This window comes from Homo sapiens, chromosome 8 (assembly GCF_000001405.40).
Source record: "Homo sapiens chromosome 8, GRCh38.p14 Primary Assembly".
NCBI lineage: Eukaryota > Metazoa > Chordata > Mammalia > Primates > Hominidae > Homo > Homo sapiens.
The window spans coordinates 48232726-48496354 of NC_000008.11; the positions used below are offsets into that span (position 1 = coordinate 48232726).

General features: G+C 43.7%; 2 long non-coding RNA genes and 4 pseudogenes across 5 annotated transcripts, besides 11 other annotated features; 3 read left to right on the plus strand and 3 right to left on the minus strand.

The window, feature by feature from the left end:
* Positions 21080-21925: an enhancer, noted in NCBI's record as "NANOG-H3K27ac hESC enhancer chr8:49166365-49167210 (GRCh37/hg19 assembly coordinates)". NCBI's record gives its function as "activates a minimal SCP1, AML or CMV promoter by ChIP-STARR-seq in naive and primed H9 embryonic stem cells {active_cell/tissue: H9 hESC(naive and primed)}" and the evidence as "EXISTENCE:reporter gene assay evidence [ECO:0000049][PMID:30033119]".
* Positions 27958-28519: an enhancer, noted in NCBI's record as "NANOG-H3K27ac-H3K4me1 hESC enhancer chr8:49173243-49173804 (GRCh37/hg19 assembly coordinates)". NCBI's record gives its function as "activates a minimal SCP1, AML or CMV promoter by ChIP-STARR-seq in primed H9 embryonic stem cells {active_cell/tissue: H9 hESC(primed)}" and the evidence as "EXISTENCE:reporter gene assay evidence [ECO:0000049][PMID:30033119]".
* Positions 28535-29535: an enhancer, noted in NCBI's record as "OCT4-NANOG hESC enhancer chr8:49173820-49174820 (GRCh37/hg19 assembly coordinates)". NCBI's record gives its function as "activates a minimal SCP1, AML or CMV promoter by ChIP-STARR-seq in naive H9 embryonic stem cells {active_cell/tissue: H9 hESC(naive)}" and the evidence as "EXISTENCE:reporter gene assay evidence [ECO:0000049][PMID:30033119]".
* Positions 37788-38659: an enhancer, noted in NCBI's record as "H3K27ac-H3K4me1 hESC enhancer chr8:49183073-49183944 (GRCh37/hg19 assembly coordinates)". NCBI's record gives its function as "activates a minimal SCP1, AML or CMV promoter by ChIP-STARR-seq in naive H9 embryonic stem cells {active_cell/tissue: H9 hESC(naive)}" and the evidence as "EXISTENCE:reporter gene assay evidence [ECO:0000049][PMID:30033119]".
* Positions 41026-41527: an enhancer, noted in NCBI's record as "H3K4me1 hESC enhancer chr8:49186311-49186812 (GRCh37/hg19 assembly coordinates)". NCBI's record gives its function as "activates a minimal SCP1, AML or CMV promoter by ChIP-STARR-seq in naive H9 embryonic stem cells {active_cell/tissue: H9 hESC(naive)}" and the evidence as "EXISTENCE:reporter gene assay evidence [ECO:0000049][PMID:30033119]".
* On the minus strand, positions 61124-62084 carry IDI1P2 (IDI1 pseudogene 2; annotated as a pseudogene).
* RNU6-295P (RNA, U6 small nuclear 295, pseudogene) lies at positions 75202-75305 on the minus strand (annotated as a pseudogene).
* Positions 76564-80457, minus strand: LOC105375820 (uncharacterized). Of its 2 annotated transcripts, none has more exons than XR_928852.3 (3): positions 79920-80457; positions 76911-77192; positions 76564-76654 (listed from the first exon to the last, which is right to left on the minus strand). It is a non-coding gene; the product is annotated as an uncharacterized LOC105375820 (long non-coding RNA). The 2 variants fall into 2 exon arrangements; XR_007060908.1 differs by having other exon boundaries at positions 79961-80027.
* On the plus strand, positions 83944-84045 carry RNA5SP531 (RNA, 5S ribosomal pseudogene 531; annotated as a pseudogene).
* Positions 85969-86487: an enhancer, noted in NCBI's record as "H3K4me1 hESC enhancer chr8:49231254-49231772 (GRCh37/hg19 assembly coordinates)". NCBI's record gives its function as "activates a minimal SCP1, AML or CMV promoter by ChIP-STARR-seq in primed H9 embryonic stem cells {active_cell/tissue: H9 hESC(primed)}" and the evidence as "EXISTENCE:reporter gene assay evidence [ECO:0000049][PMID:30033119]".
* Positions 90766-91274: an enhancer, noted in NCBI's record as "H3K27ac-H3K4me1 hESC enhancer chr8:49236051-49236559 (GRCh37/hg19 assembly coordinates)". NCBI's record gives its function as "activates a minimal SCP1, AML or CMV promoter by ChIP-STARR-seq in naive H9 embryonic stem cells {active_cell/tissue: H9 hESC(naive)}" and the evidence as "EXISTENCE:reporter gene assay evidence [ECO:0000049][PMID:30033119]".
* LOC105375821 (uncharacterized) lies at positions 114065-241869 on the plus strand. 3 transcript variants are annotated; one of them, XR_001745891.1, is made up of 4 exons: positions 114065-114101; positions 128675-128773; positions 191628-191790; positions 240773-241869. It is a non-coding gene; the product is annotated as an uncharacterized LOC105375821 (long non-coding RNA). The 3 variants fall into 3 exon arrangements; XR_001745893.1 differs by lacking the exons at positions 114065-114101; positions 128675-128773 and adding an exon at positions 170460-170700; XR_001745892.1 differs by lacking the exons at positions 114065-114101; positions 128675-128773 and adding an exon at positions 185624-186665.
* RPL29P19 (ribosomal protein L29 pseudogene 19) lies at positions 151820-152458 on the plus strand (annotated as a pseudogene).
* Positions 196465-196976: an enhancer, noted in NCBI's record as "H3K4me1 hESC enhancer chr8:49341750-49342261 (GRCh37/hg19 assembly coordinates)". NCBI's record gives its function as "activates a minimal SCP1, AML or CMV promoter by ChIP-STARR-seq in naive H9 embryonic stem cells {active_cell/tissue: H9 hESC(naive)}" and the evidence as "EXISTENCE:reporter gene assay evidence [ECO:0000049][PMID:30033119]".
* Positions 196977-197489: an enhancer, noted in NCBI's record as "H3K4me1 hESC enhancer chr8:49342262-49342774 (GRCh37/hg19 assembly coordinates)". NCBI's record gives its function as "activates a minimal SCP1, AML or CMV promoter by ChIP-STARR-seq in naive H9 embryonic stem cells {active_cell/tissue: H9 hESC(naive)}" and the evidence as "EXISTENCE:reporter gene assay evidence [ECO:0000049][PMID:30033119]".
* Positions 197490-198000: an enhancer, noted in NCBI's record as "H3K4me1 hESC enhancer chr8:49342775-49343285 (GRCh37/hg19 assembly coordinates)". NCBI's record gives its function as "activates a minimal SCP1, AML or CMV promoter by ChIP-STARR-seq in naive and primed H9 embryonic stem cells {active_cell/tissue: H9 hESC(naive and primed)}" and the evidence as "EXISTENCE:reporter gene assay evidence [ECO:0000049][PMID:30033119]".
* Positions 202034-202533: an enhancer, noted in NCBI's record as "H3K4me1 hESC enhancer chr8:49347319-49347818 (GRCh37/hg19 assembly coordinates)". NCBI's record gives its function as "activates a minimal SCP1, AML or CMV promoter by ChIP-STARR-seq in naive H9 embryonic stem cells {active_cell/tissue: H9 hESC(naive)}" and the evidence as "EXISTENCE:reporter gene assay evidence [ECO:0000049][PMID:30033119]".
* Positions 241870-263629: the final 21760 nt, after the last annotated feature.

A 263629-nucleotide genomic window follows, 5' to 3' on the forward strand; every position in this document is an offset into this window, starting at 1 on the left:
AAAGGAATTGCTGTACTCATTCTACTATTTGCAGTAGAGCTATACATGGTAGCATCTTCTAACTGAAATATTGGACGGAGAGTTTCCATTGCTGTAGTATTGAGAGTTGAAGCCAGCTGGACTTCCTAGGTCGAGTGGGGACTTGGAGAACATTTCTGTCTAGCTAAAGGATTGTAAATGCCCCAATCAGCACTCTGTAAAAACACACCAATCAGCCCTCTGTGTCCAGCTAAAGGATTGTAAACACACCAATCAGCACTCTGTAAAATGGGCCAATCAGCACTCTGTAAAATGGACCACTCAGCAGGATGTGGGTGGGGACAAATAAAGGAAAAAATGCTGGCCACCCCAGCCAGTGGCGGCAACCTGCTTGGGTCCCCTTCCATGCTGTGGAAGCTTTGTTCTTTTTCTCTTCACAATAAATCTTGCTGCTGCTCACTCTTTGGGTTTGCAACACCTTTAAGAGCTGTAACACTCACCACAAAGGTCCGTGGCTTCATTCTTGAAATCAGCAAGACCACGAACCCATGAGAATGAAGAAACTCCGGACACATCTGAAGGAAAAAACTCTGGACATACCATCTTTAAGAGCTGTAACACTCACCGCGAAGGTCTGCAGCTTCATTCTTGAAGTCAGCGAGACCAAGAACCCACCTGAAAGAACCAACTCCAGACACATCTTGGTGACCCAGATGGGACACATCTTGGTGACCATGAAGGGACAATTGCCAAGTGGTGAGTACCATTGGACCCCTTTTGCTTGCTATTTTGTCCTATTTTCCTTTTGGTATTTAGTCCTTAGAATTCGGGGGCTAAATACCGGGCACTTGTCACCAGTTAAAAGCAACTAGCATGGCCACTGGACTAAAGATACGGGTGTCAGGCTTTCTGGGAAAGGGCTTTCTAACAACCCCCAACTCTTTGGAGTTGGGAGGGCTGGTTTGCCTGGAACCAGCTTCTGCTTTTCCTGCATTTCTGGGCTGAGCTGAGGGTCGACAGAGAGGAAAGCCATTCAGCTCTGGGGTCCCAACAAAAAGTTGGTTGACCCTGTAGCCATGAGCAGAACTCTCCAAGTCACGTCGCCCAAGCGAGATTCGCTTATCTATCCTATCTATCCTGACCCTTGCCTTCTGGGTCCTAATGCCTGTGAGACAAACTTCCTCTCACCTCTCTTCTCTGAGGCTAGTCCCACTTCTAAAAACCACTCCTTGTCTCTGGTGCTTTTCTAGTTTCTCCTATAAGAATGATTTCTGGTATAAACTTCAGGACTCTGTTCCCTTCTTTAGGCACCTGGGCTCACCAATCAGAAAGACATAATTTTTGCCCAAAGCCCCATTGGGTGGGGAGACCAACTGTCTTCTTAGGATCCCTCCTCAGACAAGCAGGCCTAACAAAAGCTATTCCTGAAGCTAGGCTATGGGGAGCCTCAGAAATTATATCCTTCCTATTCATGTAAGTGAAGACAAAAGGCGTCACTCTTCCAACCCTGGAAATCCCTTCCCTCCCTCAGGGTATGGCCCTCCACTTCACTTTTGGGGCATAACATCTTTATAGGATGGGCTAAGTTCCCAATACTAACAGGAGAATGCTTAGGACTCTAACAGGTTTTTGATAATGTTTTGGTAAGAGAAACTAAATCTGATTTTTTTTGGTCCTCTTTGTGGTCTAGGAGGACAGGCAAGGGTGCAGGTTTTCAAGAATGTGTTGGTAAGGGCCACTAAATCTGACCTTCCTCAGTCCTCTGTGGTCTAAGAGGAAAACTAGGGTTTCTGCTGCTGCATCAGTGAGCGCAATTATTGTGATCAGCAGGCTCCAGGGACCATTGCAGGTTCTTGGGCAAGAGGGGTTTCTGCTGCTGCATCGGTGAGTGCAACTATTCTGATCAGCAGGGTCCAGGGATTGTTGTGGGTTCTTGGGCAAGCAGGGCTTCTGCTGCTGCATTGGTGAGCACAACTATTCCAATCAGCAGGGTCCAGGGACCATTGTAGGTTATTGGGGGGGGGGAGGGGGGCGGACAAACAAACCAAAACTGGGGGCAGTTTTTTCTTTCAGATGGGAAACACTGAGGCATCAACAGGCTCACCCTTGAAATGCATCCTAAGCCATTGGGACCAATTTGATCCACAAACCCTGAAAAAGAAGCAGCTCATTTTTTTCTGCACTGTGGCCTGGCCCCAATATTCTCTCTGATGGGGAAAAATGGCCACCTGTGGGAAGTACAAATTACAGTACTATCCTGCAGCTTGACCTTTTCTGTAAGAGGGAAGGCAAATGGAGTGAAATACCTTATGTCCAAGCTTTCTTTTCATTGAAGGAGTATCCATAACTATGCAAAGCTTGCAATTTACATCCCACAAGAGGACTTCTTAGCTTACCCTCATATCCTAGCCTCCCTATAGTTCCCCTTCCTATTAATGATAAGCCTCCTCTAATCTTCCCCACCCAGAAGGAAACAAGCAAAGAAATCTCCAAGGGACCACAAAACCCCCCTGGCTATCTGTTATGTCCCCTTCAAGCTGCAGGGGAGGGGAATTTGGCCCAACCTGGGTACATGTCCCCTTCTCCCACTCTGATTTAAAGCAGATCAAGGCAGACCTGGGGAAGTTTTCAGATGATCCTGATAAGTACATAGATGTCCTGCAGGGTGTAGGGCAAACCTCCGATCTCACTTGGAGACATGTCATGCTATTGTTAGATCAAACCCTAGCCTTTAGTGAAAAGAATGTGGCTTTAGCTGCAGCCTGAGAGTTTGGAGATGCCTGGTATCTTAGTCAAGTAAATGATAGAATGACAGCTGAAGAAAGGGACAAATTCCCTAGCAGTCAGCAAGTCGTCCCTGGTATGGATCCCCACTGGGACCTCGACTCAGATCATGGGGACTGGAATGGCAAACATCTGCTGGCCTGTGTTCTAGAAGGACTAAGGAGAATTAGGAAAAAGCCCATGAATTATTCAATCATGTCCACCATAACTCAGGGAAAGGAAGAATATCCTTCTGCCTTCCTTGAGTGGCTACTGGAGGCCTTAAGAAAATATACTCCCCTGTCACTCAACTCACTCGAGGGTCATTTGATCCTAAAAGATAAGTTTATTACCAAATCAGCCACAGATATCAGGAGAAAGCTCCAAAAGTGAACCCTGAGCCCTGAACAAAATCTGGAGGCATTATTATTATTATTGTTATTATTATTATTATTATTATTTTTATTATTATTTTGCAGTTGCAAGATTTAATAGAGTGAAATAGAGTGAAAACAGAGCTCCCATACAAAGGGAGGGGACTCAAAGGGGGTTGCCGTTGCCGGCTCAAATGCCTGGGTTTATATCCAATCCTTGTCCCTCCTGCTGTGCTCTCAGGCAATAGATGATTGGCTATTTCTTTACCTCCTGTTTTTGCCTAATTAGCATTTTAGTGAGCTCTCTGATTGGTTGGGTGGGAGCTAAGTTGCAAGCCCCATGTTTAAAGGGGGATGCAGTCACCTTCCCAGCTAGGCTTAGGGATTCTTAGTTGGCCTAGGAAATCCAGCTAGTTCTGTCTCTCAGTCCCCCCCTCAACAGGAAAATCCAAGTGCTGTTGGGGAGGTTGGCCAAGACCACTCTAACTGCTTCCTGCGGAATTGGGGCATAGTAGGGGTTGTGCAGTTGAGATTTCCTCAGGAGGGGTGCTTTCGATGTCATTAACATCAGAGCATGGGCTAGCAGGCCAGTCCAAGAGTCCACAGTGGATCTTAGTCATGGACTGCATCTGGGGCTCCATTTGAAGAACAATTTGTAGTTTTACAGTTTCAATTCTGGAAGAGACAGACTTACCAAAGAGGTTAAAGATACAGGGATTGAAATGTGTGGCCTGCAGTGTAGGGGATTACTTCTTTGGCACACTTCACAGGCCCTGACTATCTGCTTGATAGTTTTGAAAAGGCCTGGTCCAGTAAATAATAATTTAGCCATCTGATGGGTACTATCAATGCCTAAATGGAAGGTTTAGTGAAGAGTTTTAAGTAATTTTTATTGGTTAGCTGCAGGCAAAAATATTTTTCCCTCTTTGGTGGCTAGCCATCTGGAGGGGAGGGAAGTATGTTCTCATGAGGTTCCCTATTCTATTTTTCCAGCTGAGTACTGGGGCTTGGTTTCCCAGAGGGGATTACCCCATACTAGGGGTCCTTCTATAAACATTTCTAATGGAGGATCTTGCCTTGCGGCTCTTTTGGCTTCAATATCCGCTTGGCTGTTCCCTTCTATTTCCCTTTCCTTTCCTTTCTGATGACCCCGACAGTGTAAGACTGCCACCTCTTTAGGTTTCTGTGCAGCCAATAATAATTTCCTAATGGCTTCCTGATGTTTGATAGGTGTTCCCTTGGAAGTTAGGAATTCCCTTTCTCTCCACATTGCTGCGTGGGCATGGAGGACTAGGTAAGCATACTTAGAGTCTGTATATATATTTACCATTTTCATTCTCCTAATTCTAGTGCCCAAGTGAGGGCTATTAGTTTTGCCAGCTGAACACTAGTTCCTGGAGCGAGGGGATTACTTTCAAGTATTCCATTATCACTGACCACTGCATACCCCGCTTTTTGAAGTCCTTCTTCTACAAAGGAACTTCCATCAGTACACAAGTTGAGGTCGTGATCAGTCAAGGGAACCTCTAAAAGGTCCCTTCAAGTGGCGTAGGTTTGAGCAATTACTTGTTGACAGTTACGTTCTATCTTTTCTTCATTGTCTGGAAGAAATGTGGCTGGGTTAAGAGTTGCAAAAGTGCACAGTCACAGCACTGGCCCTTCAAGTAATAGAGCCTGATATTTAAGTAAACTGTTGTCTGACAGCCACAAGTCTCCATTAGCAGTGAGTATGCCATTCACATCATTAGATGTCCACACAGTAAGATCTCTTCCCCGTATTATTTTAACTGCTTCAGATACTAAGACTGCTACTGCCACCACTACCCATAAACAATGAGGCCAACCCTTTGTCACTACATCTATTTTCTTACTCAGTTATGCCACAGATTGCAAGCTCATCCTTTGGACCTGTGTAAGGACTCCTAGAGCTATTCCTGTTTTTTCTGTGACATATAAAGAAAAGTCTTGCCCCGTTGGCAAGCTTAACACTGGGGCTTGGGTTAGGGCTTTCTTTAGGGCCTGGAAAGCTGCTTCTGCTTCAGGTGTCCATCTTACTAAATGGGTATTGGCTTTCTGAATTTCTTTAATTAGTGTATATAATGGTCTGGCTATTTTGTCCTACCTGGGAATCCATATTTGGCAGAAACCTGTTATGCCAAGGAAACTTCTTAGTTGCTTTAGGATTTTGGGATAAGGATAAGCCAGTATAGGTTGGATACATTCCTCACTGAGGGCCCTGGTGCCTTTGGATAATTTTAGCCCTAAGTATTTAACCTGCTGTGAGCAGAGCTGAGCCTTTGGTTAGGAAACCTGTAGCCACAGGTAGCGAGGAAATTTAAGAGCGCTTGGGTGGCTTGATGGCACAAGGTTTCTGAACAGGTGGCTAAAATTAAATCATCCCTGTACCGAAGAACCAGAATGTCCAGGTATGAGAATTGGCTCAAGTCTTGGGCTAATGCCTGGCCAAATAGATGGGGCCTATCCTTGAACCCTTGGGGTAAAACAGCCCAGGTGAGTTGAGACATTGGGTTTGAAGGATCTTTAAAGGCAAACAAGAATTGAGAGTCAGGAGGTCAGGATGCAGAAAAAGGCATCCTTAAGGTCCAGGACTGTAAACAACTCTGCTTCCTCTGGTATTTGGGAAAGCAGAGTATAAGGGCTAGGTACAGCTGGGTATAGAGGAACAACAGCCTCATTGATAATCCTGAGATCTTGCACTAATCTCTACTATCCATTGGGTTTCTGTACTCCTAAAATTGGAGTATTGCAGGGGCTATTGCATGCTTGGGCTTTTAGGTCCTTAAAAATCTTTTGGAGTCCTTTTTGGGCCTCGGGTCTGAGGGGGTACTGCCTTTGGTAGGGAAAGGAGGTGGAGTCCTTTAGTTTAACTTGAACAGGATGGGCATTTTTTGCTAGTCCATATTGTCCCTCTGTTGCCCAGACTTCAGGATTAATTCCTTCGTCAAGCAGGGGACAACAAACAGGTACTCCTTCTCCTATGTTCAGATGTATAATGGCCCCTGCTTTTGCTAGAATGTCTCTCCCTAACAAGGGAGGGGGGCTTTTGGGCATAATTAGAAAAGCATGTGAAAAGAGTAAAGTTCCCCAGTCACAACTTAGTGGCTGGGAGAAGTATCTAGTGACTGGCTGTCCTAGGACCCCTTGGATAGTGACAGATCTGGAGGACAGTTGTCTGGGACAGAAGAATAAGATTGAGAAGGCCAGTGTCCAGGAGACAGTTAACCTCCTGGCCCTCAATGGTCAAGCATACCTGGGGCTCTGTGAGGGTGATGGCATGGGCTGGCGCTTGCCCCAGGCACCCTCAGTCCTGCTGCTGGATCATCTGGTTAGTGGCTTCTGACTCAGAGGACCTTCATCCCCTGGGGCAATGGGCCTTTCAGTGATTCCCTTGACATAAGGGGCATGGACGAGGGAGCAGCTTATTTCTACTTGGACAATCTTTTTAAAAGTGTCCTTGTAGACCATACTGGAAGCAAGCCCTATTAGGCATTCGATTTGCCCAGCTTTTTCTTTTTCCAGAGCCTCTGGAGGCATCATTAAACCTGGCAACCTCAATGTTCTATAATAGGGACCAAGAGGAACAGGCTGAAAAGGAAAAGTGAGATCAGAGAAAGGCCACAGCCTTAGTCATGGCTCTCAAACAAACAAACCTTGGTGGTTCAGAGAGGACAGAAAATGGAGCAGGCCAATCACCCGGCAGGGCTTGTTACCAGTGTGGTTTGTAAGGACACCTTAAAAAATGATTGTTCAACAAGAAACAAGCTGCCCCCTTCACCCATGTCCACTATGCCAAAGCAATCACTGGAAGGCACACTGCCCCAGAGGACAAAGGTTCTCTGTGCCAGAAGACCCTAACCAGATGATCCAACAACAAGACTGAGGGTGTCTGGGGCAAGAGCCAGCTCATGTCATCACCCTTACTGAGCCCCAGATACATTTAACCACTGAAGGCCAGGAAATTGACTTCCTCCTGGATACTGGTGTGGCTTTCTCAGTGTTAATCTCCTGTCCCAGACAGCTGTCCTCAGGGTCCGTTACCAACCGAGGAATACTGGGACAGCCTGTAACCAGGTATTTCTCCCCTCCTCAGTTGTAATTGGGAGACTTTGCTCTTTTCACATATATTTCTTGCTATGCCTGAAAGTCCCATACCCTTATTAGGGAGGGACATATAAGCCAAAGCTGGAGCTATTATCTACATGAATATGGGGAAAAAGTTACCCATTTGTTGTCCCTTGCTTGAGGAGGGAATCAACCCTGAAGTCTGGGCATTGGAAGGAACAAACTCAAGCTCCAGCCTTAAGCCTTCCCATGGGAGAAAACTTCTCTTTATACATCACAGAGAGAGCAGTAATAGCTCTTGGGATCCTTACTCAGACTCGAGGGACAACCCCACAACCAGTGGCATACCTAAGTTAGGAAATTGATATAGTAGCAAAAGGCTGGTCTCACTGTTTATGGGAAGTTGTGATTGTGGCCATCTTAGTGTCAGAGGCTACCAAAATAATACAAGGAAAGGATCTCACTGTCTGGACTACTCATGATGTAAATGGAATACTGGGTGCCAAAGGAAGTTTATGGCAGCCGGGCACGGTGGCTCAAGGCCTGTAGTCCCAACACTTTGGGAGGCCGAGGCGGGTGGATCACGAGGTCAGGAGATTGAGACCATCCTGGCTAACATGGTGAAACCTCGTCTCTACTAAAGGTAAAAAAAAATTAGCCTTGTGTGGTGGTGGGCGCCTGTAGTCCCAGCTACTCAGGAGGCTGAGGCAGGAGAATGGCATGAACCTGGGAGGTGGAGCTTGCAGTGAGCCGAGATTGAGCCATTGCACTCCAGCCTGGGTGACAGAGTGAAACTCCGTCTCAAAAAAAAAAAAATAAAAAAAAAATAAAAAAAAGGAAGTTATGGCTATCAGAAAACCACCTGCTTAGATACCAGGTGCTACTCCTTGAGGGACTGATGCTTCAAATGTGCACATGTGCAGCCCTCAACCCTGCCATTTTTCTCCCAGAGGATGGAGAACCACTCAAGCATGACTGCCAACAAATTATAGCCCAGACTTATGCCACCTGAGAGGATCTCTTAGAAGACCCCTTAGCTAATCCTGACCTTAACCTATATACTGATGGAAGTTCATTTGTGGAGAATGGGATATGAAGGGCAGGTTATGCCATAGTTAGTGATATAACAGTACTTGAAAGTAAGCCTCTTCCCCCAGGGACCAGGGCCCAGTTAGCAGAACTAGTGGCACTTACCCCAGCCTTAGAACTGGGAAAGGGAAAAAGAATAAATGTCTATACAGGCAGCAAGTATGCTTATCTAATCCTACATGCCCATGCTGCAATATGGAAAGAGAGGGAGTTCCTAACCTCTGGAGGAACCTCAATTATATACCACAAGGAAATCATGGAGTTATTGCATGCAGTGCAAAAACCCAAGGAGGTGGCAGTCTTACACTGCTGAAGCCATCAAAAAGGGGAAGGAATGGGGAGAACAGCAGCATAAGTGGCTGGCAAAGACAGGGAAAGACCAGCAGAAAGAAAAGAAAGAGACAGAAAGAGAGAGAGAGAGGGAGACAGAGAAAAAGAAGGAGTCAAAGAGAGAGAAAGAGAGAGATAGAAGTAGTAAAGAAAAAACAGTATACCCTATTCCTTTAAAAGCCAGGGTAAATTTCTGTCTACAAAGCCAAGGCATATTCTTCTTATATGGAACTTCAACCTATATCTACCTCTCAGACCGTTTGCAAGAAATAACGAAATCTGTCCTTACTCTACCATCCCAAATAGACTCTTTGGCAGCAGTGACTCTCCAAAACCACTGAGGCCTAGACCTCCTTACTGCTGAGAAAGGAGGACTCTGCACCTTCTTAGGGGAAGAGTGTTGTTTTTACGCTAACCAGTCAGGGATAGTAAGAGATGCCACCCTGCATTTACAGGAAAAGGCTTCTGAAATCAGACAACACCTTTCAAACTCTTATACCAACCTCTGGAGTTGGGTGAAATGACTTCTCCCCTTTCTAGGTCCTGTGACAGCCATCTTACTATTACTCGCCTTTGGGCCCTGTATTTTTAACCTCCTTGTCAAATTTGTTTCCTCTAGGATCGAGGCCATCAAGCTACAGATGGTCTTACAATGGAACCCCAAATGAGCTCAACTAACAACTTCTGAGGACCCCTGGATTGACCCACTAGCCCTTTGGCTGGCCTAGAGACTTCCCCTCTGGAGGACTCTACCACTGCAGGGACCCTTCTTTGCCCCTATCCAGCAGGAAGTTGCTAGAGTGGTCATTGCCCAATTCCCAACAGCAGTTGGCATGTCCTGTTTAGAGGGGTGATTGATAGTTGAAGCCAGCAAGACTTCCTGGGTCGAGTGGGGACTTGGAGAACTTTTCTGTCTAGCTAAAGGATTGTAAATGCACCAATCAGCACTCTGTGTCTAGCTAAAGGATTGTAAACACACCAATCAGCACTCTGTAAAATGGACCAATCAGCAATCTGTAAAATGGACCAATCAGCAGGACATGGGTGGGAACAAATAAGGGATAAAAGCTGGCCACCCCAGCCAGCAGTGGCAACATGCTCAGGTCCCCTTCCATGCTGCGGAAGCTTTGTTCTTTCAGTCTTCACAATAAATCTTGCTGCTGCTCACTCTTTGGGTCCACACCACCTTTAAGAGCTGTAACACTCACCACAAAGGTGTGCAGCTTCATTTTTGAAGTCAGCAAGATCACGAACCCACCAGAAGGAAGAAACTCTGGACACATCTGAAGGAACAAACTCTAGACACACCATCTTTAAGAGCTGTAACAGTCACTGCAAAGGTCTGTGGCTTCATTCTTGAAGTCAGTGAGTCCAAGAGCCCAACTGCAGAAGGAACCAACTCCAGACACAGTATTTTGCTTAATTATTATTCTTATAACTGTGATAATAGTTACCAACAAAGAGGAAGCATGAAAGTTTTACTATCACTTAGTCTGCAAGGACTTTTTATTGGATTTAATGATTACATCACACCCTTTAGCTCCTACAGTATCAGCCATGGCCCATTTGTACAACAAGACTAATTGCTGGGTCTGTACCGAGTGGTTTCCTCAGTTCAGTAACACTAAGGAACCTGCACTATAGCAGCAATATTCCCCAAACTATTATTTTTAAATTCCACTGACATGGCTGCATCATCTGGGGACATTCCTAACCTAGGTTCCTTTTTAGGAAGTGCACCATCTCAGACATGCTGAACAAAGAGATCTATCATTTCCATACTCTTATATGGAAATTTAACTGAAAGAGAAGATTGGGGAGGGCATCCACATGACAGTCCCATCTTAGAAAGACTATGGATGGGGAATTCTATAACCAGAGGCCTCTTTTGGTTTGCTGGTATACCTCTCCTTGAAAGGTCAGTACTTTTCTATTATGATGCAATCTGGGTGGAAGACAACAGTAGGAGTCATAGAAGCACAAAATCAATCCATAGACTCTTTAGGCTCAGTAGTAGCACAGAATAGATGGGCCCTGGATGTCCTTACAGCTGAGGTAGGTGGTACATGTGGAGTCTTACATGAAACATGCTGCTTCTGGATCAACACCTCTAGTCAAGTTGAAGAAAACCTACAGGTGCTTAAAGATCAAGTGAAAATCATTGACAGATTAAGAGAAAATGCAGGCTCCAGTCCTGGATGGCTACAGTCCCTCTTTAATAAATCCCAGTCTTCATTGTGGAACTGGTTAGCTCCATTGTTAAGCCCCCTCTTGCTCATAAATTTTATATTAATGTTTGGACCTTGTCTACTCAATACTATAACTTGAATTGTTTCCTCTTGCCTAGAAGCAATGACACTAAATGGTGCTGCAGACTGAGCCACACATGGACACACCTTTCTTCCAAGGACCCTTACATCAACTCCAGAAGGAGCCCTAGCTGCTATTCCCCACACAATGCCCCTTTTCAGCAGGAAGTAGCCAGAAAGAGTCATCACCAAATACCCGCTAACTGCAGTTAGGGTTACCACTCCAGAGGGGAGAATGGTATAGGAGCTAAGAAGGAATTACTTAGGCAGATAGCAAAGGCATGGGAGTCCTTGGTAAGGCTTTTCTTTTAAATGAAAAACAGCCCCAAGTCATTTTCTAAGAAAGAGCAGCCTGCAAACTGGGAGCTTGTGCAGGTGAATGCCAGCAGGAACTAAGGACTGGGCATTTTGAAAATGGCGGCTCCATCTTCCCTTCTCTGCCAGCCACTTGTACTGTAAAGGAGCAGACAAGATGGCACTGATCAACTGGAAAGCCTATTTGCATAAGAAAATTAGGGTGGGGCAACAAGCCTTCCCCACGCACTATGTAGACGTCATACCTGATTGAACCAATCTGTAAGCCCTATGTAAATCAGACACTGCCTTTTCCAGCCTGCCTATAAAATCTGCTGCAGTCTGTTGCCTCCCCCTTTTTTTGGATGTCTGTCTCTCTTTTGTGAAGAGCTGCTCTTCTCTCTCCTTTCTTCTATTAAACATTCCACTCCTCAACCCACCTACATGTGTCTGTGTCCTCAATTCTGTCTTGGCATGCAACAACAAATCCATCTGTCCTGGACTTTTTTTTTTTTAATTACCATTTTAATCACACTGCTTGTTATTGGTCTGTTCAGAGTTTCTATTTTGCTGAGACCAGCTCAGTCGGGGAGACCCAAACCCAGTGGCACTAGAAGAATTAAAGGCACACACACAGAAATATAGAGATGTGAAGTGGGAAATCAGGGGTCTCACAGCCTTCAGAGCTGAGAGCTCTGAACAGAGATTTACCCACATATTTATTAACAGCAAACCAGTCATTAGCATTGTTTCTATAGATATTAAATTAACTAATAGTATCCCTTATGGGAAATGAAGGGATGCGCCAAAATAAAGGAATAGGTTGGGCTAGTTAACTGCAGCAGGAGCATGTCCTTAAGGCACAGATTGCTCATGCTATTGTTTGTGGCTTAAGAATGGCTTTAAGCAGTTTTCTGCCCTGGGTGGGCCAGGTGTTCCTTGCCCTCATTCCCGTAAACCCACAACCTTCCAGCATGGGCGTTATGGCCATCACGAACATGTCACAGTGCTGCAGAAATTTTGTTTATGACCAGTTTTGGGGCCAGTTTATGGCCAGATTTTGGGAGGCTTTTTCCCAACATGTCCCCCTTCTTTGATTTGCAAATCAATAAAAGCAAGGGCAACTTTGTCACAGTGAACTACTTCTCACAGGAGTCAGGATCCACATCTGCAGACTATACAAAGACAAACAACACAGATTAAAAGCACAATCATCATTGAAATCACAGAGCTTCCAAGTGTTTTTATCCATTTTAATGGGTTACTAGCTGCTAATTTGTCTGCAGCTCCTTTAAGCACTCCAGTTCCTGGCATTAAGGTCAGGTGTGCCTGGGATGCTTTAAATATTTGTTCTTTTAATTTTGCATATCCAAAAACAAGTTTCTAGTGTCCTTCTCGATGCTTTTTTATCTTTCCCAAATTTTGATCTTATTAAGGCCTATTAATAGTTTCCACAAAGGACTCTTGCCATACTTCTTATTATATCTGCCATCTGACCGTTTTGTTCAGATCATCTGAACATAGTGTGGCCATGGCATGCAGACTGAGAGGTGCAATTTAAGCTAAACATCCCCTTAGGGGACCAATTAATAATGATTCCATTATTATGCAGCACCTCTGTCTGTTCTGCTATGCAATCTTCCTAAACAAGTACATTCATTTTTTCTGGTCAGGTTCAATTTTGTTTACAAATAGGTTTTTGAGGGTGGTATGCCTCAATTATAGGAGGAGATTTGTTATGGTAAATACTGAGATCAGAAAGCATACTTAATTGTGTCATAGAGTGATTATATCCAGGCATTATTGCCAGCCAAGATTGAAAAATATGCCCAATAAGTATAATTATGCTCTGTGTCAGCCCTTGTTGAAGGAATACTCATGGCAATGGTGATCTCTGCTATCATAGCTACCATTAAATTACTCATTGTGACTGGTTGTCCTGCTTTCCTCAGGTTTTCTTCCACCATCTGTTACAGCTTCTTGATCTGTCCCCAGGTGGGTGGCTGTGTTCTATGGGTGTTGCTGTCATGGGATCCTCCTGGAGTCTCTTCCTCAGCATCTGGCTCATGATAAGGTTTCAGGTATCTTGATGGTATCCAAATCGGCTGTTGATTTTGGCCTGGAGAAACACAAGCATAACCTCTACCCCAAGTTATTATTTTAGCTATTTCCTAACTTTTTATTATTGGATCTCTCCACAAAATCAGTTGTTCTTCTTCTGTCCTTGCAGCTGGTTTCTGTAGATGCTCTTCAGCTGCTGATAACGTCTGGCCTTTGGGCAGGCTCAAAAAATTTAAAGTTAATGATGCTAGATTCAGTTGTATCTTCAGTGTTCCATATTCTCTGTCTCCCCCTTTCTGCTTTTGCAACTGCTGTTTTAGGGAGAGATTCATTCTTTCTGCTATGGCTTGTCCTTGAGAATTGTATGGGATAGTAGTAATGTGTTTAATATTCCACATAGAGAAAAATGTAGCTAGAGCTTGGCTAGTATAGCCTGGGGCATTATCTGTTTTAATAGAAGCTGGAATGCCTATCACTGCAAAACACTGCAAAAGGTGACATTTAACACAGGCAGAAGACTCTCCTTATTGGCATGTAGCCCAAAGTGAGAAAAGGTGTCCACACATACATGTACATAAGCTAGCCTCCCAAACGAGGGAACATGTGTGACATCCATTTGCCAAAGAGAGTTAGGTTCCTGTCCTCGAGGATTAACTCCTCCTGTAAAAGATGAGGAATGTACCATTTGGCAAGTTGAACATCATTGGATAATAGCTTTAGCTTCTTTCCAGGTAATGCTGTGTCTGCGTTTGAGACCAGAGGCATTAACATGGGTTAAATTGTGAAAATGTCTAGCATTAGATATTGCATTAGCAACTAGGTGATCAGCCATTTGATTTCCTTCAGTCAAAGGTCCTGGAAGAGTTGTATGAGCCCTAATGTGAGTGATGGAAAAAAGGTGCATTCTACTTATAACTGCTATTTGCAACTGGGTAAATAAAGTCATCAGTTGTTCATCTGTATGAAATTGTAACAGCATTTTCAATTAACTGTGTGGAATGAACCATGTATGAAGAATCAGAAATCACATTGATAGGCATATCAAAAGCAGTCACTACCTCAATTACAGCTACAAGCTCCGCTTTTTGAGCTGAAGTATAGGGCATCTGGAAAACTTTACCTTTTGATCCAGAATAAGCTTTACCATTACTAGACCCATCTGTAAAACAATGAAAATGCTTAGCAGGTTGCAGGTTGTTTACTGCAGGAATTGTAAATGCAAACTGTTCACAGTCTTCCTCAGCTAAGGGGATAGTAAAGAAACAGTCTTTTAAATCTATGACTATTAAAGACCAATTTTTTGGAATTATAGCAGGAGAAGGCAATCCTGGCTGTAATGCTTCCATAGGTTGTATAACTGAATTTATGGCTCTTAAGTCAGTTAACATTCTCCATTTACCTGATTTTTTCTTAATTAGGAAAACTGGAGAAATCCAAGGGGGAAAATGTTGGAGCTATGTGCCCATTTTCTAATTGTTCCATAACTAATTTCTCTAATTAGCAGCCATTGTTCTATCCAAATTGGCTTATCTGTTAACCATTTTAAAGGTATAGGTTCTGGAGGCTTAACAATGGCTGCCATCAAAAATGGTATCTTAATCTTTGGCGGGAATTTTGTCTTTCCACTTGAAGCGGTTCTTTCAAACCTTGCAAATTTTTTTCTAGTCCCATACCAGGGACATGCCCCATTTCATGCATCATATGTTGACTTTGAGGGCTATATAATGGTTCTGGAATTAGAACTTTTGCTCCCCCTTGTTGTAATAAATCTCTTCCCCATAAATTTATAGGTACAGAAGTTATAATTGCTTGAATAATCCCAGGTTGTCCATCGGGCCCTTCACAATGCAAAATATAATTACTTTGAAATACTTCAGGGGCTTTACCAACTCCAACTATGTTATATTGAGCGGGTTGAATTGGCCACCTGGATGGCCAGTGCTGTAGAGAAATGATTGAAATGTCCACTCCTGTATCTACCAAACCTTTAAATTTCTTTCCCTGAATAGTTATTTCACAGGTAGGACGTTTATCAGTAATTTGATTTACCCAATAAGCTGCTTTGCCTTGTTTATTTGTGCTTCCAAATCCTCCTGTTTGTTTAATTTCACTTTTTCCCGTTCCCACATACGGCACAATCAGGAGCTGTGCTATGCACTCTCTTGGCTCCGCTTTCCAGGGAACAGAAGTAGATATAACAATTTGAATTTCCCCTTTATAATCTGAATCAATGACTCCTGTATGTATTTGTACCCCTTTTAAACTTAAACTAGACCTTCCTAAAAGTAATCCTATTGTGCCCACTGGCAAGGGTCCACAGACTCCTGTTGGGACCTTTTGCGGGGGTTCCCCAGGCAGGAAGCTTACAGCTTTCATGCAGCATAAATCTACTGTGGCACTACTGGCTGTAGCGGGGGACAGACATTGTACAGGCGTGAGGGAATGGCCTGAGCTGGAAATGCCCCGGTTTAGAATGGGGCCAGGGATGGGCCCCTCATGGTGTTTCCTGAAATCGGGTTCTCTTCTTTATCAAACTTAGAGTGACACTGATTAGCCCAATGTTTTCCTTCTTTACATTTTGGACATATTTCAGGCTCAGCACTTTTCTTTTTTCCCCTATCTGGCGGCCTGACTCGCTGATTTTTTCTACATTCTTTTTTAGTATGACCATGCTTCCCGCAGTTAAGGCAAACTCCACAAAATGGAGTATTTCCTTTATCCACTCTCAGTCCTGCCATTGCCTGTGCCAACAAATTAGTTTTATGCAGATTACCTCTGATAACATCACAGGCCTTGATATAATCAACTAAATGTGCTTTCCCTCTGATAGGTCACAGAGCAGCCTGGCAATTGGGATTAGCATTGTCGAAAGCTAATAACTGCAACACTATATCCTGAGCAGCCGAATCTGCAGTCATCTTTTTAAGAGACTCCTGTAACCATGCTATAAAATCAATGTATGGTTCTTTGGGTCCCTGTTTTACAGCACTAAAGGAAGTGTATTGTTCTCCACTTGAAGTGATTTTTTCCCAAGCTCTAATGCACACTCTGCTAAGCTGTTCTGTGGCATCATCCTGCGTGACCAGTTGTGCATCTAAACCAGCCCAGGCACCAACCTCCAAAAGTTGGTCTGCAGTTATATTAATTTGAGGTTGGTCCTGGGCATTGTGAGCAGCCTGAATGGCAGCTTCATCTGCCCACCAAGTTTTAAATTGTAGGAACTGAGCAGGAGTTAGACAAGCTTGAGTAAGAGCATCCCAGTCAGTAGGAATCATCTGACTGGAAACAGCAACATTCTTTAACAGTCCCATTACAAAAGGAGAACCTGGTCCATACTGATTTATAGCTTGTTTAAATTCTTTGAGTAATTTAAAAGGAAAGGGCTCAAAAGTAGCTATAATATTTCCCTGTTGATCTGGGGGGTGTATTCTACCAGGGAAGTGCCAAGTCTCTAAATCACCCTCTGGTCTAGCTTGCTGAATTCCTGCCTGAATAGAACTAAGAGCGGTTGCTTGAGGCGCTGCCCGAACAGTCACTGGGGCAACTACTTTTTGCCCACTGTCCTCTGGAAAAAAAAGATCTGTAGGGTCAGGTCACTCTTTTTCTCAAAATAATAATGAGGGGGTGCAGAGGGTAGGGATGAACCTCTCCTTCCTTTGCTGCTTTAGCTTTAGCTGGCAAATAAACATGCTCTGTATCCTCTCCTTCCTTTGCCACTTTAGCTTTATCTGGCAAATAAACATGCTCTGTAACCTCTTCTATATACTTCGCTATACTCTCCTTCCTCCTCATCATCAGTGTGAAAAAGTTCCAAGGTGGAATGAACCACAGCCCACACTTGTCCCAATGTTACCCTGATGCTTCTGAGCTCCCCTGCTTACTCACTACGGGGATTGCTTTAAGAGTACTCGGGTGTCCTCCAGCTTAGTTCCACGTTCTCCAACTGTTGCTCCAGTGACCCTTCAACCTGGATTCAAGCCCCCACGGTGGATGCCACTTGCTGAGACCAGCTCAGCTGGGGAGACCCTAACCCAGTGGCTCCAGAGGAATTAAAGACACACACACAGAAATATAGAGGTGTGAAGTGGGAAATCAGGGGTCTCACAGCCTTCAGAGCTGAGAGCCCCAAACAGAGATTTACCCACATATTTATTAACAGCAAACCAGTCATTAGCATTGTTTCTATAAATATTAAATTAACTAAATTATCCCTTATGGGAAATGAAGGGATGGGCTGAAATAAAGGAATAGGTTGGGCTAGTTAACTGCAGCAGGAGCATGTCCTTAAGGCACAGATTGCTCATGCTATTGTTTGTGGCTTAAGAATGGCTTTAAGCAGTTTTCTGCCCTGGGCGGGCCAGGTGTTCCTTGCCCTCATTCCTGTAAACCCACAACCTTCCAGCATGGGCATTATGGCCATCATGAACATGTCACAGTGCTGCAGAGATTTTATTTATGGCCAGTTTTGGGGCCAGTTTATGGCCAGGTTTTGGGGGGCTTGTTCTTAACACTATTTCATCCTGGTTTAATCTAAGATGGTTGTATATTTCCAAATATGTATTCCTGTTCTCTAGGTTTTCTAGTTTGTGGATGTAAAGGTGTTCATAGTAGCCTTGAATGATCTTTTGTATTTCTGTGGTATCAGTTGTAATATTTCCCATTTCATTTCAATTGAGCTTATTTGGATCTTCTCTCTTCTATTCTTGGTTAATCTCACTAATGTTCTGTCACTTTTGTTTACCTTTTCAAATAACCACCTGATTGTTTCAGTATATTATTTATTTTTGTCTGTTTGTTTCAATTTCATTTAGTTCTGTTCCAATATTTATTTCTATTCTTCTGCTGGGTTTGGGTTTGGTTTGTTCTTGTTTCTGTAGCTCCTTGAGGTATGGCCTTAGATTGTGCTCTTTCAGATTTTTTGATATAGGTATTTAATGCTATGAACTTTCTTCTTAGCTCAGCTTTTGCTGTATCCCAGAGGTTTTGATAGGTTGTGTCACTATTATCATTCAGTTCAAAGAACTTTTAAATTTCCATTGCAATTTCATTGTTGACTCAACGATCATTCAGGAGCAGATTATTTAATTTCCATATATTTGCATAGTTTTGATGGTTTATTTTGGAGTTGATTTCCAGTTTTATTTCACTGTGGTCTGAGAGAGTACTTGATATAATTTTGATTTTCTTAAATTTATTGACACTTGTTCTGTGGCCTATCATATGGTCTATCTAGGAGAATGTTCCATGTGCTGATGAATAGAGTGTATATTCTGCAGTTATTGGGCAGAATGTTCTGTAAATATCTGTTAAGTATATTTGTTCTGAGGTATAGTTTAAGTCCATTGTTTCTTTCTTTCTTTTCTTTTCTTTTTTTTTGAGACAAGGTCTCATTGTGTCACCCAGACTGGAGTGCAATATCACACTCTTGGCTCACTGCAGCCTCTGCCTCCTGGGTTCAAGCAGTTCTCCTGCTTCAGCCTCCCAAATAGTTAGGATTACAGGCATGTGCCATCACACCCAACTAATTTTTGTGTTTTTAGTAGAGGCAGGGTTTCACCATGTTGACCAGACTGGTCTCAAATTCCTGACCTCAAGTGATCCACCCACTTTGGCCTCCCAAAGTGGTGGGATTACAGGCATGGGCCACTGTGCCTGGCCTGTGTCTTTTTTGACTTTCTGTCTTCATGACCTGTCTAGTGCTGTCAGTGGAGTATTTAACCCCCTCACTATTACTGTGTTGCTGTCTATCTCATTTCTGATGTCTAGTAGTAATTGTTTTATAAATTTGGGAGCTCCAGTGTTAGGTGCATGTATATTTAAGATTGTGATATTTTCCTGTTGGAGTAGTACTTTTATCATTATATTAATATTCCTCTTTGTCTTTTTTAACACTTGTTTTTTTAAAGTCTGTTTTGTCTGATATAAGAATAGCTACTTCTTCTTGCTTTTGGTTTTCATTTGCATGGAATATTTTTTCCACCCCTTTACCTTAAGTTTACATGAGTCCTTATGCTTTGGGTGAGTCTCTTGAAGACAGCAGATATTTGGGTGAATTGTTATTCATTCTGCCATTCTGTATCTTTTAAATGGAGCATTTAGACCATTTACATTGAACATTAGCATTGAGATCTGAGGTACTATTCTATTAATTGTGCTAGTTGCTACCTGAATACCTTGTTTTTTTCATTGTGTTATTGTTTTATAGGCCCCATGAGATTTACATTTTAAGGAGGTTCTATTTGTGTATTTCAAGGTTTTGTTTCAAGATTTAGCACTTTTAGCCGTTCTTGTAATGCTGGTTTTGTAGTGGTGAGTTCTCTCAGCATTTGTTTGTCTGAAAAAAACTTTATCTTTCCTTCATTTATGAAGTTTAGTTTTACTGGATACAAAGTTCTTGGATGATAATTGTTTTGCTTAAGTAGGCTAAAGGTAGGACCCCAATCCTTTCTAGCTTGTAGGGTTTCTGCTGAGAAATTTGCTGTTAATCTGATAGGTTTTCCTTTATACGTTACTTGATGCTTTTGCCTCACAGCTTTCTTTGCTTGATTTTAGATAACCTGATGACTATGTGCCTAGGTGATTATCTTTCTGTGAGGAATTCCCTGGGTGTTCTTTGAGCTTCTTGTATTTGGATGCCTAGATCTCTAGTAAGGTCAGCAAAGTTTTCCTTTATTATTCCCTCACATAAATTTTCCAAACTTTTAGATTTCTCTTCTTCCTCAGGAGCACCAATTACTCTTAGAACCGGTTGTTTAACATACTCCTAAACTTCTCGGAGGCTTTGTTCATTTTTTTGATGCTTTTTCTTTGTCTTTGTCTAAATTTGGTTAATTTGAAAGCCTTGTCATTGAGCTCTGAAATTCTTTCTTCTACTTGTTCAATTGTTCAAACTTTCCGGTGTATTTTGCATTTCTATAAGTGTGTCTTTCATTTCCAGAAGTTGTGATTGTTTTTTATTTATGATATCTATTTCCCTGGAGATTTTTTCATCCATATCCTGCATTTTTGTTTGATTTATTTGTTTTTCACCTTTCTCTGGTGCCTCCTTGATTAGCTTAATAATTGGCCTTCTGAATTCTTTTTCTGGCAATTCAGAGATTTCATTTTGGTTTGGACCCATTGCTGGTGAGCTAGGGCAATCTTTTTGTGGTGTTGTAGAACCTTGTTTTGTCATATTACCAGAATTCCTTTTTTGCTTCCTTCTCATTTGGGTAGACTATGTCAGAGGGAAGCTCTGGAACTCAAGGGCTACTGTTCAGATTCTTTTGTCCCAAAGGGTACTCCCTTGATGTGGTGTTCTCCCCCTTACCCTAAGGGTAGGGCTTCCTGAGAGCCAAACTACAGTGATTGTTTTTGCTCTTCTGGGTCTAGCCATGCAGTAAAGCTACTGGGCTCCAGGCTGGTACTGGGGGGTGCCTGCAAAGAGTCCTGTGATGTGATCCATCTTCAGGTCTCTCAGCCACGGGTACCAGCACTTGCTCCAGTGGAGGTAGCAGGCGAGTGAGGTGGACTCTGTGTGAGTCCTTGCTTGTAGTTTTGTTTAGTGTGCTGGTTTTCTCAAATGCTGGTTATGCTAGCAATGAAGTTGTCATATGGACAGACTCAGGACCTCTGGTTAGCCAGGATGTTACAGGCAGTAGAATTAGCTGTTGTTTTTTCCTTCCTTGAAGCAGGATTGGTTGTTATGAGTTACTGCAATGGCTTGAGTGGGTTGGTCCAGCAAGGAGGTGGCACTTTCAAGAGAGCATCAGCTATGGTAGTATAGGGGATACAAGCTTGCCCTAAGGTCATCTGAATAAGTATTCAGGTTTCTCAGGTGATGGGCAGGGCCATAGAGCTCTCATGAGTTTATGCCTTTTGTCTTTGGCTACCAGGGGAGGTAGAGAAAGACGACCAGGTGGGTGCAGCCTTAGGTGTGTCTGGGCTCAGAGTCTTCTTGGGGAGGGCTTACTGCAGTCATTGTGGGGGATGGGGGAGTGGTTCTCAGGCCAATGGAGTTATGTTCCAAGGGGGATTATGGTTACCCCTGTTGCTTCTTACAGGTCGCCAGGGAAGTGGGGGAAAGCTGGCAGTGACAGGCCTCACCCAGTTCCCAGGCAGCCAGCAAGGCCAATCTCACTCCAGCCCGCATTGCTTCCACAACAATTGCCAACAGAGCCAAATTCACATCCAGGCTTCCATGCAGGGCTGAGATCTTGCCCGAGGCAAGCCTCAGCCTCCCTGCTGAGAAAGCAAATAGGGCTTTCAGGCCTTACCCCTCCCTGCCTGCCAAGGCTTTTTTGCTCGTATCTGCATTTCCTGTTTACTCCCTCAGATTCTGCCCAGGAAAATTTGCCCTTGATCAAAATTACTACAAAGTTCAGCTGGAGGTCTCCTTCTCCCTGTGGCCCTTCCCCAAATCCACTGACTGCTGTCCCTAAGGACCCCTCTGAGATAAAATCAGAAATGGCTTCCCTGGGGACAAGGAGTGCCTATAGGGCTCTTCTCGCTGTTTCTTCTACTTTTTTATTTTTCTCTGCTTGACAGTGGGGTTATCAGTCATCATGGGAGTTAGCAAGTGCTCCTGGGGAAGTGGGAACAAACTGGGGGGAGGGGGGCGCTTCTTAATGGGTATTTCTAATGTGCAATGATCTATGGATTTTTTTTCTTCACTTAAACAGCTCCTATGCCCTGAAATTAGGAGAGTTAAATGCATAGACTGTGCCATATTAAAATGTTAGTTTCATTATGTTTTCACGCCAGGTCTTCTTTTTAAAAAAATTTTTAAAAAGTGTTTATAGAATTGCAATAGAAGGCATAGGAAATACCTGTATAGAATGTATATTTTTATTTCACATGTAGTTTATTTTGAACACTGTAATTCATAAAGCAAAATCAGTAGGTAGTGCTAAGTTTCTCAAGGATTTGATCATGAATACTTTGGCTGCCTTAGGTGTGGGAATTAGAAAACTGAATGGAGCCTTGTTCTGCTTCTTGCTCTCTAACACATGTCTTGTGTTAAACACTAAAAAATCCCTAAATAAAACAGGCTAAACAAGTCCTGGTTAGCCATGTTCGTGCCAGGCTGTGCTCCACTGAGGTCCATTTTGGACAAGCCCAGCTGTACCATTATGGTTGTCTGTTTTATGAAGGACAATATCAGACTAGAGATAATGTCCTGAGAATTTGGATCAAGATGGTGAGGGATACTGAAATCATGGCATTTGGGGGATGGCTGAAGGAACTGGGAATGTTACATGAGGAGGGAAGAAGATTTATTATGCTCTATCTCATCTCTGGATGTTTGGAAACTCTGCTTCCTCTGTGCAATTGATCCCCTCCTCTTTGACTAACTCTTACCATGCATCAGCCTAGCTATCTTCTCCTCCAGGAATGCTTCTGTGACACTGTAAGAGAGGATTAGGTGACACTTCTATACACCTCCTTAACTCGATGTCATCCTATTGATAGGATTTATCTCACAGGCCCATTCACTTGTTTATCTTACACTGGCCCATGAAAAGGCACTCATCTAGCTCTCTGCTGTAAACCCATCCTTTAACACTGAGCCTGCTTAAAGTGGATGTATTGGAATAAATGAATGAATGAGTGAATGATATGACTGTTGTCTTTGCACATACAAAAACCTGAGATGTGGGAATGATTACAGATTTATTCTGTGTTTGTCCAGCAAGAAGTTGTAAGATTAACAGATGGAAGTTACATGAGTTGATTTAATTTTACTTCAACACAAAGAACTTTCTAAAAATTAGAACTTTTGAGAAATACAAGGGTAGGCAGACAGGTCCCCGTTCCAGTAGAGGCCAGTTGGTCAACTGTCAAGAATAATGTCAAAGAGCTTAGTCTAAGGTGACCTAGGGGTCTTGCAAATTGCAGAATCTATGTACCAAGGGATGCTTTTCTCCATGGGTGTTCCTGTGGGACTCGAGACAGTGAGAAATCACCAGGTGTTAATTAGAGGGAAAAAGTGCTCCAGGTAGAAGGTTAAGCAGGTTTCCTCACTGAAGGCTATGTCAGAGCCTTCGTATGTTGTTGGGAGTAAGCCCCCCAAAATCTGGCCATAAGCTGGCCCCAAAACTGGCCATAAACAAAATCTCTGCAGCACTGTAACATGTTCATAATGGCCCTAATGCGCACGCTGGAAGGTTGTGGGTTTAGGGGAATAAGGGCAACGAACACCTGGCCTGCCCAGGGCGAAAAACCGCTTAAAGGCATTCTTAAGCCACAAACAATAGCATGAGTGATCTGTGCCTTAAGGACATGCTCCTGCTGTAGTTAACTAGCCCAACTTATTCCTTTAATTCAGCCCATCCTTCATTTCCCATAAGGGATACTTTTAGTTAATTTAATATTTATAGAAACAATGCTAATGACTGGTTTGCTGTTAATAAATATGTGGGTAAATCTCTGTTCGGAGCTCTCAGCTCTGAAGGCTGTGAGACTCCTGATTTCCCACTTCACACCTCTATATTTCTGTGTGTGTGTCTTTAATTCCTCTAGCGCCACTGGGTTAGGGTCTCCCCGACCAAGCTGGTCTTGGCAGTATGTAAATTGCTGTGAACTTCAAGAAGGGCATAGACAGCAAGGCACGGTGGCTCATGCCTGTAATTGCATAACTTTGGGAAGCTGAGGCGGGTGGATCACCTGAGGTCAGGAGTTCAAGACCAGCCTGACCAACATGGAGAAACCCTGTCTCTACTAAAAATACAAAATTAACTGGGCATGGTGGCACATGTCTGTAATCCCAGCTACTCGGGAGGCTGAGGCAGGAGAATCACTTGAACGGAGATGGAGGTTGTGGTGAGCTGATCTGAGATCACACCATTGCACTCTAGCCTGGGCAACAGGAGCAAAACTCCATCTAAAAAAAAAAAAAAAAAAGGAAGGGCATATACTATTTATCACTCCAAACTCATTTGATTAAGAAACTTTATTTTTACAAAATATTGTGGTACAAGTGTTCTGCAGAACTTACTTTGGGAAACCAATCTACATCCATAATTCCCAAACCAGGTTCTATAGAGAGAGTTACTGCAATAGAACAACCTGGGGAGATTTAAAAATGCAAATCCTCCTCCCTGACACCTGTCTTAACTCACTCCTAAGCACAGCAATATTCTAGGGAGTGAGGAAGCCATTTGTGTTAGTCCATTTTGTGTTGCTATAAAGGAATATCTGAGGTTGAATAATTTACAAAGAAAATAAGTTTATTTGGCTTACAATTCTGCAGCCTGTACAAGAAACATGGTGCTGGCATCTGCTCCTAGCAAGGGAACTCAGGAAGCTTTCTTTTTTTTTTTTTGAGATAGAGTCTTGCTCTGTCACCCAGGCTGGAGTGCAGTGGTGCGATCTTGGCTCACTGCAACCTCTGCCTCCCAGGTTCAAGCACTTCTCCTACCTCAGCCTCCAAGTAGCTGGGATTACAAGCACCTGCCACCACGCCCGGCTAATTTTTCTATAGTAGAGACAGGTTTCACCTTGTTAGCTGGGATGGTCTCAATCTCCTGACCTCGTGATCTACCCACCTCGGCCTCCCAAAGTGCTGGGATTACAGATGTGAGCCACTGTGCTCAGCCATGGAAGCTTTCAATCATGGTGCAAGGGGGACGGGAACAGGTGTGTCAAATGGGAGAGAGGGGAGGAAGTGCCAGGCTCTTTTAAGCAAGCAGCTCTCCTGTGAACTCATAGAGTGAGACCTTACTCATTACCGTGGGATGGGATGGTACCAAACCATTCATGAGGGATCTACCCCCAAGACCCAAACACCTCCCATTAGGCCCACCTCCAATATTGGGGATCAAATGTCAGCATGAGATTTGGAGGGGATAAACTTACAATCTGTTTCAACCATCATGAGTGCAACATCTTTGAAGGAGCATTGTCAGACTATATCAGTGTGATGTACATCACTAAAGTTCACTAAGTACCTCAGGGGAGAGGTGCAGAGACCTGGGTCATTTTCATCAATGGTGGATTGTGAGGGAGAGCACTGAAGATTGGGGCAGCCTGGAGCAGGTGCAGGGTTGGGCGTGGAGATGCGTGGCAAGGGCAGCTGCCTGAAGAAGAAATCGTGGGGAGAGAACATGCTGGGGGAAAGTGAGGCAGGTGGGGACTCAAGCCAAATCTTGCCCACTTCCAAGATCTGCAGAGCTGTGAGCTACCACTCCTTACACCAAGAAGAGGCCCTTTCCCTACATGTGTGGGATTAAGTTTTATGCCAAATGTAAAGTATTTTATGGTCATGGTTTTCCTGAATTATCTGTACCTATTTTTCTCCCAAATTGAAAATGGCCTGCAGTGCAGTCTTTCATACTGACCACTGCCTCCTCATACTCCTGGAGGCAGAATCATCACGTGAGCTGAAGATGGTTACTAAGTGTCTTTAAGCAAACAAAAGGTCCCAATAAAACCAGTCATTTTGTAGCAGCTCTGATGTGAGCATGCAATTTTAAAGGCATCCTCCCAAGAGTGCCATTAAATGGAAGTATTTTCCTACAAGAAAAGTCCTATAAGAAGTCCAAGAAAATCTGTGGATAAATTATTAGAAGTAATAATAGCTAAGCAAGGTTAATGAAGGTCAGATCAATGTACAGTACTCCATTATACTCCCATACCTCAGTTATAAACACTTAAGAATGAATTTTTAAAAGGCACTTTGCAAAAAATTACAAAAATATTTAAGCATCTGGCAATAAATTCCAACAGAGGTTATTTTTGTGATCTTAAAAGTCTGCTTCTAAAATTTACATGGAGTAGTAAAGGTTGGTTTCCCACATGAGCTCAGTCTTCACGCTCCCTGCCTCTGTGCCCTTGAGAATGTGAACTGGCCGCTCCCTGCACCAAGGAAGCCCCTTCCCTATCCTTGGGGTCTGGGCTGGCCTCATGACATGCCTTGGCCAGTAGAGAGTGGCTCAAGAGGCTTTGTGTGTTTTGTTCAGTCTCTTGCTACTTGCCTTTGCTGTGGCTAAGCCAGCTGGGTGATGAAAGACAGGTGGCCTAATTCTCCCCTTTGCCCCAGGGCCAGCTAGCTGCAGATGTGTGAGCCAGCTCAGGTGAGATCAGAACCATCCAGCTGAGCTCAGCCCAAACAGCTGACCTCAGGCTTGGAGAAGAAAATAAATAACCTAAGACTTTAACTGTTTAAGTTTTGAAATGGTTTGTTAGGAAGTAATAGCTTACTAATACAATAGCCAAGATAATTTTTTAAAAAATAGAGCAAAATGGAGGGACTCATCTATCAGATATTAAGATTTGTAATGGGCTTTAATAATTAGGACACTATAGATAGATATCAAAAACCAGACTGATGGCTAAGACTAGCGAGTCTAGAAAGAGATGTATAAAAATAAGACAACTTGATATATGAAATAGGGGCATTATAAATTGAGTGGTACTGGAACAATTGGTTATAAAAACGAAAAATTTAAATTCCTACTCCACACCAGTCTCAAAAACTCATTTAAAAATTTTAGAAGAAGATATGGGAAAATAGCTTTATGACTTCTGGGTAGGGTAATATTTTTAAGATACAAAAAGACTGTAAAAGATATATATTTTGTTTATTTTTAAATAAATCGTGATATATTCAGAACATTGAATGAAATAGAGTAGAGAAAATGAATTAAATAAGAGTACACAATGACATGGAAAATTTTTCAAAAACATGTTGGACACATAAATAGAAAGGTGCAGGGTATTTACAGCACAGTGTCATTTATATAAGTTTCAACCATATTAAACAGTGATATAAATGTCTTTGGGTCATATATATATTCATATTCTATATACCAACTCTTTCTACCTTTCTATCATCTGTCATATCTATCATCTATCTATCTATCTATCTATCTATCTATCTATCTATCATCTATCTAATCTGTCTGTCATCTCTGCATCCACCCAACAGTCTGTCTGTCTACACATCATCTACGAAGTGAAAGAACGTGCTTGGGAACGGTCAACACCTGAAGAAGGAGAGGGGACCTCAGGAGAGGATCTTGGAGGAGGCACGCATGAACTTCTGCCGTATGTGTAAAAATTTTCTTTCTTAAACTGGGTGGAGGGGCCTTTTTATGCGTTGGAAACGCTTTTTTAGTGAAACTAAACTGAAGTACTTACGGAGTAGCTGAGCTGGGCGGACTGCGCAGGAGCCCAGGCACCAATTGGCGTGAACTCTCCAGTTCTGGACCCACATCCAGAGGTGTGTGAAGCCACCCCCCAGAGCCCAGCCAACGGTAAATAGGACTGTGACCTGGGAATCAGACCGTTCCCGAGCGCCCCCTGTGTGTGGTGTTCCTTGGGTGGTGGGGACCGCTGTGTTCAGCCCGTCCTTGGAAGAGGCGAGGGGTGCTGCCGTGGGAGGTAGAGAGAAGGGCAGGGGTGTGGTGCTCTTTTTTTCCATTCCTACTTCAGCTAAACCATTGCCACTTTTATCCGTTTTGTGCCGCGAGCTCTTACCTACTCTTGTTGGTTGGCGGCTTTCGGGCAGGGAAACGGGCAAACGTGGACGCGCGCAGCTAAGGCAGGCGCGGTGGGCAGGGGGCTGGGCCGGGCAGGGACTGTGCCGCCCCCGCTTCTGGGTGGGAGCGGCCTGTCTCCTCTCCGAGGGTCTGAGAGCACCCGCACCCACCTTCCTTCCCCAGGGCATTCCGGCCTAGGGGAAGGGCGTCTGGAATGGGAGCGGGCGCTCCACCGCCTGCAGGCATACGGTAGGCCTGGCCCAGTACTGGGCGTCCGAGCTGCACCCAAGGGGCAGCACCCACACCTACCAAGCCCACAACACCTGCGGCAGCGCCTTGCGCTGGGAGCTTCAGAAAAAGCGCAACAGGAAAGGTCCCCAACCCCCTAGCAACGTCGCCGAGAACCTACTGCACAAGGCCACTCCATAGCCCATGTTTCCTGTACTGCGGGGTCTGGCAGCACTGCCTAGGTTTGAGATCATTGGCTGGGTTTCCCTGGGCGGTTTTTCATTTGTAGAGGGAAATTAACAGTGGTGCCCATCTCACAGTATTGCTGTGGCAATTCAGTGAAATCACATGTGCAGCGCTGGGAGCTGAGCCTGGCACAGGTGGGCACACTGACATTTTAGTTATTGTAATCATAAAATAATTTGTCTGATTTGCTCATATATATATCTAAACATGCCTGGAGACCTTGGCAAAAGTGCCACGATTCTTATTATTTTCATAGAAGACCTTGCTTCATTCATTCATTCAACAAATATCTGTTGAGCACCATGCCAGAGATTGCTCAGGCTCTGGGGACAGCAGTGAGGGAAACCCAGGAAGCTCTGTCCCCATGGAGTTCCATTCCAGTCAGGGGGTGTGGGACAGGCTCACAGCAAGCCAGCAGATGGGGGAAAAGAAAGCCAAGGAAGCTTCCCTGGAGAGGGCTCATTTGAGGGGCAGAACAGAAATGTGCACCCCAGAAGCCCCAGTGTGGGATGGCATTGGAGAACAGTGGGGTATCCAGTCCCAGCTCCCCTACTCATATGGGCCTGAGGCTTTTAGAATTTGAAAAATGTGACCTGTAACAACCTCGCTTTTGTCATTCAGGGTCTGTTTAAGCACTTGGCCTTCACAGAGAGCCAGGCACCCTGAATGCAGAGCAGAGGCCAGTTCTTCTACCCATGGGAATGGACAGTGCCAGGGGAGGAACGGCTGTCACAGAGCCTTGCAGTCAGGTGGACAAATAGCAGCTGTGGACACAAACTTTCATGCATGTCCGTGTGAAGAGATCACCAAACAGGCTTTGTGTGAGCAATAAAAGCTTTTAATTGCCTGGGCACAGGCAGGCTGAGTCCGAAAAGAGAGTCAGTGAAGGGAGATAAGGGTGGGGCCGTTTTATAGGATTTGGGTAGATAAAGGAAAATTACAGTCAAAGGGGAGTTGTTCTCTGGTGGGCAGAGTGGGGGTCACAAGGTACTCAGTGGGGGAGCTTTTGAGCCAGGATGAGCCAGGAGAAGGAATTTCACAAGACAATGTCATCAGTTAAGGCAGGAACACGCCATTTTCACTTCTTTTGTGGTGGAATGTCATCAGTTAAGGCAGGAACCAGCCATCTGGATGTGTACATGCAGGTCACAGGGGATATGATGGCTTAGCTTGGGCTCAGAGGCTGACACAAACATCTTCTGGTAAAACACTCTCAAAAGTTGCTGCAGTAAGAGTTAAATGTTAACGCTGAGTTGCAGTTTTTTTTTTGAAAGTTTTGTAGGTTTCTGATTTTCATCTCATTCTGGGCTTTCAATTAGCAGCTGTGCAGTTGCCCGCAGGTTATGTGCACATGGGCTTTGCCTCCTACGGTGTCTTATGTGATATTTTTTTCTGACTCCATGATAAGAATTTTTAGCAAAATGGAAAGTAAACAATTGGACCTGAGTACTCTATTTTTAGTTGACACATCTGAAGCAGAAGTAGTCAATCTTGCCATGGACACGGGGCTTGCTTTGAACTTGTGTTGAAGAAGCAACAGCATTTATCACGCGGTGTCAGCCCAACATTGTAGCACGGGGGAGAGAGCATGGAGCTGGAAATGAGGATTGGCTGTGCGATTTGTGCACAACTTTCCAGGGGCTAAGTGGCTTTCCTTTCCATAAGTGAGGCCTTTTGACTCAGTCTCCAAGCCTTCCTCACTTTCCATCTTTGGTCACTGCTTCTTCCTTGCCTCAGAAGCATTGCTTTAGACTTCAGAGGCGTGTGTTAAGAATCTAGTTTGAAACCCACTGGTGGAGGTGACAAAGATGATTCAGCATGACTGCTGTCCTCCAGGAGTTTTACCTAATGAATTTCAAATGATTAAATGTGATTTGTTTAAAATGAATAAGAAATTTAAATGTTTTTAAAGATATACATAAGTGAAATTACAGATTCCCATAAAATAATATGAAAAAACCCAATAACTTCCCTATTCCTTGAAGGTGAAGGGGTTGAGAGCAGTAGAACATGGGAGATTTATTGATTTTTTATTTTTATAGATGGAAGGGGTACAAGCGTAGTTTTGTTGTGTGGCCATATTTCGGAGTGGTGAGGTCTGCGCTGTTTTAGTGTACCCATCACTCAAATAGGTAATCTTTCAACCTTCCTGGGAGATTTTTGTGTTTGAGAATCATTTTGTGTTTGGCTTTTCCCCTATGAAAGCTAATGTGCAACCCAGGCCAATCCGCAGGAAGGTGGCTGGGAAGAGGGGAGTGCAGGAGGGCTGACTACCAGCTCTTGTGACACCCACATAGGGAGGCCGAGCCACACACCTGGTGGAATTTATCTTGTATCTTGTTAGCCTAAGTTTGTGAGAGAACATACTGCATACCCACATACACAGAGGTTGGTAAGCAATTTTGTTAGTCAATGTTTTAAAAAATTTATGAAGAAAACTGATTGGTTTTCAGCTTGAAGTAATTTACTGACACTTTATAAACTCATCACATGCCAACTTGGAGAGTCTGCACTTTTTCATGTTGCTGAATGGCCTTTGGCTCCCTGCTGTGTGTCTCTGGGGTTAAACCTGGGGTGTCCTGTGCCCCAGGAGCTTCGTATGTGGGTGCCCGCCACCCAGTGCACGGATTCCCACCGTGCTGCTGGGGCTGAGTCCTGGAGCCCATGCTGATCCCTGTGCGAGGGATTGTCAAGCACTTTCGTCAGCAGGAGGCCTCTCCCTGGTGGGGGCGGGTGGGGGAGCTGCAGCGACGCAGTGTGCAAGGGTGGTGAACATACCCTTGAGTACGGAGCACCCTTGAGTACAGAGCATGTTTGGGATGTATGTTACATGACTTCTATGTGTAATTGTTGACACTGATGAAAATGCCTTAAATTGTTGGAGAGCCCACCCACAGGGAAAACATTTCTCACCTTTGGTATTAGTTTGGGCTTGCATGTTGCCTCTGGTAGAGGCCCCAGAAGGTTCAACGAGTTTGTCTAAAAATGAAGCTGTCTTTTTGAAAATTACCTGGCATAAAAGCCTCATGACCTACGTGATGCACACTGCGCACCGATCTTCAACCAAACCCTGTGTTTTGCTGCCAAAGAACATGGCTTCAGTCTCCCACTCCCAGGTCAGGTGGACAGAGGCCCAGAGAAGGCTGTGGAGGTTGGTGGAGGTTGCAGCTATGGCCATGAGCCAGCGACGGTGATACACCGACATCCAGGGGTAGGCTCTGTCTACCTTGGCTTTCCTAGTCCCCCTGTGGACACAAACAGGGCTGTCCTACCCCAAGCACTGGGAGCCGCCCACATGGGGGTCAGACATGTGGACCGGAACCCTGGCTCTCACACGGAGGAGCCGTAGAACTTTGGGCAAGTGTCTCTACTGCCATGAGCTTCTGCTTCATCATCTGTAAAACAGAGATAGTGACCTGCCATTAAAGGATGCTATGATGATTAAATGAGAACATAGGAGGGAATACTTATCAATTGACTGCTGATGTTTTATTGATTAACAAGCTGCATAAATAAAACTGGTATTTTGCCTGATGTGGAAGTCAGCACAGAGAATCTGACTTAGGGATCAGCTGCTAGCAAGGAAAGTGACAATGAAGTAGCTTGTTCCAGAGCCTAAAACACTGCTGAGCCAGCAGCTTGTGATTTCTTTAAATGTTACGTTGCTCACATCTGCAAAAGCACCATAATTAATATGGTTTGCTTCAACTATCTATGGTTTAGAAAACATCAGCGACTGTTTGGAATTAGAGAAAAACAGTGATTCACCAATTTGAGTCTTCAAGTGTTGCTGGCAAGATGAGCTCTGAACATCAGAGTCATGCAGCCGAGTCATCTAAAGGCCACCTGGTGGCTCGGGCTGCTGAAACCTGGGTCTCCATGTGCAGCAGCTTGTCTCAGGACGGCACCTTCAGTGCTTTCCCCCTGGTGCTCTTTCTCTTCCCAAAGGGCCCCTTCTCCACCCCTTGGAATCTGGGCTGACCTGTGTGACTCCTTTGACTCCTAGCATGGACAGAAGGGGAACTGGGCAAGCTCTGAACCCAGCCTTTAAGGCGGACAGCATCATCTTCTCTCAGAACACTGCCATGGGGCCAGGCACGGTGGCTTACGCCTGTAATCCCAGTACTTTGAGAGGCTGAGGCAAGTGGATCACTTGAGGTTGAGAGTTTGAGATCAGTCTGGCCAACATGGCAAAACCCCGTCTCTACTAAAAATAGAAAAAAATTAGCTGGGCCTGATGGCGCGCACCTGTAATCCCAGGTACTCAGGAGACCGAGGCAGGATAATCGCTTGGACCTGGGAGGAAGAGGCTGCAGTGAGCCGAGATCGCATCACTGCACTTCAGCCTGGGCAAGAGAGGGAGACTCCATCTTAAAAAAAAAAAAAAAAAAAAGGAACACTGCCATGGAAGCCAAGATACCCACAGTCCGAGGAAGCCTCAGCTGGCCCTGGAGAGGCCACAGGGAGGCACTTGGCTGCAGGTCCCCAGCTGGTGCATGTGTCCTGACCCAGCCCCCAGACAGGCTGGGAGGGAGCCATCAGGAGCATGCCAGCCCTCACAGACAACAGGAGGAGGAGAGCTGGAGCCACTGCAGGGTGCCGGGCAGGCTGTGCCACCAGCTCCGGCGGATGGCATGGAATACACCAGCCACCCCTGTGTCCTGCCTGGCTTCCCCATGGCTGGAAACTCATGGCTGCTTCCAGGCTTACTGGTCTTGTTTTTGTCCCTGGCCTCCATTGCACAGCTCTGGCCACTTGTGCTTCAGAAGGCAGGATGGTGGGAGCCAGACCGAGGCACCCAGTCCTCTTATTTAGGAAGCTCGTGGTCACTCGCCTGTTGTCTGGACTCCCCCTGGTGAGAAGCAGTGAGACATGGTCATGGGGGTGCGGCTGCAGCAGGTGATTCTGTTAGCACTGCAGGATCGCTGTCCACTCTGTAGATCCCCAGCCCCTTCTGCATATTCTTGACGTACACAGAGTGGGCCTGATGAGACTCGGCATTCATCCTCTGGCCTTTCTGATCTCCTTCCTGGCCACTCCAGCCTGGTTTCGGGGGGACACTACGCTGGGCTGATACCAGCATATTATGGTCATGGGAGGTGACAGATCACAAGCCCAGGGCCTGGAGCAGTCAAGGGAGCCATGAGCCACACATTTGAACTCAGCGCCTTCTGAGCAGCTTTTACTCTACAATCATGAGTTTTCTTTTGTTGTTTGCCTCTTTAGTCTGCTTTTGTGAGGGGAAATATGGATAACACACACTTGTGTGCACATACATGTACAACTGTGTGTCCACAAGTGTGCAGAGCTTTCCTAGGTACATGTTCCCACAAACACATGTGGCCACGAGGGCACCTTATGACTAAACTTCAGCTTGGAACTAAGGGACTGGACTTGGTTGGCAGGTGACATGGTCCCTGGGTTCAGAGCCGGCTCGGCACAGACTACTTCAGACACCCACTCATGGATATCCAGGCCGTGCACTTCAAAGTCTAATGTTGATCTCACCAAAGCATGTGATCTTTCTGGCAAGGTGATGGGTGCGCAGTAAGGACTGGGTGAGTTAAGTAACTTGGTTTTCACATGGGACTCACCCTGGGTGTTTAGGGGCAGCCTTTCCAAGCAAGCTGAGCTGGTACCTGGGCTTATTGGAGACCCCTAGGAATGAATGAAGACTATTCCCAAGCAGAATGACCACGTTGCAGAGATTGCTGTTCTCCTACCATGATTATAGAATCCCTGGAGACCAACCGTGAATACAGATTGTGAAATTTTAACTTGAGCACTTGACACTTATGATTGATCCTCAAGAACTGAAGTAGGTTTCAGGGTCTGACTAAGGAGGTGTCAAAACAGGGCAAGTTATCTCAATCAGTTGGAATTGTATTTGACTGAAGTGATGAATAGAAATTCAATCCATCCTGTTGGAATAGCATCTCTTATTTTTTTTTCCTTTCTCAGAACAGCCAGAGGGAGGCAGCCTGGGGCTGGTGCAGATGCCTCAGGGTCCTTTGCTTCTTCCGGCTTCCTGCTCTACCCTCCTAAGTTGATAGCTTTTGTCCCTCTGATCTCAAAGATGCCTGCTCCATAGCTAGACATCATTTCCGCATTCCAGGCAGGAAGAAAGAGCAAGAGCAAAGGGCCAAAGGTGTCCACATGCTGAGGCTTCCTTTTTATTAAGAAAACAATGACTTGGAGGCACTACCAAATAGATTCTACTTCATCTCATTGGCCAGGTCATGGCTGTCTCAGCTGCACAAATTGTTTCTGTTAGTAAGGAAGAAAGGGAGAAGATATTGTGATGGATTCCAGTGGGATGCAGAATTAACATTTAACATTCTCATGTTAAATGAGGAAGTTTATTTAGGAAGTGCTATCCAAGTGCTTATTGAATAAGCCAGGGAGGCTATTCTGTTAAGGGCTGGAGACAGGAACCATCGCTGGACCTTGGTGGGCCACACGGGAAGCCTCTGCCTAGGGAGGAAGGAAGGAAGAGCACCATGCACCCTCAGTGCATGGGTGTGAAGGTGCGCACAGACAGACGGGAGGGTGGCCCGGGGTTACAGAGAGATGGAGGTGGGCATGGCTATATGAGACTGGTGAATTATTTTTGAGGCTCTGAAAAATACAAAACATAGCTATATAATGGGTTTTTCTTTTAACACAAACATTTAGATGATCGTTAATATCATTTTAGATGATGATCTTGTCTGATCTCATAATTTGCCAGGCAAGGCTGCATGAACACGTCTATTAGATGGATGTGAAGACCGAGGTCTGCGAGTTCCAGTGTTTTTGCCATTCCCAGGTCTCATAACAGCCAGGTTTCAAATCCAGGTCTTTGGGCTCTTGAGTTCATGCCCCACATTCATGACAGTTGACGCCCATTTTTACTGAACTGCTCCTTGCCCTTTATCTCTGTTTAATCCTTTAGGATCAAGAATCCAAACATTTCTTGATATCTAGAACATTTGTTCTAGAAAATGTTCTTGAACATTTTCTTTTATTTGTTGAGAAAGAAAGTGGCAAAAAGAATAGCATTTCTTTGCTCCTTGCCATTTGCCCGGAGGAGCAGTGCCTGGCAGGAGGCGGGCCCTCTCTGCGTGGCCTGGCCCCATGCTTTCTGGGTGTTTTTCTCACCAAGCTGGACCTGCCCCGGGCACCGCCTTTGAGCCCTTCTGGCCTCTCCTCATTCCCCTACTGCCTTTGTCGGTACCTGCTTCATTCCTTTTGAAAAAACATTGCTGGTTTAAAAAATGGTAGCTGCTCATTATAAATTTTATACATTGTTATATGCATTATATACATTATTATGCCTATCTACCTAGAAAGAAGAACAAATAAAGAAATGAAAGTTAGACAAGATCCCAGCATTTAGAAGTAGTGATTCTGTTAATTTGTTGGTTTTACACCACTCTAGAATCTTCCTTTGTATATGTAAATATGCACATATAGCTAGATAAGTATTTATCATTTTACATAAGTAGGATGATGGTTTATATGTGGTCCTGTTACCTAAGTCTTCATGCAACAATATGTCATAGGCTCGTATTCATGCCAACAAAACTAACTGCATCCTTATTTTGAATGGCTGGTAGAAGTCCACTGTACATGTGAACCATAATTTAGGTAACCAGCCTCTTGTTAATTGACACATACAATAGTTTCTATTTTTTTCTTTAAAAAAAAAGCAAAGCAAAGAGAGGTGGGCCAGGTCTCCGTGACCCGGGCCGGCCCAGCATCTTGGGTGGTGGGTGACACGCTGGGGTCCCCTGGGAAGGTGCTGGGACAGGGCCTGGCATGCTGTGCAAGGCTTTGGCTGTAGCCAATGCTGATAGGAGCAGGGTGGAGAGCACTGAGGGGGCAGGCAGCTGGAATCTGTTTCCGTGAGAACAAGTGATGCACTGGGCAGGTTGTTCTCCTGCCTGTGACCAGAAACCATGGGTGCATCATGAGCTGCTCTCGGGCAGGCAATTCTTCCCTGCTGAGGACGTGGTCCTTGTGCGAAGAAAGCACACCGCTTCCCTCGTGCTTGCAGAGTCCCTGCAGCGTCCCGGTGAGGCACTGCCCTATCCTACTCCTTCAGGATTCATTCCAATCTTTGGCCCCACTGGCAAGTGAGCCCTGTGAGTGGCTTGGCATGAGTTTTTCTTCGGCTGGGTCCCTGGATCACTTGAGAGTAGGTCACCCCAGATCTTGGGATGTCCTATTGCTGGTCTCTTCTTAGTGGCACAGAGCCCCCTTTCTACTTGTAAACTGTGCAGTGGCGGGTCAGGGCTCACTGATGGAGGGGACAGAGCAGCTGTTACCAGTAACAGTAACGACACGATTGCTGAGACAAACATTTTCATGGTGATGCATGAGAACACTAAATCCAAACCACATTGTTTAGCTTTCACTCCAGCAGAGGGGAATGCCACATCCCCTAAAGTAAATGGAAGAGATCAGAGTTTAGAAAATATGACAGAGTTGAAAACTTAAAGCTGTATTGCATAGTAACATCTTTTGGAGGCGAAAACAATGGGTAGGAGCCAGTGTCTCTGCATTTCCAGGGCAGCAGTGGCTGTGAGTCAGGGGTGCCTCGGGCAGGCAGCTAAAAAGGCGGGAACTCCCGCAGTCACGGTTGGGAGGGACACATGTGGACAGACCGGAGGAATGCGGTGGACCGTGAGAACCGTCTTCACGGCCGGCTTCTGTTCTGTGTTTGTTTCAGGCTGACATTGAATGCCATACATGGAACTGTGCGACCCTGATATTTACATGCTCTAGTTCCCTGTTTTTCTTGTGGATTGAAAAATCACTAGGAGTCTGTAAACACTGTGCAACAGTGTTAGATTTCACAGAGGCCAGGGCAGGCGCTGGGGGAAGGACCAGGGTCGTGCAAAAAGAGCCCAGCAGAAGTGCAGGGTGAAGGTGCCTCTCTCAGCCCTGACAAGGAGCAGAGGTAGGTTTACTGTGCAGTGAATACTTCTCAAGCTTCAGGGCCCTCCCTTGCACAAGCTTGATGGGAGACGTGGGGAGGTACAGAGTGTTCCTGGTGAGGAGAGGAAGCCAGGTTGCTGTCAGCAAGCTTTTCAATGCAAGCACTTCTGGTAAATTAAAAAGTTTTCAGAAAAACGGGTCTGAATTCCCAAAGCTCAATCGATGTGTTGCAATTTCTTTTTTCATTCTGGCAAAATGTTGATTTCGTATGTAATTTTATATTTGTAATTGTGTACTCAAGAGGGACCATAACTTGGTAAGATTTTGATCTCGTAGGACCTGGGGCCAACACTATAAATTTTGGCCCATGCTGTCCTTGAAATCTGTATACTCAGGAGAGATGGTCCCAAGGAGCCCTCTGCAAACCCCAACATGGTTTTGTCCCCTGTTCCTTGGCAGAGCAAGTCATCCAGTGGGTGGCCACACACAGTGGACACGCGCCAATGTCTGTAGCACTGGAAGATAGACTTCCAGAATTGATTCCTAAGCTATGCAAGGTGCTTCCTGTGTTAGGAAGCAAGTCTGGAGGATGTGGAGGCAGAGCGGCCACCACAGCCCTTGCTGTGGCGAGCGTCCGCGTCCAGCACTCCAGCTCTGGGCAGCCGCTGCTGGGAGCATGCAGCTGGGGCACGGGAAAGTTTCAGTGAGGCCTGGACTTCACGTGCAGGAACTACCTCTGGCACTGCTGTTGGCCAAGGGCAGTGAAAGCTTGTGAATGAAGAAGCCAGGTGTTCTCCACGTGGTATCTTATGTGGTCAGGACTGTGGAGAAACACTATGCAGCACTACAGGCACCAGCTGTTGGAATTTGCAGAAACCTGAGATGCCATCTAATTTAATCTCTCATCTTACAGATCAGAAAACAGGTCAGGAGAGGTCTGCAGCTGACCCGAGCTGCAGGCAGGATGCGCCTTGATGGTAGGCTCGGGGCACAGGTCGGAGAGGAAGCCCAGTGGAGGCCCAGGCTGGGCAGGTCCCATGAAGTTCAGTGTTGGTCCATGAGGCCTGTTCCTTCAAGGATGCAGCACGTAGGAAAGCAAGCCAGTGTGCCACATGTTACGGATTTATCTGGCATCCAGAGGATGTGATAACTTTTTCCATTATGTTGTAACAACTTTCGAGAGCGTGGAAACCTCACGTGCTGCAGGTGTCTGCTATAGGAGAGCTGTGTGCCTTGTGCACTGTCAGAGGGCATGAGGACGCCCCTAGAGGTGCCCTGTGGGCACGCCTGCCTCAGGTCTTTACCCATTTCTGCCACTGGAGTGCCCAGAGGGCCTGAGTGTTACCTCCTGGGCTGCCTTCCCTATGCCTGGTGCTGGCCACTGGCAGACGTAGGCAGGAAGCGCAAGAGCAGGATGTGGTCCTGCCAGAGTTTGGCCTGGGAAGCTCAGCAGGACCCATTTGAACAGACCCAGATTCGGCTGCACCAGATCACACTTTTCCACTCGAGCCATTAGTCAATTAAAAAACCCTGCAGCCTGGCTCTTGAGTGGTGCCAAACAGCATGAAACACAGCTCTCCCAGAAAGATGACATGTATGCTTTTGTTTTATTTCACAACCCTTTTTCCCTGTTCAGTCTTAGCAAGATATGCAGCCTGGTGGAGAAGCGGTGGCTCTGCTAGAGTGGCCAGGACAGTGGCTGTTTCCCTGCAGACCCTCCCAGGTGCTTTCTGAGGTGGTGGTTGTCTGTAGGCTGGCACCTCAGGCAGCCAAGGTCATTGACCAGCTGGCCCCATAGGGCAGTGAGGCCCTGCTGTATGGGGCCTCTGCTCCAGCAGCTCTGATGCTCCAAAACAAGCACCGTTTCATGCTGCAGCTGTGTAAGGAGATAAGAATCCACACTAGACATGGCCTGAGAGACCATCACCCTGTGCATGTTTCAAAGAGTGGTGCTGACAGCAGAGTGATGCCTTAGGATGGGGCCGGCAAGGGACTGGGGTGTCGTGCTCAGACCCTGGAGCTGCCTTTGTCACCACCATGGGGCACTTACCTGCAGGGGCCCATTCAGGCCTGGGCCTGGGGTGCCTTGTGGGCTTTAGCTTTTGGATTGCAAGAACACCAGTCTACTATGTCCCAGGCTGGCCACACAGGTTCTCAAGCCTGGCCGTGCAAGAGAATCACTGGGACACATTAAAGTCAGGGTGCTGGGCTCCACCTACAGAGGGTATGACTTAGCAGGTTTGGATGGGTCTTAACAACCAGCAGTTTTAGGGGTGTGAGGACTGGGAATAACTGCTGCAGACCAGGTCACTGCCTTACATTGGGTTCATGATTCTCAACTGGTGCTGCAGTGGAACCATTCAGGGACGTCACCAACCCCACTGAATCTGCTGCTAGACTTGGAAGAAGAAAAACAAGAGTTTGGTGCACTGCCTCTTCCTCTCTGGAAACAACGGCACCATGAGCCACGTGGAGCACCAAGTTCCTGTACAAGCGGGACCCACTGTGAGGTGTGCCACCCCATCAGGCGGTGTGAGGACCTTTTGACGCCATTAGCAGAGTGGAGTAGAAAAGAGTTTAGTGTCTCCCCAAATCACTGGGTTCTTCAAAAAGTTGTTGGGCAAATGCTCAGAACCCAAGTTAAGGTCTCAAGCAAGTCAGGCAGTTGCCTTCAGGAAGGTGACTAGAAATGTGAAGCAGCCCAGGAGCAGCTGGGTGCCCTGCAGGTGGCCTGGAGCAGGTCACACATGCATCTTGTTGACCCTGCTTGCACCTGTCTTAAGGCACCTGTTCTGCAAGAAGCAGGAACCAAGGAAACACACACTCCTGTTGTGCTGGGAAATGGTTTAATGACTAATTTAGAATAAAACAACAACAACAAAAAACCAGCTGAATCAAAAAAGAGGCTGTATAGCCAAGACAATCCTAAGCAAAAAGAACAAAGCTGGAGGCATCATGCTGCCTGACTTCAAACTATACTACAAGGCTACAGTAACCAAAACAGCATTGTACTGGTACCAAAACAGATATATAGGCCAATGGAACAGAACAGAAGCCTCAGAAATAACACCACACATCTACAACCATCTGCTCTTTGATAAACCTGACAAAAACAAGAAATGGGGAAAGGATTCTCTATTTAATAAATGGTGCTGGGAAAACTGCTAGGCATATGCAAAAAACTGAAACTGGACCCCTTCCTTATGCCTTATACAAAAATTAACTCAAGATGGATTAAAGACTTACATGTAAGACCTAAAACCATAAAAACCCTAGAAGAAAACCTAGGCAATACCATTCAGGACATAGGCATGGGCTAAGACTTCATGACTAGAACACCAAAAGCAATGGCAACAAATGCCAAAATTGACAAATGGGATCTTATTAAACTAAAGAGCTTCTGCACAGCAAAAGAAACTATCATCAGAGTGAACAGGCAACCTACAGAATGGGAGAAAATTTTTGCAATCTATCCACCTGACAAAGGGCCAATATCCAGAATCTACAAAGAACTTAAACAAATTTACAAGAAAAAACCAACAATCACATCAAAAAGTGGGCGAAGTATATGAACAGACACTTCTCAAAAGAAGATATTTATGCGGCCAACAAACATATGAAAAAAAGCTCATCATTACTGGTCATTAGAGAAATGCAAATCAAAACCACAATGAGTTGCATTTTTTGCCTCAAACATGTTTCAACCATGAGCTTAAGATGCAAAAATTGTGTTTTTTAAAAGATAAGAAATACATTTCTCCTTTAAAACAAAAATGATGCTCACCACAGGCCCTATCATGCTCCAAGAATGACTCATGTCCTAAGTGAATTTGCTTAAGTTTGGAAAAGTTTAAAAAAGTTTAAAAAGGCCAATATTTCTAACCCTCTTCCTCCACTCCTTAATCAGGCCCCCAGCATGTGGACTTTTCATTTCCCCAAACTGATGTATTTTTCTGACTGAAAAAAAAAATGCAGTTGGGTCCTTGTCATTCCTGGTGAACACACTGTGGCAGAGGTGTCTGAGCTGAGGTTGCGTTATCTGAGTACAAGTGTCTTGGAGTTGCTTGTCAGGATGGGCCCGAGTCAGGGCTGTCCTTGCTGGGCAGCCCTCAAGTGCAATTCATGACTTAAGGGTTCTAATTAGGGGTTCTGTCCTTCCAGATGTAAATACAAAGTGGGTGAGCAATTCCAGCTTCTGCAATCACAGCCCAGCACTTCCTGTCGGGCCTGGAGGAGGGCAGGGAGCCCCTGGGGTCTGCCTAAGGGAGCGTGGTGGAGGGGCTGGAGGAAGCAGCAACATCAAAGGGTGCTGGGCAGAGCTTCTTGGCGCTCCGACGTCCCCAGACAGATGCTCGGCTTTTTGCTCCGTGACACGAGGTTGTACCAATCTGGATCTTTATCAGCTGCAGGCCAGCACCTCCTTCCTGCTGTGTGCTGGTCTCTTTTCCGACATGCCAGATTTTCCCCACACTTTCAAATCCTCCCCGAGCGACTCCGCTGGCTGGAGCTCAGAGTGCAGGCCATCAATTCCCAGCTGCCAAATCCAGGCTCCAGATGCCTGGGCAAGGGGGCTCACATGCTTGGGAGTGGGGTTGCAGGCTTCCTTTTCCCTGTTTTCGAGAAATCTGGCCTGTGCTTCACCCTCGCCCTCCCTGAAGCCCTGGAAAAGACCTGGGTCACCCCTGTACAGTCTCTGAGGTCTGATTCCTGGAGGCAGGGGTCTCAGGGGCAGCCTGAAGCGGAATGATCTTGCAAGGGACAGAAAAAGAGTCCTCTCCAAATCCTGGGAAAGCTCCCTGGCTTGGCACTAGGGGTGTGCAGTAAGCCAGAGTTGGTGATATAGGTGGACAAGAGACAATGCTCCACACCCCTTGAACTCTCTGGTATGAAGGAGAAACTTTTTTTAATCTCTAATTTTTAATGTATAACAGATTTATATTTTTATGTTATGATAAATAACTAAAAATGAAATAAGAAAGAAGACATACAAAGTACAAGTTCAATAGTTTATTTTCAGATTTGACAGCCATCAGATTATTCTGATGAATTGCAGTGATGGTTTTTGAACCTTGAATCCCAATTTCTGTCCTTATTGTGCTGTAGACCAGGAGCAGAGAGTGAACAGGCACCATTCAAAGCACTGCATCTAGAGTAGTTTGGTAAGTCCTGGAGTGTGTGTGAATATATGTGCATGAGTGTGTGGGTATGAGTCTGAGAGTGCACATGTGTGTGAGTGGGTGTGTGAGGGTGTGAGTGTGGAATAGGGGAGAGGAGGGGTGTGCTTAGGCTGGGACTCGGAGGAGTACCTAGGGGGCTTAGACCATGCCTGTCCCCATACATGGGGTCTAATTAATGGGTGCCTTCAGGAGGGGGTGCACACCCAGGACAGGTGTGCAAAGAAAGGTGTGGAGACAGGGAGGAGCCTTTCCCACGGAGCAGACTGGCCAGCCAGGAGGGCAGGCCTGTGTGGTGGCGGCTGGGCCGTGGCTGGATTCAGCATGGATCTGTCCCGTATGTAGGCAACGGCCAAGCGTGTGCACATCTTACTCAACCCAGCTCTCCCGGTGTCCCTTGGAGATGTGTTATCATCAGCTCTATTTTGGAATGGGGACACTGAGTCTCAAAGCCCTAGGGGCTTGCTGAAGTGACAAGGCTGGACACCAAATCCACTTGTATTCCCAACTCCAGTTCTCACAGCATTACAGCAGCCCCCGCGAGCATCCCCTCTGCTGAGACTAGTATTATTATTGTTGAGTTCTGTTAGGAGAGAAATCGGTGTAGAGAGAACCTTTCCATGACTGCCTCTGGGAAGCATCGTCCTCCAATGAGAGGTCTGGCCAATTTGGACTGGGGTAGAGGGGCTGTTGTAATCAGAAATATATAATAAAATAAATTATTTCAAATAGTCTATTATAACTATCCAGGCATCTCCTTTGCAAGAACTGGTTGGGGAGGGTTGGGGCACAAAAGTGTTTTTAGTGTTCCAAGGAAATGTTTCATTTTCTATTTAAAAAATGTTAAACAGACATTTTCTGAGTTTTTACTCAAGACCAAGAGACAAGTTTAGTTGTAGTTAAAGGTTTACCTTCTTATCTATTGCAGGCAGCTGTCTTCATGCAGGCTTCTGAAGATGGCTGAAGCATGTGGCCTGGTGCCCTGTGCATCTGGGCAGGAGAGGCTGACCCCAGCTCTGCACCGTGGGGTTGTGCCCCTTGAGGGCCTTGCCTGCTGGGCCTGGCACCATCTGTGCCCTGCACCATCAGGGCTGCATGCTGTCTGGGCTCTGCAGGGCTGCGGGTGAGGATTTGGTGGAGGCTCCAAGTTCTCCAGGTTCCTAATCCTCTGCTTCCTCAAACATAGGTTGTAGGAGAGCCCCAGGAACCCCATCATACAACATTCAAGATTTGATGTAAAGAAACCATGAAAACTGCCCTTTAAAATAATATGTATCGATAGACCACCGCCTAAGGCAGATGGAAGAAAAGTCAACAGTGGCCTCTTCGAGCTGGTCTTTATGCCTTCCCTCGCGGGTTTCTCCCTCTATGGCTATGTTGTCCTGCTCTGTGAGGCCCAGAGACTGAGTTAGAGGCCAGAGGGGCTGTGGGCAGCAGCTCTCCCCCGGGAGAAGTGCATACAGGGAATGCACCTAAGCTGGGTTGTGTGGTGTACCTGGCACCTAAGCTGGGTTGTGGGGTATATGTGGAGCCTAAGCTGGGTTTTGGGGTGTACCTGGTGCCTAAGCTGGGTTGTGGGGTGTACCTCGTGCCTAAGGAAGGTTGTGGGGTATACCTGGAGCCTAAGCTGGGTTGTGGGGCGTGCCTGGCGCCTAAGCTGGGTTGTGGGGTGTGCATGGAGCCTAAGCTGGATTGTGAGGTGTACCTGGTGCCTAAGCTGTGTGTGTGAGTGTACTTGGCTGGTTCTGAACAGGGTCGGGGTGATGCTGTATTTGTTTTTTAGAAAGAATGCCACCTTGGCCAGGCATGTTGGCTCATGCCTGTAATCCCAGCACTTTGGGAGGCCGAGGCAGGTGGATCTCTTAAGGTCAGGAGTTTGATACCAGCCTGGCCAGTATGGTGAAACCCCATCTCTACTAACAAAAAATACAAAAATTAGCTGGATGTGGTGATGTGGGCCTGTAGTCTCAGCTACTCGGGAGGCTGAGGCAGGAGAATTGCTTAAACCCAGGAGGCGGAGGTTGCAGTGAAGAAAATGAAACCTGGAACCAGAAAGGCAGAAGACCTAGATGGAGAGAGAAGCAATACACAAACAAGATGAGGTTGGGCATGTTTGACTTGGTTTGCAAATTGCCTTTTGGACACTGAAGAAGGTTATGCATGAAACTGGGATGGAAGAGACAAAAAGAAGATAAAATGATACAGATTTTTGCCTCTTGGCCCTTGTAGTCCTGTGTGCATTTTGGGGTCAGGAATGAGTATCTCACTCCTACCTTCCTGACTTGGAAAGGAATTTGTGGTGAGCACCATTTTTAGCTGTCTGACTTTCCCCTGGCTTCTGAAGCCAGTCTACGGGTTCTGTTCAATAAGTCTGGAAGGGTTCTGTTGGGCCAGGGTGAAAAAGGAAGGGGGGTGCCCCTTGGCCATGGTGTGAATGTCCTGGGCCAGAGGGCAGGCGCCTTCTTGGAATCAAGTGAATGTGCTGAGGTCAAGCTAGAGAAACATGTCTGTAGTGTGTGGTCAGAGCATGGGTAAATACCAGTAGCAGAGGTGCAGAGCCCAGGAGGACAGGACCGGGAGAAGCTGGCCAGGCACGGTGAGGGACTGGCATCAGGGCAGCAGACACCCCTGAGGCCTGGCTCTCTCCCAGTGTACAGCAAGACCAGGTCTGGGGCTGGGCCCTTCCTGAGTGGACACCTTTGCCCCTCCCCAAGGGGGCTTCTAGTGCCCCAGGCCTTGGTTTTACCATCCAGTTCTTTGTTTATTTTCATTCTACCATTCTATTCTTTCTTTTAATTACACTGGCGAGATAGATGCAGATATCTCACTGGCGATGCATATATTTGTAGTATATATATATATAAAATAAAGCAAAAGATCCCTATCACCCTCTTTTATAATCCTGTCCTCTTCCCAGAAACACGCTCTTATCAGTTTGGTGTGACATGCACTATCTTTTTTTTTTTTTGATGTTATCTGCATACACTTATGTGTACATATAAAAATGTATAGATATAAAAGCATGCATAGTGTCGTATACTATACATGTTTCACAAACTGGCTTTTACACTTGGCATATTTTATCTTAAAGAACTTTCTGTGTTTGTCTGTTTAGCAGCTGCATTGCACTACAGTTAATTTAGCCATTTTCTCTATTGACAAATATTTAGGATTTTCTGATTGGTCACAATACAAATATCGCTGCTATGAACATCCTTACATGTGTCCCTTTGTGCCCAAATTTGAGTACTTTTCTAGCATAGATATCTAGAAGTGAAATTCTGGGACTCAATATTTCATCTTTTCTTGTGAAGTAGTTGTGTGTAGGGTATTAGCTGTTGGGTTTGATTGGTGACCAGTTCCTTTGCATAAGATGGCATGTTGCTCAGTAGAGATGATGATTCCTTGTGCACAAGCATAGTCCTTGGCTCATGCTTAAACAGCCAGTGGCCTCTCTCGGGTATGGCAGTGACCTAGAGTGGGAAGGATGCCATGTCCCACAGTCTGAACTCATGTGGTCTGGAATCCTCCAGACTCTGCTATGTTCTCTTAGACCTCCAGCCTGGTGTTTTGGGTGGATAATCCAGACAGAGGATAATTGAAACCTTTCTGGGAGCTTTTCTTCACTATGGGTCAACCATCGTATGGTCAAATAAATGTTGGTACCCTGTGGGAAGATGGGAGCTCTCCTTGGTGGGAAGGTGAGATATTGCAGCTCATGTTGCTTGCCACAAAACTCATTCCCAGGGTGGCCTTTCCAGATTAGTGTCATCCCCATGGTAACTGGCCATCCCCAATCTCCTGCATCCCTGTTATGGCACTGGGACAGCTGGAACTTCTCCCAGAAGAAAAGATAGAGACTTATTAGAAATTTCCAAGGTTTTAATCTGTTGAGTTATTCATCATTTGGAACTGTGGCTAGTCTCAATTGAGAAGCCATCGAGTTTAATCTTCTTGATCAAGACCTGAGTTTCCAACCTCTGAATGGGAGGGAGTCTTATGCAAAGCAGTGGTCTTGGGCTTGTCTTCTGTGGTTCGATAGCACAAGGTGTAAATATCTATCATGTTGAAAAGTTGCTATTTCCTGGTCACAGAGAAGGAAGCATTGGTGTGGAAGGGCCCTGGGGACTTGGTCATGTCCTTAATCTGCCATTTAGTGACTGTGACCGTGTGTTGGGGATGTTCCTTCTTTTGTAAAATGAGGGGCCTGAAGCAGATCTTCTGAGTTCAAGTCCAGCTCTAAGTCTCTGAGTTTGATTAAGTGCCCTCTCTTTTCTGGGAACTTTTTGCAAAGTTACAGTTTGCTTTTGTAATCTGCAGAAAAGGAAAAATTTCCGCAGAAAAGGAATACATGTTCTTTCGATGCTGTCATCAGGCCAGGGGATTTTTCTGTAATTAAGGGGATCTAGTAAGCAGAGACTCTAGAGGTCTGAATCAGTGTCTCAGCATTGCCTGGGCCTGGCTGAGGGCTCTGGTCCCTGTTACCAACCTGAAGGCACATTTCCTCACCCCGAAAGCACAGAGGAGGCAGGCCTCTGTGACTGACACTGAGTCCCTTGTGGTTCCCAAGTGTTCACCTTTGTGAAAAGCAATCTCACTGATTCTCTTTCTCTGCCTGGCATTATCTTGCCCATTGCATCATTTCTCAAAGATGGAGGTTCATCCTGCAAATCCAACCCCAGGAGTTTAAAGCTCACCCCTCTACTTGATATCCCAATGGGTTAGAGTGGCTGCAGTGATGGGGAGCTCAGAGCCTGGGTGCAGGTGGCAAAAAAAAAAACAAAACAGGCTGGGTCTGCAGCCTTGTTGGACAGAGCAAATAATGATGTATTTGCTCAGTTTCAGGGCTGGTCCCATGCAAACCTCAAAGGAGGTGATGGTGTCTTTGGGCTTCTGTGTTCCTTTTCCTGTCCCTCTGTAGACATTCTCCTTTCTATCAATCAATCAGCATCTACCTGTTCACCCACTTCCTATGCCAAGTCTGCTTTTCTAGGAAGAGATTTGATAATTTGATTTACATTGTTGTAAGTGAATTTTATCATTGCAACCCTAAGAAGATAAAGGCATAAAAACCATCAAACTGCATTTCCAGGTTAGTGACATCATGGTGTTTTAAGCACTTTCTCCCCTTCAGGGCTGGGGTGACAGAAGTGAGTAAGGCTCCTGTTGTGTGTTGTTTTGCTTTGCTCTGTTGCTGTAACCCTATAAGATGCTATCACTGACATGTATTCATAGCACCCCTGTGACACATAAGGGGTGTGCTTTCCATTTTTTAACACTAGAACATTCAGATGTGTCATATTTCCTGTGACAGTATGCTCAATAGATTTGATTTTCAAAGACTGTATCAACTTGCGTGCTAAGACAGCTGTGCCACTTACCTTCATTTTGAGTGGCTTAAAAATAAGGACACATCAGTGAGGATGGGAGACGTATATCCTCCTAGCTTCACAAACACTTGAGGCTCTGAGAAATACTTGTCGACATGTCCATCCTTTTCCTCTGGCTGGAGGAGCCAAGACTGAAGGTGAAATGGTGAAGTCAGCTGTTCTTTTTAGTGAGGTGTCTTTGAACATGGGAATTGTTAGTACGTCTTTTTTATTGTAGTAACACTAGCCTGTGTGTCCTTCAGCTAGTACAGTTTAGAATTTTTTTGCCTAAGAAAATAGAGCTTGTTTTCTCCCTTTCCTGTGCCAGCTTCGAGGTTCTAAGATGTCACTGTTTTTCTCATTAAGAGTCACACACCCCCTCCCTTACCTTTCTCTTTTATTTTTAAATTACAGATTTAAAGGCCCCATCTACCCATCCACTCACCGTTCCATTCGCCTATCCATCCACCCACCCATTCCACACAGAAAATGCTGAATCTTCTGTAGGTACAAAAAGTCCTGATATAAATAAGATAGTCTAATAATACTCTTCTGTGCTGCCTGGTCATCAGTGTTCTAGATAAGGAGGGTTTTATGGTATAATTTGTTTTAAAAGATACGTCTGGGCCAAGAAACAGTGTGAGCATTAAAAATGGACTTGGTTACTATTTTTAGGGAGGTTTGGGGACAGTCTCTTTATTGAGGTCTCATCATGTTAACAATGATCAAGTGTCTATAATAATTTATTGACGATGATCAATGCCTAGCCCTATAGCTTGAATACTGGATTCTCAATAAATATTTGATCGGTTGATTGAATGATAAAACTGATTGGTGAAGAAGTCTGCACATGAAATGATAAATGTGAATAGACTTTTGGATTCAAGGTGAAATGGCTCAGTAGACACCATTGCACCATCATAATGTTATAACTTTAATAACATGATACTATTTTGTTATTCTTTTATGGCTTGGTACAGAAAAGTTTGTGTCTTATAAATGCCAGAATACTGTTACTTCAAATGGGTTTTGGGTGCAATGGGACTTGTTTATTTCCTTAGTGCCCCCTTGGTCCCAGTAGACAGTGTTTTCTGGGAAGAAAGATGCTGTATTCCAGAAATGTAATGTCACAGTCTTCCTCCACAGTGCTGAGAACAATTCCACACTCTGGGTGGATGTTATTTCTTCTACAAATCAGAGTGAGTTCTGGGGCTAATTATTTCCTTCTGTCAAACAGGGCAATAGCAAATGGTCATCTCTTTCATCATGACACACTATGATGAGCTCAGCCACTTCCTTGCTCTAATTTCCTGGATTGCTACACAAAAGATCTGTGGAGTGCAACACAGCATCCTTTGGAAATCACAGCAGAAAGTTCTTTCTCTCCCCAGAAGGAGTAGGAAGAGAATGGAGCTGACACAATAGCTTTGTGTATAAATAGCGTCTCGTTTATGAAACTGGGACCACTTTTCTGTGCAGGATCTCTACAGGAATATCAAGGAGTGGATGTGACATGTTATTGACCTTAGCAGATATTTTACAACCTGGGGTTATAATAATCTCAGGAATTCCCCTGACATCATTTTCCCCTGCATCATTTCCCCCCTTACCACCCCCAGCAGCACCCAAGTCCATGAGGGCACAATCCTTCCTGCACAGACCGGTCCTGGGTGGCCTTGCCTGCTAGCAAAGCACCCGCTGTGCATCGTTCTCGCCTGTGAGCACCCAGAGGAAGTTCACCGCCACCTTCCCCTTCTACCACCTATGAGAAAAGGCCACCCTCTCTTGGATTTGATCCCAGAGCTCTGGGTCGAAGGCAGGGACTTCCTATGTAAGTAGAGTAAGTGAACAGCAGTGGGCGGATGCCTGGGAAGGCGGGCGAAGAGGGTGAGGGGTGTGCTCTCTCCTCACTCTAAACGCGGTGAAGGCTGTGTCCTTTGACGGCGTCCTGAACATCCGGGCCTGGAGCTTTGGTTATGACTGCGACATGTGCTCTGGCTCTCCTGCCTTTGTGCTCCAGGTGACTTGACCTCAGGTGCCTCCCGATGTGAGCAGCTGAGAACCAGCACGTGACTCACACCCACTTTTGCTTGGCTACCACTCATGCTTCCCACTCCTGGACTTCTCTTCCATACCCACCCATACCCCCAGTTCTCTGTGGACCAGACGCTCATGGGGTGTCTGCTTTGAGCCCCATCCTGCACTGGGCTCCCCAGAGGCAAAGGTAGAGGGACAGAGACAGTGAGGAGGGAGGGGTAAACAATGGTCACTGTGCGGTGCGGTGTGACACTGCGGGAACATGTTCGGAGGTGTTGATGGGCACAGCCTGATTGATCATGGCACTGGAGTAGCGCTCATTACACTGAGAGTCAGGATTCCCAGAGACAGACTGCAGTTCCAGGTCCAGTCTCATACAGCTCTGGCTGAAGATTCAGATCAGCTCGCAGCTACCTGATGGGATTTTAGGTGTTTCAGGATGACTGTGTGTCCTCCTCCAGCCAGAGAGTAGATATCTGAAATTTTGCCATTAGACATTCATTTCTTAGACATCATTCTTTTGGTTCACTCCTTGGTTAAAATAAACATTTATTTAGAGTGGAGCCACCTTAATCTTCAGCTCATTAATCCTGGGGTGTAGGTGTCACATTGCTGTTTAAGAAAGATGTTTGGAGGAGGGGTGGGTGGAGAGAGTGGAGGGAGTAAGCCTGTGCTGACTAGGGGAGGAGGGCAGCTTCTAGCAGAGGCTGACCATCTAGCTGCCTTCACAGGCCTTTGGCAGTGTTGCCTGCTGTGGTATAGGGACAGGCCCGGGCCCGGGCCCCTCACATGCACTGTCTGCTCCCACATTGCCTGGAGTCTGTGGAGAAGTTCACATGACAAGCTTGCAGGGCGAATTGTTTCCTCTTAATTATTTATTGGTGCAAAGCTAGAGAGGCCTGGTGACTGGGGTGGTGTAGGGGAAGGACAGCATTGTCCTCTGAAAGGGCTGTGCAAGGAGATGGCCACTCAGGGGCTGCTATGAGCCTCAGAAACCACCGAATCCATCTCATTTATTGTTTGGATAATAAATTGGAGATGCCGTTGCGGGGAAAGGGGCATTTCCTAAATTCGGGGAGAGATGGTAATGCAACGCTCCTGTCTTCTGGTCCAGGAGCTCACAGTGAGGGAGCAGCGCTCCTGCCCTGAGTTCCTTTCACCAAGCCCTCTGGATTCCCCACATCCTACTCCACAGACAACAGGCAAGGTCGCCGTGCTGGGGCTGAAAGGCGCTCTGCACACCTTCCGCAGCGCCACTGCCTCTTCCTTGCCCTGCTGGAAGAAGAAGCAGGAGGGAATGGGTTTGAGGGAGAAGGATGGAAGCCTATTGTGGAGATACAGAAATTTACTACAATATAAGTTTAGGTCAAAGACTTAGTTCCACGTTGTAGGGTTGGCAGAGTCTGATTTGTGGTTTTGACTCAGTCGTAAGGTAGGGGTGGGCCAGTTAGCAGCTGAACCTGTGAGCTCATGGAGTGAGTGGGCCACACGGGTTCTCCTAGACATCCCAGTGCCAGCAGAGCACAAGGTGTCAAGCAAGTGCTAAGTTCATGAAGTAAATGATGAATGCAAAGTGTGGCATGTTCTGCTTAGTCTCCACTGTGCTGTGGTAAGCTTTGCTGTCGATAGTGGAGTAGAATAGAGTATGGCATGGTGCAGTATGGCCTAATGCAGACAGCATAGTCTACTGTTGAATAGCACAGTGCAGTATGCCACAGTACAGTGTGACTCAGTGCTGTATGGCACAGTGCAGTGTGACACAGTGCTGTATGACAGAGTGATGTATGGCACAGTGCTGTATGACACAGTGCCGTATGACAGAGTGCTGTATGACACAGTCAGCACTGTATGACACAGTGCAGGACAACACAGTATGCTACAGCATAGCACAGTACTGTATGGCAGGGTTAGTATGGTACAGTGCAGGTCAGCATAGTATAGCACAGTCTCGTGTGGCATAGTACAGTATAGTAAGTGTAGTATAGTACAATGTAGTCCAGCATAGTACAGTGTGGTACAGTACAGTACAGTACAGTGCAGTATAGCTAGGTGTAGGGTGGCTGTGCCTTTGAATAGAGAGGGAGGAAACACTTGTTTGACTTTCTTTCTTTCCTTCCTTTCTTTCTTCCTTCCTTCCTTCCTTCCCTCTCTCCCTCCCTCCCTCTTTCTTTCTTTCTTTCTTTCTTTCTTTTTCTTTCTTTCATTCTTCATTTCTTCTTTTTTTCATTTTTAGGATATTTTAATGCTTGCTTTCAAAAAACAGCTTTATTTTGGAAGCATTCCCCTTGAAAATCAGAATGAGACAAGAATGCCCTCTCTTACCACTTCTATTCAGCATAGTAATGGAAGTCCTTGCCAGAGCAATCAGGCAAGAGAAAGAAATAAACAGCATCCACATAGGAAGAGAGGTAGTCAAACTATCCCTTGTTGCAGACAACATGATTCTATATCCAGAAAACCCCATAGTCTCTGCCTAAAAGCTCCTTGAGCTGATAACCAACTTCAACAAAGTTTCAGGATACAAAATCAATGTTCAAAAATCACTAACATTTCTATACACCAACAACAGTCATGCTGAGAGCCAAATCAGGCATGCAATCCCATTCACAATTGCCACAAAAAGAACAAAACACCTAGGAATACAGGTATCCAGGGAGGGGAGAGATCTCTACAATGGGAATTATAAAACACTGCTCAAAGAAATCAGAGATGGCACAAACAAATGGAAAAACACTCCATGGTCATGGGCAGGGAGAATCAGTATTGTGAAAATGGCCATACTGCCCACAGCAATTTACATTCAATGGTATTCCTATCAAACTGCCAAAGACATTCTTCATAGAACAGAAAAAACCATTTTAAAATTCATATGGAACCAAAGAAGGAGCCCGAATAGCCAAGGCAATCTTAAGCAAAAAGAACAAACCTGGAGAAGTCATGTTGCCTGACTTCAAACTGTACTTTAAGGCTACAATAACCAAAACAGCATGACACTTGTACAAAAATAGACACATAGACCAATGTAACAGAATAGAGAGTCCAGAAATAAGGCCGCACACCTACAACCATCTGATCTTTGACAAAGCTGACAAAAACAATCAATGGGGAAAAAGATTCCCTGTTCAATAAATGGTGCTGGGATAACCGGCTAGCTACATGCAGAATGCTGAAACGGGACCCCTTCCCTATACCACATACAAAAATCAACTCAAGATGGATTAAAGACCTAAATGTAAAACCTAACACTCTAAAAATTCTGAAAGATAACTTAGGGAATACCATTTGGGCATAGGAACTGCCAAAGATTTCATGACGGAAATGCCAAAAGCAATTGCAACAAAAGCAAAAATTGACAAATGGGATCTAATTAAACTAAAAAGCTTCTGCACAGCAAAAGAAACTATCAACAGAGTAAATAGGCAACCTACAGAAGGGGAGAAAATTTTTGCAAACTATCCATCTGATAAAGGTCTATAAGAATCTATAAGGAACTTAAAGGTACAAGCAAAAAGCAATCAACCCTATTAAAATGGGCAAAGGATGTGAGCAGACACTTTTCAAAAGAAGACATACATGAGGTCAGCAAGCATGTGAAAAAATGCTTGGAATTACTAATCACCAGAGAAATGCAAATCAAAACCACAATGAGATACAATCTAGCACTAGTCAGAATGGCTATTGTTAAAAAGTCAAAAAATAACAGATGCTGGTGAGGTTGTAGAGAAAAGGAAATGCTATACACCGCTGGTGGGAATGTAAATTAGTTCAGCCACTGTGGAAAGCAGTGTGGTGATTCCTCAAAGACCTAAAAACAGAACTACCACTTGACCTAGCAGTCCCATTATTAGGTATATACCCAAAGGAATATAAATCATTCTACCATAAAGACACATGCATGTGTATGTTCACTGCAGCCCTGTTCACAATAGCAAAGATATGGAATCAACCTAAATGCCCATCAATGATAGACTCACCATGGAATACTATGCAGCCATAAAAAAGAATGAGATTATGTCTTTTGCAGGAGCATGGATGGAGCTGGAGACCATTACCCTTAGCAAACTAATGCAGGAACGGAAAACCACATACCACATGTTCTCACTTATAAATGGGAGCTAAATAATCAGAACACATGGACACATAGAGGGGAACAACACACACTAGGGCCTACTTGAGGGAGGAGGATAGGAGGAGGGAGAGGTTCAGAAAAAAGTAAAAAACTGTCAGCCACCATGGTTAGTATGCCAGTGACAAAATAATCTGTACAACTAACCCCCATGACACAAACTTACCCATATAACAAACCTGCACATGTACCTCTGAACCTAAAATAAAAGTTAAAAAATTAAAAAATAAATAAATGAAAATTTAAAGACAAACAAAAAAACTAAAAAGAGCTTTATCAAGATGTGATCAACATACCATGAAACTCACTTATTTAAGGTGTGCAGTTCGTTGATTTTTAGTATATTCACATAACTGCACCACCATCACCATTGTCAATTTTGGAGCATTTTCATCACCCCGGAGGGAAACTGTCTACCTATTAAACAATCACTCCCCTTTCCATATTCCTCCTAGCCCCTTGCAAGTACTATTCTGTTTCCTATCTCCATGGATTCACCTGTCCTGGACATTTCGTATACATGGAATCCTATAATACATGGCCTTTTGTGACTGTCTTCTTTCACTTGGCATAATGTTTTCTAGGTTCATCCCTGTGGACTTGTCAGTACTTCACTCTTTTATTCATGAATATATTGCATGAATATAACATATTTTGTTTATCCATTCATCCGTTGAGGGGCATTTGGGCTGTTTTTACTTCTTGGCAGTCATAAGCAGTGCTGCTGTGAACATTCGCACATAAGCATCTCTGTGGACATGTGTTTTCATTTCTGGCGGTTATATACATAGGAGTGGAATTGCTAGGTCAGATGGTCATTCTATGTTGAAGCTTTTGAGGAACTGCCAGACTGTTTTCCAAAGTGGCTGCAGCAGTTTCCACTCCCACCAGGAATATATGTGGATTCCAATTTTTCTACATCCATGGCTTTGTTATTACCCGTCTTTTTGATTACAGACATTGTAGTGAATCCTTCCTTTATTTTTCTAAGGAATATTTTATGTAATGCATACACATAATAAAAAAATTTAACAGTATAAAGCAGCATAAAAATAACAAGCAAGGCTTCCTTAGATTTTAAACTTGTGGTCCTCCAGTACCACTCCCTCCAGGTATCCACCAGTTGCTTGAGATCCTTCTGGAAATAATATCCTAAACCTATATAGGCAAATACAAACCCTCTTTTAACGAATGCAAATGGGAGTGAGTTTTCTGCCATCTTGCATGTTTGTGCACTCATCTATGACAGCTGGAGACTCTTGGCACATAGCTCACACCTCACACTCCTTCACAGCTGCGTGGCATGCTAAGATTTGGCTGCACCACCATCTGCTTAGTCAATGCCCTCGTGGTGGATGTGGAGGCTGTTTCTGGCCTTTTGTCTATATAAACAATGCTGCTGTGAGTATCATTGAATATACGTGTCTTTGTGCACTCGTGATTATTTCTCCATCACCTCTTCTTTCTGAATGAGAATGAAGACCTAGAGTCAGAAGGGCCTTGCTGAAGCCTTTCCCATTCCTAGTGCTGTGTGATGGTGTGCAGTTGGCTGTGGGGGACTCCCGAGTGCGGCTGCAGTGTGTACACCAGTTATCTGTGGCACCACACAGTGCAAAATCCATCTAACTACTCAAGCTTCAGCTGGAGAACCTCAACAGCTGCCTCGGTGGGTCAAGGGTGAGATTTGGGGCCCTGTTCTGCCTCTGCAGGCTCTGGGGCAGGGAAGCCTTGCCTGGCCTGCAAGTGGAAGTGGCCTGGTGCACAGCACAGCACAGATCTGTGGTATCAGCACCTCTTCATCAATCTGGTGAGACCAAAGCCAACTCTCAAAACAAACATTTCCTGCGCGAACAATGTGTTTGTTATATTTTCCTCATTTGTTTATGATGGCTGTGTCAGCCACACTGATTTACATAAACACTGCCAATCTTGGGATGTTACACTCTCAACAAAAGTAGTTGAGTACAAACAGCATTTCTTAGTTTTAATTCATATTGTCTAAACATAGCAGATGTTGATAAAATGAGCCAACAAGAAAATACAACAAAGGAGACCATTTTGAGGGGGGCTTTTGATTCAAATGCATTCCAGGTTGACACAATGATACACTATTAATGGAATGGATCATTTAAATGTCATATTTGGCTCCTATAGAACCATAAAACAAGCTTGCCTTAAGCTTTTGCAGCTCCCAGACTCTAAATGCATAGGATGGCTGTGTCTGCATCTGCTGCCCGCCCAGTTTCTGTGGTCTCACTCCTCCATCGCTGATTTGGTTGTTTATTTTTGCACGTGTGCTGCTGCTGCTGAGTTGCAGCCTCAGTCCTGGACACACTGAGAGGTGGAACTCTCCCAGAGGATGCCCCTGCTCTTCCATGGACCATGTTAACCCATGGGTGGTATTTCCAGGGCCCAGCATGGGGCACGGAGAACCTCTTCATCTCCCTTAATGTGATCTGGGCAACCAGGTGTTCCTAATCCAAGGAGGTATGATTGCAAATAAGGAGACACCAGCAGACGAGGAGTTTGACGATTCGTCACGCTTTCTATTGGCTACCAGGGAATAACTCCCAAAGGGCACTGGCAACCTCCTGGCACTGAGTCACTGAACATTAGGCTAGAGTGAGCAGTAGGGCCAGAATCTTCCATAGTACGGGGTGACATATCGACTTTGAATATGGACAGTGAGCTTTTGCTTATTACAATGAGTCAGAGAAAGAGATAAAATGTAATATTGTATCTTTGCCTTTAAATGAGAATTTGGATTCTAAGAGTCTTTGAAATCAGCTGCAGTTGTCCTGGGACCCACAGTTGCTCTGGCTGGTGACCTGGTGGTGGGAGAACTTTCCCGGTGCAGTTCTGGCCCAAGAGCTGACCTTTCTCAGGCTCTGTTGGAGCGCAGTCCGTGGCAGGCAGCCTTCAGTGGGCTTGGGGAGGCCTGGAGAGTGCCCTGCTCTCTGGAGCTGCTGCATCTGTGTGTGCACGGCCTGCTGCTGGGCATGGGGCTGCTGCTCTGTATTATATGCCTAGAGTAAAGCTCATTGCCTTCAGCTGCTTTAAAAAACTAAACTCTGGGACAGGCATGGTAGCTCACGCCTGTAATCCCAGCACTTTGGGAGGCCAAGGCGGGCAGATCACCTGAGGTCAGGAGTTGGAGACCAGCCTGGCCAACATGGTGAAGCCCTGTCTCTACTAAAAAAAAAAAAAAAAAAAAAAAATCCAAAAAAAAAATTAGCTGGGATGGTGGCACGTGTCTGTAATCCCAGCTACTTGGGAGGCCAAGGCAGGAGAATTGCTTGAACCCAGGAGGTGGAGGCTGCAGTGAACCAGGATCATGCCACTGCACTCTAGCCTGGGCAACAGAGTTAGACTCTGTCTCAAAAAAAAAAAATGAAATAAGATAATAAAATTAAACCCTATAAAGTTCTTAAAATAGAACTTATGTAATAAACACCCCATAAATGGAAACTATTATTATTATTATTGAGATTATTGGGTTTGTTCTTAGATCATGCACATTCCTGCTCACCGAAGGCCATTTACCCCTGCTTGTGTCATGTGGGGAGCTGTGTGGAGGATGTGGGGGAGTCCTTCCAGTTGGCAAGGGAGTGGGGCTCAGTGGAGGGACAGAGGTGCTCACCTACATATGGGGCCTTTGACACAAGGAAAAGAAAAAAAAAACATAACCAAGTGCTTCTTTGACTAAAGGCTCATTAAAGAGCAGGCATGAAACAGGATGATATATCTTCATCATGGCATAATGTTAATTCCATAGAATTTGGTTTATAATGCAATGGCAACATTCAGGTCCATTTTGTAGGTGGAGAAATTGAGACCAAAGAGGTTAAGTGAGTTTTGCAACACAGATTCTGGAGGCATCTCTAAACGTAGGCTAGTGTTTGGCCCTTGTCTATACTGCCCTTTTTAGTCAAGCTTTCTATGATCTCTAAACCAAGGAACCCATTATACTGCTGAGAGGAAAGACTGGTGTTTAATGCCCAAGTAAGTATAGTAATTTGTTCAGAGTCTTTGCAAAATGTTCATGAAAGACAAACACCTTCCAGCTGCAGGAGATTGTAGACGGGAAGCAGTAAAAGTGACAAAAATCTTTTTTTTTTTTTTAAATTCCTATTCGGCTTTGGACACCAAAGAGTTGTCATTAACTTTTTAAAAAATTGAACTTTTAATTTTGAAATAATTGTAGGTTGATATGCAGTTGTAAAAGCAAATACAGAGTGATTGATACTGATCAATACAGAGGGATCACATGTTACTTTATGCAGTTTCCCCCCATGGTAACATCTTGCAAATCTATAGAACAATACCATGCCTAGGGCACGGACATTGACACAGTCAAGGCACAGAACTTTTCATCACCATGAGGACACCTCCGTTTGCCCTTTTGTAGCCACACCCTCCTCCTTCCCCTGTGCACCCACCTGAAATGTGGCAACCACTAATCTGTTCTCCATTTCTAGGACTTTTTATTTATTTTACAAATTTTCTGCAGTGCCACTTGCCAACATTTCAGTGATTTCGTAATTTTAAAAATGTTATATAAATGAATCCTATGGTGTGTGACATTTTTTCACTCAGAATAATTTTCTGGACATCCATATATGTTTTGTGTACCAATAGTTCATTTCTTTATATTGTTATGTATGTAACACATTCATTTAACCATTCACTCAGTGAAGGACACCTGGGTTCTTCTCAGGTTTTGGTTATTACAAATAAAGTTGAACATTCTGTACAGATTTTTGTGTGAACATAAATCTTCATTTCTCTAGAATAAATGCTTGAGAGAGCAACTGCTAAGTTGTATTGTTGTTGTATGTTTAGTTTTTTATTTTCAAACTTTTATTTTCAAATTGTTTTATTTCAAACTGTTTTATTTTCAAACTGTTTTCCAGAGCTCCAGAGTGACTATGTCATTTTGCATTCTTACCAGCAATGTATGAGTGATTCAGTTTCTCAACATCCTTGTTAGCATGTGGTGTTATCACTATTATTAAATTTTAGCCATTGTGATAAGTATGCAGTGGTATCTCATGGCTATGCATCTTATTTAATTTGCATTTCTATGGCTAATGATGTTGAGCATATTTTTATGTGCTCATTTGCACCTATATATCTTCTTCAATGAAATGTCTCTTCGTCGCTTTTGCCTGTTTTTTAAAGGATTTTTTTTTCTTTTTTACTGTTGAGTTTTGACAGTTCTTTATATATTCTAGATAGGTTCTTAGTCAGATGTGTGTCTTACAAGTATTTTCTCCTAATCTGTAACTTGTCTTAATAGGATCTTAATAGGATCTTTCACAGAGGAAAAGTTTTGAATTTTGATGCAGTCCAATGTATCAATTCTTTTCTGTTATTAATTGTGCTTTTGATATCTATTTAAGCACTCTTTGACAAAAGCTATATCACGTATATTTTCTCCTATGCATTTCCTAAAAGTTTTATAGTTTTACTTTTTAATTTTAAGCCCATGACACATTTTGGGTTAATTTTTGTACAATGTTTGAGACTTAGGTTGAGGCTCATTTTATTTTGCCTTTGGATGTCCAATTGCTCCAGCACCATTTGCTCATAAGCTATCTTTACACCATTAAATGGCTTTTGCAACTTTGTCAAAAGTCTGTGGGACATATTTGCATGGGTTGACTTCTGGGTTCTTTAGTTGGTCCCATGATATACATGTTTATCCCTCTGCCAATACTACACAGTCTTGATTAATGTAGTTATATAAGTCTTGAAATTGGGCACTGATTCTACCCATATTATTCTTCTTTTTTAAAATTATAGCTATTCTCATTCCTTTGCCTCTTCATATATCTTTTGGAATAGTCTTGTTTATATCTACAAAAACTTCTGCTGAGATTATGATAGAAATTTTGTTAAACCTGTTTATCAGTTTTGGGGAGAATTGGCATCTTTCCTATTTGAGTCTTCCAATCCATCAACACCATATGTTTCCCTGTTTATTTAAATTATCTCTTTTTTCATCAACATTGTGTAATTTCTGCCTCACAAGTCCTATGTATGATTTGTTTCATTCGTACTGTTTCTTTTTTTTTTTTTGATCAATTTTAATGGTATTGCATTTTTACCTTCCATTGAAAGGCCATGTGTCCATGTGTTTATTGCTGGTACATAGAAATACAATCGGTTTCTTTATGTTTATTTTGTATCTATGACCTTGCTGAGCTCACTTATTAGTTCTAGGAGTTTTTTCTCTTCAGGTTCTTTGTGGTTTTATATGTAGACCACGTGTCATCTGCAAACAGGAGCTGGTTCATGAGTTTCTTCTCTGATCTGTGGCCCTTCGTTTCCTTTTCTTGCCTTTTTGCAATGGCTCGATAGAACTTCCAGCACTATGTTGAATAAGAATGTTAGAGTAGACATCTTTACTTTGTTCTCAACCTTAGAGAGAAAACATTCAGTCATTCACTTGTAATATTAAGTATAATGTTAGCCTCAGGGTGTTTGTAGACGTTCTTTATCAAGTAGAGGAAGTTTCTCTCTATTCTTAATTTTTTGAGAGTTTGTAAAAATCATGAATGAATACTGAATTTTGTTAACTGCTTTTTCTGCATTGTTCGGTACAATCATGTGATTTTTCTCAGGGGTATAGCTCGGGGTAGAGCGTCTGACTTGACTACACAATCATGTGATTTTTCTTTTTTAGTCTGCATTATAGTGGATTGCAACGATTGCTTTTCAAATACTAAGCCAGCATTGCATCTTTGAAATAAAACCCTATTGGTACTGAGTGTAATTCTTTTTACATATTGTAGGATTCTATTTGTTAATATTTTGCTAAAGATTTTTATACTATATTCATGAGGGACACCAGGCTTTGTTGCTTCTGTTGTACTGTGTTTTTCTAGTTCCGAACTGGGACGTGTTCATTCCTCTTCTATTTTCTGAAATGATTCTGTATAGTTGGCATCTATTCTTTTTTATATGTTTGGTAGAATTCTCCAGTGACACCACCTGGACCTGCAGATTTCCTTTCTGGGAGATTGTTAATTATGAATTCAATTGTCTTAATAGTTTTAGGGTTAACACAATGATCTTTGAAGTAATTATTTAGTATTGTAGTAGTTTGAGTTTTTCAAGGAATTGCTTCATATCATCTAATTTGTCAGATTTATGTGTATAGAATTGTTCACTGTATTCCCTTATTATCCTTTTTTTTTGAACAGGTTAAATTAAGTTTTATTTGCTCTCTCTCATTTTACAATAACCTCCCTCATAAACATCTTCTACAAACAGAGCATATATCCTGGTTGTGTAATACAAAGTTATAAGTTAATTCTTTTTTCCACACAAGTTGTAAAGTATCAGTGTATTATATGAGAGTTCCCCTAATAGGGAACCAAATTTAAAACAAAAGAATCATTTTAAATTTACCAAGTAGAGAATTTTTTCAGTAATCACTCATCTCTACATTCACATTCTATGTATTTTCTTGTGGTAAACAAACTGATTCAAATGACTTAAGTTATCCCACCATTTAATAAGAAAAGCCTCTACAATAATTTGAAACCATGGTGTTCTCTTATTTTACAAGTAGCTGCTGTTTTCAGAAGTTCTTCTAGTTCTTCCTTTGAGATAGCTTTTAATCTCATTGGGATCTAGACTCAAAGTGACATTCTTCCTCACAAATAAAATGTAATCAATTTCGTGTTCACCCCAGATACCATCAGACTGAGCTTCATAGTGAATTCATGTTAAACAATTAATTTCTTCTGGAGGAACTGCTTCTATGGGGATTCCTAACTCAGCTTTCAGATGCTTCTGCACTGCTTGCCTTACTTCAAGGTCATCACTTTCCTCAAGCTTGCCTGAATTACCTAATGGATGACCACAACAAGTATTGGTAAAGCAACCCGGAAAGGAAATCTTAGCATCTGAGCTTTCCTCTAGCAGGAGCTTATTTTTGGTGTTGAATAAGAAGACACTAAAAGTCCAATGCAATAATCCTCTTTCAGTGTTCTCATTCAGGTGACAATTCTTCTCGGTCTCAGCCCCAATTTTATTGTCATTTTCATCAATAGGGTTACATGTGTCTGCCAAGAGCTGAACCTGTTGCTCATAGAGATGGCTGGTGTTTATTTCAAGCATTGTTACAAAGTGTCAGATTTGTCCTAGAACACTGAGCAGCCTCCAGCTTGAACACCAGGCAGCCCAGGTGTGTGCCTTTTTGGGTTCTGTCCTCTGCATGCGTCGGCCTCTTATCCTTTGGATGTCTGCAAGGAGAGTGATATCTCCAGTTTCCTTCCTGATATTGATGATTTGGGTTTTCTCCCTTAATCGTTTGTCAGTTTTGCTAGAGGTTTGCCAAGTTTATCAATCTTTTCAAAGTACTAACTTTTAAAAAACCTGACATTCTTTCTTATTTTTCTCTTTTCAGTATCATTTATTCCTGCTCTTATTGTTATTTCCTTCCTTCTGCTTGCTTTAGTTAATTTTGTTCTTTTTCTAGGTTCTTGGGGTGGGAAATTAAATTATTAATTTGAAACTTTCCTCTTTTCTAATGTGTACACTTAGTGGTATACATTTCCCTTCCAGCACGATTTTAGCTATTTCCCACAAATTTTAATATGCTGTATTTTCATTTTCACTGACTTCAGTGTGGTCAGAGAATGACTTCAATTCATTTAAATTTGTTGAGATTTTTAAAAATGGCACAGAATGTGTTCTATCTTGGTGTATTTTCTCTGGATCTCTGAAAAAAAAAAGTACATTCTGCTCATTAGGGGAAGTATTCCATAGATGTTGATTAGAACCTGTAGTATTGTTGATTTATTCCGTATCCTTGCTGATCTTCTGCCTAGTTGTCCTAACAATTGTTGAAGGACAGACATTGAAGTCTTCAACTGTAATTATGGATTAGTCCATTTTTTTCAGTTCTGTCAGTTTTTGCTTCACATATTTTGTGGCTTTGTTGTTTGGTGCGTACACATTTAGGATTACTATGCCTTCTGATGGATTGACTTTTTATTATTATTTAATGTCCCTCTCAATCGCTCGTATTTTTTCTTTTTCTTTTTACTCTTTAGCCTGCTTTATCAGATATTAATGTAGCCACTCCTCCATTCCTTTGATTAATATTTGCATAATATATGTTCTTCCATCTTTTTACCTTCCACCTGGCTATAGCATTATGTTTGAAATGAGTTCCTTATAAACAACATATAGTTAGGATATGTTTAGACTATTTGTGGTTAGTGTATTTATAAGTTAGGAGTTAAGTATGTTTTATATTTCAGTTTCTGTTCTCTGTTTTTCTTTCTTAGAAGGACCTTCGAAAGAACTTAGAAGACCTAAGAGAAGGAAAGTCTGTTGTGTTTACCCATATTCTCACTTACTGTGTTTTTTCTTCCTTCCTGATGTACCAAGATTTCTTCTTTTATTCTTTCCTTTCTGTTTAGAAAACTTGTAGCCGTTCTTTTAGGGTAGTCCTGTTGGTAACAAATCCTCTTGGTTTTCCTTCATTTGAGGATCTTTTGAATTTCCTTTTATTCCTCAAGGATATTTTCACTGGATATAGATTTTTAGTTTAACAATCCTCTTCTTTCAGCACTTGAATCATTGTGCCATTCCTCTGGCCTCCATGGCTACCAACGAGAAGTCTGTCCCTTGAATTGTTTTCCCCTTATAAATGAGGTATTGTTTTTCTTTGGATTTTGAATTTTTTGAGAAATTTGCTTTGCTTTGTCTTAGTTTTTGGAAGTTTAATTATGATGTTTTAAATTATGACTTGATTCCTTTGGGTTTCTTCTATTTTGGATTCACTTTGCTTCTTTAATCTGAAGGCTTGTCTTTTGTTAAATTTACAAAGTTTTCAGCCATCATTCCTTTGGGCACTTTTCAGGCGTGTCCACTTTCTTTTTTTTTTTTTTTTTTTTTGAGACGGAGTCTCGCTCTGTCACCCAGGCTGGAGTGCAGTGGCGCAATCTCGATCTCGGCTCACTGCAAGCTCCGCCTCCTGGGTCCATGCCATTCTCCTGCCTCAGCCTCCTGAGTAGCTGGGACTACGGGTGCCTGCCACCATGCCTGGCTAATTTTTTGTGTTTTTAGTAGAGACGCGGTTTCACTGTGTTAACCAGGATGGTCTCGATCTCCTGACCTCGTGATCCGCCTGCCTCGGCCTCCCAAAGTGCTGGGATTACAGGCTTGAGCCACCGCACACTGCCAAACCTATGTTTCTGCCTGGTCTCCTTCTGAGACTCTGTTGACACAAATGTGAGAGGTTCTGTTGCAGTCCCACAGGTTTCTGAGAATCTGCTTTCTATTTCTTTCAGTCTGGTTTCTAGGTTATTCAGATTGGGTACATTCTACTATTTTGTCCTCCTCTTCACTGATTCTTTCCTCTGTCACTTCCATTCTGCTGTTGAGACTATCCATTGAGTTTTTTATTTTGGTTATATTTTTCAGTTCTAAAATTTTTATTTAGTTTTCTCTTCTATTTCTTATGAAGACTTCCTGTTTCTTTGCTAAGACTATGTTTTCATTGGTTTCAAGCATGTTTGTATCTGTTGATCAAAGTATTTTTATCTTGGCTGCTTAAAAATTTTTGTCAGATAATTCTAACATCTGTGTCATCTCAGTGTAGGCATGCAGTGATTTTCTTTCATCATTCAATTTAAGATCTTCCTTTTCCTTGTTATAATGTGTGATTTTAGATAGAAACCCAAACACTTAAGTATTATGTCATGAGACTCAAGATCTTATTTTAACCTTTGATTTTAGTGAGCTTCCTCTGACACTGCTGGGGATGGGGGTTGGGGAGGGTGCTGCCTCATTACCTCGAAGTTGGATAGAAGCCTAGGTTTTCCACTGAGTCTCCATTGACAGTGGGGGTGTCTCCTCAAACTGCTCTAGGTGGGGGTGTTGGGATTTCCATCGATATGTCCCTGGTTATGAAGAAGAGGACCGTTCCTCAGGAGGCCTCCCCTGATACCATGGCAGGGATGGTCTCATTGCAGTGGGCTACAGTGACATTTCTGACTCTCCTCTAGGCCTCTCTGACACCACCACAGCTGGCAAAGGGAGGGGCACTTCATTAGTGCTGAGTGGGAGTGCAAGTCCAGCCTCCCCATGTGGTGTCCACTGACACCACCCTGGTGGGGTACGGGACGGAATGGAGGGGCACCCCCTTATAGCCCAGAGAGAGTGGGAATCTAGGCTCCCAACCTGGCCTTTGTTGACATGGTATGAGAGAGGAATCATCGTTATTTCTGTGGTGTTTGGCTGGGGCAGGGAGGTTATCTTGTGAAAGTTTTCTGTCCTGATAGGCTACCTCTTTCCTGGTAACTTGCCTAGGGAGGATCAGCTTTTGGGCTTTTTAATGCCTCTTCCTGTTGGTGCTTCCCGGTTGCCAGCTTCTTCAGCTTCAAGTCTGGGATATATGAGGCAAAAAGAAAACACAGGAAACCCATATCATGTTCCTCAGGTCTCCAGCCAGCCTGGCTTCTTCTCTGCACCTTTCAGTGTTTTATACGTAATGTCCAGCGTTCTTAGTTGTACTTGGTGGGAGGAGACAGGAAGAACACACCTACTTCATCTTCCCAGAAGTCCCGTCTTAGTTTTCAAATGTCTGCCAAGTAGCATAAACAGCAAGTGGAAAGCAGAAAGTCTGAGACTTTGTATGCAAATTCATAATCATGATCCAATAATGTCCACTTCCAGAGAGGACTTTGAATTCCTTTTTGGTTGCTTACAGTGCTGTGGGTGTTAATGTTCCCTTGAAGTAGGAATCACTTACTTTCGACTAGCTTATTTTATACTGGGTTATTCTAGGACCCTTGCATTGAATTACCTAAGAACAGCCAAGGCAGACAAGTATAAATTTGCTTAGCAGCAATTACTTAAAAGTGAACCTAAATGCTGCTGCAAACAATGGCTAAGTTTCTGGAGTGGGGAGCTCAGATCATCCAGTCTCTTAGGGAAGGGTAGGGTATGAGTGTTGAACACAGAGACTTCATAGCTCACATCATTAAGCAGTGATAGATTTAAGTGACTGTTCCTGGACAAGACACATTAGTAGCTTTCCTGTGGCACTTCATAATGAGCAGTTAATTTTAGCCTGCTCAAAGGAGGAAGGCGTCCCTGCTGGCTTACCAGCTCGGTTTTCAGGGAATCACTATAGTGACAAATACTGTTGTAAAACATACAGAGGAAAGTGATTAATAAGTGCCCACTGATGATGAAGTGTTGCCAGATTTCCTGTGAAATGGAGAAGTGGTGTGAAGACTAGGCCATCTATTGGCATCTCTTGTAATGAGTGATTAATGTGCCTTTGAACCTAACTTTTCCATTTGTATGTTGTTTCTAACCAGGGATAGAAATGGAAACTATTTATCTTTGGATCCAAACCCTAGACACATTTAGGAGTTCAGAATTCATAAAAGCGAAGACTAAGAATGGATTAAAGTGACTTTGGAAATGTAGATTATTTTATAAGTTATTGATGCACCTGACCCAGAACAAAATACTCTGGTTCAAATTACAGCTGCTCCTACACAGCAGTTGATTCCCATCACCGTCACCACTGCATGTCACAAACCAAAAATCTTATGCTTGGCACATGAATATTCCAAATGCCCCAGTCCAAGCTAGCCCTACTCATTTGTGACATGGAATTTAGTTTTCTGAATGTAATTTACTCTGGTATTCCAGGGCCAGGCCCAGAGTAAGTGCTCAACAAATGTTTAATGAACGAATGGGCTATGGGAGACATGGAGACTCCATGGCCCCAAAGCAAAAGGAAGATTGGAGTCAATTTCAATTTGGCCCATAAAATTGAGTTGGCTTTCCGATGAGTAAAGACATTTATTTAAGTTCAGGGTTCTGGGTGTACTTTTCTCATAAGACTTGAGCTTTAGAAACAACCATGAATTAGTATGGACACTATGGCTTGGTCTTCAAGGAACACAATACTGTTAACAATGTTACCCCCGCCTCCCCAACACACACACACACACACACACACACACACACACACACACACATTTCCCTCTCAACTTCTAGATGTGTTTCATTGTTTGTGGTGGCACATTACAGTGCTTTATGTAATACTTTGGCATTTCCTTGTGTCACACTGTCTTACAGTTTAGTTGAGTTGTCTACATACAGACAAGTGGCCCCCTTGTTCATGACAGTTACAGTTGGGTTCTATTGCATTCAAGAGAGTCACTCAACCTCAGTGGTTTTACCAGACTTGTTGTGAACAGTGTCATAGAATACACCTGGCTGCAAAAGAGCCTGAGAGAGTTTTTTTTTTTGTAATAGGAATGTTGCTGCCCCAGACAAAATTGGGTTATGTTGATTAAAAAAAGAAGGTAAAAAGGGAATGGCTATTTAGTTGACAATCTGTATTTTCTGACACACTACTGAAGTGTGTATTTATATCCACTCATTTACCCTGAGCTGGAGAGCCTCCAAGCATTAATTTTTTAATGCTCGTTAGCATGAAAACACAATGACACACTTATGTTTTTTCTTTGGAGGGATGGCGTGGAAAATCTGTGAACTTGCTTTCTGGCCAAATGAGTCAACCAAAGATGGGAACATTAATTTGTTGGAACAGTTGTGTATCAACATCAAGCTGAAAACAGAATTATAGTAATATATATTCTTAGAGAAATAGGGAATGCTAAGTTAAACACGGCATTCCTGCTCACAGCAGCTAACAGTGAACCTACCTAGGAAGAAATGGCAGATGTCAGTAAACTGCTCTGCTAGGGCAGGGGCTCTGGAGTCCCTGTTGTCTACAGAATTCTGGGATTCTATGACCCCCCTACTGTGGAAATGCATTTAAAAATAAGCCATCTCTAATCACTCACCTGGGGTGAGCTCAGGAGCTGGAGTTCCTACCTACGAAAATGATTTATTCAGCAGCCCTTGATGTTTTCTTGATTTTCCGTATTCTCACCCCACTCTTATTCCTTAATTTAGCTTCTTTTCCCATTTTCCATGGTTTCTGACCTCGTAAAGACCATCCTACTGTATAAGCATTCAAACCCATAGTAGAAATGATCAGGAAAGTGGTCCCATTCCCCATCTCAGAAAGCTCTGTGAGAGTTTCACTGTTATCATTGAACTTTAGGCCCGTGTTCTTCCATTGTGAAAAATTACAACCATTTGCTATTGTTCACTAACTCTCTCTGCCCCATCAGTCCATTTTCAGCCACTGTATCTTCCATATGAAAGGAGATGGCACAAGAGACTTGCCACAGTTGAAACTCTTTATAATTAATGAATTGAAGACATTTGTTAAAGCTGCTTATTTTTAAAAATAATGTGACCTCTTCTTTATAACTATAAGGTGTGGGAAGACAAGGCCATTCTTTGTTCTACAGATTTCAGGTTTGTACATTGGATGAGAATCTATCTTTTTAACTTGCTATGTTGGACAATAATAATGGCTCATATTTTTTGAGCACTTAATATATGCCCATTGAAGGCTTTACATGTGATATCAGTTAGGGTTTGTTTGTCAGTTAGCAAATGACTACAGAACTTAGTGCCTTTTATGAACGAAATGATTGTGCACCCCACCACCAAATTCACATGCTGAAGCCCTCCTTCCCAATGCAATGGTATTAGGATGTGGGGGCCTCTGGGAGGTGATTAGGTTTAAATGAGGTTATGAGGGTGGAGCACTGATGATAGAATTAGTGCCCTTATAAGAAGAGGAAGAAAGTGCAGCCTCTATGCTGTGTGAGGACACAGTGAGAAGGCACCCACCTGCAAGCTAGGAAGTGCACCATCACCAAGGACAGAACCTGCTGGCACCATGAACTTGGACTTCCTAGCCTTTGTAGCTATGGAAAATAACTGTGTGTTGATGAATCCACTCAGTCTACGGCATTTCGTATAGTAGCCTGAGCTTGGCTTAAACCAAGAACTATTTATTATTCCTCATGAATCTCTGGGTGGATGGGGTTCCACTTGGCTGATCTTGGCTGGGCTTGTACTTTTATCTGTGGTCAGCTGGAGGGTGGCGTGGCTGAAGCTGGCTGGTCTCAGAGAGCTTCACTCAGATCTCTCGTGGTTAACCATCGGATGGCAGGGGTCACAGGGCAACTGGGCCACTTGTCTCTCATCACCCAGCAGCCTGGCTTCATTGTGTTCACAGGGTGGCAATGGGGTCCTAAGAGGGGAGGTGAAAGAATGCATGGCCTCCTGAGGCTGACTCAGAAATGGCAGGATGCTACTTCCACCCAGTTCTGTCAGCCAGAATGTCACAGGGCCAGCTCAGACTCAAGGAAGAGACTCTGCCTCTCGATGGGAGGAGCTGCAGAACCACATTGCAAAGACATGGATGATATAGGGAGGGATGGAGATGTGGCCATTTTTAATCTCCCTCACATGTGTTAATGCTGTTAATCCAGCAGTCTTGTGAGGCCATATGATATACTCTTATACCTATTTTATACATGAGGAAACTGAGGCTTAGCAGGGCTAAGGAACAGCATTCAGAACTAGGACTCAAGCATTTTTTCTCTAGAATCTGTTCTCTTACCTATTCCCTCACTTTGGACTAGATATCAAAACTAGACATCAAAGTCAACTCATGTTAATTGCACCACCATATAGAGAAATTCCAGAAAGCAACAGCCATCTAAAAGGGTTTTGAGGAAGGTTCATAAATTGTGCATGGCTCACTTAGAGAAATGCAGTCAATGTAGATTCATGACTGCACCTCTCTCCTCCATGCCTTCTTCAGAGGCAGCACCAAACATTTCTGAATGTCCTGAGTGTCCAAACAGCCACTATTTAAACTCTCAGGTGTCCTGGATCTGTCTCTGTGCCTGTCCCTAGAAAATATACTTCCAGATTTTCCCAGATGTTGGTGGTCTGATCATGGCAAAGGCCGTGGACAGATTCTCAATTGCAGCCAGGCTGAGACTCCCAGAGAGCAGAGTGGGCACTTTGAGGACAAGGCCATGGATGAGGGTGGCCGTGTTATAGGAAGTGAGCCAGTTGCCATCAGATGTGTCCAGTCAAGGTTGCTGAGGCTCGTGGACCCCTCCCTTGTTTTGCAAATATCACCAACCCCAGGGTCTTGATACTTTGACAAATATGAGGACACAAAATCTGCTGATGTCTCCAGGGAAAACAAGCAAAAAGATGGATCTGGCTTTCAAATGCCTGGGAGGCCAACAGATCTCAGCCAGGGCTGTGCAGCAGAGTGGAAGGATGTGTTTGCCCAGAATCCCAGCTCCACATTGGTCCTGGAGTGTTAAAGAAGAGGTGTTGAGTTCTCTGTCCCTAGACTTCTCCTCCCTGACTCCAGGCCTATATCCCAGGATGAGGATGGATTTGTGATATCTGGAAGTGCTGAGGTGAGAGTGATGAGGCCTCAGCAGCATGGAGAGCTTTATTTGTGCTCTGCTGGAGAAGTTAGAAGAGCAGCAGTCATGCACTGGTGCTCCCAGCTCTTGGCACCCTGTCTGGGTTGAGCCATGTAAGCTGGCACATCCTGAAAAGAATAGGTTTTCTGTAGAATAAATAATCACTTTCTCAGGACAGTGACTAATGGAGAGCCCTAATCCTCCAGTACAAGTTTCTGCATCACCGTGAGATTGAGAACTTCCTGGCCAGTGACCACAAGTTGCTGATGGGCAATAATGCCAAGGCTGACTTTCTGCACTCAGTCGATGACAAAAACGCTGAGATTTCAAATGCATCTCCTGGAGAGCAGACAGGCAAATGTAGAGCCAGTAGGGAGCCTGAACATGAAGATGGCTGTGAAGCCAAAGGCGGGCTCCCAGGTTGGAGGTGCCGTGCACACGTACCTGCTCTCAGCCTGAAGTAGCTTTGGAGTGAGTGACTTTTTTATTGACTCAAATAAAAACAATCTCTTCCCAGTTGTGTGCTTTGAAAAACAAGTGGCCTGAGGGAACTGTACCAGAGCAGCAAATGGCAATAGACCTGACGGTTGACTTTGTGAACAAGAGACACATTACAAAAACATGAGGAAATGAAGACAGACCCTGCCCAAGTCAGATGCTCAGACATCAAGTCAGGAGCCTGGAGGGAGAGGGCTTTGTGTGTGCCACACAGGGTCACAGAAGTGAAATAACTTTGTAACAGTGGGGAGCACTCTGCACACATTCCCATCTGAAGGGCCCATGACAGAGTTTGGATGTTGCCCTACTCAAATCTCATTTGAATTGTAATCGCCAGTGTTGGAGGTGGGACCTGGCGGGAGGCAATTGGATCATGGGGATGGATTTCTCATGAATGGGTTAGCACCATCCATTGCCTTGATGCTGTCCCTGTGATACTGAGTGAGTGCTCATGAGATCTGGTCTTCTAAAAGTGTGTAGCACTTCCTCCTTTCTCTCTTGCTCCTGCTCCTGCCATGTGAGACGCCTGCTCCCACTTCCCCTTCTGCCATGATTGAAAGTTTCCTGAGGCCTCCACAGAAGCCCAGCAGATGCCAGCATTGTGCTTCCTGTACAGCCTGCGGAACTGTGAGCCAACTCACCCTCTTTTTTTTTTTTTTTTAAACCCAGTCTCAGGTGTTTCTTTATAGCAATGCGAGAATGGACTAAAACAGCTCAGACCCACCTAATTATTAGTAGTGCCTCTTCCTCTCTCTTCCTGAGGAATGTCTGCAAGGACAAACTGTTCTCTATTTACTAAAAGCTAAGTGAGCATTCCTGTATAACTCTTTAAAATGTTGGGATCAGAAGTGTTAGTGCTGCTCTATTTTTGTCTTACCAATACTCATTTAGTTCAGTGTCCAAACACTCTCACTTAGAAAAGTACTAGAAACAGATGAGATGCCAGCCTAGGAGGCAGCCTCCGCTCCACACAGAACCCCCACTGACCATCACTGCTCTCTCAATCAGGGCAGTATAACAGGGAAGAGACAGCAGCACCGTGGGACCCTGAGCCTTGGTTGAACTCGCCAATGCAAAGCAAAACGAGGAAAACAAAGGCTCTCCATGGAAAAGGAGCTGATTTATCATGAATTTTATTTTAGTCATATGACAGAGTACCTCACTAAAGACAGATAAATGGGTGGAAAGCTATTCCCTGGAGGTGTTAGACAAGAAAAGCTCTGTAACAATGTGAGGTTGGGAAATGTTGAGTTAAACAAATTAAATAAATTTCTTTCTTGCAGGATTTCTCAGAATATTCTTATCCTAATGTGCGCTGTGAGTCTCCAAGAGGGGAATATGTTATGCAGGACTTCCCAAATTCATGTAGCCACAGGACTCCTGTTTTTCCTTCTCCCACAGGCAGCGGCTTGGTGCCATGTGTAAGCATGTGGGCTCTGGGATCAGCCTGTCGGCTTGAATCTAGGATCTCCTGCCTCTGAGCTGTGCGGCATTGGACAAGTCACTTAACCTCTCTCAGCTTTGGTTTCCTCATCTCTAAAACGAGTATAACAGTAGCACCTGCCTTATAAGGTTTTCATAAGGGTGTGGAAAATAAATTAGTTAATTCATATGAAGCACTGCATTTATCCCATGACCTCAGAGACCGTTAAAGCTTAGCAAGTTATCCATAGAAAGCACCTTGCAAACTGAGTGCTGCATCGTGAACACTTTTCAAAATTATCAGTGTAGTGGACATTAGGGTGGCCGCTTAGCATCTATGACACACACCCTGGCCAAAATGATTGGTTTAGGTTGGCCTAATTAGAAGGCTGGTCAAGAATGTTCTTTGATGGTTGAGAGGAGGACATCCCTTTGCATCTGAGTGATGGTGGGTGGGCATTGGACCTGGAATTGCTGTGGGCAATTCACTCTAATGAGACTAGTCAGCCTGGGAGGGAGCACACACCCTGAGGACGGCAGACCACAGATGTGCCCTCAGCAAACCTCCCTGGAAGTGTGCCCCTCCCCTGGACTTGCTCAGTCAGGAGAGCCTGTAAATTCCTTGCAGCTGAAGTAAGTATGAGTAAGGTTTTCTGTGACCAGCTGTCTGCAGCTTCTCAGCTGATAGAGTGGGGGAGCTGGTGGCAAAGTGGGGGAGCAGCTACGGGGTGCAAATACAGCCCAGCTCTTCGGAATGGACTGCACCAGCTCCCAGCTCTCATGTGACTGCTCTGCTTCTTAGTTTCCTCAAAGGGAGATATCAAAATCTTCTACCTAAACATTATGGTAAAGGTGAGGTGCAAAGGAGAGAAGGTGTGGGAAAACACTTTGGAGACAGTCAAGTGTTCTATAAAGGCAAAGCAGAAATGTTTATAGCAATTGTGGAAACTCAACCACTTCTTGATTTAAAGCTGTTACACTGTGGTGGTACAAGATTTTTGGCTAATGCCAAAATAAGAACATAAAAGCCAGCTGTCAAAATATTATAATTGGTTTCTGTCAAACCCGAAGGCTTTAAATTCTGTGATGCTATAAGTTTAAGGGCTTATCTATGGATTTCTGCCATTCTATAATACTCTATCCCATTTAAAATTCTATCGCTGTGAATACTTCAAAAGGGACTCTGGAAAGTATTCACGTATAACTGACGAGTCTCACATTATGGTAATTAAACTTTTTTTTAAATTTTAAACTCCGTGAAATTTTAGTTGTCACTTATCCTTATTTACAATTCAACTAAATGGACCAACTACTATTTGATAAAAGGTAGTGAAATTTTCACTTCTAGTTTTAGAAAGTTTTAACCAACAGTATAGTATGGTGGAAAGTTAGTAAAAGAAATCGTCTACAAAAAGTAAGAAGAAATAAATTCTGCAATTACTTTAATGAAGTTGAAACTTTAAATTATTACCAATAGTAACCATTATTGAGAAGGACAGTTTTCCATGGGTTTCTTGCACGTCTACAAGTCTTGCTGGGTATTTCAAGAATGCAAAGCCCTGGCTGACCTTTAGCCTGGCCATTTCTCAGGTTGTGTTTGCAGTGAGTAACCTTGAGGAACTGAGTAAGGTCTCCCTCCAAGACAAAGAGTGGACGGACTTACTGTTTGATGTGACAGTGGTGTGTTCCCCAAGCTTAGTGCTCGTCAGATGTGGCACAAACCCACTGCACGTAAAACATCCATCTGGGCCCCTCCATGCCAGCCCCATACACATTCAAGAAAAGGAGAACTGTCATATGCATGCCATGTCCTGAGTAATAAAGTCCCATGTCTCCGATCCAGGGGTCTCATGTCTGCTGCCAGCATCCATGAAACTGAAATAGGCTAACCTATTAGCTTACAAGGAGGGTAAAGGCAGATCCTAGACTTTACATTGGTATTGAGATTTTTGGTGATTTTGTATAATATTTGATTTATTTTCGTAAACATTTCCGTGTTAAGAATTCACACCTATGGTATTCTTTGTGGGCACCTGGCATCTTCATTAACCAGCAGACGGAGCCTGTGCTGATTAATTAGATGCAGGCAAGCTTTCTTTGTTTTACACATGCCAGACACCTCACAGAAAAATCCACTTACAGTTATCACAATGCTGTTAGTACACAGAAAAAATGTAGGACATGATAGTAGCATCCTTTACTTGGGCTTCAGAGCATAGAAGGTAAAAATATTACGTTTTCCGAGGGGACCTCCCAGGTAGGAGGAAGTTCGGGAATGTGCATTACCACTCTAAAAGCACTTGAAAGGAATATTTTCTAAATAAAGAATTACTCTGAAGTTGCTAGCACTGGATCTTGTGAAAGGAGAGCTCCTGAATATAACATATTTGTCTTTGGAACTCTAGAACTTTCTCTTTCGTTTACATCATGTATGTTATTAGGGAATAAGGTCCTCAGCTGGTTGTGGTGGTGTGTGCCTGTAGTCTGTTACTCAGGAGGCCTAGGTGGGAGGATTGCTTGAGCCCAGGAGTTCGAGTCCAGCCTGGGCAACATGGTGAGGCCCTGTCATTGCAAAAAAATAAAAATAAAAATGGAAAGGAAGTCTTACCTTGGAAATGATCTGATGTTTACTATGCTTAAAAACTGTGTGTCCGTCAAGTGCCTGAGGAAGTGCACACGCAGGTCATGTGACTTTACTTTAACATCCTCATGTTTGTACTTTCACCCACCACAATTTTAGGTGCACACAGACAAGTCCAGAGCTGACCACCTGCCTGCAGCTGGGCCAATTTCCCTGAACAAGTCTTAGCATCAGTACTTGATGAGCTCCAAGCCTCCTGTTTGTTTATAAAATAAAGCTCCTCTTGCTCATTTTGCCTTTGGGTGGAAGCACAAAACATTCTTTAAAATAAAGGAAAGAAATTTAAGAATAATTCAAAATTGCATTTTAAGGATTGTCACATGGTAGAAAACCAAATAGAAAACTATTAGTGATAAGATGGCAATAATGAAAAATATTTAATAATGTCTGTTGTAATTTGAATGTTGTTTTATTATTATTATTTTATTTTAATATGGAGCTCTTCATGAATTTGCGTGTCATCCTTGCACAGAAGCCATGCTGATCTCTCCAGCATTCCAGTTTTAGTGTATGTGCTGCTGAAGCAAGCATGTAACTTGAAGTTTATTTTCAAACTTTGGAGTTGCATGTATTGACAGTCATGTTGTTCCACCTTCAAATGGGTTTTTACTTCTTTTTTTTTTTTTTTTGGAGACAGAGTCTCACTCTGTCACCTAGGCTGGAGTGCAGTGGTGTGATCTTGGCTCACTGCAACCTCCACCTCCCAGGTTCAAGCGATTCTTGTGCCTCAGCCTCCCGAGTAGCCAGGATTACAGGTGTGCATCACCATGCCTGGCTAACTTTTTGTATTTTTAGTAGAGATGGGGTTTCATCATGTTGACCAGGCTGATCTCAAACTCCTGACCTCAAGTGATCTGCCTGCCTTGGCCTCCGAAAGTGCTGGGATTATAAGTGTGAGCCACTGCTCCTGGCCCTGATTTTTTTTTACTTCTATTTCACAGTGACATGACTTGGTGGATTTGAAAAAGTGATCCCTGTACTGGAGTGTTTTTCATTTCATCACTAGCTTTAATTTTTAATTTTTAAAAAAGTTTCTTGGAATAGGTATCTTGCTTAGAAACATATCAGAGAACTTAAATGGTAGAAGAATAAGAGTGGTGAGGAAAAGAAAAAGGCTGTTTTTCAAATACAGTCGGGCTTTAAGGCAGTCTGTGCTCTTGGAAGAAGTTTTGTAAGAGGAAGTGATGTAAGTCAAATCTAATTTTCCCGTCCAAACAATGCTATGACTATAGGGTTATTTTACTAAACAAAGACTTAATGCCTAGTTTTTTTTTTTTTTTGAGACAGTGTCTCGCTTTGTCACCCAGGCTGGAGTGCAGTGGCGTGATCTCGGCTCACTGCAAGCTCTGCCTCCCGGGTTCACGCCATTCTCCTGACTCAGCCTCCCGAGTAGTTGGGACGACAGGCGCCTGCCACCATGCTAGGCTAATTTTTTGTGTTTTAGTAGAGATGGGGTTTCACCGTGTTAGCCAGGATGGTGTCAATCTCCTGACCTCGTGATCTGCCTGCCTCGGCCTCCCAAAGTGCTGGGATTACAGGCGTAAGCCACTGTGCCTGGCCATGCCTAGTTTTTAAAGGAATACTTTAAATACCCCTTTGATTCAACTGCAAGTGTATGGTGTGGCACTTCTGAGGCACATGCAAATTGGTGAAGGAGGGCAGCTGGTTGCACATTATTTATTACTTGATTTATGCAAGAGAGCCCCTGAAATGGGGGCAGATAAGATTGGAAGATCCTTGAGAAGGTCTGGTCTCAATCTAGGAACTTTAGAAAACCTCGGGTGCGGTTGACGAATGGTCTAGCCAAGGAGTGCGCCATGTGGCCCGAAGGAAGAGTACTGAGGCTCCATGATGCCTGGGCTGCTCAATGGTGGGCAGAGCTGAGAATGAACCATTGGAGAGGAGTGACATCAGCAGGATGGAGGACCAGTGCTCCCCATGTGTATCCCCCCACAGCAGCCGCCCACAGTCAAAAGTGCCTCTGTGGGAACTTTGGGATCTAGATGGGAATTGCAAAACCCCAGTGGAGTCCAAGACTGAGCAAAGCCATTTTAGGAAGACAGAACCAGGTGGCAGCTTGCTGATGGTGGTCCCAGCCACACACTTGGGAACAGTCCTGTCTCCCTGTAAACTTACCTTGATCCTGCAACTGGCACCATCTGCCAAGCCAGGGATGTGGGAAGAGCCATGCCCACCTGTACTTCCAGTAGCAGGCCCACCCAGCTCAGTCCAGGCTGTGGATGGTGAAGCAGCCAGTGACGCAGTTCCATCTCCTCTCAGCTGGGGTCTGGGAGCAGCACTGTCTACCAAGGGACGTGGTGGGAGACACATTCACTTGAACAATGGAAATACAACGCACCAAAACTCGCGGGATACAGCAGAAGCAGTTCTAAGAGGGAAGTTTATAGTGATAAATGCCTGCACGAATAAAAGAGAAAGATCTCAATTAAACAACTTAACTTTACACCTCAAGAAATTAGAAAAAGAAGGATTAACTAAACCCAAACTTAGAAGGAGGGTAGTAATAAAGACTAAAGCAGAAGTAAATGAAAGAGAGACAAGAAAGACAACTGAAAACCAGTGTAACAAACCTGCACATCCTGCACATGTACCCCTGAACTTAAAAGTTAAAAAAAGAAAAGATCAACAAAACTAAGAGTTAATGTTTCTTGAAAGGATCAACTAAATTGACAGACCTTTAGCTAGACTAAGAGAAAAAAGAGAGATGACTCAAATAAAAAAAGAGAGAGGGCTCAAATAAAATAATAAATTAAAGAGAAGACATTACAGTTGATACTATAGAAAGAAATACAAAGGACTATGAGACACTACGATAAATAATTATACTCCAGCAAATGGAGAAGCCCAAAAGAAATGGATAAATTCCTAGAAACAGACAAGCTACCAAGACTGAACCAGGAAGAAATAGAGAATCTGAACAAACCTATAACTAGTAAGGAGACTGAATTAGTAATCAAAAACCTTTCAACCAAGAAAAGCTCAGGACTAGGTGGCACCACTGGTGAATTCTACCAAACATTTAAAGAAGAACTAATACCAATTCCCAAAATCTCCCAAAAAATGGAAGAGGAGGGAACATCTTTAGACTCATTTAATGAAGCCGGTATTTCCCTGATACCAAAGACAGATAAGGACACAATGAGAAAAGAAAACTACAGGCCAATATTCCTGGTGAACATAGATGCAAAAATTCTCCACAAAATACTAGCTAACAGAATTCAATAGCACATTACCGGAATCATACACCATGAAGAAGTGGGATTTATCCCTGGGATGCAAGAATGGTTCAACATATGCAATACCATTTCCTGAAGCTTTTCCTGTAAGATCAGGAGCAAGGATACCCACCCTCACCACTTGTTTTTAAGATAGTACCAGAAATTCTAGCTAGAGCAATTAGCTAAGAAAAAGAAATAAAAGACATCCAAACTGAAAAGGAGTAAGCTACACTGTCTCTGTTTGCAGATGACATGATCTCACCCATAGAAACATCCTAAAGTCTCTATCAAAAAACTGTTAGAACTAATAAGCAGATTCAGTAAAGTTATACAATACAAAGCAATGTCCAAAAATCAGTTGCATTTCTATACACTAAAAGTGACTAATCAAAAAGACATTTAGAAAACAATCTTATTTACAATAACATCAAAAAGAAGAAAGTACTTAGAAATACATTTAACCAAGGAGATGAAAGATCTGTACACTGAAAAACTATAAGACATTAATGAAATAAATTGAAGAAGTCACAAATAAATGAAAAGATAGCATATATTCATGGAAAAGAAGCATTAATGTTGAAATGTCCATACTACCCACAATAATCTATAGATTTAATGAAATTCCTATCAAAATTTCAATAACATATTTCACAGAAATAGGAAAAAACATTCTAAAATTTTTCTGAAACCTCAAAAGACTCTGAATAGCCAAAGCAATTTTGAGTAAGAAGAACAAGGCTGGGAGCATCACACGTCCTACGGTCAAACTATATTACAAAGCTATAGTAATCAAAACAGTATGGTACTGGCATAAAAACAGACACATAGAACAACGGAACAGAATAGAGTCCAGAAATAAATCTACAGCCATTACATGGCTTTGACAAGGGCACCATGAAGACACAATGGGGAAAGGATATTCTCTTCAATAAATGGTGTTGGGAAAACTGGATATCCATATGCAGAAGAATGAAATTAGACCCTTATCCTGCATCACACGTAAAAATAACTCAAAGTGGATTAAAAGACTTAAACATAAGACCTGAAACATAAAACTCCTAGAAGAAAACATAGGAAAAATGTCCTTGACATTGGTCTTGGCAATGAGTTTTTTGAATGTGACAACAAAAGCACAGATTACAAAGAACAAAAATCGGCAAATGGAATTACATCAAAATAAACGCTTCTGCATAGCAAACAACCAACAAAATGAAAAGATAACTTACAAAATAGAAGAAAATGTTGTTTGCAACCATGTATTTGATAAACAGTTAACATCTAAAATATATAAGAAACTCATACTACTCAATAGCTGAAAACCAGATAATTTGATTAAAAATAGGCAAAAGACCTGAATAGACATCTCTCCAAAGAAACATACAAATGTCCAACAGATATATGAAAAGGTGCTTGGCAACACTAATGGTGAGGAAAATGCAAATCAAACCCACAATGAGATAAAGACAAGAGATAATAAGTGCTGGCGAAATGTTAATTGTTACATCCATTATGGAAAATGATATGGAGTTTCCTCAAAGATTAAACATGGAACTACCAAATGACCTGGCAATCCCACTTTTGGGTTTATATCCAAAGGAAATGAAATCTGTATGTGGAAGAGATATCTTTACTCCCATGTTCATTACAGCACTATTCACAATAGCAAAGATATGGAAACAACCTAAATGTTTGTCAGTGGATGCATGGATAAAGAAAATGTGGTATATATACACAGTGGAATATTACTCAGCTGTAGCAAAGGAAAATCCTCATGGATGATCCTGGAGGACATTATGTTAAGTAAGATAAACTGGACACAGAAAAAGAAATACTAATGATCTAAGTAGTAGATCCAATACTAGCAGTAGTACTCTATTAGCTTATTAGTAGTACCCAAAGGACATACACTTAGGTAATGTTATTTGCGATTAGATGTTTTCTCTTCACCTCTCTCTCCAGCATTTTTCACTCCTCCTGTTCTTGTGATCCAAAATATATGTTTCTTTGAAAGTGGAAATTGTGTAACAGAAGTGTGGCTTTTGTATTTTATCCTTAGCTGTTTTCCATGAAACACATGAATGTAACGTTTTGACTTTCAGAAAAAGAGAGGTGAAAGCAAAATGAAATGATTTTAAGGTGTGCCAGGCAGTCAGGGACAGAGGGAACTTTTCCTTCTAGACTGTGTCCAGGCAGGCTCTGGAGGCTGTTCTGCAGCTAGCTGAGGCGAGACTGAGTTTCAGATCAATCTGGCACTTGAAGTCTGAGCTGGGTTAGTTCAGGGGCAAGATTGCCCACGAGCTACCGCCATCCATGCTGGGAGGGTCTCCTAAGCCTGTCCTGCAGCCCAGCTACCACGCCTGTGCTGACCCATGAACGACACGTCAGGCACCACAGAGTCCTATTCATAAGCTCGTGTTTTTGGAAGAAAGGTCCAGAGTCTCTAAAAATGAGCAGTGAGACAGTGACATCATAATGGTATTTATTATTTCAGGTTAGACTGGCATCTACTAAATCATTACGGCCACAGGTAGGTTTTTCCACTGAGAAAAGCCTTCTTTTTCCCTCTAAAGCTGGATTACTGGGAGGCTGAGCACGCACGCTCCCTCGGGGTGCCAGCCTGGGTGGAGTAAAGGCCCAAAAGATTCCCGCTTCATTTTATTTCCACACATTCCCCACCCTAGAAGTTGAGTAGATTAATTTTTATGGGGCACAGACTGGGCAAGGCTCAGACACAGGCCCTCCTCTTGCCACCTCCACTGCGTGAGTGGGACCTGCAGACCGTCTCAGGACACCCTGCTCCCAAATGCCTCTTTTTGGGCCTGAAATTCCCATTTTACTTAAACCTTTAAGTTCAGGCTTTCAAGGACCCTATTAACACAGATTTTCAATTTATTTGGAATACAAAACAAATAAGATTATTAGCATTTTATCATGGATTAATTTATCCTATTACCCTAGCCTAGAAAGGCCCGGGAGAACGAGACTGATAAATTTAGGTGGGGAAGGAAAGGGATGAAAAAGAGCCAGTGAATACAGGACTCTGCCTAGGCAATGTTTAGTGTGCCTACTGGTGGAGATGTGTGTGCACGTGTGCATGAGCATACGTGTGTGCATCTGTGAATGTGTGTGGATGCATATGTGTGCTATGCACATGCATGCAAGTGCACATATGCACATGTACCTGTATGTGCTGCACACGTGTGCATGTATGTGTGTGCACACATGCACGTGTATGCATATGTGTGTGTGTATATGTGTATGTACAGAGTAGATGAGGTGGGAGTGGATGGGAGATAGAAGTAGTACCAGGCTACAAAATCATCTAGATGGATATTAGGACTTGAGGAATTAAATATATACATGCATATATATACATTCATCCCAACCTAAGTGGACTTCTAAACAAAATCCAGAAAGTAAGATAGTGCTTAAGAGCTATCTTAAGCTGGCTCTTAAGATAATCTTAGTGATCTTAGTGTAATCTTAGTGATAACCTAATTACCCAAGTTGCATTTTATTTTATTTTATTTTTGAGATGGAGTCTCTCTCTGTTGCCGAGGCTGGAGTGTAGTGGCGCAATCTCAGCTTACTGTAACCTCTGCCTGCCAGGTTCAAGTGATTCTCCTGCCTCAGCCTCCTGAGTAGCTGGGACTACAGGTGTGCGCCACCACACCTGGCTAATTTTTTTTTTCAGTAGAGAGGTTGTTTCACCATGTTGGTCTCGAACTCCTGACTCAAGTGATTCACCCACCTCAGCCTCCCAAAGTGCTGGGATTACAGGCATGAGCTACCGTGCCCAGCCCCCATGTTGCATTTTAGATATGAAAAAATTCCGAGGGATCTGGGCACTTAAGAAGTCTCTGTTTCTTTCCTATTGAGTGAAAGGTGACCTTGGCTTGGGGATGCCCCAGAAACACAACTCCCTGGGGCTCCATCAGCCAGCCTGGGGTCTGCTAAGGAGAATTTTCCTTTCTCCTTGGGCTGTGGTTTTCCTTACATTCATGGTTTCTTTCCCAGTCTGGCAGCAGCTGCATCATTAAACTAATCTGGCGCCTGAAAAGAAGGATAACTCTCTGTGGAGATTAATGATAATGCACTTAAATTTACATAACACGTCAAGTCCAGAAGGATCCCAAAGTGCCGTGTAAACCTCCTAGAAGGGCTGAGATGCAACAGGTTTCCTCTGCAACCTCACAGAGCCGGGCAGGTGGAGCAGGAAGGCAGTTCAGCTTCTGTTTCCTAACGATGCTAGCTGTGGTAGTGCAACTTCAGGCTGAATGGTCAGGAAGAACAAAATGCTTGACAGACTTTTGTGTGGATGTTAAGCTTTTGCAACACTCAGCTCAGCCACTTAGAAGAAATGGTTTTACATCAGTTTTGCAGAAAAGGATTGGAAGCTCAAAGTGATGAGACCCCTAGAGTTCCAAAGCAGGAGACGTCCCAGACTAGGCTCAGTGAAAGGAAGGGTGTGGCCAGCTGAGCGATGAAGTCTTGGGGCAGGGAGGAGGGACTGGCAGGGAACCCCACTGCATGCCCCCTCCCTGGCTCCTCTGCTTCAGGCACATGCCTTTTTGCTGTTTCCCCAACTCACAGAGTTGGGACGTTGCATGGCTGTCTCCTGTGCTTGGAATTGCCCTTGCTGCAGGCTCACTCCTGCATTTCACTCAGGTGACTTGCCAGATGTCAGGTGGGCAGGGAGCATGCCCCTGACCCCTAGCCACAGCCTCTGCCTCCAGGCACAGCCAGTGCCCTTCCCTGCACTCTTTCTCATCAGAGTGTGTGCCTATCTGAAATTATAGTCTTTTTTTTTTTTTTGAGATGAAGTCTCACTCTATCCCCCAGGCTAGAGTGCTGTGGCGCGATCTCACTCAGCTCACTGCAACCTCCATCTCCCAGGTCCAAGCAATTGTCCTCTCTCAGTCTCCTGAGTGGCTGGGATTACAAGCCTGCGCCACCACGCCCGACTAATTTTTTGTATTTTTAGTAGAGACGGGGTTTCACCATGTTGGCCAGGCTGGTCTTGAACTCTTAACCCCAGGCGATCCACTCGCCTCAGCCTCCCAAAGTGCTGGGATTACAGGCATGAGCCACCGCACCCAGCCTATAGTCTGTTTTTAATCTGTGCACTGCTTATTGTCAGTCTCCCCAACAAGAATATAAGCAACATGAGTTGGGGCTGTTGTTCCATTCTCTGCTGTATCCTTCAAGGCTAAGGCAGGGCCTGAGACCCAGCAGGCACACTATCACACCTCAGGCTGCAGGAAAGTGTGCAGCGCCCGCAACCTTGCATCACTCCCCTGCAGGCGGGGGCTTGGCATGGTGTGCAAAGTCCCTGCTTGCTTTGGGTAGACAGCACCCAGTGTGTGTCCAGATCCAGACCACATGACACTCCGTCCAGTGGCTTGTGCAGAGTGGACATTTTGTGGAATTACATGAAATTTGTCATTCAGAAAGGCCTCTGCTTAGGTCAGCACATTTCTGATACATTGGATGCTAGGAAGGTGGAAGTTTTTCTTTCCCTCTTCCTGTTCAAAAGGGGGTTTGGCGTGTGCTAGGGTGGATTGAAACAGCTTAGTCTCTCTGGCTTTTTCCAAAAGAAGACAGTGGAGTTGATGGGATTGAGTAGCTCCTTGGGTCAACTCTAAATGAAGGCAGAACTCTACCGAACAGTGTCCATCCCTGCCTTCAGGAACCCTACAACATTTGGACAACAGATACAGCGGCCAGAGGCCACAGGACAAGCACAGGTGTGAGGTGTGAAATGGTGCAGTGTGTGGAAGGTCCCCAGTTGGCTGGAGTTCACTGGTGGAGGGAAAGGGAAGGGATGTTCCAGGCTGAGGGAACAGCAAGAGCAGAACTGGATTCAAAGAGGATGTGGGTGGGGAGCAGGGAGGAGCTCTCAATGTCTGGAGTTGGAGCCTGGGGGAGGATCCAGCTCTGCCCTGGGAGATGATCTCATTAGCTAAGCAGGACCAGGCCTGGGCCAGCATTTATAAGGAAGACCTCCCAGGAAAACCAGGGTATGGCAGGGATTGATGCTGGTGATTCATTGAGTGGCAAATCTTTCTTTAGAGTCATTTCCGAATTGATGTTCCAGGACTGTGTCTGTAAATGTGTGCTTGTGTGTGTCAAGGAGAATAGCTCAGACTCTTTTTGCATCAAGGGGAATTGAACACGCAGATATGTCCCAGCCCTGGGAGGTCTTTCAGAGGCCAAGGGCTGAGTGCAGTGGGATGCTCTGTACAAATAAAACTCTTCTAAGCAAAGTAAGGGTGTCCAGTTCTCCTCAGGACAGTGTGGGTCTGTGCTAGCAGCTGTCCACGGGCAAAGGGTGTGCTGGACCAGGGAGCTGAGGCTCACTCAGAGGACACAGGCAGTGGGGAGTGCCCTGCTGACAGTCACTGTGACCCCAGTGTGACTCCCCGGCCAAAGCATCCCTCTGTAACCTGTACTATTCTTGTCTCTGCTAACCCCAGAACTGAGCTCAGCACAGGGTCAGAGCACACTTTCTGTGTTAAATAAAGGTATTTCTTAATTACTTTAGTCAATGTGGTAACGGCTTCATGAGGAAAGCTCTGTGTGCCTCTTCGTCGGGCTGCTCTGTCCTCGGGCCTGGCTGCCATGCTTCTCATCCTGGACACGTGGCTCCTAGGGCTGGCACAGCATGTGTGCCGCATGCCCCGCCGCTCATTGGGTGGCAGTGCACAGGCACCCACCCCGCCTGGGCCATGAGCCTGACCCCGGGTTTGTTCTCAGCACCAGGGTGACTGTGGGGGGTGGGGTGGGAAGAGGCGAGATCCAAGAGACATTGGTCTCGAAGGCCTTACAGACTTTGTTCTCTCTAGGCAACCATAACCTCCGGAGAGGGATCCAGAGGCAAACTCAATTGGTCCTGTCTTTAGTCAGGCAGGCTTTTCTGAGTTTTTTTTGTTTGTTTGTTTTTTCTCTCTTACATAGAGACAGGTTCTTACTATTTTATTATGAAATAGTTTGATGTGCTCATTGCTGGTAGGCTTGTAACTAAGACTCATAGACTCACAGTAAGTTTTAGAATGATTTAAAAAATAATTCTCGGTTACTGGTTGTAGGATGCTGCCGGTCGTTAAGGAGTATGGGAATTTGCTTGGCATTCCACAGTGACTCTTTTCTTCTTTAAGATAATCAGCCCTCAAAACAGAAATGGAGAAAACTCAGCATCAGAACACATTCATATCCAATCATAAATAGGTCAGTTCACTGACACACATAAAAGGTTTCCCTGGGACATTACTTTGTTGTGGATAGGTGCAGGAATTCTACAATTCACTGCATAATTTTCACTCTGATTTTAATATGCCAACTATGCATAAGTCACATAAGTGAGTTGGTAGTTAAAAAAATGAGTTTTCTACATTTCTTGACTTTCTATGTTTGGATTATAAATGATGTGATGAATATTCTTACCCATATGGAGAAATATCAAGAATTCTCCATGTGTTAACTGAGCAAATGTATCTAAACTTTCTGGCACACCGAAGTCATAAATCTCTTTGGAAATGTAGACTACATGAAGCCTTGTACTTAAGGATCCAATTCTATTTCTGCACTTTTATTCAATATTGTGACTTTGTGGAGGCTGAAGGTACACCCTCCCTTGTTATCTCTGCCAGATTCCTGGCAGCTGCACTTAGGCAAGCTGGCCAGTACAGGGAGGAGTCCCCTAAATTACAAAACGCAGTGCTTGTCATCTGAGAAGAATGAAGCACCCCCAGTCCGCTGACTGATTGCTAATCATCCCCTACACTAGCTTTATGAGCAGCCGATTCCTTCCTGTGTGGTTATCTTCGACCTGCCCATGCCTGCGCGCTGACTCTCACCTCTCCGACCTGCTCCAGCGGAAGGTTCTCTGCCCCGGGCAAAGCTATTTGAGCAGGCCAAGAGTTGAAGAAAAATACCAGACCAAACCAGCTCCTCCAGCATGAAAGACAAAAGCAAGAAAAGCAAGGTGCAGGTGGGGCCTATCCGATCCTTTTTCTTAATACTTGTCGGAAACCTCTAGTTTGTTGAGGCTACATGTAGCATGCTCTGAATTTCTTACCCTGCTTCCAACACATTAAAAATGTGTATTTATTAAGTTAAATACCATCTAGGGCCACTAGATGTCACTGCCTTCAATCTGTTCCACAAACTGCCACTTGCTGGGAGCTGAGAAGCCGGCCAGACATTTCAGTGCAGGAAGAGCCCTCGCGGCGACAACCGCGAAGAGGACTTCCCGCGAGTGCGTGGGGCTAGAAGCACTTCCAGTGATTCTTTGCAAGGTTCAAAGTGAAAGTGAACAGACCAGTCAAAGGGAGCTCGCGTTCAGGTTCCTGTTATTCGGACTATGCTGGGCCGGGAAGGGCGCACGGAACGGGACCTATGGCCTACAGACTCACCGCGCCCTCCGTCCCCGCCCACGCCTAGGGTACCATCTGCCCGCCTGTGCTCTGCGCTGAGTGCCCAGCCAGCCGCAACCCCACAGATGACCACGACGTTGACCTGCCTGTTTCCACTTTGCAGGAAAGGAGACAGAGTGAGGAGGCCAGCAACAGGCACAAGAGCTCCTTTTTGACGTGGGATCAGGGAGGCCCCAGGTGGTGGCCGCAGAGGAGCTGTATTCACCCTGCCTCCTAGTTGGGGCACCACACTAGTTCCAAATGGGGGAAACTAGGGCAAGACTGGAGCTAAAGGAGCAGGGAAACCTTTGAATCCATAACGAATGCTACACAACTTCCAGAGGCACATGGCCCAACAGAAAAGCCTCAGATGGAGTAACATCTAAAAGGACTGAGTATTTGGAAACGTGTTCCTTTGGGGCAAAGATGACACCTCCTAGGTTGATGCGTGATTGGCATCAGCCAGGGCCTGAATTTATGTTTCTTATAATGGTTTTATAGTTCTTGATTAAATTGTGCATTTTCTTTTTGCACTGTTCCGCAGTTTTAATATTCATTCCCATTGTAGCTGGACATACTCATCTGCAGTTCAGTTCACAACAGAAATGATAATTTGTGTAGGAGGGATGACAGCCCAAAATAGCCCATTTTCTATAATCCAGCTGTAGTTAGAAGGGGCAGAACACTCTAGGATGCCTAGAAGAAAGAGGGTAACAATAAAATAGCAGGTTCTACTTTTTGTTTGTACCAGTGAGTTCAAGAGCACTTGTTACTGAGGGAGACTCTCCTGTGGCTGGGCTTGGAGGCCTGTCGATTTCCTGTTTCTGAGCTCAGGCTTTTCTGATGGGGAAAAGCCTGTCAGCATCATATAGAGGACAGTATGGCTATTTCCCTTGTGAGTAAGCCTCTTTGCTAAGGGGAAAGTGGTCTTTTTCTTATACTGGCCTAGCTAGAAATAGAATGCCCCTGGGTGAATGAGAATTCCTTCCACTATGGGCACATTTGGACAGATTTCATCTTTTCTGTTTCTACTTGAAAGAATTCCCTGGATGACAGGATTCAAAGGTTTTCTCTATAGCGAGTGTTTGGGCTGCAGCTAAGATGGTACTAAGTGAACCAGTGCAGGGAGGATCTCACAGTGCGAAGGCAGATGTGAGCTAGGGCCTCGGCCTGGCGCAAGCTGCTGGAGTACTGTGCACTGGTGAGGTTCAGAAAATTGGGGAGGTCTCAATATGGGAAAAGGCAGGCAAAAAGAGAAGTATTGTCAACCAGATCCTCAAAGTAAACCTGGAGTTTATTCCTTCAGTAAACATGGGACACTGACTATAAGCCAGACATTGCTGTAGGCTGAGGAGATTAACAGTGAACAAAACAGACAAAAGTAATCGGCTGGAGTATGCCTTCTAGTAGGAAGAGACACAAAGTGAATGAACGTAGTGAATCATATAGCTGTGGATTAGATGAGACGGGCTAAGGGGAAAATAAAGGAGGAAGGGGGATGAAGAGTGTCAGGTGTGATGGTCAGGGAGTCCCACTGAGAAGGTGACATGTGTGCTCATGCATGGAGAGGACAGTGAGGAGGTGTATGGCTGGAGAAGTGACCAGGGACAGTGCTGAGCTAGGTCAGAGGGTCCAGCCCAGATCTTGGTGAGCTTGGAGGTCATGCAAGCACTTCACCTGCCACCCATGGGAGGTGGGTGGGTTTCTGCAAAGGAGTGCCAGGCTCTGACACCTGTTTTGAAAGGTTAAAGGGGCAAAGGCTGTACAGAGGCTGAGGAGGAGAAGGTTGTGACGATCCAGGTGAGAGATTGCGGTGGTCAAATCTGAGCAGTAATAGGCAGTACTGAGAAGTGGTCAGTTTCTGGATACGTTTGGGTTGAATGTGGCATGAGACATAGCCCTGTGCTGGACTGACCAGAACAGCTCAAGGCGGAAAGGGTGCTGGGGAGGTTAAATATTCAAGAACTCTGCCACCTGGTGGTTAAACCATTGGTGACTTGAAATCAGCCGTGGTGGGAGTATTTACATCATGGAAATGAGCAAACACTACAGATTAGGGCTCTTGTCTTTTGTGAAGCGGGTTTCTCAGCAAAGCACGGGATGTAAGAGAAGAGGAAAGGGTGACTCTGGGGCAGGGCTGCCTTATTGCTGAGATGAGGTTGTGCTAGCTCACTGGCATGGGCTGCTGCAGAATCCCTGCTAGTTGAACTATTCTGCTATCTGTATTTGAAGGTAGTTCTACACTGAGTTATCAACCTTTCAATTCAGGTTGATTATATGTATTTCACATCTCTCCAGAAGAAAATAGGTATGAAAAGTACCATATGATTAACAATAATCATGTATTTCAGGTCTACATTTTTTCTTCTCAAAATGATAGGTGATGGCTGGACCGTGTTCTTTACAGTTAAGTCAGATGACACTGAGCCCATTTTGTCCCACTTGGGGGTATTTCTGTGAGCTGTTTTGAACAAAAACATGGCCTGTGAACCAACCTTCTTCTGCTGCACTCTCAAACTGCCTCTCACTCTATCCTAATCTGTACCTTTTAAGGATGTTAATGAATTAAATGCAGTGCTCCGCAGCATTTTGAAACATATCATGGGGTGCACCCCAAAGTTCAATGGGATTGATTTTTGTCACCGTATGATTTTGACTTGGATATATTTGGTTATATCAAATTACTCTGTTGTCATGAACATCTGGGGTTAATTTTTTTTTTTTTTTTGAGATAGGGTATTGCTCTGTTGCCCAGTTGTCGAGGCTGGAGGGCAGCAGTGTGATCACGGCTCACTGCAGTCTCAACCTCCCAGGCTTAAGTGATCCTCCCACCTCAGCCTCCCGAGTAGCTAGGACTACATGCATGCGCTACCACCATGCCCGGCTAATTTTTTGCTTTTTTTGTGGAGATGAGGTCTCACTATGTTGCCCAGGCTGGTCTCAAACTCCTGGCCTCAAGCAATTCTCCCACCCTAACCTCCTAAAGTGCTGGGATTACAGGCATAAGCCATCATGCCTGGCCCTTGGGGTTAAATTTTAATAAGAATTTAGCCCTGGCCGAGGCTTTGTATGGTGGGCATTCTTTAGTGCCCAGGGAAAGTCCTGCTGCTGTTTAGAACTGGCAGAGCAGAAGTGATTAGAATGCACAGCTCTTCCTTTTGGGACTAACAAAAACACTGGAAATTTTAAAAGAACTGACTTTTCTGTGAAGTTTCCAGAACTTTCACCTACTACATGGACTGACCAACAGCCCATATCCATCAGCATGGGGCATTCCAGCTGGGAGCTCAGAGGTGTGGATCTGCTGTGAGGGCTGGGTGGGCCAGGCGTCTAGGCCCTGGAGCCAGGAAGTCCAGGTACCGTCCACGTCTGGCCCTGACTCACTCTTTTGGATGGAAAAAGCCAAGGTGGCCTCGCAGCCTCAGTGAGGACTTTGCAAGGATTGGCTACTGTGGGTCTTGTGCTACCTGGGGTGCAGCTGTGGCTGTTTGTCCTCCCCCAGGAGGGGGAGTGCCCTGCGGCCTGTGCTCTGCTGCCCAGGCCTGCTAGGCCTGCACAGGGCCATGGCGGGGGTCCCTGGCGGCAGGGCTTTGGGTGTGGACCAACCTGGGTTTGCATTCCACTCTGTGTGCCCACTCTGCAGCCCTGGGCACACGACTCACTCTGCCTGGTGTCTGTCTCCCTGTGGCCAGTGCCGATTAATATGGATTTCAGCAAGAACATTTAGACTCTTGGCTGGCATGTGGTCACTTGCCAGATCTCAGTGAGGTGGCATGTTTGGGAGTGTGCAGGGAGCATCCATGATCTTCCTGAAGCCTGAGGAGTGCTCCTGTCATTAAGGGGTGAGGCTGCAGAAAACTTGCTACCGAGCCGTGGGGAGATGCAGGCAACACTGGCTCTTGCTTCAGTGGGAGTCAGGGCCACAGCGGGAATGCGCAAAGAAAATGAGATCCCCAGTTCTGGCACCGAACGTGGCTGTCCCCACACACAGAAGGAAAGGCTGGGCGGGGTGAGAAGCCACACGCGATGTCAGCAGAAGTGGTGCTGTAGATCAGACCAGGTCTCAGGAGCTCTCTGAGTGATCTTGGCCAAGGTGCTTCCCCTCCAGGCCTCTGTGACTTCTGTAAAACCAGGAGGTCGACAACAATACTCTGGAAGCCCCAGCCATTGTGGATTCTGAGTGGAGACAGGGCAGAGGGTGGAGGGCCACTTTCAGGGGACAGGTGGGTGGATGCATTTCCTGTGGGGCTGACTGTGAGTGAGTCCTGAGGGAGAGTGCATTCCAGGTGGGGCTGGCTGCAGAGGAGACTCGATGCTGGGCTACAGGAACCCCCGGGGGTTGCGATGGCCCAGCCTGCGGTTGGGCATGCGGGGACTGGGCCTCAGATGGTGCTGACAGCACCCGCGTTTGCACACTGTGATTCCCAGCTCATCCGAGTGGAGATTTGGGCTACAGGGAAACTTGCTGCTGGGCCTTGGCCTGGGCTCCACCATGGCTGGTGGCTCCCCTGATGGTTGGTGGAAGGGCTGAGAAAACCAATTCCACCAAAGGTAAGAGGGATGCATGTGGACTGTGCTGAGTTCCTCTTAGAGCAGCCCTTCTGTTCTACGTGTACCACAGGTGCTGTTTAATTTTACGTGTCCACTTGACTGGGCCATGGACTGCCCAGAGATTTATCAAACATTATTTTTGGTGTTTCTGTGAAGATGTTTCTGGGTGAGATTAACATCTAAGTCAGTAGATGGAGTAAAGCCAAGCGCCTCTCCCAGTGTTCAGGGCCTCATATAACCAGTTGAAGGCCTGAATAGAACAAAAGGCTGACCTCCCCAACGCGTGAGAGAATCCTCCTGCCTGGAGGCCTTCATCCTGGGATATCACCTCTTCCTGGTTCCACAGCAGATTCTAGCTTTCAGGCTCAAATGGAATGTTGGCATTGCAGAGGGCCAGGCCCACATCACATGAAGCAGTTCCTTATACTAAATCCCTCCCCACCTCCCATTCTGTGTGTGTGTGTGTGTGTGTGTGTGTGTGTGTGTGTGTGTATGTGTGTGTGTATCATATCGGTTCTTTTTCTCTGGAAAGCCCTAACACAAAGTATTTGATGATCTTCCATGCTGGGGTTGTCACGGTTATGAGGGGGAGGCCAATCGGTTGTGTCTGTGAAGCAGTGTGTCTGGAAGGCTTACTCCCTGAGCCTTCAGGCTTCCACCCAGGAAATGAGCTTCCAGAAGTAAGTGCCTGAGTCATACCTAGGAGTTTGGATTGCACCACAGAGATGCTGGGAGCGTACATCAAAAGCCTTCTCCTCCTCCACAGAGATTAGGAGAGAAAGAGCACAGGCCGATGCCCATGGCTTCTCCTTTCCTTATTACTGACATTGACTGTTCAGAGCAAATAGGTCTGGAGTAAGTAAAGTAATCCATGGATACATTCTCAAAAGTTTTGAAAGAAAGATGCTGGAGAAATATTTAGAATTATTACCATTATTATTTCTGGATTTAATTCTACCTATATTTAAAGAAAATGAAGAATAAGGTTCTATGACCTATGTGTTTTTGGCAAAAATGTTTAAAATTTCCCCCTGGCATGAATTGAAAAAAATCTTTCATAATTCTCAGGTCAGACATATAAATATTCTAAACAAAAGCTTGTTAGTTCTACCCATTCCACCATCTATTGAGTTAAGACTGGCTAATCCAGAGGTTGACACAGTTAAATGAAAGGGTTCATTTGGAACTGTTAACACCTTGCAATAACACCTTGCACTTATATAGAGCTTTTCATGCTGAAGGATTGCAAAGTGCTCTGCAGACAGTGTATAAATAGAAATGCCTCCCCCACCTCTAAAGGCAGCCTTCTTGCAGGCACAATGCGACCAAAACATCACCCCACAGTCTTTTTGTTGAAGGGAAACATTGCAGACCATTTTCTCCATTTCAAACTGAGTGAGTTTTTTCCTTGCATGGTTTGATTTTCTGATTCTCTGATACCAGCTGGGTGTCCAGTGATTCAATTCAATTCTGACATCAATTCTCCAGAGTAACCCAGACCCCACAAATTAAGGGCTCTGTCCTGCAAGAATACCTGTCATTTCAGATGCCAGTTGCAAGTAGTGGGTGCCCAGGTTACCCACACTATTGTCCCATTGGGCTACAAACTGGGGATGCCCACGAATCCCCCTGAGGTTCGGTAGTTTACTATAATGGTTTACAGAACTTGGGAAACATTTTACTTAAACGATTTCCAGTTTATTGGGAAGGATACAATTTAGAAACAGCCAAATGGCAGTGATGCACAGGGCAAGGTGTGGGGAAAGGAGTGCCCTCTCTGGGTGTATCACCCACCCAGCCCCTCAATGCGTTCAACAACTGGGAAGCACTCTAAGCCTTTCATTTAAGGGTTTTTAATGGGGGTTCCATGTTGTAGGCATGCTTGGTTAAATCACTGGCCATTGGTGATTGAACTCAATTTCCAGACCCTGACCCAGGGTGTGGAGTTGAGAGTTCCAACTCTCTAATCACATGGTTGGTTCCTGGGCAGCCAGCCCTATCCTGAAACTGTCTAGGGTCCACCAAGACTCACCTCAATGGCATAAACTCAGGTGTGGTGGAAAGGGGCTTGCTGTGAATAACGAAACACATTCCTCTCACCCCGTCACTCAGTATTGTGAGTGATAGGAACTTTGTCTCCAGGAACTGGGGACAAAACCCAAACATGTATTTTCTGTTATGTCATGCAAATGACAGGGTATCTCATATGACCAGTATGGGTCATGTTGGCATGAAGCAGGGTACTGCTATGAGTTGTCACCTCTCATGGAAGGGGTTCTGGGGAATCTGAAATGGCTTTCAGATACCCTCCATATAAGCACTGTTCAATAGAATTTCTATGTTGATGAAAATGTTCTATAACATGCACTATCCAATATGGTAGCACTAGTCACATACGGCTGTGAGCACCTGACATGTAGCTGGTTATGACTGCAATACTATTTTATTGTGATTACTTTAATTTCAATCAGCTTACATTTACTGGGTCCCCTGTGTTTCATGGCTGCGTTGTGTGAAGCTCTACAGCACAGACCCTCTAGAAATGACCGATGACCGTATGTGTGGGGTGGTGGCGGCTCAGGAGCAGTCCTAATGACCGCATTACTTATCCCCCAGCTCTGGAGCTGTAACTCAAAGTGAAATGGATGCTGGCCTCTGCAGAAAGTGTAGTATGGGACTCATTGATCCATCGAGCCATCCATCTATTAATCAATTTATCCTTTGAACAAATATTTCTTGAGTGCATTCAACACTTGGTCACATTCAACACTTTCCCAGGTAAATGGAGATTTTTACATTTAGAGTTGCCCAACAACTCTTTATTTAGATGAAGAATCAAATTTTGAATAAAAGTGAAGTTAATCGTTAAAATTATGTTTAAAAGCACTCCTCCCAAAAGTGAGTGCTAGTTGAGAGGGTGATTCTGAGCAGGAGGAGAGGTAGGAATGACATGATAACACCAGGTGTTAAGTGAACAAGACGGTGGTGTCCTGGACATGGAAATGTGTTTATAGGTCATGCAAATGACTCCTGAAGAAAAGCAGTTGGTGATTCTGGCAACAATGAAGGCATTGGTGATGGGGGGAAGCTGCGTGGTGTGGATGGCAGTATTTTACGGAGTTAAGTTTATTTTTGCCCAAGTGAAATTGTGGCTTGTAAAGAGGAATGAGAAGGCAGGAGCCTTGAAACAAAGTACAGGAGGTAGACTGAGATGCAGCTTCAGAGAAATGGCAAGAGCAATGAGCAGGGAAGACGGAGAGATGCACTGGGCCCAGGACCCGGGGGAGGGCTCAGCATGAAGTGGGGTGGGGTGGTTGTGCAGCCCAGGCAACCTCTGTGTCCCCAGGTCACAGAAGCTGGTCACTCTCTCTACCAATTCAGAGGAAGGAGCAGACTCAGAGGTCAGGGAGAAGGCTGCACCCAGGCCTGAGAGGCCTGCAAGGGCTGGGAAGGAAGACTTGTAGGAAGAGCTGGACCAGGGCAGGCCCTGGAAAGAGGGCGGCCTCTTCCTTCCACCATATACAAAAATCAACTCAAGATGGATTACAGCCTTAAATGTAAGACCTAAAACTATAGAAACCGTGAAATAAAACCTAGGAAATACCATTCTGGACATAAGCATTGGCAATGATTTCATGATGAAGTCCCCTAAAGCAACTGCAACACAAACAAAAATAGACAAGTGGGACCTAATTAATCTAAACAGCTTCTGCACAGCAAAAGAAACTATCAACAGAGTAAACAGATAACCTATGAAATGGGAGAAAATGTTTGCAAACTGTGTATCTGACAAAGGTCTAATATCCACTATCTATAAGGAAATTAAACAAATTTACAAAAGAAAAACAACCCCACTAAAAAATGGGCAAAGAACATTAACAGACACTTCTCAAAGGAAGATATACATGTTCATGGCCAACAGGAATATGAAACATGCTCAGCATCGCTAATCATTAGAGAAATGCAAATTAAAACCACAATGAGGTACCATCTCACACCAATCAGAATGGCTATTATTAAAAAGTCAAAAAATATTATAACAGATCCTGGTGAGCTTGTGTAGAAAAAGGAATGCTTATATACTGCTGGTGGGAATGTAAATTAGTTCTGCCACTGTGGAAAGCAGTCTGGAGATTTCTGAAAGAACTTAAAACAGGACTACCATTTGACCCAGTAATCCCATTACTGCGTATATACTCAAAGGAATAGATGTTGTTCTACCATGCACACGTATGTTCACTGCAGCACTATTCACAATAGCAAAGACATGGAATCAACCTAAATGCCCCTCAATGATAGACTGGATAAAGAAAATGTGGTACATATACACTATGGAATATCATGCAGCCATAAAAAAACCTCAAAATCATGTCCTTTGCAGCAACATGGATGCAGCTAGAGGCAATTATCCAAAGCAAATTAGTGGAGGAACAGAAAACCAAATATCACATGTTCTTACTTATAAGTAGGAGCTAAGTGATGAGAACACATGGATGTAAAGATGGGAACAACACACACTGGGGCCATTGGAGGCTGGAGGGTGGGAGGAAGGAGAGGATCGAAAAACTACCATCAGATATTATGCTCACTACCTGGGTGATGGAATCATTTCTACACCAAACCCCAGTGACACCTAATCTATCCATGCAACAAAGCTGCACACGCACTCCCTGAACCTAAAATAAAAGTTGAGAAAAGAGAAAAGAAAAACCTTGTTTCTTTTCTCTTACAAAATCTTTTCTAAGGACGTAGGGAATGAACGCAATTAATGGTAATTTAGTAAAATGTTTCATTCAGTGTTTAGAAGTTGATTTCTTTAGCAGTGTTTCACGTTGGCTTTGGAGGTGGCAGACTCTGCTTGTCCCTCATACACACGAAGTTCTGACCAGCACACAGGCATTTTCACATCCTGCTCAGAACCAAGTTTATATCCCATTTTAACTGGGTGAAAACTGACTCTCCAAGGAAAGTTTATCTGGGGGGCACCTTGGCTCTTTTTCAGCAAGTGGGGGTGTGGTGGGGGTGGCTGCTGAGGCTCAGGAGGTTGCGATCCAGGTGGGCTATCTGGGATTAGAGTGAGCCATCCTACGGGCTCCCAATGAGCCCAGTCAAGCTTGCTTTGTCAACACCGTCTTCTGAACAGCTGTAGATCATGCCGCCATCTGTGCGTGGCCTCTCCTACAGGAGCATCGTCTCAACCAGGGCCAAAGCCAGCGCCTGAGTCTGATGTCTACCAACGACGACCAGAAGCCCAGCTGCAAAGAAGGGGGCCTCTCTCTATCCCGGCCGGGTGCAGATTACCAGTTCCTGGGCCCCACCCAGCCGGGAAAGCCTGAGGTCCTTGCTCAGTGACTGGACTCACGGGCTTCTCCGGTGGTGGAGGGCCTGGCCCGGGCGTAAATGTCTGAGGGGCTTACTGGACGGCCTGGGAGTGCAGCCACTCAGCCCCCTCGGGACACCGAGGCTGGGGATTCGCAGCCCTGCAGGGACGGGCTCCTTCCCTGAGCTCTTCCTTGCACTGGCTCAACATGACTTGACGGGCCTTTAATGGAGAAGGAATCCTTCCGAGGGTCGATTTCACGTCCTCGTACTTCTTTTGGCAGTTGAGAAATTTCTTATTGAATCTTGCCTCCTCAGGGTTTTGACCGTTAATGGAAAGATTTATTGTCAACCTTAAAATGATAAAAAAATTGCCAATTATTTTTCAGGAAATGTATGATTTTTAGGGATGAGGAGTCCTTCAGAGACCTACTTAGCTGTGTGATCTTGAGCAAGTCGTTATCTTTTTGAACCCAAAACTGAGCTTCTTTAAAAGGAAGCAGTTGTACTAGACGACTGCTCAGAGCTATTCCAGTCTCAAAATTCCATGGTTCTGTATTTTCATAATTAGAAAAACCATGCATGTATATGGGTTCAGGTGATAATACTGACTAAAAATCATGCTGGGATACAGATGGCTGATGCCAGATCCTTTCCTGAGATCAGACTTGATAAAAGACAAGAGCGTTGAAAGCCGAGCAGAAACTAATACAGAAAAAAGGAATTTAAAGCTGTCAGAAATAAACCGCACGGACTGTAGTGGATTTGGATCTCTGTTCTCTGCCTTCTCTCTGTATGACTTTGGGTGCATTTCCCAGCCTCTCTGTGCTTCCATTTCCTATAATACGGGGACCCCAGTTCCCAGGGCTGTTTGGATGCCTAAAGCAGCCAGAAGACCGGCCCAGGGAGGGGATGCTGAAGGCTTGCCACTTTCACTAATGATGAGTTTTGGTACGCCATGCCCTGGGTATCTGCGGCTTGGAGTGATTCTTCCCTTAGTTCAATATCAATCTGAGTTTGGGAGTGGAAGGAAGTGAAGGTAGGAGTGACATTTTAGTCTTGGCTTTCACAAGCTGGTGAAGCAGCAGTAAGTGTTGCCCACTTTTATGGATCTCTGTCTAGGGACCTCTGTGAAAGAACCATGACTGCCCTAACACTTTGAAAAGCTACCTTTTTTTTTCCTTTTGGCTCTGCAATTTACATGGCTTTTGAAAAAGGCACTGACATTTTTTTAAAAGGGCATATTATGTATTTTCAGGATTTTACTGTTTATATAGTTACTTTTTCTTAAGGTTTTAAAAAGGTTCTGTTTTAGGGTGACCCCAGTTGACTTCACAGTCCTAAATGTGTCTGTGATAATTTATTCCCTGGTCTGAATACAGTTGAGAAATGCAATGTAGTCTGTAAAATCTTCTGATGGCCTTTCAATGATTCCGTCATCACCGGGGCACTGGCATGGGCTCCATGGAGGGCACTGTGCCATCCCCTTTCTCTATGCTGCCAGGTCCCTGCACCTTTTGAGGGCTAGAGCTTCCATGCAGCACCCTTCTGCCCTTGCGGGCTGTGCCTGAGGCCCTAGGGATCTGCGGAGTGGCCTTCTTCCAGGGCTCTGGAGGTTTCTCCTGAGCCAGGGGTGCTGGGAGTAGAGTTAGTGCTGGCTTTCTCCTGATTTGTAATTCCTCTCCAGATCTACATTCTGTGGGTTCATCTTTTGCAAATGTACACAATAGCTTGATTACTACACAGTGCTTACTTAAAAATAAAAGTTTGAAATTGCTTAGACTAAAAGTCACATGCAATAAGACCATTTAAAAAAGGATAAAGAATAAAAATCAGAGGCTGGAAGGGAAGATGTAATCGTAGTCTAGAGACACTTCTTCTTTTAGTCCTAGTTCATCTTTGAAATGGCTAGCAACCGAGGTAGATAGGTAGATAGAGATTGAAACTAAATAAAGCACCATGATTGAAACTAAATAAAGCACCATGAAACTAAATAAAGCACCGTGGTTTCCCTTACATCATGAATAAAAGTAGACCAGTTTGAACCTTGACATAGGTGTTTGATCCTCAATTCTCAGCAAAATCGCGGGTGTGTCTCTATACAGCAGGATTTGACCATGCAGTAGGTGGACCTTTCAGAGAAATGCTGCAAGAGTTTCAAGGACGTTATTCTCTGCAGGTCTGTTTCTCATATTTTATCTTGTCTATCACAATGAGAGGGGACAAGTGTAATTCAGAGGCCACCTACTCAAAAAGGTAATATGAGTCAAGAATAATGAGAGGGCCTCAAAAGGAAATTCTGCTGTGCAGAGAGTACGATGGTCCTGGGTAATCATGGTGCTCCCACCCATCTGCTTTAAGAATTCAGACAGATTTTAAAGTGTGATGGGAGGTGGGTGGGAGGAGAGTTAAGTTCTACAGTATACTACTTCAAATAGTGCTTGAATCACTAACCCCAAAGCACAATGTATGGGGTGCGAGATTCTGATGAGTGCAGCTGTCTTCAGTTACCTTGCAGGACAACTTTGACTCACTGAAATGTATAATTTTAAACAGAAGTGTTCCTGCAGAGATTGTCATCTTGTTGGCAGGAGAATGGCACCTTACCGAGTAAGAATGAGGACTGCAAGAGGATGGGGCACAAGAAGCCCGAGAGGAAGAAAAGCAGTGAGACACCTTCAGTCTTCTAACCAGGCAGGTGCAATACACACTGCCTCTCCCAGATGGTTACATGTGTTTCTTTGAGTGTAAAAGTAGCCCCTGGCCACTGCCCTCCAAAGTATCCAGGGCTGTCTGCTTCATCATGTAGAGAGCTCATTTCCTGACCAGCTCATCCTCTGAGCCCAGGTCCTGTTTCTGTCTTTGAACACAACCTGGGCCATCATAGAGACAGTTTGAGCTCTTTTCCCTCTCCTTTTTCTCCCCTCTCCAAATAATCCCAGAAGTGCAACTCATCAAACCACACCTCTGCTTCTGGACCCGGCCAGGGCCCAGACAGCCAGAAGCCCATAGTGCCAGCTCTGGAGCAAGTTCTGCGTCTGCAAAGGGAACAGGAATCAGCCCCAGAAATGCAGGCGTGGGAAGAGTGTGTGCCTGGGAAAGGCATAAGGTGTGAGGTGTCTGTTTGCCAAACAACCCACTTAGCCATGTTTTCCAGTGTTGGTGGCGCCTGGAGACAGAATGAGAAAACACTCAAAGTGCTCCTCTGTCCAAGAATAATGAGGCTCACTTTCTCGAAAAACCTGTGATCTGTGAGAATTGGACTTCAGTAGTTAACTGTGCCATTGTGGTTATAAGGGTAATTGATTTATTTTTTTTCATACAACAAAAAACCCTTCTCTATGTCCTAGGGATTCAGCTGTCAGATCCAGGCAAACAGATAGTCTGCTTAGAAGAGTAAAAAAGATGTTCACATTGTGGGCGTGGGAATGGTCCTCCCCAATCCCTGCTCCGAGTTGCTCATCTCCAGCAGTCCTTCCCAGACTGAGCACAAGTGAGCAGCCGACAGCACCCTGGAACCCTGTGTGGACTCGCTCACTCCCACAGGCGAGCCCAGCTCCACACTTCTAACTGGCTACACAAAATGGGTTATGAACCCATTGTCAAGAGTTGTCAAGCTCCGGGCAGATGTGCTCTGTGGAAATATCTCCCTCCAGTGAGATAATGAGATGGCAATTAAAGCAGGACCTGAGAATGAGCCCAGACAGGGTTGGAGTGACAGAGCGGCAGGTCAGATGGGAAAGATTTTTTTTTAACTTTTATTTTTGTTACATAGGTAAACTTGTATCATGGGGGTTTGTTGTATCAATTATTTCATTCCCTAGGTGTTAAGCCTAGTACTCATTAGTTATTTTTTTTATTATACTTTAAGTTTTAGGGTACATGTGCACAACATGCAGGTTTGTTACATATGTATACATGTGCCATGTTATCGGGGGACCTGCCCTGATAATCACGTAGGTTCTTTTCTATTTTCCCTAAGCGTCGGTCGGCTTGAGAAATAAAGGGACAGAGTACAAAAGAGAGAAATTTTAAAGCTGGGTGTCCGGGGGAGACTTCACACATTGGTAGGATCTGTGATGCCCCACAGGCCACAAAAACCAGCAAGTTTTTATTAGAGATTTTCAAAAGGGGAGGGAGTGTGCGAATAGGTGTAGGTGACAGACATCAAGTACTTAACAGGGTAATAGAATATCACAAGGCAAGTGGAGGCAGGGTGGGATCACAGGACCACAGGACCGAGGCGAAATTAAAATTGCTAATGAAGTTTCGGCACCATTGTCATTGATAACATTTTATCAGGAGACAGGGTTTTGAGATCAACTGGTCTGACCAAAATTTATTAGGTGGGAGTTTCCTCTTCCTAATAAGCCTGGGAGCACTATGGGAGACTGGAGTCTATTTCATCTCTGCAGCCTTGACCATAAAAGATGGCTTACGCCTAGGGGGGCCAGTTCAGAGACCTACTTGCAGGCACACATTCTCTTTCTCAGGGGTGTTCCATGCTGAGAAAAAGAATTCAGCAATATTTCTCCCGTTTGCTTTTTAAAGAAGAGAAATATGGCTCTGTTCCACCTGGCTCACCAGCGGTCACAGTTTAAGGTTATCTCTCTTATTCCCTGAACAATTGCTGTTATCCTGTTCTTTTTTCAAGATGCCCACATTTCGTATTGCTCAAACACACATGCTATACAATTTGTGCAGTTAATGCAATTATCACATGGTCCTGAGGTGACATACATCCTCCTTGGCTGACAGGATTAAGAAATTAAAGTAAAGACAGGCATAGGAAATCACAAGGGTATTGATTGGGGAAGTGATAAGTGTCCATGAAATCTTTACAATTTATGTTTAGAGATTGAAGTAAAGACAAGCATAAGAAATTATAAAAGTATTAATTTGGGGAACTAATAAATGTCCATAAAATCTTCACAATCCACATTCTTCTGCCATGGCTTCATCTGGTCCCTCCGTTTGGGGTCCCTGACTTCCCGCAACACCATGTTGGTGTGCTGCACCCATTAATTCGTCATTTAGTATTAGGTATATCTCCTAATGCTATCCCTCCCCGCTCCCCCGACCCTACAACAGGCCCTGGTGTGTGATGTTCCCCTTCCTGTGTCCAAGTGTTCTCATTGTTCAATTCCCACCTATGAGAGAGAACATGTGGTGTTTGGTTTTCTGTCCTTGTGATAGTTTGCTGAGAATGATGGTTTCCAGCTTCATCCATGTCCCTACAAAGGACATGAACTCATCCTTTTTTATGGCTGCATAGTATTCCATGGTGTATATGTGCCACATTTTCTTAATCCAGTCTATCATTGTTGGACATTTGGGTTGGTTCCAAGTCTTTGCTGTTGTGAGTAGTGCCGCAATAAGCATATGTGTGCATGTGTCTTTACAGCAGCATGATTTATAATCCTTTGGGTATATACCCAGTAATGGGATGTCTGGGTCAAATGGTATTTCTAGTTCTAAATCCCTGAGGAATCGTCACACTGACTTCCACAATGGTTGAACTAGTTTACAGTCCCATCAACAGTGTAAAAGTGTTCCTATTTCTCCACATCCTCTCCAGCACCTACTGTTTCCTGACTTTTTAATGATCGCCATTCTAACTGGTGTGAGATGGTATCTCATTGTGGTTTTGATTTGCATTTCTCTGATGGCCAGTGATGATGAGCATTTTTTCATGTGTCTTTTGGCTGCATAAATGTCTTCTTTTGAGAAGTGTCTGTTCATATCCTTTGACCACTTTTTGATGTTTTTTTTTGTTTTTTTTCTTGTAAATTTGAGTTCATTGTAGATTCTGGATATTAACCCTTTGTCAGATGAGTAGATTGCAAAAATTTTCTCCCATTCTGTAGGCTGCCTGTTCACTCCGATGGTAGTTTCTTTTGCTGTGCAGAAGCTCTTTAGTTTAATTAGATCCCATTTGTCAATTTTGGCTTTTGTTGTCATTGCTTTTGGTGTTTTAGACATGAAGTCCTTGCCCATGCCTATGTCCTGAATGGTATTGCCTAGGTTTTCTTCTAGGGTTTTTATGGTTTTAGGTCTAACATTTAAGTCTTTAATCCATCATGAATTAATTTTTGTATAAGGTGTAAGGAAGGGATGCAGTTTCAGCTTTCTACATATGGCAGGCCAGTTCTCCCAGCACCATTTATTAAATTTGGAATCCTTTCCCCATTGCTTGTTTTTCTCAGGTTTGTCAAAGATCAGATAGTTGTAGATATGCGGCATTAATTCTGAGGGCTCTGTTCTGTTCCATTGGTCTATATCTCTGTTTTGGTACCAGTACCATGCTGTTTTAGTTACTGTAGCCTTGTGGAATAGTTTGAAGTCAGGTGATGTGATGCCTCCAGCTTTGTTCTTTTGGCTTAGGATTGATTTGGCAATGCGGGCTCTTTTTTGGTTCCATGTGAACTTTCAAGTAGTTTTTTCCAATTCTGTGAAGAAAGTCATTGGTAGCTTGATGGGGATGACATTGAATCTATAAATTACCTTGGGCAGTATGGCCATTTTCACGATATTGATTCTTCCTATCCATGAGCATGGAATGTTCTTCCATTTGTTTGCATCCTCTTTTATTTAGTTGAGCAGTGGTTTGTAGTTCTCCTTGAGGAGGTCCTTTACATGCCATGTAAGTTGTATTCCTAGGTATTTTATTGTCTTTGAAGCAATTGTGAATGGGAGTTCACTCATGATTTGGCTCTCTGTTTGTCTCTTATTGGTGTATAAGAATGCTTGTGATTTTTGCACATTGATTTTGTATCCTGAAACTTTGCTGAAGTTGCCTATCAGCTTAAGGAGATTTTGGGCTGAGATGATGGGGTTTTCTAGAAATACAATCATGTCATCTGCAAACAGGGACAATTTGACTTCCTTTTTTCTTAATTGAATACTCTTTATTTCCTTCTCCTGTCTGATTGCCCTGGCCAGAACTTCCAACACTATGTTGAATAGGAGTGGTGAGAGAGGGCAACCCTGTCTTGTGCCAGTTTTCAAAGGGAATGCTTCCAGTTTTTGCCCGTTCAGTATGATATTGGCTGTGGGTTTTTCATAGATAGCTCTTATTATTTTGAGATACCTCCCATCAATACCTAATTTATTGAGAGTTTTTAGCATGAAGCATTGTTGAATTTTGTCAAAGGCCTTTTCTGCATCTATTGAGATAATCATGTGGTTATTGTCATTGGTTCTGTTTATATGCTGGATTATGTTTATTGATTTGTGTATGTTGAACAAGCCTTGCATCCCAGGGATGAAGCCCACTTGATCATGGTGGATAAGCTTTTTGATGTGTTGCTGGATTTGGTTTGCCAGTATTTTATTGAGGATTTTTGCATCAATGTTCATTAGGGATATTGGTCTAAAATTCTCTTTTATTGTTGTGTCTCTGACAGGCTTTGGTATCAGGATGATGCTGGCCTTATGAAATGAGTTAGGGAGGATTCCCTCTTTTTCTGTTGATTGGAATAGTTTCAGAAGGAATGGTACCAGCTCCTCCTTGTACCTCTGGTAGAATTCGGCTGTTAATCCATCTGGTCCTGGACTTTTTTTGATTGGTAAGCTATTAATTATTGCCTCAATTTCAGAGCCTGTTATTGGTCTATTCAGAGATTCAACTCCTTCCTGGTTTAGTCTGGGGAGGGTGTATGTGTCGAGGAATTTATCCATTTCTTCTAGATTTTCTAGTTTATTTGCATAGAGGTGTTTATACTATTCTCTGATGGTGGTTTGTATTTCTGCAGGATCGGTGGTGATATCTTCTTTATCATTTTTTATTGTGTCTATTTGATTCTTCTCTCTTTTCTTCTTTATTAGTCTTGCTAGCAGTCTATCAATTTTGTTGATCTTTTCAAAAAACCAGCTCCTGGATTCATTAATTTTTTTATGGGTTTTTTGTGTCTCTATTTCCTTCAGTTCTGCTCTGATCTTAGTTATTTCTTGCCTTCTGCTAGCTTTTGAATGTGTTTTCTCTTGCTTCTCTAGTTCTTTTAATTGTGATGTTAGGGAGTCAATTTTAGATCTTTCCTACTTTCTCTTGTAGGCATTTAGTGCTATAAATTTCCCTCTGCACACTGCTTTGAATATGTCCCAGAGATTCTGGTATGTTGTGTCTTTGTTCTCGTTGGTTTCAAAGAACATCTTTATTTCTGCCTTCATTTCGTTATGTCCCCTGTAGTCATTCAGGAGCAGGTTGTTCAGTTTCCATGTAGTTGAGCGGTTTTGAATGAGTTTCTTAATCCTGAGTTCTAGTTTGATTGCATTGTGGTCTGAGAGACAGTTTGTTATAATTTCTGTTCTTTTACATTTGCTGAGGAGTGCTTTACTTCCAACTATGTGGTCAGTTTTGGAATAGGGGTGGTGTGGTGTTGAAAAGAATGTGTATTCTGTTGATTTGGGGTGGGGAGTTCTGTAGATGTCTATTAGGTCCCCTTGGTGCAGAGCTGAGTTCAATTCCTGGATATCCCTGTTAACTTTCTGTCTCGTTGATCTGTCTAATGTTGACAGTGGGGTGTTAAAGTCTCCCATTATTATTGTGTGGGAGTCTAAGTCTCTTTGTAGGTATCTAAGGACTTGCTTTTGTATTGGGTGCATATATATTTAGGATAGTTAGCTCTTCTTGTTGAATTGATCCCTTTACCATTATGTAATGGCCTTCTTTTTCTCTTTTGATCTTTGTTGGTTTAAAGTCTGTTTTATCAGAGACTAGGATTGCAACCCCTGCCTTTTTTTGTTTTCCATTTGCTTGGTAGATCTTCCTCTATCCCTTTATTTTGAGGCTATATGTGTCTCTGCACATGAGATGGTTTCCTGAATACAGCACACTGATGGGTCTTGACTTTTTATCCAATTTGCCAGTCTGTGTCTTTTAATTGGAGCATTTAGCCCATTTACATTTAAGGTTAATATTGTTATGCGTGAATTTGATCCTGTCATTATGATATTAGCTGGTTATTTTTCTCGTTAGTTGATGCAGTTTCTTCCTAGCCTCGATGCAAAACCTACAATTTGGCATGGTTTTGCCATGGCTGGTACCAGTTGTTCCTTTCCATGTTTAGTGCTTCCTTCAGGAGCTCTTTTAGGGCAGGCCTGGTGGTGACAAAATCTCTCAGCATTTGCTTTTCTGTAAAGTATTTTATTCCTCCTTCACTTATGAAGCTTAGTTTGGCTGGATATGAAATTCTGGGTTGAAAATTCTTTTCTTTAAGAATGTTGAATATTGGCCCCCACTCTGTTCTGGCTTGTAGAATTTCTGCCGAGAGATGAGCTGTTAGTCTGATGGGCTTCCCTTTGTGGGTAACCTGACCTTTCTCTCTGGCTGCCCTTAACATTTTTTCCTTCATTTCAACTTTGGTGAATCTGACAATTATGTGTCTTGGAGTTGCTCTTCTAGAGGAGTGTCTTTGTGGCATTCTCTGTATTTCCTGAATGTGAATGTTGGCCTGCCTTGCTAGATTGGGGAAGTTTTCCTGTATAATATCCTGCAGAGTGTTTTCCAACTCGGTTCCATTCTCCCCGTCACTTTGAGGTACACCAATCAGACATAGATTTAGTCTTTTCACATAGTCCCATATTTCTTGGAGGCTTTGTTCATTTCTTTTTATTCTTTTTTCTCTAAACTTTGCTTCTCACTTCATTTCATTCATTTGATCTTCCATCACTGATACCCTTTCTTCCAGTTGATCGAATCGGCTATTGAGGTTTGTGCATTCGTCATGTAGTTCTCTTGCCTTGGTTTTCAGCTCCTTCAGGTCCTTTAAGGACTTCTCTGCATTGGTTATTCTAGTTAGCCATTCATCTATTTTTTTTTTAAAGTTTTTAACTTCTTTGGGTTTAAGGGTTTGAACTTCCTCCTTTAGCTCAGAGTAGTTTGATCCTCTGAAGCCTTCTTCTCTCAACTCGTCAAAGTCATTCTCCATCCAGCTTTGTTCCATTTCTGGTGAGGAACTGCATTCCTTTGGAGGAGGAGAGGCACTCTGATTTTTAGAGTTTCCAGTTTTTCTGCTCTGTTTTTTCCCCATCTTTGTGGTTTTATCTACCTTTGGTCTTTGATGATGGTGACGTACAGATGGGGTTTTGGTGTGGATGTCCTTTCAGTTTGTTAGTTTTCCTTCTAACAGTCAGGACCCTCAGCTGCAGGTCTGTTGGAGTTTGCTGGAGGTCCACTCCAGACCCTGTTTTGCTGGTTGTCAGCAGCGGAGGCTGCAGAACAGCGGATATTGGTGAGCAGAACATGTTGCTGCCTGATCATTCCTGTGGAAGTTTTGTCTCAGAGGAGTACCCAGCCATGTGAGGTGTCAGTCTGCCCCTACTGGGGGGTGTCTCCCAGCTAGGCTACTTGGGCATCAGGGACCCTCTTGAGGAGACAGGGACATTTAAGTCTGCAGAGGATTCTGCTGCCTTTTGTTTGGCAATGCTCTGCCCCCAGAGGTGGAGTCTACAGAGGCAGTCAGGCCTCCTTGAGCTGCAGTGGGCTCCACCCAGTTCGAGCTTCCCAGCTGCTTTGTTTACCTACTCAAGCCTCAGCAATGGCGGGTGCTCCTCCCCCCGCCTAGCTGCCCACCTTGCAGTTTGATCTCAGACTGCTGTGCTAGCAATAAGCGAGGCTCTGTGGGCGTAGGACCCTCATAGGCATGTGTGGGATATAATCTCCTGGTGTGCTGTTTCCTAAGACCGTTGGAAAAGCACAGTATTAGGTGGGAGTGACCCGATTTTCCAGGTGCCATCTGTCACCCCTTTCTTTGACTAGGAAAGGGAATTCCCTGACCCCCTGCACTTCCCAGGTGAGATGATGCCTCACCCTGCTTCGGCTCATGCTCAGTGCACTGCACCCACTGTCCTGCGGCCACTGTCCGACACTCCCCAGTGAGATGAACATGGTACCTCAGTTGGAAATACAGACATCACCTGTCTTCTGCATCGCTCATGCTGGGAGCTGTAGACTGGAGCTCTTCCTATTTGGCCATCTAGCCTCCACCCCCTCATTAGTTATTTTTCCTGGTCATCCCCCTCCTCCCACCTGTCACCCTCTGAAAAGCCCCAGGTGTCTTGCTCCCCTCTATGTGTCCATGTGTTCTCATCATTTAGCTCCCACTTATAAGTGAGAAGATGTGGTATTTGGTTTCCTGTTCCTGTGCTAGTTTGCTAAGGATTATGGCCTCCAGCTCCAGTTTACGGGCAGGGGTGGAACCATGTGTATAAGAATCTGATTTGGTTCTTGGAATCTGGACACTGCTGATTTTTAGTCATCATCAGTGATGCTCCCATTATGATTGACCACAGGGCTGCAAACTAAGTTTATTTGATTACCCTTCTTTGGCCTCTTGACTTTCCAGAAATGGGACTTTCTGCTTCTATAGGGCATAGTCAGAAGTGTCTGGGGATAGGATATTAAAAGGAAAAAGCAGCAGCCATGAGGAAGGCCAACTCTAATACCCATAAGGACCCTATCTGATGGGCAGGGGATGCGTAATGGCAGGAACCTTTGGTAGTGACAATACTTGAGGCCTGAAGAGTGGCAACACCTTAGTTCAGCATGGTCTCTATGGAGGGGGACCTTGGCTAGCAGCTGGAAGTATGTTCTTTGGTGTCTAAATGGGAGGGTTCTGGCAAGGACTAAGCTTCTGCTCAGCAGTCTAACTTTAGGGGGAAACTGGATAATTAGCAGGGTCTGGTGGGACTGTCAAATAGTTGGTTGGACAACTTGAAAACTGAAGGATCTTAGCTTGAGGCCTCAGATCCTCAGCAGTTGCAACCTCAGTAGATATACTGTGCTGTGCCTGGTTCTGAGGTCTGTACATTGGAATCAGTGGAAGAACTTAATACTGATGGCCAGCCTCACCTGCTGAGTGCTTGAGCAGAAACTCTGGGGTGAAGGTGATATTTTGGCATTTTTAGAAGCTGCAGTGATGACTCTAATGCACAGCCAAGGGTGAGTTACACCAGTTACTAAATGGTCCTGTTAATCCCAGCTCTTCTCACTGCTACAATGTGGCTGTGAGTGCATTGCCTCTCTTAGTCACAACTGGCTCAATAATGGAGCAGAACTTACTATATCTCATTATGTCTAATTACTATAACTACTTTAAGTCAGTACACATCTGAAGTAGATTTTGATAAGTTACCAGGTATATGTAAGCCCTAGAGGAACACCAAAAGCAAAAACCTGAAAAAATCATTAAAGGAATAAAATGTTACACTAGAAAATATTTAGTTAAGTAGTAAAGGAGTAATAGACAAAGAGAAAACAAAATGCAAAATGACAGACATAAATGTACCTTCATCGATAATAACATTAAGTGTGAATGAATAAAACAATAATAAAATAACAATCTGAAAGGTACAGCTTGTAATACTGGATAAAAATATAAGATTAAGTATATGCTCTATACAGGGACACAATTTAGAGTGAAAAATACAAATAGATTGAAAGTAAAAAGATGGTAAAGGCATATTATGCAAACAGCAACCATTAATAAATCTGGAGTTGGAGTTGCTATACTATCAGACAAAATCAACTTTAGGATAAAAATGTTGCTAGAGATAAAGAAGGACATTTTATAATAATAAAAAGGTCAATCCATGAAAAAGATATAACAATTATAAACATATATACACCTGAACACTCTAGGAAACATCAACAAGATGGCAGAATAGGAGGTTCCATCCCTCAACCCTCTGGTACCCACAGAAACACTGGTTTTAACAACCACTTATAATGACAATACCTTTATGGAAACCCAGAAGACTAGTTTAGAGGTTCCAGCAAAATGGGGAAGCAAAAAAATCCAAGAATAGAAGCATTGAAGAGGGTGAGAAGAACAGTTTCATTTCATGTGTGTCATTCCTCCATGAAGGCAGCACAGATCAGTGCCAAGAGAAACCCTCAGCCTGAGGTTTCTTCCATGGGGGAAGTAAGAGCAAAGTGAGTTCCTGGCTTCCTTGGCTGCTGTGATCTGAATGAATGTCCCCCTCAAATTCGTATGTGAAATCTAATCTCTAATGTGATGGTAGTAAGAAATGGTGCCTTTGGAAGATGATTATATCATGAGGGTTTAGCTCTCATGAATGGGATTAGTGCCCTAATAAAAAAAAGGCCCCCGAGAGCTGCCTTTCCCCTTCTACCAAGTGAGGACACCACTGGAAGTCACTGTCTGTGAGTAATGGGCCCTCACCAGAAACTGAGTCTGTCTGATACTTAATCTTGGACTACCCAGCCTGAGATAAACATTTACTTCTCACAGTTATTTATAAGCCACCCAGGTTATGATATCTTGTTATAGCAACCCAAACAAACTCAGAAAGAAACCTTGTGGGATACTGCCCAGGAAACCTACTTTTGTCTCACCCATCCAGAACACTACAGGGATTGGCACAGATGAATTGCCTGGGAGCAGCATGAGCAGAGAGAAGGGACAGGGTTTCACAGCAGCCTGTGCATGACACTCTCATACAGCTGCAGATCCTACTGGTCAGCTCAGAGACTTCACCAGGAGCCCCACCAGGTTCACCCCATGAGCCCTGTGGGGTGTCTGTTAGATAAGAGACCCCCAACTAGCTTATGAGTTTCCTCACCACAATGGCCATCACATGTGATCCCTCTCAGATAGCTTCTCATGCTCCCCTGCAGATGGAATGCGCATTCCCACACAGACAGCACATGGATATCAGCAGCTGTCTTAACTCTGCTGAATTGGTAGAAGATACACAACCTTAAACACTTCAGGGTGCTACTCTAGGGAAAACAAATGGGAGGCTGTCAGTACTTGGTCTGGTTTTACAAGATTAAGAGGATTTGAGAGAAAGCACACAATCCTAAGACCCCCCCCGACCGCTCCCCAGGGGGAAAATAGAGGAGTGGAGTGAATGTAGTCATAAAGAAATCTGAGAATCTCTAGCCAGGCTGACTGGTGAAGATCTTTCTCTCCTGAAGCTAGTCAGTTAAGGCAGGAGGAAGTGACTGCTTCTTCAAATGCAAAGATAACAGTGCAAGGCTTCAAGGGGCATGAAAAGTAAGAAAATATGACACTACTAAAGAAATGAAATAAATCTCCAGTGGTTGACCCCAAATAAATAAAGATGTATAAACTGCCTGACAAAGAATTCAAATTAATTTTCTTAAAGAAGCTCAGTGAGCTGCAAGAGAATATGGATAGATAACTAAATAAAATAAGAAAAACAATGCGTGAACAAAATGAGAAATCTAATAAAGAGTTAGAAACTATAAAAAAGAACCAAACAGAAATTTGGGAGCTGAAGAAGACAGTGACTGAACTGAAGTTAGATATTAAATGAGCAATCTAACTTTACACCTCAAGGAAATTTAAAAAGAAGAGCAAACTAACCCTAAAGTTAGCAGAGGATTAGTAAAGATTAATAATAAAGATTAGAGCAGAAACAAATGGATAGAGACTAGAAGGACAATAAAAATGTCAAGGAAACTGAACTGGTCTTTTGAAAAGATAAACAAAATTTTAAATACCTTAACCTAGGCTAAGAAAAGACTTAAAGTTATAAACAAAAGAGAAGACATTAAAACTGATACCACAGTAATATGTCTGATCATAAAAGACTACTGTGAACAATTACATGCCAAAAAATTGTATAGCCTAGAAGAAATAAATAAATTCCTGTAAACACACAACATACTGAAATCAAGTTATGAAGAAATAGAAAATCTGAATACATCATTAACAAGTAAGAGATTGAACCAGTAATCAAAAACTTCCCAACCAAGAAAAGCCAGGGACTGAATGGCTTCACTGGTAAATTTTACCAAAAATATAAAGAATTAATGCTAATTATTCTCAAATTCTTCCAAAAAAATTGAAGAGGAGGAAACAATTCTAAGCTTATTTTACCAGGCCAGAATTACTCTGGTACTAAAGCCAGAAAAGGACATCACATAAGAGAAAATTATAGGCCAATATTTCTGATGGACATTGATGCAAAAATCTTGAACAAAATATTAGCAAACTAAAGTGAACAGCACATTAAATGATCACACAATATAAGGAATTTATTCCTGGGATGCAAGGATGGTTAAACGTATGCAAATCCACATAATATACTATATTAACAGAATGAAGGATAAAAGTCATATGATCACATCAATAGATGCAGAAAAAGCATTTGACAAAATTTAGCATCCTTTCATGATAACAACTCTCAACAAATTAGGTTTAGAAGGAATTCACCTTAACCTAATATGGGCCATATATAACAAGCCCACAGCTAACCTTATACTTTGTGGCAAAAAGCTGAAAGCTTTTCTGCTAAGATCAAAAACAAAACAAAGATGTCCACTCTCACTAATTTTATTCAAAATAGTACTGGAAGTTCTAGCCAAGGCCATTAGGCAAGAAAAGAAATAAAAAATATTCAAATCAGGAAGGAGGAAATAAGACTCCCTTTGTTGTAGATAAGATGATTTTATATACAGAAAACCCAAAAGACTCTACCAAAAGCTGTTAAACAAGTAAAAATCAGTTGTAGCTTTATATACTAACAATGAACTATCTGAAAAAGAATTTAGAAAACAATCTCATTTACAATAACCTCAAAAAGAATAAAATACATAGGAATAAATTTAAGGAGGTGAAAGATTTTTACCCTCAAAACTATAAAACATTGATGAAAGAAACTGAAAATGTCCATAGTAAAAATAGAAATCAATACTTTAAAAAGTCACTGAAAACCATGGAATTATGTGGAAATTAAACAACTTACTCCTGAATGACTTTTGGGCTAGTAATGAAATTAAGGCAGAAATCAAGAAATTATTTGAAACTAATGAAAACAAAGATAGAACACACCAGAATCGCTGGGACACAGCTAAGGCAGTGTTAAGAAGGAAATTTTTAGGATTAAATACCCACAACAAAAAGTTAGAATGATCTCCAATTAACAACCTAATGTCACAACTAATAGAACTAGACAAGTAACAGCAAACCAGCCTCAAAGCTATCAGGAGGCAAGAAATAACCAAAATCTGAGCAGAACTGAAGCTGAGTAGGACACAAAACACCATTCAAAAGACCAACGAATCCAGAATTTGGTTGTTTGAAAAAAAATTAGTAAGACAGATAGACTAATAAAGAAAATATACAAATAGTCACAATCAGAAATGATGAATGGAATGTTATCACTGACCCTACAGAGATACAAATAACCATCAGAGATTACTACAAACACTTATGCACACAGACTAGAAAACCTAGAAGAGATGGATAAATTATTAGACACACACATCCTCCAAAGATTGAAACATGAAGAAATTGAATCCCTGAAGAGACCAATAATGAGCTCCAAAATTGAATTAGTAATAAATAGACTATCAACCACAAAAAAAAAAGGCACAGCACCAGATAGATTCACCAGATATCTGAATTCTGCCTCATGTACGAAGAAGAGATGCTACCATTTCTGATGAAGCTATTCCAAAAAATTGAGGAGAAGGGACTCTTCCTTAAATCATTCTATGAGGTCAGCATCATCCTAACACCAAAATCTGGCAGAAACACAACAAAAAAAGAAAACTTCAGGCCAATATCTTTGATGAACATTGATGCAAAAATTGTCAACAAACTACTAGCAAAGTGAATCCAGTGGCAAATAAAAAAGCTAATCCACCATGATCAAATAGGATTTATCCCTGGGACACAGGGTTGCTTCAACATATGCCAATCAATAAATGTGACTCATCACATAAATGGAACTAAAGACTAAAGTCACGTGATTTTCTCAGTAGATGCAGAAAAGGCTTTTGACAAAATTCAACATCCCTTCCTGTTAAAAAATCTCAATAAACTAGATATTGAAGGAATATACTTCAAAATAATAAGAGCCACCTATGACAAACTGACAGCCAACATCGTATTGAATGTGCAAAAGCTGGAAGCATTCCCCTTGGAAACTGGCACAAGACAAGGATGCCCTCTGATATGGTTTGGCTGTGTCCCCACCCGAATTTCATCTTGAATTGTGGCTCCCATAATTCTCAAGTGTTGTGGGAGGGACCTGGAGGGAGGTAACTGAATCATGGGGCTAGGTCTTTCTCAAGATGGTGAATAAGTCTCATGAGATCTGATCCTTTTATAAATGGTTTTATTAGTTCATTAGCAGCATGAGAATGGACTAATACAGTAAATTGGTACTGGGTAATGGGATGCTGATGTAAAGATACCCAAAAATGTGGAAGTGTCTTTGGAACTTGGTAAGAGGCAGAGGTTGGAACAATTTGTAGGGTTTAGAAGTGGACAGGAAGATATGGAAAAATTTGGAACTTCCTACAGACCTGTTGAATGGCTTTGACCAAAATGCTGATGGTGATAGGGGCAATGAAGTCCAGGTTGAGGTGGTCTCAGATGGAGATCTGACAGCTTGCACTCTGTGCCTGGAGAAGCCTCAGACACTCAGTGCCAGCACATGAAAGCAGCCAGGAGTGGGCTATACATTGCAAAGCCACAAGGGTGGAGCTGCCCAAGGCTGTGGGAAACTACCTCTTGAATCAGCATGACCTGGATGTAAGACATAGAGTCAAAGGAGATCATTTTAGAACTTTAAGGTTTAATGACTGCCCTATTGGATTTTGCACTTGGATGGGGCCTGTAGTGCTTTTGTTTTGGTCAGTTTCTCCCATTGGGAATGGGTGTATTTACTCAATGCCTGTACCCTCATTGTATCGAGGAAGTAACTAACTTGCTTTTAATTTTACAGGCTCATAGGCAGAAGGGACTTGCCTTGTCTCAGATGAGACTTTGAACTGTGGACCTCTGAGTTAATGCTGAAATGAGGTAAGACTTTGGGGGACTGTTGGGAAGGCATGATTGGTTTTGAAATATGAGAACATGAGATTTTGGAGGGGCCAGAGGTGGAATGATATGGTTTAGTTGTGTCCCCACCCAAATCTCATCTTGAATTGTAGCTCCCATAATTCCCACATGTTGTGGGAAGAACTCAGTGGGATGTAATTGAATCATGGGAGCGGGTCTTTCCCATGTGTTCTCATGATAGTGAATAAGGCTCATGAGATCTGATGGTTTTTTAAAGGGGAGTTCTCCTACACAAGCTTTTTTGCCTGCTGCCATGTGAGATGTGTCTCTGTTACTTCTTTGCCTTCCACCATGATTGTGAGGCCTCCCCAGTCATGTGGAACTATGAGTCCATTGAACCTCTTTTTCTTTGTAAATTACCCAGTCTTGGGTATGTCTTTATTACAACATGAGAATGAACTAACATAGTAATCAATAAACTATGTTTTGAAAGAACATACGTCAAAGTAATAAGAGTCACCTATGACAAACTGACAGCCAACATCATACTGAATGCACAAAAGCTGGAAGCATTCCCCTTGAAAACTGGCACAAGACAAGGATGTCCTCTCTTAACCCTCCTATTCAACATAGTATTGGGAGTTCTGGCCAGGGCAATCATGCAAGGGAAAGAAATAAAGGACATTCACTAGGGGAACTGTCAGGCCTGAACTTTGCAGGGCAATCTTGCTCATCCAATGGTGCTCGTCTCATCTGAGCACCCGTTGGTCTGCTGGCCTCTCTTAGGGCCTCAGCCTGGCCACACCTGCTTGCAGAGCAGTCTCAGGTGCCCTGGGGGCCTGCACCATAGCTTCTGTGCTGGTGGACTGTGCCTGACCAGTGGAGAGGTCTAATGGGGCAGCCACTATGGCCATACAGCAGCTTGCATGCTCCCTCCCCATACTGCAGCTTCCCCCAAGTCCATGGCAACTCCCCATGTTGCTTGCTGTTGCCCATCTGCATGGATGGGTTTTGCTTTCCTTGCTCCACCAGTGCAAGGGAGTGCAGTCTGGCCCTCCTCCCTCAACTGACTGCCATTGCAGATGAAGCCTTGGTGGGCAGAGAGTCAACCAGTCCCACCCCCACCCCCACCAACACCCTGCCCTTGCACTAACACTGTGTAGAGAACAGTGGATTCTCCCCTGCCCTTAGCAATCACTCCTGCTTGTGGGGCACAGATAAGGCACCTAGATCTGTGTCCACCAGCACCTTACCCCTGAGCCAACACCACCTTTAGCATGACTGTGCACATAGTCCCCAGCAAGGGCCCCCCTGACACCACCCCACCAGCTGTGTTGCCTCTGTCACCGTAGTAAATGCCTGCAGGGAGACAGGCACCCTGGCACCTGCAAACACTCTGTCATAGCTGCCACACCTCAGGCCCCCCACCCCCTGGCACAAGTGGATTCTTAACCTTGAGGAGCCAGAGAACAAAGCTGGGGCCCAATACCAGTTCAGAGCACAGAGTCCATGAGATGGGAGATGAGCACTGTCTACCTAAAATCTTCCAGAAATAGAGCCAGCCATCTGAATTCACCTTATACCACAATCAAACCCTCAATGTCATCAGGTAGTATAAAAGAAGAAAAAAAAAACACTCTGCCAAAGGTCAGAAGCCTCAAAGATTGAAGGGAGATAAGCCTACAAAGATGAGAAAGAATCAGTGCAAGAACCCTGAAAACTCTAAAAGCTGGAATGCCCTCTTTCCTTCAAATGACCACATCACCTCTGCAGCAAGTATTTTGAACTGGGCTGAGATGGCTGAAATGACAGAAATCGAATTCAGAATATGGATAGGAAGGAAGATCATTGAGCTAGAGGAGTACATTGAAACCCAATTCAAAAAACCTAGAAATCATGATAAAACAAAACAGGAGCTGACAGACAAAATAGCCAGTATAGAAAAAAGAATTTAACCAACCTGATAGAGCTGAAAAACACATTACAAGAATTTCATAATGCAATCACAAGTATTAATAACAGAATAGTCCAAGAAAAGGGAAGAATCTCAGAACTTGATGATTGGCTTTCTGAAATAAGACAGTCAGACAAGAATAGAGAAAAAAGAATGGAAAGGAATTAATAAAACCTCCAATAAATGTGAGATTATTTAAAGAGAGTAAATCTATGACTCACTGGTGTCCCTGAAAGTGATGGGGAGAATGAAACCAACTTGGAAAACATACTTGGGGATATCATTCATAAGAACTTCCCCAACCTAGCTAGAGAGGCCAACATTCAAATTCAACAAATGCAGAGAACCCCACTAAGATACTTCACAAGAAGATCATCCCCAAGACACATAATCAGATTCTCCAACGTCAAAATAAAAGAAAAAAATGTTAATGGCAGCTAGTGAGAAAGGTCAGGTAACCTACAAAGGGAAGCCCTTCAGACTAACACTGGACCTCTCAGCAGAAACCCTGCAAACCAGAATATATCTGGGGCCAATATTCAAACTTCTTAAAGAAAAGAAATTCCAACCTGGAATTTCATATCCAGCCAAACCAAGCTTCATAAGTGAAGGAGAAATAAGATCCTTTTCAGACAAGGAAATGCTGAGGGAATTTGTTACCAGCAGACCTGCATTACAAGAGCTCTAGAAGGAAGCACTAAATATGGAAAGAAAAGACCATTACCAGCTGCTACAAAAACACACCAAAGTACACAGACCAGTGGCACTATTAAGCAACCACATAAACAAGTCTGCAAAATAACCAGTTAAAATCATGATGACAGGAACAAATCCACACACATCAATACTAACTTTGAATGTAAATGGGCTAAATGCCCCAATTAAAGGGCACAGAGTGGCAAGCTGGATAAAGACCCAATGGTATGCTGTCTTCAAGAGATCCATCTCACATGCAATGACACACATAGGCTCAAAATAAAGGGATGAAGAAAAATCTACCAAGCTAATAGAAAATAGAAAAAAGCAGAGGTTGCGATCTTAGTTTCAGACAAAATAGACTTTAAACCACGAAGATCAAAAAAGACAAAGAAAGGCATTACATAATGATAAAAAGTTCAGTTCAACTAGAAGATCGAATTATCCTAAATATATATGCATTAAACACAAACCACCCAGGTTCATAAAGCAAGTTCTTAGAGACCTTCAAAGAGTCTTACACTCCCACACAATAATAGTGGGAGATTTTAACACTGCACTAACAATATTAGACAGATCATTGATACAAAAAGTTAACAAAGATATTCAGGACCTGAGCTCAGCACTAGATTAAAAAGACCTGACGACATCTACAGAACCCTCTACTCCAAAACAACAGAATATACATTCTTCTCATTGCCACATGGCACATACTCTAAAACTGATCAGATATTTGGAAGCAAAACACTCCTCAGCAAATGCAAGATACCTGAAGTCATAGCGAACAATGTCTCAGACCACAGCATAATCAAATTAGAAATTAAGACTAAGAAATTCACTCAAAGCCATACAATTACATGGAAATTGAATAAGCTGCTCCTGAATGGCTTTTGAGTAAATAATGAAATTAAGACAGATGTCAAGAAGTTCTTTGAAAGTAATGAGAACAAAGATACAACATAACAGAATTTCTGGGACACAGCTAAGGTAGTGTTAAGAGGGGAGCTTATACCACTAAATGCCCACATCAAAAAGTTAGAAAGATCTCAAATTAACAACCTAATGTCACAACTAAAAGAACTAGAGAATCAAGAGCAAACAAATACCAAAGTTAGCAGAAGACAACAAATAACCAAAACCAGTTTGAACTGAAGGAGATTAAGACACAAAAAACCATGGAAAAGATCAACGCATCCAGGAACTGTTTTTTGAAAAAAATCAATAAAATAGGATAAAGAAGAAAAGAGAGAAGATTCAAAGAGACACAATTAGAAATGATAAAGGGGATATTACCACTGGCCCCACAGAAATACAAATAACAGTTGAAGAATATAATGAACACCTCTATGAATATAAACTAGAAAACACAGAAGAAACAGATAAATTTTTGGTCACACATACCCTCACAAGACTGAAAGAAGAAGAAACTGAATCCCTGAATAGACCGATAATGAGCTCTGAAATTGAGTCAGCAATAAATAGCCTACCAATGAAAAAAAGCCCAGGACCGGATAGATTCACAGTTGAATTCTACCAAATGTACAAACAAAAGCTGGTACCATTCCTGCTGAAACTATTCTAAAAAATTGAGGAGGAGGGACTCCTCCCTAAATCATTCTATGAGGGTAGCATCATCCTGATACAAAAACTTGGCAGAAACACAACAAAAAACAAAACTTCAGGTGAATGTCTTTGATGAACACTGATGCAAAAATCATCAGCAAAATACTGACAAACTGACTTCAGAAGCACATAAAAAAGCTTATCTACCATGATCAAGTAAGCTTAATCCCCAGGATGCAAGGTTGCTTCAACATACACAAATCAATAAATGTGATTCATCACATAAGTGGAACTAAAGACAAAGACCACATAATCTCTCAATAGATGCAGAAAAGGCTTTCAATAAAATTCAACATCCCTTCATGTTAAAATCTCTCAATAAAGTAGGTATTGAAGGAACTTTCTTCAAAATAACTGGAGCCATCTATGACGCACCCCCAGACAACATTATACTGGATGGGCAAAAGCTGGAAGCATTCCCCTTGAAAATCATGGGGACAGATGGATGCCCTCTGTCACCATTCCTAATTGTCACCACAATGGCATTCCCATTAGAAATCATGGGGCATTCCTCTTGAAAATCAGTGCAAGAGAAGGATGCCTTCTATCACCACTCCTCTGTCACCATTTGTATTCAAGATAGTATTGGAAGTCCTGGCCAGGGCATTCATGCAAGAGAAAGAAATAAACAGCATCCAAATAGGAAGAGAGGAAGTCAAACTATTCCTGTGTGCAGATGACATGATCCTATATCTAGAAAACATCATATTCTCAGTCCTAAAGCTCCTTAAGCTGATAAACAACTTTAGCAAAGTTTCAGGATACAAAATCAGTGTGAAAAATCACTAATATTCCTATACATCAATAACAATCAAACCAAGAGCTAAATCAGGAACACAATCCCATTCACAACTGCCATAAAATAATGAAATACCTATGAATACAGCTATCCGGGGAGGCAAAATATATTTACAAGGAGAGCTACAAAATATTGCTCAAACGAATCAGAGATGATACAAACAAATGGAAAAACATTCCATCCTCATGGATAGGAAGAATCAATCTTCCTATATTAAAATGGCCTATATTAAAATGACCATACTGCCCAAAGCAATTTATACATTCAATGTTATTCCTATTAAAATACCAATGACATTCTTCAAGAACTAGTAAAAACTATTTTAAAATTCATATGGAACCCAAAAAGAGCCCAAGAATTGCTTGAACCTGGGATGTGGAGGTTTCCATGAGCCAAGATTGTGCCACTGCACTCCAGCCTGGGTGACAGAGCAAGACATCATCTCAAAAAGAAAGAAAAAGAACACTTTATCCAACAATAGTAGAATACACATTTTATTCATATACCCATGGAGGATTCATCAGACAGACAATATTCTGGGTCATAAAACAAACCTTAAAAAACTTAAAAGAATTGAAATTGTACAGAGTACATTGTCCACAATATAATAAATCTGGATACAAAGGAAAGATAATAGGAAAGTGTAAAATACTTGTAAACTAAACAACACATGCTATATGATAATACATGGATCAAAGAAGGTGGCTCAAGGGCAAACGATATATTGAACTAAATAAAATGAAAATGCAACATATCAAAGTTGATAGTATGCAGGGATTCCATTCCAAGATGGCCAAATAGGAACAGCTCTGGTCTGCAGCTCCCAGTGTGATCAACACAGAAGATGGGTGATTTCTGCATTTCCAACCTAGGTGCCTGGTTCATCTCATTCTAAAAACCAGAGCACCTCTTCTCCTCCAAAGGATTGCAGCTTCTCGCCAGCAATGGAACAAAGCTGGACAGAGAATGACTTTGACGAGCTGACAGAGGTAGGCTTCAGAAAGTCGGTAATAACAAACTTCTCTGAGCTAAAGGAGGATGCTCGAACCCATCGCAGGGAAGCTAAAAACCTTGAAAACAGATTAGATGAATGGCTAACTAGAATAAACAGTGTAGAGAAGACCTTAAATGACCTGATGGAGCAGAAAACCATGGTACGAGAACTACATGATGCATGCACAAGCTTCAATAGCTGATTTGACCAAGTGGAAGAAAGGGTATCAGTGATTGAAGATCAAATTAATGAAATAAAGTGAGAAGAAAAGTTTAGAGAAAAAAGAGTAAAAAGAAACAAACAAAGCCTCCAAGAAATATGGGACTATGTGAAAAGACCAAATCTACATTGGACTGGTGTACCTGAAAGTGACAGGGAGAATGGAACCAAGTTGGAAAACACTCTTCAGGATATTATCCAGGAGAACTTCCCCAACCTAGCAAGGCAGGCCAACATTCAAATTCAAGAAATACAGAGAACACCCCAAAGATACTCCTTGAGAAGAGCAACCCCAAGACACATAATTGTCAGATTCACCAAGGTTGAAATGAAGGAAAAAATGTTAAGAGTAGGCAGAGAGAAAGGTCAGGTTACCCAAAAAAGGGAAGCCCATCAGACTAACAGCAGATCTCTTGGCAAAAACTCTACAAGCCAGAAGAGAGTGGGAGGCCAATATTCGACATTCTTAAAGAAAAGAATTTTCAATCCAGAATTTCATATCCTGCCAAACTAAGCTTCATAAGTGAAGGAGAAATAAAATCCTTTACAGAGAAGCAAATGCTGAGAGATTTTGTCACCTCCAGGCCTGCCTTACAAGAGTTCCTGAAGGAAGGACTAAACATGGAAAGGAACAACCAGTACCAGCCACTGCAAAAACATGCCAAATTGTAAAAACCGTCAATGCTAGGAAGAAACTGCATCAACTAATGGGCAAAATAACCAGCTAACATCACAATGACAAGATCAAATTCACACATAACAATATTAACCTTAAATGTAAATGGGTTAAATGCCCCAATTAAAAGACACAGACTGGCAAATTGGATAAAGAGTCAAACCCATCAGTGTGCAGTATTCAGGAGATCCATCTCATGTGCAGAGACACATGTAGGCTCAAAATAAAGGGATGAAGGAAGATCTACCAAGCAAATGGAAAGCCAAAAAAAAAAAAAAAAAAAGAAAAAAAAAGCAGGTGTTGCGATCCTAGCCTCTGATAAAACAGACTTTAAACAAACAAAGATTAAAAGAGACAAAGAAGGCCATTACATAATAGTGACGGGATCAATTCAACAAGAAGAGCTAACCATCCTAAATATATATGCACCCAATACATGAGCACCCAGATTAATAAAGCAAGTCCTTAGAGACCTACAAAGAGACTTAGACTCCCACACAATAATAATGGGAGATTTTTACACCCCACTGTCAATATTAGACAGATCAATGAGACAGAAATTTAATAAGGATATCCAGGAATTGAACTCAGCTCTGCACTAAGCAGACCTAATAGACATCTGCAGAACTCTCCACCTCAAATCAGCAGAATATATATTCTTCTCAGCACCACATTGCACTTATTCCAAAATTGTCCACATAGTTGGAAGTAAAGCACTCCTCAGCAAATGTAAAAGAACAGAAATCACAACAAACTGTCTCTCAGACCACAGTGTAATCAAATTAGAACTCAGGATTAAGAAACTCACTCAAAACCACACAACTACATGGAAACGGAACAACCTGCTCTTGAATGACTACTGGGTACATAATGACATGAAGGCAGAAATAAAGATGTTCTTTGAAACCAATGAGAACAAAGACACAACGTACCAGAATCTCTGGGACACATTTAAAGCAGTATGTAGAGGAAAATTTATAGCACTAAATGCCCACAAGAGAAAGCAAGAAAGATCTAAAATCGACCCCCTAACACCGCAATTAAAAGAACTAGAGAAGCAAGAGCAAACACATTCAAAAGTTAATAGAAGGCAAGAAATAACTAATATCAGAGCAGAACTGAAGGAAATAGAGACACAAAAAAACCTTAAAAAAATCAATGAATCCAAGAGCTGGCTTTTTGAAAAAGAGCAACAAAATTGATAGACCACTAGCAAGACTAATAAAGAAGAAAAGAGAGAAGAATCAAACAGATGCAATAAAAAATGATAAAGGGGATATCACCACTGATCCCACAGAAATACAAACTACCATCAGAGAATACTATACACACATCTATGCAAATAAACTAGAAAATCTAGAAGAAATGGATAAATTCCTTGACATATACACCCTCCCAAGACTAAACAAGGAAGTAGTTCAATCTCTGAATAGACTAATAACAGGCTCTGAAATTGAGGCAATAATTAATAGTCTACTAGCCAAAAAGAGTCCAGGACCAGACAGATTCACAGCCGAATTCAACCAGAGGTACAAAGAGGAGCTGGTACCATTCCTTCTGATACTATTCTGATCAATAAAAAAAGAGGAAATCCTCCCTAACTCATTTTATGAGGCCAGCGTCATCCTGATACCAAAGCCTGGCAGAGACACAACAAAAAAAGAGAATTTTAGACCAATATCCCTGATGAACATTGATGTGAAAATCCTCAGTAAAATACTGGCAAACCGAATCCAGCAACACATCAAAAAGCTTATCCACCATGATCAGGTGGGCTTCATCCCTGGGATGCAAGGCTGGTTCAACATATGAAAATCAATAAACATAATCCATCAGATAAACAGAACCAATGACAAAAACCACATGATTATCTCAATAGATGCAGAAAAGGCCTTCGACAAAATTCAACAGCCCTTCATGCTAAAAACTCTCAATAAACTAGGTATTGATGGAACGTATCTTAAAATAGTAAGAGGTATTTATGACAAACCCACAACCAATATCATACTGAATGGGCAAAAACTGGAAGCATTCCCTTTGAAAACTGGCACAAGACAGGGATGCCCTCTCTCACCACTCCTATTCAACATAGTGTTGAAAGTTCTGGCCAGGGTAATCAGGCAGGAGAAGGAAATAAAGGGTATTCAATTAGGAAAAGAGGAAGTCAAATTGTCCCTGTTTGCAGATGACATGATTGTATATTTAGAAAACCCCATTGTCTCAGCCCAAAATCTCCTTAAGTTGATAAGCAACTTCAGCAAAGTCTCAGGGTACAAAATCAATGTGCAAAAATCACAAGCATTCCTATACGCCAATAACAGACAAACAGAGAGCCAAATCATGAGTGAACTCCCATTCACAATTGCTACAAAGAGAATAAAATACCTAGGAATCCAACTTACAAGGGATGTGAAGGACCTCTTCAAGGAAAACTACAAACCACTGCTCAATGAAATCAAAGCAGACACAAACAAATGGAAGAATATTCCATGCTCATGGACAGGAAGAATCAATATCGTGAAAATGGCCATACTGCCCAAGGTAATTTATAGATTCAAAGCCATCCCCATCAAGCTGCCAATGACTTTCTTCACAGAATTGGAAAAAACTACTTCAAAGTTCATATGGAACCAAAAAAGAGCCCACATAGCCAAAACAATCGTAAGCCAAAAGAACAAATGTGGAGGCATCACACTACCTGACTTCTAACTAAATTACAAGGCTACAGTAACCCAAACAGTATGGTACTGGTACCAAAACAAAGATATAGACCAATGCAACAGAACAGAGGCCTCAGAAATAACACCACATATCTACAACCATCGGATCTTTGACAAACTGACAAAAACAAGAAATGGGGAAAGGATTCCGTGTTTAATAAATGGTGCTGGGAAAGCTGGCTATCCATATGTAGAAAGCTGAAACTGGATCCCTTCCTTACACTTTATACAAAAATTAATTCCAGATGGATTAAAGACTTAAATTTTAGACCTAAAACCATAAAAACCCTAGAAAAAAACCTAGACAACACCATTCGGGATGTAGGCAAAGTCAAGGAGTTCATGACTAAAACACCAAAAGCAATGGCCACAAAAGACAAAATAGACAAATGGGATCTAATTAAACTAAAGAGCTTCTTCATAGCAAAAGAAACTACCATCAGAGTGAACAAGCAACCTACGGAATGGGAGAAAATTTTTGCCATCTACTGGTCTGACAAAGGGCTAATATCCAGAATCTACAAAGATCTTAAACACATTTACAAGAAAAAAACAAGCAACCCCATCAAATGCGGGCAAAGGGTATGAACAGACACTTCTCAAAAGAAGACATTTATGCTGCCAACAGACACATGAAAAAAATGCTCCTCATCACTGGTCATCAGAGAAATGCAAATCAAAACCACAATGAGATAACATCTCACACCAGTTAGAATGGCGATCATTAAAAAGTCAGGAAACAACATATGCTGGAGAGGATGTGGAGTAATAGGAATGCTTTTACACTGTTGGTGGGAGTGTAAACTGGTTCAACCATTGTGGAAGACAGTGTGGTGATTCCTCAAGGATCTAGAACTAGAAATACCATTTGACCCAGCAATCTCATTACTGGCTATATACCCAAAGGATTATAAATCATGCTACTGTAAAGACACATGCACATGTATGTTTATTGCAGCACTATTCACAATAGCAAAGACTTGGAGCCAATCCAAATGTCCATCAATGATAGACTGGATAAAGAAAATGTGGCACATATACACCATGGAATACTATGCAGCCATAAAAAGGATGAGTTCATGTCCTTTGAAGGGACATGGATGAAGCTGGAAACCATCATTCTAAGCAAATCATCACAAGGACAGAAAACCAAACACTGCATGTTCTCACTCATAGGTGGGAATTGAACAATTTCCTGCCTTGGACACAGGGCGGGAAACATCACACCCTGGGGCCTGTCGTGGGATGGGGGTCAGTGGCAGGGATAGCATTAGCAGAAATGTATAATGTAAATGACGAGTTAATGGGTGCAGCAAACCAACATGGCACTTGTATACCTATGTAGCAAACCTGCATGTTGTGCACATATACCCTAGAACTTAAAGTATAATTTAAAAAAAAGAGAAAACAAAAACAAAAAACAAAGTTGGTAGTATGCAGCCAATATGGTACCGGGAGGGAAATTTATGGCAATAAATGCTTACAATAGAAAAAGAAGAAAATCCCAAATAAGTAATTTAAGCTCCTACCTCAAAAACCTAAGAGAATAAGAGCAAAATAATCCCAAAGCAGGTAGAAATAAATAATAAAGACGTGGGCAGAAGTCAATAAAGTTGAAAACAGAAAGACAATAGGGAAAATCCATGAGACAAAAAGCTGGTTTTCTGAAAAGATATATAAAATTCATCTAGCAAGACAAAGACACAAAAAGACATAAGTTACCAATATCAGAAAGAAAACAGAGTATACCCACAAAACCCACAGCTAACATCATACTTAATAGTGAAAGAGTATTTGTTTTCCCCTTAAGATCAGAAATAAGGCAAGATATTTACTCTAGCCACAGTTAGTAAGCATAATCCTGGAAGTTCTAGCCAAAGCAGTAAGGCAAAAAAAAAAAAAAAAAAAAAAAAAAAGGATATAAAAGACACAGAGATATGAAAAAAGATATAAAACTGCCTGAAATAAAACTGCTGACAGCATGGTTGTTTACATAGAATATGTACGATGACTTTTCAAAAAAACTCCTACAACTAACAAGTGGTTCAGTAAAGTCACAGGACACGAGATAAATCGATACCCAAAATAAAAAATACAATTTATCGATTTTCCAAAGAAAATGAAATATTTGTGTACACATTTAACAAAACATTTTATAGGACTTGCACACTGAAAACTACAAAATGGTGATGGAAAAATCAAAGAAGATCTACATAAACAGAAAGGCATGCCATGTTTGTGGATTGCAAAACTCAACATTGCCAGTTCTCCCTAAATTCAAACACAGGTTTAATGCAATTCTTATCAAAATTTTCACAATCTTTTTGTAGATATAGCCATGATTATTCTAAAATTTATATCCAAACATATAATACCATAGACTTTATAAATCTAAAATTTATATCAAATTGTGAAGTTGAGGCTGCAGTGAGCTGTGATTGTGCCACTGCACTCCAGCCTGGGTGACAAAAGTGAGACCTTATCTCCAAAAATAGATAAATAAATAAACCTGTAGAATTTTTAGCAGATAATATAGCAGAAAATTTTTAGGCTGTGGGCTTGGTGAAGAAATCTTAGACATGACATCAAAATTATGAATCATAAAAGAAAAAAATTGGTATCGATAAATTGGACTTCATCAAGATTTAAACCTTCTGCTGTGGGAAAGAACTTGTTAAGAATATGAAAAGATGAGCTGCAGATTGAGGGAAAATATTTGAAAACCACATATGTGAAAAACGTCTTACATCTAGAATTCATGAAGCATTTTCAAACCTCAACAGTAAAAACCAAACAATCCAATTAGAAAATGGACAAAAGATATGAAGAGATATTTCACCAAAGAGAACATACAGATGTCAAATAAACACACAAAAAGATATCCAACATTACTAGATATTAGGGATATCAAAACTAAGGCTATGGTGAGATATCAGGACACACCTATTGGAACAACCAAAACCAAAAGCAAGTACTGACAACACTGAATACTATCATGGATGCAGAGAAACTGGATCCTGCATGTGGTGCTGGTGGGAATGTAAAATAGCACAGACAATCTGGGAAATAGGTGGTTTCTTAGAAAAATCTAAACATACAATTACCGTGTAACCCATCAGTGGTACTTCTGTGCATTTATCTGAGACACGACAACTTATGTCAACACAAAAACCTGTACACAACTCTTCACAGCATCTTTATCCGCAATAGCCCAAAGCTGAAAGCAACCAAAATGTCCCTAATAGGTGATGGTTGAATAAATGGATACATCCATACCAGAGAATACTCAGCCATAAAAAAGGAATGAATGAATGATCCATGCAGCATCCTGGATCAATCTCCAGAGGATTTTATGGAGTGAAAAAAGCCAATATCAAAAGTTTACATGCTCTGTAATTCCTTTTATATAACATTTTCAAATGACAAAATTATAGAGATAGAAAAGAGATGAGTGGTTGCCGGGGACTGGGGGTGGTAGGGGTGGGGGAGGCATGATTATAAAGGGGGTAACACAAAGGAAGCCTTGGGGTGATGGGATAGTTGTGATTTTTGATTTAGGTGGTGGTTACACAAATCTACACATTTAATAAAATGACTCAAACCTAGCACACATTGTACCAATGTCACTTTTCTGGTTTTAATTTTGTATTGTAACCACTGGGGATAACTGGGTGAAGGGAACAGGAGACCTCTCTGCTCCTCTGCTGTCTTGGTAACTTACTGTGAATGTATAAGTATAAAAGTTATTTTTAAAGTGTAGTCTGCAGCCTTTGGTCTGTGACTATAACCGAGTGACTCCTAAGGTTGGCTTTCTCAACCATCTGATCATGTAGTAGCCTTTCTCAACCATCTGGTCATGTAATAGCACTGCCTCTCACGGGGTCCTGTGAGGATTGAGGGATGTAACCCGTATAGCGCATCGGGTGTGAGCACACCCTCAACAAATGGGAGCTGTTCTAAAGATTGACCCCAAGCAAAGGGGAGCTCAGGATGCCATATGTTATTTCCTAAGAAAAAATTGCATGGATGGTAAGTGAGGATAGTGTCAGACCCAGGTAGATCTCAAGAAGAGTCTGAAAAATGGGACAATGTTATGTTCCTAATTAGACGTGGGCCACGGCCTCAGGTAAAGAGATTTTCTCTGTTCCTTCTTAGAGAATAGTGTGTGATGATTTGTCAGAATCTGATAACAGGGACACTTTGGAAGTTCTTGGAGCATTATGTTTAAGTGTATGGGGTTTCAGTATCACTCTTTAAACAATATCAAGTTAAAAGACCAAAGCTCGTTTCAGTTCTGGAAAGGGGAAAAGGAACAAGAAACCACTGATTTATCAGTTATTGAATGATAGGCCTATGTGTGTTTATACTCTGACTCTTGAAGCAAAATGTTGAAGGAAATCTCATATCATTCATTATTTACAAACAGAAAAGGACTATGGCCCTGAAGGATCCCTTTCTGTAGATTCCCCCTGTCTCTAGAGACTGCAGGGGAAGCAGAGTGAAATCCACACTCACATGGGCTGGCCTTGTGCTCTGCTCCTTGGATCAGTTTAGGGTCAGAATGAATACTCAGAATTTTTGAGATTCCAAACATTGATCATTTGGGCATATTCAAATTGATCAGTTTGTTTCAGTCTACTTATCATGAATAAATAATTAGAAAATATTTAAACAAATAATGTGAGATTCTTTTGTCAGATATTTACTGAGTGCTACTGAGTGAAAATTAAAGGCACTAATTAGACATTGTTTGGACTTCAAGAACTGTACAGTCTCCTTAAGGGTGAGGTGCATGAGTTGAAGACATTTTAAGAAATACACACATGAAGACATTTAAGAAATATACACAAGAAAGTGTATATTTCAATTCAGTGCAGAAGAGAAAGAACACAAACACATGCATGACATTTCAGGGGCAGAGAGATGGCTTTTTCAGGATGGCAGCAAGGAACATTTCATGGAGCACACATTGGATTTGAGCTTGCCCTTGAGGATCTGGACGACAGAAAAAGGTAAGTTGCGTGGCAGCAACGGGGAGGGACGTGGCACAGTCTGGGAGTGAAGAGCCGTCCATTTGGCTGGAGGGCAGGCAGGAAAAGTGAATGAGAGGGTTTTGCTGGCAATAGCAAGTTTGGCTTTCAGGCTAAGGAATTTAGAGTCTATTTGTCAAACCATGAGGAACAACAGCAACTTTTTGCATACAAAAGTGTTGGGCCTGGAAATATTCAAGGTAACTGTTACAGCCGTGGTGCTCCATGAATGGAAGGGGCCTGTGTTGGTCTGCTCAGGCTGTGTAACAAAATACCACAGGCTGGATGCTTAAAGGCAGACATGTACTTTGTCACAGTTCTAGAGCCTGGATGTCCAAGAGCAAGGTGCTAGCAGGTTGGTGTCTGGTGAGAGCTCCCTTTGTGTCCTTTCTTGCTATATGTCCCATGACCTTTCCTCCATACAGAGAGCAGAGAGGGAGTGAGCCCTCAGGCATGTCTTCCTGTAAAGACACTACTCTTATGAGATTAGGACCCCACTCTTATGACCTCATTTTACCTTAATGACTTCCGTAGTGGCCCCACTCCAAATGCAGCCACACTGGGGGTTAGGACTTCAACATGTGAATTCTGGGGGATACAACATGCAGTCCCTAACAGGGCCTAAGGTCTAAGGCTGAAAACAGGGAAACCACTCAGAGGGGGGCTGTGATCGTTCAAGAAGAATGAATGAGATTGGGTGGGGATGTGGCAGGGAGGTGAGGGTAAGTCTAGAGGGACAGCTCCGTGCAGGGCCATCTACTCCTGTACTTGCAGTGGGCACCTCTTTCTGGTCTTCTTCACACTTCTAATGTCCTGTGTCACTTCAGGTCTCTTAATCTGGGGGGCCAACTATGTGGTGTGTGCAGGAGAGGAGAGAACTAGAAGAGTGTTCCACTTCTCATGCTGTATTGAGAGTGGCAGAGGATGGAGACAGGGCTGAGCAGCTTATTTCTAAAGGTTTGTTTTGCTTTGCTTTGGACATAGGACCTCTCTACGTGCGGAGAGGTGTCTAGAGCTGCTACATCATCACACATGCAAGCCGTCCTCACAACAGGGGCAGCAAACTGTTTCTGTAAAAGGTCAGATGGTAAATATTTTAGGCTTTGTGAGCCAAGGGGCAATATTGAAGACATTATGTAGGTACTTAGGTAACAAGAGAGAAAACAAATCCCTACAAATTTTTTAATGACAAAATTCAAAACATAATAATTGTGTACAGTGTTTTGTAATATAGTTCTCCTGATGAGAAGAATGGAATTCTTTATGGGAGAAATAATATTTCACTCAGAATTCAAAGTTTGTTTTCTCTGTCATCAAAATCAAAGACAAATGTTCATCTCTTAATGCTGATCTAATAGGAAGGAGATCTTACATATTTCACCTTTGAAAATGCCATTTTACACAACAAGCTGCTGCCAGATAATGACATTAACTCATGAGCATGTGATTTTAACTGAGGATATCATCACTTGGAAGGCACATCTAGAATTTGATAAGATTCTTCTCTTAATAGGTGCTTTTAGTATGTCATGATACTCCAGATTTAATAGTTCCTATTGAAGGTTAAGTGGAGACTCTTCAACTACACGTTTAATTGATTTTTCAAAAAGAAAATTATGGAATGAATATTTTCAAACATCATACAAAAAAATTAAGATAATAGTCTAATAATCCACATGTACCTACATTCTAGAATTATCTAGATTTTGTCATGTTCACTTCATCAGTCATTTCCTCTTCTATTTCTTTTTCCTTTTCTGTTAAAAACATTTGGGAGGCTGGGTGTGGTGGCTCATGCCTGTAATCCCAGCACTGTGGGAGGCTGAGGTGGGAGGATCACTTCAGGTCAGGAGTTCGAGACCAGCCTGGTCAACATGGCGAAACCCCCTCTCTACTAAAAATACAAAAATTAGCTGGGTGTGGTGGCCTGTAATCTCAGCTACTTGGGAGGCTGAGGCAGGAGAACTGCTTGAACCTGGGAGGTGGAGGTTGCAGTGAGCCGAGATCATGCCACAGAACTCCATTCTGGGTGACAGAGGGAGGCTCTGTCTCAAAACAAACAAACAAACAAACATAAAAACAAACAAAAAAACATTTTGGAACAAATCTCAGACATTACATCACTTTAATTCCTACATAATTCAGTGTTCATCTCTAAAAAATATGGACTTTGTATGACTATTCTTATAAACCAGAAAAAATCTAAATACTTTATTTAGAAAATTTAATGTTTCTCTCTTGATATCCAGCAGTGTAGGACTTGAGAGCAAGATCAAATTAGTTACAAAAAAATAATATGGCAATCTTTTCTTTGCACATCTGAGTGTGGAAATGATCCATCCCATTACCTTTATATGTCTTGTTAAAAAATAGCTTTTCATTATGAAATAATTATAGGTTCACAGGAAGTTGCATGGAAATGTAAGAGAGGTCCAGAGTACCCTTCACCCAGCTTCCCCCCATGTTATTATTTTGTGTAAATATGCTACAATATCAGCCAGGAAATTGATGTTGGTTCCATCCGTGGAGCTTATTGAGATTTCACTAGCTATAGTATTGGTGGATATGTGTGTGTAGTTCTATGCAATTTTATCACATGTGTAACTTCATGTAACCATGACTACAATCGTGGTACCATCACTACAAGGTTCTCTCATGCTTCCTGTTTATGGCCACACCTGTGCTTCCATCTGTATCCATAACCCTTAGCAACCACTAACCTATTATCCATCTCTGTAATTATGTTATTTCACAAACATTATATAAATGGAATCATGCAGTATTTATACTTTTGAGATTGGCTTTCCTTGAGGGTCATAAAAATTGTGTGGATCAATAGCTTTTTAAAATTGTTGAGTAGTAGTATTCCACTGTCTGGATGTCCCAGAGCTTATTGAACTATTCACCCATTGAAGGATATTTGGTAGTTATGAGTTTTGCACTTTTATGAATAAAGCTGCTATGAATATTCATAGTCAAATTTCTGTGAGAAAATCAATTTTCATTGTTCTGAAATGCCCGAGTACAATTCTTGGTCATAAGGTAAGTTCACTTTTAGGTTTAGAAGAAATTGCCAAAGTATTTCCCAGAGTGGCTATACCATTTTACATTCCCACAAACATTCCAGTTTCTCCATATGTATTCTCTCACATTTGATATTGCATCATTTGAATTTTAGCTATTCTAATAGATATGTGGTGATAGCTCCTTGTGGTTTTCACGTGCATTTCCTTAGTGGGTAATGATGATGAAATTTTTTTCATGTGCTTCTTTGTCATCTCTATGTCCTTTTCAGAGAGATATCTCTTAGTGTCTTTTGCTCCTTTACTAATATAGATATATTTTTTTAAGTTGAGATTTGAAAGTTCTTTAGATAGCCTAGCTACAAGTCCTTTGTGGGATACATGGTTTATAAAAATTTTATCCTATCCCGTAGCTTGTCTTTACGTTCTTCTTAACAGGGTCTTTTGCAGAGCAAAAATTGAAATTTTGCTATAAACATTTGCATGTTCATAGCATGATTTCAGAAGTGTTTCCTTCTCTTCTATTTTCTGGAAGAGTTTGTGTAAAATTGTTCTTAAGTTTTCTTAATAATCTGGGCCCAGAGATGTCTCTTTGGGAAACTTTTAAATTATGCATTCAATTTAATAATTTTGCTGAGGTCCAATTTATTATATTCTCCTTTTATGGATTTTACCGTGTTTAAGTATAAGATATCTTTGCCTAGTGCCTGGTCCCAAAGACTTCCTCCTAGAGGTTTTATGGTTTTACAGTTTACATTTAAATCTATGATCCATTTTGAGTTGATTTTTTTTTTCTAAGGTATTCTGTTTAGGTTGAGGTTCACATTTTGTTTGCCTATGGATGTCAAATTGCTCCAGCACTATTTTCGACAAGGCTTTCCCTCCTCTGTTGAACTGTTTTGCTCCTTCGTCAGAAGTTAACTGGGCATATATGTATGTAAACCTCCTTCTGGATTTTTTAGTCTGTTGTACTGATCTATCTGTCTATCCCTCCATCAATATCATGTAGTCTTGATTACTTTAGCTATATAGTAAGCCTAATAATTTCTCCCACTTTATCCTAATTTTTCAAAATTGATTTGGCTCTTCTTGGACCTCTTTCTGTCCATATACATTTTTCTATGTTGACAACAAATCTTTTCAAGGTTTTGATAGGAATTTCATTAGCTCTGTCTATAAATTTAGGGAGAATTGATATGTTTGCTATGTTGTCTTCTAATCCATGTACATGGTATGTCTATTCAAAAAATTTATGACTTTGATTTCCTTCATTAGCATTTTATAATTTTTATCATATGGCTTATACATGTTTTGTTAGAGTTATAGACAATAATTTAATTTTCTTTGAAGAGATTATAATTGGTAGTGAACTTTTAATTTTGGTTTCCATTTGTTTTCAGTAGATAGAAGTGCAATTGATTTTTGTGTGTTGATTTTGTATCCTGCAATCTTACTGAACTCATTTATTGGTTCTATGAGTTTTTAAAAACATTTCTTAAGATATCTACATAGACAATCATGTCATCTGCAAGTAGAGATGGTTTTATTTATTTCTACTCTGTACATGTTTTTTTTATTTTTCCCCCTTTGGCTCACCTTATTGCATCTGCTTAGTACTTCTAGAACTGTGTTAAAGAAGAATGCTGAGACATCCTTGCATTGCTCCTGATCTTAGAGGAAAAACATTCAGTTTCCACTATTAAAAATAATGTTAGCCATAGTATTTTTGTAGATGCTCATTATAAGGTTGAGGAATGTCCCTTCTTTTCCTAATGTACTAAAAGTTTTAAAGATTATGAAATGGTGTTGAGTTTTGTCATTCTGCATCAACTGATATGAGCATATAATTTTTTTCCTATTAATATGGTAGATTACATTGATTGGTTTTTGAATAATGAACCAGTCTTGCATTCCTGGAATAAACCCCACTTAGTCATTGTGCACATATTTTATATTTATTATTGAATTTTATTTACTAATATCTGATTAAGAATGTTTCCATCTATATTCATGAGTGATATTGGTCAATGGTTTTCTTTTTTGTACTATGTCTGGTTTTAGTATCAGCACAATAGTATTGTTATAAGTGAGTTGGGAAGTACACCCTCTTATTTTCTGGAGGGGATTATGCATACTTGTGTTCTTCGAACATTTGATAGAATTCTTCAGGGAAACTATCTACTGAGAAATGCCTATTTCTGGAAAGTTTTAAAAATTACAAATTCAAGTTCCTAAATATAGAGGTAATAAAATTATCTGTTTCTTACTGGGTGAACTGTAGTAGTTTGTACTGTTTAAGAAAATTGTACATTGCATCTCTGTTGTTAAATTTATATATGTAGAGTTTTTCATAGCATGATTTCAGAAGTGTTTCCTTCTCTTCTATTTTCTGGAAGAGTTTGTGTAAAATTGTTGTTAAGTTTTCCTAATAATATGGGCCCAGAGATGTCTCTTTGGGAAACTTTTAAATTACACCTTCAATTTAGTAATTATAGTACTATTTAAGCTATCTGTTCATCTTGGCTGAGTTTTGGTAGTTAGAGTTTCCCAGGAATTGGTGATTTCTTCTAAGTTGTTTAATTTGTAAGTATAAAGTTGTTAGCAGTATTTCCTTGTTATACTGCAGAATCATTTGTAATTTCATTTGTTTGATTCCTGATATTGGTGATTTGTGTCTTCTCTTTTTATCTTTGTCAAAATGCTTAGGTTTGCCATTTTCACTATTTTTTCCCCAAAGAATCATTCTTCTCCATTAATTTCCTCTATTGTTCTTCTGCTTTCAATTTCATTGACTTCTGTTTTATCTTTATTATTTCTTTACTTTTGCTTGCTTTTGATATATTTTGCCTTGCTTTTTCCTATTTCATGAGATTTCAATCTAAGTTCAGCTTAGATTTCTGATTTGAGATCTCTCCATTCGTTAGAAGGACTTGGGGCTATAAATTTCCCTCTCAATACTACTCTAGCTCAATCCCCAACATTTTAATATGTTGTCTTTTAATTTTCATTCAGTTGTAATTGTTTTTAAAAATTTCTTATGGACCGCTTCTTTGATTCATGGATTATGTAAAAGTGTGTTATTTAATTTCCAAGTGTCTGGGAATTTCCCTTTTATCTTTCCGTTATTTGTTTCTAGTCTTATTTTATCATGGTAACAGAATGCACTCTGTATGACTCAATTATTTTACATTTAGTAAGATTTGTTTTATGACCCAACATTCTTAATAACATTATATGGGCACTTTAAAAGAATGTGCATTTTGACTGGACATGGTGGTTTACACCTGTAGTCCCAGCACTTTGAGAGGCCGAGGCAGATCATTTGAGGTCAGGAGTTCAAGACCAGCCTGGCCAACATGGTGAAACCTGTTTCTATTAAAAATACAAAAATTAGCTGGGCGTGGTGCACTGCACGAGATCGCACCACTGCACTCCAGCCTGGGTGATGGAGTGGGACACTGTCTCAAAAACAAGCAAACAAAAAAACCCAAAACAAACAAACAAAAAGAATGTGCATTTTGCTGTTCCTAGATGATGTCCTATAAATGTCAATTAAATCCTTTCAGTTGATGGTGATGTTGAGTTCCTGAGAGTGGGGTGTTTAGGCTCTCAACTACAATTCGTTTATTTCTCCTTTCAGTTCTGTTAGTTGAAGCTCTGGCATTTGATGCATGTAGATTTAGAATTGCTGTATATTCTTGGTAGGTTGATGTAATGTCCATCTTTTTAACGTTCTTTTCTCTGACATCTACTTTAACGTATCCACTTTTGCTTTTAAAAAATATGTCTGTATGATATAACTTTTTCATCTTTTTTACTATAAACCTACCTATGTTGTTTGCATTAAGGGAGTTTATATGTAGACAGCGTATATTTGGGTTGCATCTTTTTTAAATCCACTGTGCCAACCTGTGTGCTTTTATTGGTGTATTTAAGGCATTCGGATTTGAAGTAATTATTGATACAGTAGGGCTTAGGTCTGACTTTTTATTTTTTCTTTTCTGTTTGTTCTTTTTTTTCTCATTTTCTCTTTTTTATTTCTTGCTTTTCTGTGTGGTACTTGAACCTTTTGTTAGAATTCCATTTTGATTTCTTCATAGTGTTTTTGAGTATATTACTTTGTATAGCTTTTTTCTTGTTCTATATTACCATATACATACATAACTTATCACAGCTTACTGGTGTTGACGTTTGATCATTTTGAATAATGTGTAGACCTTACTTCCACATAGGTCCTTTACCCTCCCTAGTTTTTAAATATAAATTGTTGCTGGGTGTGGTGGCTCACGCCTGTAATCCCAGCACTTTGGGAGGCCGAGGCGGGCAGATCAACTTGAGACCATCCTGGCCAACATGGTGAAACCCCATCTCTACTAAAAATACAAAAATTAGCTGGGCATGGTGGCATGTACCTATAATCCCAGCTACTCGGGAGGCTGAGGCAGGAGAATTGCTTGAACCTGGGAGGCAGAGGTTGCAGTGAGCCAAGATGGTGCCAGTGCCCTCCAGCCTGGTGACAGAGTGAAACTTTGTCTCAAAAATAAATAAATAAATAAAAAATAAATAAATATAAATTGTCTTAAGTATTCCCTGCACATAGAATGAATACCACATCAGATTGTTTTATAAGTTTTGCTTCAACCATAAAATATCATTAAAGTAACTCATTAAATGATAGTCTATTGTCTTTATTTCTATTTTTTACCCTTTCCATTGTTCTCTTTCTTTTCTAAAATTTTCAGCCCTCTTTTGCTATAATTTTCTTTCTGTTTGGGAGTTTCATTTAGCCTGTAACAAATTTTCTTAGTTTTTCTCTGTGTGAGAATTTCCAGTTCACTCATTAAGGATAGTTTGTCCACGTATAGAATTTGCAGTTGAGAGCTCTTTTCTTTCAGCATGTGAAGACTGTTGTATTACTTTTTTCTGGCCTCCGTAGTTTCAGATGAGAAATCTGATGTCATATGAATTTCTGTTCTTTTATAAGTTATGTATTATTTCTCCTTGTTTGTTTTTAACTCTTTGATTTTTAGAAATTGATTATAATGTGTCTTTGTGTAGTTCTGGTTTATCATATTTATGTTTTTCTCAGCTTTTAAAATCTTTAGGCTTATGTATTTTATTAAATTTGGGAAGTTTTTGGTCTCATACTCCTTAGTCCTATCCTTGGGGAGTTCAATAATATGAATGGTAGATCTTTGGTTTTAAAGTCTGTTTTCTCTCTGTTGTTCAGACTGAGTAAATTCTATTGGTTTGTCTTCAAGTTCACTGAGTGTAGCATCCATCATCACTACTCTACTATTAAATTCGAGTACTTTAAAAACATTTTGGTTATTATATTTTTCAGTTTGTAATTTTTATTTGGTTCTTTTTTATAACTTCTTTTCTTTGCTGAAGTTTTTGTATTTGTTTTGAGATAATTTATAATTGATTGTTAAAACATTTCTGTGATGGCTAGTTTAAAATCCTTGTCCAATAACTCCAACTTCTAATTCATCTCTGTATTTGCATCAGTTAATTGTCTTTTCTCATTGAAGTTGTGTTCTATTGGTTTTTGGTATGATATGTGATTTTTGATTGCATCTTGAACATTTTGTTTATTATGTTAGGAGACTGTCATCTGATTGAAATCTGTTTTAGCAGGCAGTCACCCTGCTTAAGATTGGTATGTACACTGTGGCCTGCTATTGGCTCTAGTTTCATATCAGTTTAGTTTTCAAAATGCTTGCAATGCTTTTCTGGTCTGACTCATTCTTCTGGCACTTCTGGGGGCCCCTTTCAATCTCTGTTGGTGCTGCCCTGGAGAGATGGAAAGCGCCTCTCTGGGTTGCCTTGTATTGCTGGCTCACCTTCTGTTACTGGGGGATAGAAGCTCAGGAGCTGCTGGGCCTTGGTCTCCTTATGCAACTGGGCAGAGGGCAGGGCAATGCAGGGTGCTACTGATGCTGGCCTGGCAGGTTAAGTGGCCTACTGGTTCCCTGGTTCCGAGCAGAAGTCGAGGCTTCCCATCAGGACTCTCTTAGGCTTCCCCTTTCCCAGTTTTTTTTTTTTAATTTTTTTTTTTTTTTTTTTTGCTAGCGAGAGCAGGCTATAAAAGCTTTTTAATCTATGCCTGTTGGGGGTCCGAATTGCAGGCCTGTCATGGCTGATCCCTTAGGACACCTAGGGAACCTCCTGGTTTTTCCTTAAGTCTTAAAATCCCTAGTTAGTTCACTTTCTCCTTTTCAGGGTTTAGAGTTATTCTTTCTAGAATCATAGTCTGTTTTATAATTTGTGGGCTTATTTAGTTGCATTTAGAGGAGATCAGTAGGGAAAAGTGGTATATACCATCTTGTTCCAGATCCCAAAAGCTTAAATGGATTTTGAAATATAGACCAATTTTTCACACTTGCAATGAAGTGCAAGTATTGCTGCCACTACCATGGTTTGAGCTAAAAAATATATATATCCACTGTGTACTTGTATGGGAATGGAGAGCTAATTTCTTATGTTAAACATTAACAATACAGGAAGTGTATAAAGTATATTGACATTACTTTTGATTCAACAAGATTAGTTGTTGACAAAATGAGTTTATCACATTGTAAGTGTTATATATAAGTGCTGTTTTGTCACTTTAAGTTGAATTTGTTAAGAAACATGATCAAATCTGTAGCAAAAGCTAATTTCCAAAACCATTCAGTGTTTGATGATAGTGGTCAAGGGTGTTTCTACCAATCACTGAAAACACAAAAACCATTCCTAGCTCGGGCCATACTCCAACAGGCAGAGGCCTTCGTCTGCCTATTTCTGGTCTGCAACAACTTTTTCCAGTGCTATGCTGGTAAATGTTTAACAGTTAGGTCTCTGGGGAACAGAAGCCCTGGTGGGTAGGGCTTACTGGTTTCTGTGGTGGAAATACTTCCACCATGGCTGATCTTAAGCTGCCGACGCAATGTCACTGAATGAGGGATTGTGAGAGGTTGTGCACCATTGGCTCTCTCAAGCAGCTGTGGGCAGGCTTTAGGACACCATGGCCTGTGAAGACCTTAGGAGACCCTGTAAGGAAACTTCAGCTTCTATGCCACACACATTGAATTGCTGCAGTGGGCATCATATTTGGATAATTGTTCACCTAGAGCTCCCCCACCTTTTAAAAACATGCATACATACGGAAACGTTGCTTTCTGCACGATTTCATTTTAATGGAACAGAACAGGGGAAAAAATAAATCAGATTTTTACTTTTCTGCACTGGCCTGAAAAACTGGTTCAACCAATCCCACTCTTTTCTTTATAAGCAAATGTTTATTTTTGGAATGACAAGCCCTGCACCCTGTGTAGTAGTTAATACCATTCATTAAATGATGTTTCTTTATGTTATTTACAGAGGCATTAGCCTGGCTTGGGTTTCTGATTCTTGTTTTAAATATCTTTGTGGTGGCATTTTTTAATATATCAGTGATAAAGAAATCCGCTCCTTTCCAAGTTAAAGCTGTGTAGTCAGCTGTTTGCTTCCTTGCCCGTGAATAGACACTGTACTGCCACATGGCCAGCTGGGGCATTCTCTCGTGGAACATGTTTGCTATAACTGGCTCTCTCCAAATACTTCCCCATTCCTGAACTCTCCTGCCTCTGCCCTGTGGCCCATCACCTGCACCCCTCTATGGTACTGGCCACTGTGTCCAATACCCCAGAGGATAGGCCAAGTGGGGTATTGGACACTTCCCGTGCCTTCCTGCCCAAATCAAACTTACCTCTCTGGTGTCTCAGGCCACTGAGGCCTCCATGGCAGAGAAAGGATCTAGGACCAAGGGCCAAGGACAAAGAGGTCTCTGCCTCCAAGGTAACTGTATGATTTAAAAGAGAACCTCCGATCTTGGTGGTTTATCTTAGAGTGGCAGAATGTCTGGGACTTGACAGGTTAGTGACACAGCTCCTTCCATCAGGGTTCTCAAAGCAACTGGGACTTCGGTTGCCCACAAGGCTCATCTGAAGCTTGGTGCAAACAATTCAGGAAAGTGAGGGTGTCTTCCTTCACCTCGCTGAGGAACCGCCTGCCTCATGGGACCAAAACAGAGCTTGGTCCTGGAAACAAGGAAGTTGTCTCTCACCCATAGGCTGCCGCTCACCCAGAATGCTGCCAGCTCTTCTGTGTCATCTTTTTATTTTGGGGAATGGGGCAGAGCCCCATCTGTGGGACAGGGATTTACAAGCTGTCTACTCAACCCCTTTGTTATCCCCTCTTCAGAATGCTGAGGGGCTCTCTTTGGTGTCGATGGGGAGAGGGTGGTGGGCATGGCAGGGGGGCCTGGGAGTCCTCATGCAGGTGGCTGCCAGTGATGCACCATCCCACCCTGAGCTATGGCTACCTCCCTGGGGGACTGGCGATTGACATGTGTAATTGGAGGGTCCTTTATTGTTCTTGAGGGTGTATTGCCCAGAGAGAATCTTCCCAGAAAGAAGTGCCACACTCCTTGGGAAGGATCCGCGATCTAGTTCCTAATGATGTTAGTTCATCCCATTCTTTTCAGAAGACTATGGGGCAGAGGGAAGGGGAAGAGGGGCACAGAGGCGATGGGATGCCTGAGTCAAGTGCCGCTCAGAGCTGGCAGAGGACAGACAGGAAAGCTCTGGTTGGCTGATCCCATTGCTTCCGGCAAGCCCCTGGAGGAGCAAAAAGCTATTTTAGCAATAACTTCACTAGAGGACTACTGGATGGAGAGCACATTCACTAGGAGGATGGTAGCTGTACATCCACCCAGGGGACCCTTGTTTCAAAGGATGCAGCTTTCATTTAATTGAAACAGATCCTTGACTCAGTAGAATCACAGCTTCTTTCTCTAGCATTTACTACACTAAAGTATCAAATAGCAGAAAGGTAGAATGAGATTTAACGGTAAAAGAAAGAGAAATTTGTTTTCTGAGAGGCGTGCAATCACTGGTATTTTCAGCACCTTCTATGGTTTCTTTCATATAACTGTGTGTGGAGATTTCTTATTCAGAGCAATGATTCTGAGGCATTGCAGGATCCTAATTTATCAAGGGAAAGCTGAATCATACTCAGAGTACTGTGCTTGGGAAAGAGAGCTGACTTTCATGAGAGGCTCCTTTGAGGTGGGAGCTTTGCTTGAAGTTCTCATTTAATCTTCACTATCTCAGTCAGCTCAGGCTGCCATAACAAAATACCATGAACTGCGTGGCTTACACAACAGACATTTATTTCTCAGAGTTCTGGAGGCTCAGAAGTCCAACCAAGATCAAGATGCTGACAGATGTGGTGTCTGGCGGGGGCCCCTTCCTGCCTCGTGGCCACCTTCTTGCTGGGTCCTCCTATGGCAGAAAGCAAGTGAGCTCTGGTCTCTCTTGGTATGAGGCCACCAGCCTCTCCCTATCAGGACTCCTCCACGATGACCTCATTTAACCTTCATTACTTCCTAAAAGCCCTGTCTTCAAATATAGTTGCAGACAGGGGGTCAAGGCTTCAATATATGAATTTTGGGGAATACAATTCAGTCTCTAGCTCTCACCTTGGAGGTAAACTATATTAAAAAAAGTTGCAGAAGAGGAAACCAGGGCCCAGAGAGATGAAGCAGTGTGCTCAGCCTCCCATCACAAAGTGGTGGCTGGGCTGGCTCTGGCCAGAGCACATTCTTTCAGGGTACCCTGCTGTGCCCAGACATGGGGCTGCTTCCGAAGGATGGGCATGGTGAGGGCTGCCTTCAGGGTGCCACTCACTTTGCTCTAACAAAAGCTGGAACCAGCCTGAAAGCATGAATGCCCCTACACTTAATAGAGGGCAGGCACAATTTTCTTCTCCTCAATGGAGTTTGGTGAGTCGAAAGGCAAAATTCTGAAAACACTAGTAGTTCTCTTTGAAAAACAAGGCCCAATTATGCGTTCCATCCATTACTAAGGTGGGTCCTTAGAAGGAGAGATGCCAAGATGCTCACCACATACCCCATGTCTTAGTCCCCTTGTGCAGCTATTATAAAGTGCCTGAGACTGGGTAACATATAAAGACGAGAAATTTATTTCACATCCTAATTCTAGAGACTGGGAAGTCCATGAGCAAAGTATGAGCTTTGGTGTTTGGTGAGAGCAGCTCTCTGCTTCCAGGATGGCCTCTTGCTGCTGTGTCCTCACAACATGGAAGGGGTGGAAGAGTAGGAGGTGACCTCTCTCTGAAGCCTCTTTTATAAGGATACGAGTTCCATTCATGACAATGCAGCCCTCATGACTGAATCACCTCCCCAAAGCCCCCACCTCCTAATACTACCATCATGGGGGATAAGATTCAACATGAATTTTTGAGGGGACACACATTCAAACCCTAACACTGCACAATAAGAAATTCCCACTTAAATGAATGTAAATGACTTCAAAGGAAAGCATGCAGTTGCTTTAGCATTAGCATTTATGGAGTTATTTTATTTATATTTTTAATTTTTGAGACAGGGTTTTTCTCTGTAGCCCAGGCTGGATTGCAGTGGTATGATCACTGCTCACTGCAGCCACAAATTCCTGGGCTCAAGTGATCCTCCCAAGTATCTGGGACCACAAGTGTGTATACACTCGGCTAATTAAAAAAATTTTTTTTGTAGAGGCATAGCCTCACTATGTTGCCCAGGCTTATCTAGAACTCCTGGCCTCAAGTGATCCTCCTGCCTTGGCCTCCCAAAGTGCTGGGATTGACAGGTGTGAGCCACCACACCCAGCCTGGAATTATTTTCTAAAAACATATAATCCTCTCATGAATTCTGAGAGGTGATTAATATCTCCACTTTCCTGAGAGAAAGCAGAGGCTCCCCCAGGTGAATGACATGAACAGTCATAAGAACTAGTGATGGAGCCAGGGTGCCAACACAGGTCACCAACTGGAAGGCGCTTACCTGTGCTGTGTTATTCTCTAGCCTCTCAGAGCATCAAGGGTGTCAGAGTGCAGCTGTCAAAACATCACCCACACTGATTCTGCCTTTACTTTTAGTCATTTGTTTACTTCCCTCATTAAGCGTGTATGAAGCACCTATGGTGTATGGTGCCGTTCTGGGCACCGGAGATAAGGGAGTGAGTAGAACAGTGCTGTCACCTGATTTCTGGTGTGATTTCCTTCCAGGAGGCAGGCATGGCAGGGGCCTGGTCACGTGAGCCTTTGGAGCAGGCCCAGTGTGGCTATTTTCCCTATTTTTTAAAATTTTATCTTATTCATTTCATATATTTTAGAACAAATGCCCAAAACCAGGCTGCTTGAGTAGATAGTGCCACAGAAGAAGCTAATTATAAAGACTGAGTGGTCATACATTTGCAGAATTTGCTGCTGTAATCAAAAAAATGTAGCTAATCTGACACACATTTCAGGATGTACATAGTCATTATTGTACAGCATGGTAACCAGGCCTGAGTGATCAGCAGTTAACCAGAATCACTATAATCAGTATGGCTTTTACAATCATCTTCCAAATGTTTTTCTTTACCTCATTAGGTTTCTAGCACTCAGATCTGGTGTCACCCTAGCTTTGCTGGTACAGTGTGTGGCTCACACATGGACATGCGGTATGAAAAGGCCCAGCCCTTAATCTCTGCTCTGTCAGCTGGCCAGACAGAGCCTGGTGAACCTACTCTGGGCCCTGCTCCACCTCCCCCTGTACCCCATGATTCCCCATGTTCTTCCCCCGACCATCTAGATAGCCTTCAAGGCCTCATCCCAAGGTCGATGCTGCAGGAAGGAGAGGCATCTGGGACTGTTGACCTAGTGCCACCCTCTCCATCTTTGGGAGAGTCCTGGGCAGGGGCTGGGGTGAGAGGAGTGCTGCTCCAGCATCCTCGGCTCTCAGATCCAGGCACACAGAAATCTTGAAGTGATTTTAGGTGTAAGGAGGATTTATCCAAAAATCCTCCCCTCAAACCAGACATTCCTTTAACAAGACACAAAGCTTCCATTTAATGATTGGAGATAAAAATCTGAAGATGCAAATGCCTGGAGAATTACCACACTGGCTGGAAAGGGGTTGAGTTCCAGGATAAATATGTTGCTTTGATTTAGAGAGGAGTTAGGAAGCAGAAGGCCCCGGGAGACAGGAGAGGGCAGGGGACGTGCTTCTGAGGAGGGAGGGAGGAGGATGCAACTTGGAGGCCCTGAGGTGAATGTCTTGGCTCTGCCTCAGGTGCCTGCCTTTCTGGATTTGTGTTCTAGGACGACGGGAGTTGGGGAAATGTCTGTTCTTTGGGTCCTGTGATGGCGGTCACCTCCAGCCTGAGATCACTGCGAAAAAGGATTCTTCAGGGAAAAAGATGACACGCATCATTAAAGTGAGGCTAGCTTGGTCAGGCATTGCATTTCAGGGCAATTCTTGGATGCTGGGGGTGGAGTTACAGGCATAAGGCTAAAGGTTGAATGACTTCAAGCCACCCATATAAAACAATCCTTGCCAGAGATAGACCCCCCCCGACCCCAGCCCTCCAACCTGATGGATAGGAGTGGGTTGGGGCAGCTTCCCTGGTGGTGGCTCTGCAAGCCCAGGACACCAGGGCGCCAGCCTGGGCCATCCACATCCCTGTGGGGCCTGAGGGAAGCTGGCACCCTGGCCAGGGTCACCCGGGACAACCTGCCCTTGGATTTGCTAGGAATGTGAGAGTGATGAGAGCCAAACTGTAAGTTTCTAAGGAACCTGGAGAAGCAAACCCAGAGGCCCCTGGTTCGCTTTCCTCTAATCAGGGCCCTATCTGTGTAACAGAGTTACTGACTTCAGGATTAGGCTGATTACTGCGGGTGGCTACACACCCAAAAAGAAACAAAAGACAGATGGCTCACTGGGAGTCAGAGTTTTTTCTCACACAATATTTAATGTCAAAGAAAGTAGAGACAAAAAAAATGTAGGATCCAGATTCATCTGGCATTGCACATTCTCTTGTCATGATTGTTTCGGTTTCCTGGATTTCACTGGGAGGCTGTTCTTATTTGGGACAGGACGCTAAATGCTGTCATTGAAGACACATTTCACTACAAAATGCTGTTCCTAAGCACAAAGAAAAACACTGGTCTCTCTAACAAGCTGAAGTTCTCGGAGCCGTTGAACCCAGCTTCTCCCACCGTGTAGAACGGCATGTGCTTCTTATAAAATTGTGCCTATTATCAAGCTTATAAATGAACAAATAAATATCACATTCATTTATGTAACATATGAATACATACATCAAATATTTTATATCTGATAAGGAGTTTTCTCCATTAGAAAGAGGGTGGAGGCTGGTCTACACACCAGGGCTTTCAGTCTGTAGTTGAGAATTCCATTCGTGGCCTAGATCCTGACTGCAGGCTACTGGCTGGCCTCTTCTAGGCCCCTTTCTCCATCGGTGGAGGGAGCAGCAGTCATGTGTCCAGTGGTAGGGGCCTGCAGAGTCATCTTGTGCATATTCCTTCATGCGGCTCTTGAGTTAGGCCATATGTAGATTTAGGATCTGCAGGGGGAGTGGGCCTGTGTGGTCTGAGAAAGCCTCCATCTCACCTCAAGTGTGCACACCCCATTTACTTACCTGTTCCCAGAGTCAGGCCTGTTGGGAAGGAGAACAACATTGCTTGACATGAATTTGATTAGCTGGGCCTGTAGATGATTCATAAATGAACACGTCTCTACACTTTCCATCAGCTTGCACATCTCCCCATCAGTCCCACCTGCAAACCATTGCCATGGTGTTTCTTCCCAGTCATGCTGCCACAAGCGGGACCCTCTCTCCCAGTGCTGCAGGCTTCCTCGGCCCTCCACCAGTCTACACCATCAACTCACATCTCAAGGGAAATGGTAACACTTCTATTTAGCACTCACAACTTAAACCACTTGCTGTTCCAAATGCTTCTCAAATATTCACTCATTCCATGTGCACAAAAACTCTATAATGCGGATGCCATTATCATCTTCTTTTTGCAGATAAGCGAAGGGGAACTCTGAGAGCTCTACCGTTTTCCGTAGGTCCCACCACTCATCAGAGTCACAGAGCAAAGCTGCATACCTGGGTGCCAGACGCCAGCCACTCTCCACCGGCACTGCGTTGGGGGTGAGCTTCTTAACAGGTGGTGCAAACATGAATGCTCTCCACCTGCGGGCCCCAGCTACACCTCAGAGCAATCTCGGAGCCTTTATAAATAAAAATGTCTCAAGTCCTCACTCGATTTGGTAGATTAGGGAGTCTCTTCAAAATTCCTTCAGTGCTTTGAAGGTGAAGCCAGGTTTGGGGACCCTATCTCATGCAGCATAATACTGCATGCACCCAAGGCATGTGGTGAATGTTCACTGAGAGAAATGCACAGTGTATGTATACAAGTGTGTGTGTACGCATGTGGTGTGTGTGCACCTGTGCTGTCTGTGTATGCTTGTGCTGTGTGTATACACTTGTGCTATGTGTATGTGTGCTGTGTGTGTACATGTGTGGTGTGTGTATGCATGCCATTTGTGTATGCACGTGCTGTGTGTGTACATGTGTGGTGTGTGTATGCATGCCATTTGTGTATGCACGTGCTGTGTATACACACGGGTGCTGTATGCGTGCAGTGTGTGTACACATACATGCATGTGGGCCTGTGGCTCACTCAGCAGAGGAAGCCTGACCACCAGTGGCCTCAGATGGATACGAGTCTGTGGGTATGGAAGACAAGCCACAGAGGGTTGACAGCTGTCACTGGCTGGTCTTAACGATATGGAAAAGTTGACATGGTGGGTTCCTACTCCTGAATTTTAGGAAAACTTAATTTAAATCAAAACTAACTAATCAAAACATCTAAGTAGAAGACAAATTTCTTCCAAAGCTCATGCTTCCAATCTTGTGGCTTTCTTAGTTATGGTATTCCACCTGCAGGTGAGAATGTGACAGGCTGAGGGGGACTCCCACCCCCACGACCACGGTCCTGGGGAAGACACTGACATCCACAACCCAGAGGCGCTTGGCTGGCCGAGCCCCAGAGGCTGGAGAGGGAGGCCTCAGAACCGGCAGGTCAACTGCCTCACTGCTGTGTCAAATCAGGATTCAAACACTTTTAATCGGTGCACCGCTTTGCTGGTGGCCCCGGTAGGTGCTCTGTCTGGCCTCTTAGCAGGACTGGCCCTCCCCAGGGAGTGAGGGACTCCACCGCTCTCCCCCACCTATGCCCCTTGCCAGAACCGAGGAAGGGCATTTTAATATAAATTCCTGCTCCCTGCAAGCCTCCAAAGCTCACATCGTTTTCTTTCACATCAGAGCGAAAAAACTGCAAGTGAAAAATCCCAGGGTAGCAACTCTAAGGGATTAATTTCCCCTCTCTTTTAGCCTTCCCACCTCCTCTAAGGGTTAAGAATGTGGAGGAAGAATCGCTAGACTTGGTGTCTGTGCTTGGTGGGAACTATTAAATTACGGCGGGATGTTTCTGATTAGAGCGAAAGCCGTGCCTGTGCGCGGCCCCGGGGGCCACATGTGCCCGGCCGCCTGCCCCAGCCCCACACTTGATCGTGGGGCCCCTCCGTGGCACCGACGCCGTGTGGGTTTTTTATGTTGAGCGCAAGGATGGGAGCTCGCTCGTGCTGGCAAGGGAGAAGGAAACAGGCAATAAAACGGAGAGCTGAGCGGCTTACTGGAGCCAGGACGCTGGGGTCGGCTTAATTGCTCTGAAATGAAAAAGATTCGGGGTTTTCGTGAAATCCCATAGGCACACTTGCCAAGCCTCAAATATTAGGTTGAATTACAGTTTCTAATCCCTCCCCTCCCCTAGTCCTGTGCCTTATTTCTCCTGGCGGTTTTGTCCCCAGCTTCGAGGACTGAGAGGGGAAAGGTTGACAAGAGCGGGGCTGGGCTCCGGCATGGGCGCAAAAACACCAGTGCGGAGGAGTTCTCGGGACCCCCCGGGGCTGCGGGGCCTTGCGGGGACAGCCCCAGGCCCGGAGCTGCAGAAACACCCAGACCCCGCGCCTCCCGGAACCACGCGTCTCTGTGCACAGACATTCCTGGGGGCAGGCTCCTGTCCTTTAACACAGTCTCAAAGGAGTCTTCAAAAACAAAAAGTTTACAAGCACTGATAGGGAAAACAGAAGGATGATAACACCAAGAGGGACTTTCCCGGGAGAGGACGGCTTCCAGGGACTGAGAAAGGATGGGCAAGTGGGCGGGGCCCGGCGCCGTGCGGGCAGGGCTGGCGCCGGGAGTCCCCAGACTCCCCCGCAGTGGGAAGCACCTCTCCCATTCACGCCGGGCAGGACACCTGGCCGGGCGGGGGAGGCAGCGCAAGGGCCGGCCGGGGAGTACGGGACTCGAGCCGGGGACCTGAGGCAGGAGCCAAGCATCGTCGCAGGGCAACCAGCAGAACGGAGAGGGAGGCGCGGGGGCGAAGGCTGGCGGGAGCCGCGCTGAGGGCAGGAGCCCGGAGCCCCCTAGGGCAGCGCCGATCCGCCCGCCCCGTCCCGCCGAGCTGGGCCTCCGTCTGTGGCCTGCGCAGCCAGGGTCGCCAAGCCGCCTGGAATGGCTCAGGCTTCCAAAAGGAGCAGGCGCCAAAAAGAGCTTTGCCCGCCGGGTGATGGAGATCATGAAACTTTCCAAAGTGACTCTGAGAGCTGAGTATGTTCCTTTCTACTTAGGATGGGAAAAATTCAGTAAGTTACAATTTTCAATAAAATTCTCAGAAGAGTGATAGGAAGACGGTGAGAATATGGACGACATGGTGTGAAGTCAAGGAAGTTTTGGAGGCCGTCCATTTTAATATGTAAGCAAAATAAAGCAGGTCCGTGTTTAAGCTGTCACGTTATCCTCAGTACCAATGAAGAGGTGCTGGGTGAGTCTTTTTCTTTTCTTTTTTCTTTTCTTTCTTTCTTTCTTTCTTTGTTTCTTTCTTTCTTTCCTTTCTTTCCTTTCTTTCTCTTTCTTTCCTTCTTCCTTCCTTCCTTCCTTTTTCTTTCTCTTCTTTCCTCCTTTCTTCCTTTCTCTCTCCTCCTCCTCCTTCTTTTTTCTTTTTTGAGATAGGCCCTCACTCTGTGGCTCAGGCTGGAGTGCAGTGGCGTAAACAGGGCTCTCACTGCAGCCTTGAACTCCCAGGGTCAAGTGATCCTCTGTCCTCCCCCTCCCCAGTAGCTGGGCCTACAGGCACATGCCACCAAGCCCTGCTAATTTGTAAATTTTTGTTGCCATGTTTCCCAGGCTGGTCTCAAACTCCTGAACTCAAGCGATCCTCCCACGTTGCCCTACGAAAGTGCTGGGATTACAGGTGTGAAGCACCTCTCCTTGGCCAGTGCTGGGTTTTCTGGTTCCTGGTTTACAGAACGGGTGACTGAGGGTGAGCTGAATTCGGAGACCCGCTCATCCCTCACACTCACACCAGGGACGGAGCTCACAGTGTCTTCCCTGACAGGACATTTATATGCATTGCTTTTAGGCGGGGGATCTGTGACCCTGTCTCAGGCACACCTGCCTGAGCCACAGCCGGTGATTCCAGTCTCCTCACCTCCTGATTCTTCTTGCCTCAGCACCCCGTGGTCTACCGTGAGAACAGCAGCGGGTCTTCAGGGCAAGAAGAAGCCAATGGGAGGTAGAGAAGCAGGGAAGGCAAGTGGACAGTAGGGTGCAGAAGGAATTCGGTTTCCCGAGCCCTTGGAGGAGTGAATCATCCACCCCAATGGCCTCTGCCCAGACCATTGTGTGGCATGGGGAAGCAACTTTCCACACAGCTTCCTCTGGGAGAAGCAGGTTTGTAGGCTGCTCTTCAGAAGAACAGCATCCACTGGGGGGCTCTGTGGGCCTCGACCTCATCACTGTCCACCTGGTGACAAGGGCTTACTGCTCCTCCCTCTGCAGCTGGGTGGAGGGAAGAAACAGAGAAGTCAAGCCCACTCTTGCAGACACATCCGGGCTGATCCCAAGTGTCATTTGATTGCAGCCTCACAGAAACATTCCCAGATGCTAATTATTACTCTCATTCTTTTTTTCTGAGATGGAGTTTCACTCTTGTTGCCCAAGCTGGAGTGCAATGGCGCCATCTCAGCTCACTGCAACCTGTGCCTCCCAGGTTCAAGCAATTATCCTGCCTCAGCCTCCCGACTAACTGGGATTACAGGCACACGCCACCACGCCCAGCTAATTTTTTGTATTTGTAGTAGAAACGGGGTTTCACCATGTTAGCCAGGCTGGTCTCGAACTCCTGACCTCAGGTGATCTGCCCGCCTCAGCCTCCTAAAGTGCTGAGATTACAGGCGTGAGCCACCATGCCCGGCCTCTCATTTTTTTAAATGAGGAAATGGAAGTCCAGAAATACATTAGTTAACAGTAGCTGTTGTAAAAAATAAACCCCCAAATGTATACAGATTTAAAAATGACAGGCATGGCACAGTGGCTCATGCCTGTAATCCCAGCACTTTGGGAAGCTGAGGCAGGTGAATCACGAGGTCAAGAGATCGGAGACCATCCTGGCCAACATGGTGAAACTCCGTCTCTACTAAAAATACAAAAAAATAGCTGGGTGTGGTGGTGCACGCCTATAGTCCCAGCTACTCTGGAAGCTGAAAAATCACTTGAACTCGGGAGGCAGAGGTTGCAGTGAGCCGAGATTGCGCCACTGCACTCCAGCCTGGCGACAGAGCGAGACTCAGTCTCAAAAAAAAAAAAAAAAAAAAAAAAAAACCCACAAAGGTTTATTTCTCATTCATTTAAATCTCAATGGGTGTTCATTCTCAACTCTCCTCCAGGGCACAGCTCAGGGATGTGGTTCTATGCTCAGGACTTGTCATTTTCCATAAATTTCTCGTGCTTTGTCCCCATGGTGAAGTTGATTTAAATTTGGTGAGAATGGCATTTTAGAACTAGAGTGAACCATAGCAACAAATGGTCCAAGCCACATATTTTATTGAATAAGAAACTGAGACTTAAAGAGAATGGGGGGGTTAACCAAAATCTCAAAATTAGGTAATATAAAAAGTAGGTCATGCATTAGGTTTTACAAATGCATACAGATAAGGCTTTTTTCCTCCTCAATAAATTAAAAAAACAAAGCACAGATTCAACTCAGCTCCCATGTGCAGATATAAAGTGTGGGGTTCAAAGTTCTTCTACAAACCTTGGTTTGAATATTTTGGCAAGGAAAAAAGAAATGCATGTGGCTCTGGTAGCAATGTCTTTTGAGGAGTAATATTAGGCTTCTTTTGCAGCCCCCCACTTAAATTTCCACCTTTCTTTCAAAATATTTGTTCCTCTCCATTGGCTAACGATGTGTTCCCAATAGGCGGCAAGTGAGGTTTCCTGATTAACCATCAAAGCGGTGAGCTTGATTATGTCTTATTTTTGGTATTCCCCACATTCCCAATAAACAATGTGGTGTGAGGTTAGGACAGGAAGCGAGGAAACAGACGGTCTGCAGACCCTCATAGGGCTCTTGAGTGTGGCAGGTGGGACATTGCTTGTAGGATTAGGATGCAAAGGGCTTTCTATAAGAGAAGGGGAAACGGAGAACAATGGAGAAAGGTGAGTCAAGACAGTTGTAGTGCAGATAGCACATGTAGGGAAGGGAGGAAGGCGTGATGGCTATATTTCATCTTTTGATTCACTTCTCTCTGAAGCTGAGGAATGAAATCAGCTCTCTCCTTAGGAGATGAAAATCCAGCTTCACCATCTCCACTGCAGAATATCTGCTTGTCTCATTAAGTGGACTTCCATATGTGGTGTGGATGCCATGAACTGCACAGGGCCAGGGGCTGATCAGAACAAAGGTCAGATTCTAATCTTCAAGCATCATATTTATCTTTTCACCACACTCTTAACTTCCACTTCTACCACCAAATAAAGGGTAAAAGAAAGAACAACAACAAGAAAAACTATCAACAGCAGTAGGGTGTGATCTGCAATAAAGCCCTGAAAACCTTCATTTGCTGATATCAATTCATTCAGGACAAAAACCCTCACTGCTCCTTCCTGATTGGCCTTGAGATCACGCAGGCAGCCCTGACGAAACCCGAACTAGTGGGGTCAGGAGACACACACAATATGTTGAGAAGATTGTTATCAAAATGCAATGTATGGGTGGCCCCTTTCTCTTTCGGTTCTAGGCGCTTCAGGAGCCGCGGCTTAAGGTGCAGACATGGCCAAGTCTAAGACCCATGCCACACACAACCAGTCCCGAAAATGGCACAGAAATGGTATGAAGAAACCCCGATGACAAAGATACAAATCTCTTAAGGAGGTGGACCCCAAGTTCCCGAGGAACATACGCTTTGCCAAGAGGCACAAGAAGGGCCTAAAGAAGATGCAGGCCAACAATGCCAAGGCCATGAGCATAGGTGCCAAGGCTATCAAGGCCCTCGTAAAGCCCAAGGAGGTTAAGCCCAAGATCTCAAAGGGTGTCAGCCGCAAGCTCGATCGATTGCCTACGTTGCCCACTCCAAGCTTGGGAAGCATGGTCATGCCTGCATGGCCAAGAGGCTCAGGCTGTGCCGGCCAAAGGCCAAGGCCAAGCCCAAGGATCAAACCAAGGCCGACGCTGCAGCTCCAGCTTCAGTTCCAGCTCAGGCTCCCAAAGGTGCCCAGGCCCCTACAAAGGCTTCAGAGTAGGTATCTCTGTCTGCCAATGTGAGGATAGAAGGACTGGTGCGACCCCTGCCCCGACCCGGGCTGCCATCTGCATGGGACTGGGGTCCTCTTGTGCTACTTGTGCAAATAAACCGGAGGCAGGAAAAAAAAAAGACAAAATGCGTTGTATGCTTATTTTATTTGTACATACAATAAGTCGAGGTTTGCATAATGATTGTTAAAAGTGAGAGAAAAAATTGTAAAAAAAAATAAGTCATTGGTTTTGAACAATATGTTTCATTCCTGTTTAGTTGCTTGTGGTTGTCAAATCTACAAAAGTGCAAAACTTTAAAAAACCCTTGTTGAAATCTCTTGGAAAACATACAATCTTCCAGAAATTCCTCTGAGTTTTCCTTTAAGTTCGACAACAAATGGAAAGAAGTGGATTGTTGTCCTTCTACAAACGGTAACAAAGGTGGGGGTGTAAGTCTGTAGTTTGAAGAATTTCATTCTTATCAATTGTGTAGAACAAAGTTGAAATAAGTTACATTAATTTCACGTAAATTAGTTTCCTGAGCTCTTTTAACGTCTTGAGTGATTTTTTTTTTGTATTTTGTAATTTTTTTCCTTTTGTTTATCTCTATTTCCTCAGTTTTCTTTTTTAATTATACTTCTGGGATACATGTGCAGAACGTGCAGGTTTGTTACATAGGTATACACGTGCCATGGTGGTTTGCTGCACCCATCAAATCATCTACATTAGGTATTTCCCCTAATGCTATCTCTCCCCTAGCCCTCCACCCCGACAGGCCCCAGTGTGTGATGTTCCCCTCCTTTTGTCCATGCGTTATCATTGTTCAACTCCCACTTATGAATGAGAACATGCAGTGTTTGGTTTTCTGTTCCTGTGTTAGTTTGCTGAGAATGATGGTTTCCAGCTTCATCCATGTCCCTGCAAAGGACGTGATCGCATTCCTTTTTATGGCTGCATAGTATTCCATGGTGTATATGTGCCACATTTTCTTTATCCAGTCTATCATTGATGGGCATTTGGGTTGGTTCTAAGTCCTTGCTATTGTGAATAGTGCCGCAATAAACATACGTGTGCATGTGTCTTTATAGTAGAATGATTTATAACCCTTTGGACATATACCCAATAATGGGACTGCTGAGTCAAATGGCATTTTGGTTCTAGATCTTTAAGGAATTGTCACACTGTCTTCCACAATGGTTGAACTAATTTACACTCTCACCAACAGTGTAAAAGCTTTCCTGTTTCTCCACATCCTCTCCAGCATCTGTTGTTTCCTGATGTTGTTTCCTGTTGTTTTTAATGATGGCCATTCTAACTGGCGTGAGATGGTATCTCATTGTGGTTTTGATTTACATTTCTTTAATGACCAGTGATGATGAGCTTTTTTTTCATATGTTTATTGGCTGCATAAATGTCTTCTTTTGAGAAGTGTCTGTTCATATGCTTCACCCACTTTTTGATGGGATTGTTTGTTTTTCTCTTGGAAATGTGTTTAAGTTTCTTGTAGTTTCTGGATACTAGCTCTTTGTCAGATGGATAGATTGTAGAAATTTTCTCACATTCTGAGATTGTAGATGTGTGGCATTATTTCTGAGGCCTCTGTTCTGTTCCATTGGTTTATATATCTGTTTTGGTACCAGTACCATGCTGTTTTGGTTACTGTAGCCTTATAGTATAGTTTGAAGTCAGGCAGCATGATGCCGCCAGCTTTGTTCTTTTTGCTTAGGATTGTCTTGGCCATTTGGGCTCGTTTTTGGTTCCATATGAAATTTAAAATAGTTTTTCTAATTCTGTGAAGAAAGTCAATGGTAGCTTGATAGGAATAGCATTGAATCTACAAATTACTTTGGGCAGTATGGCCATTTTCACGATATTGATTCTTCCCATCGATGAGCATGGAATGTTTTTTCCATTTGTTTGTGACCTCTCTTATTTCCTTCAGCAGTGGTTTGTAGTCCTCCTTGAAGAGGTCCTTCAAATCCCTTGTAAGTTATATTCCTAGGTATTTTATTCTATTTGTAGCAGTTGTGAATAGGAGTGCACTCATGATTTGGCTCTCTATTATTGGTGTATAGAAATGCTTGTGATTTTTGCACATTGATTTTTTATCCTGAGACTGCTGAAGTTGCTTATCAGCTTAAGGAGACATTGGGCTGAGACAATGGGGTTTTCTGAATATATAATCATATCATCTTCAAACAGAGACAATTTGACTTCCTCTCTTCCTATTTTAATACCCTTTATTTTTTTTCTCTTCCCTGATTACCCTGGCAATATTATGTTGAATAGGAGTGGTGAGAGAGGGCATCCTTGTCTTGTGCCAGTTTTCAAAGGGAATGCTTCCAGTTTTTGTCCATTCAGTATGATATTGGCTGTGGGTTTGTCATAAATAGCTCTTAGTATTTTGAGATACTTTCCATCAATACCCAGTTTATTGAGAGTTTTTAGTATGAATGGGTGTTGAGTTTTATCAAAGGCCTTTTCTGCATCTACTGAGATAATCATGTGGTTTTTTGTCATTGGCTCTGTTTATGTGATGGATTATGTTTATTGATTTGCATATGTTGAACCAGCCTTGCATCCCAGGGATGAAGCCGACTTGATCATGGTTGATAAGCTTTTTGATGTGCTGCTGGATTCAGTTTGTCAGTATTTTATTGAGGATTTTTGCAACGATGTTCATCAGGGATATTGGCCTGAAATTTTCTTTTTTTGTTGTGTCTCTGCCAGGTTTCGGTGTTAGGATGAAGTTGGCCTCATAAAATGAGTTAGGGAGGATTCCCTCTTTTTCTATTGTTTAGAATAGTTTTAGAAGGAATGGTACCAGCTCCTTTTTGTACCCCTGGTAAAATTTCGCTGTGAATCCTTCCGGTCCTGGGCGTTTTTTAGTTGGTAGGCTATTAATTACTGCTTCAATTTCAGAACTTATTATTGGTTTATTCAGGGATTTGACTTCTTCCTGGCTTAGTCTTGGGAGGGTGTATGTGTTCAGGAATTTATCCATTTCTTCTAGATTTTCTAGTTTATTTGTGAAGAGGTGTGCATTGTATTCTCTGATAGTAGTTTGTATTTCTGTGGGATCAGTGTGATATCCCCTTTATCATTTTTTATTGTGTCTAATTCTTCTCTCTTTTCTTCTTCATTAGTCTGGCTAGTGGTCTATTTTGTCAATCTTTTCAAAAACCCAGTTCCTGGATTCATTGATTTTTTGAAGGGTTTTTTATGTCTCTATCTCCTTTAGTTGTGCTCTGATCTTAGTTATTTCTTGTCTCCTGCTAGCTTTTGAATTTGTTTGTTCTTGCTTCCCTAGTTCTTTTTTTTTTTTTTGAGATGGAGTCTTGCCCTGTCACCCAGGCTGGAGTGCTGTGGCACGACCTGGGCTCACTGCAACCTCTGCCTCCTGGGTTCAAGCAATTCTCCTGCCTCAGCCTCTCAAGGAGCTGGGACTATAGGTGCATGCCACCATGCCCAGCTAATTTTTTTGTATTTTTAGTAGACATGGGGTTTCACCATGTTAGCCAGAATGGTCTTGATCTCCTGACCTCAGGATCCGCCTGCCTCGGCCTCCCAAAGTGCTGGGATTACAGGCCTGAACCACCACACCCAACCTCTTCTCTGGTTCTTTAATTGTGATGTTAGAGTGTTGATTTTATATCTTTCCTGCTTTCTGATGTGAGCATTTAGTGCTATAAATTTCCCTCTAAACACTGCTTTAGCTGTGTCCCAGAGATTCTGGTACATTGTATCTTTGTTCTCACTGGTTTCAAATAACTTATTTATTTTTGCCTTAATTTCATTATTTACCCTGTAGTCATTCAGGAGCAGGTTGTTCAGTTTCCATGTAGTAGTTGTGCGGTTTTGAGTGATTTTCTTAATCCTGAGTCCCAATTTGATTGCACTGTGGTGTGAGAGACTGTTTGTTATGATTTCCATTCTTTTGCATTTGCTAAGGAGTGTTTTACTTCTAATTATGTGGTCAATTTTAGAATAAGTGCTATGTGTTGCTGAGAAGAATGTGTATTCTGTTTATTTGGGGTGGAGAGTTCTGTAGATGTCTATTAGGTCAGCTTGGTCCAGAGCTGAGTTCAAGTCCTGAATATCCTTGTTAATTTTCTGTCTCATTGATCTGTCTAATATTGACAGTGGGGTGTTAAAGTCTCTCACTATTATTGTGTGGGACTCTAAATCTCTTTGTAAGTCTCTAAGAACTTGCTTTATGAATCTGGGTGCTCCCGTATTGGGTGCATATATATTTAAGATAGTTAGCTCTTCTTGTTGCATTGATCCCTTTACCATTATGTAGTGCCCTTCTTCTTTTTTATTTTTTTTTATCTTTGTTGGTTTTTTAAACCAACTTTTTAAGTTTGTTTTATCAGAGACTAGGATTGCAACCCTGCTTTTTTTTGCTTTCCATTTGCTTGGTAAATATTCCTTCATCCCTTTATTTTGAGCCTATGTATGTCTTCGCACGTGAGATGGGTCTCCTGAATACAGCACACTGATGGATCCTGACTCTTTATCCAATTTGCCAGTCTGTGTCTTTTAATTGGGCATTTAGCCTGTTTACATTTAAGGTTAAAATTGTTATATGTGAATCTGATCCTGTCATTATGATGCTAGCTGGTTATTTTGCCCATTAATTGATGCAGTTTTCTTCATAGTGTTGACATTCTTTACAATTGGGTATGTTTTTGCAGTGGTTGGTACCAATTTTTCCTTTCCATATTTAGTGTTTCCTTCAGGAGTTCTTGTAAGGCAGGTCTGGTTTGAGTGATTTTAGTAGTGGAATTCTGGCAAAAAATGCACAAAGCATGGCTAATTTGGAGAAATCTCAAGTACAATGGAATTTTTAGACATCTCTTTTTAAAACAGTACTGGCCTGGAATATCTGAGGGGTTTCATTACAATGTTCGGAACAGCTTCCTGGTAAAGGCAACAGCTCTGCTGCCCATGAAGTTGGAGAGAAAAATATGTAGAGCAGATAAGGTAAAAGACATCTTTCTTCTCAATTACAAAAGTTTGGTGACCAACTGCCTTGTTTTACTTTTTAAAATTTCGTTTTATTTTCCATTTTTATTTGGTTTGTAATACCATTTTCCTTGGGCTTATTACGGTAAATGTACAATACTTCTGGCTTCTTTGGAAAATAAAATGGAAAACCCTCAGTTTCTAGACAGGAAAGAAGGGCCAGCAGCATAAGGCTGAAGTGCTGTTGGCTCATTGTGGTGACTACAGACTGTGGGCACCCCGGCCACAGGTTCCAGCAGGGTACATCCTCTGGCTTCACACTCTTCCCTTCTCTACCACCTCCTCCTCTCTCCCCACACTTCCGCAAACTGTGCAAGCTTCAAAGGAATCTCCTTGTAGCTGAGTGATTAAGCCTTGGAATCTTGACACTGGGATTAAATTTGGATGTTCTGGAGAAGACTTTTGGACACATTCAGAAAAGAGCAGGCAGCAAACCCCAGCTGCATCTAGAACAGCTGCGTTGGGTGAGGGTTCCTGGGATGTTCTCTAATTGGTCTGTTTTACATGTTGTCACAGACTTGGAATCAGCAAAACATCCCCTTTAAAACAGATAGTCTTCTGGCTGCTATGCTGGTTCTTATATTAAAACTTTTTTGTATTGAAAAAACCCCTCTTTTTAAACAAGTAAAAGGCTATGTATTTTCTCAAGTGCTGCAAGCAAATAGCTAGGGTGTTGGGAATATAAAGCACAAAGAAGTCATGTTTATTATAAGAACTTTAAAAAAAGCAGGAGATGCTCTGAGGGCTGGTATTTTACCTTCCACCTCCCACCACTTCTCTCTTTCTCTTATAAAAAGGCTGCTATGGCGACCGACCTCCTGAGTATGGTTAAAAAAAAAAGATCCTTTTGCCTTATGTTCCAGTAGTTTTTGAACCTTTGGAATCTCACAAGAGGTGTCAAATTTAGCTGACTCAAGCTCTTCATCTGAATAGAAATAGAAACCTTTGCGAGGCTGAGGCAGGAGGATCGCTTGAGCTCAGGAGATAGAATCCAGCCTGGGCAACATAGCAAGGCCCCATCTATAAAAAAGAGAAATAAAAAAACTAGCCAGACACGATGGTGTGCACCTGTAGTCCCAGCTACTTAAAAGGCTGAGGTGGGGTAATCGCTGGAGCCTGGAAGGTCGAGGCTGCAGGGAGCCATGATTGCACCACTGCACTCCAGCCTGGGCAACAGAGAGATATCTTGTCCCAAAAACAAAAACCTAGAAATAGAAGCCTAGAGGGGAACTGAGGTGCTGCATGCTGGGGGTCCCCTCCCACAGGAAGGACCAGAGCAGGACAGCTTCAAGGATCTGCTGCAAAGCCCCGTGCTCCTCAGAGTCATGCTTTGTCTCAAGAGTGGAGTAGAAAGAGCTTTGTGTAGATATGCTTGTCTCATTTCGTAATAATAATACAACCCGAAATGAACTTTTTATTTAGTGACTGAATGCTTTAACCTATATTATTTTTTCCTTTTCCTCATCCCCTCTCTTACCAGCTGTCATTTATTCATTCAGTTCTTAATGTGTTCTATCCTGTGACTATTGGGATTAAGAAGGTCAATGAGATATAATTCCTATCTTCAAGGAATTTATCCTTAATGTAGTCACTTGAAAGTTCAGATATTATGCTTCTGACTTCTAATTCCAATGAGGTGATGAGACATTATTTGTATGCTATCCCTGGACCCATTCTGCACATGCAGATTGCTATGGTGTGGTAAATATAAGCTGCCTTTTGCAGGGGCTTTCGCTATGTACAGTTTTGTTCATTGCACTCTTGCTGGTCTTAAGAGTTTGCTCAGGAAGGCCCTTTGCTGTTTCCACTACTGGGTCTGGCATTTCTTGTTGTCACCAGAGCCATAGAAGGCATGCTGCTTTTCCTCAGAGTCTACCTTGTGGGCTGGGAGCCTGCACGTAAATGCAGGAAACCATTGTCCATGCCACAAAAGCTCCGGCACACTGGAGGAGCTGGTGCACAAACCTACCAGAGGCTATGCATTCACAAGGAAGCCACCTGGCCTCAGAGGCGGTTAGTGAGGCTCTGGGTCCTAGGTGGGCTGGGGAAGTGCAGTGCCAGAGACAGTGCAGAACACATGGCCGTTCCATGCCAGCAGGTCTTCCCAGAGGCCCAGTGGAGAGGAGTGGGAGTTCGTGCAGGACCCAGGAGGGCAGGGCTTTGTGATAGGCAGGTGCAGCCAGGAAAGCAGTGGCTCTCTGGGGCTCTGGGCTAGGGTTCCGTCCTCTGTACCAGAGCTGCCTCTGGAGCTGCCCTAAAGCCAGTCTCAAAGAATGGCTGCGGCTGTGAGGTGGTCTAAGTGAGTCTAATAGTGGGAAGACAGCCAGTCCCTTAGAGGTACCTCTGAGATGCTAGGAAAATTGCCCTTGGAATCTGACACATGCCCCTGTACCCAGAAGGAAGAAACAACTCTTGCTTTTGTTTTTAAGAGCATCTATCTCCCTGCTGACCTGAGCATGCTTCACTGCATCTGCGCAGAGGCCAAGAAAACCCCAAATAAGAAAGTCCCTGTAGCTGTGCTAGCCTGGGAAGTCAGGCACTGGGCTGGGCTCAGTGTTGCCTGCGGCAGGCAGCTTATCAGCTCACAGCCAGAGCTTGGGACTCTTCATCCATTGCCCTACACAGGTCTGATTTTAGTAGAAATTTGCTCTTTAAGACAGAGGCATTCTTATGATTATGCAGAATATAAAACTGCCTTTCAGGCAGCAGATAGGACCTTTTGCTTCTCGCAGCATCGGAAATCCCATCTCTAGAAACTTCTTCCTCTTACGAGTAGGGCGAACATAGAAAAGTCTCTGCAAGTCTTGTCAGAGGAGAGAGAATCAGAGGCTGATGTCAGAGTGGCTGTGACTGGGAAGGGCTCTGAGGGTGGGGAGGAGAGGCACTGGGTACCCAGGACCCAGTGTGCCCATCGCATGCTCCTATGGGTGACACACATCAACGACTGCTCAGAACAACCCAGGAGTTGCTGGAACTCACATCATCAGCATGGCAGCACCAATGAGTGAGGGCTTCCTGATCTCCTTACTGTGGCCTGGGCCTCAGGCCATGAGTACTTCGGATGATTTCAGTGGGATCCTCCTCATTGCCCAGCATGAGAACTGGCTGCAAACTGGAAGGCACCCTGAGTAAGACAGGCGCACCCTTCCTGCACAAGTGGGTCAGCTCTCGAATCCTATAACATGGCTCAGGGTGCTGTGAGAAGTGGGCATGGTGGGGGTACTGAGGAGCATGGCCCTGTTTCTGCTGCCCCTGGGAATCTCTGGGCAGCCAAAGAGGGGCTGTGTTGGGCTTCCCGTGTGCCCAGAACTGGCCTGCACAATGACCGGGGCACAATTACAGATAATTCTGCCCCTTTCCAACCAATTTGGATGTTCCATTATGAGTCTTTAGAGTTGGACCAGGCTACACCAAGTATCATTTTGTTTTCCTGACCTAGTTTAATGGTTTTTTTTTTTTTTTAAATAAGAAACTGAATTTGTAGCTCTTTTCACCCTAAAATGATTGCACATTGAGCTGAGCTGGAAGAGAGACTTCTGGTTCTTTTTTTTTTTTTGGAGGCAGGGTCTCACTCTGTTGCCCAGGTTGGAGTGTAGCAGTATGATTGCCCCAATCACCCTGGACTCAAGTGATCCTCCTACCTCAGCCTCCAAAGTAGCTGATGGGTGTGCACCATCACACTTGGCTAATTTTTCTTATTTTTTGTAGAGATGGGGTTTTGCCATGTTACCAGGCTGGTCTCAAACTCCTGGGCTCAAGTGGTCCTCCTGCGTCGGCCTCCCAACATGCTGGGATTATAGGCGGGAGCCACTGTGCCTGGTCACTTCTAGTTCTTACTTGCTTCATTTTGCAGAGGAGCTCTGTGCTGCCGTGGCCAAAGCACAGGCTTTGGAGGCCTGGAGTCCTGGGGTTCTAATTCTCAGCTCCTAACTGTGCGAGGGATGCAAGCTTTCAAAGTCTGAGTTTCTTCCTTTCTAGAAAGGGAAGTACTCCAGGTTGCTGGAAGGATGCTGTGAAGTGGCAGCGTGGGGACATGGTGCTGTTCTCTATCATCTGTTGCCTGCCTCAGCTAATGCCTGTCTGTGCATGGAGTGATAAGAGCGAGCCCAGGTGGAGCGAGGGCCTTCCATGCCAGGGTGAGCGGCCAGCCCTCCGACTCTGGGCTATGTTCCCTGGGCTGTGTGCTGCATTCACACATCACACCACTGTGGTCACGCCCCCAGCTCCCAATGCTGCCGTCACACAAGTCAACCAAGGACGCAAGTCCTATCCTCTTTTCAATACACAGAAGAAGAAAACAAGCTTTGAAAAACTATGAAACCTGACATGGTTTGAAGCTAGGCTGTGCCATTCCTGTGAGACCTGGGGAATGCCCTCAATCCCTCTCAATTTCGTTTCCCTCACCTGTGGAATGGGGATGACAATAGAGGCTGGCCCATGAGATGCCCGGTGGGAGGAAACCAATGCCCAGCCAGCACTCCCAACCAGCAGGCACTGAGGATTCTGGCCGGGTCCTTGTCACCACAGGGGTGGTGCTGTGAGAATTCGAGGTCACTGTCTTTTTCTATCTGAGTGCTGGGACTCCGCAAACAGGCATGGCCTATAATAGACAGTCACTTTGGAGGTGCTTTGCTCCATGTCCCTCTCCCTGCTCCTCCATGAGGCAGGAACCTCATCTGCTTACTTTTCTTTCTTGGTTCCTGGTTCTCGACGCAGGTACATGGTAGGAGCTAAATACTCGTTGAAGAAATGAATGTAGAGGGATAATGCATTCTTGTGACCTTTCTGTATCATCTCCTCCTGGGAGGGTTGAAAGAGCATCAGCTCCAGATGTGGCCTTGGGTTTAAATCACATGGGCTCCCTGGCCATCCTTGGTGGCTCAGAGCTGGCCACTGACCCCTTGGGCCTGGTGTCCTCAGGTGTGAGTATAGGATTCGTGACCACACCTGTCTCACAAGGTGGTTCTAACCATCCAGGGAAGAAGTGGAGGATGCATTTCAGCAATCTTCCTTTCTTATAAAGACACCCAGTGGGAATCTAACTAGCATTATTCATTTTATTATGATTTTAATACCTTTTCCAAAGAGAGGAATTCTTGTTTTTCATTGGCTGCATCTGTGTAAACATATGTGTTGGACATAAATGCACTAAAATTAAAGTTAAATCCAATTTCTAAAAACTTACAAAAACTAAATTATGCCAGTTCCCCAATCTGCCTTTCTATTTCAGTCTTCAGAAGCTGATACTTTGGCTCAGTAAAGCCAGGATTGTGTGCTCACTAAGGTGTCTTTAGGGTGGCTATCTCACAGAGCCCGAGGCTCCCCTGCACTGCTGCTGGCTGGCTTCTATTTTTTTTCTTTGCAACTTATTTGCTAGACTAATTCTAATTGCACCTTGCTTTGAATCTTAGAGACAAAGAATGGGGCCAGGTTCAGTGTCTCACACCTGCAATCCCAGTACTTTGGGAGACCAAGGCAGATGGATCACCTGAGGCCAGAAGTTCGAGACCAGCCTGGCCAACATGGTGAAACTCCATCTCTACTAAAAATACAAAAATTAGCTGGGTGTGGTGGTGGGCCCCTGTAGTTCTAGCTACTCAGGAGGTCTGAGGCAGGAGAATTTTTTTTAACTTGGGAGGCGGAGGTTTCAAGAGCTGAGATCGCACCACTGCACTCCAGCGTGGGCAACAAAGTGAGACTCTTTCTCAAAAAACAAACAAACAAACAAACAACTGGATGAGAATCCCTTACCCAATAATAGGTATCAGCCAATGCTTAGGAATTTTCTCGAAAGACAGTTGTCTCCAGGAAGTACCTTCTCTTAATTCCAGGACCCCAAGAAGGTCGCCCCAGAACACCTGCCATTACTGGGGCTTCCTCTTCCACCTTGTTAGAAACGGGTTTATTCCATCCTACTTCATGGCAAAGTGGATATCACCAGTGCTGAGAAGGAATGCTCCAAGCTGCATGCGGCAGCTTTGAAAGCAGTCATGTCCATCCTCTTTTCTCTATCTACAAACTGAAGCCGATGGCCTCTGGTACACAGCTCGGAGGCCAAGGCTAACAAAAAAGTTTGTGAAAAAATATTCCAACCTTGCTGCTGGTGGAAACAAGGAGTGTATACCCAGGAAGCAGGTTCCCTATGGCGTTCCTCCACGGGACTCTCCCTGGGAGCCTCGTCCGGGAGGTCAGGGCGCCCTAGTCAGTGGGAGGTCGGCCAAGCCACCAGGCCTGCCCGCAACAAAGCTCCGACGGCCAGGCCTCAGATTTGACCTGTTTTGCTCCCTCAGTTACACCGCCTGCCTCATCGCCAAGTAAGGCCCCCTGCCACCATCACGGCCAGGTGGCGGCGAGGGGCATCAGAGAGCAGCTGTGCGCCTTATGCACACCTGTGCAGAAGGAAGAACCTTAGCTCACTGCAGCGCCACGCCGGGGACGGCCACCCCTGCCTTCGGTCCCATCAGGGCTCCTCCACCAGCCGTTCCCCTGCCTTGAGTCCGGGGGCACATCCCCAGCCCTGCCTTTCCCGGCCACAGGTCAGGTCGGCGGACAATATACGTCCTGTCCCCCTCCGCTTCACGCACTGCTCTGCCTTCCCCTGCCCGGGTGTGACCCCTCTCCCCCTCCCCCTCAACTACTCGGAGGCCCAGGACAAGTCTGCCACTCCCACCTCTCCCTGCCTGAGTCCCGGGGCACGTCCCCGGCACACCATCCCCTCTCTTGGGTGAGAGTCTCCGGGTGACTCCCCGCAGCTCCCCCTGCTCTCACCTCCACCGGCCTCCCCCCGCCGTGGTTCCCGCGGTGCGCCCTCCCCAAGTCCCTTCCTCCCACTGCCCTGGGTCCCAGAGCACATCCGCCGGCGGCCCCCACATCCCTCTGCCTGGAGTCCCGGTCCCCGCGCACCCCCGCCCCCGCCCTGCCTTCACCTGCCGCAGGCCGCCCGCCAGCCCCGCTGACCGCCGCCCCCGCGCTTCGCTGGCGCCAGCCTCTCGATGGGTCTTGCACTTTGATTATTTGTGTTAGCAGTTAATTTAGCACCGTGGCCACGTGTGCCAAAGCTGCCTCCACTTCCTCCGGGCTCCCAACAAACGGCACTTTTATGAGATCCTTTCAAAGCGGCTCCCAGGCTGTCTCCCGCCTCCTGGTCCCCGCCTCTCGGTGCAGACTCCATTTCTCTGCCCTCCGCCCTCCACCGGGGCGCCCCCTCTGCACAGGCCTTATGGCAGCTGCGATCTTTCCTGCCGTTGCAGGAAAGGAGCTATTTCTGGCAACTCTGTCCCTCCACCCAGGGCACTCAGCCTGATCTAATGGAGATTTACCGAGCAGGTCCCTGCACTCCCCAGGGCACTCTCCTGCGCGCAGAGGCCTCGTGGGCCCTGGGTCAGAAAATTTCAGAGTCTGGGGTCCTAGCAGATGGCTGACTGCTATGGCACCCTTGGCAGGCTTTATTGTGATTATTTTGCAGAATATTTCTGATCCCTTTCACCTCTTCTGTTAACATCCCACTCACCTCCCAGGTCTAACTTTCCTCTGCCTCTTCCCTCGCAGAGTTCTGTGCTAACACTGCCTGGGTGTCTCCAAGCCTGTGTTTTGGTCTAAATCCCTTCATACCCAGTGCTTCTTCCTAGCTGAGATGAGATATTCCGCACCTCAGAGAACTAGGTTGCTTCTCCAAATAATTCCAAAGAGGAGGTCCTTGAGATTCATCTGAGTTTTCTAAGCTCAGGCTCTTTTTCTCTTTCAGATAACCTGATTTCCCCTCTCCTTAGATTTCTAATATGAGTGATATTCCAGAATAATAATACTCTGTAGGCTTTTACTTATGAAGAGAACTCTAGTCATGTTTGCAATAAACACCCCTATGCTCATGGAGCTAGTGTGGGGAGGGACTTTGCAAGCCCAGCGCTGCTTGAGAGGGCTCAGGAAGGGCTTCCTAAGTGCTCAAGCAGGGGGCCCTGGTGCTAGCTGGCAGGCACACAGTGGACAGCTGGTCTTTTCTGGCCTAAAGGATCACAGTGAGCCTGGGCCGATTTTAGCATAAGCTGGGGGCTCCAATCTGCTTCACTGTCAGCGCAGAGTGTCTCAGCCCTGGATGAGGCCCAAATCCCTACACATTTGGAACCTCACCTCATTCTTGCATGGCTGGAGGCTGGGCCCCTCCCATTGTCAGGGAAGATCTGCCTGCACTGTGACAGCCCCTCAGTGGTGACCTGTGCTCTGTGTTGGGCCTGGCTGTGCACAGAACCCAGCTGACACGCTTTCTCTCTACTCCACCGGTGCACTCAAATGGAATGCCTCACCATAGGATTCGTACACAGTCATCTACCCTTTGGCAAAAAGTCCTAATTCCCTCAAAATGAATGTGTTTTGGCTGACCCCAACTCTTGAAGAGAGACAGGGGAGTGTGTTTGTGTATGGAAATGTACATGTGTGATATCTGACTAGGGAAAATGAAAGTGATCTTCAGTATTCACAATTCTAAAACTACTTCTGTGAAGGTCACAGTGACCTCCAATCTGCCGAATTCAGTGTCCAAGTCCTCATCATCTCTGTAAGTTCTCTGGACTATTGGACACAGTTGCTCAGTTAGGCTCTCTCTGAAACTCTTTGACCTCAGCGGTTGTGAAGCCCCTCCTTTCCCCACCCACACCTCCCAGCTGTGTAGGGGTGTAGGCACGCACTCCCACAACTGCCTTTGTGCAGATGACTCTTAAAGCTAAACTTTCAGTGCTAAATACCAGGCTCCTATTTCTAACTAAATCAGACATTTATGAGGGCTTGGAATGTCATCTTAAGGCAACATGTTCACTTATTTTTTTGTTCAAAAAACGTTGAGTGCCTAGACATCTGTGTTCTTGATGTTAGGGACACAGCAGTGAAAAAAGCAGCGAACAGTGAAGTTCCTGCTCTGATAGGGCTGGAGTCCTCTGGAGGCAGGGTTTCAGCTGACCCCCAGCACAACCAGGCCTCTTGATGCCTGGGAGCAAACGCTTGAAGTCAATTTAATTTCCCCTTCATTTTTATTTCTCATGTCTGATCGAGCCGTATTGGTACTTCCTGTACAGTTTCTTTCCAATCCATCTTTGCTTCTCATTCTCCTTCAACACGCACTGCTGGAATCGGGCTTCTGAATTCCTGGTTCTAGTTCCTTCAGACCTTCCCTCTTCCTCACAACTTTCATCCATTTCCCCCCAGCTGTGAGATTACTTTTCAAAAAGTAAAGCTCTGATCTGTTCATTTATTCATTGTGCACACATGGGTGGGTACGTCCTATGTGCAGGGCAGTGGGCTAAGTGCTGAGGTGACAGAGAAGAAAAGAGACCCTGACAGATGTCCCAGTTTACTTGAGAGGAAATGCGCCAAAAGCTAAAGTAAAATACAGTAGGAGCTCTGCTGAGATAGAAATAAGATTCCCTGCCATGTATGAGATTAAACATTCTTTAAAACCTGATACCCAAGGCTCCCCACCACCTGGACCAGACTTAGCTTGCTAACAGGTCTTCCTTTACCCAGCTTCCTGTCCACCGGCCACGCCACCTCTTCCCGAGCGTGCCCCACCTTTCCTGCCATTCTCTTGTTGCCTCTGCCCTTCTCTTTGTCTATAATGCCCTCCCCTTACCCTCGCTACCAATTAAAATTCTATGAATCCTCTGAAACCAAGCTTATATTCCACGTTTTCCAAGCAGCTTTCACTCAGATTTCCCCAACTGAAAGTCTTATCTGTTTCCCAAACTCTTGTAGCATTTCATTTGGATCTCTTCCATGATACAGCTAGAGACTAATATTAAAGTTATTTGCATTCTGTGCTACACGATAAGGTCCCTAAGTGCAGAGCCTTTCTTCTTTATCTTGTTATTCTCTGCTGTAACTACATAGCACATCAGCACACAGAGGCAAGCAGTGAATGCTTTCAAGCGAATGGCTAAATGAGCTCATGGAAGAAGTCAGCTTTGTTGGGGCTTTATCAGGGAGAGTTATATCCAGGGTTGTTGATGTGATGGCGAAGGGCCTTTCTTCAAAAGAGAGAGAGATTATAAAGGTATAACCCAGGGGTCCCCAACCCCCAGGCCATAGATTGATGCCGGTTCATGACTTGTTAGGAACCTGGCCACACAGCAGGAGGTGAGCAGCGGGCCAGCAAGCCTCACCACCTGAGCTCTGTCTCCTGTCAGATCAGCAGTGGCATTAGATTCTCATAAGAGTGCGAACCCCATTGTAAATAAACTGTGAATGCGAGGGATCTAGGTTGCACACTTCTTATGAGAAAGATGATCTGAGGTGGAACAGTTTCATCGTGAAACCATCCCACCCACTGTCCGTGGAAAAATTGTCAAATTGTTTTCCTTGAAAACAGTCCCTGGTGCCCAAAAGGTCGGGGACTGTCGGTATAATCCACTGAGAAAGGAGACAGCAACATTATGGTCAGTATAGAGGGCCTCTGAGTTGGAGAGGCTGGAACCTTCAGCTGAGTGTAAGATTTCAAATATGATTGTATCTGGGACACCTAGAAAGAAAAATAGTTTATTTGAGGTGAGCTAAAAGAAATGGTTTCACCTGTGTGTCACAGCGAACCTAGAATAAGCTAGCCCACAAGAGCAGTAACCCCTGGAGTTGGGCCTTCTATAGCGGAGGGAAGTCAGGGATGGAGGCCAAGTTGGGCTGATTTTCCTGCTGCTGCTAAAAGGAAGCCAATTAATGGGAGAAGACTTGAGCACAATCCCCCACCTAGGTCTACTTATAAGCCAAAATCTGGCTTCACTCTTACTAGACTTAATTTGATTGGAAAAATCTATATCTAAAACAATTTCACAATCCCAGATCACCGGGGACTAAAGGGACTAAAGGGAAGTAATTACTAGAAGCTTCTAGAAGTTAGCTTGATTCTTTTAACCAGTTCACTGAATAATGCAAATTCTTTTACAGTCTCTGCTGTATGTGATTTGTACCCTGAATTTTCCTCATGTTCGTGGAGAGAGAGTTAGGTGGTGAAAGGCGGGGACCCAGGGGTGCAGTTTTTGGTGAAAGAGTCGTGGAGCCTGACTTTCCAAAGGGTGCAGATCACGGCTCCTGCAGCAGCAGAGCTGGCCTCACACTGTGGATAAGGAAAACAAGTCCTCAGCAGCTCAGCAGCGGCACAGCTAGTCCTCATTGCTCATTATACTAAATGAGGAGCAGCAGTTGCCAGGTGGACCTTTCAGGATGCTCTGGTTGGAAGTAGCTGGAAGCCTACCTCCCACTGGCTTAAGTGGTAAAGGTAGGTGTTACATCTTTGAAAGTCCAAAGGGAAGGCAGGCTGCAGGATGGTGGCAGCCTCTACAGGCTCTACAGGCAGCAGATCCAGCAGCCAGTGGAGCCTGGTCCACCTGCCTGGTCCAGGCCCATCCTTGGACTGGTCACAGTCCTTAGGGGATGTTGAGGCTGATGGCTGCAGGCAGAGTTCCAGAACCATTACTGACAAGAGAGACAAAGATGCCACACTTGACTGAGACAAATAGGGCTCACTCCTGGATTTCCTCAAGGTATGAGGGCTGCCTGGGGGGTTTCCTGCAAAAGGGGTAGGAGGAAGGAGGAGGGATTCCTGGGAGGCCCGAGAGAATGGCACGGAAAGTGGAATGTGGTTCCTCATGGGTCCTCAGCCAGATCACACTTGGGAGTCACAGGCATTCAACAATTTACCAAATAAGTTGGTCAAGTTTTAGGAACTTTAAAGACAGGTATTTTACTTTCTAAGCACCGCCTATGGATTTTTAGGCTGTCCTCATGTCCTAGGTGGGCCTGGCTGGTCATTTCTGCTGCCCACCCGCCATTCCCCATCTCTGGCCTCAGTACCTGCTCTCTCAGTCTGGGTGTTCTGTTTGCTTTTCTCTTTTTCCCTCAGCCTTTTCTCTTGCACAGATACATGTACCTGGCACACGAAATAGCATTCAGTTCTGAGTTGAAGCAGATAGAAAAATTGGAGAGGTGCATGAAAACCTTTTCCATTCTGATTCTTTTTAGTAATAGCTGCCCTTTCCTGAGCAACCACTGATGCTAGGCACCATACATAACATCATCCAGCAGCTGGCAACAGCCCCACCAAGGGCCCATTAAGTGACCTGCCTAAAATCCTGTAGCTCGTAAGCTGTCAGGGTTCTGGCTTCAAACCTCACGCTTGTATCTTTTATAACCTTCTGCCAAAGTCTGTCTCATCAAAGGAAATTTAATATCACATAGCTTTTCACCAGCAGCATAGGTGGCTGAATAAAGAAGGTCAGTGTTTATAATCCACCCGAGAGGCCGTGGTGTTTCCTCATTGAGCCCCATCATACATTTACTGCAGTTTCTCCTGGAACAGTGCACTCTGTACAGTGGGAGGATTTGGCTACATTCCTCACTGGCACAGATTTGGATAGACCAGGGGGCCAACTCTCCCTTTAACACATTTCTATACATGGTTAGACATATGATAACCTGGTTACATGCCAGCTTCTCCAGGAAGGGGCACCCTATGTCCTGACGCCACCATCATGGAAGGCTCACAGTGGGAAGGCCTTCATGTCTAATGAGTAAAACAGGAAAGACACAGACAAGGACTGCCTGGGGCAGTGGCAGAACCTTTTCAGGGCCTGTGATTTATAACCAAGACTGTAGCGCATGCTGACGTTGCATATGCTGTGCATGGACACTGCCCGGCCGAGAGCTTTGCCTTTGAAAAGATGACATGTCCGGGTGTGTGAGGAAGGATCCAGTGTCTGTGACTGGTCATGAAGGTGTATCCCAGGGAAAGCTTTCACTCCACTTCCTGACTTTGATAACAAAGAGTAACTTAGTTTTATTCACCAAGAAGCACTGAGATTGAGCCCTGTTCTTCATGTTCTCCCAGATTCTATGAAGTACTCTGTATCTTTTCAGTAACTTGCTATTTACTTTATATTGGCCAAAGTAGATTTCGGTTGTTTGCAATCAAAGAGAATGAACTAATACCATGATGAAATGATAGGTAGATGATGGTTCAGAAAGCACAGAAATATGATGTTTCATCACTTGGTTGTCATAAACAACACCCACTTGACATGCTAGCCTGTGTCTCTACGAAGAAGCCACCTGGGAGATCTGGTCTAGAAAGCCATTTCAGGCATACATTGTTTAAATCATTCACCCTGAGAGAAAGGCCCAGTGGAAACAGCTTGCAATAACACATCCAGAATGACCTATTGGGCCATTTCTTACTTCCTTACCAGGATTTGTGCCTCCAGGAGCCATCTGGCTCTATGAAACCTGCCTGCCTACCTGCTGTAAACTACCTCGGAGCCTGAACAATCTGAGTAAAGCTGTATTTATGAATACAGGCAAAGAAAGAAAAAGGTAATAGTTCTTGAATGAGGGTCAGGGATGGGATTCCATAAAAAATATATTTGTGTCTCAAGAGCATATCTGCAGATATTGTAATTCCCTTCCTCCTCTATTCCTTTCTTTTTTTTTTTTTTTTTTTTGAGGTGAAGTCTCGCTCTGTCACCCAGGCTGGAGTGCAGTGGTGCGATTTTGGCTCACTGCAACCTCTGCCTCCCTGGTTCAAGTGATTCTCCTGCCTCAGCCTCCGGAGTAGCTGGGACTACAGGCGTGCATCACCACACCTGGCTAATTTTTGTATTTTTAGTAGAGACGGGGTTTCACCATATTGGCCAAGCTGGTCTTGAACTCCTGACCTCAGGTGATCCACCCGCCTCAGCCTCCCAAAGTGCTGGGATTACAGGCATGAGCCACTGTGCCCGGCCTTTTCTTTACGTTAGGACAACCAGGGGGTCTATGCTAAGGCCTTAGGTCACCAAGCTGGCCAAGGGAAGACCTCCCGGTATGGCGGCTCTGGTTATAAAGTGGGACAGGGTTACTTCAGAGCTGTCAGAGTCTTCAGAGATTGTGCAGCACCCACTCTGCACCCAGTAGGTGGAGACCCTGAAGCCCAGAAAGATGAGGCAGCCCCTGCGGCTGGCTCCCTCTGCCCTCCAGGCCCGTAGCAGCACCTCCTGCTGTGTTGGCCTCATGGTGGTCATGGTCCAGAGGTGTATCCTTGTGATGGGGCACTCTGCTCAATGTCACTGAGCAGGTAGATAGACATACATGACACACCCTAAAATATACAGAGTTGAGAAAAGGCCATGTTGGTCAAAAAGAAAGGTGCACCTACTGATGGCTGTCTCTCCTGTTCCCATGACATTAGCTAGACCCTACCAGGCACAGCTCCTGGAGGCACCTGTCATCAATCTGCCCTGAAATTTAAAAAAAATGGTCTGAGGCCTTGGTCAGTTCAGAGTATATCATTGCACTTATCTGAACACAAACAGACTGAAGGAGGTTATAGAGAAAGAAATATAACTTGAGTGTGCATTGAACTGGATTTATAGGTGTGAGGTTAGAAGTAGAATCGTAAGAAGTTTGGTGGTTAGAGTTAATGGAGTGTTTCCTTGAGCTGATTTCCCCCCTGTAGTTGCAGGCTTTGCATTGCTGGATATCATTTTATACTTTCTTGGTTTGAATGAAAGGTTTTTCCAATTTTGTCTACATTTGAATGCCAGAGTTGAGTTTCTGGTGAGGAAACGATGGTCAAGATTGGTAGTCATTGATGAAGCTGTCGTTAGAAAGGAAAACCAAGCCCAGAGCCACTCCAGCAAGACCTATCTTTTATGGATTTATTTATTATTTTTTAAAATTTATTCTAAAATTATGGGATACATGTGTAGAACATGCAGATTTGTTACATAGGTATATGTGTGCCATGGTGGTTTGCTGCACCTATTACTCATCTTCTAAGTTCCCTTCCCTCACCCCTCACCCCCCAACAGGCCCTGGTGTGCGTTGTTCCCTTCCCTATGTCCATGTATTCTCAAAGTTCAACTCCCACTTATGAGTGATAACATGTGGCATTTGGTTTTCTGTTCCTGTGTTAGTTTGCTGAGGATGGTGGCTTCCAGCTCCATCCATGTCTCTGCAAAGGACATGATCTCATTCCTTTTTATGGCTGCATAGTATTCCATGGTGTATATGTACCACATTTTCTTTATCAGTCTATCATTGATGAGCATTTGGGTTGGTTTCATGTCTTTGCTATTTTAAATAGTGCTGCAATAAACATACATGTGCATGTGTCTTTATGGCAGAATGATTTCTATTCCTTTGGGTATATACCCAGTAAAGGGGTTGCTGATTCAAATGGTATTTCTGGTTCTAGATCCTTGAGGAATCACCATACTGTCTTCCACAATGGTTGAACTAATTTACACTCCCACCAGCAGTGTAAAAGCATTCCTATTTCTCTACAGCCTCACCAGCATCTATTGTTTCCTGACTTTTTAATAATCACCATTCTGACTGGTGTGAGATGGTATCTCATTGTGGTTTTGATTTGTGTTTCTCTGAGGATCATTGATATTGAGCTTTTTTTCCACGTTTGTTGGCTGTGTAAATGTCTTCTTTTGAGAAGTGTCTGTTCATATCCTTTGTCCACTTTTTGATGGGGTTGTTTTTTTCTTGTAAATATGTTTAAGTTCCTTGTAAATTCTGGATATTAGACTTTTGTCAGATGGGTAGATTGGAAAAATTTTCTCTCATTCTGTAGGTTGCCTGTTCACTCTGATGATAGTTTCTTTTGCTGTGCAGAAGCTCTTTAGTTTAATTTGATCCCATTTGTCAATTTTGGCTTTCGTTGCAATTGCTTTTGGCATTTTTGTCATGGAGTCCTTGCCCATGCCTATGTACTGAATGGTATTGCCTAGGGTTTCTTCTAGGGTTTTTATGGTTTTGGGTTTTACATTTAAGTCTTTAATCCATCTTGAATTAATTTTTGTATAAGGTGTAAGGAAGGAGTTCAGTTTCAGTTTTCTGAATATTGCTAGCCAGTTTTCCCAGCATCATTTATTAAATAGGGAATCCTTTCACCATTGCTTGTTTTTGTTAGATCAGATGGTTGTAGATGTGTGGTGTTATTTCTGAAGACCTATCTTATTGTATATTGATATTAAGGCAAAAATACAGCATGTGCTACAGCCGTAGTTAAAAAAGAGGAAAACCAGTCACTCCTCTGGGTTTTCCCAAATTGTTATGCTCACAGGCTTCCGTGAGATGTGTCCTTCTTCCCCAGTGTCTCCGCTATGACTCCCAGCCCTGCCTTTGTGGGTGCCCAGCTGCTCCCAGGAAAAGCTGGGCAAGTCCTTCTGTCTGCATTCACACCTGGGACCCCTTCCTATGCCCTGCTGTGGCTGTGAGTCTTATTTCCTAGTGAGTCGCTATTGCAAGGAAATGTTCAGAGGATTTTTAGGTGCTGCTATTTGTGTTTTGACCTGGTTTGTGGAATGATATTGCTTAAATCATTTCTAGATTAGCTTCAAACACTGTTAGAATCACAGTCCATGAGGAGTTGTGTCTGATCTGGTTGCAGTATATAAAGAATTAGTAAAAAGTCTGTTCCCAGATACTATGTTGAGTTCCACAGAGAAGGGCTTCCTCACATAGATCTGCATGAGGTGTTATGTTCCTATCAAGATATTTAAGATGCTTTGACTTCTAAAAGAATAACTGGCTTTTTTTTAAAATCTCTCTGGGGGAATTTTCTCATCTTTTCTACTCCCTGCTTAAGTTAAAAACCACTATGAAGAGCTCTGAAGTTTATAAAGGTTTTGACTCTTAAAATCTGCTGGTCTTGATGTGAAAAGTGCTAAATGATATGGAATGAAACTGCTGGCTGTGCCTGGTGTTGCAGCCAGGCATTTTATTGTTCATTCAAGGAGACAGCTGTGCGGTCTGAGGTCAGCGAGGGAAGATGGCCTGGGTCTGTGAGGGTGCTGTGGGCTGCTGGCTTCTGAACATGCTTGGCCATGATCTGGAGTCCAGCATTCCCAGAGGGAACGGAGCCTACAGGGTCACGTTTAAACACCACAATGGAATTGAAACTTTTCCTTTAGGCTATTTAATTTGTATGTAATAAAAGCTATATTGCTTCTTGTTAAACCTGCATGAAAACAAGTTAAATTTCCCAGAAAACCTCATAAGGGATGGAGGTAGTGAAGGGACCTTGGAGATGGATGAGCAGATGTGAGCATGTGGCATACTCATGTTCCTGCTGGGACCCTGAGGGCTCCTCTCAGGGGCTCCCTACTCCCAGTGTGGACACTGGGTCTTCTTCCTGCCACCTGTGAAGCCCACACGGTCACATGTAAATCACCGGACAATTTCCCTTGGGTGCCTTGAGATTTCCCTACTGTGGATAAAGTGTTCTGTTTCTTGGGTGGAAGGAGCCCCACTCACTCTCTGGGGCAGCCAGGCTGCCGGGTACAGCTGCCCCCAGTGCTTTCTGCCCACTGCAGATGTTAGGTGAATCAAGATAATTAAAACCTGAATTACAGGATGCTTGTTCTCAGCTCAGACCAGGAGCTTTATTCAGATTTCATTTGCTGAGACACCTCTTGTGCCCCAGACATTGCCCTAGTGCAGCTGCATTCCATCCTCAGCAAGCTCAGCAAGGTAGATGTGGTTATGTCCACTACACAGGCAAGGCAAAGGAGGCAGAGAGGCTAGGCAGGCTGACCATGTGTCTCGCTTAAGAAGTGGTGAAGACAGGACCTAAATGCCAGTCTCCTTGGCTAAACGTTATACTTTTCCTCCCAAAGTGCACTGCCTCTCACAGATGGTGGAGGAGGGTGCAGAAGGGGCTCACGTGGCCAAATGGCCATGGCCATAGGAGGTCTGTGTGTTCCCAAACCTCTACCAACCCTGTCCCCCATCATTTAAAGTGATGATCATGATACCAACATTCTTAGTGGGCAGTAGTGCAAAGTCAGAGAAATAAGAAATAAGATGACTAATGTGAGAAAAGCCGGGGTGGTGTCTGGACAGGGGATGAGTCATTTATGCTCCACATCAGGTGGCTTGGAAACCATCACCCGCACACACTGCTGCTACTTTATGTTGGTGTGTGCAGCTGGCGTCTAAAGACTTCCTGCAGGTAGTCTTCCTGCAGCGGCTGCCCACCTGGCCCTGCTGTGCACCCTGTGCCTATGTGAAGCTTGGAGTCTAGCCTCACGCAGCCCGAGACTCCCAGGCTGCTTCATCCCCCATCTGCTGGAGAACCTGTTGCAGCTACAGAAATCTGAATCACTTGAGAAGCTTGTGTGATGGGCCTTGTTGCCTCACAGCTGCCTTTTTCCCGTGCTTCTCTCACCTGGGATGGATCAGCCCTTGAGTCTTCTCATGGCAAAGGTGAATGAAGCCTGGTTTTTCGCAGTTATCATCCTCTGACTTTATCATCCCCAAGGAAATGATCTAGGAAAGAGTGAGTACTTAATGATAAGAAAACTCACCATGTTTTATGATAGAGAAAAGCCCAGACCGCTTTTCGAAGTTGAATTTGCTACAGAAAAAGCATGGAAGGAAGAAGAAATAAGGTACACACAAACCTTGCCTGCTCTGCCCCAGAACTACAGGCCCTGGTGGGGCCTGCTCCCTGTCGCCAGCAAAGTTGCTGAGAGAGCACACGCCAGCCACGGTGGTGAAGTCATAGAAATGCTATGCCCCCACAGGCCACAGGAATTGTGGAAAGATTTGTGTAAATATCTCATGCATTCTTGTGATCTAAGCTTTATGGAAATAAAAACCACAATCAAAAAGCCAATGCCACATTTATTCCACCTCCTTCCTTTTCTCCTGTAGAATAAATTCATAGAACAGTTTATGGAGCAGCCAAGAAAATACGTTATTTCAATTTTATTACCAGGAAGACATGCACCTAAGTGCTCAGCAAGACTAACCTAAACAGGGTCCATTTCGGAAGAAGATGAGCAGATGCTGCTGGGCATCCCCTTAGTCATGAAGACAAGAGTGGCTCTCGCAGAGGCCACCCCACAGCCCCTGTGTCCAGATGGGCTTGGTAGTTACCAGTACTCAGAGAACTTCCAGCTTCCTTTCCTCTTCTCTCCTTTCTTAACTTTGTGGTGGATATTGGAGTTGGGACGTCTCACACACTCAGAGCACAGCTGGGATGTTCAACTTGCTGAAGCTTCCCTGGCACCAAGTTTAAAGAAACCACCGAGGAGCACATGGTTTCCCACACAGGCTCCTGGTGGGGCATGCCCTCACCAGGATTCCAGCAGCAGACCCCCAGGAGTCCTGGCCTGAGAGTGAGGAGGGGCCCTCTCTGGAGAGGAGCTGTGGACCCATGCTCACATCCATCCTTCCCACTTACCATAACACAGCAGGGAAGTCAGTGTCATGAGAACACATTTCCACCCTAAGTTTTTAAATGCACCATGCTAAAATTTTCTTTGAATTCTTGCCCCAATTTTTCTGACTTGTAATGTGAAACAACAGACTACTTCCTGCTTCTCTCTGCCCTCCTTTTCCCCACTCACATTCCAGTTATGTGTGTCACCCATATATTGAATGGACTTAGGAAAGTGCAAAGCAGGAAACAATCCAATTTTAATTAATCAATTGATGTTTTCTTCATTGCTCTTGAGGAGATCTCAGGCAGAAATCATAGTTTTCCTATTTACTTCTAACTATTCAAAGTCAAGCCTGAATTAAATCCTAACTTTGATCTCTCATCTAATTGAAAGTGTCTCCCCTCCCTGACCCCATCTCAGTCCTTATCTAGCCTGGGGACCTGGCACTGGAAAGGAGAACATTTCTTCACCCTTTCCTTCTACTCTGGAGTTAGGGGCTGGGAAGGAGGAGAGTAGGTGGCAGGAAGGTCTCATTTGTCTAGTGCAGTTATTATTTGACATTGTTACCTCTCCAGGGGCTCAGAAGCTGCCTTTTCCTTACCCATTTCAGAAGGAGACACTTGCGTGGTCTACCTGACCACTTCAACCAACTCTCAGCTTTTGCTGTAATAGCAGCACTGTGGAATGTTGCTCATGGAGATATGGGCCATTACTTGCCCTGTCAGTAGAAGTGCAGGTCCTGCTCTAGACTGTTCTCCTTGCTCTGCTGTCAGGGCAGATTAGGTAACCTATCATGGTTAGACTTTTTTCAACAAGAAGTAGTCACAACTGTCCAATTCCCCAAGACCTCTCTGACAGGCCTTTCATGTTGCCACAGGGCCTGTGAAGTGCCCTTATTTGGCTTGAGGTACGTGTGTCTTGAGCACGAATATCATAGAACCCCTTCCTCCCCATTAAAACAAAAACTCTTCTGAAAAATCCCCTCTCAGCAAGGCAGGTTAGGAAAATGGCAGAGGAAGCATAGGCAGCTCCTGCCCCGCCACAGAAATGTCAAAAACAAGCGGAAACTGTGAGAACTCTGGAAAACAGTCAAAGGTTTACAGTAACCAAAAGAATGCTGAATCAAGGAAAAGACAACTTTAAAAAAATGGGAGGAAAACTTTGTGGCATTTTTGTTTGCTCTTATTCCACCCCCTTTCCAGCTTGGCAGCAGTTTTGAGGAAGTCAGCTTGCATTCCCAGGGTGGAATTCTGGTCTCTGACTCTAGGAATCCTATTTACAAATTTTTGTATTTGCCTGTTCTCACCTGTCTGAGGGCTACCTGAAGGACTGACACAAGATGCTTGTCTCTGTTTTGGCTCACTCAGAAATGATTTGGGGTAGAAAAGCAGTGGGCATTGCCCCAAAACACTGTGTGGCAAACAAATAATCCATAACCTCCTGGGCAAAAGATTACAATTAAGACATGTAATTGAATATTTAAGTTTCCCTGAGAGGGAAAGATAGAGTTTCTTCATGAAATTAAAAGCATTTAAAAGTACCCACGTATACTGCGGAATTTAGAAAGCAACATGTACACCCAGGGCAGGACACATGCACTGAAAAGACTTGAGATTTAAAGGTTTGACTTCTGGCTGATCTGTAGGTTCAGTTCCAGCACAAAATGAAGGCTGAGGCAGAGTTGTAAACAGATCAGTTAAATGTTGAAAGAGTGACCCAGCACAGTCAATTTGCAAAGATGAGGAGAGATCTTTTGTTTGTTTTAAATTTTTCAGTTATGGGCATTCAAGGAAATCTCTATCAAAATACTGGCTGAAAATAAGCTAAAGAAACAGAGCCTTCATTGACCACACATGACAAGAAATACAGTCTTTGAAACAAAATAGTTTGACAAACTCAATGCACAAATAGATTACAGATTATTGCAGCCTTCAATCAATAAATAGCAAACCCTAAAGGAGAAGAATAATTTGATTTCTAGAGTTGCCATATTATTATATAAAATTTCCAGTTTTTAACCAAAAGGTTGCACATAAAAAGAAATAGTTAAATGTGGCCCATTCAAATGAATAAAATAAATGGACAGAAACCATCTCTGAGGAAGTCAAACCACTGGAGCTATTAGAAAGAGATTTAAGTCATCTGTCTTAAAAATGCTGAAAGAGCTAAAGGGAACCATAAACAAAGAACTAATGGAAACCAGAACAATGCTGTATGAACAAATTGAGAATATCAATAAAGGCATAGGAATTACAAAAGGGAACTAAATAGAAATTCTGAAGGTGAAAAGTATAATAATTGAAATGAAAAATTTATTGGGCCAGTCACGGTGGCTCATGCCTGTAATCCCAGCACTTTGGGATGCCAAGGTGGGCAGATCACCTGAGGTCAGGAGTTCGAGACCAGCCTGGCCAATATGGTGAAACCCTCTCTCTACTAAAAATACAACATTATCCAGGCACGGTGGTGTGCACCTGTAGTCCCAGCTACTCGGGAGGCTGGGGCAGGAGAATCACTTGAACCCAGGGGGCAGAGGTTGCAGTGAGCCAAGATTGTGCCATTGCACTCTAGCCTGGGCATTGCAGTGAGACTCCATCTCAAAAAAAAAAAAATTACTGGAGGATTTCTACAGTATATTTGACCAGACATAAGGAAGTCAGTCAACTTGAAGAAGGGACAATTGAGATTATGTAGATTATAAATGGAATGGAAAGAAAAAGAATGAAGAAAAGTGAATAGAACCTAAGGGACTTGTAGAACACCATTAAGCAAACCAACATATGCATTATGGGCATCCAAGAAGAAGAAAAGACAGAGAAAGAAGAGGGCAGCAAGAATATTTGAAGACAGAAGGGCTGGACATATCCCAAATTAGATAAAAGATATGAATCTACAAATCCAAGAAGCACAACACATTCCAAATAAGATATATTTGAAGAGATCCACATTAGACATGGTATATAATTGTTGAATGCCAAAAAAAAAAATCTTGAAAATAGAAGGAGGGAGTGACTTGTCAAATAGAAGAGATCCCCAGTAAGATTACTAGTAGACTTCTAGTTGCTAACCAGAAACCATGAAGGGCAAAAGGCAGGGAGATGACATTTAAAGTCAAATGAAAGAAAAAGACTGTCAACCAAGAATTCTATATTTGGCAAAATTATCTTTCAAAATTCAGGGAGAGATTAAGACATTCCCAGATAAACAAAAGCTGAGGGAGTTTGCCACCAATAGACCTGTCTTATAAGAAATGCTAAAGGAGTGAAATGATAAAACACTAGTCAGTGACTTGAAACCACATGAAGCAATAAATATCTCCAGGAAAGGTAAATACATAGGCAAATATAAAAACCAGCATAATTATATTTTAGGTTTTCAATTCCACTTTTAATTTCTTACATGATTTAACAGACAAGTGCATAGAATAATTATAAATATGTATTAGTGGGCATACAATGTATACAAATCTAATTTGTGATGACAACAACAACATAAATGGGCAGCAGTTGAGCTGTACAGGAGCAGAATTTTTACATGCTATTGAAGTTAAGTTGCTATAAATTAAATTAAAACTAAATTATATATCACTTAGATGTTAATTATATTTTCTATGGTAACAAAAAAATCTAAAGAATATACATAAAAGAAAATGAGAAGGGTATCAAAATGGTTTACTACACAAAATTACAAATAAAAGAAGATAATAATGGGGGAAATGAGAGACAAAAAAGGCATAAAGAAAACAATAGCAAAATGTCAGAAGTAAGTATTTCCTTATTAGTAAGTCCTTCCTTCCCTACATTCAATTACATAAAAGGTAGATGGATTAAACTTTCCATTTCAAAAGGCAGGTATTGACAAAATGGATTAAAAAAATTTGCTGTCTATGAGACAATTCAGATCCAAAGATCCAAAAACACAATGAATTGAAAGTGAAAAGATGGAAAAGCTACTCTATGCAAATAGTAACCAAAAGAAAGTAAGGGTAGCTATATTAATATCAGACAAAATAGACTTTCATCCAAAAACAAAGAGGGACATTATATATTGATAAATAGTCAATTCATCATGAAGTAGCAATTATAAACATACATGTATCAAATTAGAGCCCCAAATTACATGGATAGAAATGAAGGGAGAAAGAGACAGTTCACAATAATAGTTGAAGACTTCAGTATCCCCCTTTAAGTAATGAATGGAATATCTACACAGAAGATCAACAAGAAAGTAGAGGGCTTGAATAACTATAAACCAAGTAGACCTAAGAGACATATATGGAATGCTTTGTCAAACCATAGCAGAATACTCATTCTTCTCAAGTGCACAGAGCATGCTCTTGAACAGACCACAAGTTAGGCCATAAAACCATCCTCAGTAAATTTAAAAATATTGAAGTTGGCCAGGCACGGTGGCTCACACTTGTAATCCCAACACTTTGGGAGTCCAAGGCAGGTGGATCATGAGGTCAGGAGATCGAGACCATCCTGGCCAACATGGTGAAACTCCATCTGTACTAAAAATATACAAATTAGCTGGGCATGGTGGCATGTGCCTGTAGTCCCAGCTACTCAGGGGGCTGAGGCAGGAGAATCACTTGAACCCAGGAGGCCGAGGTTGCAGTGAGCCAAAATCGTACCACTGCACTCCAGCCTGGTGACAGAGTGAGACTCCATCTCAAACAAAACAAAACAAAACAAAACAAAACAAAACAAAACAAAAAAATGAAGTCATACAAAGTATCCTTTCCAAACACAGTAGGATAAAACTAGAAATCAATATCAGAGGCCAAATCTGAAAAATTCACAAATATGTGGAAATTAAGCACGGTCTTAAACAACCAGGGGGTCAAAGAACAAATCATAAGGGAAATTAAAAGATACTTTGAGATGAATAAAAGTGAGACTGTAACATACAAAAACTTGTAGTGCGCAGTAAAGATCAGAGGGAAATATATAATCCTGAACGCATACATTAAAAAAGAAGAAAGATAGAAAATCAATAACCTGACTTTATACTTAAAGGTACTAGAAAAAGAAGAGCAGACTAAACCCAAGGCTAGCCAGAAAAATGATATAGTAAAGATTGGATCCAAACCAAATAAAATAGACAATAGAAACCAACAGAAAGACTTAATGACACCAAGAGTTGGTTCTTTGAAAAGATCAACAAAATTGGCAAACTAATAGCTAGATGTACATGAAAGGAGAAGATACAAATAACTAAAATTAGAAATGAAAATGGGGACTTTACTACTGATCTTGCAGAAATAAAAAGGATTATAAGAGCATACTATGAATAATTGTATGCCAACCAATTAGATGACCTAAGTGAATTGAACAAATTCCTAAAGACATACGAATAATCAAAACTGATTCAAGAAGAAATAGAAAATCTTGAGATACCTATAAACGAGTACAACAATTGAATCAGTAGTAGGAAAATTTTCCACCAAAGAAAAGTCCAGGGTCAGATGGGTTTATCGGTAAATTTTAGCAAGCATTTAAAGAAGAACACCAATCTTTCTCAAACTCCTCTAAAATATGAGAGAGGAAACATTTATTAACTGATTCTATGATGCTAGCATATTTTTTATACCAAACCCAGATAAAAACATCACAAGAAAAGTACAGAACAATGTCCCTTTTGAATAGAAATGCAGATATCCTAAACAAAATACAAGTAAACTGAATCTAACAGCATACTAAAAGGATTATACACCATGATCAAGTGGGATCTATTCCAAAAATGCAAAAGTAGTTCAACATAGTAAAATCAATCAATGAACTATACCACATAATTAGAACAAAGGGGAAAATGCATAATATTGTCACAACTGATGCAGAAAATGCATGTGACACAACTTAATACCCTTCATAATAAAAATTCTCATTAAAGTAGGAATATAAAGAAATTTCCTCAATGATATAAAGAACATCTATGAAACACCCACAGATAACATCACATCAATGGTGAAAGACGGAAAACTTTCCCACTCAAGAACAACACAAGGATGCCCATTTTCACCATTGTTATTCAATATTGTATTGACAATTCTAGGCACAGCAATCAAGCAAGAAAAAAAGATGTCCACACTGGAAAAGGAAAGCTATCTCTATTTTCACAGAGAGGTATTTTCTACATATACATACACATGTATTTTCTACATATACATTCTATATGTAGAAAATACCAAAGAATTCTTAAGAAAGCTACTAGATCTAATAAGTGAATTCAACAAATTTGCAGGGTATAAAATTAACACACAAAAAGCAGTTGTGTTTCTGTATACCCCCAATGAAAAATACAAAAAGGAAATTTAAAAAATCCATTTACAATAGCATCCAAAAGGTAAAATACCTAGGAGTAAATTTAACCAAGTAAGTGAAAGACTTGTACACTGAAAACTACAAAACATTGCTGAAAGAAATTAAAGAGAAGGTCTAAATAAGTGGAAAAGAAATCCATATTCATGGACTGGAAGACAATATTGTTAAGACATCAATTCTATCCAAAGAAAACTACAGATTAAATGCAATCACTATTAAGATTTTAATAACATTTGTGAAGAAATGGAGAAGTTGACCCTCAAATTCGTATGGATTTTCAGTGAGCCCCAAATAGCCAAAGCAATCCTGAAAAAGAAGAGCAAAGTTGGAGAACTCACACATCCCCATTTGAAAAGTGCTACATACAACAGTAACCAAAACAATGTGGTACTTGCATAAGGATAGACTTATCAATCAAGGAAATAGAATTGAGAGCCCAGAAACAAACCATTTGTGGTCAATTGAGTTTTAACAAGGGTGTCAAGACTTTCAATGGGGAAAGAATAGTCTCTTTAACAAGTGGTGCTAGGTCAACTGGCTATGCACATGCAAAAGAATGAAGTTGGACCCCTTCTTCACATCATATACAAAATTAACTCAAAATAGATCAATGGCCTGAATATAAGAACTAAACTCATAAAATTCCTAGAAGGATACATAGGGATATAGCTTCGTGATCTTAGATTTGACAATGGATTTTTAGATATGACACAAAAAGCATGTACAAAAAATAAAAACTAGATAAACTGGGCTTTATATGTATTTAAAAAATGTGCATCAAAGGACATTATCCTTTGATGTGAAAAGACAACCTATGAAATAGGAGAAATATTTGGAAATCATGCATCTGACAGGCATCTGGTATCCAGGATACATAAAGAACTCTTACAACTCAACAACAGAAGACAATTCAATTGAAAAATGGGCAAAAGAGTTTCTGCAAAGGAGATACATAAATGGCCAACAAACACCAGAAAAGATGCTCAATGTCATTAGTCAATAGAGAAATGAAAATCAAAACTACAATGAGTTACCATTTCATACCCATTACAATGGTGATAATTAAAAAATAGAAAATAAAAGTGTTGACAAGGATGTGGAAAAATTAGAACCCTTGTGCTCTGCTGGTGGGGATGTAAAATGATTCAACCTCTGTGGAAAACAGTGTGGTGGTTCTTAAAAAGTTAAACATAGAGTTAATGTATGACCCCACAATTTAACTTCTAAGTATATACCCCAAAGAATTGAAAACAGGTACAGAAACAAGTACCTGTAACATGCATTTTCATAGTAGCATTATTCACATAAGCCAAAAGGGGGAAACCACCCAAGTCCGCCTACCAACAGAAGAATGGACAAACAAATTGTGACATAGTTATACAATGAAATATTATTCAACCACAAAAAGTAATAAAATACAGCTACATGATACAATGTGGATGCACCTTGAAAACATTATGCTAAGGGAAAGAGCCAGACATGATAATTTACAATCCCATTTATATGAAATAGACAAATCCATAGAGACAGAACTCACATTGGTGACTTTCAGAGGCTGAGAGGAGGGGGAAATAAGGAGAAACTGCTTAATGGGTAAGGGGTTTTACCTTGGAGTAATGGAAATGTTTTGGATCTAGAGAGAGGTGGTGGTTGTGCAGTGTGTACTAAATGCCACCTAATTGTTCACTTTAAAATGATTTAACAAAATCCCCTCCCAATCTACTGCTTCCACTTGGAGCCTTCCCTTAGGCTGGGAGTGGACGGTGACCAAGTGTCCCAGAACAGGTGCTGTTCTACCTCTAAGAGAGTCTGTTGTTTTTCTTTAGAGAGCGTGACCAGTGCTGTTCACCTGGGGCCTTGGTGAATGATCCTGTTACTGTGCTCTGTGATCTGTGTTGAGGCTCCCAAGCAGGGGCTCCACTCTCCAGAGGGAGGTGTGTGGCAGAGTGGAGCCTGTGACTATCAGTGAAATGGGATGTGATGTGCTCCTTGGTCTCTCAAACAAATCTTACACTCTTTCAACTAATCGAATAACATAATCCAAGCCAGGGCCAGCACCATAGCCTGATTTTGCAAGATCACATGAAAAATTGGATATTACATGATAATAGGTCTTAGGAGTGTTAAAGGAATAGAGGCTTCAGAGGGCTTCTCCAGCATCCACACATCCCAGTTTCCTGTCTTTTATATATGGGGAAACTGAGGCTCAGGCATATTAAAAATATGCCTGGAATCTACAGAGACAGAAAGAAGATTAGTGGTTGCCTAGGGTTGGGGTGATTGATTGTAAATAGGAAGTGACTGCTTACGGGTACAGGTTTTTCTTTCTTAAAACATTTTTTTTTTTTTTTGAGACAGGGTCTCTCTGTGTTGCCCAGGCTGGAATGCAGTGGTGTGATCACAGCTCACTGCAACCTCTGCCTCCTGGTCTCAAGAGATCCTCTCACCTCAGTCTCCAGAGTAGCTGGGACTACAGGTGCCTATCACCATGCCTGGCTAATTTTTTGTATTTTTTGTAAAGACATAGTTTCGCTATGTTGCTCAGGCTGGTTTCAAACTCCTAGACTCAAGTGATCTGCGCATCTTGACCTCCTAAAGTGCTGGGGTTACAGGCATGAACCACCAAACCAGGCCGAGTTTTCTTTAGGGATGGTGAAACTATTTGAAAATTAATTGTGGTGCTGATCGGACACCTCTATGAATATATTAAATTCTGCATTTTAAATGAGTGAATAGTATGGTACATGAATTATATCTCAATAGAGCCATTATATATTATTTTAAAAAATCTGTTGGGCTCAGACATGGCTAATTAGTGGCAGGGCAGCTTTCCAGCTCTCTTACCACGACAATGACCTTTCTCTGTGGGCCTCAAATGACCCTTTGTTGTAATACCTGTGTCTTTTGCCAAGACTGGCTTGAATAATTGCTTTGATCCTCTCAATCACTTCCTCATGTGACAGCCTCATGAGTCCACCCCTATATGACAAGTCAGACTGTGCATGCTCCACTGGGCTTCATGTTCAAAGTGGCCAAGATCATGCCTAGACCACCTCTATCAGAGTGAAGACAGCTTTGCATTTTGGAAACAATATCTACCCAGGAAGCAAATAATGAAACATTCAATTTTCAAGGCTCTCCCAATGGTAATGGATCCTGTTGGGAAAGCCCTCTGGACATGTGCAGGAGAGGGTCATGTGTGATGAAATGAGAAAGGACACAGCCAATGAGGAGACCACTTCTGAAACTACCTAGACACAAACCAGATTCAGGGGCCATACGTCTCTTCTTGAAGTCACGTTCCCAAGCTCTCTGGGCAATTGGGAAGTACATTGAAGAAGCATCAGTCAATTACTGCTAGCGAAATGTTTTGTATAAACAGCAACTTCAAAGCACATGGAAATCCCATAGGCCCACAGCTTGTTTTTTTTCAAACACAAGGGCCTTGCAGCCATTAGGCTGACCTGTGTTATAAATGGCTCAGGTCCCGGGGTGAGGCTGCCCTTCTATCTGAGGTCCCTCTGATTGCGGTTTTCACCTCCAGAGCTGGGTCCACACAGCACAAAGCCAGATGGAAACTCGGCAACTGCACTGACTCGGTGAGAGAATCCACTCAGGAAGAGGCCAGTGTGCATCATGCAGGCCCCTGCTTGCTTTCCAGGAGGAATCTGCACAAAGAAACTAGAGAGCTCTCACATGCGCCAGCATTGCCTGGGATGTTTTTCATCATGAGGGATCTGGTCGGTCTACTTGCAAGGATGTCACCTTCCAGCAGAGAGGAGCCATACCGGGTGTAAGATGATTTTCCTCAAAATAGCTTCTTCTTTGTACCTACCTCCAACACACTTCCTTCTCTGTCTGCCATCAGTTCTGGGGCAGGCGGCTGTGCTCTTCTGACCTGAGTTCAGTGGTCTGTTGCTTATTTTATCTCCCCAAACAAAACAAATTTCTCTCCATTTTATCCTATTTCCTACCAGATAGGATCTTTTGTTTTCACTCACTGCCTCGTCAGCTTCCAAGAATTTTTTCTACTTGAGAACTGTCGAGACACTCCGGGTTCAGTGGTCTGTGGCCAGGCTCCGGCCCAAGGTCGAGGATTCCCTCCTTTTCCTTCCCAGTATTGTCCAGTATCCTGCAGGGCTCCTGTCTCCAGCCACGAGGGCGGGGCAACGCCGCCCGCCATGGGCACCCTCCTGCTGCTGTGGGCGCCACGGCAACCTTGCCAGCATCACCACCATGACCTTGCTAGTGTCACCACCATAACCTTGCCAGCGTCACCACCATCGGGCACATGCCCTGACTCCTTGTGGAGGATGAACATGAAGCCTGGGCAAGAGCAGGTCCCTTTTGATCCCCAGCTCTCTGCCTCATTCTGTTGTGAATGGTTGCAGTCTCAGAGGTGATAGCACCCTCTCCGTGTTCAGCAGCACCTTAGCCCCCACTTCTGGCTTTGCCTAGACAGCATGTGTCTCGTAGGATACCCAAGAATCCTTGCTTAGGAACACTGCAGCCTCGCTCCAGTGCCTTTTCAAATAAAAAGAGGCTTTCTCCCTTGCAATCCTTCCTCCAGACTGGGTTTTGTCCTAAACATAGACTTAATCACGTTGCTTTGATTAAAAATCTTCCATGACTTCCATTACCCATAGGACAAAGTCCAGATATCCCAGGGTAGCCTATCTGCCCCTCCACAAGCTATTCCCAGTACCCCTCCTGCCTTCAGCCCTACTCACCCTGCCCTCGGTGTGTCCAGCAGAGCTCCTCCGGCCCCATGAGGGGCTCCAGTCTCCTCTGTGAGACCTCTCCCAATTTCCCAGAAAATTATCATTTTCATTAACGATGATGAGACGACATTCCTCATAGTGCCCTCTGGACCATCGTGTCTCCCCTATTTCCCCCTTTAGGTTGTGAGCTCCTGGACTCCGGCCCAGCATGGGGTTGAGCACATAGGAGGTTTTTGAGAAATATTTGTTGGCCAGTGATCTGTGAGATAAGAATGCAAAGGCTTTCAGTTTCATTCAATGAGCATTCTTTGAACACTGGCAGGAGGCAGGGGTGATATAAAGATGGATGAGAGATGAATGAGTGAGGAACAAAGTATATCATGTGTGAGTCATGACCTGAGTTTCACTGAGGTGCAGCAGAGCCCAGAGGAGGCTGTCAGCAGCATCCCAGGAGGATGTTGCAAAACTGATTCCTGTTTATGGACGTGGAGGGTGAAGGAGGTGTTCATGGGGCATCACCCAGGGTGTAGTCTGATATTAACTTGCATGTAAGTAGGCAACCTCTTCTTTTAAACATCAAAAATCACTTAAAAGGATTATCTCTGTCATTTCTATTATAGGGGAATTACTTTGCTCAGATAATGAAATTGCTTGTTTCTTAAGAGTTTAACTCAATTGTGCTGAGAGAATGGGGCAATGGGGTGATTTGGGAGATGAAGGCATTGTATAGGAAGGAAGCCCGAGACACCTCTCCCCACAAATCTTCTCCTCAGGGACACAGCGATAGGTACGGACTTGGATTATTAAAAGTATGTGTTTCTCCAAGTGTATAGAACACCAGTCTCTGCAGAGGGGTTCTGGGTATTTGGTGGGAAAAAGCACTGAGGCCAAACACATTGGACATGTTAGGCAGGCTTCCTTCTTGTAGAACCTCCACCAAGGCTATGGCGTATGCCCCCCATTCCAATCACATTTGAGCAAAGGGCCCCGTTTTTCCTCATAAACACACATTTTGGAAACGTTGTTGTGCTAAAAAGGAAAGAGCTTTCACAGCCAGAAGATAAGAGTAGACTCTTTCCAATTGCAGCACCCTCTGAGCCTAGTTCTCTCTACTGAAAAATGAGGCAAAATGCCCAGATGCCCTCACAGGCTGTGCCACCGTGTGTGTGACCGTGTGTGTGGCCATTCTGCAAAGGTGATATTTTATTCATGTGTGATTGCTGTACTCACACTTGGATAACAAGCCCCTGTGTTCAGACAATTTATTTACTGCCTCCTTCGTCTTTAGAAGAGCACTGGGTTGTCAACGAACCTCAACTATCACAGCCAGCAGAGTGAATGGGCATTACTAGAGAGGCTAGGGAGAAAAAGAGTGTGAAGTGATCGTTTTGGGTCTTGGCATCATGACTGTCTTTGCTTAGGAGACAGCCAAGCGTGGGACATGTGATCTGGTGATGTGGCGGATCTGATTCTGCATCCAGCCAGCCAGTGCTGAGCTCAGGCCCTGCCGCCAGTGGTGAAGCTCTTGCAGTGAAGGACATGCACGGTCTCCAGCCTCCTTGGGTTGCTGTCCAGTGTGGCAGACAGACTTATCAAATCAGCAAAACCAGGGACTGGCACATGTTTTCTGTGGAGGGCCAAGCAGTAGAGACTTGAGACTTGGTGGGCTTCCTGGTCCCTGTTGTAACCGCCCAGCTCTGCGTTGCATGGGGGTGCAAAAGCATCTGTACCACATGTAAGTGCAGGAGAGGCTGAGCTCCAACAAAATTTTATTTTCAGAAAGGGATGGAGGGTGGCTTTAGACTGCAGGCTGTAGTTTGTTGACCCATGATCAAAACAATAAATATACAATGGAAGAAGAGATGTGTGGTATATTCAGAGCATATGAAGGGGAATTTAATAAATCTGACTTGAGATTTGAAAGATGAGAAGAAATTCAGTAAAGCAGGGAGAACAGGGCGCTGTAGGTAGACGGGGGTGCTGGAGCGTGGTCTGAGATGGAGCCAGGAGGAGGAGGAGGGACCTGCCCTGCTGGTCGGAGTCTGCTCTGAGACCCAGGGACCGTGCGTTCTGCAGGGAAGCTGGCGCATGCCCTTAGGTTCTGCAGCTGTGTGGGCTGCGCTGCCTTCGGGGGCACGTGACGCCACGTGGGAAGTGCTGTGAGGCTGGTGCGGAGAGCAAACCTCCTGCAACTCTTAGCGAGTAAATGGGCACATCCACACTGGAGTTGAACACAGGGGCGCCGGCCACGGGTTCAGGCTAGCCCGGGCGTCTGGCTTCCCTGCCAGGATGGCTGCCTCGTTACTGAGATGGAACACACAACACAGCCGCGTGGGCAGTGGGAGGCTGCGAGGTTAGCCTGGCAAAGCTGTGTCCAAGGAGGCAAAGATTGGTCCGCAGCTCAGAGGAGAAGCCTGAGTGGAAACTATAAATCTGAGTCATTTTGAAGCCTTGGGAATGGATCTGTACTCAAAGAAGGTATGGAGCCATGCTCAGCAAATGCTGCCTGCTTTTGTCAATAAAGTTTTATTGGAACTCTCCTTTGCTTGCACGATGGCTGTCTGAGGCTGCCATTGTGGGCAGCTGCAAGAAGGCCCTTTAAGATTGGCCATCTGACCCCCATAGACAAGGCGTGCTGACCCTTGGCACACCAGAGTGGGGAAAGAAAGGCGACTCCAGGCCAATCCTAGAAGTGCCCCAAGTTTAATGTGCGAGGGGAGGATCCTGAGCTTCCAGGGGCCCTGCCTGGGAGTGACTGGCAAGAAGGTCTGCTTTGGACATAAAAGGCAAGAGAGTTGAGCATTTTAAGGAAGGTGTGGTCACAGTGTCAGAGCTGTGGGGAGGTCCAAGAGAGGTGAGGACAGAACAGCCATCCGTTAAGTCCAGTGCAGAGGCCAATGGGGCCCTAAGGTCATGAGAGTCTGTGCCCCTGGCTTCTACTCAAACAGTGGGATGTTTCATTAGAGGGACGGGCAGAAGCCAGGGGCACTGATCCTCATGACCTCATGACCCACAGGCCCCACATCCTAGAACCATCACACTGCAGGGTAGGATTTCAACACATAAATTTTGGGGGGACATATTCAGTCCATGAAACTTCATTCCTAGTCCCCCAATCTTCATGTTCTCAAGTGCAAAATACATTAATTCCATCCCACAACCTCAAACATCCTAACTCATTCCAGCATTGACTTTGAAGTTTAAATCCAAAGTCTCATCTAAATATCAGACATGGGTGAGATTACAGGTACGATGGCTCCTGAGGCTGATTTCCCTCCAGCTGGGAGCCCATGAAACCAGACAAATTATGTGCTTCCAATGTGCAATGGCGGGATAGGCCTAGGACAGACAATCCCATTCCAAAAGGAAGAAATAGGGAAGAAAGAGGGGTGAAGGGTCCCAAGCAAGTCCAAAACCAGGCAAGGCTTGAGAATAATCCGTTTTGGCTCCATGCTCTGCCCTCCACACCCCCTGCAGGTTGGGGGGAGGTTCACACCTTCTGGACCCATTGGGGTAGCAATATCACCTCCATAAGGGTTGAAGGAAAATAGAAAGGAGAGAACTAGAGGACACAGAATGGAAAGGACTGAGCAACATAGCCAGTGGCAAAAGAAGTACTGCAAACATGATGCAAAGGAAAAGTTTTGCCTTGACTCTCTATAAGCCCCACCATAGCTCCAAGGTTCTCAGTGAAATCTGTCACTGCCATGTGTGTATGTGTGTATGTGTGCATGTGTGTATGAATCAAGGAAATATTTGACCAGTGTATTAAGTAGAGAAGAAGAATTCAGGGCAGGCAGGAAGGAGACAGAACGACCTTGAGAAGTTCCAGGGGATGTATTTTCAGAAAGTCTTGGGAGACCACTGGCTTCCTTCCAGAGGACATAGGATAGAGGTAGGACACAATATTACCTAGATCGTAAGGCGTGGAGAGGCCCAGCGAACATCTGGACTGCCATAGCTGAGATGTGGGGGCCTAACGATGTTTTCGTACTTTTTAATTGTTATTGCTGTCTCCCCTGTCTTGGGTGCAGGCTTCCTTATGATGGAAACCTGGTCTGGGTTGCTCACCACTGAACCTCCTCACACCTGGAGCCGTGCCTAGCACAAGGAGCTTACGTATCCTCAGAAGAGAAGAAACAGAGACGATTGCTGTCTTCATTTTAGAGACAAAGAACCCGAGGCGTAGAGAGCCAGGTGAGTAAGTGAAGGATCCAGACTCCTACTTGATAATTTTTTTTGCTTCTAATCCTCATGCTGTGTGGCCCAGGTGGGTCCCACTGTCTTGGGCATCTCCATTGTGTGGCTGTGTCCCCTGCCCTGCAAGGCCCCCTTTTATGTTCTGTGCAGGCCCTCTGACCTCCTGTTTTATGGTGGCTCTGACTCTAGTGTCTAGCTGAGGAGACTTTACCACTTCTGGAACGCACCCCTCATCCTCTTCACTGACCCTGTCTTCATCCTCGCTTAAGTTCTCACTCATCCTATGGTTTTAGGTGTACACTCAGTTATGTGGGCATGGTTGACACGACATGAACTGAAATGTCACCCCAGTATGGCTAGCTCTAATCCCTGCCTCTACTCTTGATTCTTATTAGAAAATTGCTTTTGACATACATGTTTAAAAGGTGGCATGAATGGCCAAGTGTGAATGGGTGTAGTGGGAGTTTGGGGCAGAGCCCCTCATCTCAGAGTGTTGCCCTTTTGTGGGAATCACAGTCATCAGCAGTAGCCTGTGTAGGAGAGTGACAAGAAGAAAGGCCTTGCCTAAGGATTACTTGGAATATAAAAGGTGCTATTATTTACCTTGTTTATGGAGTTGGTTAAAAATCCTCAATGGCTCTACTCTTTAGAAGCCAAAGTCTAAATTCTAATCTGGTTTGCAAGCTCAGCTTTCCATCAGGCTTACCCCCAACCCAGCTTCCTCCTTGTGGGATCGCTGGTGGGAGTTATTGTGTGCTGCTGGTGGCTGTGCAGAGGGACCTGGTCCATTAACCAAATCAAATGCAAGACCACCTGGGACTCAGCAGTGGGCTCTGTGGACATCCTCAGGCAGGTCCTGGAGGTGATGTGTGTGAGGATGTTCATCACGGTGTTCTGTTGGGGATGTGGACTTGGGGCATCCTGGATGCTGGTCTCTGAGGCCTGGATGAGTGGAAAATGGTGTGCTCAGACCATGGAAAATGTGTCCTGTGAAGGACTCGGTGTGCACATAGAGACTGGGACAGTCTTAAAAACATAGCACTTGGCTAAAAAAAATAGGCAACAAACAAGATGAAATACACAATCATTTACATCAATCAAAAATACATGCACACAAGATCATAAAACACACTTTGTAAGAACGCATTCAAATAAGAAGAAATGCATCATAAAGACACTGCCTTTGAAGGGGAAGGGAATGAGAGTGGTATATGGGACACAATGGAATTTAAAAATCTCAGCAAAAGGGTCCTTGCATCAGCCGTTGATGACAATGCGCTGAGAACTAAGGAGTATGAGGAACTCCCTCATCCACAGCGGATGTTTAAAAATCCAGCAGGGCTTTTCTCTTCAAAAGTCTAATCCTTATAACAAGTAGTGGAGAGGATGTGGAGAAATTGGAAACCCTGCACACGGTGCAAATGTAAAATGGCATAGCTGCTGTAGAAAAGAGTAGGGAGGTTCCTTAGAAATTAAAAATAGAATTAGCCTGTGATCCAGCAAGTCCATTTCTGATATGGACCCAAAAGAAATGAAAGCAGGATCTCAAAGAGGTATGTGCGCACCCATGTGCATAGCATCACTACTCATGATAGCCAGAAGGTGGAAACAGCCTACATGTCCATCGACAGATGAATGGATGAAGAAAATGCGGCATGTACATACAGGGGAATATGGCTCAGCCTTGAAAAGGAAGGAAATGCTGACGCGTGCTACAACTTGGATGAACTGTGAGGACATATGCTAAGTGAAATAAGCCAGTCATAAGGACAAATACTGCATAATTCCACTTCCAGGAGGTACCAAGAATAGCCAAACTCATAGAGGCAGAAAGTAGAATGGTGGGTGCCCAGGGCAGAGAAGAAAGGGAAAGGGGAGTTATTGTTTAATGGATACAGAGTTTCAGTTTTGCAAAATGAAATGAGCTCTGGAGATGGCTGGTGGTGATGGTGGCCCAACGCTTTGCATATGCTTGGCACTACTGGACTGCACACTTAACAATGGTTAAGAGGGTAAGTTGTATGTTATGTATATTTTACCACAACGGAAAAATGAGGCAAAGATGGCATCCTTGATAGGCATAGTGGTCTGGAGAATGGTCTGTGGTCCCGTGCCCACTTGCTCTGCAGACCTGATCCTCTCCATAGCACCCTCCTCTCTCCAACTCCCACCTGCTCCCCATCCCAGGCTGGGGACAGTGACCCTGTTCCTCTCTAGGTGTCTGCACATGCTGTTCCCTTGCCAAAAGATACTCGTTCTGCTCTCATTGCTTGAGTAGCTCAGCTGTCTCAATTCTACTTCCATGGTCTGGCTTGCCTTGATTCCCAAGCATGATTAGCTTTCTCTCCTCAGCTCTCATAATAGCCTCTGTCCCCACAGAGCGTGCAGATGGCCCCCTTCCCCTCCCTCGCCTCGGGGTAATGGGACCCTCCACAGGCCTCAGCCATGTGTGCTGGCACCCATGGACGTCGACAGGCATCCTCTGTTGAGGGATGTCTTATTTTCTAAGGAAGCCCAAACAGTTAGCTGCTCAGGATAGTAATAATCTTGCTTTCCGATAAATTTCAGAAGTAAGAACATAATTTTGATGATTTTGTTTTAACTGGGAATTCTTTTCGAAACCTGCCTCCCTGGCTGGCTGGCTCCTCTGTGTTTGCACACGTGCCTCTGTGCGGGTGGCACCTGCCCTATTTGTGCTCTTCGTTGTTTGCTACTGGGATCAGTGGCTTACGACGAACAGCCCATGGCCCTGGGGCCTCCTGCACTGCCGTCTCCTGGGAGAAAGGCCGCTCTCACAGCCAGCCATGTGCACATCATCCCATTGGTACCCACAGATGGCACTGGCCCCTTCCTTCAAACCCGGGCCAAGCTCCAAACACAGACTGTCTTTGGAAGGAGGGTAAAGTGTTGAAAGGAAGAACAGATTCAAATGAAGCATGTGTCCCACCTGGGAGCTGCGGCTCTGGCTTGGCCCTCTTGGACCCCTTGTTTTGGGGCCCATGCCCTACCCTGTCCTCTGAGGGGCTCCTGGTTTGGGTGGCTCTGAGGGTACATTCCTACTTCCAGGCTGGGTACTGATCGTGTGTTGTGGGTGCCTTTGCTCCTGAGTCCACACAGCTGGTGTGTCCCCAGGGACACAGGTGCCTGTGCTCAGCAGAGCTGGAATGCCATTCAGAAGGCTGTGGGGTCAGGATCCTTGCCTCCCAGGGGGCACCTTAGCCAGCACCCATACTTTTCTAGTGTCGGGCTCCATGCCCCACCTGCCCCGTGCCTCTCCTGAGAGGTGAGACAGACAGCCTCCCACACTGCCCATGTCCTCCCGTCACCCGTGGTAGCCCTGGTGGCTGGGGACCCGGGACCACAGCTCTGGCCAGCACTTGGGTCTGCCCTGTTGGGTGGGCAGTGGCAGGGCCTGGACGGGGCCTCCATGCAGAGGACACGGCAGGCTCGCCTACACTTTCATAACCACACAGAGCTATGAAAGGTTCTGTCCCAGGGCTCCTGCGCAAGGCCGGCTGCCCAGCCTGGCTAATTTGTGTCCTTTCCTGAACACACAGTTCACCGAGGATCGCCAGGCTTGGCAGTCTTTGAAAGAAGACTTTCTTTCCATTTTGGCAACTCTCTCTTTAAAGACACTGCATTCTTTTTATTGGATGGGAAATAATTTCACAAGTAACGCATTTACTTTAGTAATAGGCCCCCGCCCGTCCTCCCACCCTCCACCTCCCACCAATTGAGTTTCTCTCTTATCGAGTTTTTTTTTTTTTTCTTGGCCTCTGGTGTTAATTGTCACGAGGTCAAAGTATAAACTCTCTAGAGGATCCCAGCGTTGTAAGGACTTGACTGGAGATCAGAAACAAATTGCAGTGAAGCAAAAACATCAGGGCCACAGTGCCGAAAGCTGTGAGCCTCCCAAACGGCCGTCGTGTGTGCCGCGCTCGGCCGTCTGGCGCCTGCGTGGCTTGGCTTGGCAGCCTCTTACTCAAGCTTTGTTTTCCTTGGGGGGCGGGAGCGGGGGAGGGGGTGGAGGGTGAACCAAGGAAGGAGGGAGGGCAGGACTGAAGGAGTTCAGTTGCCCTTTGCCTTGTGATTTATATCTGGTGGAGGAGCCCTGTTCCGCTTCTTCTAGCTGGAATGCTGGGACATGCTGTTTCAATATGAGACAATCAGCTGGGCCCTCTGTGGAATGTCCCTGGAGACTGCAAACTGCCTCCCAACAGGGTCATTTGTTCAGTAGGATTCTAAGTCGCATTCTCCAACATCTGCATTCTATTAATACCTTCAGAATATTTCCATCAGCTCTGGGAAATCAGGAGATGCCTTGAGAGATGTTCGGCACCAAATCCTGGAGGCTTTTAACAAATATTATTCTTGTGATGCTTCTGTGTTTTTATGGGAAGAACCACCCCCTGCCCCCACAACTCCATCTTGTCCTTTTTCCTTTACTGTCGTGCAGGTGGATGTTCACGTCCACCCAGTGAGATCCAGGGCGAAATGTGTTGGGCGGACCTGCGGTTGACAGGGATCCACAGCAGAAGGTGAATTTGTAAACACATGAGGCAGAGATGGCTGCAGATAGACACTGCAGGGCACTTGCCTAAGGCCAGTTGGGGAAAGGCTGTGCTGGAGGGGCCCTGGGCCAGGGCCAGCTTCCCAGTCCACATGGGGCTCTGTTGTGTCCTTCGAGGGCACCATGGCCTGGTCTTTGGGGACAGGAAGGAAGAAAGATGGGGAGGGAGGAGGGGAGAGAAGGAAAGCTCTGAAGAGAGGGGTGCACTGAGGTGATGGAAGTGAGGAGGATTTCATTAAAGAAAAATAAAATAGGTGTAATACCTCGAGCAAATAGAAATGAAGCTCCCATCAGTAGAACGGCCGTGGTGAGAATGCAAACCTGAGATGCAGCTGCGGCCTCAGAGGGGGTGGCCCAGCATATTTGACCCTGTGAGGAATTGGCCACATGGAGATATTAGTGGGGTGTCGTCAGGGTGGAGGGTTTCTTGGGAAAGACAAGGGAGAGGAGAGGGAAACCGCGATCCCAAGGACATGCATTTAATGCAAGGGACACTCAGCCATGTTTCACTATGTGCAGACACCAGGCCAGATGCCCTGTAAGGTGGATCCCGACATGAGGGGAAGGCCCATCAGAAGGAAGACACCAGGGACATGGGTCTGCCCTGCGAGTTCCGCTGTCCCCTCACAGGGGAGGTCCCAGCATGCCCAGCCCCGCCTAAGGGAAGCAGAATGCGCATCCACCGACAGGACCAGGCCCACCTCTTCCTGGCCGCGGCAGCCCCTTAAACCCGTGTCAGAGCAGATGCTGAGTGAGGCCAGAAATGTTCATTTGGTCATTATCTTAAAAGACTACAAAGTAAGTCTCCACATGTACTTCATCGCTTAAAATTCTAGTGTGTAGGGTGAGATGGGCAAATGATAAGTCTTGATAAAAATTATGGAGCAGTTTTCTTGGAAATTCAAAGGAAAGCCAGAGTCTGCTAAGGCCTTGGATGGTGATGAATTGCTTCCTGGTCATGATCTCCTCTGCCTGCTGGAGGCCCAGGGCTGGATGATGCTGGGGGAGAGGCTCGCTGGACAGAGGGAACCAGCATGTGCCACCTAATGCGTCTCGGGCCCAGTAATCTGCTGTCCCTCTGCCCCAGGGAGGGGTCTGTGGGGCACACTCTGCCTGCTCCTGGGCCCCTGCAGGGTCGCCCTCCCCAGCCTGCAGGCCCCATAATCTGAATCACAGCCTCCTATCCCTCTGCTCTGTGAGCAGAGGCTTCAGAAGGGCAGTCATGCATGTCTTGGCTTTATATCTTCTTTCCCTTTGTCAAAATTATGCAAAATCTCCAGGAAAACAAATAATCAGTTACAACAAATAACCGGAGTCAGATCTCTGGCTCAGGAAATTCCTGGGCTCACATGTTTGCTCGGAAGAGGTTCCCACAGCCCGGCCGTTATTTTTTATCTATCCCCGCAGGATGTCCTCCTCCTCTCGCCTCCAGGGTCCCCTGCTTCCTGTCCGCATTCCCACAGCTGCCGAGGCCACAGCTCCAGTGCGCGAGGAGGGTCCTCAGTGTCTGCCCGGGCTGGTAGCTCTGTGCAGAAACGTGGCAGATGTGCAGCATCAGGAATCAAAACAGTGTTCCCACCACGCAGCACATTCTTCCTCCCCAGTCCCGTTCATTTCCTCTCCACGGGATGTGGAGCAATTTCCCTCATCTGTTGCTCACTCAGTGGATTTGGCATTTTGTGAATTTTACAATGATACTTAGATTCCTCCCGAATCTGTTCCAAGAGGAAAAAAAAAAAACCAACAAAAAAAAACCAGAATTGATGATTCGGTCACAGACTCTGTTTCTGCTTGAGGCGTTTCTGGTTTTGTGTGAGACGCAGGTGAAACCAGGGAGCAGAGGAAGGAGATAGGCGACCACATGGGGTCTTGAGTCTTGGCATCCCAAGAATGCCCTGATGAGCTGGGGTCCTCTGTTTCTGGAGAAAACATGAAAAGTCTGCAAGATAAAAGAAGAAATCAAAAGGCAGTTTCTGTTCATAGTGTGCTGGACGAATTCCATGCAGCACTACTGCAATATTGCCTTGGCACAGAGGGTGCTCTGGTGGGAGGTGGAAAGAGGGCATGCACTCAGTATGTGACCGCCGTCCTCCGGAGACTGTGGAAAATAGCCCACTGCAGCAGCTTCCTCCTGTACTCCCAGGCTCTGCACGGCCCCCTTGGCTCAAACTCTTTGTTTTCCTCTTCCATTAGCAACCGGGAAGGCAAACTCACATTCGCCGCTCCTCACGGGGAGCCGGCCCCTTTTGATGTCATCCCATTTGATTCTCACAACACCAGTGTAAGCAGCATTATGCCCATTTTATGGATGAGGAAACTGGGCTCAGAAAGAATTTATGTTGGTTTTTTTTTTTCTTTGGCTTCTTGCTGCTTGAGAGAAATGGGCTGTTTTTCAGGGACTCTCATTCTTGCTACCTGATTTCCCCCTTGGTCCCAGCAGTACAGTGGGTTTCACAGATGCTGTCCCAGGGGAGCATGGCTCCCCCAGTGTCTGCACACACTAGGTGCCAATCATGTGTTGAAGGGAGCCAAAGCCCCAATCTGTGTTCTTTGTGCAAAGGTGGAATGGGCAGGAAGCGCCTAGCAGCTTTGCTCTGTGACCTTTCAGTTTTGTGTGTGTTCAGATATTCCCACCAGCTCATGGGTCTGTTCGCCTTACACTGGGGGTGGAAAAGGTTATTGACTCTTTTTGCACTCCTAAGGCAAGTCTATGAAATACTTTTCTTTTTCTGCCCTGCTTAGAAGGCCTGGATTTCTGCATCTCAACCCCATGGGTGCCACTGGGCGAGGCTGGCTGCCTGGGAGCCGGTTTCAGTGTGGCAATGGTCCTGCAGGAACCTATTAATAGCCTTTATTTCCAGTATGTGCCCTGTAAAGCCAAGCCTCATTTTTAGCAGCTCCGTTACTCACAATTCTAGGAAAAGTTTCCTTTGAATGTCTTCCTGCCAGAGGACTGGCGGTTCAACTCCCTCCACCTCTTAGGGAAGAGGAGAGAAGAGGAGCCCAAAGACAGACAGTGGGGACCCGTCCTTTACAGCAGCTGCTCACACTCTAGCTCTTCCTGAAGAGGCACCACCTTTGTTCAGAGAGCTGCCTGGATGGGCTTCCTGGAGGAGGAGGGCAGGATGATGCTTGGCCACCCGAAGCTGAAGTCATGCTTGACTCATCTCTTCCTTCCATGCTGCTCTCCCAGTGCATCACACATTCGATCAGCTTCCCCTTCAAAGTACGTGCAGAAGCCAGCCTTTCTCACCACATCCAGCTCTGCCTAGCTCCCCAGGCTGCCATCATTTCTCACTGGCCTCCCTGCAAGCCCCCGGCCTGGTCTCCCCTTCCCTCAGCTCACACCTTGTATCTCTGAAAACTGACAGAGGGCTCTTACAGCATGTCACGCTCAGCTCAACTGCTGCTAGCCACTCTCTGTCTCATGCTGAGCAAGAGGCAGTCTCCAGTAGCCTGTGTGCCTGATGGCCTGGGTCCTTCCTGCCTCTTTGCCCTATTCCTTGCTCCTTCCCTTCCTATGCCAACCACCCTACCCCTGTCCTGTGCTGCCACTGTCCCTGCCTCTATGTTTCGCACATGCTATCTCCCCCATCTGGAACGCTCTTCCTCCAGGAAACATCCTGGCTCTGCACTGATGTCCCCTTATCCAGGAAGTCTTCCAGGACTGCAACTCTCAGCCCTGGCAACACCAATGCCCCTGCTCTTTCACTTCTGTCCTTTGCCTCATCGTGACCTAGTAGACAAGCCACCTGTCTGCTGCCTGGCTCCCACCACTGTGAGGAAGCCCCAGCAGTACCCTCTCGGGATATGTGCTTGCTGTGTTTGCTCAAGGAACGAGGGCTGAGCTAGGTCGACATGACATAGCCAAACTGCTTTGCACTGGGGATGAACAGCACTTTGCCAATGATGGGGAGAGGCAAGAGGGCGGAGGAGAGGGGTGGCACATTCAGAGGGGCTATGGCCTGGGTGCAGCTGTGCCTGCTGGCTTGGAAACAGGCTTGTCCCAGGCAGAGCTTTATGGTATGATATGACTGCCTCCTCTCCTCACCTGAATATGTCTTTGAGTTTCTTTTTTTTTCTTGATGGTCAATAATTAAGAGGACTGAGTCACACTGTGTGCTGATCACTAAATAGTTCACACTCATGGGAGCCAGAGGCAGGAGAATATGAGCCGCTCACCTCAGGTGAGTCTCTGAAATCTTAGTGAGAGTGTTGGCCATGCACAAAACATGGAGACTGGATGCTAATCAGTCTTGCGTAGACTTAAGGTAGGTGACCTCTGCTTACCCCTAGATATACTCATGAACGCCTTAGGTACCTTTTACTAGAAGAGCCACAGCTGATGCTCAGAACAGAAGGAAGAGAACAGAGGGAAGTGTGGAGTCAGGAACTCGGTGTTCCTGTTGGAGGAACCTCAGGGAGGGAGGCAGCCGCATTATACGTCAGCATCAACTGCCAAATTGTGGAACAGAACATTGAAGGAAACTTCGCAGCATCTTGCCAGCTCGTCCTCTGGCTTGGGCTGGTGGAGGAGGCTAAAACCATAGCTGCCTGTCTGTCTTTGTCCCTGCTCTAGTGCTGGCAGGGTGGGACAGCCTCCACACTCTTCCCCAAATGGAATGCATGGGAGACTGAGGCACGAAGGATTACTCTTCATGACAAAGCAAGGCAGTGCTTCTGGAGAAGGGTTCTCTCTGCCAAGACATCACATTCTCTTTACAAGCAGCTAAAAATGATAAACATTACAACTTCTAAAAAAATACTCAGAACTTGGTACTTCTACTCAGTGCACCTGGTTTTCTTTCTAGAGTATCAAAGAACAAGCTTGTTCCCTCTTTTACTAATACTTTTGTTGAAAATCTGTTGGGGCAGCTCAAACTCTCTGGCCAGCAGAGCAGATTACTATTAGATTGTAAGAATAAATAATATAAAATCTATGGTGAGAACCGACGACTCCCTGTGTGCCCAGACGATACTCCGCCATTTCCTCCTAGGCTGGTGGGTTTCTGAGGTTGGCTCCATTGCAGCTGGAGAGGCTCTGAGGTTAAATCACTGTGGGTTGCCCAACGTTAGAAAGGCACCCATGTGGGAAGAAAGGGCTGAGGACCGTCCAAGTACTAGCACAGCCCCAGACATGGAAATACTACTCACATACTGAAGGAGGAAACCCTCCCAGCCACATCAGTGTGTGGGGTGTGGGGACGGCATGGCACCAGAAGTCTCTGAGGCTGGCACTCTTGTCTCTACTTCTGTCTTGCCTGCCTGAAGCCAGATAGTGATATCAAGCCATCCAGCTTTTCTGTGAATAACTTAATGCTAATGGCCCTGTCTTCCCCAACAGTGCTGGCCACTGTTGCACTCTGCATTGCCCCAGGGTTGTGAGAGCGTAAAAGACCTTCTACCCAGTTTGGACTCCCCTCTGCCTTCACCTCCCTTTAACTCCTGTGGTGTTCCTTGGGCCCCTCAGTCTAAGTAAGGTTGATAAATGTCAGCAGCTCAGCTTACTTCTACTCGGATCAGTATAGAGAAATCAAGGTGAGAAGCAGGTGGCCCTGGGGCAGATAGAGGAGCCTGGGTGGTTGCTGAGAGCCCCAAGGGCCAGATCTGGGGCTCAGAGGACACTGCGGGCTCTCTCGGATGCCCGCCAGGGACTCCTGGCAGGATCATTAGTCTAGCAGGCAAGTAATGAGTTTCAAATGACAAGGAACAATAGAAAGGAGGCCTTTTGGTGTCCCCCTTTCAACTCCTCCCTTTCTTTTTCACCCTCCTTTCCAGAAACAAATAAAAACTAGAAATAGCTGAAAGCCCACACTTAAATTCCTCCAGGGCCAGCTTCTCAGGCTGAGCGTTGCCTGCTCTTGGAGGAGTTGGGATGGCTGTGCATGGCATTTGTGAGGGTTCCTGTGATTTCTGTGTTTTCTCCCCGTGAGGGGTCCAGGGCCCAGGGTGGCAGTGGACAGCTGCAGGGATGGTGCTGGGGCATGCAGGAGCTGACAGTGGTGGCTGAGCCCCTTTTCAGGGGGTCTCTGACAGATGCCTGCTGAAACACTGAGGCTACTCCTACCCCCGACAGCTCTCAGCTAACAAGTGGTTGGAATGAAAATTGTACAGCCTCTATGGAAAACAGTAGACAGATTTCTCAATACAACTGCTTTTTGTGTGTTAATTTTATACCCTGCTGTAGTCCCAGCTACTCGGGAGGCTGAGGCAGGAGAATGGCGTGAACCCGGGAAGCGGAGCTTGCAGTGAGCCGAGATTGCGCCACTGCAGTCCGCAGTCCGGCCTGGGCGACAGAGCGAGACTCCGTCTCAAAAAAAAAAAAAAAAAAATTTTTATACCCTGCAAATTTGTTGAATTCACTTATTAGATCTAGTAGCTTTCTTAAGAATTCTTTGGTATTTTCTACATACAGAATGTATATGTAGAACTACCATTTGATCCAGCAGCCCCACTACTGAGTATCTACTCAGAGGAAAATAAATCATTATGTCAGAAAGACACCTGCACTGGTGTGTTTATCACAGCACTCTTTACACCAGCAAAGGTACAGAGTCAACTTCAGTGTGTCCAACTTTGGACAAAGAAAGCGTGGTATATACACACAATGGAATACTATTCAGCCATAAAAAGAATGAAATCATGTTTTTTGCAGCAACATGGATTGAACTGGAGGCCATTAGCTTAAGTGAAACAAGTCAGTCAAATATCAAGTGTTCTCACTCATAAGTGGGTGCTCACTAATGTGTACACATGCAGGTACACATTAGACACTGCAGATGGGGAAGGATGGGAGGGTGGAGTGAGGGATGAGAAATTACTTAGTAAGTACAACCTTCACTGTTAGGGTGATGTTTTCCCTAAAAGTCTGGACTTCACCACTGTGCAGTATATCCATGTAACAAATCTGCGCTTGTATCCCTTAAATTTATGTCAAAAAAAGGTGATTTAACAGGAGACCTATGATGAAGTAAGACGTGGATCATGGCTAAACATGAGTGCCTTTTGCCTCCCCTTGCTCTCTGTTTTCCCATTTTAGAACCCAGTGAGAGGAGTCCCCTCTTCTGCACAGTGCTGTCTTTTGCTGAAGGGACCCAAAGCTGTTGCTGGAATCAGATGGGGCACCAAGGACTACTGTTAACAGGGCCCTAATGAATCTCTGAGTGCTGGCTGAGAGAGGAGTTGCCTGGGATTTGGTTATATAGCCAACCTGACTTTCTCGTGAGAGCCGATTTGTTGTTAAGTTACCTGGGCCCTCTGTGCTGGTCTCCTCTCCTTCCCACCTTCAGAGCAGTTGGATACTTGGGTTCAAGAGCCAGAGGGACACAGCTTCGGATCCTGACATGGTTCTTGTTCTGCTTTCATTATTTAATTCACCTCCTCAGGCTTCAGTTTCCTCGTCCATCTCCTGGGCCTCATACCAGCACCCGCCCCACGGAGGAGCTCTGAGTGCTGAGTGAGACAGTTGCTGTAACATATTTGGTACAGTCTAGGCTCACAGTAAAGATTCAATAAATATTGGTTCTAGCCTATCTTGGGGACTGGAACCTAAATCAACTTCCAAAAATCTGAAGACTGACAAGTAGATTTTGAGGCACAAAGAAAAATCATAGTTAGAATTTTTCAGCTTTTCCTCAGTGTAGAACAAAGGGAGGAATTGCCAAATAAAATACCAGTTATCCAGAATCATAATGAATGGACTCTTCCAGGAAAGTGATTTTTTTGGATGGTGGAGATTTTAACCCTTTGTAATAGAGGCATTTAAATGTGACAATCTTTTTGAAATATACTTTCCAATTTCCTGCAGTCTTACGCAAAGTTTCCAGGACATAATTCATCCATTTTCTCCTGTCCCAGGTTGTCATTGTCTACATCAATTTTACTGTGCTGTGTTTTAGCTGGAGATGGTGCAGGAAAGAAGGCTTTCTGCTAGTGCGACAGGTCTCTGTGCTTTTCTGTGTAGTGAATGTCTGCCTCACTGCTCTGAGCTGCTGGGGGTGTGGGGTGCTTGTGCCCGCTCCTGAGAGTTCTTTGTTCTCCTCCTGGCTGGCTCTAACACCTCAGTGCCACACACAACAGAGGGTGCCTTGTACGTGTGTCTAAAAACGATAGGGGCGCTTGTTTAGACCATTGGGGGCCTTCTCCTGGGCTTGGGAATGTTGCAGTCACTTGGGAGGTGTTAGAATACAGGCCTTGGGCCACTGAGGTTTTACTTTCTCTTCTTGCTTCACTGTTGACCTTGTATTTCCCAGTTTTTTTTTTTTTTTTTTTTTTTTTGAGACAAAGTCTTGCACTGTCACCTGGGCTGGAGTGCAATGGCATGATCTTGGCTCACTGCAACCTCCACCTCCCGGGTTCAGGTGATTCTCCTGCCTCAGCCTCCCGAGCAGCTGGGAGGCTGCTCGTGCCCACCACCACGCCTGGCTAATGTTTTGTATTTTTAGTAGAGACAGGGTTTCAACCTGCTGGTTTCAGACTCCTGACCTCATGATCCATCTGCCTCGGCCTTCCAAAGTGCTGGGACTACAGGCATGAGCCACTGGGCCTGGCCATTTCCCAGTTTTATTTTACTTTTTATCTTTCTTCACAAACACTTAGGGGGGCCTAAACCTTCACTCCTGATGGGTCTCAGGGTCTTTGTTGGATGGGTGGACTGTCTGCAGGTCTGCCCTTGGCTGAGGAGGAACTGGAAGTGGAGAAATAAAGTCGGGACTGAAAGTGTTTCTACATCCAAAGTTTCCATGGCTGATGGCAGTAGTTCTGCAGGTAGGAAATGCAGTGACATTTGCCTGCCCTCCCCGTTGAGAGATGGAGCCAACCCTCAGAAGCTCAGATGCTTATTCGAAATACATGCTTTGAAGGAGAGTCAGGGTAGACCTGGGTCAGGTGATTCCTCATCCAGCGCCTTCTGTTCCCCTGCAGTTCCGGGGATAGAGCCCATGTTCAACTGCGAGGAATGTGCAGAAAAATTTATAAGAATAGCAACAATGGTTTGTGCTTAAAATGAGATCACACATGTAATTATTGCAGTTTCTGCATGTGTTTGATTTTCTATCTTTAGGATTGCCCAAATAGCAACTTTTAATTAAATATCAAATTCCAAATAGTCCAAGTATGAATAAAACCCTCATGTAAAAACAAGAAGCTTTGCCAGGAAAACACACACACAGACACACAGACGGCCCTCTTTCCAAGGTTCCTCTTCTCTTGCAGTTAGAGCCCTGTGTATGCCACAGCTGGGTTCTTGGACCCCACCAGCTCTCCATAACTGAGAGTGTTATGCAGGCCACGTGCATGCAAGATCACAAAAGCCCATCCTGTCTCCATTTTGCTTTTCAAAACACAGCACGGCACACAAGCTTGTTTTGCAAAGATTGATTGGTGAAATTCCAAATTTACCACTAGTGGTATCTAAACGAGGGCCCGGCCTGGTTTGGAGGAAGCAGGTCAGTTGTGAAGAGCCTGGCACCTCCCCCGGAAGAGCTCAGGCCTTCTTCGTGAAGCTTCTACCCAGCCTGAACTTGCTTCCTTGTGACACGTGACATGACACATTGCTGTGGCCTGGAGAAGGGTGCAGTGGTCTTGTTTCATTCTCTGTGAATGGGTTGGGAGTAGCCCCGGCCGAGGCTGGCACACAGTGACACCTGGTAAATGGCGCTGCTTTCTGTTTGCTGTGATCGCTGTGAGGCCTGCGTTCCTTCACCGCTCATGCTGCCCTCCAGGCCTGATGAAGTGAGGCCCTGAGATGGGCAGGCAGCTGTGGACATGGAAAGAGCTGGGACATTTCAGACATCCTTTGAAGGAGCTGGTGACTTGGGTTGGGTAGAAAGGATAAATTGGAGATAAGTTGCGAAGGCAGGACATGAGGCTATGATGCTGCCAAGACATCTAGGAGGGCTCCCCGCTGGTGCTGGAGGGGAGATGGGGTGCCTGGAGCACGAGGGTACTGACCCACTGTGTGCTCCCTGTGGGAACAGGATATGGCTGGCAGGAGCCCCGGCAGGTGGGACAGATGCAGGACACACCTGCCCCAAGCCAGAGTGGGATTGCAGCCACCCTGGCCTGAGTTTCCAGGGCTGACCCAGCTGACCACAGGCCTGGTGCTCAATTTCCTGCACTCCCAAACTCGGCTGCATTCCTGGGAGCTGTGCAAGCCCTGGGAATGGTTTCTCCACCTCCTGCCTGCCTTCACCTTCTCCTTCCTGGGCCCAGGTCACCTTTCTCACTGTTTCCCCTGCCCTCGAGGACTACTCAACATGTTCTAGGAGACGAATGGAGTGGCGTTTGAACCACAACAAGGTCTTGCTCCCTCAGCCTCCTTGGACCAGGATTCCCATCAGTCTCTGGTCCGTCTCTGGTCAAGCATGGACGACCCCAACGTCCGCAGAGGCCAGCCTGCTCTGTGGCTAAATGGCTCTGTCATATTTGCAGAATGATTTTCTGTGTGTTTTACTTAGTGGCTTCCCCCCTGCATGTTAGAGTATTTATAGAGAAACAGAAGCCTTATGGGTCCTTTCTATCTCAATATGGAAGTAGCTGAGAAAGAAGGACTGCAGCTGAAAGGCAGCAGATTAAAACTTCTAGACCCAGGGTGGATGAATGGCCGGATTCTTTTTATAATTTCCCAAGCTCAGTAATGAATGAAAGATAAACAAATAGTGGTGCAAATAGTGAAAACCAAATTAGATTTGAGGTTTCTCCCCCCTCCAAGTTCATAATAAGTAATCCAAACAGTTATCATTCGGGGGGGTGAGGAAGTGATACTGTAAAAATAAATGCGTTTCTCCGACTAGCATCCTTTGTCCTTGTGTGTTCTTGCAGTGTGAGAAGGGCTTGCTGCCCGCGGCTCCACTGCAGAGTTCGGCAGTCACCAAGAAACGACTCCCCAAGAAGCAAGGAAAGCATTAGTTAAATGGGAAAGGAGATCATTTCAGGCCTGGGGTCCCCTGTGAGGAAGGGAAACTTGGGAAAGTGTAAGACACTCTGTGTTCTTAGAAGCTGGAAACCTGTATCCAAAACCACCCCCAGGGTTTTGATTTTATAAGCTCTTTTGAAAGTGAAGAATGAATTTGTTTTTACGTTTTACTCATTTATTTTTGAGGAGAATGACTTTTTAAAATGAAGAGTCAGGATGACAGTGGTTCCAAGTCAAGTTCCAAATTGTGGCAGGTCCTTACTTAGTATGACCCGCAAGAAAGAACCAACATGAGGTGGGCAGCTTTGAAAAGGGACACAACCTTGGGGCTGGGTTTTGCTTTCACCTCCCTCTGCCTCCTGCTACTTGGCTCAGTGTCCAGGCCAGGAAATGGCCCGGATGGTTCCTCAGGCTCTGTGTTCCAGACAGCAGCCCTGGGAATTCCAGCTCAGCCCCTCCACCCAGACCTGCGTGGAGGCACAGTGGTGTTAATCCAAGACAGGCCGCCTGTCTAGGGACTAGGGAAAACAGAATGGAATGCCTTCCCATTGGTTTCTCCAAAGTAGTCCCTGGGAAAATGAAACACTTACCATTCTCACCTTGAGAAATAACTATCTCTCTTTCTTAGCAATAAAATATGACCCCCCACATTGTACTGCTAGTATTGTGGCTAAATAGTCTGTATCCAAAACCCTTAAAACATGTCTGTCTTTCATGTGCTGCTTTTCCCCAGCTGCAGGGTAACGTGCTATGCTTTAATTTTTTTCCAACTGATTAATTAATCTAGTCTGAACAAGGATAGAAAACCGAATTTTCCAATGGCATTAACAAACACTATTTACGTTATCTGAGCCTTTTCTTTACGTATACAACCTCTGTCCTTACGCACCGTCCACATTCTGCACATACAGAAAAGGAGATTCAGCTGGGCTGTGGAGTTACTGAGGGGCAGAGGCGGGATCTGAACCCAGCTCTGCTCTGACTGTGGCCTGTTGCTCTCTGTTGCACCCTGTTGCCCTCCGAAGGGCAGCAGTAGCGTTAGGCACAGTTGTAGGGAAACACTCTTCATGCTTATCATGTGTTCTTGAGTTGTGGTATTCATAGCTTTCAATGGATTGTTTAGTCACACCAAGCACAATTCCCGTTGGATGCTTTTATTTTTCATACTTGTTTTGAGGATTGCTCTTAAAGCTCTTAAGAATAACACATGGACCCTTGACTAAATGGAATGTCCTCTGATCATGCAAATCACTGAGAAGTTCTATGTGCAGCATAACTGACTGAAATTAGTACAGAATCATGAAGTTTGGCCTTTTGAAATAGGTGGAGGGCAGTAGATTCTTTTGAAGATCAGATGCACAATTCTGGACTCATCAGAATCTAACTTGGACCACTGAGTTGATGCCAGATGCTATGTTGTATGTATGTACACGTTTGTGTGCATGTGTGTATGTGTGTGTGTGTGTGTGTATCTGTGTGTATGTATCTGCGTGTGTCTGTATGTGTGTTTATCTCTGTGTGTATGTGTATTTGTATCTGTGTGTATGTGTATATTCTTACATGTATATATGTGTATATGTCATGTGTATGCATATATGTGTGTTAGTGTTTATGTGTGTGTTGTGTTTATATATGTGTGCATATGTGTGTATTCATGTATATGTCTGTGTTATATGTGTATATATGTGTGCATGTGTGTGTGTGTGTGTGTTGTGTGTGTATGTGTGTGTCCATGCATATGTATCTTCGTGTTGACTTGAGAGGCAAGGACTGTGCTCATCTAACATCCTTCTCTTAACAGAACTTCAATCTCATTGTGAGTGGCAATGAGCTCAGTGGGAAAGGCTCCATTTCTCAGCTGGCCTTGCTGACAAGTGGCTGCAGGACACTTGTGGCCATGTTATGTGGCAGTGGTCAGTTGAAGCGGGATGGGGAAGCTCCTTCAAAGGGGAGTGGAGGCTGGCGGCATGTGCTTTTTCCCTTCCTCCCTGCCTTGCCTCCTGGAATGGGGGAGTGGAGGGGTTCAGCGCTGATGGCCAGGTGGGGCCGGCTTGTTCATGAGGATGAGAGTGGCTATCAGGGTGACGGCACAGGAGACAGAGGAGCTTGGGACGCTCTGACTTTGAGGGCGGGAGCTGCTGCCTGCAGACTGGCTGTCGTGTGTGAAGACCCCCTGTTTGGTTTAAGTGGTCCTAGCATAGCCGAAAGCAATCCCCAGTGGAATTGCTTGCATCTCTTCCATACTACACAACTTTTACACAACCCCTCTAGAATTCCTCCCTTGATCCCATCACATTCCTGTTGAACTCTAAGGGGGCGGTGTGGGGAGACTTCCTGGAGCAGGCCATGCTGTGGATGTGGCTCTGACCCCATCCAGTCTCAGGAGCTCGTCAAGGATGGCCCAGCTTTTCATCAGGAATTTACCTAGGGCAGCCAAAAGATCAGAGAACATGGACTCAATCATTTCTCAAGTTTGTAAAATGTGCCTAATGGCTCTCGGGAGGAAGAGGTGAAAGGCTGGAGTGGAGGAGAATGATGGTCATGTTTGTGGAGTGAGTGCCCAGCATCTGTGCACATTCAGTCCACTGAACATTTCTGAAAAATGGCTTTGTGAGGCACGGCCAACCCGTCAGATGCACCTTGACTTTCAATGGGGTTATGTCCCAGCAAACCCATGGTCAGTTGGAAGTACCATTGACAGTGCATTTAATGTACCCACCACACTGAACATTACAGCTTAGCCCAGGCTGCCTTAACCACGCTCAGAACACTTGCATTAGCCCACAGTTTGGCAACATCAGCTAACACAAAGCCTGTTTTAGAAAAAAGTGTTGTCTATCTCTTGTAATTTATTGAAATTGTACTGAAGGTGAAACACAGAATGTTTTCATGGATATTCAAAGCACAATTTGAGTGCTTTGAGTGCTACATGCGTGTTGCTTTCACACCACCATAAAGTCAAAAAATCGTGTTAGGCCACGAGTTGGGATGGGCTGTACCAACTATCAGCCAGCATTATGCAAAGTCATAGAAGCCCACGAGTGTCTCAGGGCCATGAAATTCAACTGGTTTCTCTTTCCTTTTGGACTTTCTGAATAGTGAAAGGACACATTTAGTGGCATTTTATAGATTATTTGTAACTCCCACGCTGTGCCTACACTCTAGAGGAGCAGGGGGGAATGCACAGAAATGAACATGCCTCCCCCAAGCTCCCGACGGTTGGTAGTCCACGCTTCCCCACCATACACATGGGCCAACCCTGGGCAACAGCACCGCAACGCAAACCTTCCCCAGGGAAAAAACCAAAAATCAGCTAGAACGAATCATGACAATGAAAATAACACATTATACACCGATTCCATTTGCTTTCTAATCTGTAGAATAGTTTTAGTATTTTTTTCACATTGACTCAAACCTAAGATGATATTAACCTAAAATGATGACTTAAAATCCAGCATGTCTTGAGTTCTTTCTTCAGCATCTTTGTACCATTCATGCATGTGTTTATTTAACAAACACTTACTGAGCACAGAATATATGTGCTGTACCTCACATACTTTTTGTGGATTAGGGACATAGAGTTGGGCAAAATTGTGTAGTGGAAGGCAGCTGGTGGGAGAGACAGTAATCAAACCAGCTGAACATTAAACATCTAACTGCAAACTTGGTAGATGGTTTGAGGAATAGTGTGCTAGAAGCACCTGAGAGTGGTATTGGTGAGGGTACTAAATGGAGTCAGATTTGGGGTTGGGGGAGGACAGGGCCAAGAGGAGCTTCTCCCTCAGGAGGTGTCCTTTGAGCTGAAGTCTGAAGGCCGAGTTAGGTGTGAACTCATTGGTGTCCAGAAGTCCAGGAACAAGAGGCCTTTCAGACTGGGAGGGTGGATGCATGGCTCTCTTGGCTGGGTATAAAGGCCAGTTGAGGGTCTTGGGCTGGTGAGGGAGGGCAGCAGACTGAGTCACAAGCAACAGAGGACCCGGGAGGGAGTAAGTCTGGCCAGGACTGCACTTGACGACCCTGAAGGCTGCAGGGTAGACAAGGAAAAGGCAGGTCAGAGTGAGGATGACAGGGGATGACCAGGAGGCCTCTTGGGGTGCGGGGCAGGAAACCTGGGCCTGGTGGGCTTTCCTCAGATGCCCACCCATTCAGGAGGCTTAGTGATAGACTGGACATAGAGGTGAGGGTAGAGGTCATGGGAGGCCTCAGCTCGGGCTCCTTATGTTGGGATCCTACAGAAAGGTGTCAGGGATCCTTTGGGCAGGGAGGGGCTATGGTGAGTCTGAGGCCCCTTGGGACAGACAGCTAAACGTCCAGTGCATGCTGGTGTCTGCAGGTCTGGAGCCCAGTGTTCAGACATGACCAATGGTCACATATTTGGGAGTTCTCAATATGTGGATAGCAAATAAAGCCATGAGTGGGTAAGATTGCTTACAGGGAGAATAAATGTATTTTTGATACTACATTTGCAATGCTGACAGTGTGTCTCTTCATTCCGGGGGCCTGGATGGCCACTGTTTGCTGCTAGGCTCCTCCTGCCACCAGTCCATGCGTTACTTTGTCACTGATATGCTTCTTTTTTAAAAAAAAATTTTAAAAAATATTAATTTTTTTTAAGAGACAGGGTCTTGCTCTGTTGCCCAGGCTGGAGTGCAGTGGTGTGATAATAGCTCACTGCAGTCTCAACCTCCTGGGCTCAAGCAATCCTCCTGCCTCAGCCTCCTGAGTAGCTGGGACCATAGGCTGACACCACCATGCCCAGCTAATTCTCTGTTTGTTTACGTAAAGATGGTTCATGTTATGTTGCCCAGGCTGACTGCTAAGCTTCTGATGGAGAAAAAGTGAGAAGCTGTCTTTCCTGGCCATTCTCACCGTCTAATGAGGTGTGAGCAGGGGCCAGGCTGGCACACAGCCTCCTGCTGTACCTCCTGCTCCCTGGAGGGGGTCTGTGCACCCGCAGCAAAGAAACCTACCCTCCAGAGGCTGATCTGTGACCTTTAAATTTACCCTGAAACAGGGGCACGTTAACAGAAAAAGGCTGGCAGCAAATGCCCAACTGGACAAAAAACAAGCAAAGAAGGAGAGAGACGGGAGGGAGTTGGCCGGTCGGCAGGGGTGGCAGACACCCTGGTGAGTGCATTCCTTCTCGTATTCAGGCCAGACCCTAGTGGGAGCAGGGTCTTCAAGAGCAATCCCAGGATGCAGCTGAATCCCCACCCCACCCCAGGCTGCTGGGACCCTCAGGGAGGGGCCTTCTTTCCTCACACCATTTGCTGGGAGATGGACACCTTTTGTTAAGATGCAGGGTCCTGGGTTTTGTGTAAAGGCCTCTGTGTGAGACTGAGTTTTGGTTTTCACGCGAATGTTGGTACCCGCTCTGCCTCTTTGCTGCGTCACAGGGTGTGATAAGTTACACAGAGGAGGGCCCTGAGGACAGATCACAGACACAGCCACTAACATGAGCCAACCTCAGGTCAAGATGTGAAAATAAATATCCGGGCCCATGGACTAGACCCAAGGCTGCAATGATTGAATTGCATATAAAGACTTCATTCAAGCCTCTTAATACGGGATTGCAAAATCTGCAGGTTTGCTGAGTAGCTAAGGGGATCTGGTAAACAAACCTGGGCATAAGCACAGTGGACCTTGTTTCTTTTCATTCCTTAATCACTGGCCCTGGTTCGTTCACAGTGGACACCAGTACTCAGGATTTAGAACAAGGTATTTTAAGAAAGAACAAAAAACCCTGATGATAAATATTACTGGGATCACAAATCCCTTTCTTGGGGGTGGGGGCTAAGGTGCTGCACTGGTCCTTGTAAGCAGGCATCTGTGTACACATTAGTCCCAGGCAGGGGATGGCCAGGTGTCCAGCCACCCACTTTGTCTCAGGTGGGCCATGGTCCTTGCTGTACCAAGATGTCACTAGCATGTCCTCCCATGTGAGAGCTTTGCAGGGGATCCCCCCTTTATTAGCCAGCCTCATGCTCATTCTGTTTCTCACCAGACATCAGGTGGCCAGGATCATAGCTCACTGCAGCCTCAACCTCTTGGGCCCAAGCAATCCTCCCGTCTCAGCCTCCTGAGTAGCTGGGACCACAGGCTTGAGCCACCACATCCAGCTAATTGTTTGTTCGTTTGTTTTTGTAAAGATGGCTCATGTTATGTTGCCTAGGCTGACTGCTAAGCTTCTGATGGAGAAAAAGTGAGAAGCCGTCTTTGCTGGCTGTTCTCACCTTCTAATGAGGTGTGAGCAGGGGTTTGGGAGCAGAGAGAGTGTACAAATGAAGATTTTAAAACATATCTTTGGTAAAGTAGTTATGGCTGGTAATTTGGGTCATGTTCTTTAGTCCTTTTGTTCCTTCAGGTTAGTCATGAAAATAGTTAACATTGATTTGTTTGTTTACCAACATGCTTTGAGGTGTCAGTCAGGTCTTCAGTGTTTCAGAAGTGATTCTTGTGAAGGTTGATGGGGTAGGAAGATGGGTTATGGAAGACCCTCTATGAGAGGGTCTGTAACGAAGGAGATTGGGCCAGTGACTCTCCCAGGAGCCTGCAGGGAGTGTTGCCTGGTTCTGACCAGCTCCTATGGCCCCCGTGGGCCCCGCTCACCCATAGAACATGTCCCTTGTTGCTGGAGCCGGGGAGGGCATGGGACACCCTGTGCTGTGGGACCCTGGCTCAGCCCTCATGCAAACAACCTGAAGCATCTCAGAGGCCTGCCCACCTGCCTAGGGCAGCAGCGTTAGAGTCAAAGAGCCCAGTGAGCTAGAGACATTAGCAACGGAGGAGTGCAGTCCTTAAAACAAAGTCAGAGGAGAACTAAGGATGTTCTGATACAGTTTCCTTTTTCAAGTTAGAGATCGTCCTTGCATAAACCCCCAGAGTTCCCTACCTCAGCTTAACAGGAGCCACACTTTTTGAAAAGTTGTGACTCAGGGCTTCTTGAAATACAACTTTTGCAACTCCAATTTACTGCTCAACAGGAGTTTTGGAATGTTACAATGGAGATTGAAGTTTAAATTAATCTAAAGTCTGGAAGAGCTTATATTTCTGTTCCAAAGACTTTTGAGGTTCTTATGTAAAAGATACACCTGAGAGCGAAGTCATATATGTGATGTATGTGTAATGTTATGCACATATATTAATATATTTAACTGAAAATTAAGTCCTATCTATCTGTCATTTATCTATCATCCAGGTATACCACATATACATACACATTTATGAGGTCTAATTTTCACTTGTTTACATGCACGAAAATAATTTTTTCTTTTTCCTTCTTTTAAATTTTATTTTATTTTATTTTAAGTTCCGGTATCCACATGCAGGATATGCATGTTTGTTACAAAGGTAAATGTGTGCCATAGTGGTCTGCTGCACCTATCAACCCATCATATAGGTATTAAACCCCACGTGCATTAGCTCTTTATCCTGATGCTCTCCCTCCCCTTCCCCCCAAAAAAGGTCCCAGTGTGCACTGTTCCCCTCCCTGTGTCCATGTGTTCTCATTGTTCAGCTCCCACTTATAAGTGAGAACATGCAGTGTTTGGTTTTCTGTTCATGCATTAGCTTGCTGAGGATAATGGCTTCCAGCTCCATCCATGTCCCTGCAAAGGACGTGATCTTGTTTTTTTTTATGGCTGCATAGTATTCCATGGTGTATATGTACCACATTTTCTTTATCCAGTCTATCATTGATGGGCATTTGGGCTGATTTCATGTCTTTGCTATTGTGAATAGTGCTGCATTGAACATATGTGTGTATGTATCTTTATAATAGAATGATTTATATTCCTTTGGGTATATACCCTGTAGTGAGGTTGCTGGATCAAATTGTATTTCTGGTTCTAGGTCTTTAAGGAATAGCCATACTGTCTTCCACAATGGTTGAACTAATTTATATTCCCACCAACAGTGTAAAAGCATTCCTATCTCTCCACAGCCTCACCAGCATCTGTTGTTTTTTGACTTTTTAACACTAGCTATTCTGACTGCCATGAGATGGTATCTCACTGTGGTTTTGATTTGCATTTCTCTAATGCAGTGATGTGGAGCTTTTTTTCATGTTTGTTGGCTGCATAAATGTCTTCTTTTGAGAAGTGTCTGTTCATGTCCTTTACCCACTTTTTGATGTTTTTTTCTTGTAAATTCATTTAAGTTTCTTGTAGATTCTGGATATTAGACCTTTGTCAGATGCTAGATTGCAAAAATTAAGAAAATGATTTTTATTGGTCACAGGCAACAATAAAAGAGACAAGATACTTATTTTTTTTTAAACTTTTAGTTTAGAAATAACTTCTAACTTACAGAAAAGTTGTAAGAATAGTACAAAGATCCCATTCAAATTTCTCCAATTTTCCCTGTCATAAACCTTACAGGAAAAGGCCCTGACTCAAGATCACATGTTGCACCCACTTGTTGTATATCTTTAATCTTCTTCAATCTGGACCAGTTTCTCAGTCTTTCCTTAAATATTATGACCTTGAGATTGTTGAAAATTGCTGCCTCGAAATTTTGTAGAATATCCCTCCACTTGGTGCAGTCCAGTGTCTCCTCTAGATTAGAGCTGGTTTCCACGTATTTTCACTGAATTGTCACGTGTGTGGTAGTGTGTTCTGTTACCTCTTATCAGTTGGCAAATTGATGCTGATTTCTCTCATGGCTTGTGACACTGACTTTGATCACATGATTAAGGTGCTATCTTAGTAGCCAGGCTCCTCTGCTATAAAGTTACTTTTGATTCCATTTGCAATCATTCAGTAACTATTTGGTGTGGAGATAAAGTTGAAACTATTTAAGGTCTCATTCCTCATCCATTTGCTTTCTTAAGTTTTAACATCTATTGATGTTTCTTGCCAGAATAGAGGACTGCTGAGAGCTGTTTTTCAAATGTCATTATTTTTTCTGCATTTATCAGTTGGCATTCTACGAAGAGGTAGTTGTTTCTCTTTCATATATGCACATGTGTACATACGTGTGTATGGTTTCAAAACATTATTTTTGTGCATTCTCATGAATTCCTGTTTTATTCAATGAGTTATAATGCATTGCTATCATTATTGTCTTGATGTCCAAATTACCCTGGATTTGGCCACTGACAGCCTCATCAGCCTGGCTTCTGTGTTTCCTGCACATGTGCCCATTATTGTTTGAGCATGTTCTTATTTTCCGCCACATCAGGATACTCCAGGGCCATCTTGTGCTTTCCCTGCTAACCCTGAACCAGGCATTTTTCCTTGTGGTAATGAAAAATGCTATTTGGAAGCCAAGATCTGCAACGTAGGTGTGGCCTTTGTTACCAAGGGGCCCTTGTCCCCAGGTACCTTTTGTGGACAGCATGAGGAAATATATTTCATCATCTATCTCTATATCTCTACACACATACACACATTTATACATACTCACATCTATACTTCTTTCCACATTTATCAAGTTAAATTGGAAACCACGAGTTCACACCAATGCCTCCCATTTCAGGCCCACAGCACTCACTCATTCCAGCCCTTCCCTTTTCTGCATTTGTGAGGCTCTCTCCCCACAGTGAAAGGCTGGCACCACCCCGCCTGGCTACCATGAAGAACCTAGCTCCTTGTTTACTATTTACTCAATCCCCTCTCGGAGGCTAAGCTTCCACCTTCCACCCTGCTGGATGGCCATCTGCTCAGACCCCTGGGACAGCCCAGGCCTGTGCCGGGCTGCCTCACAACTCCATCCCCAACTTTCTGGTGTTTTCTTTTGTTTGTTTTTAATGTGGGGGTTACGTACTATAAGACGTGTGAAAGATTTCAACAGGAAAATGAGTATTTGCAGCATTTTAAAACCTCAGAAATCTAGAGAAGGCAAGAATGTTAGGAATAGACTATTAAGAAGGAAGCTGCGTCTGGAAATTAAGGCAGGCTTGGGTGTTGGGGGTCTCTATCCCAGCACCCCAGAGCTCAGCGGTCAGCTCTGCCTTGCGGAAATCCTCAGGCCCCCTTTTATGCTCCGTATTGTAATTTGAAGATTGGTATTTATGCTCTGTACAAACAATTTCATTAGAAAACTCAGATTAATGACAGTTCTGCCTTAAGTCTTAACAGATTGTTTAATGGATGGTTGCTGGACCCATTAAGATCTGTAGCAATGAAAATAGTATCTATCTTTTGAATAAGATAAAGTTGCTATTCTGTATTTGTCTTAATTCTTTGTTCTCATTCATTATCTTGCAGAGCACATTCACCCTGTGTCCTAGAGACATTCTCAGGTGTTTAAGTCAGGGGTTGCCCTCCCATTGGGAATCTGAAGTACTCCTCTAGGGTGTCTTCTTCTGGCCCTGGTAGGAACAGATGCTTGAATGATCTATCTGGAGAAGACACCTGGGAAGAAGCCAACCCCTAAGAGAAGACTAGATTTCCCTTTTCACATACAGAAGGGGAACCTGCACTCTTGTGTAACAGGTGCTGTAGCTCCTGCAGGGAGAGGGCATCAGGTGAAGGGCAGCTTGCTCCCAGGGTGCCTGGCAGGTGCGCCGTCACCCTACACAACTGCTGCTGAATGCCCTGCTGGCCCCAGGGACCCCGAATGCTCCCCAGCAAGGCCTTCCTGCTCTCCTCTTCTAGGGAAGTCTGGCCAGAGCCAGCTGCAGTCATTTATGTGGAATGCAGGTACAATTCAACACGGGCAGCAGGAGCCCCCCAGGGTGCCTCAGATGAACGGCTAGTGGCTCAAAATTAGGAGACTTTCCAAGGGAAGAGAGGAAAGAGGACTGTGTCTGGATGAGGGGGAAGGTGTGAAACCAAGACCTGGCAGCCTAGGGATGTGGGGGCTGCCTGAGCTATGGGCCCCTACGGTCCTGGAGCCAGCCTGTTATGGGCCTGAGGAGCTGTGGGAGTGCAGGAATCTGTGTCCTGGTCACAGTTCTGACACTTGGCTGACATCTCTGTCAGCAGGTGGGGGCTGGGGGATTGCCTGGGGTGGGGAATTCCTACCCAGTCCATTTTTGAAATTGGTGCTCAGGGGCCCTGCTACTTGAGAGGCTGACTTCGGGGGACTCCATGTGACAAGAGGCGAGAGAACAGATGCCTTAGGGTGTGTGACCTTTGTGAAGCAGGCCCCATGAAGGTCACTCTGCATTTATTAGTACTCACAGAAATTGAGTTTAGACTCAGTGCTGTCTGACGGAAATAGAATGTGAGCTTCAGATTTAACATTAAATTTTTTGGTAGCTGCATTTTTAAAAAGGAAGAAAGGAGCAAGTGAAATTAATTTTAATTTTAATGGGATATTATTGTTATCCCAACATATCCAGAATATTAACCTATCAATATTAACCATGTGAAATTATTAAGGAGATACTTTGCATTTTTCTTTTCATACTAAGTCTTTGAAATCTGGTGTGCATTTCACACACAGAGCACGTCCCGGTTCACACCAGTCGCATTTCAAGGGCACACCCAGGGGATGAGGATGGGCTGGACCCTTTACATTTTGGATCTGACTAAAAATGAGGAGATGGGCTTCCAGAGACTGTGTGTCCAAACCACAAGCGACTAAACCCTGGTTACGCTGGGAGAATCTGGGAGACAGCTCATCAAGAAATGTTATCTGTCCATCATTACAGCAATCAAACCACGATACTGGATTGCCTCATTTGTGTAAAGTCCTCTAGGCCTTGTGTGTGTGTGGGAGGTGGGGCGGGGTGGGGGGGGTAGGTGCCTGTGCAATAATAAAATACAGCTCTGATAAAAGGTCTTAGATTGAACTAAAATGAGCTGAATGCCCACTACTAGGTTTATGAACTGTGTCTACACAGTTACACCTTCCTAGGCCAAGACAGGAGTTCTTTACTGGTTGACAAATCTTTCACCATCTTGTGTAGTATTTTTATCAGAAGATTACAGATATTTTCATTAAAATACCACACAAGGTTTAAAAAAATACTACATAGAAGGTTTAAGATGGAACACTTCGTGACGTTATTTCTAATATTTTTGTTACATTATGTAAATTTAAGACTCTCAATCTTGTTGTGAAAGACAGAATATGCTGGACAATTAAGGAGATGATTTATTTAGGCTGTTGCAGTAGGGGAGAAGTTTCATCAGTGAGGGCTCAGTGAGATTCATCATTCCCAGGGATCAACACTCACTCTTCCCTTTAATGTGACATTTACACTCACATTTCTCTTCATCATTTTAGGCATTTCTCTTTCAATAAGACTGGCCTTCAATGTATTAACACTCTGGACTGTGCCACCCCCTCTCAACAGGTGGTTGAACCGATTCACAGGAATACCACCAGCAAAAGTCCTGGTAGAGTGTTTCTCAGACCCACTTCACCTCACTCAGGAAGATGATGATTAACCTTGGTGAATATTGTTCACCAATGATGATCTTCATTCCTCTTGAATAAGAGGGGAGAATGACAAGGTTGAACTTTACCTTGTCCTGAAATACAACAATTGAAGGTCAAGAAATCCTCCTCTACCCTCAAAGTAAGTCATTACATAAGACACCTGAGCTTGTATGTTTATTGCAGCACTATTTACAATAGCGAAGATCTGGAATCAACCTAAATGTCCACCAACACCATCAACAGGAGACAGGATCCAAAAAAAAATGTGAGATATACATATACATACACATACACACACACACACACACACACACACACACACACACACACACACCATGGAATACTATGCAGCCATAAAAAAGAATGAAACCATGTCTTTTGCAGTAACACGGATGGAACTAGAGGCCATTATCCTCAGTGAAATAACTCAGAAGAATAAAGTCAAATATTGCATGTTCTCACAAATGTGACCTAGAAATGCATACCCATGAACCTACAAAGTGGAAGAATAGACCTTGGAGACTCAGAAGGGTTGGAGAGTGGAAGGATGGGTGAGGGATGAAATACCACCTACTGGGTACAATGTACACTATCTGGGTGATGGTTCCATTGAAGGCCCAGACTTCACCACTTTGCAATGAATGTATGTAAGAAACCTGCACTTGTACCCCTAAATATATTATAAATAAATAAGATATCCTCATCCTCTTCTACCGTTTTGTGATCTAAGAGAGAAATGGACAGTCCCACAGGACCCCCTGCCCTCCCATATTCCGGGATGAGACCCTCCTCTAGCCTGGCTCAGTGGCTTGGAAGACCTGGCTCCTCTCTCTTGTGAATCCCAGGAGACTCTGGACGACTCCCTGTTTAACTGCTTTAACACCCCAGGCTCTTGTCCTTTCTCAGTGGGTTCCAAGCCACTAGGCAGCCCCATTCCCTGAGTTTCTGCAGTTCCCGAGCCAGGCTGCTGGTGTTCTTGTGATGCTGTGCACAGGTATGGTTATCTCTTGTACAAGGGTGTGCATGACCTGAGCATTCTGCTCAACCTTCTTCTGACCTGTCCAGGGGAATCCAGCCCATGCAGGGTCTGCTGTGGGCAGGGGTGGGGGGGGTGGGGGGTGCAGCTCTGGGAGGTTTGGATCAAGTCCAAAGGCTTCAGCTCACAGAGCTTCTGCCATCCTAGGCAAGGGCCACTATGAGGCAGCCTGGAGTTCTAGGGGATCTGGCCATCAGCCTTGAATTCTCAGTGACACCAAGTCAGGAGGGAGGGAGAAAAATGGGAACTGTTTGCTGGGAGAGTTTTAGGTAGACACTGAGGGAAACTGACGATCTGAATAAGGTGACAGGGTCTGATCTAATTTATAAGTAGGTATCAATACCGTTTTCTTCAGAGCGGGAGGAAGTCAATTATTTCTTTGCCAGATAAGACAGAGAATGCATATTCATCAGGTACCTTGAATTACAAAAAAGAGGCAAGAAACAGCCCAAAGGCAGGGCCAGAGTTCGATAAACCCAGGGAGTGCTATAGTTTTCTACTCAAACACAATTCTCTTTAACTATCCCCCTTTTGATTAAAGATAATATGAAAGAAAGCTTGCTCTTGATCACAAAATAAGGCTGGTCTCATTAGATTTAGCCTACTTATTTATGTCGGTATTGTAGGATGTTAAATTTGCTGGCCTTAAGTTTGCCGTGCTGGAAGTTTTCATAAAGAATCTCAGATTGGATTTCTTAAAGCCTCTTGATGCTAAGCAGGCAAAGCTATATCAAACCACTAGATTTCACTTGCAATATCTATAAATTTGGTCAAATTCTTCTCATCTTGAGGTCCCCACCCAAGCTGTCCTAATGTTCTTGGGCTGGTCAGGAAGTAGTCTTTGCTCATCTGTAAGGCTGAGAACATATTTGCCAGGTACCACACCGGTATTCCTGGGAGAGTTTGTAAACATTGGCTCCATACAGTCAATCTTAGTTCCTCAAAAGTGTCTGTTCATATCTTATTAAATGACCATCATTCTCAAATATGACATTTCCGTCATGGCCTTTGTTATGGAACCATTGTTTCCAATTTTGTCTTGTTACAAGGAGGACAGATTCTTATCCAACCTAGACAAACAATTATATTGCCATGAAAAAGTAAGAACACTCAATAAAAGTTCTGACTTCTGGAGGGCCCAGGCAAGGAGAATAAGATATCACTTATAAATGTTTTATTTCCACTTACAAAAAGAGTCTAATAAATTGTTAGTTACAGATAGCTTAAGAGGAAAGCAAAAACACCTTATGTATTCAGAGAATAGAATATTAAAACATCAATAATATTCTAAACAAAAACCACAGTTGTTCCTCATCTGTTCATTCAGCCCTATGCAATTAATTCTTGGATATTGGGTCAGCAGTCTCACAAATCCATCTGTTTCTCAACTAGAGTCTTGGAAGTCCTGACTCAATCCACAGACATGGTTTAGGCAATGCCATCAGAGATCTGCATCTAAACAGATACCTTTTCCATAGGGTTCTGAGAAAACTCTTTTTTGAAACCATATCACCTTGGCCTATAGCTGATTGTAAAGCTTTCAAAGAAGCATCAGAGTAAAAGAAAAAAAAAAAACTATGTAGATGAAGAAAGACTTACAATGGCTGTGGTTACCTTATTACTGACCATTTTCAAAAGTGAAAGTCTGATGAGAGTTCATGACAAGAATGATCCAACCAACAGGGAAATTGTGCTGTTGCTCTGGCATATGCAAAACATGGTAGTAAAATCAGTCCAAGTAAACTTAGATAAAATACCCACAAACATGGACAGCCCCATTTTCAAAGAAGAATGGCTGTCACATCTAATTTATTAAAATGGATTAACATGATCTTTATGGAGACAATATCTTCAGATACAACATATAATAATACTGACATAATATGTGAAAGCATATAGTTAAAATATATCAAGAATATATGAAGTGCAAAGGGACTCAGGAAGGAGCAGGTCCTGAATGTCTGCACATTATAAAACTTCATGGGTAAGTGATGTGAAAGCCCCAGTTGAAAACCACCGGCTGAGTTAGAATGGCGATGATTAAAAAGTCAGGAAACAACAGATGCTGGCTAGGTTGTGGAGAAATAGAAACGCTTTTACACTGTTGGTGGGAATGTAAATTAGTTCAACCATTGTGGAAGACAGTGTGGTGATTCTTTAAGGATCTAGAACCAGAAATACCATTTAACCCAGCAACCCCATTACTGGGTATATACCCAAAAGATTATAAATCATTCTACTATAAAGACATATGCACGTGTATGTTTATTGCAGCCCTATTTACAATAGCAAAGACTTGGAATCAACCCAAATGCCCATCAATGATAGGCTGGATAAAGAAAACGTGGCACATATACACCATGAAATATTATGCAGCCATAAAAAAGAATGAGTTCATGTCCTTTGCAGGGACATGGATGAAGCTGGAAGCCATCATTCTCAGCAAACTAACACAGGAACAGAAAACTAAACACCGCATGTTCTCACTCATAAGTGGGAGTTGAACAATGAGAACACATGGACACAGGGAGGGGAACATCACACACTGGGGCTTGTTGTGATGGGTGGGGGGCAAGGGGAGGGAGAGCATAAGGAGAAATACCTAATGCATGCGGGGCTAAAAACATAGATGACGGGTTGACAGGTGCAGCAAACCACCATGGCACACGTATACCTATGTAACCAACCTGCACGTTCTGCACATGTATCCCAGAACTTAAAGTCAAATTAAAAAATAAAATAAAATAAAATAAAATAAATGTATACATTGTGGAATGTCTAAATCAAGCTAACATGCATTACCTCATGTATTTATAATTTTTTGTGGTGAGAACACTTAAAATCTACTCTGTTAGCACATTTTATGAATAAAATTCATTGCTTTTTTTTTAAAAAAGAAAACCACTGGCTGAGAAGTTGTTAGATTCAAATTAAAGAGGGAAAATCATGATGAAGTTGACATTTTAAAAATAACTGAAGACTGGGCATGGTGGCTTATGCCTGTACTCTCAGCACTTTGGAGACTGAGGCAGGAAGATCTCTTGAGGCCAGGAGTTCAAGACCAGCCTGGGCAACACAGTGAGACCCCTTTCTACAGAAAAATAATAAATTAGCCAGACACAGTGGTGCTCACCTCTAGTCCTTGCTAAGCAGGACGCTGAGGCGGGAGGATCACTTGAGCTCAGGAGTTCGAGGTTGCGGTGAGCTATGATCATGCCACTACACTCCAGCCTAGGCCACAGAGACAGCCCCTGTTTCTAAGATAACATTAAAAAAAAAAAGGTGTAATCATGGATTACTGAGAAATTGTACCTGGCTACCTACTTAACCAAAGTGACATTAAAGGATCACCTGAGGTCGGGTATTCGAGACCAGCCTGGCTAACATAGTGAAACCCTGTCTCTACTAAAAATACGAAAATTAGCTGGGTGTGGTGGCATGCCTGTAATCCCAGCTACTTGGGAGGCTGAGGCAGGAGAATCGCTTGAAACCAGGAGGTGGAGGTTGCAGTGAGCCAAGATCATACCACTGCACTCCAGCCCGGGTGACAGAGAGAGACTCCGTCTCAAAAATAAAAAGTTTTATAAGGAAACGTAGGGGGTAACATGACTATAAAGAATCTTCATGCTTTCAAAATGAGAATATTTGGTTCTCTTAAATAATCAAGAACATTAAAAAGTCAACATAAAGCACAAGGATCTTTACCTTCTAGGCAGCTTACTCAGAAGGCAAAGGACAACTTTTTCAACATCTCAGTGAGAGCAGACCAAATGTAAATGTAAAAAGTTCTTTTTGAAAATTGTGTAAGTAATTCCATTAAACCTTAGCCAGCTTTTTTTTTTTTCTTTTTTATTATACTTTAAGTTTTAGGGTACATGTGCACAATGTGCAGGTTTGTTACATATGTATACATGTGCCATGCTGGTGTGCTGCACCCATTAACTCGTCATTTAGCATTAGATATACCTCCTAATGCTATCCCTCCCCCCTCCCCCCACCCCACAACAGTCCCCAGAGTGTGATGTTCCCCTTCCTGTGCCCAAGTGTTCTCATTGTTCAATTCCCACCTATGAGTGAGAATATGTGGTGTTTGGTTTTTTGTTCTTGTGATAGTTTACTGAGAATGATGATTTCCAATTTCATCCATGTACCTACAAAGGACATGAACTCATCATTTTTTATGGCTGCATAGTATTCCATGGTGTATATGTGCCACATTTTCTTAATCCAGTCTATCATTGTTGGACATTTGGGTTGGTTCCAAGTCTTTGCTATTGTGAATAGAGCCGCAATAAACATACATGTGCCTGTGTCTTTATAGCAGCATGATTTATAGTCCTTTGGGTATAAACCCAGTAATGGGATGGCTGGGTCAAATGGTATTTCTAGTTTTAGATCCCTGAGGAATCGCCACACTGACTTCCACAATGGTTGAACTAGTTTACAGTCCCACCAACAGGGTGAAAGTGTTCCCATTTCTCCACATCCTCTCCAGCACCTGTTGTTTCCTGACTTTTTAATGATTGCCATTCTAACTGGTGTCAGATGGTATCTCACTGTGGTTTTGATTTGCATTTCTCTGATGGCCAGTGATGGTGAGCATTTTTTCATGTGTTTTTTGGCTGCATAAATGTCTTCTTTTGAGAAGGGTCTGTTCGTATCCTTCTCCCACTTTTTGATGGGGTTGTTTGTTTTTTTCTTGTAAATTTGTTTGAGTTCATTGTAGATTCTGGATGTTAGCCCTTTGTCAGATGAGTAGGTTGCAAAAATTTTCTCCCATTTTGTAGGTTGCCTGTTCACTCTGATGGTAGTTTCTTTTGCTGTGCAGAAGCTCTTTAGTTTAATTAGATTCCATCTGTCAATTTTGTCTTTTGTTGCCATTGCTTTTGGTGTTTCAGACATGAAGTACTTGCCCATGCCTATGTCCTGAATGGTAATGCCTAGATTTTCTTCTAGGGTTTTTATGGTTTTAGGTCTAACGTTTAAGTCTTTAATCCATCTTGAATTAATTTTTGTATAAGGTGTAAGGAAGGGATCCAGTTTCAGCCTTCTACATATGGCTAGCCAGTTTTCCCAGCACCATTTATTAAATAGGGAATCCTTTCCCCATTGCTTGTTTTTCTCAGGTTTGTCAAAGATCAGATAGTTGTAGATAGGTGGCATTATTTCTGAGGGCTCTGTTCTGTTCCATTGATCTATATCTCTGTTTTGGTACCAGTACCATGCTGTTTTGGTTACTGTAGCCGTGTAGTATAGTTTGAAGTCAGGTAGCGTGATGCCTCCAGCTTTGTTCTTTTGGCTTAGGATTGACTTGGCGATGCGGGCTCTTTTTTCGTTCCATATGAACTTTAAAGTAGTTTTTTCCAATTCTGTGAAGAAAGTCTTTGGTAGCTTGATGGGGATGGCATTGAATCTATAAATTACCTTGGGCAGTATGGCCATTTTCACGATTTTGATTCTTCCTACCCATGAGCATGGAATGTTCTTCCATTTCTTTTTATCCTCTTTTATTTCATTGAGCAGTGGTTTGTAGTTCTCCTTGAAGACGTCCTTCACGTCTCTTGTAAGTTGGATTCCTAGGTATTTTATTCTCTTTGAAGCAATTGTGAATGGGAGTTCACTCATGATTTGGCTCTCTGTTTGTCTGTTATTGGTGTTTAAGAATGCTTGTGATTTTTGCACATTGATTTTGTATCCTGAGACTTTGCTGAAGTTGCTTATCAGCTTAAGGAGATTTTGGGCTGAGACAATGGGTTTTCTAGATATACAATCATGTCATCTGCAAACAGGTACAATTTGACTTCCTCTTTTCCTAATTGAATACCCTTTATTTCCCTCTCCTGCCTAATTGCCCTGGCCAGAACTTACAACACTCTGTTGAATAGGAGTGGTGAGAGAGGGCATCCCTGTCTTGTGCCAGTTTTCAAAGGGAATGCTTCCAGTTTTTGCCCATTCAGTATGATATTGGCTGTGGGTTTGTCATTGATAGCTCTTATTATTTTGAGATACGTCCCATCAATACCTAATTTATTGAGAGTTTTTAGCATGAAGCATTGTTGAATTTTGTCAAAGGCCTTTTCTGCATCTATTGAGATAATCATGTGGTTTTTGTCTTTGGTTCTGTTTATATGCTGGATTACGTTGATTGATTTGCGTATATTGAACCAGCCTTGCATCCCAGGGATGAAGCCCACTTGATCATGGTGGATAAGCTTTTTGATTTGCTGCTGAATTCCATTTGCCAGTATTTTATTGAGGATTTTTGCATCAATGTTCATCAAGGATATTGGTCTAAAATTCTCTTTTTTGGTTGTGTCTCTGCCTGGCTTTGGTATCAGGATGATGCTGGCCTCATAAAATGAGTTAGGGAGGATTCCCTCTTTTTCTATTGTTTGGAATAATTTCAGGAGGAATGATACCAGTTCCTCCTTGTACCTCTGGTAGAATTCGGCTGTGAATCCATCTGGTCCTGGACTCTTTTTGGTTGGTAAGCTATTGATTATTGCCACAATTTCAGAGCCTGTTATTGGTCTATTCAGAGATTCAACTCCTTCCTGGTTTAGTCTTGGCAGGGTGTATGTGTCAAGGAATTTTTCCGTTTCTTCTAGATTTTCTAGTTTATTTGCGTAGAGGTGTTTGTAGTATTCTCTGATGGTAGTTTGTATTTCTGCGGGATCGGTGGTGATATCCCCTTTATCATTTTTTATTGCATCTATTTGATTCTTCTCTCTTTTCTTCTTTATTAGTCTTGCTGGTGTTCTATCAATTTTGTTGATCCTTTCGAAAAACCAGCTCCTAGATTCATTAATTTTTTGAAGGGTTTTTTGTGTCTCTATTTCCTTCAGTTCTGCTCTGATTTTAGTTATTTCTTGCCTTCTGCTAGCTTTTGAATGTGTTTGCTCTTGCTTTTCTAGTTCTTTTAATTGCGATGTTAGGGTGTCAGTTTTGGATCTTTCCTGCTTTCTCTTGCGGGCATTTAGTGCTATAAATTTCCCTCTACACACTGCTTTGAATGTGTCCCAGAGATTCTGGTATGTTGTGTCTTTGTTCTTGTTGGTTTCAAAGAGCATCTTTATTTCTGCCTTCATTTCGTTATGTACCCAGTAGTCATTCAGGAGCAGGTTGTTCAGTTTCCATGTAGTTGAGCGGTTTTGAGTGATTTTCTTAATCCTGAGTTCTAATTTGATTGCACTGTGGTCTGAGAGACAGTTTGTTATAATTTCTGTTCTTTTACATTTGCTGAGGAGAGCTTTACTTCCAAGTATGTGGTCAATTTTGGAACAGGTGTGGTGTGGTGCTGAAAAAAATGTATATTCTGTTGATTTGGGGTGGAGAGTTCTGTAGATGTCTATTAGGTCTGCTTGGTGTGGAGCTGAGTTCAATTCCTGGATATCCTTGTTAACTTTCTGTCTCGTTGATCTGTCTAATGTTGACAGTGGGGTGTTAAAGTCTCCCATTGTTATTGTGTGGGAGTCTAAGTCTCTTTGTAGGTCACTGAGGACTTGCTTTATGAATCTGGGTGCTCCTGTATTGGGTGCATATATATTTAGGATAGTTAGCTCTTCTTGTTGAATTGATCCCTTTACCATTATGTAATGGCCTTCTTTGTCTCTTTTGATCTTTGTCGGTTTAAAGTCTGTTTTATCAGAGACTAGGATTGCAACCCCAGCCTTTTTTTGTTTTCCATTTGCTTGGTAGATCTTCCTCCATCCTTTTATTTTGAGCCTATGTGTGTCTCTGCACATGAGATGGGTTTCCTGAATATAGCACACTGATGGTTCTTGACTCTTTATCCAATTTGCCAGTCTGTGTCTTTTAATTGGAACATTTAGTCCATTTACATTAATGTTAATATTGTTATGTGTGAATTTGATCCTGTCATTATGATGTTAGCTGGTTATTTTGCTCATTAGTTGATGCAGTTTCTTCCTAGCCTCGATGGTCTTTACAATTTGGCATGATTTTGCAGCGGCTGGTACTGGTTGTTCCTTTCCATGTTTAGTGCTTCCTTCAGGAGCTCTTTTAGGGCAGGCCTGGTGGTGACAAAATCTCTCAGCATTTGCTTGTCTGTAAAGTATTTTATTTCTTCTTCACTTATGAAGCTTAGTTTGGCTGGATGTGAAATTCTGGGTTGAAAATTCTTTTCTCTAAGAATGTTGAATATTGGCCGCCCCCCCCCTCTTCTGGCTTGTAGAGTTTCTGCCAAGAGATCTGCCATTAGTCTGATGGGCTTCCCTTTGTGGGTAACCCAACCTTTCTCTCTGGCTGTCCTTAACATTTTTTCCTTCATTTAAACTTTGGTGAATCTGACAATTATGTGTCTTGCAGTTGCTCTTCTCGAGGAGTATCTTTGTGGCATTCTCTGTATTTCCTGAATCTGAATGTTCGCCTGCCTTGCTAGATTGGGGAATTTCTCCTGGATAATATCTTGCAGAATGTTTTCCAACTTGGTTCCATTCTCCCCGTCACTTTCAGGTACACCAATGAGACGTAGATTTGGTCTTTTCACATAGTCCCATATTTCTTGGAGGCTTTGTTTGTTTCTTATTCTTTTTTCTCTAAACTTCCCTTCTCGCTTCATTTCATTCATTTCATCTTCCATCACTGATACTCTTTCTTCCAGTTGATTGCATCGGCTCCTGAGGCTTCTGCATTCTTCATGTAGTTCTCGAGCCTTGGCTTTCAGCTCCATCAGCTCCTTTAAGCACTTCTCTGTATTGGTTATTCTAGTTATATATTCGTCTAAATTTTTTTCAAAGTTTTTAACTTCTTTGCGTTCGGTTTGAATTTCCTCCTGTAGCTTGGAGTAGTTTGATCCTCTGAAGCCTTCTTCTCTCAACTCGTCAAAGTCATTCTCCATCCAGCTTTGTTCCATTGCTGGTGAGGAACTGCGTTCCTTTGGAGGAGGAGAGGCACTCTGCTTTTTAGAGTTTCCAGTTTTTCTGCTCTGTTTTTTCCCCATCTTTGTGGTTTTATCTACTTTTGGTCTTTGATGATGGTGATGTACAGATGGGTTTTTGGTGTGGATGTCCTCTCTGTTTGTTAGTTTTCCTTCTAACAGACAGGACCCTCAGCTGCAGGTCTGTTGGAGTTTGCTAGAGTTCCACTTCAGACCGTGTTTGCCTGGGTATCAGCAGCGGTGGGTGCAGAACAGCGGATTTTTGTGAACCGCGAATGCTGCTGTCTGATCGTTCCTCTGGAAGTTTTGTCTCAGAGGAGTACCCGGCCATGTGAGGTGTCAGTCTGCCCCTACTGGGGGGTGCCTCCCAGTTAGGCTGCTCAGGGGTCAGGGTCAGGGACCCACTTGAGGAGGTAGTCTGCCCGTTCTCAGATCTCCAGCTGCGTGCTGGGAGAACCACTGCTCTCTTCAAAGCTGTCAGACAGGGACATTTAAGTCTGCAGAGGTTACTGCTGTCTTTTTGTTTGTCTGTGCCCTGTCCCCAGAGGTGGAGCCTACAGAGGCAGGCAGGCCTCCTTGAGCTGTGGTGGGCTCCACCCAGTTGGAGCTTCCTGGCTGCTTTGTTTACCTAAGCAAGCCTGGGCAATGGTGGGCGCCCCTCCCCCAGCCTCACTGCCGCCTTGCAGTTTGATCTCAGACTGCTGTGCTAGCAATCAGCGAGACTCCGTGGACGTATGACCCTCCGAGCCAGGTGCGGGATATAATCTCCTGGTGCGCCATTTTTTAAGCCCATCGGAAAAGCGCAGTATTAGGGTGGGAGTGACCCGATTTTCCAGGTGCCGTCTGTCACCCCTTTCTTTGACTAGGAAAGGGAATTCCCTGATCCCTTGCACTTCCTGAGTGAGGCAATGCCTCGTCCTGCTTCCGCCTGTGTACGGTGTGCTGCACCCACTGTCCTGCACCCACCGTCTGGCACTTCCTAGTGAGATGAACCCGGTACCTCAGATGGAAATGCAGAAATCACCTGTCTTCTGAGTTGCTCATGCTGGGAGCTGTAGAACGGAGCTGTTCCTATTCGGCCATCTTGGCTTGACCCCCGCAAATGTCTTTTTTTTTTTTTTATATATAAACCCTTGTGTCAAGGGCTGACTTTCAATAGATTGCAGCGAGGGAGCTGCTCTGTTATGTACGAAACCCCAACCAACCTTAGCCAGCTTTGACCACTGCAAAGAAAAATCACTTTCTGAGAACCTTCTGCAACTTCCTATATTCATTCAGGTTTTGTCCTGTACTTTCCTCTTTGTTATTATGGAAAAACAAGTCGTTTTACTTTAGGACAAAAGTACTCTCTTTTCCCTTTAGCAAAAACATATCCTACACAGATTGCTTACAAAGTTGTTTCTCTCTGCTTTTATTGCTTCCAGTAGAGTCCAGTAAAATCATATATATTGATTTTAACTTTTTTCCAAAGTAATTTCTATGTCACACAGCAAATTAGGAGGTAAATAATTGCAAACTGTCACACACCAGCATTTTGCAACAGGTTAGCAGAACTCATGAATATACATTTCACAGCTTTCTGAGACCCACATATCCCTTATACTACAACTTCTCAAAATGCCAAAAATGTGCATCTTCACTAATAGGCTCAAATATATATATAACCTCTCTGTACATATAAAAATAAGAGGCTGAGCATGGTGGCTCATGCCTGTAATCCCAACACTTTGGGAGGCTGAGGCGGGCAGATAACAAGGTCAGGAGTTCGAGACCTTCCTGGCCAACATGGTGAAACCCTGTCTCTACTAAAAATACAAAAATTAGCTGGGCGTGGTGGCGAGTGCATGTAGTCCCAGTTACTCGGGAGGCTGAGGCAGGAGAATCACTTGAACCCAGGAGGCAGAGGTTGCAGTGAGCCAGGATCGCGCCACTGCAATCCAGCCTGGGTGACAGAGTGAGACTCTGCCTCAAAACAAAACAACAACAACAAAAAGAGGCAAACATTATACAAAATTAAAATTATGCTTAGTAATTAATCCTTCAATGTTCTCTTACTTACAAATGATCTAGGTATATAATAAATATTCATTAATTAAGCATCAGTCCCAGTTTTAAATTACCTAAAGATCTTGGAAACTGTAAACTTAAGTTGACTTAAAGTTGACTCACTACAAAACATACAAAACATGATTACTTATGAATAAAAGTTTGTCAAAATGATTTAATTTTGTTAAACACAAATTAAATTTTTCGTAATATTAAATATTTAGTATGGGAGTGGTGGCTAACACCTGTAATCCCAGCACTTTGGGAGGCCAAGGGAGGTAGATCACTTGAGGTCAGGCACAGGCCTGGGTCTCCGGAGCACCAGTCAGGAATGGAGCACCAAGGGCCCCAAAAGCCTCGTTACCTGGGGATCAATGGGGGCTCCAGGTGAAGTCTGGCCCTATCCAAGTCACGGCACCAAAACTGAGAAAGAAAGAATGCACAGATCAACTGAGACTGCTTTATTTGGGCTGCCGTATTGGGGAGAAGGTTTTGCAGTGAGAGGCATCTTGAAGTGAAGCTGGCAGCCTGGGGATGTGTCAAGGCAGGTAGACAAGGAAGGCATTCAGAGTCCCTTGGGATCTCAAGAATAGGAGACAGGCCTCATGTGAGTGACTGAGCGATGCTGGAGGAGGGCCTTATCTCAGAAATGGGATGGCAGGGGGTCCTGGGGGGCTGTCCATTTCTTGGAACACTTCCCAGGAGAACTGGGCTTAGGTAAAGTTCAGCATTGCCATTATCTTCCAAATTAATGAAGGCATATTAAAACAGAAATCCTTTTCTTGCTGAATATAGTCTCTCTCTCTATGTATATATAGGAGATGGGGTCTTGCTCTGTTGCCCAGGCTGGAGTGCAGTGGCATGATCATGGCTCTCTGCAGGTGTGACTTCCCAAGCTCAAGGGATCCAGTCCTGCCTCAGCCTCTGGAGTAGCTGGGCCTACAGGCATGCAAACACCCCACTCAGCTAATTAAAACAAAATTTGTAAAGATGGTTTTCACTATGTTGGCCAGGCTGCTCTCCAACTCCTGGCCTCAAGTCATCTTCCTGCGTTGGCCTCCCAAAGTGCTGGGATTACAGATGCCAGCCACAGAGCCCAGCCAATATATTTTGTTGATCCTTCGATTACTAGTGATTCAAATCCTTGTAATTAACCATCTTATGTAAGAATAGAAATAGAATTTTTAAAATTATTCATCAATTCTGAAGCAACACTTTCTCTGTTGAAAAATATTTTGATTTATGGAGAGATTTGTTGCCTTAAACAAAAGGATTGTTATTTCAGTGGAGGCACTGGATTCCCTGTTGAGCAGATTTGGGGGCAGCTCTTCTTTCTCTGGGTAATGACGTCATCAAAAAGAGATTCTCACAATTAGCTGAACCCCTACACTCAGCACAATTTAGTGATTTTCAAAGAAAAACCACATCTCAGGATATTTAAATTTCTGGGTTACGTTTAGGTTTTTAGTAATAAAACTGACTGCATAAGTAGCAAAATCATCCTTTCACAATGTAACTTTCCTACCAAAAGCTTTTCATCTTTGTTTTTCCTTAAGGGATTTAATAATCAGGTTAAATTATAGAAATTCTTGATTTTAGGCAGCTACATAGTTTTTGAAAAAGCTGCCAACTATTTTTACATTACAGGAGCATACAAAGCAAGAAACAGAAGGATGATTTCTGGGAGCAGAACAAGATGAAGGTAAATTCAACTCTAGGTTTAGAAAGGGAAGACGGTTGTGTGCTGTCTGGCCAGTAAGCAGCCCTGAAGTGGTCTGGGAATAACTTCTCATCCACTAACCATGCAGGCTCCTAAAAGCACCACATCCATGTCCCAGCGAGGGACATTTTCCTCCCCTAGACCAACGGCCACAGCTAGGGTTACAAATGGCGATGGTGGAGAAAGTGGGATCCTGTTGCAGCAGGGGAAAGCCCTACCTCAGGCTTGCTCAAACCAGCAGCATCACCAGAGGGCAGGCATCATCCTCTCTTCGCCCTCCTCATGGTACCCTGTGGCAGGCGTTATTGTTTCCATGTTAAAAATAAGAAAATGGAGCCCCAGGGCAGTAAAGTGACCTGGCTTGAGTGAAACCTTCAGGGTGCAAGTAAGCTTGGGTTTCTGACTCTGAGGCCAGCGCTCCCCCCACTCCGGGGAGTTTGCCTCAGGGAGGAAGACCTCCGCATTTAGATGACTGTGGGGAACAATGAAAGGACACCTCTGCCTTTCTGTAAACAGCAAGCTTGACATAAGTAACTCTATCTTGGAAAACTACTCCATCTTACATCTCAAAAGGCGTCGTGCCAATAGAGAAAAGATGTTCCCCTAATCAACAGAGACTGCACCTAACTAGACAAGGGCATGAACAGGCACACGCTTACTATCAGTCCTTGCCAGATGACTCAAGGGCCATAAAATGAGCAGAACTTCACTAGCTAACAAGACCCTCTGGGCAGATGCGCACTTAACCAGATAAGACATGACCCTTTACTATCAGTCTTCACCAGAGGACTCTGTGGCCATAAAATGAGTGAGACTTCATCAGGTAGACACTGCTGTGTTGGCAGACCCTGTCCTGCTGTCACTTGTGATGAGCACCTGGCATCTGCTGATGAAGCCTCTGCCCACATCAAAGCCTCTTCCTTGCAAGACACTGGCGTCCGTTGGGATCAGCCCAGGACACTCCCCTTCTCCTCGTCACTCTCCTTGGACTGCTTCATTAGTTCCTTTTCTGACCTCCTTTTCTCTTGATGTTGAACGTTACTTTGTTTGATGTGAAATGTTTAATCTATAACATTTATATATTGATTAAATATACTACTATGTATGGTTTGCAATATTGACTGACTTGTGGAGTGGCTTGAGCCTGTGTTTCCATAGGTGATACTAAGAATTGCCTCCTTGAGAACTCCAGGTAGTTTGTAGCTTTTATGATTAAAATAGCCTCTGTAAATTCTGACCTGTGGAAAGACATGTGTGGGCCTGGTTATGTCTCATCTTACACTGCTCATGACTGTTTCCCATTGGGTGAGGCAGACAGCAACTGTCACATTAGAGCAGAGGAAGCAGCGAGATTGTTTCTTTATCTAGAAAGTAATAGGGTGGCTAACATCCAAGAGGTGACCTTCCCATGGCTCTGGCCTGGTGGCTGGGGGGCGGGGGTGAGGGAATGCCAAAGAGGGGACATGCTCTTGGTGCCAATGAATGCCCAAGGCCAGTCTGATTGCCTGGGCTGTGCCTGTTACAAGCACATTACCTTGGGTGAAGTGTGGTGAGGCCAGATGCAGGTCAGGAATGACACCAGAAAGAATTTTACAGTTTGTTATTCTCATGGCTCCTTGGGGAGGCTCGGATAGGGTCAGGAGGCCCTGAATGAGGGGAGTGAGCTCAGGGCAAGCTCCCTTGTTGCAGTTTCTGCATGAAGGAGCAGGTGAGGCCAGGCAAGCAGGCTGCGGATTGGTGGGATTGAACAATGTCAGGGCTCCGGAGCAGTGGGGCTGTGCTGGGCTGTCTGGTATCTGTCCTGGGGTGATGAGGGCAGGTGGACAGTGGCCCAGAGTGGGAGAGCCCAACAAAGGCAGCCTCTGGGGATGTGGAGTGAATCTGCTCAAGAAGGGGAACTGACTGACTTCTAGCCAGGGCCTCAAAACTGGATCAGGGCAGCATTTCAGAATTGCGGCACCCTGCCCCAGCCTGGCCCCTGCTCACAAACTCCTGGGCACACCCCAGCCATACCACCTGCCCAGCTGACTCTTGGCTCCTTCTGGCTCCTGGGAGCAGAGTCTGACTGTGCACAAGGCCAGAGAGTGGAAGGGCCCCCACTGGGTCCAGCCTCAAAGCAACTGAAGAGGCTTCAAACTACTTGAAGTTAACTTCTAGCATCTCTTAAATATGCAAGAAAGGAAATAGAGATTTGGGTATTAGTCCGTTCTAATGCTGGTAATAAAGACATACTCAAGACTGGGTAATTTATAAAGGAAAGAGGTTTAATTGACTCACAGTTCAGCATGAATGGGCAGGCCTCAGGAAACTTACAATCATGGCAGAAGGGGAAGCAAACACATCCTTCTTCACATTGGTGGCAGGAAGGAGAATGAGTGCCCAGTGAAGGCGGAAGCCCCTTATAAAACCATCAGATCTCATGAGAACTAACTCACTATCGGGAGAACAGGATGGGGGAAACTGCCCCCATGATTCAATTATCTCCACCTAGTCCCTCCCATGATACATGGGGATTATGGGAACTACAATTCAAGGTGAGATTTGGGTGGGGACACAGTCAAACCATATCAGGTGTTAAGGAAATGAAAGAAAATTGTTTTCTTGAGGTGGTGGGTCAGGACTGAGTTGAATCCCCAGTGTGCAAGGTAAAGGCACCAACCTTCCAAATGACTGTCATGAGAACAGAATCCTTACCAGCTCTCACTGCCTGCTGCTCAGTTGTAAGCCAAGCCCTAAATGGGGTTTTCCATGCAGATTTAATTTACTTACCTGAGACTTACCTTACCTAAGGTTGCATGTGTCCGTTGCAGAGCCGGAAGTTCTGTCTCTAAGGTCCATGCCCTTCTCAATACACAACATGATTTCAAATGGTAAACTTGTCTTCCCTGAATCTCCTACTCCAACGCCTCCCAACTTCCTCTACCTCTGCTCCTAGCCCCAGTCATTGAGGGCTGTGCTGATTTTGACTTGGAAAAGTAAGGAATCAAAAACCATCACTTCAAAGGCTGACCATAAGGGCTGCTGTGAGGTATTCAGGGGGGACAGCATGAGAGCTTCTCCCCCTGGAAATGTTTCCCAGACTTTCCCAGAGAAGGAGCCCAGTAGACAGACGGACTGCCCCCCTTGGGGGATGTGCAGCAAAGTGAATTGGGTAGCCAGGTGCAAAGTCAAATACGTCTTGGAGGCCTTTGTGTCAAATCTTATAAAGGCCTCTTTGCAGTGATACTATTGTTTTCTGTCATGTCGGCTAATTATTCAGTAGATCAGGTCCTCTAGGAAGTAGTACTGTATTTATCCAATGACCTTGTGTCTTTCCATGATCCCTCAAGAAAACCTTTTTGGGCATAAATAACCCAGCATCAGATGAAAGCTTTTCTAGCACTTCCTGTGGGGCCCAGACCCAAGTATGTTCTCAGGAAGAAATCAATTACCTTCATTTATTCATGCTGCAATCATTTGCTCATTTGCTTGTGACTTCCTGTTGTGTGCCGGGCACTGTGCCTCCTAGTGAATAAGAAACACTGTCTGTCCCCAGTCCCTGGGACTAGTGGGCGTGTGGCATAGCCCAGGGTCAGGTGCGTGGAGCCAACGCGCCCACCAGTGCCGGCCTGCCTAGCAAGTCACCAAGGCCTCTTCAGGGTCTGGTTTATCTCAGCTGAAATGTACGGGAAAAGTAGACGTCAATCAGGTGGAAAAGGGCAGAGAGAGCACCGTCCAGGCAGAAGGGAGAGCGTGAGCAAGGGGCCCGTGGGACTGAGTGCTGCGTGTCGCCGCAGAGGGGCATGAGGACAGTGCTGGGCACGGCGGCTGTGGGCAGTGTGGGCCGACAGAATCCCCAGGCCAGGTCAGGTGTCCCGGCCATCCATGGAGAACAAGGAGTCATTACAGAGGCTCGGTGGCACACGGTGAAAATGAGGTTCTTCTGGGAAATTTTAGGCTGCAGGATGTGAGTGGCCCACAGCAGGGAAGGTCTGGCAGGCAGCGAGAGCTTCCGGACTGGACCCCAAGAAGGAGGTCAGGCTGGGAACACAGACTCGGAGGTTCCCATCCACAGATGGTACCGAGGCTACTGTGTCGGGTCAGATCTTCCAGGAGACCGGAGGAGGGACGTGGCTGCGGGAAGCAAGCCCAGAGCCGCCAGCCCGGGACCAGCGGGAGGCCAGGGAGCAAGGCCACAGCAGAGGCAGCCAGGACCCCAAATATCAGAGGCTCAAATGAAGTTGACGTTAGCTGTTTTATCTGTTAATCAATATATTTTTCTTTATATTTCTTTCCATTTAGATTCTCCACTTCAGAAGATTTAATTTTTTTTTGGATTGACAAAAATTCTGTATATTTATGGTGTACAACATGTTGTTTGGAAATATGTGTATATTGTGGAATGGCTAAATTGAGCTAATTAACACATGCATTTCCTCACATACTTTTTTTGTGATGAGAACACTTAAAATCTACTCTTAGCAATTTTCAAAGATAGAATATATTGTTATTAACTACAGTCACCATGTCCTACAATAGATTTCTTGATCTTCTTGAGATTTTGTATCCTGTCTTCCCAATCCCTTACCCCAGCACCCCTCCCCTGGCAACCACCACATTTTTTTTCTTTTAGTTTTCTCTCATCTTTCTGTCTTTTAAAGATGCATCTGTTCTTTGATTTCGCTGAAGTTCTTTACAGAAGAGGGCCAAGAAGACAACAAACATCTATCACCAAATCTTGGATTCTGGAGAATTTTGTTTTCTTTCTTTCCTAAAAATTCCTTGAAAGAACAATAGCAAGCTGATGATTCATTTGAAAAGTCATGTGCCAATTTTGGTAAAGGCTCCTGAGTTTCCTGCTTGATGGAGCAGTATGGGGTGAAGGGCTGCACGGGAGAATGTTTTGTTAGTAACTGAGAGTCAGAATTAAAGAGTTGAGTGGATCCCAAGGAAATCCAACTTTATTTTTTCTGGTTTCCCCCACCCCCCATGAAGAGTTTATTCATTATAGGACTTCTTTGTAAAGTGATCTTTGTGTTCTTTTTGAGCTTGAAATTATACTCAAATGTTCTTCTGGAATGTTTTCATTTTTCCTTTAAAATAATACATGTATTGACTCCCTGGAACTAAATTAAATGAGGCAACAAGGCCAGGAGAGAGCAGGCAGCTGGACATCGCTCTGATTCAAGGACTGCTTCGAGGTGCATGTCCCTTGCTTTGGTCAGTCTGGCCTTGGGTAAGCTGTGGTTCACTTTTTAAACACACTTCAGGGCCATCCCTCACCAGTTGTGTGACCTTGGGCAAGTCCCTATTTCTCAAAGCATTAGTTTGTACCTCTGTGGAAGGGAGAGAATAATATCTAATCCATAGGGTGCCCCAAAGATTAAATGAGAAAGTGTATTAGAGGCATAGCATATAACGAGTGCTCAGAAAGCCCAGCAGTTATTTTCTAAATGGACAGGTGCCAGGCACCAGTGGCTTGAGCCTGTAATTCCAGCTACTTGGGAGGCTGAGGTGGGAGGGTTGCTTGAGTCCAGGAGCTCGAGATGAGCCTGGGCAACATAGCAAGACCCCATCTGTAAAAAAATCAAATAGAATTAAATTAAAAATAAAATAAGACAAAATGTACAGGCCATACACACAGTTCATATGGGAGGAAAGTCTGTCACAATGGGAAAATACTACCACTGACACATCACGTTATATAATTATGGTGTTTCCAAAAACGCCAAGATGTAGGCAAGATGTGGCCCTTTGCTTAGGTGAGGGTACAAACCGCAGGAAACAGGGGACTCTCCAGTAGGTTGGAAGCCCCATTTTGGATTCAACAGTGAGATTCCAGGGTGGTCTGAGGGCCCCCACAGGCAGCTGGCCTGCCCCAGAGGATGCATCACATCCCCTGTCCCCTGCAGGAGTCCCTGTCCTACTCACCGCTCTGCCTTGTGGCTGGGGCTTCTTGGCAGGGCCAGGTGTGTCCGTGCCTGAGTCATTGTGGCCAGGGTTGACTCAATGTTCTTTTGTCTGTGGATATAGCGTGGAGTGTCCCTGTTGATGAACCTTGGGGTGAACTGGAAACTCCAGTTTATGGGACCTCTTCTCCTGAGACATCCATAGTGAGAGGGGGATGGGGGCTAAAAGTCAGATGAACTAGGGTAAGTTCAGCCTTTAGTGCACATAAAGGTTAAATAGTGCAAGAGCACACACAATGTTCAACAAAAATTGGTTTTGGTATTCAAAATATTTCTCACAAAAATTAGCATATGGGAATATCAAGGAGGCAGATGTTAAAATTCCTTGCCATCATCTCCTGCGTCTTTACGCACGTGGTACTGGCACAGGCTGATGCACTGAAGGTGCTCTCATGCTTCCTCTCTGTGCCTCTCTGTGCCCCCAAGACAGCCTACCTGGCCCTGGGTAGCGTCTCTCACACATGTCATTTGCCTTTGAAGCAGATTTGTTTTGGATGGTCCACGTGTTCACTATCAGGCCACTGTGATGTCATTTTAGGGCCACTGCCCTCAGGAGCTTGTCAGCCTAATTGGGAAGACAGATAAGTGACAGAGGGGTTTAACAGGTACTGAGGCAGGAGAATAGGGTCTGGAGGCAGGGAACCTAAGGCTGTTTCACCCCAACTTCCTAGAACTAAATTGAAAGGAAAACCGTAACTTTCCACGCCTAAGTAACAAAAGGACCAGAGGCTACTATTCCAATCCCCCACCTTTTCTGTGTGGCAGATTGAAAATTGTCTTCGTTTGCAACTTCATCTTAGCCTCTAATTGGTTGCAAAAAGCAACCAATCAGATACTCGCATAGGAGTGTGCCCTTTGTAACTGCACTTCAGCCTCTGATTGGTTGCTTTTGCAACCAATCAGACCGATTGCAGGCCACCATTTCATTTACATGAGGGGAGCATGAAGTGGCCAATGATCCTGACAATATTCTGTCCGGGCCCTTGAGCATTGCTCAGCAGGCTCCCACACTGTGGCGTGTACTTTCGTTTTGAATAAACCTCTGCTTTCATTGTTTCGTTGCTTCATTCGTTCGTTGCTTTGCTGTGCATTTTGTCCAATTCTTTGTTCAAAATGCCAAGAACCTCAACAACTTGCAGTCAAGACCCTGTACCAGTAACAGTGCTGTAACAAAGGCAAACTTAGGTGGGGAAATTGTGAACAGAGGGAGGAGAGCACAGGTGAGACGGGGGGATGGTGTTTGCCGGGGAGAGGCCAGCAGGTGTGGGGCAGGAGGTATGAGTGTCTCACTTTCCATTTCATCTCTGACCCCTCTGTGTCTCACTGTACCACGCATTGATCAGGACATCTGAGTGACCCATCACAGTGTGGTTCCATTTGTACCCACATTGTAATTTGCCACTGTTCAGCACAGCTCTCCGCCAACCTGCTGTCCTGCACAAGACGAGGTCCCACCCCTACCCCCAACCCGCTGTGAACCATACCAACTTCTCCGCATCTGTTCTCTTCCAGGAAATGGAGGTAATGACTTCTGCCCTGGAGGACTACATGGCATCTTCTATGTTGAAACCACTTTCAAAGTTTTCAAAACTATACACCCATCATGTATCACTAATATAGCTCGATATACTACGGATCACAGTCCTGACTTCAACTGTTAGTGTAATGTCTCATCAACACTGAGAACACGTTATGTGGTGTTTTACTGTCATGAACGAAACCTATTTCCCCAGAAAAACTGGCAGATATTAGCATTAATCTGATTTTTCAAAGAAGTTAATTATTTCCCAGAATAAGTCACTGTGACTTATCAAAGGGCCTTGGTTGGTGGGAAGTAAAGCCCAGACTGCATTCTTGAAGCTGCTAGCCTTTGCCAGCTCATTGCAAATTGAGCAACACTGATGAACCCACAGTTAATCTATGGAGTCAAATGCAACTGGACACAAATGCCTGGGGATTTTCCCTGTGAGATTCTCTTGCCCTTCTGGTGATGGTGAAGGACAGCACTACCCATGGCAGGGGCGGTCACTAGTCTCTGGCATTTACTTGACCTTATGGCTGCCATGAACACCAGGCACAGCCTTTGCAGGAGGCACTGCTGCCTTCAGCCTGCCTGGCCTGGGGGCGCAGAGAGGAAAGGGATATGGGCTTTTGCAAAAGGCCCCTAGAGCAAAGTCAGACTGATGGCAAAGGCTTGAGTGCTCGATGGGCGAGGGAGATGCTTTCGCTTCAATTTTCACTGAGTAATGAGGCGTACTGAGCAAAATACACTTGTCCTTGGAATGTGAGGCACACACGTGGCAGGCATAAAGTTATAAAAAGGAGGAGCTCCTTAGTCTGCTGAACTTAAAGACTTATCTTGCCTTCCTGCTGTTAATTCTTTACAGAGACTTCCTCTTCTCCATTTCCCAGGGTTCTCCATGGGGATGTGCTTGAGGGAGAATGAGCAGTTTAAGAGAAAAGAATTCCTCCAGAGTGGGTTGTGGAGAGCACTGGAGAAGGTCTGGGCTGGAGCTAGAGATTTACCTTGGCTAAAGATAAGAGTCTGTGGTGTATATACACAATGGAATACCATTCAGCCTTGAAAAAGAAGGAAATATGTCATCAGTGGCAACATGGATGAACCTAGAAGACATGCTAAGTGAAATAAGCCAGGTACAGAAATACAAATACTGCATGACCTCACTTATATACGGAATCTTAAAAAGTCAAACTCACAGAAGCAAATGGCAGAATAGTGTTTATCAGGGACTGGGGGTAGGGGTGGGGAGATGGAGATTGAAGAGAAAAAAACCCTTTGAAAATGATCCATCAGAAACACTCATTTGTGATTTCCCCACAATTGTGGTGCTCCAGGGAACCTTAATGATCAGTTACTGAGCCCTTATTATCTTCCTGGCTTTGTGCTAAGCCTCACTCACGTTCCCAACAGTCCTATAAGATATTTTAAGTATTATAATCCCCATTTATAAGGGGCAAATGGAGCTTGAAGCCATGGAGTATGTAGGGGAAGGCGTGCTGCTGGTAAGTAATACAGCTTCAGCCTTCTCTGATCCTGGGGCCCCTCTCATCTGTGAGCTCCTGCTCCCGTGCCCCCTGCCCATCTTCCCAGGCTGGGGCTAGGGCTTGTCAAGCTGTACCCCGCCAGGCGGGGATATACAGGCACCTCAGGAGCTTGTCTCCAGCTGTCTGGACGCCAGATCCCTACTGCCCCATTCATATCCTGAGTTCAACAGGTCAGCGTAGGGTGTCATTCTCTATTGCTACATTTCCCAGGGAGCAGAGATAGCAAAATGTCTCAGCACAAAGATTATGTATTTCACTAAGCAATTATAATTTCAACTAAAATCAGCTGGGCGCAGTGGCTCACACCTGTAATCCCAGGACTTTGGGAGGCTGAGGCAGGTGGATCACAAGGTCAGGAGATCGAGACCATCCTGGCTAACACGGTGAAACCCCGTCTCTACTAAAAATACAAAAAATTAGCTGGGCGTGGTGGCGGGCGCCTGTAGTCCCAGCTACTCGGGAGGCTGAGGCAGGAGAATGGCGTGAACCCGGGAGGCGGAGCTTGCAGTGAGCTGAGATAGCGCCACTGCACTCCAGCCTGGGAGAAAGAGCGAGACTCCATCTCGAAAAAAAAAAAAAAAAAAAAAAAAATTTCAACTAAAATTTTTCCCTGCCTAAATCCGATTTAAGCAAATGTGAAATGTACTATTTTAAAAAGTCAGGCTTAATGGGCTGGAAAATTTTTCATTTTATGATATTTTTATTGGATCTTCCACAATATTGATAGAGTACTTAAAATTGCAACATTTTTTCAAGAGGGGATTCCCAAGATTAGATTTTTTACTAACTAGTTATAATTTCAACTAAGGTCTGTCCTAACCAACTCTCAGATACGTGGCTGGGGGCTCCACCTTCCTCCTGGTGGGCAGAGTCCATCTGTGGACACATCTGCCCAGATGTCCTGCTGGTGTCACAGGAAGGCTACAGGAGGGAATGACTGGTTGCCCATCAAGATGCACAATTTACAGTGAAAAATTGTAGGGGAAATATTCTTGATTGAAAAGGGGATTTCTTGTGTTTATCTACTTTGGCTAAACCTTCTCTTGGCTCAGCCTTGGATTTGTTGGATGTTGTGTGGTGTTTCTAAGGCAAACTGGCTGATGAATTCTCTCTCTGAACTGATCATGATGGGAAAGTATGTCCTTGCATTCATCCAGCACACTGAGCTTTATTTGCACTGGACAAGATCTAAAATGGGTTATTCCCCAAAGTATTCCAATAACAGATACAACTCAGAGGAAGCTCCTTACCCGAGAGGCCGGCAGCTGGGTGAGGGAAGCAGGGCTTTGGAGCCAGGTCAGACCCCAGTTTTGTCGCCTGTGAGCTGTTGCCTCAGCTGTAACCCAACATCCCCACACCACAGTTTCCCCACTGGCAAACAAGCAAAGCAACAGTGCTCATCAATTAGTGCTATTTGAGGTTTCAATTAGATAAAGTGTGCAAAGCACTTGGAAGAGCACTTGGCTTCCTTCTAGGATTGTGCACAGAGTTCTCCAAGCTCTTCGTGCGCTGTCTCTGCAAGGAATCTGCTTGTTTGCAATGGTTAGAATACTAGAAGGACTCTCATACCACTCTCACGACAGACAGCCAAGCAGGTGGAGCAGAAGAAAGGACTCTGGAGGACAAGGAGGTCAAAGGCTCTCGATTGGTTTCCTGTAGCTTAACAAATTACCGTGAACTGGGTGGCTTGACCCAACAGAAATTCATTTTCTTACCCATGCAGAGGCTGGCAGGGTCAGGTCCCTCTGGGCTTTCCAGGTGAAAGAGTCTGTTCCTTGCCTCTTCAGCTTCTGGTGGCTGCCGGCCTTCCTGGGCTTGTGGCCACATCACTCCAACCTCTGCCTCCCTGGCCATGCAGCCTCCTCTGTGTTTCTATATCACTGGGACAGAGACGATTGCATTTAGGGCCACCCACATAGTCCAGGGTAAATTCCTCCTCTGAAGATCTTTAATCACTTTTTTTTTCCATATAAGATCCTGTTTACTTCTCTGCATGTATCTCTGTGTCCACTCCTCTTTTTCTAAGGACACCAGTCATTGGATTTAGGGCCCAGCTTAAATGCAGTATGATTTCATCTTAATTAATCACATCTTCAAAGAGCCTGTCTCCAAATCAGGTTGCATTCTGAAGTTCCAAGTGGACAGGAATTTAGGGGACACTATCACCCCACTACAGTTTCCATTTGTGGGTGGTAGTGCTCAGTGAATTTTTAACTAAATGCTTGCTTTCTCAATCGCTCTCTCCTTGGATGAGCAGGGAGTGTGCCTTATTCCCAGGACTTAGCAGTTACGCACTAGGCCTCTAGAGATATCTGACAAATGGATGCATTTAATTACTGAATTGTCCACATTTTCCTGTATTAACTTGGAAACTCTGTTGCATATTTACTTAGAAATGAAAGGCAACCAATTTATTTTATTTTTATTATTTATTTATATTTATTATTTTATTTTATTATTAGTTTTTTACTGCGTTCCTCTTAAAATAGGAATTAGTTCTGAATTGCAGGTCAGTTCTATTAGTAATGCTCTTCGTGGATACAAATACTTTGTCTTCCATTTGGAACTCCAAAGCCCAGCATCCCACAAGGACGGACACTCACTACAGCCCGGTGCCTGCGGAGTATTCCGAACGCGAGATCCAAGGAAACCACGAAGGCTCCTCTGCGGGCTCCCTTGCCCCTCTGCGGTTCAGTCGGGAGACGCTCAGGCGCTGACAACAGCCTCCAGGTGCCGTTCCCTGCGCATGGCCCCATCTTTGCGGGCAGTGTCCAGTGGGCTTGTGCTCACACCTGCGCTGGGGGCTCCACACTAGACGGCCCTGGACTACTGAAATAGTGGACAGAAGGGTCTCCCGAGAATGTCCAGGGTGGGCAGGCAGTGCTGGGGAGCCAGCGGGAAGGGAAGGGAGCCTGAGGCGGAGAAACGCCCACGCGGGAGCTGCTAGTGCAGCCGCAAGAGCAAGGCCTGGGCTGCAGTAGGGGGGCTGGGCAGTGGCCCGCAGTGTGCAGCAGGCCCTGGAGACCAGGCCAAGGGAAGCCTTGGAGTGAACCTGGTCGCAGGTGCGCAGGTCAAGGCTGCGTTAGAAACCTTCCCCAGCAGCCCTGCTCATCTTGCTGCAGCCTCAGCCTCTGCCCCCGGCTCACCTGCCCCACTCAGTGCTGAGTTGCTGTATTAGTCTCTTCTCCCACTGCTGATAAAGACATAGTTGAGACTGCGTAATTTATAAAGGAAAGAGGTTTAATGGGCTCACAGTTCCACATGGCTGGGGAGGCCTCACAATCATGGCAGAAGGCAAGGAGGGGCAAGGGCAGGTCTTACATGGCGGCAGGCAAGAGAGCATGTGCAGGAAAACTGCCCTTTATAAAACCATTAGATCTCATGAGACTTAGTCACTATCAGGAGAACAGCACAGGAAAGACCCGCCCCATGATTCAATTACGTCCCATCAGGTCCCTCCCAGGACAGCTGGGGATTATGGGAGCTACATCTTGAATTCAAGATGAGATTTGGGTGGGGACACAGCAAACCCTATCAGTTGCTTTGTCATGCTTGCTTTGAGGACAGCTTTTATCTGACTGGTGGTCATCCCTTCAGATCTCAGAATTGATGTCACTCTGTCACCTGCTCTGTGACCTCACCTGAGGCCCCCAGAAGAGGGGACTCCCAAGGCCTGTGCTCTCCTGATCAGTGGCTGCTGAATTGTCTGGGTCAACCAGGCAGGAAGCACAGAGGCACTGAAAGCCTCTTACTTGTTCAAAACATGTTTCCTGAACAAAGGAACAAATGTGGTTGGAAGACTCGGGGCTCTGCCAGGGCTCAGCCTGGGGAGAGTGCTCTAAGAGCCTCATGAGGTAAAGGTTTATGCTGGTGATCAGCCTTACACATCTAAGGATTTGGGGGGCCCAGTGGGAAGTGGGGGTCAGAGCAGGCATCAGAACACCTCCAGGCTGAGGGGCTGGCACCACAAAGTCCAGTGCCAAAGCGGGGCTGCAGCCTGGAGCTCTGGGGATGTCCACATTGTGCCCATGCAGGCTGCCTCCTGGGTCCCCAAGCAGGCTCTGTGGTGGGCTCAGGCCCTGTTCAGTGGGATCACAGGTCAAGACTGGCAGCCGGACTGGAGAGGGGAAAGACTGCCTAGAGCTCACCCAACACTTGCATCTGATCTTCACCACATCATCTGATCTGGAGAAAACCGTCTGTGAGTCGGGCTTCTCCAGAGAAACAGAACCAAGAGAATGAAGAGAGAGAAGATTTATTATGAGAACTGACTCACAATTATAGAGGCTGAGAAGTCCTGCCATGTGCTGTCTGCAAACTGGGCACCTAAGAAAGTCGGTAGTATAATTCAGTGCAAGACCAAAGCTGTGAGAACCGGGAGCTCTGATGGGCAGGAGAGGATGGATGTCCCAGTCAAACAAGAGGGCAAATTCTCCCTTTCCCTGCCTTGTTGTTGTGTTCAGGAACTCAGCAGATTGGAGATGCTCACCCACAATGGTGAGCCTTCTTCACTTAGTCTAGTAACTGAAATGCTTCATCTCTTCCAGAAATTCCTCCCAGATTGCCCAGAAATAATGTTTACCTGCTCTCTGGGCATCCCTTAGCCTAGTCAAGTTGACATAAAATCAGCCATCACAGACAATGATGGCTGCTCAACCTCTGCTTCCCAAATCTCTCAGAAGTTCCTCTTTTGGCTAACTCTAAACTGGAACACACAGGAGAGGGAATTCTGGAAAATGTAGTTCCCACCTTGACATAACGCACTCCACCATGCCAGGCATCAGTAAAAAACTCAGGATCAAAGTCATTGCAGAAGGTATCCTTATGACAATACTAAAATAATGGTAACAATAACAGCTGCAATAGCTGAAACATACACAGCAATTCTGAAGTGGGACATGCTCTTTCTCAGAGATTAACACATACTAATTAACATGAAGCCCAACTTTTTAGTCACATTTAAATGCAGAAGATTTTGTAGCTTTTTATGGTATTTTTCTTGTAACTTTATTTCTTTTGGCATACCAAAATCTAGGACAGCTTTAAGAAAATAATAGCCTTATTGAGATTTAATTCATTTATCATAAAATTCATCCATTCAAAATATACAATTCAGTGGTTTTTAGTATATTGGTAGAGTTGTGCAAGCATCACAGCTATCTAATTTTAAAGAATTTTCATCAACCGCCAAATAAACCTTATCTCCTCTATTCCCTATTTCCCTTTGAAAACTGCTAACCTATATTCTGTAGGTTATCTAAAAAAATTAGATTTGCCTGTTTTGGATGTGTCTTACACATAATTATACAATATGTAGTCTTTTGTGACTTGCTTTAAAAAATTTCACATGATAGCAAGGTAATCTATACCGTAGCATGTATAAGTACTTCATTCCTTTTTATGGTGGAATATTATTCCATCCTTTTCTTGTCCTACCCCTTCCCCCGCCTTGTTGTTATGTTCAGGAACTCAGCCCATTGGAGATGCTCGCCCACATTAGTGAGAGTGGGCCTTCTTCATTTAGTCTACCAACTGAAATGCTTCATCTCTTCCAGAAAGATTATTATTCCACAATAAAAAGAAAAGAAAACCCCCAAACATTTGGGTTACTTCCATATTTTAGCCATTATAAATAATGCTGTTATGAACTTTTGTGTTCAAGTTTTTGTGTACATATATGTTTAATTTCTCATGAATATATACAAAAGAATGGAATTGCTGGGTCATATGGTAACTCTTACGTTTAAGCTTTCATGGAATTGTCAAGTTGTTTTCCAAAATAGTGACACTCATTTTACACTTACACAGTGTATGAGGTTTTGTTTCTGCACATCCTCACCAACAGTTGTCCTTGTCCACCTTATTGATGTAGCCATCTTAGTGAATGTGAAATGGTATCTCATTATTATATCGATTTACATTTTCCTTATGCATGACTAATGATGTTGAGTATCATTTAATGTGTTTATCGGCCAACTGTATATTTTCTTTAGAGAAATAGCTACTCAAATTTGTTATTATAGTTGCAAGAGTTCTTTATATATCCTTGATACAAGTTCCTTATCATATATTATTTGCAAATGTTTTTTTCTTCTCTGTAAGTTGTTTTTTCACTTTTTTGATGGGGTCCTTTAAAGAACAATAGTTTTAAACTCTGATGAAGTTCATGTATCTCTTTTTTCTTTTGACCCAAGGTCATGATGACTTCTATGTTTTATTCTAAGAGTTTTATAGTTTCAACTCTCATTAGGCCTATGATCCATTTTGAAATGATTTTTGAATATGTAGTATGAATTAGAGATCCAACTTCATTCTTTTGCATGTGTGTATCCAGTTGTCTCAGTACTATTTGTTGAAAAGACTATTCTTTCCCCATTGAATTGCCTTGGTACCCTTGTCAAAAATTGATTGAGTCCGTATGTATAGGTTGATCCATGAGCACGAGATACCTTTCTTTCCATTTATTTAGGTCAATTTCTTTCAACTATGTTTTGTAGTTTTCAGCATACAAATATTGTAGTTTCTCATTAAAATTTATTCCTAATTTATTTTATTATTTTTCATACTATTGTAAGTGAAATTGTTTTTTATTTTTATGTTTGGATTATTCATGGCTAGTATACATAAATACAGCTGATTTTTGTACTTTGATTTATGTATCCTGAAATTTTGCTGAACTTATTTATTCATTCTCATAGCTTTTCCTCAGGATTTTCAATATACAAGATCATGTCATCTGGGAATACACATGGTTTTACTTCTTTTCCAATTTGGATGACTTTTTTTAAATTTATTATTTTTTTTAGATTGAGTTTTGCTCTTGCTGCCCAGACTAGAGTGCAATGGCGTAATCTTGGCTCACTGCAACTTCTGCCTCCTGGGTTCAAGTGATTCTCCTGCCTCAGCCTCCCAAGTAGCTGGGATTACAGGCATGTGTCACCACACCCAGCTAATTTTTTGTATTTAGTAGAGAGAGTGTTTCTGTTCGTCAGGCTCATCTCGAACTCCTGACCTAAGGTGATATAACTGCCTCAGCCTCACAAAGTGCTGGGATTACAGGTGTGAGCCACTGCACCTGGCCTGACTTATTTCTTTTTATTGCTTAATTGCTCTGGCTAGAATCTCAAGTACAATGTTAAATGGAAGTGGTGACAGTGAACATCCTTATTCTTTTCCTACTTTTAATGGGAAGACATTGTCTTTCACTGTGATCTCAGCTGAGAGTTTTTCATAGATACCAGTTATCAGATTGAAGAAATTTCCTTGTATTGCTAGTTTGTTAAAAATTTTTGTCATAAAAATGTGTTAGATTTTGACAAATGCTTCTACATCTGTTGAGCAAATGGTGTGGTTTTTGTCCTTTATTTTAATATGTTGTATTTTTGGATGTAAAATAAACTTTGCATTCATGGGATAACTTCCACTTGGTAATGGTGTATAACGTTTTCATATGCTTTTAAATTTGATTTTCTAGTATTTTGTTGAGGAGTGCGTCTACATTCATATGGAATATTTGTCTATAGTTTTTTCTTTTTGTTTTTTGAGACAGTCTCACTCTGTCACCCAGGCTGGAATGCAGTGGCATGATCTCAGCTCACTGCAACCTCCGTCTCCCAGGTTCAAGCGATTCTTCTGCCTCAGCCTCCTCAGTAGCTGGGACCACAGGCCCCCACCACCATGCCCGACTAAGTTTTTTGTATTTTTAGTGGAGACGGGGTTTCACCATATTAGCCAGGCTGATCTTGAACTCCTGGCCTCAAGGATCCACCTGCCTTGGCCTCCCAAAGTGCTGGAATTACAGGCATGAGCCAACATGTCCAGCCTATAGTTTTTGTTCTTTGTGATGTTGTTATCCAGTTTTGGTATGAGGGTGATACTTGTCTTAGAATTAGTTGGAAAGTTTTTCTTCATTTTCTATTTCTTAGAAGACTTTGTGAAGTATTGGTACTAATTTTCCTTAAATGATTGGTAGAATTCATGTGAAGCCATTTGATTCTAGGCTTTTCTTTGTGAGAAATTTGAAAATTTCTAATTCAGTCTCTTGTTCTATGTCTATTCAGATTATCTATTTCTTCTTGAGTCAGTTTTGGTAATTTTTTTGTGTCTTTCTAGCAATTTATCCGTTTCATCTAGGTTAGATAATTTTTTGTCATACAGTAGTCCATAGTATTCTTTTACAATTCTTTTTATTTCTCTAATGTTGGTAGGGACGTCCATTCTTATCATTCCTGACTTTAGTCATTTGAGTGTTCTCTATTTTGTTCTTGGTCAAACACCTAAAGATTTCTAAATTTTATTACTCTTTGCAAAGAAGCAAATTTTAGTTTTGTTGATTGTCTCTAATTTATTGTTCCTTCCTTCATCTTCCTTCTGGTTGCTTTGAAATTTTCTGTCTTTTCCCTTAGTTTCTTAAGATGGCAAATTATGATATTGATTTCTTTCTGAATGTAGGCCTTTACATATTTACATATCAGCTATAAAAATTCCATATGGTTTGACATGTTATGGTTCTGGTTTCATTCATCTCAAAATATTTTTTAATTTTTCATGTAATTTCTTGTTTTACACTTGTTATTTAGCAGTATGCATTTAATTTCCACATATTTTGGAATTTCCCAAGTTTCTTTCTGTTACTGATTTCTAATTTTATTTTATTTTATGAGATAACATATTTTATATGATTTTAATCACTTTATATTTATTGAATGTCATTTTATGGCCTAATTTGTAGTCTAAACTGGAAAAAATTTCATGAAGATTTCAGAAAAAAGTATATCCTGCTGTTTTTGAGTGATTTTTGTTATGTCTAGTTGGTTTATAATATTAAGTATTTTATTTTTCTGTTGATATTCTGCTTAGTTGTTATATCCATCATTGAAAGTGGGGTATTGAACTATTCCAATATTTTCAGTTTTCAATTTCTTTTAGTTATGCCAGTTTTAAAATGAATATTTGATATTTTGACTTTATTTTTATAAATGTAGAAATGATTGCAAAGAAAATTATTGCTACCTAATACACTTAAATATATTCATTTAAGAAAATACCTTGGGTGGGCATGGTTGCTCATGCCTGTAATCTCAGCACTTTGGGAGGCTGAGGTGGGCAGATCACTTCAGATCAGGAGTTTGAGACCAGCCTGGCCAACATGGTGAAACCCTGTTGTAATTTTGTAAAAATACAAAAATTAGCTGGGCACGGTGGTGGGCACCAGTAATCCCACCTACTACTGGGGAAGCTGAGGCAGTAGAATCACTTGAACCTGGGAGGCAGAAGTTGCAGTAAGCTGAGATTGTGCCACTGCACTCCAGCCTGGGAAACAGAATGAGACTGTCTCAATAAAACAAACAAACAAACAAACAAAAAACTCAATCATTTCACTGCTATTGTTTTACAATTTAATCACAACAGGAGCCAATCTTTCCTGACTGTTTTTTTCAGCAATTGACATATATATTACTCCTACATTGCTTCATTTCTTCTACTTTCCTTTTTGCTATGACTATTTACTATGACTAATTAATATGTGAATTATTGCTTTAAACAATTATTTTTTAAATCAGATAGGAAAAGAGTTGCAAACAAAAAATACCATTACACTGACTTTTATATTTACCTTTGTAGTTGCCTTTTCTAGTGCACTTTCTTTCTTAATATGCATTTAGATTACTGTCTCATGTTCTTTCATTTTAACCTGAAGGACTCCTTTTAGTGTTTCTTGCAGGGCAGGCCTGCTAGTGACAAATTCTCTCTGTTTTTGTTTATCTAAGAATGCCTTAATTTCTCCTTCCTTCATAAAGGATAGTTTTGCTGGATATAGAATGCTTAATTGACATTTACTTTCTTTCAGCATTTTGAATTTTCATTGGCCTCTAGTTTGTATGTGTTCTGATGAGATGTCAGCTTATCATCTTGTTGACAATCCATAATATTTGATGAGTTGTTTTTCTTATTACTTTCAAGATTTTCTCTTTATCTTGGGCTTTCAACAGTTTGATTGTAACTTGTCCAGGTTTGGAAGTCTTTAAGTTTATCCTTTTCAGTGTTTGTTGAGCTCCTTGGATGTGTAGATTAATATTTTTAATGAAATTTGGGAAGCTTTCAGTTATTATTTCTTCCAGTACTTTTTATGCCCCTTTCCTTTTCTTCTGGGACTCACGTTATGCATATGTTGATACACATGATGCCATCCCACAAGTCTCTGAGGTCCTGTTCTTTTTCTTCTTTCTTTTTTATTTTTGTTATTCAGACTGGATACTCTCAATTGACTTGTTTTCAAGTAAATTATTCTTTCTTTAATCACCTTAAATCTTCTCTTGAGTCCCTCTAGGGAATTTCTCACTTTAGTGATTATACATTACCACTTCAGAATTTCTGTTATTTTTTTTCATAATTTCTGTCTCTTTCTTGACATTTCCTATTTGGTGAAACAACATTCTCATACTTTATTTCAATTATGTATACATGATTTTCTATAGTTCTTTGAGCATATTTATAATGACTATTTAAATTTTGTGTGTGTGTGTGAGTTTTCCCTTCCAAGATGGCCGATAAGAACAGCTCTGGTCTGCAGCTCCCAGCATGATCGATGCAGAAGACGAGTGATTTCTGCATTTCCAACTGGGGTATCTATTTCATCTCACTGGGACTGGTTGGACAGTGGGTGCAGCCCATGGAGGGCAAGCTGAAGCTGGGTGGGGTGTTGCCTCACCCAGGAAGCACAAGGGGTTGGGGGATTTCTCTTTCCAAGCCATGACAGACCGTAACTGGAAAAACAGGACACTCCCACCCAAATACTGTGCTTTTCCTGTAACCAGCAGACCAGGAGATTCTCTCCCATGCCTGGCTCAGCATGTCCTATGCCCACAGAGCCTTGCTCACTGCTAGCGCAGCAGTCTGAGATTGACCTGTGAGGCTGCAGCCTGGCGGGGGAAGGGGTGTTCACCATTGCTGAGGCTTGAGTAGGTAAACAAAGCAGCCAAGAAGCTAGAACTGGGCAGAGCCCACCACAGCTCAGCAAGGCCTATTGCCTCGATAGACTCCAACTCTGTGGGCAGGGCATAGCTGAGCAAAAGCCAGCAGAAATTTCTGCAGAATTAAACGTCCCTGTCTGACAGCTCTGAAGAGAGCAGTGGTTCTCCCAGCATGGCATTTGAGCTCTGAGAACAGACAGACTGCCTCCTCAAGTGGGTCCCTGACCCCCATGTAGCCTAACTGGGAGACACCTCCCAGTAGGGGCCGACAGACACCTCATACAGGTGGGTACCCCTCTGGGATGAAGCTTCCAGAGGAAGGATCAGGCAGCAATATTTGCTTTTCTGCAGCCTCCGCTGGTGATACCCAGGCAAACAGCGTCTGGAGTGGACCTCCAGCAAACTCCAAAAGGCCTGCAGCTAAGGGACCTGATTGTTAGAAGGAAAACTAACAAACAGAAAGGAATAGCATCAACATGAACAAAAAGGACATCCACACCAAAACCCCATCTGTAGGTCACCAACATCAAAGACCAAAGGTAGATAAAACCACAAAGATGGGATAAACCAGAGCAGAAAAGCTGAAAATTCTAAGAACCAGAGTGCCTCTTCCCCTCCAAAGGATCACAGCTCCTTGCCAGCAACGGAACAAAGCTGGACAGAGAATGACTTTGACGAGTTGACTGAAGTAGGCTTCAGAAGGTTGGTAATAACAAACTTCTCTGAGCTAAAGGAGCATGTTCTATCCCATCTCAAGGAAGCTAAAATAATTGAAAAAGATTAGACGAATGGCTAACTAGAGTAAACAGTGTAGAGAAGACCTTAAATGACCTGATGGAGCTGAAAACATGGCATGAGAACTTTGTGATGCATGCACAAGCTTCAATAGCCAATTCGACTAAGTGGAAGGATATCAGTGATTAAATATCAAATTAATGAAATAAAGTGAGAAAAGAAGTTTAGAGAAAAAAGAGTAAAAGAAACGAACAAAGCCTCCAAGAAATGTGGAACTATGTGAAAAGACCAAATCTACATTTGATTGGTGTACCAGAAAGTGACAGGGAGAATGGAACCAAGTTGGAAAACACTCTTCAGGATATTATCCAGCAGAACTTCCCCAACCTAGCAAGGCAGGCCAATATTCAAATTTAGGAAATACAGTGAATACAACAAAGATACTTCTTGAGAAGAGCAACTCCAAGACACATAATTGTTAGATTCACCAAGGTTGAAATGAAGGAAAAAAACATTAAGGGCAGCCAGAGAGAAATGTCGAGTTACCCACAAAGGGAATCCCATCAGACTAACAGCAGATCTGTTGGTATAAACCCTACAAGCCAGAAGAGAGTGGGGGCCAATATTCAACACTCTTAAAGAAAAGAATTTTCAACCCAGAATTTCATATCCAGACAAACTAAGCTTCATAAGTGAAGGAGAAATAAAATCCTTTACAGACAAGCGAATGCTGAGAGATTTGTAACCACCAGGCCTGCCTCACAAGAGCTCCTGAAGGAAGGACTAAATGTGGAAAGGCACAACTAGTACCAGCCACTCCAAAAACATACCAAATTGTGAAGACCATCAATGCTATGAAGGAACTGCATCAATTAATGGGCAAAATAACCAACTAACATCATAATGACAGGATCAAATTTACACATAACAATATTAATCTTAAATGTAAATGGGCCAAGTGCCCCAATTAAAAGACACAGAGTGGCAAATTGGATTAAGAGTCAAGACCCATCAGAGTGTTGTATTTAGGAGACTCATCTCACATGCAGAGACACAAATAGGACCAAAATAAAGGGATGGAGGAAGATCTACCAAGCAAATGGAAGGCAAAAAAAAAAAAAAAAAAAAAGCAAGGATTGCAATCCTAGTCTCTGATAAAATAGACTTTAAACCAACAAATATCAAAAGAGACAAAGAAGGCCATTACATAATAGTGAAGGGATCAATTCAACAAGAAGAGCTAACTATCCTAAATATATATGCACCCAATCAATACAGGAGCACCCAGATTCATAAAGCAAGTCCTTAGAGACCTACAAAAAGACTTAGACTCCCATGCAATAATAATGGGAGACTTTAACACCTCACTGTCAATAATAGACAGATCAATGAGACAGAAGGTTAACAAAGATATCCAGGACTTGAACTCAGCTCTGCACCAAGCAGACCTAATAGACATCTACAGAACTCTCCACCCCAAATCAACAGAATATACATTCTTCTCAGCATCACATCACACTTATTCTAAAATTGACCACATAATTGGAAGTAAAGCACTCCTCAGCAAATGTAAAAGAACAGAAATCACAACAAACTGTCTCTCAGACCACAGTGCAATCAAATTAGAATTCAGGATTAAGAAATTCACTCAAAAACACACAACTGCATGGAAACTGAACAACCTGCTCCTGAATGACTACTGAGTAAATACCGAAATGAAGACAGAAATAAAGATTTTCTTTGAAACCAATGAGAACAAAGACCAATGTACCAGAATCTCTGGGACACATTTAAGGCATTGTGTAGAGGAAAATTTATAGCACTAAATGCCCACAAGAGGCAGGAAAGCAGGAAAAGATCTAAAATCGATACCCTAACATCACAATTAAAAGAGCTAGAGAAGCAAGAGCAAACAATTCAAAAGCTAGCAGAAGGCAAGAAATAACTAAGATCAGAGTAGGACTGAAGGAGATAGAGACAGAAAAAAAAAAAACCCTTCAAAAAAATCAATGAATCCAGGAGCTGGTTTTTTTTTTTTTTTAAAGATCAATAAAATTGATAGACCGCTACCAAGACTAATAGAGAAGAATCAAATAGATGCAATAACAGACAATAAAGGGGATATCACTACCGATCCCACAGAAATACAAACTACCATCAGAGAATACTATAAACACCTCTACACAAATAAACTAGAAAATCTAGAAGAAATGGATAAATTCCTGGGCACATACACCCTCCCAAGACTAAACCAGGAAGAAGCTGAATCCCTGAATAGACCAATAACAGGCTCTGAAATCAAGACAATAATTAATAGACTATCAACCAAAAAAAGTCCAGGACCAGATGGATTCACAGCCTAATTCTACCAGAGGTACAAAAAGGAACTGGTACCATTCCTTCTAAAACCCCTAATTTATTTTATGAGGCCAGCATCATCCTGATACCAAAGCCTTGCAGAGACACAACAAAAAAAGAGAATTTTAGACCAATATCCCTGATGAACATTGATGCAAAAATCCTCAAAATACTGGTAAACTGAATCCAGCAGCACATCGAAAAGCTTATCCAGCAAAATCAAGTCAGCTTCATCCCTGGGATGCAAGACTGGTTCAACATACGCAAATCAATAAACATAATCCATCACATAAACAGAACCAACTACAAAAACTACATGATTATCTCAATAGATGAAGAAAAGGCCTTCAACAAAATTCAACAGCCCTTCATGCTAAAAACCCTCAATATACTACGTACTGATGGAACGTTTCTCAAAACCATAAGAGCTATTTATGACAAACCCACAGCCAATATCATACTGAATGGGCAAAAACTGGAAGCATTTCCTTTGAAAACCAGCACAAGACAAGGATGCCCTCTGTCACCACTCCTATTCAATATAGTGTTGGAAGTTCTGGCCAGGGCAATCAGGCAGGAGAAGGAAATAAAGGGTATTCAATTGGGAAAGAGGAAGTCAAATTGACTCTGTTTGAAGATGACATGATTGTATGTTTAGAAAACCCCATCGTCTCAGCCCAAAATCTCCTTAAGCTGATAAGCAACCTCAGCAAAGTCTCAGGATACAAAATCAATGTGCAAAAATCACAAGCATTCCTATACACCAATAATAGACAAACAGAGAGCCAAATCATGAGTGAACTCCCATTCATAATTGCTACAAAGAGAATAAAATACCTAGGAATACAACTCACAAGGGATGTGAAGGACCTCTTCAAGGAGAACTACAAACCACTGCTCAACTAAATAAAAGAGGACACAAACAAATGGAAGAACATTTCATGCTCATGGATAAGAAGAATAAATATCATAAAAATGGCCATACTGCCCAAGGTAATTTATAGATTCAATGCCATCCCCATCAAGCTACCAATGACTTTCTTCACAGAATTGGGAAAAAATACTTTAAAGTTCATATGGAACCAAAAAAGAGCCCACATTGCCAAGACAACAATAAGCAAAAAGAACAAAGTTGGAGGCATCACGCTACATGACTTCAAACTATACTGCAAGGCTACAGTAACCCTAACAGCATGGTACTGGTACCATTACAGATATATAGAACAATGGAACAGAACAGAGGCCTCAGAAATAACACCACACATCTACAACCATCTGATCTTTGACAAACCTGACAAAAACAAGCAATGGGGAAAGGATTCCCTACTTAATAAATGGTGCTAGGAAAGCTGGCTAGCAATATGTAGAAAACTGAAACTGGATCCCTTCCTTACACCTTATACAACAATTAATTCAAGATGAATTAAAGACTTAAGTGTTAGACCTAAAACCATAAAAATCCTAGAAGAAAATCTAGGCAATACCATTCAGGACACAGGCAAGGACTTGATGACTAAAACACCAAAAACAATGACGACAAAAGCCAAAATAGACAAATGGGATCTAATTAAACTAAAGAGCTTCTGCACCACAAAACAAACTACCATCAGAGTGAACAGGTAACCTACAGAATGGGAGAATATTTTTGCAATCTACCCACCTGATGAAGGGCTAATACCCAGAACCTACAAAGAACTTAAACAAATTTACAAGAAAAAAAACAACCCCATCAAAAACTGGGCAAAGAATATGAAGAGACACTTCTCAAAAGAAGACATTTAGGCACCCAATAGACAAATGAAAAAATGCTCATCATCACTGGTCATCAGAGAAATGCAAATCAAAACCACAATGAGATACCATCTCATGCCGGTTAGAATGGTGATCATTAAAAAGTCAGGAAACAACAGATGCAGGAGAGGTTGTGGAGAAATAGGAACGCTTTTACACTGTTGGTGGGAGTGTAAATTAGTTCAACCATTGTGGAAGACAGTGTGGCAATTCCTCAAGGATCTAGAACTAGAAATACCATTTGACCCAGCCATCCCATTACTGGGTATATACCCAAAGGATTATAAATCATGCTACTATAAAGACACATGCACATGTATGTTTATTGCAGCACTATTCCCGATAGGAAAGACTTGGAGCCAATCCAAATGTCCATCAATAATAGACTGGATTAAGAAAATGTGGCACATATACACCATGGAATACTTGCAGCCATAAAAAAAGGATGAGTTCATGTCTTTGCAGGGACATGGATGAAGCTGGAAGCTATCATTCTAAGCAAACTATCACAAGGACAGAAAACCAAACACCACATGTTCTCATTCATAGGTGGGAAATGAACAATGAGAACACTTGGACACAGGGCAGGGATCATCACACTCTGGGGCCTGTCAGGGGTTGGGGGGCAGGGGGAGGGATAGCACTAGGATAAATACCTAAGGTAAACGACGAATTGATGGGTGCAGCAAACCAACATGGCCCATGTATACCTATGTAACAACCTGCATGTTGTGCACATGTACCCTTTAAACTATAATTAAAAAAAACAACTTTTTTCGTAAGTCCAACATCTGGGCTTAGTTATGGGGTAGTTTCTTTTGGCTCATTTTTTTCCTGTGTAGTTAGTGTGGGCCATACCTTATTGTTTCTTTGTACATCTCATCTTTTTTGTTGAAAACTGGAAACCAGATTTTATTTCCCTCTCTCCTCCCCCAGGGTTTGTTGTTGTTGAAGGGTTTAGTGACGTTGCTAAAATGATTTTGTAAATTTTGCATTCTTTGTCAAAATGACCACTGAAGTCTGCTTAGTTGGCTTAGTAGCCAGCTTATAGTTGGACAGAAATTTTCTTAAATGCCTTAAACCAGTAAGTCTGTCATTATTTGCCAAGGGGCTATGTGTGTATGTTGTAGCATACTTTAAACATACTGAGTTTACAACTCTGCCTTGTCTTCACTTCCTGCTTGCTGAGTATCTGTAGATTATCCAAAGTTTAGAGATTATGGCTTTATCAGGTTTTTCCTGAGTATGCATGCAGCTCTGCATATGTACATGACCTTCTCAAGTCCCAGCAATATGTAAAAACATTTCAAAGCTGTTTTAGATACTAATTCCTCAGATCTTCCTTTTAAAGTTTATGGCCAGCCTGTTGTTTGCCCCAACTGGTACCAATGCCTTAGGAAACTGTGATGTTACAGAATTGTCACTGATTATTTCACAAAGTCCTGGGAATAAGACTGTTCACACCAAGTCAGTACTAAATCAGGTCAAATAAAGACAAGCCCTGACAACAGAGTTTTCCAGGGATCTGCCAGACAGGTCAAATAGTGACCTTTGGAGAGTCAAAATCCACTCTTTCCCTTCTTGTGGCTACTAGGCTGCTGGTTTTCACAGCTAGCAGAATTGTAAGACTGGTGATTTTCAATCCTACTGCAGAGCTGGGGACAGAGGTATGATAGGCAGAATAATGCACCCCCTCCCCCTAAATGTTTATGTCCTAATACTCAGAACCCATGAATATGTTATATTACATGACAAAGGGGAATTATGTTTGCAGATGAAATTGAGTTTGCTAATTAGCTGAATTTAAGATAGAGATCATCCTGGATTAGCTCAGTGGGCTCAGTGTAATCACAAAGGTAAAAGTAGATGAGGCCAGGCGTGGTGGGTCACACCTGTAATCTCAGCACTTTGGGAGGCCAAAGTGGGTGGATCACAAGGTCAAGAGATTGAGACCATCCTGGCCAACATGGTGAAACCCCATCTCTACTAAAAATACAAAAATTATCCAGGTGTGGTGGCATGTGTGTTTAATCTCAGCTACTCAGGAGGCTGAGGCAGGAGAATCGCTTGAACCCCAGAAGTGGAGGTTGCAGTGAGGCAGGATTGTGCCACTACACTCCAGCCTGGCAACACAGCAAGACTCTATCTCAAAAAAAAAAAAAAAAATTAGATGAAAAAGGCGAGAGAGAAGGTTGGAGTGACATGATGTGAGAAGGACTCATTGTTGGCTTTGAAGATGGGAGGAGGCCATGAGCCAAGGAATGAGGGCAGCCCATGGAAGGTACTAAAGGCAAGGGAATGCATTCTCCCCTAGATCCTTCAGAATGAAATGCAATTCTGTCATCATCTTGACTTTAGCCCAGTGAGATCCATGTCTCACTGAGCCCTACAGAAATGTAAGGTAATAAATTTGTGTTGTTTTAAGCCACAAAGTATGTGGTAATTTCTTATTGAAGCACTGAAAAATGAATGCAAGAGAGTTTATAATAGGGCAAGTTAAAATGCCACAAAACTGTTCTGCTGAGATTCATTTTTTCTTGAATACATACCTTTTGGATTGTTGTAATTTCTTGGTTAATTTTCAGAGTTCTGAAAAAGTTGACTTTGAATATTTTTCCCCAGGGTTCCTGTTGCATTTTTGGAGTGGAGCCTTGGAGGTCCTTATTACCCTTTCCACAACTGCTTCTAGCAGACAACAGCTTTTAAATGGTGTTTGTTGAAGTCCTAGGAAGTCTGCAGAATGTTTTCAAAGGGCATTTATTATAGGAGGCCAAATGACGGCAGGTGAGACTCCAGGTTCTCACCCAAAAAGTTTAACCTGAAGCAAAATCCATTTTTATGTGTTTAATGCATTGAGCTTTTATTTCAATTTTATTTGAAAGTTTCTTAGTTTTTCCAATAATAAACAAATTTGAAAACTCTTCTCTTTCCTTTTGCCCTGTCTTTTCACTTGATTCTTGTAATCACAAATGAGACGTGTTAAAAATTATAGGATGATCACTTCCTTTGTCTTGGGCCAAGCTTGCTCAGCATGAGTCATTGCATTGTTTGAGGCAGAGGTCACTGGCAGATAGCTGAAGATATAGGAACACAGACACAAGCAGGTCATCCTATGAAACTGCCAATCAGGCATGAACTGGCTGACTGAATTAGGATAGCTAGGGTAAGACGTATCAATGTGAATTGAAGAGAATAGAGAGCAACATAAACAAAAGTAGAAAAGAAAAAAAACAACAACAAAGACATCAACAACAATGATTAAGTCTTTGTAAAATTATAAAATTGAATAGAATCACATACACAGAGTCAGAGCTGAACGGGTCTACAGAGGTCATTAGGTCTAGGTCCCCAATTCATAGAGGACCCATGTTGTTCTTCAGCTCCATAATGACTGGAAGTTAAACATAGCTCTGAAACCTTCTGGAATAATTCCAAAGACATAGAGCAGAGTTAGTGGTGAGGTTGAGGGCCCCCTCTGAGGGGCCTCGTGCTCAAGGGCTATAGGCACCATCCTGGGGCAATTGCTTTTGACTCTGAGAAAGATAGGGCTGACTTTGAGTTCCATCCGCAGACACACTTGTGGGTTTTTTGTTTTGTTTTATTTTGTTTTGCTTTTTGAGACAGGGTCTTGCTCTATCGCCCAGGCTGTTGTGCAGTGGCACAGTCTTGGCTCACTGCAGCCTCTACCTCCTGGGCTTAAATTAAGAAATCCTCCCATGCTCAAGTGATCCTCCCACTGCAGCCTCCTGAGTAGCTAGGACTACAGGCATGCACCATTTTTAAGTAGAGACAAGATCTCTCTATATAGTCCAGGCTGGTCTTGAACTCCTGAACTCAAGTGATCCTCCTGTCTTGGCCTCTCAAAGTATTGGGATTACAAGTTTGAGCCCCCACGCCTGGCCCACAGACATATTTGAATTCCATTTCTAATTACTAGCTGTGTGACCTTGGGGTTACATAACTTACTATCTGTGAGTCTTGTCTCACTATCCTGAAAAGAAAGCAATACTTAATATATTCCTTAGGTGTAGGGTAATGATAACATATGTAACTTTGGTTAGCACATGGCCTGCACATGATAGAGCTTCCCTTCCTTGACCTATTAGGTGAGGCTTTGGTCAAAAATCCAATTACAGAGATTAGTTTCTGCCAGAAGAAATGATATATGAATCCACAGAAACACAGTTAGCGTGACATCATTTATGGTACCTATATATCCAGCCATTCTGTTAAGTAACAATTTCCAGAGGGTTTTCAGAGTAAACTTTCATTTTCAAAAGAATGAATTTGGCTGCATGAAAATATCCTTTAAATAAGAGGTTAAAAAAATAGGCTGGGCACAATGGCTCATACCTGTAATCCCAGCACTTTGGGAGGCTGAGGCAGGTGGATCACTTGAGCTCAGCAGTTTAAGACCAGCCTGAGTAACATGGCAAAACCCCCTCTCTGCCAAAAAATACAAAAGTTAGCTGGGCATGGCACCCGCCTGTGGTTCTAGCTACTTGAGAGACTGAGGTGGGAGGACCACTGGAGCCTGGGAAGTTGAGGCTGCAGTGAGCCATGAACATGCCACTGCATTCCAGCCTGGGTGACAGAGTGAGACCCTATCTCAAAAAAATAAATAAATAAAAATTAAAAATAAATAAAGCCAACGATTCTCTTTCAACATAAACCTGGTAGACGTTGGCTGGTTGACCACTTCTGCAATCACAGTGCTTCTCATCCATGACCCCATTCCCCATCTCAGGGACGCTTGGTAATGACTACAGACACTTAATTGTCAACAGTTTTTGGGACAGTTTCACTGGCATCTAGTGAGTAGAGGCCAGGGATGCTGCTTTACATCCTACAATGCACAGAAAAACCCACTCCCCAAAGAACAATCTGGTCCAAAATGTCAACCATGCTGCTGTGAAGACGTGTCCTAATGTGATGTAAGTTTTTAATGGGGCTGAGCTCCTAAGTGGCACAGTCCTCTTTGACTGAGTGCCCCCATCTTGCTATCTATAGCAACATCTTTGTGTTATTGAACACTTGCTGGAGCTTACAGGGTTTCATTCTCCTCCTGACAACCAGGCTGTTGAACTGGTGCTAACGCCCATAATTAACTCCTACCGTCCAGGCAGAGACAACACCCAAATAGGCCAGACATGTCACACCAGGGTTACAAACAGCAGGCAGGTCACCTCTCCTACCACTGCTTCCTCTGAACCTTTCCCTCCTCAGATGATGTGAAATGATTGGGGTGGGTGGGTGGGGTAGAGAAGGTAGAGAAAGTGGTTGTTATTGGGGTTACAGGTCACAGGGAAAGGCAGGCATTTGTGGTGAAAAGTTACTTTCTTCTTTTCCTGTAACACCTTCTCCTCCTCCAAAACAAGTAGACAAGTGAGGATTTGGGAATCCTGCAAGAAGTCCAAGACTGCCATTCCGTTTCCCAGGTTGATGT